The sequence below is a fragment of the Bacillus rossius genome, chromosome 18, assembly GCF_032445375.1.
Source record: "Bacillus rossius redtenbacheri isolate Brsri chromosome 18, Brsri_v3, whole genome shotgun sequence".
In the NCBI taxonomy this organism is placed as follows: Eukaryota; Metazoa; Arthropoda; class Insecta; order Phasmatodea; family Bacillidae; genus Bacillus; species Bacillus rossius.
In genome coordinates, this window is record NC_086345.1 from 19,332,434 (window position 1) to 19,620,791 (window position 288,358).

Genomic DNA, 288,358 nt, shown 5'->3' on the forward strand with positions numbered 1-288,358 from the left:
CATGGGAAAGCCTGGCAACCACCGACGCTAGCGCTTTCTTGCGTGAGGTGTTGTATGCTAGTGGCGGGAATTCAAAAATGAATGTATTTCTAATGACATACACGAGTTTGTTACAAACGTTACAGTCATTTTTTCAGTGGTTTGGTTAAAATAACTGTCAGATTGAAATGCGTGATATTGGTTGTGCATAATAAACAAATTTGACGCGATGACATTGTGGCAAATATTGAACATACTGTCCTAAATGTTTGTTGTCATTGGAAAAGCAGAAATAATCTTTGTTGTGACATGATCTGAACAGGCGAAAATATTGGAATTTATTATGTACTCTCTTGCTAGTGCTGGAGGACAGAAATGGAAACGAACATGACCTCGGAACGAATTAAAAGAGAACCAAGTGATGAAGACATATTTGTGTACCAATTAGGTTAGGGTGAACATGATGTTATAAAAACAGACTAAACATGCATTAAAATATTTTTTTTATACATTTTCGTAAAGGTATTTTGTAAGCTACTTAACATTAAATATGCTTGCAGTAAGTTTATTCTGTTTCCAAATTTTTGTTTACTTATGTGTATGTAGGCCTATATAGACTGTTCTTTGGCCTGGCCGTGTCGCAGCTTTCAAGAGTGTGTAAAAACTCGTTAAAAACCAGGATTGCACTCTCTCTTAGTTGGGACTGGAGAAAGGACTTTCTGCGACATCAAGAGTGGGCAAGAGAGTGCTTTATGAGCGAGTAGAAACACAGTGTTTGTCTCAAACAGTATTGTAATTATGCACTCCAAGAGCAGAACTCGTCATAGTGGGGAGGGCTGATGAGATCATTAAAATTTTGGGGTAAAAACAGTTAAATCAGTAGTATAAAAGTGTAAAAATACTTTACTGAAGGTGATTCAACCTACCTTAACCTAACTATAATTTTTAGCTCAAAGAATGCTGTAATAACAGCTGGTAGTAAAGGTCATGTGTCAACAAAGAAGTAGAAGCAACAAAAAGTAAAATAAGCATGCTCTGTAAAAAATTACTATAATGTCACTGTTGTTGACACTAGTAAATTTGGTAAGGAGCTTTACAGTGCTCATGGGCATCATCTGAATAAGTCAGGAAAAATCTTTATGTTTATATTTATGTTTATATTTATGTTTATATTTTCAAATCCTTCATCAAGTTTACCAATAGTACTATTTACAACATTCCATATACCTTTACTTTTATTTTAAGCATTACTAATAATTTTGTTATTCCTCAGTAATTTGGCTTTGTTGATGATCTTTAAATAAACCAGCTTATAATTTTTATAATATTTTTTTTACTTAGCCTAACTGATGTGTCTCTTTTGCTTTAAAGATATTTTAAATGCAGTGCAGGATAGAGGAGAAGACTGGAATAAATTGAAGGATGAGGAATTGTGGAAAGACAGAGGATGATGGAGGCATTGTACTTAGCTGACCCGTAGACAGGCTGGAAACAGTATAGGATGACTGATGATGATTTTAGTTTAAAATGGCCTATTTCCTATGTTACAGAGACCTAACATAACACAATAAAACATAACTAATATACTGTGGTATTCCTTACAGGAAAGTGTGTGACCTGAATATTACTTGTGCATTATTTTCTTGGCTTTCATGTTTTGCTTCTTCTTTGCTTTAATTATGTGACTTTCATTTACTACTTTATAAATTATTTACGCGTTATAAATTATTTACCACAAAATAATCACCGTCAAAACACGTAAACAAATGGGCTAACAACGTTACACACAACACTGCCCGATAGGAGCGCTGATCGCAGTTGTTTCCAATATGGCTACCGAGTGTCCGGTATTCCTATTTACTGTATTTGTTATAGCAATAACCGATATCTGATCCAACCTTTTACTGATACAGTAATGTACCTAGTAACAAGTCTCTGATTTTTGTATCAAAGCAGTTGCGGTAGTTGCGGTAGAGGTGGGTTGTGCCCAAGGTTAGTAGAGAGAGGTTGTCTCGATCCCATAAGAACAATGTAGACAGCCCGACACTCCGCTCTGACGTCATCTGCAGCCCCGCCGTTCCCAGCCGTAATACTGCACCCGCTGACTGACGGCTTTCTCTTATCAGCTCGGCTCGTTTCACATGTCTGATACGCAATACTTATAGTATTTCATTTATGCTTTGTTGATTACTGTTAATTATAATCGTTTTGATATGCTTTTCAAATGGCAAAATGCTGTGACTGAAAACAAGGATGAATTATTATTTCAACATATTTTTAAGTGACAGTAAAACTTTTCAAAATATCAATGATGAATCCATGAATTTTTAAAAATTAATATAATTAACATGTAACTAGTAAACAAAATGGTTTATTTGTATTTATTTCTCAGCAAGATTATAATGTTTAAAATAATTGCATATAAATTTCTTAGTGTTTAATAAAAGTAGCCATAGCTCATTAAAACGTTTTGGGAATGTTTACAATATAAATAAACTGAAGTTATATTTAAAAATAAATTTCTAACATGAATAGAGCAGTTTTTCGTGTAATCGTTTCATCCTGTTTTGCATCATACTGGAGCGTTTTCTTCACTTTTACTTCGTCAAATGAAAGAACAACAATGCGTTCGAAGTCTAGCAACGAAGAACGTGCTACATTCAAAAATTCAAACATGTTTACTAGGATACCTTTTCTCATGTCAAATGAAGATGCCCATCGTTGAAGAGTTGAAAGTCCAGGTAATGGGAAGTTAGGTTTCTGTTTTAAAAATAAATAACATCGCTTACTGAAATAACGCAAAGTGAAAGCGAGAGCTATTTCCTCATTGGTCCAGTTTACTCTTTTTTTCAACGAAAGTAATGTCACTTTGATTTTTTGAAAAAAAAAAAAAAAAAACTAGAAAGTTTATTCCGCATACGGAACTCTAACGAAGAACGTTTTTTTTGTTTGTTTTTAAGATTTACGTTTTCTTTTTTGAGTTTTTTCATGACTTCCAAATTTAAAACTGACTTTCTTTCGGCAAGAAACAAATTTTCTTTAAGAATTTGGATTTACTTCCTAAGCATTTCAACCGAGTCATTGTTAGAACAAGACTTTGAATGCTTTAACTGACTACAAGAACAGGTTTATTCCTCACTTACATTTTCATTTGAATCTACGATTAATTTACAAAACATTTTTTTTTTTTTTTTTTCCTGCATTTAACTCGGTCTTCTCGGCGCACACGACATTCCAATGTTTCTACAGGTGTTGTAATTCCAAGTTTTAATGAAGGTAGAACATTTTGTTTAAGACGTCTTTTAGCGCATGCATTTAACAACTCAGCTTTCAAGTCGCGCTCGTAATCATCATCTGTAAAGTGATCTGAACATATGTAAGTTGTTTTTGTATTCCACTCACCATCACGTCGGCATTTCTGAACCCACACTTTCAACAGATGATCATCACATGGGAATCGATGATATTTTATATGATTTGTTTCAGGTAACGATTTTGTTTTTACAAACTATTTGTACACACAGCCACTGTACACCGCGTACCTGGCATTTTATGTTTAAATACAACTTGTTAACAGTGTTTAGCCTAATAAAACAAATTCACTTTAAATTCGTGTTCTTAACGTTTTGCCTGCTAGTTATAATTAACGAAGCACCCGTGCACTTATGATATAAGCTACACCAACATTTTATAACACACGCACTCTCAATTAAACTCCTCACAACAATAACTCCCCCTGCATTACGCTGTAGTTTGACACGTTATTACGAGCAGATGTGCTTGTAAACTAAGTAACTGATAGGAGCGGACGGGCTAGCAAGCCGAGCCGGGGCTGCAAGTGACGCGATGCGCAGAACGATGCGCAAGCGATCGAGGCAACCTCTCTCTAATAACCTTAGGTTGTGCCAGCAATTTTCGGTATCTGTTTCAACCTGATAGTGATACAGCATTGTACCATGTTTCAAGTCTCTGATACTTCTGTATCAGACGGTCCCAGGAGGCAACAAAGCTCCGCGTACGCAGACCGTGCGACCGGAAGGAGAATCTGATACATTATTTATCACGCCTGGTAATTCTCTACCTCTGATACTCTCATGCCCGCCTGATACAACCAGTATCAATCAGTTCAACATTCACTGCAGTTCGTCCTGGCCGTGTATCACCATTTTGCGGGCTGTCATGCTTTGTAGTTAGTATCTTTATAGTGAAATAAGGAATGGATAAGTGCACGAAAAAGACTTCATTTGTGTGGAATGTTTTCACGGAAAATAATGAGTTTGCTAATTGTAATTTGTGTAAACAAAAACTGAGTTATAAATCATCGACTAATCTGAAGAAACATTTGAAACGTAAACATTGATATAGTATGCTCACTAATGTACCTATCTGTTTTTTTATTTTTTATTTTTGATAAAATCGTGAATTTTTAATGTATAAAAACACTAGTTACTAATTGTTTTCGAAAAAAGAAAGTCCATATGTTGATTACATCTGTTATTAGTGTCAACTGAGAATTTATTTGCATTTTCATAGTTGTTAGGTGCACAAATATAAATATTATATCTTGTATTAATGTACTTTTTAATATTAAAATTTCATTAGTTTTATTATTGAACGAGACGGTGCACGCACTGCGCACTGAGCGTACTTTGAAGTAGGACAATAAACAAAACGACTTGTAACCAGGGCTGCCACTCTGATATTCATGAAAAACCTAGATAACCTACAAAAAAACCCAGACACATGGGTAAAAAACCCAGATGCGTCTAAAATGCTATCGTTGAAAATGTTTGCGTACTAATTCAAAAATATAAACATAACTGGTTTTAATATAAAACAATTAATTACCTTACAAGACTGAAAACGGTTAAATACAACCAATACAAGAAAATTAGACTGCAGCAAAATGGCTGTATAAGTAATTCTTGGACCAGCACATATCATAAAAAAACCTACAAATATATACATGACAAAACAAACACCATCACTGCATTCTTTAAACCGGTAATTGTTTTTATAAAACTGCATCATGTATGTTAGTCTTTATTCAGAGTCTGATTCTACAAGATTGGTTTGAAGGTTAATTGTTGCATTGGTTTTGTGTTCTGCAAGCCTCTTTGAAGAATGTGTCTAATTTAATATTCGACTTAGCTTCTTGAAAACTAGTTTTGTGTTTATATGTATTTTTGTGTGTGAAACACATAGACTTGTTTGCATTTATCAAACAGATATTGCAACAGATACAGTAGCTACTACCTTTATTATTGTTTTAGGTATAAAAATAATTAAAATTATAAAAAACCTAGAATTGTTGGAATTCATTATTTAAAATCCAGAATCCCAAACATCATTGGAAAAAGCCAGATCTGGGTGGAAAAACCCATGAGTGGCAGCCCTGCTTGTAACAATATCGCTTTGCGCCTCTCCTTCAAGGCTTCAACGCCTTCCCCTGCGCTTCCTCCTCTACATTCTTTCCCTTCTTTATCCCTTATTCGTCGTTCCTGCTCCCTCCACCTTTCACAAGCTCCGCCCAAGTGACCGTCATCTGCGATTGGGTACTGCGCTCATTGGCCGTGGTGTTGTTCCAGGTGAATTCTGAACTGATACTAAAGTCTCTGATACTTTTCAAGTGTACTCGTTTGCCGTTCCTGATACAGGCGCGTATCAGTGACAAAGTATCTGGTTGCTACTTTTCGACCCACCTCTAAGTAGCTGTCCCAGGAAGCGACAAGGTACACATCCTGCGTGCCGTCATTACCAGCGTAAAAAGGTATCGGTATTTCTGATACATTATTCATCACACCCGGTAATTCTCTACCTCTGTTACTCTCATGCCCGCCTGATACAGCCAGTATCAATCAGTTCAACATTCACTGCAGTTCGTCCTGGCCGTGTATTAATTACCACCATGTACATTGTTGCGGGCTGTCATGCTTTGTAGTTAGTATCTTTATAGTGAAATAGGTAATGGATAAGTGCAGGAAAAAGACTTCATTTGTGTGGAAATTTTTTTACGGAAAATAATGAGTTTGCTTATTGTAATTTGTGTAAACAAAAACTGAGTTATAAATCATCATTGACTAATCTGAAGAAACATTTGAAACTTACAAACATTGATATAGTATGCTCACCAATATACGTATCTGTTTTTTTTATTTTTTATTTTTGATAAAATCGTAATCTTTTAATGTATGAAAACACTAGTTACTAATTTTTTTCGAAAAAAAAAGTCCATATATTGATTACATCTGTTATTAGTGTCAACTGAGAATTTATTTGCATTTTCATAGCTATTAGGTGCACAAATATAAATATTATATCTTGTATTAATGTACTTTTTAATATTAAAATTTCATTAGTTTTATTATTGAACTAGACTGTGCACGCACTGCGCACTGAGCGTACTTTGATGTGGGACAATAACCAAACGACTCGTAACAATTTCGCTTTGCACCTCTCCTTCAACGCCTTCCCCTGCGCTTTCTCCCCTAAATTATTTACCTTCTTTATCCCTTATTCGTCATTCCTGCTCCCTCCCCTTTCACAAGCTCCGCCCAAGTGACCGTCATCTGCGATCGGGTTCTGCGCACATTGGCCGTGGTGTTGTTCCAGGCGAATTCTGAACTGATACTAAAGTCCTTGATACTTTTCAAGTGTACTCGTTTGCCGTTCCTGATACAGGCGCGTATTAGTGACAAAGTATCAGGTTAATACTTTTCGACCCACCTCTATATGTGACTTCATAATATGGTTAGTGGGTGGGGGAGGGGGGACTTCATAGGCCATAACTAGGGACCCGGGAAATTCGCGACTCGCGAATTCGCGAAAATTGTTAAAACCATTTAAAATGTTGTTAAAAATATTAAATACATTATAAAAATGATTTTGTATGTTTTTTGAATCAAGAAATACTCGCGAATTTGTTAAAATTCGGTAGTACCCACGAATTTCTGTATGTCTTCAAGATTATCCGCGAATTTTTCGGATCCATGAAAGAAAAAAGTTTGTGCGAGCGCGAGACGGTTGTTTACTACTTATCCGTCAACAATAGCAGGTTGCAATAGCCGGGTTGGCGGAAGTTGAGAAGGTTGGAAGGGTGGAAGGGGGGAAGGCAGCGGCGGAAGATGATCAGTGAGTGTGTGACAGTGTAAAAGGGGAGCAGGCGTAGTGCTAGCTCGGTCCAGTCAGGTTTGAATAGTCGTAGGGTGGACACATATTCGAAACGTTCGTTTATATATGCGGATATGCCGCCCAAAATAAACATTGACGAAAGAGTGAAACAGTTTTCCCAAGATGGAATGGTTAAATCTCAAAATATTATGATATGCCGTTATTGCAATAAAACAGTGGCGTGGGAAACTTCCGACGGTGTGAAGAAACACATACGAAGTAATGGTCACGCTGAAGCCGTCAAGAAAGGAAAACGGCAGAAAACGATGTTTGAAGCTGTCGAAGGCGCCAAGGAAGCGAAGGAACGGTAGTGTTACACGATATAATGCTGGCATGCATTCATTATCTTTCACCAATATTGGAAATATATATTACAGAACCATTAAAAAATCCTTTTTATTTTTTATTGTTTTATAAAAAAGAAGAACGTCACTTCAGGAACACAAGTAGCTACAGTAAACTCTCGGTTATCCGGGCCCCGGAATATCCGGTTTTTGGGTTATCCGTGCATGAATTTAGATGAATTAATAGTTATTCTGAAGCTGTAAAAAAAATGACATCGCTCCGACGCGACGTACATATTTATTTTCTTGGCCGTTTAATATTTTTAACCACTCTGTCTCTGTGTCAGAAAGCTGTTTGGTCTAATAAATAAATAAATAAATAAATAATAAATAAATAACCTTTGTGTCGTCCTCCCTTTCAGATGTCACATTTGTCACTCTTTAAACCCGAGGGGGATACCCTTACTTCTACTCCCCCACCCCCTTCCACTGCCTCTTCTGTTGGTTTGTTTCACGTGTTACTTTCCGCTCGGCCCAGCAACACGGCAGGCACCTGGCGAGTGACGTGTCTGGCTGGCATTCGGCTGGAAGAATGGCCACGGGTTTGGAAAGAGGGTGGGGGGGAACCTTGCCTAAATTTATATGTGCATTGTCAGCACAATCTTATCTTGCGTAGTGTTAACTTTCTCTCTTCCAAAAACTGTTGTAAATGACCGTGAACGAGCAACCTACGTGAAGGAAATCTTCACGAGTATATCACGACAGGTTTTCATGATGCAAACAATATCGTTTTTCTCTAGCGACAAGGAACTGTAAAGATTAACTTGCCGCCGAGTTGTAGGAAAAATAAATACAAGAAACAGTGGGAGTGGGTGACTGCCGCGTCGCCAGCAGACGGAGAAAGACCACATGGCGAGGCAGTGCCCTATTTTTTTAAGCCGAGACACTAATTCGAGGGCGGCTCTTACCGTGAAACGAATTATCCTGTTTTTTTATTTTTAATTTTTTACAGGATTTCAATTATCTGGGCATCGATGGGTCACAATTAAAATGGATAATTGGGAGTTTATGATAAAGCTGCCAGCTACATAATTTTTCTACTCAGTGCTAAAGCACAGTTTAAATAAACCTGCATGTCCTTTTGTTAAAGCTTAGAGTTGTATATTTCTGTTAAAAAAATATATATAAAAATACTAAGTCCATGTTTTACTTTTAGGTTGCTAAAATGGACTTCATCACATCGACAGTGGAAATGATGGTATCTGCAAACATACCACTTGAGAAAGCAGATCATCCAGCATTCAGGCAGTGGGTGAAAAAACAAATAGTTGGTGGTGGAGACCTGCCTAGCAGTGATACCTTACGCCGAGATTACCTGCCACATTTAGCAAAATGTAGAAAGGACGAAGTGGTTACAGCACTGAAAGAAAAGAGTGTTGCCATAATGTCAGATGAAACTACAGACAAGTTAGGGAGAGCAATTTATGTTGTTTTGCTCTCTACAGTTGAGCCTTGTGACTCTCAACAACAGTATGTTGCAGCTGTGACTTCATTAGAAGCTGTAAATGGCAGGACATGTGCTAGAGCTATTTCTGATGCCTTGCAAGATATGGAGGTTGGCTACGATCAGGTGGTGGCATTTGTAAGTGATGCAGCTTCTTACATGAAATCTTGTTTTGATGGTCTTTCCATATTGTTGCCTGATTCAGTTGTGCAAGTGCAGTGCTGGGCCCATAAAGTGAATCTTCTTGGAGTCCTCATGAAAAACAGTTTTTTTTAGAATTGAACCAAGTTGTAATATCTGTGAAGCAGATATTTTTAAATGCCAGGAAGAAACGTTATGCTTTCCAGCAGTTTTTGCAACAGGAAGGCTCTAGTGCTGGATTTTTCCCTATTCCTATTGTAACCAGATGGAACTCCTGGTTGACAGCAGTTGAATGGCTTTCTGATAACTGGGAGATCTTGTTTGCTTTTCTGCGGTCAGAGACAGCAAGGGAGAACAATTTAAATGGTGGTTCATCTCATCTACAGACCCTTGGCGAAGAGGAACTCGGCATGCTGCATGTACAATCACTCTTTGTAAAATCAGTCAGTTCCCTCATTTAACCATTCTTGATAAGCTTGGAAACTAATTCTAAGCCTATGGCTTCAGAAGTCTATCCAAAACTCCAGTTTGTGAGGAGGAGACTGCAAATTTTTGGTGAAGGTGTCTTCAGTGATGAAGTGAAGGAAAGTGCCAACAAGCTCAAGAGTCTCCACAAAGGAAAAACCAGCGAATTGTTAAAAAAAACTGCACAAGACATGTCGCTGAAGCTGGACAAGTTAATGGCAGAGGATCCTGCTCGCAAGTACTTGCAACCAGTTGTAGAGTTGTTTCACAAGCAAAATATACTCACTCAGGATGTTACTAGCAACAAACTTGAAGTTCTTTTTTCAAAAGTTCCATCACTTAAAGACATAGAACTTGATCAGGGTGTACATGCATATGCTGAACTCGCAGAGCTATTGAAAACACACACCAATCTTAGTGTATATGAAGCACTAAATTCAATGCAAGATGACCACAGATCCTTTGTGGTAGGTGCTTTAAGAGCTATATGGATGCCTGTGTCAAATGTGGATTGTGAGCGCTTCTTCTCACAATTTTCTGGTGTTCTCACAAATAGGAGAACAAATCTAAGTCTAACCAACCTTGAACTTCTGTCTTCCTATGCATATGAAGCCTTTGCATGAGGTTCTGGAAGTTGTCATTTAAGTTTACGTATTTACAAGAAATTAATCTTAAAAACACTAGTAGCTACTAGACATTTTACTTCGAAAACACATTATTTACTGATTACACGTGTGTATTCATTTTAAGTGTCTGCCTAAGCTGCATTATTTTATTGAATTGCTTGTTAAAAATCTGAATTACCTTAATGTGCATGAACACTGGTTTAAAAATTGGTTTTAATTTTTTTTTTAATTAATTTAAAATTGGATATATGCAAGCTTTTATGCAGCAAATTTAAACAGCCCTTTTCGATTTATTTTGATCTTGTATACATTTGCTACTCAAGAAATTTGCATTTTATTCAAGAATATTGGTAACTTTACTCAAGAATTTTTGCTTTCCTCACTCAAGAAATTTGGCAGGTGCTATTCAAGAAATTCCCGGGTCCCTAGCCATAACAAATGCCTTTTCTAGTTGCTATCCGGTTTATTCAACATCTGAGCACAAAAATACATTTTAAATATCACGTTGATAAAATAATTCAAACATTTGTTTTAACATTTTATCAAATTTATGGTATAAATTGGTATTGTTGAAATGAAAATAATATATTTACTTAGAAGAAAATAAACAAGTTTTCGTTGGCATGTTGAATCACTTGTTTATCTAACAACACCATAATTAATGGCGTCGGCGTTGAATTAAACAATATTAGGTTTAATAAAAAATTTCTAAGGAAATTTTGTTCCAATCATGTTGAAATAGTAATCTCGTTAAATAATATCAATGATTTCATGAACTACTTTATAAATCACTGTTATGAAACATGCCTGATTCGGCTACGTGTTGTGTTAACTACTGGTACAAGAGAAGAGATGATAATAATTAACTTTACTTTAAGTTTCCGCTTCACGAAACTAGGTATGTGTAAATTATTAAAACGAAACAAAATAAAAGTTTTGTGTAATTAAAATAGTGATGAGCATTTTGTTTTCATGCCCTACAGAATTTCCTCTTTTTAGGTAGTGTGTAGTCGCACATTGAGGACAAGCACACAATACATTAATACTTAGGTACTGTTCTAAATGTCAATGAGTCTCAAATTCTGCTTAAACTTGCTACTTATGTACTTTAATTAGTCTAAATGTTTTGTATGAATTTTATTTTTAGGTCGAGAGGGGGGTGTGGGTAAAAATTTTGTATTGCGTATCCAAGTCTATCCCTTGATACTAATGGCATGATCCTGTGGTAATGATGCTTGCTGTTTTAACATTGATTAAAACAGCAAGCATCATGTGCCACCGGATAAATCACACGTGATCATGCCAACAGGATCAAGGGATAAACTTGTATACGTGTTACGGAACAATTACCGAGGTGAGGGTTGCGATAAAATGAAGTGTCGGTAAATATTTACAATCGCGGTAGATGCCAAAAAAAAAATGCTAAAAATCCGAAAATACTTTTATTCTATGCTCTTTCACTTCCTCTTTTCAAATCAATCGGCGGAGATAAGAAATTCCAAATACTTTAGGAGATATGGAATTTTTAAATTTTGAACATGTAGAGTAGCGGTATTTGCGAAAAATAATTCTAAAAATCTGAAATTACTTTTATTATATGCTCTTTCACTTCCTCTTTACATTAAAACCGGCGGAGATAAGAAATTCCAAATACTTTAGGAGATATAGAATTTTTAGATTTTCATCACAATACCTGTGAATTCAGGCGGCCACCATTGTTTCTTGTTTACGAGACGAGTATGATTTTTTTCCGCGTAGGTGAACCGACCATTGTTGGTTGTTTACGTTTATGATTTTTTATTTTCGCGACGTAGGTAGAACGACCACATCATTTTCTACTAATGGCAAAGGAATGTACCCGTCTCTAACGTATCTGAGTTTTTAACGTTTCAAATTTTAATGTTTTATTTGTTGCGCAAGTAATAAGTAAAAATATTACGTGAGTTCCTACCGTTCATCCTTTGTCCCGGTTTGTTAGGTCAGGTCAGCTACATTATAAATACTTTAAAACTAAACAACCATTAAAATTAATTTATATTATTTTTAATGTCTGCTTAGTTTGAAAGTATTAATAATGTAACTGACCTGACCTAATCGACCATTTTAATTAATTAGGCATTCACGAACGGTAAATCAAGACGCACATAAAGTTCTGCCATTCCCGATTACACCCGAACCATTTACCTTCGGCCAACCTCGGTTTTATTTATTAATATTTATATTTCTCTGTTTATTTTAATGTAGCTATACTAACCTAACTAACCGTCCATAGTGTTTTAAAGTGTTTTAATGTAGCTAACCTAACATAACATAACTATAACAAAAGTATTTTCAGATTTTAATAGATACTCCTAAACAAGCAACAATGTAGTCGTTCACCTACGTCGCGGAAAAAAAATCATACTCGTCTCGTAAACAAGAAACAATGGTGGCCGCCTGAATTCACAGGTATTGTGATGAAAATTTAAAAATTCGATATCTCCTAAAGTATTTGGAATTTCTTACCTCCGCCGGTTGATTTGAAAAGAGGAAGTGAAAGAGCACAGAATAAAAGTATTTTCAGATTTTTAGCATTTTTTTTGGCATCTACCGCGACTCTACATATGATGAAATTAAAAAATTTGATATCTCCTAAAGTATTTGGAATTTCTTACCTCCGCCGGTTGTTTTGAAAAGAGGAAGTGAAAGGGCACAGAATAAAAGTATTTTCAGATTTTTAGCATTTTTTTTGGCATCTACCGCGATTGTAAATATTTACCAAAATATTGCTCTCCTAAATCATTATATGTTACGTTTACCAATATTTAGTTAAATTATTTGCTTATAAGGGGGGAAAAAATAAAATCAATATTTTTTAAAATATTAATGCATGCACGAAAAAGTCACAAGCTCGCCAACATTCAGTTGAAGCTGCAAATTTCCCTATTATTCAAATTAGTGTTTTAAGCATATTAACTGCAAATTGTACTTTCTACGGTCAATGTTGTATTTAAATTAAAATTTACTTATAATTTTAAACGTAAGTCTTACTCCAGAAGGTACTTTATCTCGGTTTTAAGCCATTGCAACTTCGTTTTAATGTTTGTCAAGTTTGCGTTTTTGTATAGCAACTAAGACATTTTTTTTTATATATATTATGTGGCCTACAGCTTTTCGCCAACGGCCAAAGGGTCATTATAGTCAGTGTGAATCTCCATTTCAAGTCGTTATCAAATATCAGAATATATAAGGTACACCCATGCCTTACCCGGGACTCGAACCCAGGACCCCTCGCACCGTAAGCCGGTGTGCATCCGACTACGCTACGGAGGTCGGCACTAGGACATTTCTGAATAAAAAAAACGTAGAACTGCAATAGCATTGAGTGTCCACTCTGTACTAGTACTTTATTTACTCTATGATCACGAACATCGATGTTAAAATGTAAAAGCATCGATGTCAAAAACCATCGTTCTGACATCCGATACCGATAACACGAACATTGATGTCAAAAAACATTGTTCTGGCATCCGATACCGATATCACGAACATCGTTGTGACAACCGATACATCGAAGTTTTAACCGATGTTTTTAAAAATATCAGGAAAAACATGCCAAAATGATTTGAATTATAGAATGTTGCCAAAAACCATACCTACTACAGGTTATTGCTGACCACAATATCCACAAGATAGCTGTGAAAGTTGAGCGGTGACCGTAACATTATATAGCGCAGAAATGATAAAGGTGTACTGCACTGCCCTTAAGTGGTTTCAAGATTCTGTATAAGTTGTTTTATGCCTAAAAATTACTCCGAAAACATGCCTTTTAGCCATTTTCACTCTACTAAAAACACAGTTTAAAAACTTAATCCTAATTCAAAAGTACCTTTCGGCATTCAGCAAACACTTAAATGCTTTCCGTAAACAGACCCCACTCGGATATCTTGAGTAGTTTTCAAATCACGTTTTTCCTGAAGCTTTGCGCACCGTATGTGTGCCCGGGCAGACTGCAGCATTAAGACACAGGCTTACTTAAAATAAAATTATGTACCCTTATTTTTTTTGTTTTTAGTTCATCTATCTATCCAAAAACCATTGCGATACAACATTTAGTATTCAAGAATCATTTTTTCTATTTTAGATACTTATAAAACTTACATTTTTAAGTAAAAATATGAAGTGTGTGTGCAGGTTTAAAATGTAACATTAATTTTCTCGATAGAGCTAGCGAGACCGTATCGGTACCAATCAATAGCTTGTATAAACAACAAGCTATGAAATTGTCCATAAAGTCTCACTGCTCTTTCCTTATTTTTTTCAAAATTTAAAAGAAAATTCTTATGTAAACAAATTTTTTTAACGGTATTTATTTTTTCCAAATTATTTTACACATCTTAAGGGGAGCGAGTACCTTTTTTTATTTAAAAAATCAAAATTTCCAATTTATTTTATAAAAAAACTTAATTTCCTGCTGTTTTAAATGATGTATAACACTTAACATTTTGATATATATTTTTAGACCATAAATGTATTTGAAACATTGTGATGTTTCCATTTTTTGAGATACTGAAGGCCTGGAACCTTACAATGTTTGTTTTATGGTTTTATTTATTCACGGACAATTTTTATCACTATATTTATACCTGCATTATTTCTAATTCCTATTACAAAGTTGGCAGCACATTCCTCAATATTATCCTAAGTTGGCAACACTTCAAAATTTGTTTTCTTTTGTTTGGGTAAACAACTAACCCATTCATTGTTGTGTTTATTTGTGTTGGTGTAACAGTCATGAGTTTGTGTATTATTGTATCTGGTTACAATCATGGCAAGGATAAGGAAATTCAATCCAAAACGGACTTTCAGAGGTAATCAACATACAATGGAACATAATTCTAAAAGTAGGTGTTCAGCATCAACATATACAGATTCTGTGCAAATAAGTCCAAAGAAGTCTTCTAGTTCGCAAAAACTGAAACATTCCAAACTTCAAAAAGATTTTGATGAAGAGACTGGTGTGAATGTCATTGTTGATTTAGAACTTATTTCTAGGTTAGTACAGTCTTCAGCAAAGTGTAAATATTGTGGTAGTGAAAATAGCCTTGTGGTGACTGTCGATGAACAGTTTAAATGTGGTTTGGCTCATAGAATTGTAATAAAATGTAGTATTTGCGACGAAAATGGACAAGGAATGAGTTCAAAGCGCATTAGAAATATGTATGAAATAAATCTGAGATATGCATATGCACTTCGTTCCATTGGCAGAGGTAAAGCATCTGGGAAGATTTTTCAGCTGTAATGAATTTGTCAGCACCAAACACAAAATTTGAAAAATACAACACAAAGCTTCTTGCAGCTGTTACTGAAGTTTGTGACGCATCTATGAGAAATGCAGCAAAAGAGGTTGTTATGGAAAATGAAGGAAAATCAGATGTGGCTGCTGCTTTTGATGGTACATGGCAAAAGCGGGGGCACACATCTATGAATGGAGTGGTGACTGTAACCTCTTTTGACACAGGCAAAGTGTTAGATTTTGAATGCTTCTCTAAATTTTGTACTGGCTGTGTTCACAAAACAAATGTACAAAATCCAGAGAAAATGGAGGAGCACAAAAAGGCATGTGCAGCAAATTACGAGGGCTCAAGTGGAGGTATGGAGGTTGCTGGAGCCACTACTCTATGTGCTCGATCTGAAAATAAACTTGGCCTGCGTTATGTTCAGTACTTAGGAGATGGAAATTCTAAAGGATTTGCTGCTGTTCTAGGAAACAAGCCTTATGGAAATCATATTGAGATTACCAAGCTTGAATGTGTTGGGCATGTACAGAAACGTGTTGGCACCCGACTAAGACGGCTGAAACGTGATATGAAAGGACAAAAACTTAGTGATGGTAAAGGGGATGGGGGAAAAGGAAGACTCACTGATGCTGAAATAGACCAGTTGCAGCATTATTATGGCCAGGCCATAAGGAAAAATCTAACTGATACAGAAGATATGAGGAAAGCTATTTGGGCAACTTATTTTCATAAGAAATCAAGAGATGCAAACCCTCAGCATTTCCTTTGTCCATCTGGTGCAAATTCTTGGTGCAAATTCAATAGTGCTAAAGCAAAAAATCAAGAAAATGAATACAGACACCAGAACTCACTGCCAGAAGCAGTTATGGATGCTATAAAACCAGTTTTCAAAGACTTATCCAAAATAGACCTCTTGAAGCGGTGTCTCCACGGGAAAACTCAAAATCCCAACGAGAGTTTCAACAGCACAATATGGCAAAGGCTTCCAAAAACAGTCTACATTGGGCTCCAGACCATGAAACTTGGGGTCGCTGATGCAGTGATTTGTTTCAATGAGGGTTCTGTTGCCAAAGCCAATGTTCTGGAGAGATTGAACATCAAAGCTGGGAAATTTATGATGAATGGTCTCAAGGAAATAGATGCAGAAAGAAGAAAAAAGGCTGACAAAGAAGTTGTAGAAGAAAATAAAAAGAAAAGAGTGAAAAGAAGGCTGGGAAAAAGGAAGAGGGAAGACAGCGAATGTTATTGTCCAGGAGGGTTTTGAAATGAAAAGGTGCACCTTCATCTTAAAACTTGATTTTCCGAAAGTGTTGTTTTTTCATGTTAAGGTACATGTTTCTCAAAAACTATTTGAGCTACAGACTTCAAACTTGGCACAAATATTTATTTTTGCTATATAAGGCTATGTTACCAATCTGATAAAAATTAGTGTTATTTTACTATTTAAAAAAATTGATTTCTCATTTTAAAAAATAATAATAATTACTCTAAAATTTAAGATTTTTTTTTCTTGTGAACTAAAGGTGCTAATTTTACTATTCTGGTAGGGAAGTTGTAATGATGTTTGCTAAATAATTAGTAAAAATCGCAAGTTGGTAGGACCAGTGTAATTCAAAATAACTGTACCTAATTAAGGGTGGTTTTCCCATTTAAAATACATGTGAACCAAAAAAGGTACTCGCTCCCCTTAAAGCACTGGAAAAAAATTGATACTGAAATTAACCAAATAGTTCAGTATTTACAACATTTTTGATACCTACTTAAAAATGTAGGTTTTTATAGTAAGTATAGACAGTTAAAAAAATCATATCCTAAAAACTAAATGTTGTATTGTAATGTTTTTTTATATCTATAATATAAAAATGAATCGCAAAATGTGTTGGTAAGCGCATAACTCAACAATGCCTGGACCAATTTGGCCAATATTTTTTTATTCTTTTTTTTTTTTTTTTTTTAATGTTCGTTGAAGTTCAAAGATGGTTTTTACGGCGAGAAAAATTCGAATAATTGCCGGAAAAACCCTGAAACCAGCCCTTTTCTTTTTCCCATACAAACGTTTTCTAAATAAAACGAGCACTCGTTTAAACAATGTAGGTATGTTCCTAACGTCAAAGAGTCAATTTGCACTTTATTACCTTTGTACAAAGTTCAATCATATCTATCAAAACAGTGTGCGTTGGAGCACAGATAAACAAAAACAAAATAAACCAAAATCGAATAGTTCAATTTGATCGGCTTTGCGATATTATTTCATTTGTTTTACTTTAAAATGCATCAGTTTTCAAGTCATTACATCAGTCAAACAAAACCAGCGTTACCAAAAGTATTTCATAAGTTTAAGTTTTTATTATTTCATTTCCCTATTTTAAATACGGCTTGAAGGATTTGACTCCAAGTCATATCAAATTTAAAAAAATTGAAACAACAACAAACTGTCAATGTCAGTGTTTTTTTTCTTGGATTTTGGGTTAACTACCCTAATCAGTTTGCTTTTGTCAACTTATACACGAAACAAATTCTTACCTATATAGTGTTTTGTGCAGTGTTTATTTACCTATGATCGCTAATTATTGCATGTGACAAAATAATCTATAATATAGATATGCCTCCTATTAGACGAATCAATTTAGGTAGAAGAACCCGAAATGCTACAAACCAAGCTAATTGCCGATCTAATCATGCACTGCAATGAAAATAAAAATTATTATGTTTCACATGATTAACAGTAAAGAGATTTACTTTTTTTATTTATATTTTTATTTATATGTTTTATTTAATTATATTTCTTATTCACAACACCCTATCACCAGGGTGACGGTTCTGTTCAGGAGAATTTTTTGCCCCGACTATAAAATATGTAGGAACAAAAAAATGTCACATTACAAATCATTTTGACAGGACTTTATTGCAATTTAATTTTGCAGTACGAAGTCTGCCGGGTCAGCTAGTATTCAATAAATATTCATGAAATGATAGCCAAAATATTATAGAAAACTAGGGTAATTTTAATGATGAACGATGTTGATGTTTTTGGACTTTTTTGTCGATGCATCAGCGATGTATCACTCTTCAAAACATTGATGCTAACATCAATGTTTCATGAACGATACATTGATGTTTTGAAAACATTGATGTATCGTTTGCATCCCAACTCCAAATGTAATATGATTTACGTTCTTCCATCATAATACAAAATTATTTATAATTAAGGATTATTTACAAACTTCTGACAATTTAAAAGTGAGTGGTTGTAAATCTTGACTCTAGCAAGCAGGACATTGCATCTAAATCTATGTTGTGTTTGTTTTATTACCTTATTCTTCTCTGTCTCTGCTACACTACTGTCATTTCTGCTGTCACTAGGAATTAGGAATACTTAATCAATTTATGTGTGCTTTAAGGCAGTTGACTATCGGTATGATTTTGCTGATAAACTACCGGTTCCTATCACCGGACAGTTCTTTGGTAATGTATTCTATTGGCTTCAAAATGTTTAGTATGTAATAGTTTAATATTCTGTATTTCTAAAGCCAAGGGAGTAAGTAGGTAGGTGGTGCTTTTGTGTTTAGCATCAACATCTGATGTACGCAGGGCCGGATTTAGAGGTGTGGAGGCCTCGGGGCAACAGAGAAGCGGAGGTCCCCTGGCCCCAAATTATTTTCCAAATAAAATGAACAATTTTTTTCCAGTCGAGTTTTCCAATAAATAATTTATTGTGAAATCAAGTAGATTCTCTTAGCATTAAAAAAAACATACATAAATATAATCGGAGACATGAATTATATGAAATTAAATTTTAGTGTTAATGAATATTTCTGTTAGTATTTAACAATAATAAAATCATGTATGTACAAAGTACTGTAGGTAAAGGTAAAACATAGAAAAAAGTACATCAAAAGAAAAGATGTTTACTAGTGTTTACTTGTTAGAATTTGAAAGATTTTTGTTTTCCGAAGTCTCTATTGTGGAAGCCCTCCGTTTGTGGGGACCCCGAGGCTTTCGCCCCGGTTGCCCTCCCCTAAATCCGGCCTTGGATGTACAATAGGAGACAGTTCAATGTACCTCTCAAGCATGTAATAAAAACAATTCCAATGGGCCTTTACATCTGATCTTGGATCAACTTAAGAGGGATCTCCGTTTGTTAGTTTTTTCCTCAATAAATCACTATGAGTGACACGTGACATTGTTGATCAATAATTTGAAATCACTGACAATCATTGTCAAATCAGCAATGTTTATTGTGTTTGTGAAACAAGGCAAATGCTTATTTTTACCTAGTAATTTTGTTAAACCTGCTACCGTATTGGCACCAACATCATATCAATATTTTGTATTTCATCAATATCAATATCGATACTTATTAAAATTGATACAACATAAGTTTCAGAAAAGTGTTTATTCATTATCAAAATTTAAGAAATATAAAAATAAAACTATTTGTTAAACAATAAATTTGTTCTATTGGTGTATTAGTTTAAAACCTATATTATCTAGTAAAGTAACGGTTTGATGTGTGGCTGTGACAGGTTGAATATTGAATTCAATATTTTATTGCGAGATTAGTGTTCAATACCTGCCAATACTTGCCAAAATGTACTAATATAAATATAAGTATAAGTATTGAGTACAAAAGTATCAGTATAGAAAAAAATTACTTTATACCAAAAAAAGTATCGATACTTTTTTTGATGTCGCAAATACTATTTGCTGCTACTGAATGATGGTCAGAACAATTATGTTTACCGAATCGAATTGGATAGTACATGGCTGGCATGTTTTCAGCTATTTCCAAAAAAATTCCTTTTTCTTTTTGGTCTGTTTTAAAATCCTAATATTTTATCCCAATTTTTTTTCTTTGTAAAGCTCCTGGGAACAACACAATAAAACAAATACACTTTTATCATTGAATAGAGGGCTTGAAGTAAAAGAAAGTACAAAATTCTTAAAAAGAAACTGCAATATTTATTCTCTATTACAATGCACTTCCGAAGACAGCGAAACATTCTAAAAATTACATAAGATATGCACATGAACTCAACACTGTAGTAAAACCTGACATTTAAAAAAACAAGCATTTAATACTAAAAAAAAAAAAGAAAAATTTACACTGTTGAGCTCTGAACATACTTAGATAAAAAAACTCAAAAGAAAACAAGCTATGAGAATAGTAAAAAAAAAAAAATCACAAAAAAATTTCAGTGAGTGCCACAGCCTAAAAACTATAGATATAAACATATTCTTATCTTCTGGCAATTAATGCAACATTGACGTATGATTTTCCAATTCAATTCCTAACATCACCCAATATTAATAATGATGACATGTTCATTTGTTTACAAATAGTACTCCAACACAAATGAGGTTTGTTTAAGTTATTAAGACTCTGTTCCACACAGTATGTTGATTATTTCATTTCCTTGTCATTAATACTACTTAAAAACTTTTCCTGTCAATTTATTTCTTTTGGATTTTATTTTGTCTCAAATGTTCTCAATGGGTATTTCCTTAATGCTATCTAATTCCTAGGGTCAGGGCCGCAACTAGAGTCTCTGGCACCCGGGGCATGAATGGATTCATGCGCCCCCCCCCCCCCCCTCTTTTTTTTGCACATATCAAACCAATAAAGCGGGGGGTCCGGGGGCCCTCCCACGGAAAAATGGCGCTATTTAAGCATTTTCCATACCTACATGTAACAGTTTCTGTGCTACTGTAACTTCCATGCATTAACCCACTATGTCCATAAAGTAGTCCGTATAATCACTAGACTTGTTCATTAAATACGTTGAGACGTATTGTAAATCAGATTAGACATTCCTGGCATGCAAGTTAAAAAAACTTTTTGCCAGTTACCAGTTGTAGTAGGAATTACAATGCAAGCGATTTCGGCGCCCCCACAGCTTTGCGCCTCGGGCATATGCCCCACATGCGCCCCCCCCCCCCCCCCCTAGTTGCGGCCCTGCCTAGGGTGAACTGGATAAAAACTTGAATAACACCGAAACGCATGCCAGTACAACATATAACACTGACATACAAGATAATAAACCATCCAAAAGCACAAAAAATTCAATTTAAATAATGAAATTAATAAGCATATTTTAAATCAATACTTAACTCAAGTCACAAAAACTTATCTTTTAATATATGTAATACAATGAATAATTAATTCAGCATTAAGTTTGTACTAAAGTGTCTGTAGTAAACAGATTGGGAAATAAATTTTACTTTTGATCTTGCAACTGTTATCAGTAGGGACGTAGGTATACATGGTGATTATGATTAGCGATAAAACCAAACAGCAAAAGCACTTCAATAAAACATACAACATGAAACGCAAGTTTAACACACCATTTAGCACAGAAATGTAATGAAAAATTTAACACAAATTACAAAAATTTAATCTTTTATCATGATAAGTTCATTAAATGTAATTTAATTACCATGAATTTTGTAGCGGAATATGACCTAAATTGATTGGGGAAAAAAATTAATACATTGTTTGATCTCACATTTCTTACATTAGTAACACATTTTTACATTATGGCACATGTTTCAAACACACAAAATATTGCATTTTTATTTTAATTTTCTGAGTAGTTCTGTTCTAGCCATTCTCATTATTAATGAATTTACTGTATAAAAGTATAAATGCATCACATGTCAATAAAATTAAGACCATTTTTTTAAAATAAGTATTAAGAAATATTTTTGTTTCATATTTGTTGAACTGTTTTTTTTTTTAATGATTAAAGACAATATATAAAAAGAAAGATATCTGTAACACAGAAATATCCTGTTTTAGAAATAAAATTGTTTCAAAAATTAAACCATAAAATTTCATTCCTAGTTATTAGTAACTAAATTTTACATTACGTACGATGTTGGTAAAGTTTTCAAACGCAGAAATATTAATACAATAACTTCTATTGTTTCAATTTGTTCTCTGTCTTGGGTATGATTCTTGTAGATTCTGTATCAGTTAAAATGACACCTTTTGGGTGAAATACATATCATGAAACATTTTACTCTCATATTCGTTAAAGATATGAATAAAATTATTTCATAAGGAATTAAAAACATTAACACTGAAATCTGTTCAGAAACAAAATTAGCCATAAAATCTTGTCTCTACTAACATCTCCCAAGAACCAAGAAAGGGATAATCTCTATGTTGTCTTTTGGCCTTTCACATCCCACAAATAACTTTTAGTAGCTATTGAGTGCACACACTAGCAATTGTAATGCTTTTAAGGTAAATCTTTTAGTTAATATAAATGACAAGAAAATGAAATACACCCACCCATCAAAGTGATGCCGTTCGATTTAAGCAGTTTTGAAGTAATCACGCCCATAAATTACGGCATGAATATAAGTAGCGCAGACACAGATTCAGAGTAGGTTTTTTTTTTTTTCATTTAAGAGAATATTTATTTCCGTTCCTGCACGATGGCAACAGCACTTGTGGAGAATTGTATACAATGCAACAAATTAATAATGTAACATATCAATAAAAAATATTTTGCTCTTTCCTCAATAGTTTTTAGCTTCCTTCATTGCTTATTTATCTTCGACAAAGGCAGGAGTGTTCAGCCAACGTTTACCTTACACCATCCCGTATATCAGCCGCTTCTCTGGAGAGTAGAGCTAGTTTACCTCACGCCTACTAGGATGCGCTGGTGGAAAAGCATTGCGCATGCACACACACACACACACACACATTTAGTACACAACTGAGTCGGGAATTACGTTAACAGGTTGCACTTCAAATGTATTTAAGACATATATTAGTATGTACTGTAAATTGATTTTAATGGGAGTAGTCTATTATTAAAATGTTTGTCCTCAAGCACACTTACATTGATTGGAAAACAAATAATTCTGATTTAACATACACACTTATAGGGAAAAAAAATATTTGATTAGTAATGTTTTGATTAATGCTCTTGATTTCCTGGGAACAAATTAGGCCGTTACTTCGAGGGGCGGGTGTAACCATCTCGGCATGTGAGACCGAGGACTTAAAACAAAAATGGCTTTGAGATACAGCACACATTTTAATTTTAATGGAATGTCAAACATCTGTAGCATTGAGCCTGAGAAATACAGATGGAGTGGAGTGGGTGCTAGCAAGTGAAGCCGATCAGATCTAATCACTGCCAGGCAACGATCGGATGATTTTCTCTTCCCCACATGGCCGTCGTAACATACACTTGATTCTTTCTTTTCTTTCTTATGGGGGGGGGGGGGGGGGACAAAAAAACAAATGGTTTTGCTACGACCACTGGCGGATACAGAGAAGGTGGGTGAAAGGGTGGGAGGGCGTAGTGTCATGGGCCCCCTTAACCCTGAATAATTTTCAGATTTTCTTCTATTTCCTTGTCATAGTTTACCAAACTTACTAAAGTGTTATTTTTACTGCAGTTTTATAGATAAGACTTTTTGAACCACAAAAAAAAAGTACTAAATATTTCAATTCTAAATGTACTAAAATTGTATTAGAATATTTATTTTGGCCCTGCCCTGGCCTTCATTCTGCTATGTCACAGTTATATCTCGGCTTTACCCCATCCACTCTCTATAATCTGGCTTTATATAAACTGATACTGATAAGAGATGTTGTAATGTCAACAACGCCAACTGTCTCTGCACAAAAAGCATTTTAATTCCTTTAGACCATTCTGTGGCAGTGTGTCCACAAAAATCTGTAAAAAAAAATTTACCTGACTTTCTGTGAGAAAAGAATTACTAATTTCCCTAACAAATCCTCAAAAATTATTTACCTACTCTGCAATTTTCTGAAATATAATTAAAAACAATCCAAAACTCCACCATCCCTACAGCTGTAACACGTAGTCAAAACAGAATCTCGCATTCAGCAATTTCACAGTGCGCGAGACCACGCACTAAAAACACCATCTGGAAAAAAAAAAAAAAATTGCGTTCACAGAGTCCGGGCGACAGGCACAACCGGAGCGTGACGTTTCTCCCTCAGATTGCTATCATCACCGAGGGAATTTCCAGTGACTTTTTTCCAGGGTTTTAAAAAGTGAAATTCCCTGGTGTTATCTGACCAACTGCAACAACTTCCCTGACACTTTCCAGGGCTTCAACGGACGAGGTAAAAAAGGAAAGTTTGGGGGGGTGGGGGAGGTGGGGACACCCGAGAAGGGGGGGCACCGAGGAATTTTCATGACACTTTTTCCAGGTTTTAAAAGTGAAATACCCTGATGTTATCTGACTAACTGCAACAACTTCCCTGACTTTCCAGGGCTTCAACGGACGAGGTATAAAAGGTTAGGATGGGGGGGGGGGGGGGGGCTGCTACTTGGCCGCCCGGAGCTCGCGCACACGATCCATGATCTGCTGGCGCCACTGCTCCTCCGGCACGGCGGCCGCCCAGCCTGGCACGGAGGACGGGGGCAGCGCGACGCGCGACATCGCCTCCCGCACGGCCTGGATCTTGTCCGCGCCCAGCTCGAAGTCCGCCCGCGTTGCCGCGCCGGACCACAGCTCCCGGAGCTCCGCGCCGGTCCCCGCGTCGAAGCTCGTCTGCCGGGAACACATCCGCACCCCTTAAACATCAACTACCAGGGACACGCGAGTGTTCGCTTCAACACCCCGCCTGCCCGGGCACACACACGGTACGAAGAGCTTTACAAGAAACAACATCATTTGAAAATGGCTCAAATTATACGAGCGGCGTATGTTTACAAAAGGCAATTAAGAATACGGTTGAACCTCACTTTTACATATTTCAAGGGACCAGGAAAAAAAATATGTAAAAACCGGGGAAAACGCAAAATGAGGGAAATGTTCAAATTATTTTTATCATCTCACTATATGGGAAACAATAAGAAAATATATACCACACTAAATAATATGTCGGAGACGGTTACGTTTTTATATATTAACTAGAACTTCACTATCTCACATAATTAAAATTATAAATATATCCAATATTGCCGTTCTTCATTATTGCCGAAAGTTAAACATGAAATTTGTTCTTGTGTAAGAGATGAGAATGTTGAATCATCTTGATATAGCCACTTGGTGCTGAAATTTTGTAACACAATTGATTTTTGAACTTTGTATTTGATTACATGTTAAAGTTTTATTAATTTCAGACTTTTTGAAAAATAATACTATAAAACGATAGCTACCACCATCAATATAATTGTTTACGTTGAGGAATAGATGTTAAATTGCCATTGCATTGTTTGGATAATCATTGCAGCCATTTGACTTTTCAGAATGTTTCTAATGTGTTAAAATGAACATCGCCGAATATGCACGAAGACGCCATACTTATAGGAAACTCGTACGTTGCTCAAAACGTATTTTAATAATGGAACAGTAATCCGCTCTTTTGCGTATTTAAAATGCGAGTTTTCACCTTTATTTTCATGCATAATACATTTAAGATTAAAAGGGAACGCTAAGAAAAGTACTTATTAATTTTCATGTTTATGTCACCATACGTTTGGTTCATGGCCATATGGTGTACAATAGCACTTGGCACAAAAAAAAAGTAAGTTGTTTACAATGGTGAACGAAGCTGTGGTGACCATACACTCATGTAGTAACGCTTAATAATTAAACTTCACACTATTCATTTTGAGAATTTATTGTTTTCTCTAAATTTTCCGATGGTTTGCCACAAAATACAGCACTAATTCTACGTAAACAGTGGGAAATGCTTTTGCACAAGGCAGGAAAATAATGCATTATTAGTATAGGGAAATTGACGGTGCATGTAAAAAAATATGTTGCGGCAATTCGTATATCGCGGGTACGTAAAAATGAGGTTCTACTGTACGCAGAAAGTGGAGACAAGTAGTTCGGTTAACATAATTTTGTTTTTAAACTGTATTTTTAGGGAGCCTAAAAAAAAAGGCTAAAACGTGTTACTAATCAAAGTAATTTTCGGACATGAAACGCCCGGTACAGATTCTTGATGCCACTCGAGTCACTCGTATCACACCTCGATCATTATTTCTCCACTGTAAAATGTTGCGGTTGCGCTAAAATTTTTAATAGTTGCCCTGTGCACTACGAGAAGACTGCGGGCCGAACAGCCTTGCGCTTAAGAGGCGACACAGCGCTAGAAGCACCAGCGAGCGTCACACTTATCAACACCGCCTCACTGACACAATTGCAACCCTGGCTAGGCGGGACCCTTAAAGACTACAACTGTGCATAACCTAACACAAAGTGACATTGCGAATAGTTACACAAAGTTTTAGCTTAAGTATTTGATTTCAAATAATTCTCTTTGCCTCTTTAACTACTCATTTTAACACACACCGGTTTCATGATGAATGTTACTTGTCTTCGAAAACCCTGAAATGAGGTAGCAGCTAAATATTTTTGTCATGCAAAACGGTACTTATTTCCCCATTTAGGTTTTAACGGGATCCATTCTATGACACAGGCGGTTTGATATATAGTGAATAGAAGTGCCCGATGTAAGAATTTTTTTGTAAGAAACCTTATCTTAACTTAAAATCTTATTCATTAGTAATATATGTTCCAGAACTTTTCCCTAGCAAGTTAGTTAGTACATTTTTTTTACAGCACGCATAGTCAAAGTTAACAAATAAAATTAAAAAAACTTTTCCGCATAAGTAGGGGGGAAGGTGTTTTTCACAAAAGTATAGCATTTAAATTTTATTTAAAGTTGTTATTAATAAAAGGGTTATTCATATAACAGAATTCTATTAAAAATTTGTAATCACACTTCTATTTAATAATTCAGTTCAGGGTAGGGTTTTAAAAACTTCTGAAGGAAAAAAATGCATGTAACTCGAAAATGACACATTTTTATTCAGAACCATCATTAGCTGGCTTATCAACTGTTTTCACCTTGGTGTTAAGTTCTATGATAAGGTCCATATTATTAAAAAAAAAATTAATTTAAGAAAATCTTTGTTTTGGCATCAAAAAAAAATGCAGGTGCAAAGACAAAACTAGGCACTACACATACTATACACAGCATCGTGTAACACTTGCAAAGTGCACATCCAAAACAAAAGCATATCATAAAAATTCATGCAATGTGTTTTTATGCAACTTGAATAAAACATTTATTAAGAAGTTTTGCAAGGTCCTATGGTAAAATTTTAGGACATTAAAGAGATCCTTCAACAATAAAAATAAAATTCAGGACTTTTTAAGATACAATACCGGGTTTTTAAACTAGGCAGGGAACACACTAACACTACAATGTAACACGCAAATCACTGTTGTGGCCTTCTTTGGATATAAATGTTTAACTTTAAATGTTTTCGGAACACGTCAATTCTAACGTGGAAGGCGGAAACACCAGCATAAACGCAAGAAGTTGAAAGTTTGCAGGTGCTTGCATTTCCATTTTTAGCATCTTGCATAGATTATTGACTGGTGTTTAAAAGTCGTTACTGAAATTTTTTTGTATTTTGTTGTTTTTTTTTTCACGATCTCGCATATTTTACATCAGGGTTGGCACGTTTAAAACAAAATGTTTAAAACAATATGTTCAAAATTGTTTAAAACAATGCACTCTGAATAAAACAAGTTTAAAACACAATGTTTAAAACATTCTGTTCTAAACATGTTTTTTATATGTATTTTAAAAAAAGTTTTATTTCTTACGAAAACGAAAACTGCTTATTGACATTTTCATCGCAAGCATCGCTGTCTCATTGTGTCACCAATTGTGATAAATATCCAGACTAGGATGGGATGTTTTGAAGTGAAACACATTCCTCACGTAAACATAAAATACCAGCACTGCTTGGGGTCAAACCAGTCATACCGTTTAGGGTGCCAGTTCCACTAAGTTCATCTAACCTAATTAAAATTTGTTTTTGTTAGTTAAGTGCACGGAAAACAGTTACAATTTTGGCAGCCTTCTCTGTTCCTAGCCGGTTCCTTACAGTACTATGCACAAACCCGAACGTGGAGAAAAGACGTTCAATACCAGCTGACGAAGCCACTGCACTGTGTAACTGATGTGCCAGGTGCAGTGTTGCATGATGAGTACTTTTCTCCAAAGCCATCCACCATACTAGAGGTTTAATCTCTTTTAGTGTTACAGGACTGAATAAGTATTATCTTTGAAAGATTTGTGCAATGGGAGTGCATGACTTGATGTAAGCTTTTGGACATACGCCATTGCTAAGCACAAGTATGTCTGTAGAAGAAAACTACAAAAAAACACAAATGACAAAAACACAAATAAAGCAAAAAATTGCTGTTGTCAGGATATAAACACCACATAATTTTCTACAACAGGAATTTGGTCACACCTGTGTTTTCGTACCATGTGCGTCTCTGCCTGAGGACGGAAGCAGATTGCAGTTCCCAAAACGTCGCTTGTTTCTGTTTTAGAAAACTGTCATGTTTGTTTCGTCTTTTCGTTTTGTCGTGTTTTTGTCTCATTTTGACTGTTGTGCTGAATTTTTTTGGGTTCAATATTTTTGTGCTGTCATAATTTGTGGTTTTTTTTTTTTTTTTTTTTAGTTCTTTTTGAAAAACTATTGTATTTGTTTCGTCTTTTCGTTTTGCTGTGTTTTTGTCTCGTTTCAACTGTTGTGCTGAATGTTTTGATTTCAGTATTTTTGTGCCGTCATCATTTGTGGGGGTTTTTTCGTTCTGTTAGTCCATTTTTCTTTGTTTCGCTGACCATATTCCTGTTGTGGAGTATTGTGTGGTGTTTATATCCTGACAACAGCAATTTTTTGCTTTATTTGCTTTTTGTCATTTGTGTTTTTTGTAGTTTTTTTCTACAGACATACTTGTGCTTAGCAATGGCGTATGTCCAAAAGCTTACATAAAGTCAGGACTGAATACGTACTCCTTGAAAGGTGAACTTTTTGCCTTGTACTTAATAATATCCGGAATGGCTACAGTCAGGGAAAACCGGGAAATGCCAGGGAATTCCATAATCAAAAATGTGTAGCAATATACCTTACACCTGATGGGACTTCTGCTGAAACCATATGTGCAAAACATATTGTGGTGGTTTTGATTAAAATTAATATTAAAAACAAAAAAAAAGTTTAAACTTAAAAAAACTCTTTAAAACATGACAAACTGTTTAAAACAAAAAAAAAACAGTTTAAAACAATAAAAAACATGTTTTTTGATTTTTTTAAAAAAAACTGTTTTTTCCCAACCCTGTTTTACATACACTGCCTAAAGGAGACGTGCGAACCACAAAGCTTAGCTGCCAATCCGCACCAAACATACCTTGGAGTGATTTGATGCAGATTCTGCACTGCTTGCAACAACACTGCTGCTCATATTGTCCTGCGTTACACTGCGAGATATCTGGAAAAGACAAACACACACAAGCCAGAATGAAAGCACATCACACCACAGCTATAAGCTTGGAGAAGTGTTGAAATACTATCCCAGATAAAAGTCAGATACCAAGTCCTTAAAGCCTATCAGACTACGTAGTCACCGCACTATCACTCGAGCAAAACTGTAAGGTCTTAAATTCAGCACGTTCGTGACCAAAGCCTTACTGGATTAGCGATTTTGCCAGGTCATCAATTTCTTACCTCCCTAACTAAAAGACTTGGTTCGCACCTTTTTATGTACGAGGACGCGTCAATAAGTAACGCACATGTCCAAAACAAAATCATACCATAAAAATTCACGCAACGCGTTTTCATGCAACTTGAATAAAAACATGTATTAAGAAGTTTTAAAACGGCCCTATGGTAAAATTTTAGGACATTAAAGAGATCTTTTAGCAATAAAAATAAAATTAAGGACTTTTTAAGACACAATGCCGGGTTTTTAAAACTATGCACAGAAATCACTAAAACTAGACTGTTTATACAGCATTAAAGAAAGACATCACCAACACTACCCTACAAAATAGGAAAATATTGAGTAAAAATGAAATCATTAACTAAAAAGGAATGTTAGAGGGCATCATCGACTGGGCAAAATGCTAACCAACACATTAGACTGCTGCGCGACAACGCTCGTTTGCATGTGTCTCGTCCAGTTCGTGAAAACTTGCGGGGTTGCGGTCGGAAAGTTTTGGAGCATACAGCCGGGACCTAGCAACCTCCGATTCTCATCTGCGTGGACCCGTGAAGAAGTATCCTCGGATGACGATAAGTTTGGCTGACGACGAGCTCAAACGGACCGTGTGAATGTGGCTTTTCTCGCAGCTGACGGAGTGCTGTGAGAACGGGATATTCAAACTGATACATCATTGGGAGAAATGCTTCAACATGAATAGAAGTTATGTGTGGGAATGTAATAAATGGATAATTCTTTTATTTCTGTTTCATAATGTCATTAATTGCTTTTTTTTCCGTTCTTTTTTTTTTACATTATGAGCGTTATTGATATTCCCTAATAAAAATAAAAATAAAGGATTTTTAAAGATACCCTTTATTTTAATGATTTCTGATATGCATAAATATCAATGAATTTATATTCAAGTTGACGTCAAACAAACACGATATGACCCATCAACAGCATATGCAAGTGTGTTACGTATTTATTATGCAAAGCCAGTTCCACGTTCCCTTAGATATGATCATAAATTAATATTGAGGCTGTTTAATTTGCTGCGTCAAGTGTATGTATGTCTTTCCTTTTTCGGTATTTAGAAAATTACGGACGGAGCAACGCCACGCATGTGGGATTTCAGAATGTACCCCTGTTGAGAAATATCTTTCATAAAATTTTTAAATACAAATAATTAAATAACTAAAAAAAAAGTATTATTGTAAAAAGGCCTAATGATTTATTTTAAGGTTTTTATTGGAAGGTTTATTTTATTTTTCCCTCGGCACGTTTTTGTGATCGACCCAACGGTCATGCAATTCAATGGTTGCATGCCTTCCAGCGATAGTTGTGCGCTGCAAGCCGCACCAATCTCGTGATATCTGCACCAGAGGCAGGACGCTCGTCGCACCTCGAGGACTTAAACTCTCTCATTACAGATCCATTCGTGTCCACTATTTATATAAGTATTTCATGAATAATTTTTCTCTCTCCTCTGGAGTACCTTGTTTGGTGAACTGCTTTACTTAAATATTTTTCTCGTCCAGTTTATGGACTTATGATTTCATCGACAATCGCCCCTTAGTCCAGATCACGCGGTGTCCTGGATCAATCACAAATGCATTTCGATGCAGTTCCATTGCACCTTTTTTTTTTCTCAAAATGGTCCCAAACACGTTGTGAGTTACATTATTAATGTACGAGAGATGCACGCGATGAAACCAAATATCTCGCCTGTCTACACGGTGCACCTTTTAGAACGACCGCGTGTTCGATGGCGCGCAGACGCTGAGGTGTGTGGGACGCTTAAAGAGAGCCCACAAATCTCGATCTTTCGTGAACCGAAAGCAGCATGCCCGACGCTGTGAGCAGGTCAGATCTTGTGGTCGGACGTGCCGGGGGCATTAGAGTCTTGCTCCCGCGCGGGCCTTGTCGCAGCCCTGTTAACTAGAGTCTCCGCCAGGTCCACACGCCCTTCCACATGGTGGCGCCCCCGAGGATAAGACTGGCGGCATTACCAGTGATATCCCCGACAAACCACTAAGACATCACATGACCCATGACCGCCTAAACATGGTTCTTTGTAATAATATACACCTCCCCCCTTCCCCTTATAACTGCAAACTCATAGTTAAAAATCTGTAAAATTATATTATTGTTGTTGTTATAAAAGTAAATTTATGGAAATCCTCTGCTTCATCACTGACAAGAAAAGTGCATGCAAAAAGAGGATTTCAGGAACTAACCAGCATTGTGAAACACTCACAAAGTGTGTTCGCAAAAACATTTCTTGCTGCCAGTGTCCAGAGTAAATTAATAAAAATAATCCAAAAAAATGTAAAAATAATAAAAATAATCCACAAAATGTAAAAAAAAATTTTTCCATGTAACTGCAATATCTATAAGTCTTCTCCAATAAAATCATAAAACAGTTACTACGTAGAAATAGAATCAATAACACTTGAATAATGTTTTAAAAAAAAAAAATTATTTTCACAAAAAAATAAATATCATTCTGCCTTTTTTTTGCTTTAAACTGCTACTTTCAAGATGTTCTTAAACGTAATTCCACATACATGTTATTAAATCTTCCTTAGAGAATAGTATAAAAATGGGTAGGGGAAACTTTAAAGTATTAACTGTTAAATAAATTTTTTTAAGATGAGCTGTACTTTATTAATGTTCCTCGTTGAAAATCATGTTAAAGGCAGGGGTTTATAATTATTTTTAAGTTTTTTTTTACTTTTACTTTTATTGGAGCATTACATAGTTCAATATTTTTAGTGGCAGGTGCAGAAACTACGTGTAATTGGCACCCAGAAATGTAGTTGAACTAATTTACGTATATTTACCTCGCTGGGCATTATTTTAAAACATTCTAAGTTAAATTTCGTGTTCAAGTTTTTTTGGTTCCTACCTCATGTTCCGGTTCAACCTCGGGAAAGAACTCGCATTCCGCATCCAGATATTCTTCACTGCCACTGCCGTCACTGCTGCTGTCTCCGCCGTCATCGATGATCTGCACAAACAGTGACACAGTTAGTGCTGCCCTCTACAATGTGGTGTACTTGCCAATTACTAGCGTCGCTTTCTCTAGCGACCTCATTCGCAAAACACATACCCCCCCAAAATAAATTTTTAGAAAATAGCACCGGTAAAGATGATTAATCAGGACTTGAAGTTCAGTCAACATCAGGGTATTAGAAACAAACGGTATCCGTAGCCAGTACCTATTTAACTTCACAGTAAGGGGGGGGGGGGGAGAAGAGAATTTTTTTTTATATCGTCTTCTGAAGATTTATAACAGTGCTTAAGCCGAGGCCACACAAAAAGCTGAGCTATGCCCACTGCGCCAGGCGGCCAGACTGATTGGTCAGTTCGCGATGTCGTAGGGACGGGTCCTGGGAGTTCGAGTGACGATTCCGACGATGATGATATTCTGGCTGGCTCTCACGGTTATGTGACCGTAAAAAAAAGGAAACGAGTTCATGAAGTTAACCTAGGAACAAAAAGAAACTTCAACATTTGACTAGGCAATTAGTGCTTGCGAGGATGAAATAAATAAAATTTATGGATCATTTCAGAATAGGCCTAAATACACCACAGTTTGTATACGATAGCATTCCCTCGAGATCAAATCCCAGGCATCGTTCCGCATATCCCGCCTTGCATATATTCTTCGATTCGTTCCATTAAAGTTTCTTGACTTTCAAGCCCACGGACCAACTATCTGGTTAGACCAACTTCGCCATATTTAATGTACAAAATTTGCAAAAAAAAAAAAATCTAATTACCACAAAATTCACGGACCACGACTGTAATTACGATCTGCGCATATCCGATAACTTTTTAGGGTCTCCAATGAATGATGTTGACAATAAACTTGTAATTTTCGTTTTTTTTTTTTTTGGTCCTGTTATAATGGACATAGGCTAATTTAGGCATTACCAAAAAAAAAAAATCTTGAAACTTAACCCGCTGAGATTTACCCCCCCCCCCCCCCCCCCCTTCTTGTCGATGGCCCTGCCCTCGCCATGCTAACCTTCCTGGTTCCGTTGCCACCGAGGGAGAAGGGAGGGGCACTCACGCTCGAGTGGAGATCCACGGCGCTCTGGGTGAGCAGGATGTAGCCGCCGTTCTCCTCCAGGGCCTCCTCTTCCTCCTCCTCGCTGTCCGAGTCCACCAGCACCGGGCCCTCGTCCGGCGGGGGAAGCTGGACGTCGTCTCCGCCGCCCGACGGCGCCTCCGGGGATCCCATCCCCAAGCCCCGGTCCCCCGAGCCCCTGGCGACACGAGGGGGGCCGGTTTCCCGGACACACCGCTCCTTGCCCCGCGTGTTTTCGTGTACAAGGAATAAAATTATAAAAATAAATTTATTTGCACAACGGACAGAAAATTATTTACAAGGCGAGGTCATAGCTGTTGTTGTAACACCCACAACTCTGTGCTTCTTTCATATTTAATTTCGGTGTCCGGATTTGTTCAGGTCTTTTTTCCTGGTGATTTTTGTGTTAATTGTACCTAGAGATAAATTATTACTGCTCCAAGACTAGATGAAATACCTACCTGCTTTTTGATGGAAACGGGTATATCTTATTTTCATAGGTAAATTAAAAATCCTTGAATGATATTTCTAGCCTCTCTCTCTCTCTCTCTCTGACTACACGACTGGCCCCTTGTCCTGACGAAGACTACTGTTGTTCATCCGAGGTGTCGTTTTCGGTGTCCGTAAGGTCTGATTTTGTCATATGTTTTGATTTGCCTGCGCACCTCTTTGTTTAAGAATCACAACGCCCTGTTAGCAGACAATTAAAAAAAAAATGGTCAGGAAGTTAAAAAAAAATTATATTTATATATGGAAAAGAGGCTTTTCTTCAGAATTTAAGTACTAACATTTTACGAATTGCAGTTGGTAACAAACAGCTACAAATAATTAACAATGTGGTGAATGTTTATAAAAATAAAACTGAGGTATATGGGTCAAGTTCACTGCACGATACAGCGCATTAGGCACAAATGAATTCTATTGGTCATGAAGAATGTGGCAACGGTGAAAGACTATTAAATAGCTTTGCGAAAAACGAATATTAATGGGGCTCGGTTCGAGGTCAAGGCTGGGATTCCGTCCCGCTGGAGAGCGCTCGAAGTCGCGTGTGGTCGAACATTCGTTATCACAAACATATCATGCAGGACGCCGCTTTTGTCTGATGTGGGGAAGGATGAACACAATAAGATACGCGGCGTTGCCATGCGTTATCTTGACATATGACGCTCGCACCTCGGGCTGTTGTTCTACGAGGTGTAAGTAAATAAGTAAGTACATTATTTATTATCTTCACTGGTCGCATGGTTACAATGAACATACAACAGCACAGAAAATGGCACATCCCAACTATCGCTGTTTTTTACTTGCTTAAACTTTTTACATAATACAGTACAAAACAGATTTATAAAAAGAAAACATCTTCACTAAAAATTTCCAGGAAAAATTTGAAAAAAAAAAAGTTCATAAATAAGTCAATTAACAGAAAGTACAATCCGTCAGTTGCATCAACTGCAAAAGAAACTAGAGACCCTAAAGACAAGAATAAAAAGGGGGTTGTCTGTAAAGTCGGTTTACGGACGATAATTTTACGTGATAACGTCATAAGAAAACATTGATGAAAAATTGCATACTTTTTAGTTTTCAAATATTATTTACAGTTTTTGCAAATTTAATTTAAATAATTTGTTTAAATATAAACACAAACAATTAGTTAAAAAGCCCCGCCTTAACCTGTTTGATATTATAGAAGATTTTCTCGCACGGTGGTTGGCCGGTTCTTTGCTCGCTCGGCTCAGGCAGAACATGACAATTTTTTGTGCGTGCAGCCGGTGTTCCATTGATTTATAAGACGTTATCACGTCAAAAATAATTGACATTGGTCGCCGTCTTGCTTTCAGAATTCATAAGTGCACAAAAATGAGATAGGCCAAAGTTCGGCTGACTATAAAATAAAGGAAAACAGAAAAGTAAGTATATTATTAATTATTTAAACATAATGAATGGGCTCTCGTGGGCGAAAGCCGGGTTCGTGCCTGACGCCTGTGTGTGGCTGAAGGCAGTTCTGTGGCTGCTTGCCGGGTGGTGAGCCCAGCAATGTGGGAAAGGGCAGTCTGGTACGATTACTAAAAAAAAATTTTAATATCAGTAAGTACCAAATTACACTCAAATAAAGAGAGTAGAACCCGAGGATAAATATCCACATATATAGTGATTCAAGAATTGAAAAAGAATCTATTGTGAAATCTCTAGTGAGAGTATAGTCAAATTAAAGTTATTTTCATAAAGGATAACACTTTTTTTTCTTCCGATGGTTTTGGTTTTGGCATACAATTTTCCGATGACCTCAAGCTTAAACCTTTTTTTTTTGTATTCAATAAATATTTTGATACATTAAGCGTCATCGATACTGTTGTAGTATCGGTACCTAGAAAACTCCCTGGTGTACTTACCTAAAACCAACCTGAGTGAATACTGTGATTGACAAGAGTACGTGAATAACCATTAAACTTACACTTTCAGGTATATGACCAAACATGTTTAGTTAAAAAATAATAATAATAATCTAACCATTCGAGGAAACAGATAAAAAATATGAGACCACACAATATATTTTTTTTTTTACCGACGTTACCTAGATGAAAAACAATTTGCCAGCGACGAAAAACAACTTGCTATCAGCTACCTCCTTGATGTCGGTTTGTTTTGATTTCACTACTTCATAACCAACGAGCATACAAGCATTCTGAGTATGAACCAACGAGCATACAATGAACCAAGTTCCTTGGCACAAAGTAAAATGGCTGCATAATAGGGTCAGCTGATATTGGTTAACAAAAACCTCTAATTTTTAGGCAAAAAATAATTATTAAAAATGTTTGAATAGCGATTCAAATAAATAAAGTGCTTAATGAATGTACACTTTTGTTTGTGTTTCCATTAAACAAATGTCGCTTATATTATTTTTATGATTCTAATTTTTATTTAATATCACATTATTACCAATAAGCCCCGACTCTTTGTACGTAATAAATATTTTAAAAGAGGTGACTTAGAACATTTTAAAAAAATGTGTGATTGAATAAATACAGCACTGTGTGACAAGAACTTACCTAGAGGAGATGCTGGTAATGTCCTTTGTTAACCTCGAAACCTGTGTGCAGGCTATACCACATGTCTGTTCTGTATTTATTTAATTACTCTTTCTGTTTATACGTGTTCCATGGATCCTCTTAAAAATAGTTAACTAGTATTTATACATTTTCGATATATTAGTCATAAGTTATTTTCTGTGGGCATAATTATGTATTTGAAATTTTATTCTATCAGTTGACTGATATCAAATTTATTGAAAACATTGAAATGCTTACCTCTAGTCGACTTTTAAGGCTTTTATTTTGGAATTTCAATTTTTTATTATTAAAAATCCTTCACTTGTTGGTAGTTGTTACATCAAGAGTGAAGAGTTCAATTTCAACACTGCTAGAACCAATAAGCCATGATACCTCAGAAATGGCTACAAAAACCTGTGATCCTAAAATTTATAATTTTACCAACATTGTCTATATTCATTATAATGTTCTTATATACTGAGTTATGTAACAGTCATTACGTAATCGTCAGTAATCACAACTAGCTTTTGGGTTTGTTTAAAATTTTCTTTCTGAAACAAACATGGCAACTTATTTCAAAGAAAACGTTTTAGGCTTTCTACATAAGAAATAGTTTCGTCTAGAAAACGTAGTGCATTATAATAATATAGGTATCAGGTAACGTTATTTATATACAAAACTAATTATTTACAAAAATTATACAATAGGGTTTTAATAAAATACATTTAACTTAACAGTGTTTTAGATAGCTTTAGTATAATATAATCTTTAAATCTTGTAGGGTGATGTGTATTTTCAAAACTTTTTTGCAAAATTGTTTACCGTTGGTTTCAAGAACTTTTATGTTGATCATATTTTTGCATTCATTGCTTAATGTATTCAATATAATATAACAGATAATTTTATAAATCTACGTGATTACATGTAGATTTGACGTCGTACCGACGCTACCCTTAAGCCGGTTTCACCCGATCAGTGGCAGGTTGCCCTTTCGGAGCGCATCCTCTCCAAACCCCGGACGAGTCAAGTGAGAGCTCCGCCACGGGACCTAATTCGATGCATAACTTATAAACATAATATAAGTACAATGATCAGTCCCGTTAATTTCAATCACCACCAACACTTTAATTACTTAGTTAATCAATGCGCATCAGTGTAATTACGTGTAAACAACAGTCGTCCACTGACTTATATTTTCAAACAGTTACTTGCTAGTTTGTCATATATCAAGCCCTCAGCAATTAGTTTCCAGATACTAATTTGTAATTAAGTACCTGGAACGATTTTTTTACTTAAACTTATAGTTGTAAGGTGATATAAGTGTCTTGGCGCGCGGCGCGGGGTGGTGGGGGTAGCCCGGAAGCTACCCCGCGCGGCGGCCATCTTCCGGCAGTCTTCTCCAAGCTCAGGCCCGGGGCGCAACTAACGTTCCGTGAGCGGCCATCATCTTTGAATTCAACGATCACTCATTCTGCCATGTGAGTAATTACCCCAAAACTTCCTTTTATTAGCTGCCCACGTGTCCCCGAGCCCTTTTTCCGCGGATCCGGGACTATCCCGACCGGCTTAAAGAGCATCGAGTGCAACTGCGCCACTGGCTCCACTTGCGGTACTGGCCGTCTCCAGTGAACTTTTTAATTAACATGTCGTGCAAATGCCTGCCGGTATCACGAGCGAATAATTTGTAACGCCAAGCTTCGTAACGCCATCACGCGACCCCCCATGGTAACATACGGCACTGGCCGCCTCCAGTGAACTTTTAACCCGCAAGACTGCCGCGGAGTTAGATCGTAGCGTAATAATTAATTAGTGTTTTCATTGGGTAACCCGGAACTTGTACCGTGTACCAACGTAACTTGTCATTCGTGAGTAACGACTAATAAAGTTACTCAGAAACGTCCCCGTGTGTAATTTCAGTGTTCTTGTAATCCCATCAGCCAGGCATGCAACCCCCTATATTGCTTAGGGCGTATCCAGCACCAACACAGTAAGTTCGTCGTCATCGTAAGCCGACTTATCTAGCGGACCACGCTGGGGCAGAAAGAACCCACGATTCATCTCATGGTCTAGTTCAGGCTAGCCTGGCGCCCACCGGACATTCAATCCACATACACGTCACTGCAACCCGCTAGATATTCCCCCTCAGCTCCCACAGAGAGACGGGCGGCGGCAAATGGCGCCCCTGCGTGGTGCGTGACAAGAAAAACGAAATCAGAAAAATTCGAAAAATTCGCAGGAAAAGTAGGAAATTACGACGGAGAACGACCATTTTTAGAAAGCGAAGGGCGAATAGTCGCGGGCGTGACGTGGAAGGCAGACAAAGGTTTTTCCACCCCCCACCCCCTCAAGATTCAACATTCCAGCAGGACGTGCGACGCGGGCGGGCGACGTCACACTACCCCCACTCCGCGGCGACCGTTTCGCTCTCTGCTTTGTGCGGTGTTCCGGGCATTCCTCCTGCCCACCGTTCGTTCTCGCTCTTCGCTTCACACAGCCGGCGCGGCAGCCCCTTCCACCGACGATTTGGATCGGCGCGCGCAGCTCCAGCTGCCACCATTATCGGCCTCTGTTATATGCGACAGTCCGGGCACCTAGCTCGCGACCCGGCGTAGCGCGCACGCGGACACGCAACAAAACAGGCACGTACAGTGCGTGTCATCACACGGCCACGCATACGAGACGAAAGTTACGTGTTAACACTAGACATCATGTCATACCAGGGCGGCGGATTACCGGCTAATATGGATTTATTAACCGGACCGGAACCCGCCTGGGTACAATTCCTAAGTGGAAAGGGGAAAACGGAACCCACGACACAAGTTAACAACGGACTCACCGCGCCCGGAGCGACGGCTGTTTGCCCAGCGGCAAATCACGCCGAACACGTGCCCCAGTTACAAGACACCACGCGGTACATACCTGACTGGGCCACGGTGACCACACTCGCACGACCGAGCACTGGCCAGGCGATGTCGCTACCCGAATTCGGAGGGGCCCCACACGAGGACCCAAGCATGTTTCTCGAACAATGCACATCGCGGCTAACGCATAATGGCACACACCCTGCCGAATGGGCGGAGAGGGCCAGCGGGCAGCTACGCGGCGCGGCGCGGACTTGGTGGACCAGGTGGGGGCGCTTCGGAATGCCGTGGTCCGAATTCGCCGACAGCTTTACGCACCGGTTCGATACCGGATGCCCACTCATAGACTGCTCGGCGCAGTTTTATGGGGTTAGACAGCGAGAGGGTGAAGATGCGGAGGCATTCGTAGCCAATAAGATCAGGCTGTTTCGGCGAATTTCGCCTAACCAGGATCCCGCCCAAGCACTGCCAGTCGTGACCAAACTGCTTAGGGACGACCTACAGCCATTCATGCGGCTATACCAAACCACGTCCGTCGTGGACTATGCTCGACAAGCACAGGCCACGGAAAACAACCTCGGCGCCGGGAACCAGCGTCATCAGGCGTCCACGACCCCGCGACGACCTTCGATACTACCCCCACCGCCTCAGGCGACGCAAGATGTTCGCGGGCACGAGGAGCAGTCACGCGGGACAGCCGGACGAGCGCCAGACGTTAGGGTAACCGAAGCCCGGGCCCCCCAGTGCAGGTTAGGTTGCCCGCGCGGCACGTTCCATTGGCACAACGACTGCCCCCGGAGGAACGACTCACCCGGCCCACCGCCACCCACAGCACGACCGGACCCGCCCCCGCAGCGACAGACACCCCCGTTCGCCCCCACCATGTCGGGAAACGGGCCCCGGGGGGACCATTACTGAGTCCCCCGGCCGTGGCACCAGCTGTCCCGCCGAGCGCCCATCAACCCCTACCGACCCTGGGGCAACTGCACAGCCTGCCCGCCGGTCTTATGCGTGTGCTCGTGGAGGTCAACGGACACCCAGCCACCGCACTGATCGACACCGGAGCAAGTGCGGTCTTCGTGCGCCCCAACCTGGTGCCGCCTGGCACAATGCACCCGGAGCAGGGCGAACTACGCCTGGCCACCACCGCCCACACCGGACGGATGATCGGCCGCGCGGATATCAAGGTAAGCCTACGGGAGCTCGACACCAGGGTAAAGGCCATTGTAGTGCAGGATCTGAACGAGGAGGTCGTGCTGGGCATGCCGTGGTTAATTGACCAGGACGCCGTGCTTGAGCTACGTCATGCCCGACTCAACCTGGGCCGGACGGAACGCTACGTGGCTTACGCTATGGGACAGACGCCCGTGCCGGAAGGCACCATCACGACGTTAGCCGACATCCGTCATAATGTCCCTCCACAACACCAGGCCGACATAAACCGAGTGCTGTCGGGACGACCGGGCGTCTTCATGACAACAGGCCCGTTGAGACGCACCACGGTGGCAGAACACCGTATCCCGACCACCTCTGATCAACCAGTGTACGACCCACCACGAGGTTATGGTTTCCACGAACAGCGAGCCATCCGAGAACAAGTCACTGAGATGCTACTGAGCGGCGTTATCGAGCCATCACACAGTGCCTACAACTCCTGTGTCGTTCTGGCCTCCAAGAAGGACGGTACGAACCGGTTCTGCGTCGACTTCCGCCCCCTGAACGCCGTCACTGTTAGTGCCCCGCCCCCTCAAATCAGCGTCGAGGCCGCCGTGGCCGGACTGGGGAAAGCGTGTGTATTCAGCACGCTAGACTTAAAGTCCGGTTACTGGCAGGTGCCGATACGGCGCGAGGACCGGGAAAAAACGGCGTTCACGGTACCCGACGGACGCCGATTCCAGTTCCGAGCCATGCCCTTCGGACTGAAGTGCGCCCCAGCCACCTTCCAGACCATGATGACCAGGGTCCTGGAGGGCTACATCGGGGAGTTCGCCCTGGCATACTTAGATGACGTCATCGTGTTCTCGGAGTCGTGGGAGGACCACTGTCGACATCTGGCGCTGGTGATGGAGAGACTGGCCACCAATCACTTGACCGCTAATCCCGCAAAGTGCCACATTGGGGCGACCGAAGTCGATTTTCTGGGACACATAGTTAGCGAGGACGGCAACAGGCCACAACCGGGTCATCTCCGGCAGATAGCTGAAGCGGAAGTGCCACGCACGCGCAAACGGCTACAGCAATTCGTCGGTCTTATCAACTGGCTGCGAAACTATATACCTAATTTTTCGCAACGGATCGCGCCGCTTACAGACTTGTTGTCGCCCCAGACTCGTTATCGATGGACCCCGCCCGCCCAACTGGCCTTCGACGAGATAAAACAGGAGTTCACCCGATGCCACACACTAGCGCGCATAGACCCTGACCGGCCCTTGGTCCTACAGACCGACGCCAGCGCCCTCGGAACCGGCGCTGTACTGTTCCAGGTCGACGACCAAGGGGAGCGGCAAATAGTGGACTATGCTAGCGCTAAGTTTGGGGCAGCCGAAACACGCTACCACAGCAACGAACAGGAATGTCTCGCCGTCGTGTGGGCGATTAAGAAGTACCGCCCACACCTGGAGGGCCGTCCGTTTACGCTCCGCACGGACAACCGCTGCCTCACCTGGCTGCATACCATGCAGGGGCGGAAGGGGAAACTGATCCGCTGGGCACTGCTCCTACAGTCCTTCGACTTCGTCGTTGAGCACGTGCCCGGCGTCGAGAACCAGCTCCCCGACCTGCTCTCCCGTGAACCCGACACCAGCGAAGGGGTGGTGGATGACCACGACTGGGAAGACGTCCTGCCCCCAGACTACGCCACGGCACGAGGCGCCCAACAACCCGCCTACGCTCAGAACATCGTAGGCGAGGCCACGGACGACGCGCCTCCGAACACGGCCGCCGACGTAGACCGCCGCGTCTTAGAGGCCCAACAGCGATCTCCTGATGCCCACCGCCGTCGGCAATCGGCCGAGAGAGTGGGGCAGACGACCTGGCTCCTCCAAGGGGACAGGATAATGAATAGGTCTCCCGACCCGACGGGAACATGGAGGACCTACGTGCCACCGGAGGCCCGCGAGGCCGTGTTGCTGTTTCACCATGACCACGACCTCGCGGGACATCCGGGGGCAGATCAGACCCACCGGGCCATCGGGCAGTACTACCACTGGCCCGGGGTAGCTCGGGACGTCCGTGAATACATCAAGGGGTGCGAGGTCTGCCAGCAGCGCAAGGCTCGGCGTGGGGACGGGGTGCAACAACAACAACCCCGCCTACCGTCGACGCCATTCCAGACCATCGCCCTCGACGTGATGGGGCCCTACCCGCGCTCACCACGTGGCAAACGGTTCCTGATCGTCATCACGGACATGTTCACCAGGTGGACCGAGGCCTACCCCTGCGGCAACTCCCGGGCGGCAACCATCATCGGCCTACTGACCCGCGAGTTCCTTCCTCGTTGGGGCTACCCCCAATCCGCACTGACGGACAACGGCAGCCAGTTCCTGGGTGCACGTTGGAGGGACTGGTGTCGTGAGGCCCACATCGACCACCACACGACGCCCTCCTACCATCCAAGGGCGAACCCCACTGAGCGCCGGAACCAAGAGCTCAAGATCCAGCTACGACTCCGCCTCGGGGACGATCATGCTCAGTGGGACAGCCACGTCGCCGACGCGCTCTTCTGCGTCCGGAGGCGCGTGAACGCCGCCACCGGCATGACACCTGCGGAGATGGTACAGGGCCACAACCTCCCTCTGCCCGGCGAGTGGGCCACCCACGGCGTCCCCCACCCCGAGGAGCGAGGGGGAGAACGCGACCAACGGCGCACAGCTGAACATGATGCCGCCCGGCAACAGCAGGAACAGTATACCCAACATATCACCCCCCAGACCACCAGGGCACCACCCCCTCTACGGACGGGAGACCTGGTGTTCGTGCGGGTCCACCCGCTGTCCACCGCCCCGCGGAATTACTGCGCCGGACTCGCACCCCGTTGGCGGGGGCCCTACGTTGTCCAACGCCGCGTGGGAGCGACCTCGTACCGGATCAACCTAGGTGGTCGCCATGTCCGGAAAATTCATCGAGACGACCTCCGGCTAGCGGCCGTACCGGGTGCCCCGCCGCCCGATGGAGCGGATGACGACGGCCCAGTGGAACCCCGAGACGACGATGAAACAACTCCGGCCACCATGAGCCCGACGCCGCATGGGATGGGCCCCGCGGACGAGCCCCACCCCAACCCAAATGGAACCCCGGACCAGGCCGTTACCCCTCAAGGGGCTCAACGGGGCACCACGCGCCCCAAGAGGCTCTGCTTCGCCCCCACGACGGCAGGCGAAGAAGGCCACGGAGCTGGGCCCGCGTCTCAGAGGGGCGAGGGGTCGCCTGGCGAGAGAGTAGACCGCCCCCGCCGAAGACGACGCCGCCCTGCTCGGCGTCGGGGCTGTGTCCCCGACCGCGCCCCCGACGGGAATATGACGAGTCCCACAGGCGAAGTCCGCGTGACACGCCCAAGCGACGGCCCGGGAACCAGCACGGACAATCGGCTCGGCACGTCCGGCCCCGGGACGCCAACGCCCGGGACCCCCCCATCCGACCCGGCCACGGTCTTCATGGGCCCCGACGGGGATTCCAGCCGGAGCACGAATAGGCCACGACGGGAGCGCCACCCTCCGACGTGGCTCCAGGACTATGTGCTCGACGACGGCGAGCCAGGCGCCGCAACGCCGCCGCCCGACCCGGCAGCCACTGTCGCGTCGCCCCGCAGCGAACCCGCCGGACGTGAACACTCCCCAAACCGGGAGAGCTCCATCGCCCACGACGTGGCCCTACAAGGGGGAACGGACCGGGATTGGTCAGGCCAGTGTCGAATTACGGAGGCGACGCCGTCGGAGCTCAGGGACCTTGACGGGAACATGTCCGACGCGAACCCCGTCATCACGGAACCAGACGAGCCACTAAGCATTGCTACGGGAAGGCCACGACGGGAGCGCCACCCGCCGACGTGGCTCCAGGACTATGTGCTAGACGACAGCGAGCCGTGCGTCGCGACGCCGCCTCCCGGCCCAGCTGACATCGCAGGGATTGGGGCGGCGTCCCCATGCGCCGCGATGCTGCCTCCCGGCCCCGCTGCCTTCGCAGGGACTGAGGCAGCGTCCCCGTGCGCCACCGCTTCGTTCATCGCGACGCCGCCTCCCGGCCCAGCTGACATCGCAGGGATTGGGGCGGCGTCCCCATGCGCCGCGATGCTGCCTCCCGGCCCCGCTGCCTTCGCAGGGACTGAGGCAGCGTCCCCGTGCGCCACCGCTTCGTTCATCGCGACGCCGCCTCCCGGCCCAGCTGACATCGCAGGGATTGGGGCGGCGTCCCCATGCGCCGCGATGCTGCCTCCCGGCCCCGCTGCCTTCGCAGGGACTGAGGCAGCGTCCCCGTGCGCCAACGCTTCGTTCATCGCGACGCCGCCTCCCGGCCCAGCTGACATCGCAGGGATTGGGGCGGCGTCCCCATGCGCCGCGATGCTGCCTCCCGGCCCCGCTGCCTTCGCAGGGACTGAGGCAGCGTCCCCGTGCGCCACCGCTTCGTTCATCGCGACGCCGCCTCCCGGCCCAGCTGACATCGCAGGGATTGGGGCGGCGTCCCCATGCGCCGCGATGCTGCCTCCCGGCCCCGCTGCCTTCGCAGGGACTGAGGCAGCGTCCCCGTGCGCCAACGCTTCGTTCATCGCGACGCCGCCTCCCGGCCCAGCTGACATCGCAGGGATTGGGGCGGCGTCCCCATGCGCCGCGATGCTGCCTCCCGGCCCCGCTGCCTTCGCAGGGACTGAGGCAGCGTCCCCGTGCGCCACCGCTTCGTTCATCGCGACGCCGCCTCCCGGCCCAGCTGACATCGCAGGGATTGGGGCGGCGTCCCCATGCGCCGCGATGTTGCCTCCCGGCCCCGCTGCCTTCGCAGGGACTGAGGCAGCGTCCCCGTGCGCCAACGCTTCGTTCATCGCGACGCCGCCTCCCGGCCCAGCTGACATCGCAGGGATTGGGGCGGCGTCCCCATGCGCCGCCATATCTATGCAGCACACGTTCAAGTGCTGTATTTGGCTGAAGATACCAAGTGACGTCGGAGACTAATCGGCAAAACCGGGCTTCTCTAGGGGGGGGCGTTTGACGTCGTACCGACGCTACCCTTAAGCCGGTTTCACCCGATCAGTGGCAGGTTGCCCTTTCGGAGCGCATCCTCTCCAAACCCCGGACGAGTCAAGTGAGAGCTCCGCCACGGGACCTAATTCGATGCATAACTTATAAACATAATATAAGTACAATGATCAGTCCCGTTAATTTCAATCACCACCAACACTTTAATTACTTAGTTAATCAATGCGCATCAGTGTAATTACGTGTAAACAACAGTCGTCCACTGACTTATATTTTCAAACAGTTACTTGCTAGTTTGTCATATATCAAGCCCTCAGCAATTAGTTTCCAGATACTAATTTGTAATTAAGTACCTGGAACGATTTTTTTACTTAAACTTATAGTTGTAAGGTGATATAAGTGTCTTGGCGCGCGGCGCGGGGTGGTGGGGGTAGCCCGGAAGCTACCCCGCGCGGCGGCCATCTTCCGGCAGTCTTCTCCAAGCTCAGGCCCGGGGCGCAACTAACGTTCCGTGAGCGGCCATCATCTTTGAATTCAACGATCACTCATTCTGCCATGTGAGTAATTACCCCAAAACTTCCTTTTATTAGCTGCCCACGTGTCCCCGAGCCCTTTTTCCGCGGATCCGGGACTATCCCGACCGGCTTAAAGAGCATCGAGTGCAACTGCGCCACTGGCTCCACTTGCGGTACTGGCCGTCTCCAGTGAACTTTTTAATTAACATGTCGTGCAAATGCCTGCCGGTATCACGAGCGAATAATTTGTAACGCCAAGCTTCGTAACGCCATCACGCGACCCCCCATGGTAACATACGGCACTGGCCGCCTCCAGTGAACTTTTAACCCGCAAGACTGCCGCGGAGTTAGATCGTAGCGTAATAATTAATTAGTGTTTTCATTGGGTAACCCGGAACTTGTACCGTGTACCAACGTAACTTGTCATTCGTGAGTAACGACTAATAAAGTTACTCAGAAACGTCCCCGTGTGTAATTTCAGTGTTCTTGTAATCCCATCAGCCAGGCATGCAACCCCCTATATTGCTTAGGGCGTATCCAGCACCAACACAGTAAGTTCGTCGTCATCGTAAGCCGACTTATCTAGCGGACCACGCTGGGGCAGAAAGAACCCACGATTCATCTCATGGTCTAGTTCAGGCTAGCCTGGCGCCCACCGGACATTCAATCCACATACACGTCACTGCAACCCGCTAGATATTCCCCCTCAGCTCCCACAGAGAGACGGGCGGCGGCAGATTGTTATGTACTGTGGGTGTTAAGCTTTACGTATAAATTGAGATGTTTCGTGAACGAATTCTTTATACAAGAGTCTAGCGGCTGCACCGCTACATCCTGATTTTTTTTTTTTTTTTTTTCCTAACCTAACTAAAACTAAGTGTATTTTGGAGGGGTCCGGGTTAGGGAGGACCTAGGTGCGTCTCAGGTAGAGGTGGGTTGGAACAGCAATTTTCGGTATCAGTCCCAACCTGATACTGATACAGTAATGTACCTAGATACAAGTCTCTGATACTTCTGTATCATACGGTCCCAGGAGGCAACAAAGCTCCGCGTACGCAGACCGTGCGACCGGAAGGAGAATCTGATACATTATTTATCACGCCCGGTAATTCTCTACCTCTGATACTCTCATGACCGCCTGATACAACCAGTATCAATCAGTTCAACATTCATTGCAGTTCGTCCTGGCCGTGTATCACCATGTTGCGGGCTGTCATGCTTTGTAGTTAGTATCATTATAGTGAAATAAGGAATTGATAAGTGCACGAAAAAGACTTCATTTGTGTGGAATTTTTTCACGGAAAATAATGAGTTTGCTAAGTAATTTGTGTAAACAAAAACTGAGTTTTAAATCATCGACTAATCTGAAGAAACATTTGAAAAGTAAACATTGATATAGTATGCTCACTAATGTACCTATCTGTTTTTTATTTTTTATTTTTGATAAAATCGTGCATTTTTAATGTATAAAAACACTAGTTACTAATTGTTTTCGAAAAAAGAAAGTCCATATGTTGATTACATCTGTTATTAGTGTCAACTGAGAATTTATTTGCATTTTCATAGCTGTTAGGTGCACAAATATAAATATTATATCTTGTATTAATGTACTTTTTAATATTAAATTTTCATTAGTTTTATTATTGAACGAGACGGTGCACGCACTGCGCACTGAGCGTACTTTGAAGTAGGAGAATAAACAAAACGACTTGTAACCAGGGCTGCCACTCTGATATTAATGAAAAACCTAGATAACCTACAAAAAAACCCAGACACATGGGTAAAAAACCCAGATGCATCTAAAATGCTATCGTTGAAAATGTTTGCGTACTAATTCAAAAATATAAACATAACTGGTTTTAATATAAAACAATTAATTACCTTACAAGACTGAAAACGGTTAAATACAACCAATACAAGAAAATTACACTGCAGCAAAATGGCTGTATAAGTAATTCTTGGACCAGTACATATCATAAAAAAACCTACAAATATATACATGACAAAACAAACACCATCACTGCATCCTTTAAACCGGTAATTGTTTTTATAAAACTGCATCATGTACGTTAGTCTTTATTCAGAGTCTGATTCTACAAGATTGGTTTGAAGGTTAATTGTTGCATTGGTTTTGTGTTCTGCAAGCCTCTTTGAAGAATGTGTCTAATTTAATATTCGACTTAGCTTCTTGAAAACTAGTTTTGTATTTATATGTATTTTTGTGTGTGAAACACATAGACTTGTTTGCATTTATCAAACAGATATTGCAACAGATACAGTAGCTACTACCTTTATTATTGTTTTAGGTATAAAAATAATTAAAATTATAAAAAACCTAGAATTGTTGGAATTCATTATTTAAAAACCCAGAAACCCAAACACCATTGGAAAAACCCAGATCTTGGTGGAAAAACCCATGAGTGGCAGCCCTGCTTGTAACAATATCGCTTTGCGCCTCTCCTTCAAGGCTTCAACGCCTTCCCCTGCGCTTCCTCCCCTACATTCTTTCCCTTCTTTATCCCTTATTCGTCGTTCCTGCTCCCTCCCCTTTCACAAGCTCCGCCCAAGTGACCGTCATCTGCGATCGGGTACTGTATTCATTGGCCGTGGTGTTGTTCCAGCTGAATTCTGAACTGATACTAAAGTCTCTGATACTTTTCAAGTGTACTCGTTTGCCGTTCCTGATACAGGCGCGTATCAGTGCCAAAGTATCTGGTTGATACTTTTCGACCCACCTCTAGTCTCAGGCCGAAGCCTATACGCCTAGTCATGCTGGGATTAGCCATGCAAGGAGAGGGTCGCATGCATCATGTGCTAGGAGGGGATTGGCCAGCCATGGCAGCGATTGGCGCCATGACTAACTCCCCTCACTCTTAAATCTAGACTATAACTAGAGATAGGTTGGGCCCAGGTAAAACCTGCATAGACACAGGGAAAACCCTGGGCACATTCATGCGGGATGCAAATTGGCATGCATTACGTGTAGGAGTTTACAGGAGACAGAGGATGGTCTGGATGAAGTGTTGGACAGAGTAGAAAAGAGTCTACCATGCGGGGGTTGGGCACTTGGACTAGTAGTCCGCTTTGCTTTTTATCCAGGACTGGATTTAGTGACCAGGGACGCAAGCGCCCCTGGTGGTGAGTGGTTGCACTGACCACTCACTCCGCCGCCAGTCAGCACCTAAAAAAACTAAGAAACTAAAACAGAAAAAAGATAAATGACTTACAAACTAGGCATTTCGTTAAGAAATATGCAAACACCCAAATCAGGGATGGACGTGCAGTGCTTAAGATAAAACTAAAATAAGAACTAAAAATATATATATATATTTTTTTTTTATTTTTTTTTTTATTTTTTTTTATAGATTTTTTATTATTATTTTAGAAATATATATATTTTTGATGGCTATTACTTAGTATCTAGGACTTATTACTAATTTACAAATCTCTAATATCTACTACTATAATACTAGTTAAATATAGAGGAACTGTCGGTGTATAAAGTTACAGGTGAATTAAGTCAAGACCTATTCGCATTCTGGCATTTGTTGCAAGCTTGTAATTCAAAATCCCATGTCTTTCAGAAACACAACCGGCACTGGAGGTGAAGCCTGCCAGGCGGGCCATGCCCATCGGACATAGGGAGTCAGCCCTAACACAACAGGCAGTGAACTCCCGGGAGCCGAACCTACACCTGCGTGCTTCGGACCATTTTGAATAAGCAAATTATTCGTTAATGTCTATAATTTAAGTTTCAACTCGCGGGAGACTGATTGGCCGATCGCTCAGCCAGCCACAGCACACTACGGAGGTCTGTGAGCCAAGATTGAATTTGGCATTTTATATTTTCCATGCAACTCTGGATCTTGTTCGCCCAGTGATGAAATATATGGGTTTCTGCTTATGACACATTTATCATAGAATTTTTGCGCAGTTCGGAAATAATAATGTTTTAAAAGTTCGAGTTTGAGCTCTCTGTGCATAGCCCTTACGGGGCAATACACAGGCGCATCTGTCGCAATACGAATACTCTTATTCTGAATTCTCTGTAGCTTGATTAAGTGAGATTCCGCTGCTGTTGCCCACACCGGCGCTGCATACGTGATTATTGGTTTTATTAGTGCGTTATAAATTATTATTCCGTTTTTAACAGAGCTACCTAAACGTCTGCTCATGACGGGGTAGAGGGTCATGAGCCTAGTGAAAGCTGTTTTTCTTTTCGCCTCTATGTGATCGCGCCATAGTAGTTTCCTATCCATGTGTACGCCTAAATATTTAACCACATTTTTGTGAGGAATTTGCTCATTGAAAAGTGTTAGTCGTGGTCTATCTTCAAGTGGCGAGAGATGTTTACGCGTAAAAACTATAGCTTCTGATTTAGTAGGGTTTACCTTAATTCGCCATTTTGTGCACCACTGTTCTATTGAATTTAACGCGGTTTGTAATCTGTCTGCTGCGAGTTCTAGAATACTAGATCTGATAAACAATACCGTATCGTCCGCGTAGCAGCCAAACTGAACTGATCGGTGTGCGGGCTTAGGCATATCGTGGATATAAATATTGAATAAAACCGGCCCCAAGATGCTGCCTTGTGGGACTCCTGCTTTAATTATTTTTAAATCGGACTGTGCTCCTTCTGTCGTGACTCTAAACGATCTATTTTCTAAATACGAGGCCAGTAATTTAATATAACAATCGGGGAAGCCAGTTTTATATAATTTATAAATTAAGCCTTCATGAAGTACTCTATCAAAGGCTTTTTCTATGTCCAAAAACGCTGCGAGATTATAGCTATTCTGAGTGAACGCAGTTATTATTTGTTCTGTCATACGGACCAGTTGATGCGTTGTTGAATGCGCGCTGCGAAAACCAAATTGTTCGTCCGGCAGTACGTCATTTTCTTTAATGTGAGCATTTAGTCGCTGTAGAATTATGCATTCAGCTACTTTTGACAATGTACTCAGCAGACTAATGGGCCTATAATTTTGGGGCAGTGTCTTATCTTTTCCGGATTTATGAAAAACTATCACATTCGCTTCTTTCCACTGCGATGGAAAATACTGTAGTTTAAGTATTCCATTTATTAATTGAGCTAGGTATTCCAAAATTTCATCGGGCAGTTTCTTAAGTACTACTGCCTGAATGCCATCGTTTCCCGGTGCCTTACGTGGTTTCATACGCCTGATAGCCTGTTTAACTTCCTGAGATTGAGTTAAGTAAGGTTTTGAGGTTAAAGGCTGATTAAGTTTAATTGTAAGGTCTCTGTATATTCTGGCATTAAATTGCGGGTCACAGGGTTCGATATTAGGTTGAAAGGCTAATTCAAGGGTATTCGCGAAGGCTTGTGCCTTGTCTGTCGGTGTAAAAGCGAACCCAGTGCGTGTTTGTAGCGGAGGTATTTTATCTATCTTATGAAGGAATCGCTTTGTCATACTCCAGGTGCTACCATCTTGCACTTGTAGCTGAGAGACTTTCGTCTCCCATTGGCTGCTCCTCCATAGAGTTATTTCATCGGAAATTATTTTCTGTAATTCATTAATTCTCGCTTTAATGTCGCGCTGCCTACGTCGAGTATATTCGCGCCTTAATCTATTTTTCTGAGAAATTAAATCCCTAATATACACCGGCAGTTCATCTTGCTTAAATCTAACCACCTTTTCTGGGATGCACGAGTTAATTGCAGTTTGAATTTTAACTGTAAGTTCAGTGACTGCTGATTCGATGTTATCTTTTGTTTCGAAGTTGGCAGCATCGGCTGCAGGCAAATTATCGACTAAATACGTCTGAAAGCCTCTCCAGTCGGCTTTCTTGTAGTCTTTAATTTTTCTCGGAGGACTGATGTCAGTGTCCACGTCATCGAATAGTAGATGTACTGGAAAGTGGTCAGACGACATTTCGTGAAAGACTCTGAGTTCGAATCCCGTTTGAACTCTCTTATTTAATGCAATATCTAAAATATCGGGGTTGTGCCTTAGTACTCCGCTATCGTGAGTGGGCTCTGAGGGAGCATGTACTTGATAATTTTTGTTAGACTCGTGTCTTTGCAGCAGTAGGCCATTGGCTGTATTGCTCCGACAGTTCCAATCTTTATGTTTGGCATTAATATCGCCGACTGCTAGGAATGTGGGAGCTGAGCCATATAAGATGTCCAGCTCGTTTTCAGTTAGTGACCTGCCCGGTGGTGCATACATCGAAATAAGCACAATTTGTTGTTTATTGACTTTAAAAGTAATTGCCACAGCTTCTAATTTATTAAATTCAGGTAAATGAAATTCACTATGTTGTATACTTCTGTGGATTAGTAGGGCAACCCCTCCACTTCTGGTATCGCGGTCGCGCCTATAAATAGTGTAATTTAAGATAGTTAGACGATCTGTTGGAATTAAGTGTGTTTCGTTTATCGCCGCGATTCTAATATTATGTTTAATTAAATGATCGGTAAATTCGATTATTTTATTTCTAATTCCTCGTGCATTCCAGTAAAGGATGGTACTTAATCTACTGTCTACGGGGGTAGTATTAATGGCAGAACCTAAATTAAGGGTGTGCGGCATTAAAGCTGGCCGCTAATGCTGTCACGAAGCCCGTGGTGGCTTTTATTTTGTCCTCTATTGACTTGGACGGATTACACCAAATAGCCATTAAAATGCACATTGGTTCCAGGACGTGTGCCAGGTTAGGGTCCTGTGTAATGGCATCCGATTGGCCTACGAGCTTCAGAAAGCTGCAACTGGCTGAAAATGCCGAGCCTTTACGAAGTTGGCCGAACGGGAACGTCTACCCCTTGGATGTTTTATTTTTTATTTTTACGCGCGCGTTTTTTCTCTCCAGTATAAAAAACCCACATAGACTGTTTAGTGGATGGTTGGTTATGTTAGGTAAGTATAGCTACATTAAAAATACTGTAAAATCATTTTATGGTTGCTTAGCAAATAACTTTTTAATATGTAGCTATCCAGCACTAGGAAACCGTTTACATGATTTCACAGTATCTTTAATGTAGCTATCCTAACCAAATCAACCGTCCACAATATTTTATTAAAGTATTTATAATGTAGCTAACCTAACCTAATTGACCATTAGTTATCATGCCCTTACCTGAAAATTACAAGATGCGTAAAATTGCAAGGAAATATGGGGCGTCCCGAGAATATTTGTAGAAGACAAAGACTTCCTAGATTTTATACGGTATGAAAAATATACAAATCCACGAAGTAAGTTTCTTCAATTAGGTATTTTCCTCTAAAAAAAAATTACAAATAAATACCGTTGCCTTGTTTATGGTCTTTCCTTTTATCAACACCTCCATATTTATTTACAATGAACAAAAAAAATGCACGATCGGACGTTTTGCTCTCTCGTCAGTGAAAAGGCTTCCCGTTGCGGGATCGCGCCGCCGGCCCCGGAACGAGCGTGAGCGGTTCGGCATTTGCAGCCAGTTGCAGGAAGTAGCGGTGCTGCCGCTAGACTATTGTATTCTTTATGCCTACGCCCACTAAATGTAATTTCTGAGAATTTAACATTAGAATGGCTAAATACAGTCATTTAACATCTTAAAATAATCGTCGTAACCACATAACTTAGAACTGTCAGAAGTTAGCACGACATTAGTTTAGAACCACACAAGTTAGAAAATGGCCGTATAATAGAGTAGCTGATGTTTGACAATAACCTCTCATTTTGAAGCAAAAAAAAAAAAATTGTTTGTGATAGGTATACCTACTAACAATTCAAATGTATATTTTTAACTAATAAATAAAGTACTAAATGATTGTGAACATCTGCTTGTGTTTCCATCAAAGAAATGTCACACAGGTATGTTATTTTTATGATTCTAATTATAATTTAAATACTTTGTTTTCATTTGAGATATAAGTTATGTATGTAATAACCATTTACACTTGTTGATAAGGTTAGGTACCTGTCTTTATGTTTGAAACATACCAAAACCCTCATAGATCAACGATTTAGCTAAACTTCCTACAATCATTTAAAAAATGTTTAGTTATCTCTTGCTACATGTTAATATAATTATTGATAAGTAAACTAATTATAAGGCTTTTCAATTATTTATCAGTATGTATTACAATGACACTTTCTATTTATTCCACAAAGATAAATTCAAAATGCTTGGATTTTTTTTTTCTCGAGATGTGTATCTCATCCCTAACTTATACTGACAACGCTACACTGCCTCGTATAGATTGTGAGTCCGTAATGAAAATAAGTGGTTCTCAGGGTTCGGTTCGGCCATGTTGCCAGAGGCAGAGGCATGCCGACTGGATTCCCTGGTTTGTTACGGCTACCCAGGACGCCGTAGTAAACGAAAAGAAGACACTAACTGTAAGTACATATTAATTTGAAATAACCAAAATCATCTGAAACGATGTACAATTGGTACTGAAATACTTCCACATATACCGAAATGAATCCGAAACCTAATACAACAAACAAAAAAAAACTTGATACAATACAAATGAAATGATTTGTACCCAAATGTAACTGGATAAAGAAAATGAAGTAAAATTACATGAAAAAGCACCAAAAGAACCGATTTGTAATGAAATAAGAGTAATTTAATTGAATCGAATTTCAATGATTAAATGCTTGAATAGTATATATATTTCTACGTAAATAACAAGAAATGTTTTTACTGCTTTGCAAGGCGGCATTTTTGATTATGTTTTTTACTTACTTCGGTTTCTTCGTCAATAGTCCCTCGCTTCGGGTATTTTGAAGTTTATACCTAACTCGCACCCAACATCATTTATTAGGCACTGGCACGAGGTACACGGTGTTATCGTACTCCCGGCCGTTTCTGTTGTCGGACAGACGTCTTTGCACCAATGCAGCCCAATCCAGTGGCGGCACTTGATTACGTTTCTTGTGGAGGTCTCTTCCCGACGAGTGACGCGGCGGACGTTTCCGCGTGGAACTGAGTCCCCCCGCAGCTAATACTAAAAGCAAATACACCAGAGACTAATACCAGACAGCTCCAAGAAATTTGTGTGAAAACCTTGCGTTGTCTCGTCACGTCAGTCCGATAGATGGCAAACGGTATGCCCAGTATGAACAATGTATCTGTTTAATACATATGGTACCAACATTATGGCAACAAAAATAACTTTCTTTTCTCTTGGAAAAACCTTTTTTTTTAATCATAGTACAGATTTATAAGAGATATAAACCTCCAGTTCTTAATTTTTTTTAAATTAAATTAATAATGTTTGACACCAGATAATATCATATATAATTTGACACTATATATAAAATATGTTTGTAGTTACACCTCTTGCCGCTAGGTTATTTTTCTCTCTCTCGCCTGTGTTGTTAGTATAGAGCTGTCCGGTATTAGTCTCTAGTGTATTTGCTAAAAGCACACACATGAAACCCTTGAAAAGCTAGCTTAAAGACGTAGATGTCTCCACTGCATACTCGTTTACGCGCCAACCATGGGCGTCGCAACCGGGGGGGACAAGGGGGACACGTCCCCCCCAATAATAAAAGTCTTCAATTTCGTCCCCTCCAATAATATATTTAGTTTCGTAGTTTCATAGTTTCTCCTGATGTTTAAAATCTAGATTTTGTGTGGATATAGCACTAGCAGATATGTTAACTGTGTTTTTACAAATTATTTCTCTGAAAATATTTTTTATAAAAAATAAATTATATATTGCAACCAACTATAATCAGAATATTTAGGAAAGAATGCCTAAAAACCACCTTTTTGCACTTTCAGACCCCAAATTTTCCCGGGGGAGGACCCATGGACCCCCCGCTTTTTTTTTTTTTTTTTTTCCAGGGGATGGATATTCCTCAAAAAACTAATTCAATTGAAGTTCTCCCCCAAAAAATATATCCTTGCGACGCCCATGCTGTTTCCGCGCAGGAGTTTAGACCTAGTTTTTTTGAAGCAGTTTTGGGCCTGTCCGCTAGATGGTGGGCTTTCATAATATATTGTTAACATAGCTACATTGATTGTGAGAAGTAATGCATGAGCTATTACCAGGCAAACAAACCAGTGAAAATTAATTCACTCAAGTTTTGGTAGCTACATAATTTCGTGGCGTGGAAAACCAGAAATGCTTTTCATCTCCTACTCATTTGTACGTAACATTACCCTTTTTTTATTACACAACAGCTTTAACCCTTTCCTGCCTGGCGGTACTTGTGAGTCCCACAATGTTTGAAGCCCCATAGAAATAGTGTGTGCATGTTTGATACCACATGGTGCCTGTCGGGACCTCCGGGTCCCCTGTATAGCTCCGCTCTGACCAGTTGTCGGAGAAGTTCGACTGACAGCCGAGAGGTTGCAGCAGTAATACGGCAGCGCTGCACCAGTCTGGAGCGCTCTTTTTTTTGTTCGTTGAGCTGAACATATGATAAATGCCTGTCAGGACTTAAAAGTCCCATCATTAAAAAATATTTAAATATAAATAAAAAAAATTGGAAAAAATTATGGCCTCATTTTATGCCTACTTAAATATAAAAATGAAATAAAAATTACAAAATTCAATTTTTTTTTACATTTCTAGGCAGGAAAGTGGTCTTCGCACAGTTGTAACCACTAGGTAATTAGTCATCAAGTAGATAAATTAACATTACTATAACATAAAACTTTGTACTAAAACCACTATCCCGATTTTTTTTTTTTTTTTTTTTTTGCTAGTAGTTATGGGCCCGTTCAACAGATAGCTTCACATGTCGCGCGAAACATGGTTTCAGTGTCCAGTGTAAGAGCCGCATTTTTATATCTCCCTTCTATTTGACTGCCTGTCTTCCCAGCGATGTCAGACGGGAAGCCTTCATTTCACAGGCGAGAGAGCCACACCCGAAGTTCCCCGAAGTTCCTGCTCGCTTCTTTTATTTTCCGTACCACAACAGGTGTATTTATTTGGGGCACACCGTTCACACGATTTCACGGTATCTTTAATGTAGCTATCCTAACCAAATCAACCGTCCACGATGTTTTAAAGTATTTATAGTGTAGCTAACCTAACCTAATTGAGCATTAGTTATCATAAGTTGTATATTTATTTACAATGAAACAAAAAAAAAAAACGAAGATGCACGATCGTGCGTTTGGTTCTCTCTTCTGTAGAAAGATGGCTTGCCAACGTGAGTATTCGGGTATGTACGCAAGGACGAGTGAATCGTAGGCTTCCCGAGTTTGACGGGAGACCTAAGATGCAGATAAAGTTTGGACCCTGCCCGAACACGCCCGAATAATTCACCTTCGGCCAACTTCGGGATTTGTTTCATTTTTGCGCGGGGGAAAAAAAAAATGAATTCCAATATTAAGAGTGGTCGGTTAGGTTAGCTACATTAAAACACTTTAAAACACCATGGACGATTAGTTAGGTTAGTAAAGCTACATTGAAATGAAAATAATCCCGAGGTCGGTCGAAGGTGAATTGTTCGGGTAAGTTCGGCCAGGGTCCAAACTTTATGTGCATCTTAGGTCTCCCGAGTTTTTGATAGAGCAGAAACAAAGAGTCTACCGTGTGGATTTGTGTGTGGAGGTGGATGAAGGTGGGGGAGAGGGGGGAATGGGGTTGTTTGTGAGGGACGTAAAGATGGGTTTACGATTGAAAATTAAGAATTAAGACTTAAGACTTAGTCGTGTACTTACCATATGACTCTATGTAAACTAGTGGAATGGTTTATGATTGTCGTGTGTGAATTTTGACGGGTCGTGTGCGAACCATATGATGACTTAAGACTTAACAGAAATGGTTATATTTTATATTTTTCGTTAACACTAAAGGGAAGCGACCAATCACAACAAACCGGAACCTTTCAACCGGAAGTTTATGTCTTATTATTGGACCGAGCAAAGCAGTATTTTGGGTTAGAATTCGTATAGGCCTATTTGTCATTTGTAATCATCATCCATTTCGAAAAATATATATACCATTTGTCAATAACCTATTTCAAACCTGCTTCTCCGTTTCGAACAATGGCCGACCATGTGTTTTGTGCTGTGATTGGTTAGAATTAACGACTTCTATGTCAATCATAAACTGGAAAATGTAGTTTTGACTTAATCGTGTGCTCGATGTTAAGTTATAATTCTTAAGGAAATCAATCGTAAACCCAGCTTAATGGTTCGCCGGAAACCTCCTCTTCTGGCGAGCGTCTTGTTCGTCTTTGGACGACGACGACCTCCTTTTTTTCTCCAGTCCGACCGGGGGGGACTCGGGGACGTGCGACGGCCTCGGAGGAGACCTCGACTTGGTCCGGAGATCACGTCTCTGGAGAACTCGCGACCCTCCTTCCCCCCTTCCCCTGCGCCGAGGAAAAGACGCGGCCTGCTTGTCCCCCTACTCGCAGACACGCGACGTTTCTCAGTTGACGGCCGCGCGGCATTCGCTGGCGGGCGGGGGTCGTCGCAGAACGAGAAACCTAAGGCTGGGTTCACAATTGAAAAAAATAACAGTAACAGTAACAGTATGTCGTGTGCATAGGATATGAACGCCATGTTTCCTAACCTAACGATTCACAATAGCAGAAAGTTGGTCGTGTGCACGGGAGCGAGGTCGTGCGCATAGGAGTGAAATGAATATATTTTATTTCGGTCGCGTACGCATGGCACAACAGCCAATGGGAGAAGATCAGGGTGTTTTTTTGGCGGGACTAGAAATATGTTTATATTTATTAACCATATTGTGGTAAGAAAATTTCGAGATAATAATAGTATTATCGTTATTTTGAAAGTTAATATGTTTATTTACTAACACTGCTAACAGATGTCGCATAGTTTGCGAAATTTCATTGGCTGAAATTAACAGTAAGAATTCAATTGTGAACCGATTTCGCAGTTCGCACAGGTCGTGTGCATGGCTTGCTATACACTCGCTTAATTTTTTAAATTGTGAACCCAGCCTAAGATGCACACGTTCTGTCCCTTCCCGAACACGCCCGAACAATTCACCTTCGGCCAACTTCGGGATTTGTTTCATTTTTGCGCAGGGAAAAAAAAATTCAAATATTAAAAGTATTCGGTTAGGTTAGCTACATTAAAACACTTTAAAAACACTATGGACGGTTGGTTAGGTTAGTATAGCTACATTAAAATAAACAGAGAAATATAATAATATACATATATATAAATAAACCCGAGGTTTGCCGAAGGTGAATTGTTCGGGTGTAATCGGGCAGGGACAGAACTTGATGAACATCTTAGTCTTCCCCTTTATTTCCCTCCTTGTTCCGTGAGGGAAGCCTAAGATGTACATCAAGTTCTGTCCCTGCCCGAACACTCCCGAACAATTCACCTTCGGCCAACCTCGGGTTTATTTATATACATATATTATTATTATTATTTGGTCAGTGGAGAAAAAAAAATGCGGAAGTCGGGGGAAAAAAAAAGTTATGTATTTCCGTTTGTGCGTTGGGTTGGAACCCTGGTTGTGCTTGACAGCGTATTGTTTTTTTTTTTTTGAAACGAGGTACTCTAGCCGGTGGATTGGTTGGAGCGACCTTGTTACAGCCTGCGAGTCGTCGAGACTGACTTTCGTAACGCTCTGGTAACGTTGTCTCGAAGATGCGACTCACTTTTGGGTAAATGCCGGAACATGTTTCAAACCTCTGCACCACGTCTTTTTTTTATTTTTTATTTTTTGACTTGACAACGTCTAATAAATCTATGAACGCCGGCTGCACGCACGAAAAAAGGATGACTCATTGTCCCGTTGCGAACATTGTCCCGTTACGCTCATTGTACGCTTGCGCCGCATCTATCTCTCTCTTCCACTCGATTGGAACAACCATCGATTAATTTTTTTCGAGGCACATTAAACTTGAAACACTCCCATTCGTTTCCTACTTTTCCTATCATCGCTCCTATCCTTAACAGAATAACACAGATTGGAAGAAGTTAAATAGCAAACATGTATAAAAGTTATAATTAAAATAATCTGTTCGTTAAAGTAATAAACATATTTGAATTAATGAGTGCAAATAAAAGTAAATTTATCAATTAAATTGTAGATTTCATTTCACTCCTTTGTATCGATACAAAAAGGTGATAATTCAATAAAAATGATTCAATTTTATTCATAATAGTATGCAATCATTTAATCAATGTTTTGTTATGACGTCACGTTAAACTGTAGTCCGTAAACCGACCTTTCGGACAAACTTTTTTTTTTTTTTTTTTTTTTTTTTTTTTTTTTTAGTTTTAGAATAGGATTAATGTCACAGTGTTCAAATAATACATGGTCTATATTTAGAGAACACCAATGTGAAATTCAGATCTTACTTGTTTTGATCAGCGTTTTGTATTTTTTTTTAAATTAAGGTTCGATCTGAAACGCGATGGATTTTTTTTCCTTTTATTTTCTCCCCGTCATTAAATTTATTTAAAGGTATATTTTTTAAATAGATACAATCCACGCGTTCAATCCTAAATGCGTTATTTGACAGACGTGGCATTTTGTGTATGAAACATTCATAATATTCACCAGTCTCTGAACAGTAGTCCGTGGCTTAACAAGTGTATTTGGCTTTGGCTGTGAAGAGATGAGCGTAACAGTCATAACCGTGAAGTAGTTTATATGATTAAAAATAAATTAACTTTCAAATAAAAATATAACTATATTTGCCTGGATACTTAAACTGATGATAAAACTTTCTGTAATATTCAAGTAGGTTTCTTTTTTCAGTTGCATATATACGTCTTTTACTTTTAATTATAATTTTAAATTTTTGTACTTTTAAAGTAAATCGTACCGCCAATTTGTTACACTACTTAATATGCATTATAATTAAATTGGATCGTTAACATTTAATTCACTTCATACCACTAAATAAATAATCAACATAGTATCAAAACATGGATAGTTATAGCGATAAGCACTTACACAACACATAATTAACACAACGACCTATTAAAACAACAATAAACTTACATAATTTTTTTTATTTTGATTGCTATAGCCATCGAATAATTTATGCTGCTGTAGTTGTTATTGCGTACAAGCTATTGATATGTGCCTATTCGGTTTCGCATAGCTCTATCGACAAAATGTTTTTTTTTTTCTTTGCGTAACATTAATGCTCTCGGTATACGGCATTTGGTGGGAGTAATTTCGGGAATGGAGGAATATCGAATGGAAAGAAATTTGTATCCACAGTACTGCCATCTGTGGCGGATGGCGTAAACCAAAGTTCACAAAGCCAACGGGAAACTTTATAGTATTAACTAATGCATGAAATTTAACAAGGTGGGCAGTGTTTTAATAAAATTCCTTGTCGAAAATGAGGTCCAAAGCGAGGGTTTAAAATTTTTTTTTTTAGTATCTTTCGCTTTTATTCGTGCCGTTTCACTATATAGCAAAACATTCCGGTCTGCAAATGGAAAGATTCGATGGTCAACGTAGCTGCTCCGGCAGCGTATTCTAGCGGCGGGTGCAGAAACTACGTGTGATTCGCGTCCAGAAAGGCTTGCATAATTTTAAATAATTTCGCGTTAAATTTCGTGTCCAAGTTTGGTTATTATTAGAGACCGGAAAAATTCGCGGGTTCATTACGTGCTATGCTAAAATTCAAATAATTATACCTTAGTACTGCTTCTGCCATTGGTCCACGGTTAATCTGGAGGACTGAGGGCCAATTAGGGACCCTCACTCATAGAAGTGTCGAATCACAAGCCACCCAGTCGAGACGACTCACAAGTCAGCAGCCAATGAACAGTTGGCATTTGCCCGAGTGTGTGAAGGATATTGGAGTCTATCCTAAAAGTCATTGAACCCGCGAATTTTTGTCGGTCTCTAGTTATCATAAATAAGAGTGTATTTGAAACACGAGCACACACGAACTTGATCGTTACCGATGTTTGATGTCACCCATCTCTGCCGAGTGCTGAAAGAAGACTTTAACTCACGCGTTTTTTTTTCTTCTAACGGCTCGGGGGGAACCCACGCGAAAAAAAAAAAAAAATGGAGTTCAAGGTAAGGGGGCGCAACCCGAAAAGGAATTGGATCGCGTTCCCAGCACTGACACACTGACAGACACTGCGAGGAGGGGGGAAGAAGTACTGTTAGTTGCGAGGCGTGTTCGTTGTAACACACATACACACACTCGCACCCGCACGTCCGCGCCAGTTGACGCTGGTGGGTTGGCAGGCCTGCTCACCTCCCCTCTTTTCCCTACGCCCGCCTCCGTTCCCCTCTTTTTTTTCTTCCCTCAACGACTAAAGCTGGGTTTACGATTGATTTCCTTAAGAATTATAACTTAACATCGAGCACACGGTTAAGTCAAAGCTACATTTTCCAGTTTATGATTGACATAGAAGTCGTTAATTCTAACCAACCACAGCACAAAACACATGGTCGGCCATTGTTCGAAACGGAGAAGCAGGTTTGAAATAGGTTATTGACAAATGGGATGTCTATTTTTCGAAATGGATGATGATTACAAATGACAAATATACGAATTCTAACCCAAAATACTGCCTCGCTCGGTCCAATAATAAGACATAAACTTCCGGTTGAAAGGTTCCGGTTTGTTGTGATTGGTCGCTTCCCTTAAGTCTTAACGAAAAATATAAAATATAACCATTTCTGTTAAGTCTTAAATCATCATATGGTTCGCACACGACCCGTCAAAATTCACACACGACAATCATAAACCATTCCACTAGTTTACATAGTCATATGGTAAGTACACGACTAAGTCTTAAGTCTTAATTGTTAATTTTCAATCGTAAACCCACCTTAAAGGTGGGTTCACAATATTGAAGGGCGCGTGTGTAAACTACGGTAAGTAACATTTTACACTTTTTTGAAATTAAATATGTGTTTTTTGACGTGATAACGTCTTATAAATCTATGAACGCCGGCTGCACGCACGAAAAAAGCATGACTCATTGTCACGTTCCACCTGTGCCGAACGTGCAAGAACCGGCCAACCACCGTGCGAGAAAAATCTTCTATAATATCAAACAGGTTAAGGCGGGCTTTTTGAACTAATTGTATGTGATTATATTTTAAACAAATTATTTAAATTAAAATTTGCAAAAAACGGTAAATAATATTTGGAAATTAAAAAAGTATGTAATTTCTCATCAATGTTATCTTATGACGTTATCACGTAAAATTATCGTCCGTAAACCGACTTTACAGACAACCCCCCCCCCCCCCTTTTTTTTTTTTTGAGAATATCTTGCAAGATCTTGTAAGGTCGGCCGCATGAACTCCAAAATTGAGGGGGAGGGGTGAGAAGGCTGGCTAAGGGTGACACTGCCTAGCTCATCATACGCCTCTTAGTCCTTAAAGCCCGTTCTACAATGGCACGGAAACGAATACGTATCTTCCCGGAACATGGTATTGTCACACATTGCACTATGCACGGACACGTAAGAAACGGCAACCGATGAGATTGCATTTCGACCATCAAAACACGAAGTGGCGTAACTGCAAAAATGCCGATGTTGAGATATACTGGCTACAGACATATCTTTACGTGGTCTATCATGTCACGAAGTGGCGTAACTTAATTCCCAATGGTTTTGAAGATATAATGCTTTTTTCATTTCGTCGTAAGTGTTTTGGAGACTATTCAGCAAAACACGTACTGACTTAAGTTAACTTACGCCTGTTCGTGTTTTCCGAAAAAAAAAATTGTTGACTATTTCTCGTTTTACACGAAGTGGCGTAACTACATGTGGGGCGGTCGGAAAATGCAACCTAATTGTTTTGTTGCACAAAGATGGGAATAGAGGGAAAACACCGGAAGGAAGACTGATACCGCAATACCGCACTATCTATATACTGATCTGCACCACTATCTGCTCGTCTGTCCATCACAACACATGCTTTAGATGTAGAGCCCAGGTAAGCATTTTGTTAAAATATTACTTATTAGGCCTACAACCATAACTAACCCTTAACCACAGACGTGAAACTTTTGTGCGTATATACAGGCGTGAGGTCCCACGCTGCAAATAATGCTGACACTAACACAGACGTGAAGTCAGGTGTCAGATAACCACTTATCGCTCCGGCGGCAGAGAGAAGACTGAATGGTAGGAAGGTACTGAAGATCATGTGTCCACGAGGTTACTGGTTACTGATGGCAGAGGGCGTCAGAACGCTGTGTGGTCCCGGGGACCTCATGTCTGTGGTTAAGGGTTAATAAATTAGTCTGCATATAATTTGTACATCAAGAACACTTATGTTCACCTTTAAATGCATTGTTTGATAAACTGTTTATTAGTGAATTATTACTGCAGGTAAAATTAACTCTAGGCTATTTTGAAGTGGACGTTACAACATACATTGCAAGTTTAATTTTGTATATTTATAATACATTACTTATTGTATCTTACAGATCGACGCTGGAGTTTGCATGCAAGTAAGAAGTGGACTAAAAGAAGATGGACGCTTTAGTGAAGTGGACTGACGGCACCCGGAACGTGGTGAGATTAACTGATTTAATTCCAGTTGATAAGGGCAATGCTTTTAAAAAAGGCTCCAAAGTTAAAATGCTTTACAATAAAACATTTTATTTTGGAACAATAATATTGTTAGAAAACAGTGATTCAGATAGCATGTCTGATGAAGACGAACAGGCATTGGCCGAATTTGTGCCTCTTTCCCGCCTTAAGAGCAATAACAGAGATACCGAAGCTGATCACAACCCCAACACTTCATTTGGAAATACAGATATAGCCTCTAATGTAGACTTAAATTGTTTTGGTAGTGAACCCGATGACAGCGACGCGGATCCAGATTTTACAGAACTGTGCGAATTAAAAAAATGTAAACTAGTAGGTGTTCAAACATGTTGTTGTGGATTGCTTGTTTGCAAATCCCACTGGTCAAAAAATGAATGTGACCATATTGTTTTAACTGATAGCAGCGATGAAAGATTCATTGCTAAATCTCCAAAGAAGAAAAAGAAGAAACCCCAACCTAAGTTTGCAGAAAAGAATAATATTGATGATACAGATCCCATGCATTCTACATGTACTTCCAACGGTTGTAACTTAGAGATTTTTGCAGCTTGTGTGAGATGTCTTGAGTTACTATGCTTTAGACATTTTGAGGAAAGTGATGAGTGCAAAAACCATACAGATAATTTAGAAAAATTGGAAACGCTCATCGAAGAGCCAAGAGAGCCAGAAGATTTTGTTACAGAAGGGTCTGCACGAGAATTTCCCTTAGAAAAACGGTACAAAATAAATAGACAGAAAGAAAGAAAACAAAGGAGAAACACTGGTCACGGCTATACACAAGAAAAGTCTTACAATTTAGTTGCTCCAAGAGAAATTAAAGACCGCTGCATTGGTAGATTCTGTGAGAAAACCAAGAAGTCTTGTAGTAAATTTACAGATGAAGACAGACAAAATATTTTCAAGTCGTACTATGCTATGGGTAGTCTTCAATTACAACGAGAGTTCATTGCAAGACACATAGTGTCAGGGGCAACAAAACGCAAAACTACAGTTGGCGACAGTCGTAGAGCACAGTCAAAACAGTATTTTTTAACATTAAAAAATGAAAAAGAAGCAGTGTGCAAAAAGTTTTTTCTTAATACTCTTAGTATTAGTGAACGAACAGCAAGAACAGCTGTTGGAAAAGTAGCAGAGACAGGTGTTTTAGAACCAGAAAAGCGTGGAGGAAGACAGGAAACCCTAGCAGCTAGAGATGCAGATATTCGTAAGCGAATGACCGATCACATCAACAGATTTCCAAGAGTAGAAGCGCATTACTGCAGGGCTAATACAACCAGAGAATTTCTACATGATGATTTGAATATTAAAAAAATGTTTAACCTTTACCAAAGTGAAGATCCCAACGCCAACAAGGGCAGCATCGGGTTATACAGACTTATTTTTAGAAGTTTAAATTTAAGTTTTCATCATCGTAAAAAAGATATGTGTACTCTCTGTATGACTTACAAGACAGGCGATGGAGACACAAAGGACAGAATTAAACAGAGGTATGACCAACACATTGCGGAAAAAACAAAAGTTAGAGCAATAAAGGAAAGGTGTAAAGCAGCAGCAATTGAAAACAAAACTAATGTTTGTTTAGTATTTGACCTTCAGCAAGTAATCTTCTTGCCGAAAACCAACGAGAGCGCCGTATTTTATAAAAGACGCTTATCAGTGTACAACTTTACAATATACGACTTGGGAACCAAGGACTGTCATTGTTTTACTTGGAATGAGTCAATAAGTAAAAGAGGTTCATCTGAAATTGCTTCTTGCATATTCCTCATGCTTAAGGAGCATGATAAAAACAACGTAGGCAAAAAAGTGACTTTGTTTGCTGATGGCTGTTCTGGCCAGAACAAAAATAGTATTCTGCCTGCAATGTTCCTTTACTTTTTGTTCAATAGCTCTAACATTTCTGAAATTAGTTTGAGATTTTTTGAACCTTACCATGGTCAAAATGAAGGTGATGCTGCTCACAGTGCGATTGGCCATGCCATAAATCAAGCAGGCGATCTGTTTGTTCCTTCCCAGCTGGTACCAATAATTAAACTCGCCAGAAGGGCGCATCCTTACATAGTCCATCAAATGGAAACAAGGGACTTTTTGGACTTTAAAAGACTCTCCAAAGAACTGCGCATTCTCACCATTCGAGAGGATAACGAAAAAGGACAACCCATAAATTGGCCTAACATGGTAGAGTATGCTTTTAAGAAAGACCATCCTACAACAGTTTTTTTCAAGAACAGCCATCTTGATGAAACGTACAGGTCATTTACTTTAAAACGTGATGCTGACAAGAACCTGAAGATGCCCCTAGATCGTCTCAACGTTCTACCGCAGGCTATAACAAAAGAAAAGTTCAAGGATCTGATATCACTTTGCGAAGGACCTACTCCCGTTGTAAGGGCTGCAGAGTTTCAGAACTATTACAGGTCCTTACCTAATTAACTTTTCAAAGATTGTTGTCTAGAAGAGATGAAACTTGAATATCGTTATTAGTGTTTCTTCTTTGTTATTGATATTTTATCAATCAATATTATTTAGTTAAGATAAGTTTTTTTATCATTTTGTATGGTTTTTAAAGCTAAACAGTACTGTTTTTATTGAAATTGACATCAGGTTATTTTATTTTACTTTTTTTTAAAACAAATTTTTTATTTTATGAAACCAACAAAGTTGAGTATCACTAAGTGGATATTGTAGTTCTGATAATAATTATTTTGCCTAGTTTTTGTTGTTTAGAAATTTTTGTTTAAGAGTGTAGATTTTTCAATGTATACATGTTAGTTTCACTATAGTAAAAATTTTTATGTAAGCAGTTTTCAAACCTCTACTTTTTTAAAACCATAACATATTATGTGAAGCTACTCGATTAAAAATTTTTTTTAATAATACACTGTGTGAAGAAGGCCCAATAATTAATGCTGAGTGATTGAGTTATTTACTGCTAATATGATATACTTTCCTAATAACCTTTAGTGTTTGTACTAACAAACGATTTGTATTGTTATAAGTAATAAAACTTGAACATTTTTCATTATTTAAATGTTTTATTTCGCGGCGTAACTCTGCAATGAATGAAAACAACAAAACACGAAGTGGCGTAACTACAACATTTTTTATATTTTATTATAAATCTTAAAATATAAATTTGTAATAAATAAAGTAATTATAGGTAACCCAAGTCAGACATCTTAAATATATATAAAAAATTAAATGAAGGGTTTTCTAGTTTGGGATTGTGCGGTATAGCACTTCAAACATAGGTGCTTTTCTTATTTTTGCTCTCCTGAAAAGTTGGCATTTTACAGATACGCCACTTCGTGTTTTGATGGTCGATTTAAATGTTACGTAATAATTGAAAAAAACTAATTATGCTTTGAAACCACAGCTCGGGCAGAATTTACAGTAACAATAGTACAATAGATATTCTTGTGCTGGAGCCAATTTTTTTGACGTGACAACGTCTAATAAATCGATGAACCCCGGCTGCACGCACGAGAAAGTGTCCCGTTACGCACATTGTCCCGTTACGCTGTGTCCCGTTACGCTCATTGTACGCTTGCGCCGCATCTATCTCTCTTCCACTCGATTGGAATAACCATCTATTTGACTTTTTTCGAGGCACATTAAACTTGAAACACTCCCATTCGTTTCCTACTTTTCCTATCATCGTCCTATCCTTAACAGAATAACACACATTGGAAGAAGTTAATTGGCAAACATGTATAAAAGTTATAGTTAAAATAATTTCTTCGTTAAAGTAATAAACATATTTGAATTAATGAGTGCAAATAAAAGTAAATTTATCAATATATATTTATCAATATTTTATATTTCATTTCACTCCTTCTTTGTATCCATACAAAATAGTGATAATAAACAAAAAAATCTAGCTTCCTTTAAGTACAGGCTGAAAAAACATCTTTGTAACAGCTGCTTACCATGACCATTTCGCCGCTACCCAACTGCTTGATTCTGTGTGTGAATTTGCGAGTGACTGATTTTAATGTAGTAGCACTTTTTTTTTTCTTTCCGGTTTTGATACTATTTGCTGTATGTTTAATTACTTTCCTTTTTATGTATGTCTATGCTTAGTTTTTAATTACTTAAAATTAGTTATAGTTGAATCTTTTGTAATACTTAATATTTGAACATTAAGTTAAAAATTTTATTTGTTCTTTTAATATTTAGTCAACATCTGCTTATATCATGCTTAATTTTTAATATTCAACTCTTTGATGTAATTGCAGAAGAGTGGTTAAGTGTAAGAAAAGGCGTACCGCCTTAACTTCGCCACCAATAAAGACGATAAATAAATAAAATAAATAAATATTTCAATAAAAATGATTCAATTTTATTCATAAAAGTATGCAATCATTTCATCAATTTTTTGTTATGACGTTGTAACGTTAAACTATCGTCTGTAAACCGACTTTACAGACAACCAATTTTTTTTTTTTTTAAACCGTGAACCCAGCTTAAGAGAAACAACTCGTCACCTGACGTTGTTCGTTGAAGATGGGGAGAGACATCCGGTTTTGGTCAAAGAGTGTCGGTGGAGTGGGGGAAGGGTGAAAGGAGGGGGGGAGGGGGGAGGGGAAGACATCGTACTTCCGCTATAGCGAGTACGCGACTTCCTGTCTGCACACACCAGCTGCTAGGTCGTGCGTCATGTTGACTCGTCTACAAGTTTGACAGTTCTTAAAAAAAAAACTGATGGTCCAAGATGCCCTCGCCACTGTTCAAATTTTATTTTACCGACTTATTGTACATACATTAAACTTAACCACGGAAATATTTACATTGAAGGCTCATGCAAGACTATAGCCATGAAAAACGAAGATTACTGACAGTAACAATAAAATACACACATAATAACAAATAATTAGCAAATATAAAACTAAATTAAATATGCACATAAGATAAACATCGTTTATCTGACGTGTAAGATATTAAAAATGGAGTTTTAAAAATTATATCTAAAAAAATCTATCGAATGCTATAATTTTAACGGTATTAAAATATATTGCGACACAACATTTTCATTAAAAAACTCTAGAGAAGACAAACAATTTTAAAATATAAAAATGTTTTTTTTCTCATAAAGATTCACACACATACTCGCACATTCACGCATATTAAGTCACGCATTACTAGCAACCTGAAAAAAAAATCGCGTTTACGATGAACTGTATGATAGACTTCATAATCCTTTGTAAACTCGGGGCAAATGTTACCTGTTTATTAGCTGGCAACTGGTGAGACTTCTCTGCTTGGGAGTCTGTGAATCAATGATTGTTTAGTTGAGGGTCTTTCATTGGCCATCCATTATTTGCGATCGCTAGTGAGCATCCCACATCCCACTTAAAAGAGCTAAGTAATATTTACCTGCAAGCAACACGTGGCTTCATCTGTTGACATGAATCGGGAATACTTACAAGAAGTTCTTTTGCATGAGATAACTTAACTCTCGCTGATGAAATATTAAAAAAAAAATTCTATTTAAGTAATGGATCTAATTTAAAACTCTGAGTTTGTATCTGTATTACTCTCAGTAACTAATATGAATTCTGATTCGGTGTCTGTCGCTGTATCGAAAGGACACAGGTGTAAGTTTTGCAGCAAAGAATTTATCTTGAGAAAGAATGGAAGACAACACGAGAAGAATGACTGTGTTAAAAATCCACTACGTAATATGATAACTGTGTTCGATGTATCAAGTCGTTTACGCGAAGAGAGAGACATGATAGAACTTGTAACGCCAAGCCTGCGTACAAGCTAGAAGTTAACAATGGATCTACTAGTCTAAAGCAGAGTGATCTGCATTACGTCAATAATTTTCCTTGTCTTGGAAGAGATTATGTTGTTAGCTCTTCCGATCTCGACAAAGAACTTAAATTGAAGAACGTTGATGATTTATGGAAGAATGAAGACAATGGAAGACAAGATGGCGGCCTCCAGCGGACAGAAAAAAATCAATATTGCGGCCGTGACGAAAATTGCATCATGAGTGAGTGGGGCGCTCGATTTGAAGATGGTGGATCCAAGATGGCCGCCGGGGTCAACGTCAAAGCTCAAGGTCATCCAAGATGGCCGCCCTGACGTCACAAATCCAAGGCAGAAGCCGCCGCCACCACCACCACACCTTAAACCCTGGCGCCGGACATACCAAAACATACTACTTACGCTTTGTCTTTTTTTTCCAGCTAGTATGCACTTTATAACATATAATTTTGATTAAATGTCGCGTAAGTGTTCATAAATTATGATCACTTGCCTGAATTTTAGAGCTCAAAAATAAAGTTCACTAAAATACCTGGTGGAAATTGTTATGACCCAACGATAAATTCCTATTTTTTTTTATCTAACCTAAATTAAAACTAATTGTGATTCGGAAATGTGTTTAGGTAGGGATGATTCTTTAGTGCATCTCAAACCGAAGCCTATATGCCTATTCGTGCAGGGTTTCAGCCATGCAGGAAGGGTATAGCATGCATCACATGCTAGGACGGGGATTGTCCAACCATGGAAGATATTGGCGCCATGACTAACTCCCCTCAATCTTGACTCTAGACTGCGACTAGATATGTTGGGCCCAGGTAAAAAACCTGCATGGACACAGGAAAAAAAAAAACCTGGGCTCTTCCATGCGGGGTGCCAAATCCGTGCGTTATGCAATCAGGTTGGTCGCGAGAAACAAAAGGATGATGGATCAGAAAGAAGAGTTGATTCGGGGCAGAAAGAAGCTACTATGCAAGGGGCTAGTACTTGGAAATTGCTGTCCGCATTGCTTTTGGGCGATGCTGGTTCATTCTGAAGGGCAGGGTTGGGGGGGGGGGGGGGGGGCACTTTCGTCGTTTACCACCAGGCACGTCAGCCAGCCTGACAAACACAACAGAACATTTCACGGGGGTAATTCCTCGGCCGAAAGAAATGACAAGAAAATGGAATCACGATTTCGGCAAGCGAGGCCATGAGAGGGCTGTAGGAATCTTTTAACGAGCCTGGCTTTCGGACATCCTTTGTCCGCGCCGATCAACAATAACGGACGGCATGCTCTCATTCTGTATGGGTTGACGGTACCCCCGCACTTTCACTGCGGGCCGTCTTTTGGCAGTCCTTTCTGCTGCCGCCAGCCCGCGCTCTCTTTTTTTTTCTTTTTCTCACGTTACATATCGCTGCTGTGGAGAACACTTGAACTCTCGCTCGCCTCTTCTCGCAGCCGATCCCCGTACCAAACACTTGCTGGCCTCTTCCTTTCTTACAAACTCCTTCTTTTCTTACAAACTCCTTCTTTTCTTACAAACTCCTTCATTTCTTACAAACTCCTTCATTTCTTACAAACTCCATTTCTTACAGACTCCTTCCTTTCTTACAAACTCATTCCTTTCTTAATAAACTCTTTCCTTTCTTACAAACTACAAACTCCTTCCTTTCTTACACTCCTTCCTTTCTTACAAACGTCAAACTACTTCTTTTCTTACAAACTACAAACTCCTTATTTTATTACAAAGTACATACTCCTTCCTTTTTTACAAACTCCTTCCTTTCTTACAAACTCATTCCTTTCTTAAAAACTACATAACTTCTTACAAACTCATTCGTTCCTTACAAACTCCATATTATTATTCTTTTTAGACCCTTGAGACCTAGATTTGGATTCTAGGTGTGTATTAGAATTAGATACCGTTTAGGATTCAAATTAGAGATTCGGATTCGAGAAAATTGGGTTTTGACCCATCACTAATACTAACAAAAAAATATCTAATAACGGTATAACATAAAATGCCACTCAAGTGTTCGTAATCACGATCAACTTCCCTATTAACATTTCACAGATATAATAAAACGTTTTGTATAAACCTTGTGGGGATAAATAGTAGGTGGCCACGTTCGCATGATAACATGGTAAATTTGTGAAAGGTTTTTTCCCCCTTCAGTTAATTGATACGACATATTGGTTAGACGCCCAAAAAAAAATAGGATGAAGTGTAATGTTTTCAGTGTGGAAACAGTTTAAATTATTTTTGACGTGACAACGTCTAATAAATCGATAAACTCCGGCTGCACGCACGAAAAAGGATGATTCGTTGTACCGTTACGCACATTGTCCCGTTACGCTCATTGTACGCTTGCGCCGCATCTATCTCTCTTCCACTCGATTGGAACAACCATCGAGTTGACTTTTTCGAGGCACATTAAACTTGAAACACTCCCATTCGTTTCCTACTTTTCCTATTATCGTCCTATCCTTAACAGAATAACACAGATTGGAAGAAGTTAAATAGCTAACTTGTATAAACGTTATAGTTAAAATAATCTGTTCGTTAAAGTAATAAACATATTTGAATTAATGATTGCAAATAAAAGTAAATTTATCAATTAAATTGTAGATTTCATTTCACTCCTTCTTTGCATCCATACAAAATAGTGATAATTCAATAAAAATGATTCAATTTTATTCATAAAAGTATGCAATCATTTCATCAATGTTTTATTATGACGACGTACGTTAAACTATCGTCCGTAAACCGACTTTACAGACAACCAATTTTTTTATTATCTTTATAAAACAACTATATTTATTTGTTTATAAAATATGTTTTATAGTGAAAAGTCATTATTTAATAGTTTTTATGGACAGAAAGTCAAATTTTTATGTAAATCATAGCGTGTACCAAAAGCACGAAATCGTGTGGCATATAATTTTGGATTAACTGTTCGTTTGTAGCCTTCATCTTCAAACTCTTTAATTTAAAAAGAAATCATTGTTACAACAATAAAAATTAGGTTTTCCCAAAACTCTGAAAACCTTAATGTTTCTATGTGATCGGAAAAACTAGTTTTTATTAATTTAAGAGTCCTGTACTAAATATAAAGAGAGTTAAGACGAAGACAACATACAAAACTGTTAAAACAAATATGTTCACAAAATTTCGTTTTTTTCTAGTACATGCTACGATGACATAAAAATTTACCTTTAAGTTCATAAAAACCATTAAATAAGTACTTATTTAGTAGATGAAACTTTTTATAAAATTTTAATATATTTATATTTTAAATTTATTTAAAATCATGTGCATAAACATTAAATATTAACCGGACACTTATACTTTGTATAATTCCTGTATGTATTTGCAGATTTAAATAATTCTTTTGGAACTGCAAATTGATTAATAACTAAACTGAATGTTTACTTCTGATGTTTTAGAAGTAATTATGTCTGATTGTGCTTTAGGCATCTATTTGGACTTTTTACCCTACTTCCCGTAATTTTTTTTGTAGGTATCCATCTAATACATCAACTTTCTAAAAAAGAAAGGGACTTTAATTGAAATTTCTCGTTGACTATTTACTATAGCAAAGACGCTTCGAGTATTTCAATTCAAATCGTTGTTCGGTGCAAGGAAAGCGTGCGCACTTTCGTAGAGCAAAACGAGTCTAAGTCCAAATCTGGATATTGTTGCTCATTTGCAGATCAGGCTATGTCTTAAAAGCTCGTGTTCTATCGAAACGTACAATTGTGACTCATTTGAATAATTTTCAAAAGTACTCAAGAGAGTAACATAAAACCTTAGCCCAAAGCTTTAGTTGAGCCAGAATACCGTAATTCCAGTGACAAAAATCCTTACCTGTGGCTGCTGGAGTAAGTACTCCATTTGAAAGAAATAAACAATGAGTTGCATCTTGCCGTCCAGACGTAAGTTGGATATCACGGTATAATTTAAATAGTGTTTTTTTTTCTTCTCTTATTCAAATTTCCCCAGCAGTTGTGCCTTACGGCGGGTTCATAAACTACGCAAAGATACGAAAAAAGTTAAATAACAACGTTTTCGAAGACTAGTCTATAAACTACGCAACACGTAGTAAATGTAACGAAAGTTTCAACTTCCTGCGTTTCGGCTTGCATGTCCGCCTTCCAATATATTTGATGTGAAGTGTTACGTAAAATTTTGAAGACGTAGACATTATGTGCATAGAAGGCCATATACATGACGTATGTACTTGTTACATTTTCGTGCAGTGAATAAAGTACAAAGAAAAATAAAATCCTGTACTTTTAGAAAAGTTGCCGAGATATAATTTGTAATACTACAAGAAAGATATTGTAACTTTACACAACACATGGCTATGGCTACTTTTGCATGCATTAAATACGTTTTTTGAGATAATACTAAGTACTTCGTATGCAATTGGTGCAAAATTATTATTTTTAATGATGTTTCAATCAAGCATATTTTTATAAACCATGGGAAATATAATCGAGTTTTCGATAATTTTACATCATATTGTTTTATTATGCTTATTATGTGCACAGTTAATGCTGGAAAGCTATTCAGGGAATGGTTTACAAATAACTTAAACTATTGGAGGTACCGGGTAAGAATCCGAATTTATATGAATTTATATGAATATTTCTGTTCCATTAAAACAATATATATAGTGTAAGAATTTAAATTATATTACTGACAATTTAATATGTATTCATAGGAAGCATGCACAGAGAAAAAGGCTTGTTTGAATCAAATATTTGCTTATAGATGGCGAAACAAATATTTACTTGGTGGAACAAAATATGTTGTTAGTTTAACCAAACGCGGTAAGTAACAAAAATAATTTGTTACACCTAGCCAAATATGCATTTGAGTTGACAAAATCATTTGTTGGGTGAAACAGAATCTTTCCTACTACAAAATATTTGTTTGAATTAACAAAATAGGTATATTTATTTCGCCATATATATAAACAAATATTTTGTTGAGGCAAACAAACCTTTCTCTCAGTGTGTATTACCAAAAGAAATGGGGGAAGAAGTTGGTTTTCCACTGTTTTACAATAAATTGTAAAGTTGTAGGGTTCGGTGACATCTTGCAACTTGAACGTGCTTTATGAAATGACTGCGACGTTTCTTGCATTGGTGTTGCGTGTTACGTTTTTGCGTCGTTGCGTTCCTTGTTGCGTGTGTTATAAACCCGGCCTTAGGTTCGTTTGGTTCTGAGGTACAGATTATGAGCTTAGACGAAAGTAGTTATTCACGTAGGAGATAATCAGGTTTTTTTTTTTATTTTAAGAAAAGCCCATTTTCTTCAAACACACCGCAGAACGTGTGCGAAAGGGGGAAAATAAAGGAGGTGGGGGTGGGTTGGTAGAGAGGTCTTATACGTGCCCTGAGAAAGTCACTCTACGCAAAGGAAAAAAAAAGCACAGCTTTTTTTTTTTTTTTTTTTTTTGCGCGCGTCATTCTGCAAACCCAAGGAAGAACGAGCTTCCTTTCTACACGTTCATGTGAATCACCAGGCATTTTCGTGGCCGCCTCCTTGGAAACCGCAGGAGAAAGTTCACGGATACGTTCTCGTCCGCTGGGGCGTACACTTAACTGCACCGGAATGATTCTTTTTGTTTCCTTCTCTAAAACTTTTGCGGACTTTCCGCCCAAAGCCTCAATGGAGTAGTATCTTGAAATTATGTATTTTGCTTCCATAATTTCGTGTTTTCGCTCATTATTTTCAAGTAAACATACAATGCAGCAGTCATATTTTTTTTTAATTTTAGTTAATGTTGTATAAATTAAATACGTAATTATGTTAATGGTTTCAAGAAACCTAAAGGCCAATATTCATGTCAACCCCAGTATGAACTAAGATCATGAATGAAGTCGTGGTGTATACAGTTTTAAATTAACAGTTTGTGAGTAGCCTTTGACATATTTTACTTTTTTTTGTATATCATTCATAAATCGATAAAAATTGGTATTTTCCAAAAAAACTAAAAAAAAAAATGTTTGTAGGTTTTTGGCTAAAATAATTTTTTATTAATTTATGAATGATTAAAAAAATTATTTATAAATGTATACATAAATTTAAATATATATGCTATTAATTCATGCTGATGTTTAAATAAAAATTAACTTTTATATAGGTATTGTTAAATTTATTAAATAAATAATTACTCAATTTATAAAACATTTTATGAAAACTAACGATAGCTACATTATGAATTTATTTTAAATAATGAGCAACAAAAAAAGAGGAACTAATGGAAACAAAATAATTTAGATTACTACCCCCTTAAACACTCTTTGACGGTTCCTAACACATACTTAAGGTGGAGTCTTACGCACCAATTTGATTTTTTTTTCATTGTCTCATCATTGCTGTTAGTTTAGGGCTATTTCTGTAAATTTAACACTATGTATGCATATCCAAACTTTCACACGGATCCTTTTCAGCTGCCCGAATCCATCATGACTATACACGCTTGCGCGGCGAAGGATTTGAAGAGGCAATTGATATGGATCAAAGAGCATAATTTTTTTTTTGCCGGAAACATGCAGAATGCGCGTTATTATTTTGAGAAAGGCTAATATTCGTACTTGATGTAAGCTTTTGGACATACGCCATTGCTAAGCACATGCATGTCTGTAAAAGAAAACTACAAAAAACCAAAAGACAAAAAACACAAATTAAGCAAAACTTGCTGTTGTCAACAGGATATATACACCACATAATATTCCATAACAGGAATATGGTCAACAAACAAAGAAAAACAAAGAAAAATGGACTAAGAGAACGAAAAAACCAGCACAAATGATGAATTGAACCCCAAAAAAATTCAGCACAACAGTTGAAACGAGACAAAAACACAACAAAACGAAAAGACGAAACAAACATAATAGTTTTCCAAAACAGAAACAAGCGACGTTTCGGGAACTGCTACTTATCTGCTCCAGTCCTCAGGCAGAGACGCACATGGTACGAAAACACAGGTGCGACAGGTGCGCTTACATCAAGTCATGCACTCCCATTGCACAAATCTTTCAAAGATAATATTCATACTGTCATGCTCTTGAGCGCACGGTTTGACATCCCTGAATGTGCACAGAACTGTGGAGTCAATCCTGGAGGTCATTCAACCAACCCATTTTATCCGATCTCTAAATGTATACAAAAACATGCATTGGAAAATCAGTTTTGTTTACGCCACAAATATTTGGACAATATTCGTGGGTAAAATCAGACGTGTGTTATACTGAAATTTAAATAAAGTCTCGCCCTAACCAACCAAATCATCTCCGCTTCCTTTTTTTTTTTCTTTTTTTTTTCAGAAATTTTATTTCGAAGAGAAAATATTTTTCGAAATCATCATTTTATTGTTTAACGTTAACTAATTAAGTATTGACTCTTATAGGTCATTAACAAAGAAAAACATTCAGTTAAGTAAATATGTAAATACATTTTATTTATTCTGTATTTTGAAGACCAGTTTAGTATTTCCCCATGCTGTTAGTTCTCAGGAAATTTTCTGACTAATAGAACATGACGTGTAATCATAACCTAGGTATCAAATAAGTGTTCCAGGTAAGGAATTTTTGAAATATATATATATATATATATATATCAGTTTACGGTATTAAAAACTTTACCTTTTATTATTGTTTCCGTCTCAAGAAGTTACTGAAAACTCCGAGGGGAAAAACGACGTAAACAACGATCATTCAAGGAAGATTTTTGCACCAATATAATCGCGTATTTGACCAGAAAGTATTCAGAAATAAATTTCGAAAATATAATTATTGTGTCGTCTTTTTTTATTTTTATAATCTACGTTAACTGGTAGTGAAAAAGAAAAAAAGAAATTCACAGACTGTAATATGGCTACGAGTATAACTATATGAATATTTATTAGTGGAAAATTAATGTGACACTCTCTGGGTGGAAGATAATGTGTTAAGGGCAAATCTGACATGCAAATGTCAACATCCATGCAACGGAAAAAAACAATTGAATATATTTGGCACAATCTGATAACGTGAGAGTAGAAGGTTTAACTATTGGTTAATACTGTGTTATTTCTAAACCGTGATATGTCCATCAAACTTATCGTCCTACTTCATCAACACTTGAGAACTTTATTTATTGAGTAAGGAAATGTTTGTGTTGACTGGATTGTGATGAATAATATTTTATTTGTTTATAATGTTCACATGATGGAGTTAAGCAATAAAAATCACGGTCTAATTTCCGAAGGAGAAAAAAAAAAGATCTCCGCATTTAATCGGGCACTTCCTTAGATATTATGGATTTTAATTTGTTAATACTAATTTTTGATATGTCAACAACTTAACTCTCGGTATACGGCATGTGGTAGGAGTAATTTCGTGAATGGAACGGAAGTCGAAAAAGTCAAATGGAACGGAAATATGTAAACACGATGCTGCCATCTGTGGAAGGCTTAGAAATTTCGAAAAGATGGCGAACCCGCGTGATTCATCCGTATAGATTGCTTTCGTGAACATCGCAGATTTACACCGCGCATAGGTATTTAAAAATAAAACTTAACAATAATAGTACAACCATAATTCTTTATGCTATAATTTGTGTGTTTTTAAGTGACCACATTTATAAGTTGTGTTAGTTCTAATTTAATTTTTTTTTAAATTTACGATATTTAGAAGTTATGCGGTTCGGCGTTGTGTGTTTCTAAGTTATGAGGGTTCTAAGTCGCGTGTTTCTAAGTACTGATCGTTCTAACTTGTGACAGTTCTAAGTTATGTGGATTTTTCGGGTTATGACTGTTCTAAGTTGTGTGTCTCTTAGATATGTGTAGATCCCCTCAGTTAGACAGGGCAGGGGAGGGGGGGTGGAAATTCCACCTGAAAAATCCATTGGGGTGAGGTGTTACTATCAGTTTTTTTTATAAATAGTTTTTTTGACGTGATAACGTCTTATAAATCGATGAACGCCGGCTGCACGCACGAAAAATTGTCGCGTTCGGCCTGAGCCGAGCGTGCAAGGACCGGCCAACCACCGTGCGAGAAAATCTTCTATAATATCAAACAGGTTAAGGCAGGCTTTTTAACTAATTATTTCGTGATTATAGTTAAACAAATTATTTAAATTAAATTTGCAAAAACTGTAAATAATATTTGAAAATTAAAAAAAGGTTGCAATTTTTCATCGATGTTTTCTTATGACGTTATCACGTAAAATTATCGTCCGTAAACCTACTTTACAGACAACCCCCTTTTTAATATGTAATTAGAAAATTAAATTTTCCCTAAACTTAAAACTTTAACTGCAGGTGCCACCAAAGATTTCCAGACCATCAGAAGGTTCATGATAATGGTTAAGGATGAAGGGGAGGAGAAGCTGCAAGTCGCGGTTGCTACGTCAGCAGGAGAAAAAGGGAGGGGGGAGGTGTCCCTAGACCGATACGTCAAGTGGGACTCACTGCTCTGTTTATGGCGCGTGCTAGTGTTTTATAAAAAGAAGGAGGGGGGAGGGCAAATGTGGGAAGATCGGGGCATGCGGGCAATCCCCCCCTTACCACTCTTGTGCGATCGCAATCGCGTGGCATCGCGTCGCGTCGCGTCGCAATGCGCGTACAGTTAGGTGAAACAGATACGCGTGGAACGGAGAGCACATAACCCTGGCGCATGCGCACTCCGAACGCTGTTTGTTTCCTTTCGTCCGGGAGCCTGCGATTCACAAGGCCCCGATCATTCCGCCACTCCCTCGTGCGTAACACGCTTAACATTACGGACACGAGAAATTCGACGTACAATTCTTTAAAATAACGCCGACCGTTATACATATATATATATATATACACACACACACACACACGCACACACACAAATACACACACACACACAAAATGTGATTTTAACTACATTTATTGTCTCGAATAACAAGAAGTATCCGCACCCGCCACTAGAGATCGCAGCCGCAGAAGCTACGTCAATTATCGAATCATTCGACTCCAAAAATAGACTTGAAAATTAAAAAAAAATCGCGGCTTTGGACCTAATTTTTCGGCAAGGGATTTTATTTAAAAAAAAAAAAAAAAAATATCCATTTTGTTGAAATTCATTTAACAGTTAATTCTTTAAAGTTTACCTTCGGCTTTGTGAACTTTGGTTCGTGCCGTCCGTCACAGATGGCAGCACCGTATGTTACACATTTCCGTTCCATGCTATTTACCTTTCTTTCGCGAAATTTACTCCTACCAAATTCCGTATATCGTCACACATAAAATAACACCATTACTATTTTTTTTTTTTCGTGATTGAAAGAGTTTTCTTAATGTCGCTGAGCTGACATAACAAACTTTTAATTCTAGTTACCATCATCTAGATTAGCGTTTCCTGAAAGGAGTTCCGCGGAAACCTGGGGTTCTGTGAGTCAGGACTTCAGTTGGGCAAAGCAGGCGGCCGACGGACATTAAACATAATTTTAGATCTGTTATAACCCAAATTATGAAGAAAAAATAATAATAATGGTTGTTTGTAAAGTCGGTTTACGGACGATAGTTAAACGTGACAACGTCATAACAAAACATTAATGAAATGATTGCATACTTTTATGAATAAAATTGAATCATTTTTATTGAATTATCACTATTTTGTATGGATACAAATAAGGAGTGAAATGAAATCTACAATTTAATTGATAAATTTACTTTTATTTGCACTCATTAATTCAAATATGTTTATTACTTTAACGAACAGATTATTTTAACTATAACTATTATACATGTTTGCTATTTAACTTCTTCCAATCTGGGTTATTTTGATAAGGATAGGACGATGATAGGAAAAGTAGGAAACGAATGGGAGTGTTTCAAGTTTAATGTGCCTCGAAAAAATCAAATCGATGGTTGTTCCAATCGAGTGGAAGAGAGATAGATGCGGCGCAAGCGTACAATGAGCGTAACGGGACAATGAACGTAACGGGACAATGAGCGTAACGGAACAATGAGCGTAACGGGATAACTAGCGTAACGGGACAATGAGCGTAACGGGATAACGAGCGTAACGGGACAATGAGTGTAACGGGACAACGAGCGTACCGGGACAATGAGTCATCCTTTTTCGTACGTGCAGCCGGCGTTCATCGATTTATTAGACGTCACGTCAAGAAAAATAACAGTAACGCGTGCACAAGATATGACGAACACATACTGATTCACAACACACATAACGGTCGTGTTTATGGGAGGGAAACGAACATAAGTGTTTTATTTATGTTACGTACACATGGCATAACAGTCAATAAGATAAAAGTAGGGTGCCAATATTTCGGAACTTGGGAAATGTTTATATTAGTGTATTATGTGGTGGTAGGTTATTATAAAGATATAAATTTCTTGAAAACTTATTATAATTATTAAGGTAAGTGACTCGTTATAGCTATATGTCAAAAATAACTTTTTTTTAGTTATACTAATTCAGGCGCTTTATGGAAAAATGATGCGCGCGTACCATGCAAAGAAATTTTCACAGGACGAAAAAAAAGCTACATATAAATAAAAATTCCATATGTGATTTTAAATAATATACTATAGTGATTAATATTGCATACTGGTCTATAGAGTAAAAAAACATTTATTTATTGTGAATATTAGAGATAGAATTTATGTTTATAAACTTTTTAAGTTATGTTCCCGTATGCATAATTTATTTGCATTATAATTTATCATATTATTATTTAATAAATAATTAAAAATGATAAATCATAATAAACATTTAGCATTTTTAATTATAAAATAAAATTTATACTGATTATTTTCCTAATTTAAATAATTATTTTAAAAAAGTGTTTATATTAATATCGAATACTGAGTATTTATTTAAATCTTTTATTTTGATTGGATTTATACTTTACCAATTATATTTATAAGACCATTTTTGTCCTTTTAATTTATTTCATGCAAAATTAAAGTTAGTTTTTTTTAATTACGCCAAGTAAGTATAACTTTTAACTCAGTTTTAGTAAACGTTTTTTATTAGTTGTTTACTAAATTTTTCCACCCTATTATCGTAACGTAATATATTGATGGTTTGAAATTAAGTTCTTGCGATAAAATTATACATTGAAATAATTATTTATGAACACCATGGGCCCCACATTCGATTACTGACCCTGGACCCAGGATTAGAGGACCCCCGGACCCCCCCTCCCTCCTTTTTTCCAAAATTCTACAGTCACATGCTGCATTATAATTGCATGGTTATATCTCACCTAAACTATTTTTAGAATGCTATTTAACCTGAACATACAGGATATAATTTATTATGGTTACTATTTTATAAGTCCAAACTAAGGTTTATTTAAAAAATTATTTTACTTTAAAATAACCACACCGAGCATGTACATATATTTTTTTCACACACTGAGATATAAATGAAAATAGTCACAGAAAAATTAAATTAGCTGTAGGTGTAGAATCTTCAAAAATTTCAATGAATAAAAAAAATATCCAAAATGTTTTATCTAGTTTGTAAAAAAATTATAATAGTTAAACATTTAAATATTATCTTTGAAAGAATTGTGCAATGGGAGTGCCACTGCTAAGCACATGTATGTATGTCTGTAGAAGAAAACTACAAAAAAACAAAACTGTGTTTTCGTACCATGTGCGTCTCTGCCTGAGGACGGGAGCAGATAGCAGTTCCCGAAATTTCGCTTGTTTCTGTTTTGGAATACTATTGTGTTTGTTTCGTCTTTTCGTTTTGTTGTTTCAACTGTTGTGCTGAATTTTTTTTAGGGGTTCAATTCATCATTTGTGGTGGTTTTTTCGTTCTCTTAGTCCATTTTTCTTTGTTTTTCTTTGTTTGTTGACCATACTCCTGTTATGGAATATTATGTGGTGTATATATCATGTTGACAACAGCAATTATTGCATAATTTGTGTTTTTTGTCTTTTGGTTTTTTGTAGTTTTTTTTTTACAGACATATATGTGCTTAGCAATGGCGTATGTCCAAAAGCTTACATCAAGTTAAACATTTAAAAATAAACAGCGCTGTGCCCGGGGCATGGACTCAGGTCCACCCAGTCCCACCCTTGCGGGGGGGGGGGGGGGTGGCGGCATTTCGAAGACAGAGGTTAATTTAATCGTGTGATCTGATTGGCTAAGGAATAACTCACGGGAAATCGTTAAGATGCTGGAACGCGGATTGTATCCGCGCGTCTGACTCGGGGTGTGTGAACATTAGTAGGTCTTCCCCCTCTCCCTGCTATCATGTCCTCCTCGGCATGCGGAGCGCGCGTCCCGAGTGAAGAACGAGGATGAACAGTGGGGGAAGGGGATGAGAGAAGTAAGCGAGACGCCTGCCATTGGCCGCCGCGGGTGATGACGTCACGACACTGCCCCCGTTCGCTTCTTTCGCCGCGCGGGGCAGGAAGAAGGAACCTGGCGACAGTCGCGAGCAGGTGGCCGGGATTGTCGCACGGCTTCGACGCGCGGGAAGGAAAAAAAGTCGTGTTGAGTCGGTGACGAGAGAGAAATTTGTTTTTTCTGACTTGGCAATACACACGCAACGTTCTTTTTATTCGTTTTTCTTTTTCTCATCGCGCTCGCGAGCTGGCTATGGCGTCGTCGGCGACGCTTTGGATGTGGCCGGTTATTCTCCTGTTCGCCGGCAGCACCTACTCACAGGACATCACAGGTAAATAAACACCGGAATTATATATAATATGTATGTATATTTATTTTCAGGGGCCTGGCCGAGTGCACGAACTGTTAGCCCCGTTCAACAATGACACACACCCCCTGTACGGATGCCGAGTTTCTTCCGTTTACGTCGCTCCGTGGTGCGACCAATTACGTTTCTGAAGCGTTATAAATATTGTTTTCAACTTCAATAATGTCTAGTGTTCTGTTATAACGTATATATATATATATATAAAATATGTATATATATATATATATATACGTAAACAAACGGCATCCAAGGAGATTACATTTCAAGGTTACGCAGCATTAATTTAAATTAGAAATAAAAATATATATGATTCGAGATCGTTAGCACGGGAAGAATTTGTGCATATACAGTAAAAAAAAGATAAAACTAATATATATATATCTTCCCGTGCTAACGATCTCGAATCATATATATTTTTATTTCTAATTTAAATTAATGCTGCGTAACCTTGAAATGTAATCTCCTTGGATGCCGTTTGTTTACGTTACCGCGAATCGTGGAAGTAGCAAACACGCTATAGTGAAATGTTCCGGAAGAGCCGTCTTCGTTTCTGTCAAGGAACGCAACAATGTAACAATCGTTTATAAAGCAGTATTTCGCAGGACGTCACAAACCCCATAACTTTAAAATTGTAAAACATTTGTAAAAAAAAATCTTAATAACTCGTGAAAACGTATGAAATTATTAATAATTTGACTGCCACCGCAGCTACAGATTTGGCGGTTTTTAATTGCCGCCAATCTACACCTAAAATTTTTGCGACAAATCATACAATAAAACACTTTATTTAAAATCAAAACACTTTCAAAATCCAAAACACTTTATTTAAAAACAAATTGGTCAATCGGATATCAACGTTAAAAATACTGTGAAATCATGTGAACGGTTGGTTAGGTCAGGTTAACCACATCTAAAATTGGTAATTAAGCAGCCATAAGAAATGTTTTTTAGTTATTTTAATGTAGGTCAGCCATTCCAAAGTAACGGATGTGACAGTTAGACATATTTACTATCACTAAAAATATAGAATAATCATGTTATTGGATTTTAAATTTGAGGACCACGTACATTTCAGTACTCTATGCCTCTCTTGTAACTTTTAAAACAAAAAAGGGGGTTGTCAGTAAAGTCGGTTTAGAGACTTTAATTTTACGTGATAACGTCATAAGAAAACATTGAAAAAAAAAATTGCATACTTTTTAATTTACAAATATTTACAATTTTTGCAAATTTAAATATTTTGTTTAAATATAATCACGAACAATTAGTTAAAAAGCCCGCCTTAATCCGTTTGATATTATAGAAGATTTTCTCGCACGGTGGTTGGCCGGTTCTTCCACGCTCGGCTCAGACGGAACGTGACAATTTTTCGTGCGTGCAACAGGCGTTCATCGATTTATAAGAGTTATCTCGTCAAAAAGGAAATACTGATATAAGAAATGTCGGTACTTACGTCTTAAAAACTGCCAAATCTGTAGCTGCGATGGCGTTAATACGTAAGTACCGAGAAAAAAACACGAAAGGTTGACAGCACTGATTTGGGAAAATATCCTGACGGACGGATGAAGTCATCATGTTGGCCGGATGTTCAGGCAACGTCCATGAAAAAAAAATTGATCTGCCCTACTTTTCAGCATGAGGATGGCCGCGAGATGGCGTGCCGAAATGTCCGGCACTTTTATTTCATGGACTTGGGCCTCAAAACCCAGAAGCTAGAACAGATGTTTAAAGAACTACATATTTTGAATACCCTGTCTTTAGATTACTCAAGATGTAAACACGCTACGCCAGCGTGGCTGAAAAAAATGTCTTGGGTTTTTAGGCTTGCGTTTCTGCCTTCTGTCTTATTTGAAAGCGCTGTGCTCCGAAAGCTGTGGAAAAAAATAGACTTCGTGTGTTTAGAATGCCAGGTTTTTTTTTTTTTAACTGCACTCATATGGTTTTCACTTTCACCCAGTGAATGTACTTTTAAATAACAGTTATTGAGAATTTCCCACGGTTTTGTAAAATACATGAAGTTAGAGGGAGGAATGTTTCTCTATACGTAGTTTTAAAATTCCAAGTTTCTAGTTTTGGTCTTGAGACTTTCGTGCGTTTATAACTTTTTTTTTTTGTTTTTGTTTTTGGGTTCTTGCGTCTATAGGCGCCGGAGTTCTATAAGGGCGACAATGGCTCGTGCATCTCAAGCCTCTTGGCCTCTACGCGCCAGGCTCCGAACAGGCATTTTGTCTGTAACACGTCTTCTAGAACTTTCAGGCCCCGCCTGGTCAGGGGTTTATTTGCGCCAGTGAGGGCGGGATGATAAGTGCGACGGTCGCTGGTGCTTCTAGCGCGGCATCGCCTCTAAGCGCAAGGCTTAGAACTGGCGAGCCGTCGTCTTCTCGTCGTGCATATGGCAGTTATTGTATTTGAGCGGTGACTATAACATTTAACATGGTGGAGTAATGATTTTGAATTTGTTATGCAAGTCCCAATTGTGTGTAGTGTTCGCAGGCTTTCACGGCCATTGTCTGAAGTAGCTTGGCTTCTGGGTTGTAGCCGTGTCCTTGGCGAATCATTCACCGACGTTTCGGTCGATATTGCAGTCGCCATCATCAGGGATCTGTTACCTACTGACTCCCTGATGGACTAATAATACCCCCTTATGAACCAAAGTGACTAAAACTCAGGACACACACATCCATTCCATAGACTAACACCTCAATGGAGCTCACTTACTCCCACCTAAATAATAGAAATAACAGGAGATTAAAAAAAAAAATTCCCAGTGACGAGATACGAATCAAGTCCCTTGAGGTAAACAAGAGCGCGCTCCACCGCTGAGCTACTAAGCCTGTTGGGAATTAAGAAAGAGAATAAGTGTAATGCCAGTTTTATTACGTATTTTAAAACTTGAGATTTATTTTTTACCGTGAATATTTAAGTCTGCCAAATAAATTACCGGGATAGTTTCACTACCGTAAAGTTTCATTTGGCACACCAATGCTATTTGGCATGTACCACAAATGTTCGCGAACGTGACTATGTACGGGTTTATGTTGCTACACGTGGGTCCGGCCATCTTTGTCACATTTACGTTCGTCGACATCGTTTCGTTATCACGACATTACTCCTACCGCGAGCTAAGATGTTAACACGTAAAAAAAAAAAAAAAAACTTTTTAAAGACTCGTCAGAAATGCGGGAAACAAGTGGGCATTTCTTTTAAAACCATCTGATTACCCATCTAACTGGGAGTTATTATTTCATAACCCTCCGTTTCATCCTCCCCCCCCCCCCCTTTTACAAAATTCTAAGGTTGGTCCGGCCCTTGACTTTTAACCTCCATGTTCTGTGTCGTACCGTTTACTCTGTGGGCGACACGTCCTCCTGGAACGGGAAGCCTTCTTTTCACAGTCGAGAGAGCCAAACTCCCGATCGTGCATCTTCGGGGTTTTTTTTTTTTTTGTTAATTGTAAATAAATATGGCGGTGTTGATAATAGGATAGATACTAATGGTCAATTAGGTTAGGTTAGCTACATTATGAATACTTTAAAACATTGTGGACGGTTGATTTGGTTAGGATAGCTACATTAAAGATACGGAAAAAAAAGCATGAACTTCGGGGAACTTCGGGTTTTGGCTCTCTCGTCTGTGAAAAGAAGGCTTCCCTCTTGGAACGCTATCAGCGGCCTGTGAGTGTGCGCGCGCGTGAAAGCTGTTGTTATCTTTGGAACGCGTTGACCGAGGTATCCGGTTTGCCGATACGTCTCCCCCCCCCCCCCCCCCCCCCCCCCCCCGCCATGTCTGCGTCATGCAGGGGAAAGTTTTTCTTTTTATTTAGTTGGGTGGGCCAAGGGTCGCGCCGTTATTCTCTTCCCCCGCGACACGGCCTAGCGGTGCTGTGGGGAGACAATTTCTACGTCCGCTGTCGCCGTCGGAGTCACGCGTCCGTGGCGGATGTACGGCGGATTGATTTCGATTTTTTTTTTAAATCCTAACCTAACTTAAAGCTATGAGTGTTCGGGAGGGTTTTCCTGGTTAGGGAGGGAGGGTCGTTACCACAACGCCGAAATACCATCACGCCGAATGTCAAAATTGACCACAACGCCGACAGCTAGAAAACTGCTGTGTACCACGACGCCGAAATAACAACTGAATGAATTTGTGTGTGTTTCTTAAATGTACCTTAACGCCGAAATACCACAATCAAAACTAACCTTACCTAACCTAACCTAACCTAGCATAATATAACCTTTAACCTAATCTAGTCTAACCTAACCTAGCCTAGCCTAACCTAGTCTAACCTAACCTAGTCTATCCTAACCTAGTCTAGCCTAACCTAACCTAACCTTTGTGGCAGTCCTGCAATGACATTTTTCGGCGTTAGTGTATTTCGGCGTTGTGGTAATTCGGCATTGTGGTACACAGCAGTTTTCTAGCTGTCGGCGTTGCGGTCAATTTGGCATTTCGGCGTTATGGTATTTCGGCCTTGTGGCGCGTTCCCAGTGAGGGAGACTTAAGTGCGTCTCAGGCCGAAGCCCATACGCTCTAATCATGCAGGTTGTTAGCCATGCAGGAGGGGTAGCATGCATCATGTGCTAGGAGGGGGATTGGCCAGCCATGGAAACGTTTTAGCCATGACTTTTAACTCCCCTCGCTGACTATTCTAGACTGAAACTAGATAAGTTGGGGCCCAGGTAAAACCTGCATGGACACAGGGAAAAATCCCTGGGCACTTACGTGCGGGATGCAAAAATTTCGTGCGTTAATAACAAGCAGGTTGGTTACGGGAAACAGAAGGATGGTTCCGGAAGAAGAGTTGGACAGAGTAGAAAGACTACTAAAAGCAAAAGGGCGGGAGCTTGAACATTTTTGTCCGCATTGTGTTTTGGTGGCACTGGTTGTTTCGAGACCGGGGGAGGGGGGGTGACTTTGGTCGTTTCCCGCCAAGCTGCCAGCCAGCCTAAACTAAATTAAGAAGGGGTGAATTTACTTCTTGAACATTGCAAGGAAACGGAAACCCCTCCCCCTTCAACGAAACGAAACCGCAAACCGGCGTAGCTCCCTCAGAAAAATTTTAAAATGGAAACTCCTGGTTGGAAAAAAAAGGGGGGGGGGGGGGAGATGTTGGTAACATCATAGCTCTCGGCATTTGGCAGGAGTAATTTCTAGAATGGAACGGAGTTTTAGTATTTTTTTTATTTTCCAGATCTTTTTTTTTATATTTTATTGGGAGCCTAAAAATTCCGGTCGGCAAACGGAATGATTCGATGGTCGACGTAGCTGCTCCGGCAGCGAATTCTAGCGGCGGATGCGGAAACTACTTGTGATTCGCGTCCAGAAATGTTTATCATGCTCGGGCATTATTTCAAAAGAATTCTTCCGTTATTTTTCGTGTCTCGAGTTTCGTGTTGATACGTGTGTTTGAAAGATGATAACACATGAATTAATGATGTCGGATGTTACACATTATCTGGCGAGTACTGAAAGACTCAATCTCACATATTTTTTTTCCAGCCACGTGAATACCCTTTACTTCTTTCTAAATCTTATGCAAAGAAAACGATTAGTTTAAGGATGTCAAATTACACAACGGTAAAACATTTTGCTATATCCCCGATACTGATTGATATATTTTCGCAAGATATTAGATCCAGATTAAGTTACTACTAACTATGCATCCGTCTTTCATAAGTTTTTAATCTAAAATATATCCCTTAATATTTAACGGACAGTATCGCTCCAAGTTGTTTATTTAGCTTCCTTGTTATTACTGTCATGCAAGAATTATTCCTATAAATATTTATCACGATAGCTCTCTAATGTTTCGTCACAAAGTTTGTAATTAAATATATATTAAGTGTCGTTGGGTGAAAGTCACGTACTTGCGTGACATTTTACAGCTCGCAAATAACTTCTGAGTAAAGAATCTGGTGGCAAAATTTAGCTAACAAACGGGAAAAATGCGAAAGAGCTACCGTGATTTATGTACAGGAAAATAGCCGCTCCCTTTTAAATACAAGTTAAAGGCGAGAAAACTAAATAACCACCATGGAGTTTAAATCGAACCTTAAAATAAGGTATCCACTTACATTCAAGAGTGTTCTACAAGGTAACGGGTGTTCCACAGTACGATCCTTGCGAATTACTTTTTTTTTTTGCACCAAATTTATTTTGCGTATTATCCGCTATTTATAAAATGTCAACATTTTTGCCACAAATGTGTTACGTTTTTGAAATTCTTTTCCTCATCTTCCCCTCATCCATATTCCCTACAACTGGGCATTTCGTATAAATAGGTCCAAACAAAAATTAGACCATTACAAATTTTAATAGAATTGTTTTTGGCTCAAAAGTTCTGGTAGGAATCGCTTCTTAACCGCAATTAATCTATCGAATACTATTTATTGGCTTTTGACGCCTAGTTAGCAAATTTTAGATAGAAACAAGTAAAATAAAGACAAGGTCTTTTTTCTCTTGAGTTCTATTAGTTTACGGTACTTTTTTTACTAGTTAAGATTTTTTAAGCGAATAACCATATTCTTACGACATGTATTTATTTTACTAGATGCTGGCTTGTCCAGGCATACAAATTTTATACTAACTACACTATTTCGAAAATCTTAACTTCTACTGTAGTAATAAAATCCTATAACTCTAAATTTGTTTAACAAATATTTACTAAAATCAGGAATTACTAATTAGTTACTAAAACCTGTATAAAATATAATAATTTATTAATTTCAAGATTTATTAAAATTTATATTTCCACCATGAGTTTATAACTAAAAATATATCTCGAATTTTCTTATGGTCGTTAACTTTCAATGGGATATGTTTCTTTAATTTAACGATTTTGAAATTACATTAAATTCCAATAATTATGGTGAAGACGAGCCCCATTAAGGCCAGATTTAAGGGATCTAATAAATGTTTGTCAAACTTCTTACATCTTGAAATGTGGGTATGTTGTGTGAATTTATTTCTGTGTGAAAACGAATTCTGAATAATTTTAACGTTTTCTTAGTAAAAACGGCTGTTTAAAAAAAAATTAAGCGCAATTTTTCGCTCAAGTAGGACTTGCGAAATTGAGAACGCGCAACTAAGAGGCCCATTTACCTCACATGTAACTGCGCTATAGGATGTTTGAAAAATGTCGCATTTTTTACGGTTTACTACTGAACGTACTCATGATTCATTTTCGCAAGAACTGCAACCCTTAACACAAAAAGGGGTAAGGGGGGGGGGGGCGAACATATTCGTTTAGTGCTTAACTGATGGGAGTTAATGGTGTATGTCATTTCCATGAGTATCTGTGTCGGCGAGGCGGGATGATAAGCGCGACGCTCGCTGGTGCTTCTAGCGCGGTGTCTCCTCTGGACTGGCGCGCAGTCTTCTCGTCGTGCGTATGAGCGGTGACCGTAACATTACATGGCGGTGAAAATGAAGATACAGGTGTAATGCAAGTCCCTTAAGTGCTTTCAAGAATCTGTACCGGTTGTTTCAAGTCTGAAAAATATTTCGAAAACATGCGTTTTAGCCATTTTAACTCTTATAAAAACACAGTTTAAAAACTTTGTTCGAAATCAAAAGTACTTTTCGGCCCTCAGCGAACTCTTAAATACTTTTCGTGAGCAGACCCCAACTCGGATGTCACGAGTAGTTTAGAAATCGCGTTGTTTTTCCTGAAGCTCTGCGCACCGTGTGTGTGGCCGGGCAGACAAGGGCATTAAACCGAGATCAGACAGGATAGTCCAGTTCGCGATGTCGGAGAGACGCAAGCCGTGGGATTCCAGTGATGAATCCGACGATGTTTTGCTGGCTCCCACTGTATGTCAACATAGAAAAAAGGAATTGGTTCACGAATTTAATGTAAAAAAAATTGGTGGTCTGTAAAGTCGGTTTACGGACGATAGTTTAACGTGACAACGTCATAGCAAAGCATTGATGAAATGATTACATACTTTTATGAATAAAATTGAATCATTTTTATTGAATTCACTATTTTGTGTGGCTACAAAGGAGGAGTGAAATTGAATCTACAATTTAATTGATAAATTTAGTTTTATTTGCACTCATTAATTCAAATATGTTTATTACTTGAACGAAGAGATTATTTTAACTATAACTTTTATACATGTTTGCTATTTAACTTCTACCAATCTGAGTTATTCTGTTAAGGAGAGGACGATGATAGGAAAAGTAGGAAACGAATGGGAGTGTTTCAAGTTTAATGTGCCTCGAAAAAGTCAAATCTATGGTTGTTTCAATCGAGTGGAAGAGCGATAGATGCGGCGCAAGCGTACAATGAGTGTAACGGGACAATGTTCGTAATGGGACAATGAGTCATCCTTTTTCGTGCGTGCAGCCGGCGTTCATAGATTTATTAGACGTTGTCACGTCAAAAAATTAGGTTTCAGTTTCGGCCGTTGGGTAGTTTCTCCCCCCGTGTTCTGAAGCTCTGCGCACCATATGTGTGTGTATGTGTATCACTGTGTGGGGAGGGATTTGCGAGTCGCCCGGTGGCTGGGGTCTAGCTGGCTCAGCTCTGCCGGATGTGGAAAAGGGGGGAGGAGAGTTTGATGGGACAGGGGAAGGGGGAGGTTTCGTGCAACGTCTTCAAGAAAGGGCGTCTCTTGGCAGGGAACAACAACTGCGAAACCACGGCTGCCAACCACCCATGGCGTGCTAGGCCGAACACGCACGGAACGAGACACGCCTAAGAGCATGGGCGTAGCCAGATTTCAGTTTTGGGGGGGGTTTACAAAATAAAATGACAAAACAATGCAACATTAATATACACGTGAATAGAAAGTGCATACTGCATACACAATTACACTTATAGAATTATTCTTCTGTTTTTCATTTTGAATATGTCCACTACTTCATCCGCATCTATTTCTGCCCCATAGTGTATATTCATAAGAGCCAAACCGTTCAGTCTGTTTTCACTGGTTGTGTTGCGTAAGTAGTTTTTCAGTCTCCTTAGGCTTGAAAACGTCCTTTCTGGGGTAGCAGTGGAAACAGGTATGGTAGCCAAAATTTGTAGCAATGTGTAAACATTTGGATATAGTTTTTGATCGCACTTATCTAGGCATTCCAAAGCAGATTTTGGAGTAGGGGAGGTGTTTGTCATCACTGCTTTCCACACATCTAGTTCTGCTTTGACTACAGATGTACTTCTTTCGGGAAGCACTGAAGAGTACATACAAACTGCCTCTTCAATTTCAGAACTGGCTGCGAAATTTGATGGCAAGATACCAGAAAGTGCAGTCACTACTTTACGGTGCTTCGTAAACCTTTCGTTCAATTGTTGAATGGTATGGTCAAGGAATGGGATGAAGAAATTTATTTTGTAATGCGAGCATGTATCAGACGCAGGAATGTTTGAGCGGTTCAACTGCCTTCCGACTATGCGTGGCATCTGCAGTATACCGCCATTTTCTTCGAGCAAAACCTTTGCTTCTTCAAAAATATGAGGATACTCGTCATCAACTTTATTCCTCAGAAGTTGCAAGGTATTAATAACATCATCCACATGGCTGAATGCTGTAATCAGGTCGGTGTTAGCTGTTTGCAGCTGTTTGGATAACGACAATGTATAGCTCATGACTTTCTCAAGAATCACTAAGGACATCACAAAATTCGAAGATCGAAGTGTGTTAAGCATTTGGACGGCTTGTTGTGATGTTTCCTTATTATGGCTAGATTGGAGTTCTTCGAGAGCATTGACAATCGCTGGATAAATTTCTTTGAATCTCATGACAGCTTCATGCTTGTTGACCCACCGTGTTTCGCACATTACAAGCAGGCTTTTTTGGTGATCGGCGGGTAACAACTCTCGAATTTTGTCTTTCAAAACAGCAGTGCGTTGAGCGGAATGTCTGAAATACGAACCGACAGACTGTACAATCCCAACACAATTTCGGATATCTGCTTGTGAACATGAGTCAGCAATTGCAAGGTTGAGAGAGTGTGCACTACAGTGTACATAAAGAGCAAGAGCACATTCTCGACGAACATAAGCTTGGGCCCCGTGCAAATACCCACTCATAGCTGCAGCCCCATCGTAACCTTGACCAACCACATGAGAACACTCAAGCCCATGCTTTTTCAGAGCTGTAATAATTAGATTTGCTAGGCCGGATCCTGTGACATCAACAGTAGGAATGTACTCGAGAAACATCTCCTTAACTTTATGATGTTCAACATCCTTCAAATCAACATATCGCAAACACAGCGAGACTTGCTCCACACGCGAGATGTCAGTAGTTTCGTCAGCGAGAATAGCAAATAATCGGGCTTTCTTTACTTCTTCGATTATCTTATGTTGAATTATTTCACCACAAATGTCTATTATTTCATTTTGGATCTGAGGGCTTGTGTAAAGAGCATTCTTCTGAGAAGTGGCCAAATGCTCAGAAAGATCTTTATCCCCAGACTCAGCTCCGTACCGCAACAGTGCCCGAAAATTACCATCATTCTGCAGTGGTTGATCAGGCTCTGGTACAATCCGCCCAGAATCTATTTTACCTCTTAATGGGATGCCTTGTTTACCGCAAAAAATTATTCCTTTTACGATAGGGATTAATTTCTTTCGGTTTTCTTCTTGCTGCCTCTTTCTCTCAGAAGACAACTGCTCACTGACTGAAAAAGCCTGCAAAGATGTTACTTTAAGAAAGTTTTCTGCAAGTTCCAAATTTCTCTTGTGATATCCTGTTTTTGCATGAGTTTCAAATATTTCTAATGCATTTTTCCACTTGCAGAATGGCTCGGTTACAAGCTGGCCAATTCGCTGATGGCTGCCTTTACCTTCAAGTGAACGTCCCATTACAACACAAATTCTGCAGAATGCTCCACTTTTATATTCAGAATATGACAACCAGGGGAATCTCTCTATCCATTTAAGTTGAAAGCGCAAATTTCGTTTTGTGGAAATGGGAAACTTATAATCTTTGGGTGGGGTCCAAGGGACTTTTAAAATTTGGACTTTTATATATTCATTCATCATTTCATCTTGATTCGAATAAAAACCAACGTCCAGTTTAGCTACAGGATGAGATGATGATGAAACAGGCAAGCTGGTCGGTTCCTGAATAAACGTAGGCTGGTTGGTCGTACCCATTAAACAGGCTGCAGGCACCACTGACTCGAATTCGTCGTTAGATACTGTAACTGAGGTCACAGGTGCCACTGACTCGACTTTGTCGTTCGATTCTGTAACTGAGGTCGAAGGCTCACTTGCCACCACAGTCTCATTACCAGCAGCGCGCAAGCTTGTTGTAGTTTCAGTAGCCAAATGTGTTTCCTTACTGGAAACCGCTTGACCACACCACTTTTTCCAGTAGTCCATACCCTTAAACTTATCGCCTTTTCTTTTTTTTCCCTCCATTTCTCGACAACATGAAACTCGTACCTAGAAAGAAAAATAAAAATTACAACTAAATAATAAGAGTTAATATTAAAATTAATGTAACTGAAATTATTCATTAAGTACATTACAGCAACAGTGCTATGTGCTAACCGCGCGAGTCGTCTTTAGGGAGGAAAATAAAATAAAGTGATGTCTCTCATCCATTCATGTGTAATCATAATAGTAAAAAAATATATAAATTATTACCCAATTAAATGGTTGTCTGTAATGTCAGTTTATGGACGGTAATTTTACGTGATAATGTCATAAGAAAACATTGATGAAAAATTGCATACTTTTATGAACTGAATTGAATTATTATATCACTGAATTATCATTATTTTGTATAATACAAAGAAGGAGTAAGTTGTAAATTACATTTTTTTCGATAAATGTAACATTTATTCGCACTCGTTAATTTTAAGGTTTTTTTATTTTTGTAATAAACAATGTAAACCACGACAATGGAAACACTCGGCTCAAACGGAATGGGACACTTTTTCGTTCGTGCAGCCAGCGTTCATCGAGGTATAAGACATTATCACGTCAGAAATAACATTAAAGAACATTGCATTTGCTATGTATACTATTAATTAACATTCAATATGGAAAAAAAAAGAAACTTTTTTTACGACATCATTACAAATCTTTCTAGAATTTTCTCTACTATAATATGCATGTATAATACGGCCAAATATAGCTTACAAATATTTACGTCACCGAATCATGAAATTTCTTGCATTAATTTGTGCAGCCAAATTTCACTTAACCCGCACTGTTTTACTGTATTTTGGCATAACAAACCACTTTTCACATATTATTTGTTCAAAATTAAGCTTCCCCTAATGCGGGAGACGCTAAAAGTTTCAAAGGAACAAATCAAAACTTTTTGATGTTTTAAAGTCTCAGCATGCCATGGGCCGCGGCACTATTAAGCTGGAATCACAATGCCACGACGGGTCCGACACGACAGGCCCGACAAACCGTCGTACAGCATTGCAGCACGACAGATTTAATAGCCTAGGGTCACAATGCCACGACAATATTCAACCCGACGATTTCTGATTTGGCTGTCGGCAAATCGTTCCAAACAAATTATTTTCATAAAATAAAGTATATCTGACGTTTAAAAAAATAATTGAAAGAGAAACAGATGATGCTATTACAGCCCATGCTTTTTTCTCGCTATTTGTTAGGATAATTATGGCAGTTTTTCAACCTAATGCCTTACAAAATAGATTCAGCCTTAACTTTATTAATATTTAGTTATTCGCTAAACTCATTCATTATTAAATTCAAACTTCACCAATCTACAATAACAACTTTAACCATAAACACGATTAAATTTGTACAAACAGATGAAGGCAAGATATAAAACTCACTCGCATGTTAAACAAAATTACGAAGTAGGTAAATATTTTTGAAATTTAGTTCCGTACTGTTTCCTTTCCGTTGCCGTTTTGTTTTCTGTCGGGCCGTACGACACGACGGAATTAGAAATAAAATCTATTCGTTGCGGGCCGTCGGGGTGCGTTTTCTGACGGAGTGACGTCACGGTGACATTGCATTTCATTGGCTATTGAGCTTGTCGGACCTGTCGTGTCGGAGCCGTCGTGGTATTGTGATTCCAGCTTTATTCAAACATTTGAAATGCCGCCCGCCGCGACGAGGACCAGTCACATGCAGCGAGCCCGAAACTCCAAACAAAGCCGTTACTGATTCATAGTTTTACAAAACACAAGGTTATAAAAAACGTAATTTTACTCTTATATAATTAATATTAAAATAGAATTAGCAAAGTTTTCTAAGCGAAATCAGCAAACAAAAAAAAAATAAAAATTTGATGTAAACAAAACAACTTTCTAATCCACGATGGCTTCTCGGCGACTGGAACTGTTCACCGAATGAAGTTTCGAATTTCTCTAAAGGTGTATATGTATATTACGATATTACGATAATATACCCTTACAGCCTTAACATAAGTTGAGTAGTTTAGAAGATCTAGGCGTACAGAGTTGCAAACTAACAGCTATAGAGACAACCAGACAAAAGCGGGAAGCGAATTAATTTTATAGTAAGTAAAGAAGATTACAATTTACTTACTCCTGTAATATGGCCAGTGGCCACTTAAGTTACTCGACGTGAAATCACAGCCAGAGCAATGATCACACAAATAACTATGTCCAATTGTCCACACTTCACAGTACACGGTACACAGATTCAGTGATCGGTGGCAAGGGATCGGTGGAGACTGGCGATAGCCGAGCTGATTGCACGCAACGGATGCATGCGCGGCGCGGGTTACAACACGAAATCAAGTCTAAGGTTACCAAACGAATACGATGATGCGGGCAGTGTCATTGGATAATCGGCGGCGTGCGGCGGCAGCGCGGCATGTTCAAAACATTGTTGTAATAGTGAGCAATTACCGTGGAACAAGTGTTAATATTTCAGTATATATTAATGAGATATTTTGAATATTTCGGGGGGGGTTTGAACCCCTAAAACCCTCCCCCTGGCTACGCCCCTGCCTAAGAGGATTCGAACCCAGCCCATTTACAGTCCCGAAATTTCCCGAATATAAATTTCCTAAACCCTGGATTTTAGGGATGGACGAAAAAAAAAATGGCGTGAAACTCACATCATGAACCGAAAAAAAAGGGGGTGTTGTCTGTAAAGTCGGTTTACGGACGGTAATTTTACGTGATAACGTCATAAGAAAACATTGATGAAAAATTGCATACAAACCACATTGAGTTTTCACTTCACTTTATAAACAGTTGACAAAACAGTTCGCGTGTAGGTTGTGCGCTGCCGCTGTCTCTCTTCTACTCGGACGCATCGGCCGATGGAGTGGAAGAGAGATAGATGCGTCACAAGCCGATTCGTGCCTCTCTATCGCTTGTTCCGCGCTCTCGCTTGCACGCTCGGCTCAGGCGGAACGTGACAATGAAGCATGCTTTTTCGTGCGTGCAGCCGGCGTTCGTCGATTTATAAGACGTTATCACGTCAAAAAATTCCGGAAGTAAAAAAAAAGCACTCATATCGTCTGTAAACGGCAACTTTGACTTTCTTGTCCGTCATCTTTTTAACCAGCTGATTTTAGTCGCGTTTGCGCCGGTAAACAGGAGAAGTTGTGACTTCTTGAGTGAAAAAAGGTGTCTAAAAGGCTGCGCTTTGCATCTCGTAAGAAGCATCATCTAAACCTTTTTTGACGTGATAACGTCTTATAAATCGACGAACGCCGGCTGCACGCACGGAAAAGCATGACTCATTGTCACGTTCCGCCTGAGCCGAGCGTGCAAGAACCGGCCAACCACCGTTAAAAAAAAAAATGCAATTTTTTCATCAATGTTTTCTTATGACGTTATCACGTAAAATTATCGTCCGTGAACAGACTTTACAGACAAACACCCCCCCCCCCCTTTTTTTTTAAAGAATGGTTATGTATGAAATTTGTAAGTGTGTTTGCAACATGGAGAACACACATCTGTAACGCGACCGCGAAGTTAAACGAGCGAGCGGCGAACCTTTCGGGTGTGTTCGTGAACCTGATCGGGGGTCGGTGAATCGGTGGGTTTCCTTTCCCCTCCATTGTTCGGGCGCAGGCGGGCTCGTGTTTACGCCCCGTGTAACACACGCCTCTGGGTCGTATCTCTCGCATCTCTCGCATCTCTCGCATCTCCGGCACGCTCCAAGGCAGATCCCACTGGAAGAAAAACTTCAGGCGGAAAAAAAAAATAACACGCCTTTTCGTTTCGGCCTACAGGCGAGGGCCATCGACAGAAACCAAGAGCCACGCCGGAATTTTTTTTTGACGTGATAACGTCTTATAAATCGATGAAAGCCGGCTGCACGCACGAATAAGCATGACTCATTGTCACGTTCCGCCTGAGCCGAGCGTGCAAGAACCGGCCAACCACCGTGCGAGAAAATCTTCTATAATATCAAACAGGTTAAGGCGGGCTTTTTAAAAGCTGCAATTTTAAAAAAATAAATTATTTGTCCAATTTCGTAATTTCAAATTAACAATTTATTGACATTGATTTTATTTCAGTTTATTTTTTAACTAATTGTGCGTGAATATATTTAAACAAATTATTTAAATTTAATTTGCAAAAACTTTAAATAATATTTGAAAATTAAAAAAAGTATGCAATTTTTCATCAATGTTTTCTTATGACGTTATCACTTAAAATTATCGTCCGTAAACCGACTTTACAGATAACCCCCCCCCCCCCCCTTTTTTTTTACAAAAGAATTCTTTGGAAACCGATTGCCAAGAAAGAGATTGTACTGCTACAAAAAATGTTTACATATATATGTTCAACACATGGCTATGGTTATTTTTGTATATAATTATGAAATACGTTTGTCGAGATAATACTGGGTATTTCTTACGAAAATTGGCGAATTTTTATCTTTTAATTGCTGAATCATAGAAAAGATATTTGTAGCAATATTTGGTTTCATTATATTTATTGTGTGTGCAGTTATTACTGGAAAGCTATTCAGTTTTACAAGTAACTTTATTGGAGGTACAGGGTCACACACTGAATAAACGCCCGGGTAAGAATCCGAACCCAGTATTACTGCGAGCGCTATTTTGTAGCGATACGTTATTTTTTATGTAGATGTACAAATATTTATTGGAAATTTACATTAATTATAAAAAAATTGCTGTGCAGGAGAAAAAAAAAAACATTTTTTTTTGCCAGTGCCTTTCCCTATTATTTAATGTACAACTTTTTAAACTCAAAAATAAATTTAAAAAATTTAACCGAGTATACGTTACCGGGTCATAAATGTAGGTATATACGTGATCTGCGGGTATACAAATACTTGCAATGTTTCCTGTATTCTTATTAACCTCGACACAACCGGCCCTATTGAAGTTAGTGGACCTTGCTGGATTTTGCCTCCTCCCTCTGTAGGCCTAACAGGCGCAGTTAAGTCTTCAAACGTTTAAGTCTAAAACGTTTCTTTACACTCTGGCGTGCGTATATCTGGCAACAGTGTTACACAGAAACGAGTGCAGCGCTAATGGTAGAAATCGTGTGCGTTGGAAAGAGAGAGTGAGTGAATGCCCATTAAAAAGCTTACTGAAAACATAGGTCGAGAACACGGTTGTGAAACACACTCCTTCGTGGGTTTATTCAGCGGTGGTTGGCTGCTACAAGCAAGGGCAGTGACTCCAAACACAGGTTCAACGTGCCAACGTAATTAAATTCTAGACGGCGCGCCGTCTAGAATATCTCGCGTGGCTTAATAGGGCATGGCTGTCCTCCACACAGGAAGGGCCTTTCTCGACACCGTTTTGCAAACCATGGCCTTATAAGTACAGGCTACAGGTTCGCCACGGGGGAAAAAAAAAAAGGTTGTCTGTAAAGTCGGTTTACGGACCATAATTTTACGTGATAACGTCATAAGAAAACATTGATGAAAAATTGCATCCTTTTTTAATTTTCAAATATTATTTAAAGTTTTTTTGCAAAATTTAATTTAAATAATTTGTTTAAATATTATAATAACGAACAATTAGTTAAAAAGCACGCCTTAACCTGTTTTATATTATAGAAGATTTTTCTCGCACGGTGGTTGGCCGGTTCTTGCACGCTCGGCTCAGGTGGAACGTGACAATTTTGCGTGCGTGCAGCCGGCGTTCATCGATTTATAAGACGTTATCACGTCAAAAAAAAAAAATGAGCGAGTCCATCAGTACTGGACAGAGATGTGTAACAACCTACCTCGGCAACGTGCAAATAAATACGTGTGTTCTCATGTTCCAAATACGCTAACAATACGAAACTCGGACACTAAATTCAAAGTAGAATTCTTTAAAATCACACTTGGAATTCGCTGTCGGAGCATCTACGTCGATTGGTTAATTTTTTTATTGGCAGACCGAAAATGTTAAACTATATAATATAACTGCTCCGAAAAAAGCAGGGAAAAAAACTTGAAAAAAGAAACGAATCCCCAGTTTTGGACCTGATTTTTTTTAAAGGAATTTTATTAAATATTACTGCTTATATTTTTTAAAGTTCATTTAAACTAATATTGTAACGTTTCCTTTTTGGCTTTGTGAAATTCGGTCCGTGTCAACTGCCACAGATGGCAGCACCGTGGTTACACATTTCCGTTCCGTGTAACTTCCGTCCCATTCACGAAATCACTCCTATCAAATGCCGTATACCGGGAGCTGATATCTTAAACATAATAAAAGAAGTAGCTTGGCTTCTGGGTTGTAGCCGTGTCCTTGGCGAATAATTCACCGACGTTTCGGTCGACATTGCAGTCGCCATCATCAGGTAGCAGTTACATACTGATGTTCTTACAAGTTATCCTGCCTTTTATATACTCTCGCTTGAGGCTAGTGATATAATAACAAAATCATTTTATTGAGTGCATTCGACGTAGAAATGATTTCATGTTACACATTTAAAAATCAAAATTTTAAGTTTTCACTTTTGTCGACAGTCCCCATGACTGACTTTTTTTTTGTTTACGTAATTCTCGAATGAATTATGGTTTCCGGAGGAGCCCACGTGGTGAAAGCTCCAGAAGCTATCGTCTTCGTGACTTGGGATGAAACTGTTCTTAATTTCGCAACGTTCAATTATAACCGCCGTAACGGTTATGGCACGTGGCGCTGACGCCGCAAGACTTGGTTTAAAAAAAAATATTGGTTGTCTGTAAAGTCGGTTTACGGACGATAGTTTAACGTGACGTCATAACAAAACATTGATGAAATGATTGCATACTTTTTCATGAATAGAATTGAATAATTTTTAATTGAATTATCAATATTTTGTGTGGATACAAAGGAGGAGTGAAATGAAATCTACAATTTAATTGATAAATTTACTTTTATTTGCACTCATTAATTCAAATATGTTTATTACTTTAACGAAGAGATTATTTTAACTATAACTTTTATACATGTTTGTTTTTCAACTTCTTCCAATCTGTGTTTTCTGTTAAGGATAGGACGATGATAGGAAAAGTAGGAAATGAATGGGAGTTTCAAGTTTAATGTGCCTCGAAAAAGTCAAATCGATGGTTGTTCCAATCGAGTGGAAGAAAAATGCGCGCAAGCGAACAGTGAGCGTAACAGGCAAAGCGTAACGGGACAATGAGTGTAACGGGACAATGAGTCATCCTTTTTCGTGCGTGCAGCCGGCGTTCATCGATTTATTAGACGTTGTCACGTCAAAAAAATTCTTCTGAATTCACGTTAAAGGTGAACCCGGAAAGCAGTAAATTCTCGCTGATCGGTAATTTGTAAGCAGCGTTCTTCGTAAATTGAAGGTAACATTTTTTGACTAAGACTGATGGACTTGAAGTAGCTTGGCTTCTGGATTGTAGCCGCGTCCTGGGCGAATAATTCACCCAACGTTTCGGTCGACATTGCAGTCGCTATCATCAGGGAGCAGTTACCCACTGAGGTTCTTATTTTTTTTTTCCTAACCTAACTAAAAACTAAGTGTGTTTGGGAGGGGTCCGGGTTAGGGAGGGACCTAAGTGCGTCTCAGGCGAATCCTATCAATTTTTTTTTCCTAACCTAACTAAAACTAAGTGTATTTTGTTTGGGAGGGTCTGGGTTAGGGAAGACTCTAGGTGCGTCCCAGGCCGAAGCCTTTACGCCTATTCATGCTGGGTTTAAGCCATGCAGACAAGGGAGTATGCATCGTGTGCTTGTTCGGGGATTGGCCAGCCATGGCTGCAATTGGCGCCATGACTAACTCCCCTTCTTAATACTAGACTATAACTAGATAAGTTGGGCCCAAGTAAAACCTCATAGACAGAGGGAAAACCCTGGGCACTTTCATGCGGGATGCAAAATTTCATGCATTAATTACAAGCAGGTTGGTTACAGGAACAGAAGGATGGTTCAGGAAGAAGAGTTGGTCAGAGTAGAAAGAGTCTACCATGCGGGGGTTGGGCGCTTGGACGGTTGTGTCCGCTTGTGATGTTTGGGGGCACTGGTTTTTTGGGGGCGACTTAGTCGTTTCCCCCCAGCTGCCAGCCAGCTGGAAGCCTATCTACAAGTTATCCTGCCTTTATATACTCTCGCCTGAGGGGAAGGTGCTTCCTGATTGGCTGAAGCTGTGGGCCAATCAGAGCCTTCCTTTCTTCTGTTTGGCTGGGCTGTTTTGCCAATCAGGGGCGATAATATGTCTATTGATGTTTGCTGGGCAAACATTAAAAGAGAAGATGTCTTACACATTAAGGGGCCCGCCTACCTGGGCACACATACGGTGTGCAGAGCTTCAGGAAAAACAACGCGATTTCAAAACTACTCAAGATATCCGAGTGGGGTCTATTTACGAATAGCATTTAAGAGTTCGCTGAGGCCCGAAAAGTACTTATAATTTCGGATTAAGTTTTTAAACTGTATTTTTAGAAGCGTTAAAATGCCTAAAACGCGTGTTTTCAGAGTAATTTTTAGGCATACAACAATCAGTACAGACTCTTGAAAGCACTTAAGGGGCTTGCATAACACCTTTATCTTCATTTCTCCGCCATATAATGTTACGGTCACCGCTCATATGCACGACGAGAAGACTGCGCGCCAGTCCAGAGGAGACACCGCGCTAGAAGCACCAGCGAACGTCGCGCTTATCATCCCGCCTCACTAACACACATACACCCCTGACGAGGCGGGCCCCTTAAGCAAAATATGGAACCCACTCTTGAGATATCCTCAAACCATAGCTCCACATTCAACATCAGACAGGGGCGGATAAGAGTAAAATGAAGTAAAATTACACGAAAAACCATAATAAGAACCAAATTATAACGAAACAAGTGTACTTTAATAGAAACGAATTTCAATGATTAGATGCATGAATTGCAACGAGATAAATCCAAGGAAAGGCCTGAAATGTGTGGAAATGTTGTCTATTTGAACATATTAATGTGATACAACCGAAAGAATCTTAAACGATACAAATGCAATCGGTGAAGTACTTCTGGAGATTAAAGATTTTGGACGAACGAACGTTTCCATTTGTACTCATATGGATGGTTTAACCCGTAGGTCAAGACCGGGAGGTTGGAAAAAAAGGGAAAAGGCTTGAAGATGCTTGCTTCTCTGCGGATCCGCCACTTGAGTTCCCGACGAGCGCAGCAGTTGGGACACACCCTGTACCCGCGGCTGGTGGGCGCTATCAGCGCGGAAAGGTCACACACGTCTCCCCCTCCCCTTTTCCTCCTCCAAGAGCGCGCAGGAAGACGCTCGTTCTCCGAGCCGAAGTGCGCATGCGCGAGGCTGCGTTTGCTGATCATGTAGGTCGTCTCCTCGCATCCCCCCCTCCCCTTCCTCTCAACCAGCCGGGAAGCCTACAACTCACGTAGTTTCGGTTCCCTGCAAGAATTTCCGAAGAATTCCCTAAGTTTTGCGTTTTGGTATTAACGCCACTTCAGCCGCTAAATCAGAAGTTTCCAATGAAAACCAAGCATGTTGTGACTGACCTAACCTAACCCTTCGATTTTTTTTTTTAAATTTTAATTTTCGAGAGAAATCCGAAGTTGCAAACGAACGTGGTAGGGAACCGAAACTACGTGAGTTGTAGGCTACCGCCAAACAGCCGCGCCTTCTCAAGTGTTGCCAATCTTCCCCCCAGAATGTCCCGTTCCAGGTCGCCATTTCACGTTTCCACGTTAAGGGTGTGCCTCCCATTTCAGGTCGTGAATTTCTATTTGTATTAATCACTGATCAACTTTCAGACTTTTTGACGTGACAACGTCTAATAAATCGACGAACGCCGGCTGCACGCACGAAAAAGGATGACTCATTGTTCCCGTTAACGCTCATTGTGCGCTTGCGCCGCATCCGTTTCTCTTCCACTCGATTGGAACAACCATCGATTTGACCTTTTTTCGAGGCACATTAAACTTGAAACACTCCCATTCGTTTCCTCCGTTTCCTGTCATCGTCCTATCCTTAACAAAATAACACAGATTGGAAGAAGTTAAATAGCAAACACGTATAAAAGTTATAGTTAAAATAATCTCTTCGTTAAAGTAATAAACATATTTGAATTAATGAGTGCAAATAAAAGTAAATTTATCAATTAAATTGTAGATTTTTTTTCACTCCTTCTTTGTATCCATACTAAATAGTGATAATTCAATAAAAATGATTCAATTTTATTCATAAAAGTATGCAATCATTTCATCAATGTTTTATTATGACTTTTTCAATTGTTTAACTTTCACGAAATGAAAAAAAAATATATACAGCGCATACTTTTTTTTGCATAATTAGCTGCCAAAGTTAAAGTTTTTAACGTTTTTTGGGTTGTACAAATGAGGAGAATTTTATTTATTGCCGAACTGAAACTTTTTAGTTTTAACTGCAATGCCACTGGCTACTTCAACACATGGTTGGCATTTCTGTCACAAAAACTCATTTCACGTTTCTTGGCTGTCAAAATCACAACAAATTTGAGAATTTTGAAATGCCAGGAAAAAAATTTTTTTTTGAAAGAAGTTCAAACCATTTCTTGAAGTAGCCAGTAGCATTAAAGTTAAAGCTAAAAAGTTTCAGTTATAATACAATAAATTAAATTCTCCTTATTTGCACAACCTAAAAACGTTAACAATGTAACTTTGGCAGCTAATAATGCAAAAAGTATGCGCTGTATATATTTTTAATGTCGTGAAAGTTAAACAATTTAAAAAGTGTAAAAGTTGATCAGTGATTAATATCAATATAAAATCATGACCTGAAATGGGAGGAACCCGCTTAAACACGGCTGTAGAAATTTTTGAGTGGCCGATCTCAAAACAAAATGAAAAAATAAAAATAAAAGCAGTCATGAGGACTGCCGACAGAAGTGAAAACTTAAACAGTTGTTATTTTTTTGGATATCCAAATTAATTTTTGATAAACTTCTGATACTTTTTCGCAATTTTTACAAAAAATACATTATCACGCAACAAATTTGTTTTATCACGTTAGTAAAATAACTCCTAAATTACTATAAAATACGCATTACATAGTAATTGTAGGTATTCAGAAAATAAATAATGATCTTAATATTTATGTTACATTGCTACAAAGACTCCGTTTTCTTCGTTATTCAAACTATATATCTATATGAGAATATTAATATATTTTATACTCACTTTTTTACTGCATACACACATTAGATTCACATATGCACAGCACTGATGTACAGGGACTGAAGACGCGTATTAATAAGATATGTATTGGTATATGTCCTGTGCATTACTTGTCGACCTGTGTGATGTGTACTGGCTGCGCGCACACCACTGAGTGTGTGTGTATATATATATATATATATATATATATATATATATACACATACACATTCACACACATACACATTCACAACTGACGTCACGTGACAATGTCGATGACGACTTACATGAATTTACTCCCTATCCAAACCTTCCCATAGAAGTTTTCACTTCAAAAAAGAAATAAATTGTGCGTATTATTGCATAATTATCTGGCAAAGTTGAATTCTTTAAAAGTTTTTTTTTTTTTTACAATATGAATAAGGAGAACCAAATGGAATAAAGAACTGAAGACTGTTAGGTTTAAATGCAATACCGTTGGCTAATACGTGGCATTATTTTATTTCTTTCAAAAAAAAAATTGCCATTTTAAAATCACGACAATTATCAGGATTTTAAAAGTGTTTTTTTTCTTCTGAAATATATTCAACTAATTCACAAAATAGTCAGTAAAAATTTAATTTAGGTAAAACTATCCAGTCTCTCGTTTCATTCCATTATCCTTATCCACACTGCACGAAAACGAAAAAAAAAAAAAAATCTTAATGATTTATTTCCAGAGTTGAGACACATAATTCAAGAGACTATTTTTACAATTACTCCGGACGTGTTGACCAAAGTGTGCACATGTTGAACATTTGTAAAAAAAAAAAAATTAGTTTACCTTCAATTTTGATGTTTGATTTTTGTTGTAAATAGTCTAAACTTAAACTGTTATACCATTGAAACAGACATTACACTGAGTCTCTCACGCATGACATGATTATCAGAAGTATAAAAAAAAAATGTTTGTAAAGTTAAGACTTTTTTTTTTTTTTAACAGGAATGAGTGGTTTTTGTAGAAACGTCGAAAGTGACACATCAATTTCAGCAGTTGAATTGCCATCTCACTGCATGCATTTCTAGTTCACCGTGCCACCTTTCGCGGTTCGCATTACTTTACCCGCGATGAATGTTTAATGGATATCCGCGCGTCGCAGGTTGCTCAAACTGTTGCACCAAAGTTGGAAGTGGCATTTTGCAACGTTGCTTGCACTTACTTTGCGGCAAAGCTGTGGCTAGTAACATCACGAAACACGAATTTTGGCATACGGTAATTTTTTTTTTTTGTAAATGGAACATAAATTTTTGTGTAAAATTACACATTTTCACATTTACACGGAAGAAAAAAAAACTATCACCACAAAAATAGTATTCGCAGTAGTACTGGGTTCGGATTCTATTACCCGGGCATTTATGCTTTGTGTTGTTACAGTAGCTAAGAGCTAACAAAAATGAAAACTTGACGTCCTGAGTTCAGCAGCTAGGATAGCTCAGTACGACGACGAGAGACCGTTTACGAAACGCCGATGGATTATCAGGATATAGTCAACAACTTGTCCAAATACGTTGAGCCCCATTTCAAAATTCATTTTATATTTGCTACCGTTAATACCTCGGAGGTTACACGCATCTTCCGCGTTCTACCAAACGAAGCGAACTTTAAACTTGATGTTAGCTTTTGTACATACACCATTGCTAAGCATATGTATGTCTGTAGACGAAAACTACAAAAAAAAACAAAAACACAAATTATGCAAAAAAATAGTTTTTGTCAACAGGATATAAACACCACATAATATTCCCTAACAGGAATATGGCCAACACACAAAGAAAACAAAGAAAAATGGACTAACAGAACGAAAAAAAAAACCCACAAATGATGACAGCACAAAAATATTGAACCAAAAAAAAAATTCAGCACAACAGTTGAAACGAGACAAAAACACAGCAAAACGAAAATATGAAATGAACACAATAGTTTTCCAAAAACCGAAAAGAACGAAAAAAAAAAAAAAAACACAAATGATGACAGCAGAAAACTTTGAACAAAAAAAAATCCAGCACAACAGTTAGTGTGTGCTTAGCAATGGCGTATGTCCAAAAGCTTACATCAAGTCATGCACTCCCATTGTACAAATCTTTCAAAGATAAGAACTTTAAACTATTTGCTATAACCGAGGTGTCATATTTGAACGCAATGTTCGGTGTGCGGTGTTGAATCCAGGGGCGTAGCCAGGGGTTTTTTTTAGGGGTTCAAACCCCCCCCCCCCCCCCTTAGCACCAAATCTTTAATTAATTTCTTATTCATCACTCAAACAAATTTCATATTAAAATTAATTAAATTTTTACCATTAAAATATTTAAATATAAGTACCGAAAACTGCTAAAATAGCACTATTTTACACCTTAAAATCCTAATTTTCCCGGGGGAAGACCCCCGGACCCCCCGCTTTAATACGGGGGGGGGGGGGGGGGGAGCGTGCTTCTTAACACCCCGCATACACAAATCCTGGCTACGCCATTGGTTGAATCTGCGGTGAATAGAGACGACGGGGGAACAAATGGAGGACCGACCGTGCACGGAAGCCATGGGCGGCCGAGGCCGCGAAGTGAAAGTAGACCGCGAGAAGAGTCCATCCAGTTCCGGCTATCGGGCGCGCGGGGGGGAATATTGTCGCGGCATCGCTCGCCGCTTGTGGGGATGGCTCGGATCCCATGCTTGGACGGGCTGCTTCGGGCTACTTCGGTGTTGTCTCGGGCCACTTCGCGTTCAGCTCCCAGGGAACTTCATCTCAGGCGCGCGTCAATCCGGGAACATCTTTCCCGAACGTCACGCCGTCTGGAACCGCTTTCTTTTCGCCCGCCCGAGCAGACGAATCAAACAAAACCAGCCACCTGGCCGGAAATATTCGCGGATTCATTTCATGATATGTTAAAAATTCAAATAATTATAGCGTTGTGCTGCTTCTGCTATTGGTTCACTGTTAATATGAAAGGACTCTCGGCCAATCAGAGACCATCAATCAAAGAAGTATCCAATCACAAGTTACCGATTTGAGACGTCTCAAAATTCAGCATCCAATCAATGAACAGGCACCGTTTGCCCAAGTAGGCAGAGGTCATTGAACTCGCGAATTTTTCCAGTCTCTATCTATAATAAATACATACATACGTACAAGAGGATACCATTGCAATCCTGTGTGCTATGGTATCCCTTGTATGTTTATTCGTGTCCTGTTCTGCAAGAAGAGACGACGAAAAAGCGTCTGGCATTGCAGCTGTGTGTATATTTATCTATCTATATAAAAATTTAGCTTCCGTATGTATTTGGCCGCAAAACTCGGAAAGTATACGATGGTTTGGATTGAAATTTTTACAGAACATTGCATCTTAACAGAAGAGTGTTTATATGAAATAAAAGTTTCGGAAAATCCACCGGAAAAGTCGGAAAAAAAAGTTTCTATAACTAAATATCATGGTCACCCAACTTAGTTGTGACCACGCTCGACGATGCTGTACCATATTGTCGAAGTTCAAGCACATCAGGCTACTCGACCATTGTGCCTTGACGACTATAATTTACACAAATATATATATATATATATATATTTCAAGAAAGAATAAAAAACTTTATTTAATTTGAAAGTATATTCTTTCGACTCTATTGATAAAAATACGTTTAAATTAAAAAATACATTTCGTACAATACATTTGAAAATTAAATAATTCTTATCTTATAGCTTATATCTTATATATTGCTATTATAATTTGTTATAATCACGTACGTTGTTATGATAATTGTTGATATATCAAACCGGTTGTCATATCAACCCTGTTGTCATAGCAAAATGTGTTTGTTGATTTTTCCAACAATAACCTTTTAACACTTTTGTTTTGTTTTCTAATAAGCCAAATATTGATTAAGCACAAAATGTGTCACTGTGACCAGTTTATGTGTATGGTATCATTTATAAATGTTTAATTAAAGAATGGAATTGGTTGGATTTCATCTGTAAAGTGAGTAAACTTATGTTTTATAAAAAAATTGTGATTTAATGAAACACTATTTTCAGAATTTTGTATTCATATAGTTTTTTTATCTTGGAAATAATTTAACTTTATTTTTTCACTGGAAATATGAATTATGTAGGCTACTATCATTAAACCTTATGGTGCCAAAGTATGAAAAATCGTGTTTTCTGTGTTGTGCGAAAATTGTCAAGGCCGAAAAATCCTCTTAAAGTATATATATTAACTAAGACACGTTTTTCGACACTTAAACACATTCTATCGTTGTGAGTTGAGCTACCCTATTATTAGCTGCTTTTTCTCATAAAATATTGCAGAAGTTTTATGTTTCTGGGCATCGCACAGCATGTGACACTGGAAATGTGTTTTTCATATTTATTTGTTTACAATAAAAACTTCACATTTTAATTAATTTAATTACATGTTTTAAAAGTATACATTTGTTTATTTTGAGTTTATTTTGGTTAATTATAAATTTTTATTCGCTTTTAAAACTTATATTTTTTTATATATTTCTTAGTAATTTTATCAATGAAACAGTCAGTATAACTTTCATAGAAGTAATTTATTATCATTATTATTAATATTATTGGTGTGTTTTTAGTTCGTCTTTAATGTGATAGAATGTCAAAAGGAGTTTGTGGTTTCGATTTGAGACTTTCTGATATATGTATGATATATATATCGTTATATATATAGATAAAGAGAGAAATAGAGAGGGACAGAGATAGTGGGAGAGAGATAGATAACGAGATATATAGATATAGAGATAAATAAAAAGAGAGAGAAATAGAGAGGGACAGAGATGGAGAGAGATAGGAAGATAAAGAGAGATTAATATACACACATGAAAAGGAAGAGAGCTAAAGTGATATAGAGAAATATAGATTGAGAGGGACAAAATTATATGGAAAGAGACACAAAGAAGTAGGGAGATAAAGAGATATAGAGAAATTTAGAGGGATGGAGAGACATATAGTGAGATAGAAAAATTGAGAGATAAAGAGATAGATGTAGAGATGCAGAGATAAATGGATAGAGAGAAAGAGATAGTGATATGGATATATATAGATAGATAAAGAGAGATATAGATATTGTTATACAAAGGAAGAGATATATAGGAAGAGTTAGAGATACGTAGGGAGATATATGGGAAGGTATAGAGAGATATAGAGATGCTTTGTATATGTCTATCTATTTAAAATTAATTACAAAAAAAAATTGAAAGAGGCATTGCAACGCATGCCGGGCATGAGCTAGTTTACTAATAATGTTGTTGTATTTCTTGGCTTCTACCGTGTGTAATCTCTCTCAGCTAAAAAAAAAAAAAATTATAAACCCAAAATCCAAAAAAACAGAGGCTATTGTAATACTTAGTGGGCTACAAAAATTGTATTTCCTCACCATTATAACCAGACATGCCTCATGCACAGAAACAACAGGATTTGTGTTCCCAAGAGCCGGTTTTATGAACTTTGGTCTAACCTAGGGCTACAATTTTTACTTCCAGATAGCTCTTATTTTTGGGTTTACGACCCTCGGTTAACGGGCCCGCCTCGTCAGGGGTGTATGTGTGTCGGCGAGGCGGGATGATAAGAGCGACGCTCGCTGGTGCTTCTAGCGCGGTGTCTCCTCTGGACTGGCGCGCAGTCTTCTCGTCGTGCACATGAGCGGTGACCGTAACATTATATGACGGAGAAATGAAGATAAAGGTGTAATGCAAGTCTTTTAAGTGCTTTCAAGAATCTGTACTAGTTGTCTTACGCCTAAAAATTACTCTGGAAACATGCGTTTTAGCCAATTTAACTCTTCTAAAAATACAGTTTAAAAACTTAATCCGAAATCAAAAGTACTTTTCGGCCCTCAGCGAACTCTTAAATGCTTTTCTTAAACAGACCCCACTCGGATGTCTTGAGTAGTTTTGAAATCGCGTTGTTTCTCCTGAAGCTCTGCGCACCGTGTGTGTGCCCGGGTAGACAGGGGCCTTAACTCTTGACTCTTGACACATTCTTCAGGTTAAAGTTTACCTTGGATGAAGTTAGGGTGTAGCTGTTTGACCCGAGGCTAATTAGCATCAGAAAAAGAAAATGGCGAGATGTCGGACGAGTTTAGTTGTTGACGGTGATAGTGAGGATGGCTACATGGGAATTTCCAACGGAGTTTAATGCAGGTTTTTGACGAAGCAATTTAATACTGCCCACAACATTCTTCTTTCAGTTCATCGAAGTTTGGTTATAAAGTATGTGCTGTGATGATGTAGGTAGGCCCTATCGCTGAGTCGTTGATTATATTCGTCTTTAATTATTCCCTAAGGATATATATGTATATTATATTCTTCTTTAATTAATCCCTAAGTATACCTATATATGTATAATGTATGTGTGATGACTTTAAAACATGTGTTAGTTTACTGCATTTAAACATTGCAAAATTCGTGTGTTCATGAGAAATAGTTTGTAGTTAACTACCAGAAAATGTAGTTTATATACACGTAATAAATTAATCCTTACCGGGATACGAAGTTCAAAAACTACTCCACAGACATGGGTCATTTTCGCCCGACTGCAATTAAATGTGAAAATAAAGGATAGTTTTCCCCCCTCCCTATCTTGCAAACCTATACTACCTTACTGCCATGCAAGTAACATATGAGGATGATGATATTGAAATGAAAACGGCAAACCAATGAAAATCGCCATGTTTTTTTTTTTTTCACGAGGCAGGGTTTACATGGATTATTAAATAAACAAAATAACAAAAACAAAATAGTTCTAACATTAATACTTTTCTTTATCTAATTTTTGTATGTAGAGACTTATTTCCGCTTGCTTTGACTTAAATTAATCTATCATAACCTCAGGAATCTTGCTTTGAAATACGAATATCGTTGAAAACAAGAACATTGACAAGGTTATGCAGAATGCAAATAAATTTAGATGTCAATGTAGTAATATTTTTTTTCACTTTATGTAATTCTGTTGCCAGATAAAGTTTACGACATATTTTTTTTTTGCAGCCGTCATAATTATGATTTAGAATTTACAATATCACGCAAAAAAAAACCATATTCAAGCAGCTGACTTTCACTCCAGAGGAGAGAGAAGTCTTGCAACTTTAAAAAAAAGTGTAACAAAATTTTAGTTTATTTTATTACCAACACATCCAATATCACACTACACTCTTCGTCATGCCAACCTCATGCTAAATACGGGTCGTAAAACACCATTCATTTTGCAACCGGAGATTACATCAGCTGTCAGTTGGCTATCCTTCATATTTGACGGGAGGTCGTAAGTGAGGAGTTCGACAAAGTTTCGGTCGGCTTTTCAGTCACCATCTTCAGGGTAATCAGGCTGTCCATTGAAAAGAACTGCACACGAATCGCAAGATAAAGTCACCAAATAAACAGCAATGGTGCCGGAAGTCATTGAATATTAATTTACAGCAACCTCTGCTAGCCTTCATTGTATTTTTGACGCCTCACTTTAGTTTAAGTATATTTGCACTTTAAATCACGTGGAAATTATTTCTGAAAAGGTTTCGCCCTTCTTACTTACAAATCGGTATGTTCCTATATATACTACTGTAACCCCGGCCTTCAGCAATCTCATTGACCTTGATCGCTACCGGAGTCTACAAAAAACCTTCCACACACACCGCCTCAGGGAAGCAAAGAAAGAAAAAAAGGAGACAAAACCTTGGAAAAAATATCTCATCATTTTTTTGGGCCCATGATGAAAACATATATTTATTAATTATATATTATAAATATAAATTAATTATATAATTATATAATTAAATATAAATTAATTAAATATAAAACAATTAGATATTGTGACCAGCAAGTAATAAACACACGGTTGAGGCAGTTACCAACATTGTAACACTACAAGAATTCTTATTATATTTGTTTTAATTTGGGTTCACATTTAAAAATCATCCTTTGATAAAAAAATTCTAATTTTTTTTTTCATTGGAAATTTCTTATAAAAGTCCTGCAATTGACTTATCAGATTTTTTAGGCACCCCGGTAATGGCCTCTTACCGAGAGGTGAGTGTTTTCCTGATTGGCTACAGCTCTTGGGCCAATCGGAAGCTTCTTTCGTTATGATTGGCTGGACGGTTTGGCAAATTTGAGACGACGTACCAACCGGGAAGAAAGAAACCTCTGATTGGCTCGCAGCTGCAGCCGATCAGGAAACATCTCTCGGGCGAAGGTATTTAAATGTAAGAAGACTGCCACGAATCCCAACAGGAGACTACTTGTTACCCTGGCGATGGCAACTGAAATGCCGGTCGTAACCTTGGCGAAATTTTGACGCGGCCAAAAACCACAAGCCAAGAAGCTGCGGACAATGGCCGTGAAAGCCTGCTATAGTTTAAAAAAAAAAAAATTGTCTTGTATATAAGCAAAGATAAATGTTACTGCGTACGAAATTATCGTTTAAAAATAATTTTAAAAATTTTCCTTTGAAAATCATTTTTACAAATTTTTGTTTGAAAATCATTTTTACAAATTTTTGTTTGAAAATAATTTTTTTTTTAATTTTCGTTTGAAAATAATTTTTTAAAAATTTTGCTTGAAAATAATTTTTAGAATTTTAGTTTGAAAATAATTTTTAGAATTTTCGTTTGAAAATAATTTTTACAATTTTCGTTTGAAATTATTTTTTACAATTTTCGTTTGAAAATTATTTTTTACAATTTTCGTTTGAAAATAATTTTTACAATTTTAGTTTGAAAATAATTTTTACAATCTTCGTTTTAAATATTTTTTTAAAATTTTCTTTTGAAAATCATTTTTACAAATTTTTGTATGAAAATAATTTTTTTTTAAATTTTCGTTTGAAAATAATTAAAAAGAAATTTTTTTATAAATAATGTTTAGAATTTTAGTTTGAAAATAATTTCTACAATTATTTTCGTTTTAAATATTTTTTACAATTTTCTTTTAAAAATAATCTTTACAATTTTCTTTTGAAAATAATTTTTACAATAACAGCAAGTTAGCGGTGTCTTGGCCAGGGAGTGGGTATGCTCTTTCATACCATGTAAATATTTCAAGTCAAAATGAGAACGACTACCATACTCTCCATCCATTCGGATAGCAAAAACAAGTTTTTTTTTGCTTATAATGAAGTTTAATATTAATTCCTTGCTGATGTATTAACTGCTTTTTTTTTTTTTTTTTTTTTAACAATGCCTATACTTTATGATGGCATATTTATAGGGCCATGTAATTTTCGCGAAAACATTCTTCGACCAGCTGTGTGTTAAAACTCTGTAGCATTTTCTGTGTCTCGTGGTTGGCTGGGTTTATTCCAGGTGCACGTCTACTGCCAGCACACCAATCACAGCCATCCAAGTACAGGAAGCAAACTCGTCCTGAATGGCCCGGCCAGACAGGGCGATAGCTTCTCTTGCAGTCGGCCGCCTAAAGCAAGGGAACAATGACGTACCTTGTTGCAGTCTAACGAGCGAGTAGATTATTTCGCGAAAAATGCATGCCCCTACATATTTACGATACATTCCAGTGAGTAGGCTGACAAGGTATTAAACAAACTTTTAAGTGTTGGCCTTCATACAGCTACATATTGTTTTACTTAACAATTGCTATGCAGAGCGACTTCAACTTATGAACAACAGTCATCTACTCCAGTGACTAATACCTCCATGGTTCATACGGGGAGAGCATTTGGGAAGCCTTCTTTTCACAGACGAGAGAGCCAAACGTCCGACCGTGTATCATAGGTTTTTTTTTTGTTCATTGTAACTCATGATAACAAATGGTCAATTAGGTTAGGTTAGCTACATTATAAATACTTTAAAACATTTTGGACGGTTGATTTGGTTAGGATAGCTACATTAAAGATACTGTGAAATCATGTAAACTGTTTTTCTAGCCCTGGATAGCCACATACTAAAAAAAAGTTATTTGCTAAGCAACCATATAAATGCATTTTACAGTATTTTTAATGTAGCTCTATACTTACCCAATACAACCAACCATCCACGATGTTTTAAAGTATTTATAATGTAGCTAACCTCGGGTGTGGCTCTCTCGTATGTGAAATGAAGGCTTCCCGTTTGTGTGTGTGTGATTTCCCCCGCCCCCCCCTTCGTCATCCTCGTGTTGCCACGGCGCGGTGGTTGGTGCGGTGAAGGCTCGTCTACGACGTCACTGCTCTATGGTATGACGGCGCTGTGTTGTTCGTGTCGCAGGCTGCCGGTTCCCCGGCGCGCCGGCGCACTCCTCGGTGTTCTTCTCGGACGAGCGGCTGGTGGCCGGAGCCGTGGCCACGTACGCCTGCGAGCGGGGCTTCGAGCTGCTGGGGCCGTCGCGGCGCGTGTGCGGCGAGGACGGCCGCTGGAGTCCCGAGGGCATCCCCTTCTGCGGTGAGTGCCGTGTCTCCCCTGTGCCACCCTCCACTCCCCTGTGCCACGCTCCACTCCCCTGTGCCACGCTCCACTCCCCTGTGCCACACACCCCCTGTGCCACGCTCCCCCTGTCCCATCTCTCCCCCTGTGCCACACTCCCCCGAGCCACACTCCCCTGTGCCACACTGCCCCTGTGCCACGCTCCACTCCCCTGTGCCACGCTCCACTCCCCTGTGCCACGCTCCACTCCCCTGTGCCACGCTCCACTCCCCTGTGCCACGCTCCACTCCCCTGTGCCACGCTCCACTCCCCTGTGCCACGCTCCACTCCCCTGTGCCACGCTCCACTCCCCTGTGCCACGCTCCACTCCCCTGTGCCACGCTCCACTCCCCTGTGCCACGCTCCACTCCCCTGTGCCACGCTCCACTCCCCTGTGCCACGCTCCACTCCCCTGTGCCACGCTCCACTCCCCTGTGCCACGCTCCACTCCCCTGTGCCACGCTCCACTCCCCTGTGCCACGCTCCACTCCCCTGTGCCACGCTCCACTCCCCTGTGCCACGCTCCACTCCCCTGTGCCACGCTCCACTCCCCTGTGCCACGCTCCACTCCCCTGTGCCACGCTCCACTCCCCTGTGCCACGCTCCACTCCCCTGTGCCACGCTCCACTCCCCTGTGCCACGCTCCACTCCCCTGTGCCACGCTCCACTCCCCTGTGCCACGCTCCACTCCCCTGTGCCACGCACCCCCTGTGCCACGCTCCCCCTGTCCCATCTCTCCCCCTGTGCCACACTCCCCCGAGCCACACTCCCCTGTGCCACACTGCCCCCGAGCCACACTCCCCTGTGCCACGCTCCACTCCCCTGTGCCACGCTCCACTCCCCTGTGCCACGCTCCACTCCCCTGTGCCACGCTCCACTCCCCTGTGCCACGCTCCACTCCCCTGTGCCACGGACCACTCCCCTGTGCCACGGACCACTCCCCTGTGCCACGGACCACTCCCCTGTGCCACGCTCCACTCCCCTGTGCCACGCTCCACTCCCCTGTGCCACGCTCCACTCCCCTGTGCCACGCTCCACTCCCCTGTGCCACGCTCCAATCCCCTGTGCCACGCTCCAATCCCCTGTGCCACGCTCCACTCCCCTGTGCCACGCTCCACTCCCCTGTGCCACGCTCCACTCCCCTGTGCCACGCTCCACTCCCCTGTGCCACGCTCCACTCCCCTGTGCCACGCTCCACTCCCCTGTGCCACGCTCCACTCCCCTGTGCCACGCTCCACTCCCCTGTGCCACGCTCCACTCCCCTGTGCCACGCTCCACTCCCCTGTGCCACGGACCACTCCCCTGTGCCACGCTCCACTCCCCTGTGCCACGCTCCACTCCCCTGTGCCACGCTCCACTCCCCTGTGCCACGCTCCACTACCCTGTGCCACGCTCCACTCCCCTGTGCCACGCTCCACTCCCCTGTGCCACGCTCCACTCCCCTGTGCCACGCTCCACTCCCCTGTGCCACGCTCCACTCCCCTGTGCCACGCTCCACTCCCCTGTGCCACGCTCCACTCCCCTGTGCCACGCTCCACTCCCCTGTGCCACGCTCCACTCCCCTGTGCCACGCTCCACTCCCCTGTGCCACGCTCCACTCCCCTGTGCCACGCTCCACTCCCCTGTGCCACGCTCCACTCCCCTGTGCCACGCTCCACTCCCCTGTGCCACGCTCCACTCCCCTGTGCCACGCTCCACTCCCCTGTGCCACGGACCACTCCCCTGTGCCACGGACCACTCCCCTGTGCCACGCTCCACTCCCCTGTGCCACGCTCCACTCCCCTGTGCCACGCTCCACTCCCCTGTGCCACGCTCCACTCCCCTGTGCCACGCTCCACTCCCCTGTGCCACGCTCCACTCCCCTGTGCCACGCTCCACTCCCCTGTGCCACGCTCCACTCCCCTGTGCCACGTTCCCCCTGTGCCACGCTCCCCCTGTCCCACGCTCCCCTGTGCCACACTGCCCCTGTGCCACGCTCCACTCCCCTGTGCCACGCTCCACTCCCCTGTGCCACGCTCCACTCCCCTGTGCCACGCTCCACTCCCCTGTGCCACGCTCCACTCCCCTGTGCCACGGACCACTCCCCTGTGCCACGCTCCACTCCCCTGTGCCACGCTCCACTCCCCTGTGCCACGCTCCACTCCCCTGTGCCACGCTCCACTCCCCTGTGCCACGCTCCCCCTGTCCCATCTCTCCCCCTGTGCCACACTCCCCCGAGCCACACTCCCCTGTGTCACGCTCCCCTCCCCCGTGTAACACTCCCCTCCCCCATTTAACACTCCCATCCCCTGTGCCACGCTCCCTCTGTGCCACGCTTCCCGGTGCCACACTCTTCTTCCCCGTGTAACACTCCCCTCGCCTGTGCCACGCTCCCCCCTCCCCTCCCCCGTGCCACACTCCCCTCCCCGTGCCACACTCCCCTCCCCGTGCCACACTTCCCTCCCCGTGCCACACTCCCCTCCCCCGTGCCACACTCCCCTCCCCATGCCACGCTCCCCTGTGCCACGCTCCCCCTGTGCCACGCTCCCCCTGTGCCACGCTCCCCCTGTGCCACGCTCCTCTGTGCCACACTCCCCTCCCCCGTGTAACACTCCCCTCCTCCATGTAACACTCCCCTCCCCTGTGCCACGCTCCCCCTGTGCCACACTCCCCCTGTGCCACACTCCCCCTGTGCCACACTCCCCCTGTGCCACATCGCCCCTGTGCCACACTGCCCCTGTGCCACATCGCCCCTGTGCCACACTCCCCCTGTGCCACACTCCCCCTGTGCAACATTCTCCTATGCTATGGACCATTGCACTTGTCTGTAGCTACAAGTTTCGTATCTTGGACAGTTTTAAAAAAAAAATTGCTTTGATACGGATGTTTTTCACTTTCGTTTTTTTCCCCGGTAGCAAAAAAAAAAATTACGAATCCAGAACTGTGTAAAAGTCTAGGAAATGTGCAAGGAGCCTTTTACCTGTGATGTCTCAGCAATAAATTATACGTTCATCGCCGCAAATTAGTGGTTTTTCTCGGCACCATCTCATACCCCGATGACACCCTCGCATGGCGCGCAGCAGGCAAACTTCCAGAGGAATATGATTTCTACATAACCTTAAAAAATACATTATATATATAATATTATATATATATATATATGGTGTCCGTGAAAGACAGCACTTTTTTTTTGGACCAGATAGAGAATAAAGTTCTGAGACAGGAAGTCTTTGCCGATTTTTGATCTGACCCATAGGTAATTGGTAATTAATTAAAATAGTTAACAAATTATGAGCGCGCTCTAAGTGAAAGAAGAAGAGTGGGGGGACTGTGCTTACCGGTAGAGAGAGAGAAAGAGAGAGAGAGAAAGAGAGAGAGAGAAAGAGAGAGAGAGAGAGAGAGAGAGAGAAACGCGAGGTACTACTGCTTACTGTCTCTCACGGCGCGGGGGGCAAGCAGCAGTAAGCGAGCATGTGCGCGTTCATCATTGCTTAACTATTTTCAATTAATTACTAATTACCTATGGGTCTGATCAAAAATCGGCAAAGACTTCCTGTCTCAGAAATGTATTCTCTATCTGATCAAAAAAAAAATTGGTTGTCTGTAAAGTCGGTTTATGGACCATAGTTTAACGTGACAACGTCATAACCAAACACTGATGAAATGATTGCATACTTTATGAATAAAATTGAATCATTTTTATTGTGATAATAAAATAATAAATACTTGAAATCATACTAGTAATCAGATTTTTAAAATGCAGAATAATTAACCTTTATTGCCGAAATTGTTGTTGTAATAAGCAATGAAAACCGCATTAACTTTTCACTTCACTTTATAAACAGTCGAGTGGAAGAGAGATAGGTGCGGCGCAAGCGTACAATGAGCGTAACGGGACACAGCGTAACGGAACAATGTCCGTAACGGGACACTTTTTCGTGCGTGCAGCCGGCGTTCATCGATTTATTAGACGTCACGTCAAAAAAAAAGTGTGGTCTTCACGCACTCCCTGTATATACATACATACGTACATACATACATGTATGCGCGGCAATCTGTAGGAATCGCTTCTCTCAGATCGCGCTCTCTGACGGATCGGGGACGGCGGTGGCAGTTTTCTATTCCGACCCCGGCAGCGTCTCGGACGATCGCCGGAACGGAGAAGAAAGCGTCACGACGCCTCTCTGACACTGTTCCACGTCACGTCTGGCCTGGCGGGGCGGGAAGGAAGCGATCATCGCGACGCGACGCGACGCGACGCTATTGGCATTCAAGAGTACGCGCGTGTGCGTGCGACGTGGCGCTCGGTTGGGTCGGCGACCTCCTTACCCGCTCCTGGTATCCGGATACCACCACCTCGGATGGCAGCCTGGCATTTTTCCTGTCCGCATTCCTTTCTTCCTTCCTTCCTATCTATCTGGTTCCCGTGTCAAATCCACAAATACCAACGAATCCTTCTTAGTATTCGAATGATTCGCTATTCGAGGAAAAAATGATTCGAAGAGATACGGGACCAGCGCCTGGATCTCCCTCTCTCATTCACGACGCCGCTGTGAGGCGGGTGGAATAATCGCACGGCGCATATCCTTCTTATTATTCGAATGATTCGATATTCGAGGGAAAAAAGATTCGAAGAGATACAGGGCCAGCACCTGGATCTTCCTCTCTCGTTCATGACGCCGCTGTGAGGCGGGTAGACTAGTAGCGCGGCGCACTGATCATAATGCGCCGTGTGATTAGTTCACCCGCCTCACAGCGGCGTCGTGAATGCGAGGTAGATCCAGGCGCTGGCCCTGTACATCTCTGTATTCACTGGCGGATAACATTCTTCGAAGAAGTCACAGTGAAGCTTGTGTCACGGTACGACAAATGGCTTGATAATTTTGGCGATTATGTAGAATAAAAATAAGACCGTGCTGAACTTTTTTGGTGATAATTTTTTTTTAATGATGTGGAAATTTTGTTTTTGAAACCCCGTCGAAGGTTGGAGAGAGAATAAAACAGCCCTCGTATTAAATTTTACCTTTCAAAATGTATACGTGCTCGATAACACAGCGGTGAAGCGCGCACTTATTAACCTCAATTCTCGTCACCGGAATGTTTTTACTTTTTTAATAACATTTAAATAAAATTTTATATAATTATAATGTTGAATCAGCTTAGTAAGGTTGTTTGTTTGCAGTAATTATTTACAGTAAAAAGAAATACACAAACGCATACTTAGTGTCATTATGTTGTTATTGTTTTTTTTTTTAATATTTCGGGTAAATATTATAGTCGTGCCTTAGAAGTATAACTTCATACGTGCGAAAAAATTAACTTTTAATTAATTTTTAAACAAGATGGACATTATTTTAATAAAATTCCTTGCCGTAAAGTTTCTTTGCAGCGCGAACAACACGAGACCACGTAAATATTTACTCGTTGCTCGTTAGGCAATAAGGCGGGTGACTCTTTCTGTGGAACTGCAAGACTTTCCGTTAGCAAGAATTTTATAATACGCTTAAAAATATCCTAACAATTTTATTTCTCCGTACCACTGTATGGTGATAATACGGCGTAAATACGTTATTTTCACGCAGGGTCTCCACAGTTAGTAGGGTAGGTGACCCAAATATGAGACCCGGCCTTAATATGAGACCCTTGGTTATCTTGACAATTAAGGGCTGCTACCTATCAGCCGCTCTTGGAACTACCAGCAGCCTCCATTTCCCGACCACGGATAGAGTGAGACTTTTATCTGACGCGCGCGAGATCCATAATAACAGTTTATACGATATTCTTCATTTTGAGTTTTCGTGAGTGGCATCTTGCAGCTTTATTATCAACATAGAGGTACGTTTATATTAATTATCCATTCATACTCTCTTATGAGCAATGAAATAAGCTTCCATGAGTATAAATAAGGAACTATGGCAGTTTAAAATTTCAGCCTTGTTGTTGAGTTTTGTAGCGGCCATTATAAGGTGCCTAATATGAGACCACGTACATGTCCTAATTTGAGATAGGGTCTCATATTAGGAGTAAGGGTCTCATATTAGGTGTTTTAGATTTTAAAAAATACTGTCGCTGTAAGAACAGTAACTAATAAGTTTAATTTTATATAAAATATCTTAAAATTTTGTAATAGAACATAGTTAGATATGTAGGCCCTACTGAGAAGGCCAGGGAAAGCCACGTTTAGATCATCTGCTTACCTCCACCCTCATCACATAAGATGCAGCCATTGGACGTAGGTTTTATGTTCCCTCTCAAGACATATTATGCTCAAGAAGTAGAAGACTGGCTGCGCCAAAACCCACCATCCATTTAACCGAAACATATTTCGTATTTATGAATTTGGTGCTTTCTCTGAATCATTAAATAGCCAAGAAACTAAAGAAGAAAATTGAGCTCAAGAGAATTCAGATACAGCCATTTGTAGACAAGACGAGAGCCACCCAAGAGAAACTTCGATGCAGACAGATCAGCCATGTTGCAGCAGTGCAGTTAGGCCCTTTATCAGAACTGTAAATATTTCACCACTACCAAATTTTCCTTCAAAAAAAATCCAGTAGATGTGGCAGTGCTAATGTTATCACATCATCGCCATACAAAACAAGATTGGATGAAAATGTTGCAAGAAAGAAAAAGGCTGAAGCTCGTAAGAAATTGGTTCTTGGAAAACAGAAAGGAAACGAAGCTAGACCTATACAAACTAGATCTCGCAACACGGACAAATTATGGATAACTACCAAATCATTCATCGCTGTAGATTCTGAGGACTCCAGTGACGAAAATACTTCGCTGCATGACAGTTTAAATGAAAGTGATGGATCTGAAAGTGATGATGATGCAGAGTGTTTGTTATGCTGCTGCCTTTTCTCAGAGGACAAACATGGCGAGAAATGGCGGCAGTGCCTCAAGTGCTATGGGTGGGCTCATGAAGATTGCGGAGCTGATCCATGTTTTGTGTGTCCTATGTGTAACAAATAAAAGTGCAAAAAGTGACTAAATGATATCAAATATGGAATTTGGAACATAATGTAGGGGATGTCTCATATTAGGAACACGTTTTTGTTTTCATAAAATTTCGCATTTTTTTAATTTCTTAGTTTAATTACTTTCTGTTTTAATACAAGTGCTCAATCCTGTTTTTAAGTAAAAGTGCATTACATAATGTATCATCATAGATAAATAAATCTAGCAATAGTGGTTTTAATAAAAAAATATAAATATTTTTTAAAAAGGGGTCTCATACTCGGTACACTTGCCCTACTTTCGTACTAGATCTAGTACTTTTATAACTTTATTAGGGGTTTAGTACAGATCTAGTACATTTTTCTTTAATATAATAATATTATTGTAACTCCAATATGTTTTATTATTAAGCGTAATTATTTTTAAAAAATTATGGAATGTATGTGTGTGTGGTGTGATATTTAAGTTTGAGCATTGCAATGTCATAATAACTTCCTAAATTGTTAAAAACCATAACAAATTATAATTTAGTACTTTTTTTTCTAATCTAGTACTTTTTTCTCGCCTAAGTTGGTACGAAATATTTTTTCCTTGTGGAGACCCTGTTTTCACGTCGATATTGATAAATGCGGAGCTGAGTGCATCAGAACGCTTTGCGACGAGGCTGAAAACCCAACTCATGTCATCGACGCGACGTGTACCACAGTTAGGATGAAATACCGTTTCAGCTTTGCTGTTATCACAACCACACAAATACAATTATCTCTTTTTTCTGCTTGCACAGCATAACAGCTTAAATAGCTAACTGACTGTCGTCTCACTTTATATTGACGTGACAACGTTTAATAAATCGATGAACGCCGGCTGCACGCACGAAAAAGGATGACTCCCATTCGTTTCCTACTTTTCCTATCATCGTCCTATCCTTGACAGAATAACACAGATCGGAAGAAGTTAAATAGCAAACATGTATAAAAGTTATAGTTAAAATAATCTGTTCGTTAAAGTAATAAACATATTTGAATTAATGAGTGCAAATAAAAGTAAATGTATCAATTAAATTGTAGATTTCATTTCACTCCTTCTTTGTATCCATACAAAATAGTGATAATTCAATAAAAATGATTCAATTTTATTCATAAAAACATGCAATCATGTTATGAATGTTTTGTTATGACGTTGTCACGTTAAACTATCGTCCGTAAACCGGCGTTACATACAACCAATTTCTTTTGTGTCTCTCTTTGAAAGGAAAATAAAAAAAAATAGGAAAAAATTCCAACCTTCGGGGTGATACGTATAGAATTAGCTTTATGGTTGTCAGAATCTTCGTGTTGGGTCAGGGAATGGGCTTCTAAGTTGCTTTTCCTCAGATTGTAGTATCACGGCTTTAAAGGACGATTGGAAAGAAAAAAAAATGGTGGGAGACTTAATGGAAGCACACTTTTGACTAATGTTGATATCCTTTAGAGTCATCGACGGCAGTGTAGGTAAACTATACGTACGGGGAAGATATGGATACGTTAAGTGCTCGGAAACCCAACATTCCGTTTGTCCCGTTTACCAGTGATTTATTGCCAACGCAGTTAAACCACACATTTTCTTGGACCTGAAATCCGAACTTCTTACTTTCTTAAGGTCACGTGTGAGACACGTATGTTTACGATTAAAAATTTCTTTTTGACGTGACAACGTCTAATAAATCGATGAACGCCGGCTGCACGCACGAAAAAGTGTCCCGTTACGCACATTTTTCCGTTACGCTGTGTCCCGTTACGCTCATTGTACGCTTGCGCCGCATCTATCTCTCTTCCACTCGATTGGCCTATGCGTCCGAAGAGAAGAAAGACAGCGACAGCACACAACTTACATCAACACGTGAACTGTTTCGTCGACTGTTTATAAAGTGAAGTGAAAAGGTTATGTGGTTTTCATTGCTTATTACAACAACAATTTCGGCAATAAAGGTTAATTATTCTTGCATTTAAAAAATCTGATTACTAGTATAATTTCAAGTATTTATTCTTTTATTATTAAAATAAAAATGATTCAAAGTTATTCATAAAAGTATGCGATCATTTCATCAATGTTTTGTTATGATGTCACGTTAAACTATCGTCCGTAAACCGACGTTACAGACAACCAATTTTTTTTTGCTTTGCATTTTAGAGTACCTTATGGGATACAAAATTGTCCATTGTATGGTTCGCCTGAAATTTAGTTTTAACCTTTTGCTCTTAAATAGAACATTAAGATGATATATTAAAGTGAAATAAAATAATGTTTATGTGTTTATTGTGTGCGAAAAAAGAGTTTACAAAGTAACTAATGTTTCTATAACTTAAAAAAAAATCTCATAACATTTATTTAATTATGTAGTGAAAAGTATTGTGTATTTAATTTAATACATTAAAAAAGTTGAAAATACACAAATAGCGTAACAAGTTAAAGCATTTCATTCAGCATTGCGAGCATTATTTTAATTTAATAATTGAAATTAAATTTGAAAAGTTTGGAATACCGCTGACCAAAAATAAACTTTGATAGTGTGAAATGATCAAAAACATATTTGAGGTATCTGTTCAAATATATTTGATGGCAAGTATTGAAAGCCAATTTCCGTCCAATACTACCCCTCCAACTCTATTGTCAAAAACATAGTGTGCATAAAAGAATATCCCAGTGTCAAAGGTATGTTATGACAGTTTAATTTGGACAATTTACTACAAAACAAACATCAAATTGACGGTAAACAAACCTAGGTTTTTCTTACAAATGTTAAATATATGCATGTCTTTATTTATATGGCGCACACACACACATCCATTCTAAATTTAAATTCTTCCCACATTTTGGTTAACATGTCCGGAGTAATGGAAGCAATAGCCTCTTCAATTCTGTGTCTCAACTTTGGCAATTCATTAGGTAGCGACGGGACATAGACATGATCTTTTATAAAGTCCTGGTTATTCCCGGTGAACGTGGAGGCAAGGGAAAAAAAAAAAGCGCTCTGTGTCTCGACCATTGGGAAGCCTAAGCTGTACATCAAGTTCTGTCCCTGCCCGATCACGCCCGAATATTTACCTTCGGCCAACCTCGGGTTTATTTATATATATTTATATTTCTCTGTTTATTTTAATGTAGCTATACTAACCTAACTAACCGCCCATAATTTTTTAAATTGTTTTAATGTAGCTAACCTGACCGACCACTTTTAATATTTGAATTCATTTTTCCTGCGCAAAAATAAAACAAATCCCGAGGTTGGCCTAAGGTGAATATTCGGGCGTGTTCGGGCAGGGACAGAACTTGATGTACATCTTAGGCTTCTCCTCGACCATTACGAACAGTTCAACGGTCAGGGACTTCGACGGTAAAACCACTCTCGTCCAAAGAGATTCCAATTGAGGAGGGACTCAGATTGTGTTTGCCAAATAAAGTTTACAGGTTCATCTTCTACTCATTGGGGGGATAGAGACATTCTTTCGCGCTGCAAGAGAGAGACCAGGGGCGCAACAAAAGGGGGTTGGGGAAGGGTATTTTGCCCCCCCCCCCTCCCTTCTGAAACCTTGAAGTGGGAGCAAACGGGGGCAAAGAAAGTGCTGTGTAATCAATTTTTAGATATTAAAACTGCTTAAATAGCACCATTTTCCACCTTGAAATACAAATTTTTCCCTGGGGAGGTCCCCCGGACCCGCTTCAATAGGAGGGATCGATGATTCTTTATAAAAAGGTATATTGCCCCCCCCCCCCCCCTTTTGGAAATTTAGTTGTTGCGCCCCTGGGTGGGACTCGTACACCTTCGGGACTGCGGGTCCGCTCTGGAACTCTTCGCCGCCGGTAGCCTTCAGTAGGCGGCCGGGCAGGTTTCTAGCCGGGGCTGAGAGACCAGTCTCTGGAAGATCGCCAGGTAACGGGTCCGAAGACACCTTGCCCGCCCGGCGGCTACCTTCTCTCTTCCCCTCCTCAACATCCCCTCTCGTACACACACCACGAGACGTAACGGTCTCCGGCCGTTTTTTCCTGGCGAGCCACGTAGGCGGGACGAGATACCATTGCCGCCTTCCTCTTCTTCTTCGGGCTCTACCTGCGCGCTCCCCTTGAGCTGGGTCAAGGCCGTATCAGGTGCCTGCCCCCCCTCCCCCCCCCCTTACCCTGACAACAACCTACAGCAGTGCCGCATTCCTGAGAGTATCCAACGAAAAGGATCCATCACGATTAAAACTTACATAAATTTATATGATAATAATAATTAGAGTCCCGGAAATTTCGCGGTTTCCTCTGGCCACAGGATAGAATTCAAAGTTATAGATAGAGACCGGAAAAATTCGCAGATTCATTCGGCGATAGGCTAGGATTCAAATACATATACCTTTATAATGATTTTTGCTATTGGCTTACTATTCATCTGGACGAATCTACAACCAATCATAAACCCTCAACCAAAGAAGGATCGTATCACAGACAAACCAGATGAGACGACTCACAAGTCGGCAGCCAATGAACTTGCGTTATTTGCCCAAGTGTTCAGGGGAATGCGCAGTCGATCCTGAAGGCCATCGAAACCGCGAATTTTTCTGGTCTCTAGTTATAGGTGTGCTCGACCCATGTTTACTTTCCCATTGGTTTGATTTTTTTTTTTTAGCGAGAACGTTTTTATCCTTGTTATTTGGCACCGCCTGATTCGCTTACTTCTCTCCTGGCTGGACATCGTTGGCTCACGGTCGTAGAGGGGCGTGTCCAGATAACTGCGGTCCAATCATGAACACAGTGCGACAGTTGTGTAGGTTTGTTTGCATTCTAGCTTGCGACAAATGAATGCGTGAAAATTCCGTGGCTCTAATAATAATGTTCGCAGGTCTTCACGGTACATTGTCTTGCAGTAATTTTATGTTGCTTCTGGGTTTGTTAGCCGCGTCCACGGCGAATAATTCACAAGACGTTTCTGGTCGACATTGCAGTCGCCATCATCAGGGAGCAGTTAACCTACTGAGTATTGATAAATATAAACAGTTCGCTTCCGATGATGACAGCCTACTCTGCTCTCATTGGCTGTCGTAAGCGTGCGTCTTATACAGAAATTTAACTATGTTCACTTCCTTCCTTTTGTGACGACCTGAATCCCATGTACACGACCGTTCTGTGTTTTGTGAATCATGGGTTAAAAAAAAAATTGGTTGTCTGTTAAGTCGGTTTACGGACGATAGTGTTCTGCACCTCCCTTTGTTACACTAATAATTCTATCTCTCTCTTTCTTTAATTTATTGTTGAAGTAGGGAGAGAAGGCAGTACAGGGTGGAGGAAAAAAGTGTAGGTACTGTGTTGTTGATACCTTCGTAAACTTAATAATATAACATTGCATAAAAACCTTAGAAACAATGCTCTAACAAATAAACAATAGTAGACGGTAACAACTGACGAATCCAATCTGTAGTTTACTATGGAAATATATAGTATTTTAATTATGGAGTAAGAAATTTGTATATTATGTGGATAGGAAATTGATTATTTAAAGAGTGGTGAAAAATCTGAAGTTTAATAGTTTGAACCATAGATAGTAAACATAACACAGCAACACTTTCAATAACAAACATACACTGACATACATAACCTGAACCTGACTCTTGATACATATGAAAATTAACAATATTATTCAACGATATAATTAGGAATCTTTTGTAAGTTTGAAAATATTATAAGAAATGTATATATTCATCCTTTCCAAGTGTGTATAAGAATTTAAGGTTGGTGGAGTTATAACAATTTTAATACTCAACAATAAAATATGAATTTACTTAAAAATACTTAATTTATATTGTGACAAATCTTTCCTGGAGATTATTTGCAGTTCAAATGTCTTAGGATGTATGTTGGCACAGATCACACCCAAAAGTTCAAAAGTGATTTAATTAAGTCCAGTAGTTGTTTCAAAATTTATATCGTTCATAAATCAAATGATTTCAAAGTGAGTTAAAAATTAGAGAGTTTAATATCAAATTAAATTCTATTTTAAATAGAATTACACGGCTTTAGTTCAGCGGGAGTACGATTATCTTAAAAGTAGGACTTCTGGGTGTCTAAGTAGAATTACTTCTCTTTATATTATGTTATATACACAATCTAATTGAAGTTCAGTTTTATCAACTTTTGCAACAATATAGTTTGTTTGGCTAGAAATCTCACGTATTTATAAGCATGTAAGCAAATTTATACTGGCCGCTTAAGCCTTGAACAATGGCGACACTGCTTAATTATGGCGTCCCTAGCTAAGCAATTCTTAAATTGGCTTATACTTGGCATAACTGCTTTAAATCCAAGTAAATATTACTTACAGTTCGTTAAGATATTTAGTTGTAACAATTTCATTAATGTACACAACCGACGATACCCTAAACTCATATTTTTAATAATTTTAATTGTTCAGGCGTCAGGCCTTAGCCTACACGTAGTAACGCCAAAAATCACACTTTTTTAAGTTACTTCCTGTTCCTGTGTGGCTGAGATACGTGTATACCCAATATATATGGTTCATAACATCCTTTCATGGCCTTTGGTTACAACAATACGGTAAGGAACTAGAATAAAATTAATTGAATTTACAAATTAAACAGATGGTCAGAATAAAAAATAAACGGTAAAAAAATTAACGAAAATTACAACAATGCAGATGAAAGAAAAAAAATATTAATATTATTAAAGTTCCACAGATGAAAAGTTTATGGTTGTCATAAGGCGAAATATTTACTAAACATTCATAGCAGATATCTTAATAAACACGAAGATGTCTGTGCTATTACCATGTAATAGTACAATAGTTTAACGTGACAACGTCATAACTAAACATTGATGAAATGATTGCATAGTTTTATGAATAAAATTGAATAATTATTATTGAATTATCACTATTTTGTATGAATATAAGGAGTGAATTGAAATCTACAATTAAATTGATAAATTTACTTTTATTTGCACTCATTAATTCAAATATGTTTATTACTTTAACGAAGAGATTATTTTAACTATAACTTTTATACATGTTTGACATTTAACTTCTTACAATCTGTGTTATTCTGTTAAGAATAGGACGATGATAGGAAAAGTAGGAAACGAATGGGAGTGTTTCAAGGATGATGTGAAGGAAAATGGCTTACCCAACACCAAGATGCAGTCAAAAATAATATATTTGCGCCACGGACTCTGCAGCAATGCTAGGAGGAACGGGTTAACAAAGAGCAATGAAAATGTTACATTGAAATGCATGAAAACAGAATTACGCCACGGACTCGGTCGCAATGCTAGGAGGTTCAGGTTAGCAAAGAGCAATATAAAATGAGCGTAACGGGACACACCGGAACGGGACAATGTGCGTAACGCGACACTTTTTCGTGCGTGCAGCCAGCGTTCATCGATTTATTAGACGTTGTCACGTAAAAAAAATGGCGGTCAAAACTGTGCACTTATCGTACTGTTACTTTTTCTTAGATTTTTTTTTTTAAATAAAGAATCAAGTCTTAAGGCTGTCTCGCACGCAGATTTAATTTTATTTTTCGCAATTACATTTACCTAGGGGATATTAATAAAACTTTGACTCGATACTCCCTTGATTTTGTTGTTCTGCAACAAATAATGTCAACAGGTATTCACGTAGTGCACTGTTAAAAGATTTTCACCATAAAATTTACGAGGAGTGTTGGTGACAAATTATCCAGGGATCTTCGTTAATTAAATTTTTTTCCTTCGTAGATTTACGGGTACTGATAAATCCACAAGAATATTTTTGATATATACAGGCAAAACATTCGAAAACTGATTAAGGCTGCTACAAAAACACGCTAATTTATTTACGTGTTGTGTTCAACCTGTTTATAAAGAAAGGAAAAAAATAGTAATTCTCAAATCGAAATACGGCATTGTTTTTAAGATAACGGAATTACCTGAAATATGAAGAACTTTTCTTTTATCTGATGTTAAGTCTTCCTTGAAAAGGTCGTAAATTGACTGTTATTTTTGAACAGTGTGAAATATCTTGGATTAAAAATGCGCGGAAGTTTCCGTAATTATAATTACTTAATTTTTATACAAATGATATTACACTAAGGGAATAGGCTCGTGTAACTCATAAAATAAACATTAATTTGTGTATCTATATGATTATTTGATGTTACCTGCCATAAAAAAGTACTAATGGGTGAAAGTAAAGAGTAGATTGTAAGTTTCGATATCGAAAGGCACATAGTCGATACCAAAAAGTATCGATAGGCCTTTTTTCCCGGGCCCCTACCCATACCCATTGCAGGTATCTAGCTCTTACGTATAGTCCTAACTCTAAAGGTAGCCACCCCCTTTTACCGTAACACCCCCCCTCCCCGCCTTTTTCTTTCAAAACATCTTTCTCCTGAAAGAGATTTTCAAGAAGTGATTTTATCTCCGACCCGGATTTAGAGAATGGTCTTCGAGGGGTGGCTGTGAAAAAAAAGTGGGTTTGGGGTGACGAAGAAAAAGAGGGTTACACACCCGGATCTATCCTAGCTACGAAGGTCGAAGTTGAAGGGTGTTTAAATAGTTAACGTACTTTCCTTTTTTTTTTTTAACAAAATTCTTGTGTGCCTACGTCACACACCATGTTAGTCATTGCTATATATTATTTGAAATCACCATCTTTAAATTTACCACGAAAACCCTCTATGTTAAGTCTCATGTAATCTTTATTTACTACATTTTTGCTACATTTTATTTTTTTGTATGTACAGGATGCCCATAAAAATGACAGTTACGATGGTGTATCATAGCAGTTTAATTTAGACTATTTACAACAAAACATAAATCAAATTGAAGGTAAAATAACCCAGTTTTTCTTGCAAATGTTCTGTATGTGCACCTTTAGGTATACGGCACACATCCAACCTAGTCCAATTCTCCTCACACTTTGGTCAACACGTCCGGAGTAATGGAAGTTTTGTGTCTCAACTCTGGCAAATCATTAGGTAGCGGCGGAACGTAGACACGATCTTTTATAAAGCCCCAAAGGTAGAGACCTGAAAAATTCGCGAGTTCATTTCGCGATACACTGACATCCAAAAAAGTATAACTTCGTACAGCTTCTGCGATTGGCCCACATTTTATTTGGGGAACTTCGCGCCAATGGAAAAACCTAAACCAAGAAAGTGCCGAATCATGGACAAATTGGTTGAGACGTCTCACGAATCAGCAGCTAATAAACAGGTGTCATTTCCTCGAGTTTGTTAAGTACTGTGAGTCTATCCTGGAGGTCAATGAACCCGCGATTTTTTCCGGTCTCTACCCAAAGGAAAAAAAATTGCATGGCGTTATGCCAGGTAAGATATCTCTCGTCTCGACCATTACGACCAATCCAGTGGTCAGAAACTTCGACTTTCAACTACTCTCGTGCAAAGAAATTCGAATAGGGAGGGCTGAAATTACAGATTCCCTCTTAGCGAATTGCAGAACACAAAAACGCTTTACGCTCATGAGTCGCCATTTTTGCGTAGGTGGCGCTGCAAGTGAGAAAACAACAAAGCAGTACTGGCGCATGCTGTTACCTGAAACTGTTTGAGTTACTATTTGTGACCTTGCACCAACACACTTCAACGCTTACAGTTGATACCTACTATTAAAGGATCCACCACAAAATCGTAGTCACATAAGAATAACATTTTACTCGTATGCCCTATTTTATACAACTTTTAAGACACATTTTTAAAAATAACCAGTTGCATATAATTAGTTTGTAATACTACAAGAAAGATATTATAACTTTTACAATAATTGACTTTAGTTATTTTTGCTAGTAAAAAATAATCTTTTCGAGATAATACTGAGTATTTATTACGAAATTTGGTGCAAAAGTTCATATTTTATTTGGTTTTTCATTAAAGCATAAAGTTGTTAAAATCAAAATTCTCAAATTTGTTATGATTTTAACAGCCAAGAAACATAATTTGACTTTATTTAGTTCGATTATGTTTATTAAGGTGGGTAGTTAATACCAGAAAGCTTTTCAGGGAATGGTTAAAAAAAAAAAAAAAAAACTTAATTATTGGAGGTACTGTGACAACATAAAGCATAAATTCCCGGGTGAGATTAAAATTTTTTATTGCAAATAATAGAGGAACTATTTAAGACCAAATACTAAACGTCTAGATAACGTTAATTCAACTGATTCCACAACCACCGAAAAACATGACGCTGACTTCAAGTTAATTATTTGAAATAATTGGAGGTGACTACACGTTGGAAAAGTGCGTGGAAATTGAAGGTGTCACCTCCAATTATTTCAATTAAATTATTCTACGAAAGCGACAAGTTTTGCCGTGATTGCGTAACTTTGTCTAATTAAAAACTATTCCGACTCAGGGGTGTTAGCTAATTTTTTTTGTTTGTAGTAAAATACTGCCCAGCTTCAACTACAAAATAAGTATGTTTTAGTTTAATTTTTTTTCAAGATGAACGTGTAGCTGAAGTTTGTCGATTGAATCAGACTCATCCTGCATAGATCTGGGTTTGTTTTGTTAATTAAGTCACAATATTCACCTATCGCAGGATGAATTTTCACGGAATCGCACACGAAAAAAAAGGGGCGTGGCTGTGTCATGGACACGGCCGTGTGTTGTACGTGAATACGTGTAATATTTTCTATACAAAATATAAAATACGCTATTTTATGTAAGCCCTTTCCATCCGTATACGATCTCTGTATTTGGATTTGGCTTTTTGACACGTGTAGGTCGACATATTATTTTATTATTTTATTTTAAGACCATATATATTCACTGTAACTATTTAACACTAATGTTTTATACATGCAATCGGTAGACCTGACGATTGAAACTCAAACGAACGTCGTAGCTTCTCCGAGTCAAAAGTTATACCAAATGGAAATCTCGAAACGCAGCAAAATGACCTCAAAAATGGCGGCGCTTCCCCCTCCACCGCGCGCGATGCGTCACAGTCCTCACTTAGCGTAACGAATTCTTGGATCCTTTAGCTATCCAGTGGTGTAATTAAATTTTGGACGATGATAGATATGTAGCTGCAACACCAAACTGTATCCCCGATTTTGTTATCATTCATTTTTTGAATTGCCTCTCACTATGGAAGCAATTTTAAAGACGTATTCACGTCAAAAATTGACACCTATCTTTTTTTTTTTTTTTTAAGTGTATTGTATCGTGGAGGATAGCCAAGAGGTCATAAATTCAGCTACAACCAACAAATTAAGCTAGTTTTTTACAGGTACTGAGGCATCATGATTCAATCACGGAAGCCTTCCTGCAACTTCCTAGTCCACAGGGTGTTTCATGAATTGAGTAAACGTTTTGTAGGTCGTTGGCCTTACCCAACCTTTTTACGCCCCTGGGGTTGCATAAGGCCACGTCGCTTGCTAAACTCTTCGCCCAGATGTTAATTGCTTTTGCGCTGGCAAAACCGGGTTTGTTTCATCCCGAAAGAAGATAAAAAAAAACACTTAGAGATTCGTGGTTGCGAACGCCGCGAATGTGTAATTTCGCGACGCAGAAAAGTAAACGAATTTTTTTTTCTTTCATATTTTGTTATGCAAGTTTTACTCATTCAGCAGTCACGAAAGAAATAAAAAAAAGGTCGTCGTAATCTGTTCCGTTAGCTTACCATCGTAGATGAGCGCACTCTACCTTTGCTTGTTGTGTGGTGTTCGTATGAGCTTTTTTTGACGTGACAAAGTCTAATAAATCAATGAACGCCGGCTGCACGCACGAAAAAGTGTTCCGTTACGCACATTGTCGAGTTACGCTCATTGTACGCTTGCGCCGCATCTATCTCCCTTCCACTCGATTGGAACAACCATCGATTTGACTTTTTCGAGGCACATTAAACTGGAAACACTCCCATTCGTTTCATACTTTTCCTATCATCGTCCTATCCTTAACAGAATAACACAGGTGTGAAGAAGTTAAATAGCAAACATGTATAAAAGTTATAGTTAAAATGATCTGTTCGTTAAAGTAATAAACATATTTGAATTAATGAGTGCAAATAAAAGTAAATTTATCAATTAAATTGTAGATTTCATTTCACTCCTTCTTTTTATCCATACAAAATAGTGATAATTCAATAAAAATGATTAAATTTTATTCATAAAAAATATGCAATAATTTCATCAATGTTTTGTTATGACGTTATCACGTTAAACTATCGCCCGTAAACCGACTTTACAGACAACCATTTTTTTTGGAACCTAATCCACAAAACTAAACTTCTTTGATTTTATTATTTTCAAACAATAGCTGCATACATCGAACCGTTATAAAAATCTTCAGAATATTTTGGAACATTCTCGAATGTTCCATCATCCTGTTTTTGGTGGAACACGATCCATCTCAGAACGGTATATATTGGCACTGGCGAGTCGTAGGTATGCGTTAGTATGCTTTAGTAAAACGTTTTGGAATTAACCTCATACTTTTTATTACCATTGAAAAATATCAGCTGAGATTATATGTATATACATATATACACACACATATATACGTACATGGTCGTTGATCCATCTACCCCCCCCCCCCCCAACCCATAGAATTAAAAGCCCCTTCACAGAGGGGTGTCTCGCTTAAGCTTGCAGAATAGTAACTGTGAAACAGGGTTGGTAAACGTCAACGCCAGAACTATGTTTTTATGGAAAACTTCCTTTTTTATTATAAAGACATTTTGTGCTGTCATCATTTGTGGGTTTTTTTTTCGTTTCTCTTTTGGTTTTTTTGGAAAACTATTGTGCTTGTTTCGTCTTTTCGTTTTGCTGTGTTTTTTGTCTCGTTTCAACTGTTGTGTTGAATTTTTTTGGGTTCGGAATTTTTGTGCTGTCATCATTTGTGGGTTTTTTTTCGTTCTGTTAGTCCATTTTTCTTTGTTTTTTCCTTGTTTGTTGACCATATTCCTGTTGTGGAATATTGTGTGGCGTTAAATCCTGACAACAGCAATTTTTGCTTAATTTGTTTTTTTTTTTTGTCATTTGTGTTTTTTTGTAGTTTTCTTCTGCAGACATACATGTGCTAAGCAATGGCGTATGTCCAAAAGCCTACAAGTCATAAAGACATTTGTTTAGTCGCATGAATGTAAGCCATCATTTGGGCAGTATACAACATACAAGCACCCTGTCCAGAGATGACCATTTTCAATTAAAACACGTGCAAGACTCTCAGACCCCTAACCCCCCCCCCTCCCCCCTTCCACCAACCCCTGCGAATTTCCGCGGGCCACAACTTGCGAATCACATATATTTGCGCCCCTGTGTGTGTGTATATATAATTATATGTACTATATAAATAAGTGAAATACCACTCACTGACTCATCACCAGTTCTCTAGAACTATAAGGCTTACAAACTTGAAATTCGGCAGGTATGAGCTTTGAGTAGACACAAGAATATATTTAATGGTTTAATTTTCAATCAAGTTTCTTTTTCAAAACAGAGGAGTTCGGTGTTGTTGTGATTTTTTTTAATAAGATATATTTTAAATACTTACTTAACCAAAATTTTACTTTAAGAAATATATATATATATTTTTTTTTTTAGTTTACTGCTGTTTTACTTCAATGAGTTTGGCAACAGTTTTGCCTATTTATTTTTCCCGAATGTACTTTGTTCAACTGCTGTTTGCCCTAAATTAGCTTCAAAACAAATTTTGGTAGCGTTGGAATGTCTGCAGCTTTCACAAGCTCTCGACTTTGTACACGCAGCAAAAATCGAGATATAAAAAGTCTTAAGCTGCAAGGAAAAAAATTCTGACGGTATTAAACCTGCACTTAACGGAAGTTATTAACCTGTACAGTATTTGGGAAATTGTCCATAATTTTAAGTTATTTTTCCGACGAATTAAATTTGTGTGCTAAACAAATATTAGGGAAATAACCAGACACACACGAGAGAACCTTTACTGAGTGCATAAGCTATAACTCCCATTACATGATTAGGAATGTTAAACAAATTTTTTTTGCAGTGTATTTAGAAAGAAGTGAAAGGCAAATTGAACTTATAATTATTGATTTCTATTGTTTTTAAAACACCTTCCCCATTTATGCCCCATTAACTTACTAGAACTATAATTATCTCATCTTTCTGTTATTTATATCAGTATGGGAATATTTTGTGATAAATTACGGGAATTATGGTAAATTTTTAAAATACACATCAACATATTAACTAGGTTTTGGGGTCTTAAGAGTCCATGAAAAATTATTTAAAAAATTTCCTGAAGTATAACCATGGTAACGACTGTAAGAGGTATGCTGTCTTTCTTCGAAATCCACCTAAATTGGTGAAAGCCTAAGCATTTCAGTGCCAGAGTGAGGTTTCCTTTTACAGCGAGCGGGGGGCAATTTACGAATACGTAAATGGTAGGAAGACCGGAGGGAAAGCTTATAACTGTTGACCGAATAAAGACGCCTCTTAATAGCCAAATTAGCGACAATAATTTAAAACCCTTCATTAATGAGAGAAAAAAAAATACTTGTGCCACTCAATGTTATTTTCGATAGTTCTTTTTTGAATGTCAGTTATGTTTTTCGTTCTAGACCCGACTGAAAGGTCGTTTTACGCTGGTAAAATATTGGTTGTCTGTAAAGTCTGTTTACGGACGATAGTTTAACGTGACAACGTCATAACAAAACATTGATGAAATGATCGCATACTTTTATGAATAAAATTGAATCATTTTTATTGAATTATCACTATTTTGTATGGATACAAAGGAGGAGTGAAATGAAATCTGCAATTTAATTGATAAATTTACTTTTATTTGCACTCATTAATTCAAATATGTTTATTACTTTAACGAAGAGATTATTTTAACTATAAATTTTATACATGTTTGCTATTTAACGTCTTCCAATCTGTGTTATTCTGTTAATAATAGGACGATGATAGGAAAAGTAGGAAACGAATGGGAGTGTTTCAAGGATGATGTGAAGGAAAATGGCCTACCCAACACCAAGATGCAGTCAAAAATAATATATTTGCGCCACGGACTCTGCAGCAATGCTAGGAGGAACGGGTTAGCAAAGAGCAATGAAAATGTTTCATTGAAATGCATGAAAACAGAATTACGTCACGGACTCGGTCGCAATGCTAGGAGGTTCAGGTTAGCAAAGAGCAATATAAAATGAGCCTAACGGGACACAGCGAAACGGGAAAATGTGCGTAAGGGGACACTTTTTCGTGCGTGCAGCCGGCGTTCATCGATTTATTAGACGTTGTCACGTCAAAAATGTTCACTTTCAATTTACGAAGAACGCTAGTTACAAATTATCCAGACATGTTCTTAAATTTATGGACACTGAGTTAGCTTACTTTGAACATGAATCCAAAAGAATATTCGTGGTACGTTTACTAACAAAACGTACATAAACTGTGAACGTCTATAGGAAGAACACTCTTTTATTTTGTGCACGTGTGCGCTTTGTTTAGAATGAAATATAGAACTCGGGAGTTGAAATACGACCTAGTTTTTATTGTGAAGTTTTCTTTTGACGTGACAACGTCTAATAAATCGATGAACGCCGGCTGCACGCACGAAAAAATGTCCCGTTACGCACATTGTTCCGTTACGCTGTGTCCCGTTACACCCATTGTTCAGTTACACTGTGTCCCGTTACGCTCATTGTGCGCTTGCGCCGCATCTATCTCTCTTCCACTCGACTGTTTATAAAGTGACGTGTAAAGTTAATGTGGTTTTCATTGCTTATTACAACAACAATTTCGGCAATAAAGGTTAATTATTCTTGCATTTTAAAAATCTGATTACTAGTATAATTTCAAGTATTTATTCTTTTATTATTAAAATAAAAATGATTCAATTTTATTCATAAAAGTATGCAATCATTTCATCAATGTTTTTTTATGACGTTGTCACGTTAAACTATCGTCCGTAAACCGACTTTACAGACAACCAATTTTTTTTATTGTGAATTTTTCTTTTTGTGTGTTTGTCAGTTTTGTATCCCGTCCAGCACTCATCTGTGGGTCGTTTTCTCGTTTTCCGGCGTGTTTCCACATCCGAGCAACACATATACAAAATTACTTTTTACGGCATCGCCAGCTGAATTATACCCGGCGTTGAACGGGCTAGACCACCCTTGGGGAGATGATTATCTGACAACCTCGCTCTCAGTCGATGGCTATGTAATACAAGGAACATCACTGCACAGTTTTAAGTCTGTGGGACATGTACTTGAAGAACCGGGAATTTTGATCGTTAACTTCCGTGCAACCCGTCTTGGTAGCTGATTAAGATTTTAACGTGAGTAAAAAAAATTAAAATGTAAAACACGTTGCCAGGAGACGCAGAAGGCATCAACAATGCAATAGCCGCTGCCACGGGAGACGAAAAAATAAACCAACAATGCAATAGCATTGGAAAAATGGGGAAAATTTTGTTCTTGAACGCCTCTCGCAACCCTTTCTTCGGGGCTGATTAGGGTAAAATCCTCTCTTGGCGGATGTCTACGTAGCATAAGGAATACAAGGAATACACGTGCCAAATTTCAAGTCTGCTGGACTTATAGTTCTTGAGAATTCGTGATGAGTGAGTCATTGAGTGGTATTTAACTTCATACAAACTTTACCACCCTTTTTCACCCCTTGAGGGATGGAATATATATATATATATATATATATATATATATATATATATATATATAATCCTCAGTGCTCCCCCAGGGTACGGTACTCACGGTATATTTCTTCCAAATTTCAAATCTATAGGTCCACCGGTTTAAGGTGTCTGTCAGTTTAAGTTATTTTTTCTAAGTAGATTTTCGTAATGTTGATTAATAAAAATTTGAATAAAATAGTGGAGCGAAGCTGACTTTTACATCTCAGTTATTTCATTTTATTTTCATTTAAATAATTTGAAGGCTTTTCGGGTAAATTTATCACGATATATATTTTTTTCATTTTACTTTTCATCTCACTTTTCATCTCACTTTTCATCTCGAATTTCCCCGTCAGCTATACTAATAGTGGTACAGAGTTACTCAAATTCTCATAATTATGTTCAAACACGTGACATTTTTACAGTTCAGAAGTAGTAAAAAATATCGATTCTCGCTCACTTAATAAAATAGAAGAAATTTAATATTTTAATAACTATTTTAAATTTATATATTTTATAAAAATATTCCAATTATATCCATCAAATTTAAGTTCTTTTACATCAGTTTCGAATCATTAAATCAAATATCTTAAAATTTGATGAATTCAATCAAATTAGCCGCGCAAGGTGTGCAATTTCTTCTAATTTATTAACTTATTTAGAATCAGTGTTTATAAGCTAGTTTCGAAAAAAAATATTTAATGAAAAGTATGTTGACATTTTTATAATATTCAATAATTGGACGCCAGGGAAAAAAATAGTTTGTCATAAATAAGGAAGTAGGAATACGAAGTCTGCCGATGCCAACGTCGTTTATCTCGGAAAAATCTACATTAGAATCATAAACAAATGCCAAATTTAGTAATTTTGTTTGGCTACTTGCTCTAATAACATTTGACCTCACTCATTGTTGGGTTAAACTCTGTGAACGTCCAACGCTTGATTCTCAAGCACGGTTTGCGGAAGTTCGTACATTCTGTTCATTCATACGCTGAGAACGTTCAGCAATCGATTCCCTAAGCCGGTTTTTGTTCGGTAATGTTACGTTGACTGTCCAACCTATTCATACGCTCATCTACCGTTTCATTTCCACTAAAAAATCTCAGACGCTTTGATGTTGCAGACTGCTGAGAAAAACTGAGATTTTCTTCGAGGCATTTTGAATCGAACAAAACAATCGAAAAGATACAATCAGCTTTCACTTGAACTGTTTTCTTGGCAGATGAATATTAAAGTTTGTCAACACAATCAAACGCTAAGAACGTTCGGCACTCGATAACCCATTCATACGATCGTCTTCCATTTCATTTTTACGCAAAAGTCTCAAACACCCTGATGGATTAAACAAAATATTCGAAATAGAAAAAAAAAAGGCTATTTATTTCACTTGAACTGTTTTATTGGCAAAAGAATATTAAAGTTTGTCAACACAATTTGAAAATAGCAATATCAGCTTTTTTTGTTAAGAAAATTATTTATTTATACTAATCTATGGAACTGCAGTAATTATTCCCAACACCCACCGCATCGAATTTCACCTCCCACCCCCCTTGCATATTACGTCGTTTTCGCTTAGCGTTCTTTCTAACTTTTTCTTTCTTTTTTGTTTGGCTCCTAAGGGTCGTAGTGTGATGTTAAGTAGCCCAGTAACCTTCCCGAAGAATTGGTCTATCGAATGCAAAAAATTATTTTTGAAACCCGACAGCTGGGTCCGGAGATTAACGGGTTCGAACAAACAAACAAACTCTTCCTCTTTATTATTATACCAATAGATAAGAGAGAGAGAGAGAAAGAGAAACAGAGAGAAAGAGAGCGCGCAACGTTAATTCTGCGGTGTATCCGCCCGAGGTGAAAGTCGCCACACATAACGGAACACTTGATGAGTCAACTCGCTGCATGACGTGTAGTGTAGCGTAGTGTCTGCTATCGTCACGTCTGAGATCGGGTTGAAAAACTTCTCCCGAGAAACACAACAGCGGTAGGGCGCATCAAGCAGCGAACGCGATAAAACTTTAAGCCCCCCGCCTACCCGGGCACACACAAGGTGCGCAGGGCTTCAGGAAAAACAAAGCGATTTCAAAACTACTCGAGATATCCGGACGATAATTTTACGTGATAACGTCATAAGAAAACATTGATGAAAAACTGCATACTTTTTTAATTTTCAAATATTATTTACAGTTTTTGCAAAATTTAATTTAAATAATTTGTTTGAATATAATCACGAACAATTAGTAGAGACCTAAAAAATTCGCGGGTTAATCTCGTGTTATGCCAAAATTCAAATAATTATACCTTAGTGCTGCTTCTGCCATTGGTTCACTGTTAATCTGGAGGACTGAGGGCCAATTAGAGACCCTCACTCATAGAAGTGTCGAATCACAGGCCACCCAGTCGAGACGACTCACAAGTCAGCAGCCAATGAACAGTTGGCATTTGCCCGAGTGTGTAGAGGATATTGGAGTCTATCCTGAAGGTCATTGAACCCGCGAATTTTTCCGGTCTCTAACAATTAGTTAAAAAGCCCGCCTCAACCTGTTTGATATTACAGAAGATTTTCTCGCGCGGTATGGTTGGCCGGTTCTTGCACGCTCGGGTTCAGGCGGAACGTGACAATTTTTTCGTGCGTGCAGCCGGCGTTCGTCGATTTATAAGACGTTATCACGTCAAAAGGTGACATTTAATTTAATTTATTCCGTCTCATTGAAAGGCTTACTGAATGACCTGTGAGAAAAAAAAAAAGAATAGTCAGATACTGGATACTGGAATTTTTACCCAGATGGGCTGGACTGTTAACGTGAAACGTCGGTTGGTTTGATCTCGAGTGTTAAAGGATCGGTTGAAAATCACTATATAGGCGCGCGTGAGAGAGCTTGTGATTATTTTTTTTTTCTCTCCCGTCGGCGGCTTGACACACATACCTACATAAACGCGAAGCCACACCTGTCTCGCCAGGCTCTCTTTCTCTCTCTCTCTCTCTCTCTCTCCCCCTCCCTTCATTCCTTGTAGCTCTTCTGTTTGTCTCTCTCTCTCTCTCTCTCTCTCTCTCGCACGCATGATCTGTCACTGACCCTGCGTCAAGGTGACAACCACCAACGGGAAGCCTTCATTTCACAGACGAGAGAGCCACACCCGAAGTTCCCCGAAGTTCACGCTCGCTTTTTTTCCGTACCACAACAGGTGTATTTATTTGGGATGTAGCTTACTCATACGTCATACGCCGTTCTATCTCATTGTATAAACCAGCGTGGCATTAAATTTTGTGATCGATCAGGATAGGTTAGCTACATTATAAATACTTTAAAACATTGTGGGAGGTTGGTTATATTAGGTAAGTATAGCTACATTAAAAATACTGTAAAATCATTTTATGGTTGCTTAGCAAATAACTTTTTAATATGTAGCTATCCAGGGCTAGGAAACCGTTTACATGATTTCACAGTATCTTTTAATGTAGCTATCCTAACCAAATCAACCGTCCACAATGTTTAAAGTATTTATAATGTAGCTAACCTAATCTTTTACAATGAACAAAAAAAAAAAAACCGAAGATGCACGATCGGGCGTTTGGCTCTCTCGTCTGTGAAAAGGCTTCCCAACCACCAACCGGACTACATAACTTTCACTGACCCCGAGTCACACGCACAATTAATCCGCTTTCGTGCTTCTTTGGGTTATTAAAATTTTTTAGAGAGGAATTTCTTTACTTCTGTACTTTTATTTTTCCCTGGAAACCGTAAATTTTTTGCACACAACGAAACATGTTTTTTTTTTCGAGGGAAGGATGATAGAATTTTTAAAAATTTTGACGTTATTTGTTTTTATTAATATAAGAAGTTAATAATGGAAAGCTATTCAGGGAACTGGTTTTTCAAATGAATTAACTTGCGGAGGTACCAGCACAACACAAAGCATATATTCCCGGGTAAGAATCAGAACACAATGTTAATGCGAACACTTATTTTGTTGTGATAGTTGTTTTTTTTCCACGTGAATGTGCAATATTACAAATATGTGTTTATTTTAGATGAATATTTATGTTGCATTTTAAAAAAATTGGTTTACGGACGATAGTTTAACGTGACAACGTCATAACAAAACATTGATGAAATGATTGCAAACTTTTATGAATAAAATTGAATCATTTTTATTGAATTATCACTATTTTTTATGGATTCAAAGGAGGAGTGAAATGAAATCTACAATTTAATTGATAAATTTACTTTTATTTGCACTCATTAATTCAAATATGTTTATTACTTTAACGAATAAATTATTTTAACTATAACTTTTATTCATGTTTGGTATTTAACTTCTTCCAATCTGTGTTATTCTGTTAAGGATAGGACGATGATAGGAAAAGTAGGAAACAAATGGAAGTGTTTCAAGTTTAATGTGCCTCTAAAAAGTCAAATCGATGGTTGTTCCAATCGAGTGGAAGAGAGATAGATGCGGCGCAAGCGTAACGGGACAGCGTAACGGGACAATGTGCGTTACGGGACCATTTTTTCGTGCGTGCAGCCGGCGTTCATCGATTTATTAGACGTTGTCACGTCAATAGTCTACCACGCGGGGGTCGGGCGCTTGGACAGGCAAACATCGAAGAACTTCGGAACAGTTGAGTTTTCTCTTCGTCCTTGATAGAAGACGCTCGATCCTTAAACATCTCATCTCCATGGCGCTGTTTTTTTTTTCTCCTTCAGCGGCTGCGTGAACCGTCGTTTCTCTTTGGCGCCCGCGGATCCACTGCTCTCGTTTCGAACTTTCTCCCTTTCTCGCTCTTTAAATCAAGCACGTGTGAACAGAGGACATTTGAATAAAAAAAAAACACGAAATAATTAATCGAATACAATATTCCTGCAGTCACCGAACACACACATCCACACACACGACGTGCAAAACTTCAGAGAGAGGGGAAAAAAAAGGGGCTTGTCTGTAAAGTCGGTTTACGGACGATAATTTTACGTGATAACGTCATGAGAAAACATTGATGAAAAATTGGATATATTTTAATTTTCAAACATCATATACAGTTTTGGCAAATTTAACCGGCCAACCACCGTGCGAGAATATCTTCTATAATATCAAACAGGTTAAGGCGTTTTTTTTTTTTAAAAAATTAATTGTTCGTGATTATATTTTAACAAATTATTTAATTTAAATTTGCAAAAAACCGTAAATAATATTTGAATAATTAAAAAGTATGTAATTTTTCATCAATGTTTTCTTATGACGTTATCACGTAAAATTATCGTCCGTAAACCAACTTTACAGACAACCTCCCCCCCCCCTTTTTTTTTTACTAGGACGAGTTCACGCGAATGAGTTTATAATGTCGTGTGACCGCGGATGGTGTTGACTCAGTTTCGGGTACCTCCGGTAAGGCATTCGCTTTCATGTTCTGGGTCGGGAGGGGGTTGTGTGTGTGTATGTGTGGGGGGGGGGGGTTAAGGCAATTACGCGAGCTCGCATAATTATACGAAGGGTGATTATACCTGGAACTAATTGGCACGCACGCAGTCTAAAAAAAAATCAGCTCCAAGTAGCTTATAAAACCACACGCTAATGTTTTTTTTGTAAATGAAACAGAAATATTTATGTAAAATTACAGATGATTGTAAAAAATTTACATTTACGTGAAAACGACTGTGTCGCTACAAAATAGTGTTTGCAGTAATACTGAGTTCGGATTCTTACCCGGGAATTTATTGTTTGTGTATTGTTCCAGTACCTCCAATAGTTGGAATTCCGAAATTTTTGCCAGGGAAAAATCAGGGAAAGTCCGGGTATTTGTTTTAAATATTGTGTGGGCAACGTGTAAAACTGACATTTTATATCCATATGCAATAGGTTTTTTTGCTATTGACGGATTATGTTTGAAAGAACGGTATATTGCATCGATATCGGCACACAGAAAATACAATTTCTGTACATCTAGAAACGATTCTTTGGGGTACCCAGTCGTCAATAAATAGTTCGTAATACTACAAGAAATATATTGTAACTTTGTACAACACATGACTATTGTAATTTTTGCATATATGATACGCGTTTATCGAGATAATTCTAAGTATTTCTTACGAAAATTGGCGCATAGTTTTATTTTCTAATTGATGTTTCATGCAAGTACAATTTTTTTAAACCATGGAAAGGATAATCGAATATTACACAGTTTGACTTTACTTTGTTTTATCATGCTTATTATGTGCGCAGTTAACACTAGAAAGTTATTCAGGGAACTGTTTACAAATAACTTTCACTAGTGGATGTACTGGGACAACACAAAGCATAAATACCCAGGTAAGACTCAGATTCATGTATTTTGGAAACACTATTTTGTAGTGACACAGTAGTTTTCATTTAAATGTAAAAAAATAAGAATATATATAATTTTACATGATCATTTTTCTCTTTCCTTTACAAAAAAAACACGTATCGCAACTATGTTAAAAATAAAGAACAACGTACGGCCAATCCTTGAAGGACTCTAATGGCGCGATACCGAATGGGTAAGCAGGTTTTTCGTGAGCGACGTAAAAACTGTTTTTCTTTAAACGAAAATACTTCATTTTTATGTCCAAGTCACGATAGTAAAATAATGAGTGCTGCACCCTACTTAAAAGTTACTTCAAACGCTCTGTGTCATAATTTTCACGACGAAAACAACGTATTATGAGAACTTCTATTTTTTGTTTACTCCCAGAAAACACGTTAACAACTTAAACGAGGGAAACAAAAGTAGTCTTTAAAGACGTACGGATAATGAGGGTTTTTCACGTCGCCTGGTTGTTCCCAAAATGACCCAAGACATGAATGGGATCCGAAACACAAGGTTGTTAATGTCAAGCTTCCTTCAGAATTAAATTTTAATTGCAACGAAACTTGAAGCTCGGCAAAAATAAATTGTAATGGTAACCCTGATTCAAGCTTGCTGACTTTTTGAGATCGGATTTTCTGCAAGCTTTTTGTACTATAGTCAGTTTAAGGACTAGTCCTTGTGGGGCCCTGGGCCATTTACCTTTTAGGACCCTAGTACTAGTACTCTATGTATTCCGTGTCAATGATATAGTATGGAAACAGAAATACTGATCCGCCCTCAGCGTATTCTTAAATTTTTGAAGTTATACGTCTAATGCGACTTCCAAGGTTGCGTTAAACGTTTAACGCTCCTGGGGAGGGGGAATTGAAAGAGAGCGAGAGTGAATGCTATTGTAAGGAACTAAGTAGAGAGTAAGAAAAAAATAAAGATCCTGACAGTTTGTAGTGTTGCCATATTTGTTTCAATTTTCAATACCCTTTTTGTATATTACAATTTAAATTGCAAAAAAAAAAAAAAATATCATGTTTCATAGACACATAAATAGTGAGTGTGTCATTTCTCTATGTCCACGAGGTCTCGCCGCGTCAATTTTCTCCTTGGGGCGAACCCGTCCGCTTAGTTAAATAAACAGCTTTTATCGTTGAATGATTTCATGATTTATTTCATGAAAATCTGCTCTCATAAAAAAGTTAGTTTTATAGACATTCAATAGGTCTCTCTCTCTCTCTCTCTCTCTCTCTCTCTCTCTCTGAAAAACAATCTATGAATCGTTGCAAATTTATTTCCTTTATTTTTTTTAGTTTGATTTGATACAATATGATTTCACTAAAAATCTATTTCTACCCCTTCCTATTTTCATTTCCAAATTACGAAGTTTCACTTGTTCCGCGCGGAGGGACTCCACGCACTATTTTTGCATGCAATTAAAAACTATTTTTTAATGATGCCAAAGAAGTATAACTTCTCACGCGCGTACATAAGTTCACGCAACCAATTTTTTTTGTAAGCTGAGATCACTTTATATCTTGAACAGTCTTAAAGTCGCGTGGTGTTTTTCCCCCCTGAAGCTCAGCACACCGTGTGTGCATATGTGTGCCCGGTTAGGCGGAGTCCTCGAGAACTTTGAACCAACTTCTTCGTCGAACCACGCACCTCAGAGTAGGGTCGGCCGAAGAGGGAGAATTGAGTGTGTGTGATCGTCGGGAGCTGCGCGGGGCAGAAAGAGCGCGCGCCTCGAACGGGCCGCAGCAGAGCCTAGAACAAAGGCGCGGGTAGACCTGTCCCACTTCCCATCGCGGGGGGGGGGGGGGGGGGGTTTGTCGCCTTCTCTCCCTGGCGACCAACCTTTTTGGGGGGGGGAGGGGTTGTCTCTCTCCTGGGGCAAGCCTCTCCCACAGAGACCTACCTGCTGCGAACATCTTGAAAAAAAAAAGGGGGGGGGGAAGAGTCTCTTCCTTGCAGTCCGCCGATATCGTCGCACAGAGGAAGCTAGAGTGTCGCAACTCGATGCCATAATACCAACACTTTTTATTTTCATTTGGAAATCAGCGAACTGTGACGGTATCTTCTATGTGCAACCTAACCTAAAAGACAACTTTTCGAAAGAAAATGCTGGGTACTTTGTTTATTTTTTCTTTTTTTCTTTTTGTGGTCTTTCGTTGCTGGGAATGTCCACCGTAAATGATTCAGTTCTATTTTCCTATATAAGGAACAACCGTATCATCTCTTTTTCAAAACTTAAAAAAAGATATTGCATAGCCGCAAAGTACGAATGTTTAGAATCACAACTTCAAGTTTCAGTTGGGGAAAAAAATACACATTTACACATGGCAGCCAATTTTTTTATTGCTAAAAAGATAAATCAACGCAGTCAAAAAAATTTCAAAAGTATAATAATTTTCAATTATCCTCAAAATGCCACTCCGTTAATACACCATTCCGTAAATTCTGAACTGAGAATGTCCGTAATATGATTTTCTTTATTTATTTTTCTTTATATTTAAAACTTAACTATCGATGTTGACATTTCCCAACCGCACAGTTTTTTTTAGCGACCATATTCCGTATATTTGGTTCTCCCCCCTCCCCCCTCCTCAACCGGCGGCTAGACAGTGCAGTTTTCCTTCCATCGTTTCTTGTTCTTGCACTTATAAACCAATAAAAAATACGTTTTCCCAAATTCCTGAAGAACTCACGTTATTGCTTTTTTTAAAATTTAATTGTTATTGATTTAATAAACGATATACCAAAAATTGACTTGATGTAAGTTTTTGGACATACGCCATTGCTAAAATCTTTTTCTGTTGAAGAAAAACAGCAACAATTTTTTGCTTAATTTTGATTTTTTTGTCTCTTTTTTTTTGGGTTTTATTTTTTTATATATTTCTTTATTTTTATTTTTTATTTTTTCTTCAACAGAAAAAGTTTTTAGCAATGGCGTATGTCCAAAAACTTACATCAAGTCATGCACTCCCATTGCACAAATCTTTCAAAGATAATACCAAAAATTAATAATTTCAAGAAGACTACATCATACGAATCGTTAATTCAAAACCATACAACAAATGATTTTATAATTTCAGTTCATTCTAGAGCTGACATAAAAATTTGCAATTAATTTCAGAAAACTGTTAAATAAGGACTAGTTTGGAAGGAGAAGCCTTTTAATGCTTTTATCAACGCGCGATGTTAACACTAGAAAGCTATTCAGGGAACGGTTTATTAATTACTTTTAACTACTGGAGCTACTGGGACAACACAAAGCATAAATGCCCGGGTAAGAATCCGAACCCATTATTAATTACGAACATTTATAATGATGCAGTTGTTTTCGTGTTAAGGGCTCCGCCTACCTGGACACACACACGGTGTGCAGAGCTTCAGGAAAAACAACGCGATTTCAAAACTGCTCAAGACATCCGAGTGGGGTCTGCTTACGAAAAGTATTAATAGTTCGCTGAGGGCCGAAAAGTACTTTTGATTTCGGATTAAGTTTTTTAACTGTATTTTTAGAAGAGTTAAAAATGGCTAAAAACGCGTGATTTCAGAGTAACTTTTACGCGTAAAACAACCGGTACAGATTCTTGAAAGCACTAAAAGGACTTGCATTACACCTTTATCTTCATTTCTCCGTCATATAATGTTACGGTCACCGCTCATGTGCACGACGAGAAGACTGCGCGCCAGTCCAGAGGAGACACCGCGCTAGAAGCACCAGCGAGCGTCGCGCTTATCATCCAGCCTCGCTAGCAGAGATAACACCCCTGATGAGGTGGACGGTATATTTCTGTTATCGGCCAAGGATGATATTTCCTGGAGAAGCGAAGCACGGGGCGAGGAAAAAACGTAATTCGGGGAATTAAAAAATAAAAAAGGATAATCGTCGGGGCCCGGACAGTAGGTCGCTGCCCTCCTCCAGCCCCGGGAGTGTTCCTGGAATGTCGTGTGTGTGTGGGGGGGATGGGAAGGTGAGGCGGTGAAACTGCCTGCCTTCCCCCACCCCCCTCCCGGGTGTCGGCGTCTGACCTTGAAACGGACCAGGGCCAAGGAGCCGGGGCTTGTTTTCACCGGACCCCAGCTAAGACCAGAGGTCGCCAAGTGGACCGCTGCGACCCCGTGGGGACACCAGCCCCTCTTTTCTCCTCACGCACACGTAGCGCTTAGCATCACCCTTGGCATTTTCAAAATTATAATATGAAAAAAAGGAGGGGTAGTCAGTAAAGTCGGTTTACGGACGATGATTTTACGTGATAACGTCATAAGAAAACATTGAGGAAAAATTGCTTACTTTTTTTTTAATTTTCAAATATTATTTACAGTTTTTGCAAAATTTAATTTAATATGTCTAAATATAATCACGAACAATAAGTTAAAAAAAAAAAGCCCGCCTTAACCTGTTTGATATTACAGAAGATTTTGTCGCACGGTGGTTGGCCGGTTCTTGCACGCTCGGCTCAGACGGAACGTTGACAATTTTTCGTGCGTGCAGCAGGCGTTCATCGATTTACAAGACGTTATCGCGTCAAAAATTGTAAGGTAGTCGACTTATATTTATCATATGAAAAGTAGTAGTGCCATCGCCTTTTAAAGCCTAAAAGTTAACAGTTTGAAAATCATTTAAAATCTTTTTTTTCGTTACATGTAAAGAAATACAGGTCCGTAAGAAATAGCCGAACTAACTATAAGAGTTTTATTTGTTAACTACTGTGTACAGTATTTCATAAATTACAACAGTCTAAATGACTTCGGAAATTAATCACTTTTTCATTAAGTCCACTGTTCGCTCTCTCCTCTGGAGATCGGCTCGACAGTGGCTCTCTCTCCCTTCTCTACGTCTCTTGCCACGGTCCTAGACCCTAGCACACTGCCACGCACCATATCACTCGTCCGCCGCGCACACAACTCCGTCTCGTGTGATCCGGTCCTCGCGCACGATAGTGATGGGTCGTTCGCGAACGAGTCGTTTATACTGAACGACTCGTTTATGTGAGCGACTCGCGAGTCGCTCTTCAAAAAAGAGCATATCATTCGCGAACGATATTAAAGGTAAGAATCGGCAGGCTATATTCACGAATGATACACAGAAAGGAATGGTTGAATGACTTTGGCTCGCTCGACGAAATGTGAGAATGAAGCAGATATCTCGTAGGTGTGATAACCTTGGCTTGTTTGGATGAAAAATGAGACAAGAGAAGTTGGCGGGTAGCAGATAAGACCGCTAGTTTGTAGGCTTATAGAATTTCATTATCGCGTGTTTTCTACAAAGACACATCTTTGGTAACAGATTCATAACGTTGGAGCGTGGTATCTGCTTTAAATCACACAGCACAGCATTCTATTTTTTAAATCCTAGAGAGAAACAATACGAAAAGAGTGCAGGTTTCTTTTATCGTGGAAAAATATTGTAAAGAAAAAACCTTACAACATGCCACATCACATATTGTGTAATATTGGGTTTATTGACTTAAAAATTAGCTAAAAATTGTGAAAATTGTTTTAAAAATTGATTCGACTACTCGGTAAAAAAGCAATGTAACGTCTTGAAATAATTTTGTGATATCTTGGATTAAAAAAACATATAAAATTTTACATATATCCTATAGCTGCACAGAAATTTTGAACATAATTAATTTAAAAATAAAATTAGGTGAGATGGTAAATTACGCATTTAAATTAAATTAATAGCTACATGAATTTAAGCGAAAATGATTACCTTATGTTGACTGCAGCAAGTGTATATTTCGACTTTCAAAACGGAACACTTAGGCCTATGTACTAGTTGAGATGCTAATTAACACTGACTCCTGCTGCACTTTCAAAAGCCGACACACGTTGAATAAGATTCAGATTCTTCTTACACATAGGAGTAATCCTTTTTGTTGAGATCGATGCATAACAGTTCGAAGTTAAAATTACTGAAATAATAATGTACTCGGGAATTGTTTCTTGGTCCATAATGAATGTTTGCGATAACTGCAATTATTTGGTAAACACCGATTAAATATCCATATTTCAACAAGTCATTATAATAAGGCGCATTTTAAATATTGTCCACAAAGTACTTTACAAATTTTCATTCAGAAATAATATTTGTGAAACAGATTTTCCTGAAAGCCTACTTCTTCTATCTGTGATAATTTGGCCAGCTTTAGAAAAAACTCGTTCGCATGGAACTGAGGTCGCAACTACACAAAGACGTTTTTTGGCTAGTTGGAATAGTGTTGGATAAACTTCACGCCTTTCAAACCACCAAGTGAGCGGGTTTCCATTTCTTGGCAACAATGGTTCCTGTAGGAATTTATCGACTTCAACTATCCCTGCAACTTTTCGATTGGGATTGCTCAGCAATTTTTTTACACTTTCATCGAACTCTTCCCAAATCGAAGACCCCTGGTATTGAGTAGCATTTTGCACCTCATGTGTTATGGTTGGATTAGATTTAGATCCGAATTTCACGCAGTGCGAAATTAGAGTCTGTTTAATTTTTTCCGAAGAATTCACATCGGAAAAACCACGGGCCTTGAATCGCGGATCCAACATCGTAGCTTCTGCAAACACACTGTTTTCTTCAACAGCTTTGAAGCGTTTGTTGATGCCTTCTAGCAATCTCTCTGCAATTTCCTTGGCGGGAACATTTTCGTCGAGTTCGGAATTACGTCTAGCACACCATGTCTTCAGTGCTTTAACAAACAAAATTATTTTTGAAGCAGTGACTTGTTTTTCAGAGCTAATTTCTTCTGTGCAGTCCTTAAACACTTTCAATAATTTACATACATTTTGAATATTGCTCACATCTTCGTTCGTAATAACTGGAAGGTCTGGGTAGTTAATGGCTGTAGTTGAAGCTAGGGCATCTTTGACATCAACAATTCTTTGAAGCATGTCGTAAGTAGAATTCCATCTAGTGACGACCTCTTGCTTTAGCTTCAGACATGGCTCACCTAATTGCTCTTGCATGGATTTCAATTTTGCACAAGCTTGAGGGCTTCGTTTGAAAAATGCCACGATACTCTTGACTTTGGTAAGTAGTATCTTGGTTTTAGTCCCATCAAGTCCATGCTGAACAATCAAGTTCAGGTTGTGGGCAAAACAAGATATGTGTGTCCAGCCGGTAAGGTTAACAGCTGCCACCATGTTAGCTGCATTGTCACTAACAACTGCAACAACTTTTCTGTCGATGCCCCACTCATGTGTCACTCGCCTTAATTCCTCTGCTACATTTACAGCAGTGTGCTTGTCGTCATAATTAAAACATTCAAGAAGACAGGAATGTAGTTCCATATCTTTGTTAATATAGTGTGCTGTTACTGATATGTAACTTTCATTTTTTACTGATGTCCAACCATCTGTCGTAATTGTAACTGCATCAGCAGCCTCTAGAGCAAGCCTAACTTTTACTTTCGTTTGTTCGTACATTTGAGGCACTAAAACAGTGGAAACAGTCTTTCGAGTAGGAAGTTGGTATCCACTGTTTAAATTTTGCGAATATTTTCTGAAAGCTGGGCTTTCTACTATTCTGTAAGGCAGGTAATCTTTAACAATCAATTCTGCAAGACTGTTATCAATGTCTCTATTTTTCCTATTTGACAATGGCTTATGAAAGTATGAAGAAATTGTACTCACACTTTTCCGACCTGTGTGTAACACTGTTTCTACTGACTGTGCTTCACTAGAAGGGACTGTGTTTCGTTGAGTATTTGAAGTTTCTTCTGCAGGCCTACTGGATACAGAAGGTTCTGGATCATTTGGTTTATCCTCTTCAAATCTTGAGATATCTGCAGGTAGCTGACGTTTCAAGGACAGTGAAATTGTGGGATGTATGGTTCGCACATGGCGTGTGAGATTAAATGTACTTCCACCTTTGTACGAAATCACTTTTGAACAGAAATTACATTTTGCTTTTCCATCACTGTTATTAACTTCTGAAAAATAGTCCCAAATTTGACTAGTTTTTTGATTTCTGGGTGCCATGATTAAATAACGTCAAAATAATTCATGGAAACATTAAACACTTTAAGTATATTAAAGATCAAATAAATAAAGTTAATCTTATTATTATGTATTTATACTCACTCCCGTGTTCAAAATGTTTGGCCACAAAGAAAGACTGTTTGCTGCTCGCGACTTTTTGCGACCCCGACTCGCTCGTGAATGAAATGACAACTCACGACTCGCAACTGAACGAAATGAATATCCCGGACTAGCTCCTGAATGAAGTGACGCGCTCCGACTCGCTCGCGAGCGTAATCTACAACTACCGACAGACGATCCGCTCATGAACGATATGACTCTTTTGAATGACTCAAACGAACGACTCCCTGTCGAGAGTGAGCGCACGTGAACGACTCTCTAAAACGAACTGTTTCGACCCATCACTAGCGCACGAAGCCCGTCTCTCGTCGCCCGCTATCGCTCGCCAAGGGCGTTCTTTCGCCCTCTTCACTTCGCTGTCGTGTCTCTCCGAGGATTCGTCGGTGTCCGATAGCGTGTTCACTCCGAAGTGTCGCGTCATCAAGGTCCCTGCCGACTCGACACTCGGAAGTTGTGAGAACAGTGGCGTCCTAGTTACGTCACCTCACGCGACGATGCTCTCGGAACCGGCGGAACATTCCAGAAACTTCGCGGGACAGAAAGAGGGCCACTAATTGGAGGTCCATGTATTTGTAGTGGAAGAGGACGGGCCTTAAGCTGGGTTCCCAATTAAAAATTAATAATCTAGTGAATAACAGGCCATGCGCAAGACTGTGCACACGACTTGTGCGAAATCGGTTCACAAATGAAATATTACTGTTAGATTTCAGCCAATGAAATTTCGCGGTGTATCCGACATATGTTGTTAGTATGAGCAAGTAATTGTATTAACTACCAAATGATTATCCTGTAATATCAGACCAGAAATTTGTGAGCCCAAATAACGGTTATATAAAATTTTTAGTTAATCATTCTAACCATGACACATTTTTTATTTACAAATTATTGATTGTGACTTATAAGGAGTAGCATTAATTAATTTTTAAAAGCAGGAATTAGACCTGCACATTGTATTATTCTCGACAATTTCTTGCCACAATATGACTTACAAAAATGTAAACCAGTTTTCTAGTCTCGCCAAAATGACTTCCTACTCTTCTCTCATTGGTTGTTGCGCCATGAGTCCGTAACAGGAATATAAATGCGCAAAGACCTGTCTCCCGTGCACAAGACCATCCTATGCCGCTATCGTGGATCAGCAGGTTCGAATAAAACGTGTCCGGTCAAATCTTGCGCGCACGACCTACCGTTACCGTTGCTGTTATCTTAATATACATAAATCCAGTGTCCTGATGTTTGTTTCCAGTCAACTCTTCACCAAGTCAACCGATTTCGATAAAAATTGGCATTTATGTGTAATTTTTTCCAACTTGAGTGATAGGACAGTTTTTATTTCGATTAATGGTCTTAATAAATTATAATTAATAATAAACTGATTATCAATGTTGATTGGTGTTTAAGCCCGGGAAACAGTGGGTACTTTGTCGCCATGACAACGTTGCGTGTATTGTTGTATTAAGTTTTTGTCAAAATTAATTAATTTTAATTTTATTTCATTTATTATAACTGTAAATAAGATATTTGGTCTCATTTTCCCCCCCATGAATACAACCTTGCGAAGCCGGGTCGGGCAGCTAGTATATATATATTTATATATATATATTTAAATTGCGCACGCAGCTTAAAACCTCTTGTTGCGGCGGGATAACTCCAGAGATGAGCGCGGCCGGCCTGCCGCTCCAGCAATCTCTGGCCGCCTCGTAACAATATTTTTCGCCACGAAAAAAAAAAAAAGTCAAAAAAGTTGAAATATTGCAGCTGGCAAAGCAAAATAAATAGGAATATATATATATTCGGTACTCATTATTTCATTTTGTGAAAACGTCTGCAGTTTTTTAAGCAGGTTTTTTTTTACCACGAGTGTAAAGAAAACCACCTGAAAAGATTCCGAAGGAAGGAAAGTCCTGGAACGCACGCACGAAGCCAATCAGCGGGGCCCAGAAAACCCCGGCACGTCGCGTCGTGACCAGTGAAATTTTCCGCGGTACTGTGAGAGAGAGAGAGAGAGAGAGAGAGAGAGAGAGAGAGAGAGAGAGAGAGAGAGAGGGGAGAGAGAGAGAGTGAGTGGTAGGAGATCGGGTGTATCCGTGATGGCGCGGCGTTCTGCAATGCGATTTCGGATGGATTCTGCGGCTTCGCGCGAAGAGAGAAAGAGAGAGAGAGAGAGAGAGAGAGAGATACGTGTATATTCTCCGAAACCGCAGCGATGTTTCACTGCTTTATCCATTCTTCCCTTAACCCCGATTTCTTTTTTTTTATTCTCTTTTTTTCCCTTTCGTGAAGACACCAATCCGGTGTCTGTGACGTCAGGTCATTGCCCCACTAAACGAACCTGCTGCTCTTCGTCGGGATCTTATGGGTCAAATAATAATTTTTTTTCGGCCCCCCCTCCCCGTTTTTTTTTTAATTTGGGTGCCTCCCATTTCACGTCATGATTTTATATTAACGTTAACCGCAGATAAACGTTTTAACTTTTTAAACGGTTTAACTTTCACGAAATGAATATATATATATATATATATATATATATATATATATATTATACAGCTCATGCGTTTTGCTTAATTAGCTGCCAAAAAGTTACATTATTTTTAAAATGGTTTTTTGGGGCTGTACGAATAAGAATAATTAAATGGATTTCAGGACTAAAACTTTTTAGGTGTAAAGGTTATGAAAGGGTAGGTAGGTACCTATGCCTAATACAAAAACTTATTTTATCCTCACAAATTTTAGCAATTTGAAAGGCCAGGTGAAATGAAATAAAATGTTCTGAAATAAATTAGAACAGTTTCTTGAAGTAGCCAGTAGCATTGCTGTTAAACCTATAAAAAAAAAGTTTTAGTCCTGTTTTCCAGTTGATTCTCTTTTTGTAGTCCCCAAAAACGTTAAAAAATTTACTTGGCAACTGTTTCTGCAAAATGTATGCGTTTTAAATATTTTTTTCTTTCATTTCATGGATGTTAAACCATTGAAAATGTCTTACATGTCTACCATCATTTCAATTAAATACAAAATAATGGCATGAAATATGACTCACCCCCTTAATGCATAACTTCTTAAAACCCATACTAAAAAAAACACCTAAATACTAAACGTTACTAGTTACCATGGGCAATAACTCTAAATGTTATCGGTAGGTATAGCTTAAGTCATAAGTTTTTCCAAAGGATTTTATTAGTAACAGATTTGTAATTTTTGCTCTAACATTAGGGTAAAAATACGCATTCGTCCAGAGCCCCGTAAATTCCCTTCACAACCCCCCCCCCCCCCCCCCCTTTTCCCAACCTTAATTACGCAACCGTCCATCACTATGGCCCAAGTTACAGATGTTTGGTCAGGGAAAAATTAATGAAAGACCCGGACAAGTCAGGAAAAAAAGAAACCGATGATGAAAGAATAGGACATGAACTTTAGAAAGGAATTTGTCTGGATGTGAAAATTGAAATAAGGATGGATTGAACGGGATTCGAACCTGAAATGCCAGTAGTTCTGTCTTGTTAATCATCATCATCATCTTAAAAGTGGCCGGTCTGACCTGCCTAGTCAGGGGTGTACATGTGTCAGTGAGGCGGGATGATAAGCGCGACGCTCGCTGGTGCTTCTAGCACGGTGTCTCCTCTGGACTGGCGCGCAGTCTTCTCGTCGTGCGTATGAGCGGTGACCGTAACATTACACGGCCGAGAATTGAAGATAAAGTTGTAATGCAGTGAGTGCTCAAGAATCTATACAGGTTGTTTCAAGCCTAAATATTCCGAGAACACCCATTTTAGCCATTTTCACCGTCGTAATATTACAGTTTAAAAATGAAATACGGAAACAGAACTACTCATTCGCTGTCAGCTTTTTTTAAAATGATTTTTCTTAAAAAGACATCACACATGTATCTTGAGCAGTTATAAAATCGCTTTTTTTAATTTATTTCTAAAGCTATGACCACCGTAAGGGGGAAGGATAATGTAAACGTTGAATACTACTATTCCACCCACATGTGAAAAAAAAATGTATTTACAGGTTAAAGGTTGATGTACAATTACGTATTGTAAATATTAATTGTAATATAATATAAGTATGGCGACTTTAATTAGTGTTGTGCTTTCATAGCGTAGCCGAGACTGTTTTCAGTGGGAGATACCCTTGATCCTGTTGTAGTCGACCTACTGTTTATTTGGTACTAGCTGCAACTTGATACTTAGTTATCCATAGATCCTTAGGAATATAGCGTAGCCGAGTCTGTTTCCAAAAAAAAAAAAAAAAAGGCAGGGATGTCTAATGTCGGTATTTTTTCCATTCGAAGTAAATATAGTTCAGTATTTTTTTTCCTTTCCTTTTTTTCCCCTAAATTCTGGTGAATTTGCGTACCGTCTCAGGTACCGGGTACGGACACAGAAATTTGGATTCGTGCACTCGAATTCTGGTACGTCTGGCAACGTTGCTGTGATGGTACCGCGAACGCTGTGGGTTTTTTTTTATTGTCGCCGGCTCATCAGAGAGTCGGGTATCGGACGAGTACCGGGTAGACGACAGGAGTCGGGTACTGCCAACCTTCGCAGCGACGTGTTGTGTGGCGACGCGAGGGGACTGGCTGACGTCGACAAAAGACACCCGAGGTCTCTTCGGCGAGACGGCCCCGGGGTTTCCATAGAGCGCGCTTACCGCAGAGAGTAGTTCCCAACCATAGACTCACGATCACGTAGACTGATTCTTACCTTTTGCAGTAATGACTTCAAAAAATCGCTGGCATAAATGTTCTTCCACGAAACTTCCATAAACTTACGCAACTGAGTTTTTATTTTGTCGTCATTTAGGAAGTTAGATTCCGAAGGACAATTTTTTTTTGTGTTTAGACAAGTGACTTGATTGAAAAATAAATAAGGGAAAATGTAAATTTGAAGTGGACGTCCAACTATTTGTTTGTAACGTACAATTTTTTTTCCCGACGTGATAACGTCTTATAAATCGATGAACGCCGGCTGCACGCACGAAAAAATTGTCACGTTCCGCCTGAGCCGAGCGTGCAAGAACCGGCCGACTACCGTGCGAGAAAAATATTCTATAACATTTTAAACTAATTGTTCGTGATGATGTTTAAACAAATTATTTAAATTAAATTTGCAAAAAACTGTAAATAATATTTGAAAATTAAAAAAAGTATGCAATTTTTCATCAATGTTTTCTTTGACGTTATCACGTAAAATTATCGTCCCTAAACCGACTTTACAGACAACCCCACCTCCCTTTTTTTTGTGTTATTTAGGAAGTTATATTTCGAAGGACAAAAGTTATATTTTTCGTGTTTAGATAAGTGACTTGTTTGAAAAATAAATAAGGTAAAATTTAAATTTGTAGTGGATGTCCAACTATTTGTTTGTAACTTACTATTTTTTTTATATTTTTCGTTTGTGTATCATTCAAATTATTAAAAAAAAGTGGGGTTGTCTGTAAAGTCGGTTTACGGACAATAATTTTACGTGATAACGTCGTAAGAAAACATTGATGAAAAATTGCATTTTTTTTATTTTCAAATATTATTTACAGTTTTTTGCAAATTTAATTTGAATAAATTTGTTAAAATATAATCACGAACAATTAGTTCAAAAAGCCCGCCTTAACCTGTTTGATATTACAGAAGATTTTTCTCGCACGGTGGTTGGCCGGTTCTTGCACGCTCGGCTCGGGCGGAACGTGTCAATTTTTTTCGTGCGTGCAGCCCGGCGTTCATCGATTTATAAACACGTTATCACGTCAAAAAATTCTGATCCAGTTCTTATTAGACGCGTGCTCTTTGTCTTGTCGTTTCGCCGAGAAAGATGGTCTCGGTCGGTGAGGAAACGGGGCCAGGCTTTGGGAAGGAGGATGGGAAAAAAAGGGGTGGTGAGGCAGGGGGGGGGGGTTTACGCGCCCCGCAGTGGTTTCCCGTTACCCGTGACAGTACAGCGCGCCCACGGAGCTTGGCGCAGGTCTGTCTGCCGCATTCCTAACCCTGACCTTATCCCCCCATTTACCCCCCTTTTTTTTCCTCGCGTGAAATGACGTCACCATCTTGTCACCGCTTCCGATACGGCGACAGCCAGATTTCGCATTGTTAATAGGAAAAAAAAAATGGTTGTCTGTAAAGTCGGTTTACGGAAGATAGTTTAACGTTGACAACGTAATAACAAAATATTGATGAAATAATTGCATACTTCTATGAATAAAATTGAATCATTTTTATTGAATTATCACTATTTTGTATGAATAAAAATAAAGAGTGAAATGAAATCTACAATTTAATTGATGAATTTACTTTTATTTGCACTCATTAATTCAAATATGTTTATTACTTTAACGAAGAGATTATTTTAACTATAACATTTATACATGTTTGCTATTTAACTTCTTCCAATCTGTGTTATTCTGTTAAGGATAGGACGATGACAGGAAAATTAGGAAACGAATGGAAGTGTTTCAATTTTAATGTGCCTCGAAAAAGTCAAATCGATGGTTGTTCCAATCGAGTGGAAGAGAGATAGATGCGGCGCAAGCGTACAATGACCGTAACGGGACACAGCATAACGGGAAAATGTGTGTTACGGGACACTTTTTCGTGCGTGCAGCCGGCGTTCATCGATTTATTAGATGTTGTCACGTCAGAAAAAAAACAACCAAAAGGCAGTCATGGGACTGTCGACAGAAGTGAAAACTCAAAACTATATTTTAAAATGTTCAAATATGACATCATTTCTACGTCAAATGTACGTAAGAAAATGATTTTGGTATTAATTATATCATTAGCATGTCGATGACGGGAACCCATAAGTTTTGCCCCCTACCAAAAATCGCTCAACGCGGCTAAAGAAGTTTTCACTTCAAAAATCTGTACTTTTGCAAGAGATTCCTTTTGGAAACCAGTTGCCAAGAAATGGTTTTGCAACACCACGAGAAAGATACTGTAACTTTGTACAACGCCTTGCTATTGTTATTTTTGCATATAGGCCTATATGAAATACGTTTTCCGAGATAATACTGAGTACATATTTCTTACGAAAATTGGCGCAAGATTTTATATTCAAATTGATGTTTTATTCTAGAATATATGTTTTTTTAAATCGTATAAAAGATAATAAAATATTTTATAATGGGACTATATTTGGTTTTGTTATGTTTGTTAATGTGCGCAGTTAACACTGGAAAGTTGTTCATGGAACGGTTTAATATTGGAGGTGCTGGGAAAACATGAATCATAGTTGCCCGGTTAAGAATTCGAACCCAATATTACTGCGAATACTATTTTGTAGTGATGCAGTTGTTTTCATGTAAGTGTACAAATTTACGAATATCTGTAAGCTTAGATGAATATTTTTGTTCAATTTACAAAAAAAAAAAATACTGTGTAGATCGTTTGCTAAGGGGGTGATTTGGCACACTATTTTAAATAAATTCGTAACATAAACAATATTTAACTGTATTTAATGTGGTTTTATGAACGTCATGACAAATGTTAATGTCAGTTATATATAGCATGTAATGAATGCGGTATACAGTTTTGAATTTACAGTTCGCATGAAAAACTCATGTTTATATGTTTTCTTTGTAAAACCCAGTTTTTTTTATCACTTTGTGAATCTATTTAAATACAAATGCAAATGTTCGGTAGGTTCAAAATCTTAAATCTCTGAAAGTTCTTTACTTTGAAATTTTGATACAAGTTTGCATTTGGATACGGGCGTTTTTTTTTTTTTTTTTTTAGATGTATCTATGTCACACCTGTGACAGGTAAAAAAGTTAGATAAAAGTATAAATAGGGTAAAAACATAGATTTGTGATATTTTCATTCTTATAGTGTGTCATATATAGTTATAGAGAGAGATGTATTTAGAGAGATAGAGGTGTGTGTGTGTGTGTGTGTGTGTGTACAGGGGCGCAACAACAGGGGGGAAGGTTATTTTACCTCCCCCCTGAGAAACCTTGAAGTGGGGGCAAACGGGGGCAAAGTAAGTGCTGTGTAATAAATTTTTAGATAATAAAACCGCTTAAATAGCACCATTTTCCACCTTGAAATACAAATTTTCCTGGGGGAGGACCCCCCGACCCCCCGCTTCAATAGGGGGGATTGATGATTCTTTATAAAAAGGTATATTGCCCCCCCCCCCCCTTTTGGAAATTTAATAGTTGCGCCCCTGTGTATATATATAGTAGATAGAGAGATGGAGGATTATATATAGATAGAGATGTGTACCTACTTCAAACAAATTATAAAAAAATATATATTGATTGAGGCGTTGCAACGCATGCCGGATATCATGAAGATGATGTTTTCAAGACGGAGACTACACACGGGAGACCCAGCATGGCGGACTCGGTCTAGCTGTCACATTGTGTCGCGGCTTGGTTGTCCCGCGAGGCGTGCCCGAGTTCTGTGGAGTAAGTCACCGGTGTCTGGGGGTGTTTTTCCGGTTCCTCGCACCCGTCAACACCTTGTACCGCGGAGATCTTCTTATCTTCTTTCGCGGCCCGAACAGAAGAAAGGGGAGAGGGAGAAACAGAACGATAAAACAGTGTAGGAGGGAGGGAGAGAGGAAGTTTTAAACTTCACGGTAAGGAACCTGACACAAAGATAGGCCATGTGTTCCGAGACTACGGAAGTTAAAGAATTCACCCGAAAGTTGGTGAATTCTAGCCGCGCCCAGCACTAAATTTTGTCTAGGCGGCCATATTAATTTTAACTGTCTTTTTTTTTTTTTTGACACAAGCTAAGAGAAAGTATCGTCCGCATCCAACCAACAAACAAGAAGAAAAACACTGTGACATGTCCAAGCTCCAAGCACAAACAAATGCGAAATATATAAACAAATGGTCCTTTTTTTAAAGTCACTGAACACCATGGGTTGGTAGTAAGTTTTCTGGTAAGTTTTTATTCATTAACAAATTATAAAGTACAGTATGTCCACAAATGAATGTCCCAGTTATAAAATTTAATATTATCAACTGTAAGCGTTTAAATAGTGTTCTTTCGAGGTCCACAGTTTATCAAGAAGTAACTCTAAAACGGTTTTAGATCAAGCGCATGCTGCGCGTATACTGCTTTGTGGTTTTTTTCTCTCGCTTGCAGCGCGAAGAATGTGTCTTTAACCCAGTTAGTTGATTTATAAAAAATACAAATTTAGAGATATCGGAAATTATTTTTACCAAAGTTTAAAACTAGAAATTATTTTTTGAAAAGGATTTAGAATTAATGGAGTTTGTATAAAGGTTTTTTTCTTATTCGGGGAAAAAAATTGTACGTAGTAAAAAAAAAACCTGTCGCAAGAATTCTGTTTTTTAATAGTATTTTTTTTTATATTTGTATCCCAACCTTTATCCACCAGTGGTCTTATATTTTCTTAGTTTCGGGATTACAGCACGTCTTTGAGAAAGGGAGAGAGAAAAAGGCAGGGGGGTGGTTAACTCAAAGAGGCAGGAATTCCGAAGATCAAGCGAGGCGGTCAACGTACGGCCTTCAATTTACTGCCCGTCTTTTTGAACGTCCCGTTAGAATGTTTGGGTCGCCGCCCCAACGAACCTGTTCTAGCGCTGGGGAACTTCCTTCTCTATAGATACATAGATAACTGGCCACGGAGTCTACGCGTAGAGGAATGGGATCCACACGCGGCTCGGAAGATCACATCCAAGAACAGTTACGACATCTTAACCTCGGTAACTAGTAGAGCTGTAGCAAACCGTGTGTATTCGGTACTGAGTAACGGGTGCGCCATCTAGTACCGATTAACGTATGCATTTCGTTACTCGCATTTTTCGTAGTATGGAACAGTTCATTTGTAGTTCTACACTTTACCTATTAAATCATAATTAAATTTAGAATGACTGAAACACAAGTCTGGTTAAAAATACGGAAAAGTGAGAAAAAAAAATGCACCTTACGAAGTTTGGTATGTAATGTATAAGTATGTTTTCTACAAATTACGAATGTTGCGACGCCGCAACGTCATACTGTAAGCGTACGCAATGCGACTCGATTCGTTGCTCTAACATAACATTGCATGCTATGTAGTATCACGAGTAACCTAACGATAGTAACTACTAATTGTTATAGTAACGAATACATACGGGTACGCTTTTTTTCCCGTTACTTTTACACCTCTAGTAACGAGCGAATTCTCGTGTTGCAAACACGCTTACGATACCAAAAACACGGACACGAAATTTAACGCAGAATGCTTTTAAAAATAACGCAAGCGTGATAACTATACGAAAAAAAAAATGTGTTTTCAACTACATTTCTGGACGCGAGCCACGCGTAGTTTCCGCACCCGCCGCTAGAATTCTCTGCCTGATCAGTTCTATCATTCGATTTGCAGAGCGAAAGTTTCAACTATATAATGAAACGGCTCCAATACAAGTGGAAAATACTTGAAAAAATTCTAAACCCCGAATCTGGAGTGGATTTTAGATAAGGAGTTTCGATAAAATACTGCCAATATTTTTAAAATTCACCAAACAGTTAAAGTTTACCTTGGCTTTGTGAACTTTGGTTCGCAACTGATGGTGGCACTGTGGTTTCACATATCCGTTCCATGCGACATCCGTTTCATTCTCGAAATTTTTCGTACCAAATTCCCTATAATGAGAGCTAAGATATTACACATCAAAAAATCACTCTATCGTTTGTGTAATAGTTCTCAATGGTATCCGTACTATTCTATCGCTGTTCTGTCAATAGTGTCTGTAAACACATCATGCTGTTGTCAGATTTCGTTCTATGCAGATTTTTTTTTGAAATGGACACTGTAAAATTTAAGAAAAGTATGTGACACAGTAGGCTATGCTTATTGCTCAATCGAGGATAGTAATCGCTTTTGTTATTTTCCTGTAACATTAGAGTAAAATTACACACTTTAAGTGGTTTTAAAAATTACTGGTGAAAAATGTAAAGTGGCTCTATACTCGTGTGCGTTGTTTCACAAATTTTTTTTTACAGTGTAACGGACACATTTCTCAAGCTTTCGCCGTGATCTCTTGCTTTGTTGATCTGGCTTGAATTGGTTCACTGACCTTCTAGTTCATATCTTCACGTCTTTCAACGATTGCAAACTATTTCAAGGTTTTCCTTTTCTTTTGTCGAGCAGGATTTCTCTGTATCCTTTTTATTCTCTCTCTTCCTCTCTCCAGATCGGAACAAAAAAAAACTGTGATTTTTATTTTACTGCTATCTGGCAGCCAGATGGAAAAAAAAACAAGGTTTTAATTGACAGCTGAGTTGTACGGGATTCTCGCATACATGAAAAAAAGCTTAACAAGGAGGGGGGGGGGGGGGGGGAGGAACTCTTGGAATAGGTAACTTTGAAACCTAGAAAACTCACGGATATTAACATCTAAGTTACGAAACAATGTCAGTAATTGTTCATACTATTCGGTATCCCACACAGAAAACATATTTTCTGTACTTTTAACAGAGATTCCTTTTAGAAACCAGTTGCCAAGAAATAGTTTGTAAAACTACAAGAAATATATTTTTAATTTGTACAGCACATGACTATGGTTACTGTTACATATATGAAATACTGAGTATTTCTTAGTAAATTAGCGCATACTTTTATATTTTAATTGATGTTCCATTCGAGCATAATTTTTTTGAACCACCGAAAAGGTAATGGAATATACAGTAATTGGACTTTATTTTGTTTTATTGTGCTTTATGATTATATTATGCTAATTCAGGAAGGCTATGCAAAAATTAGTATCTACTGTAACTAATAATTATTTTATACTGTATCTAATAATTTGATGCATGGCGGGCGTTAAAATAATTTGGAAAAAAAGTGAGTCAGTATTCGCCGGTGATGTATATGTGCAACACCTAACATCGGTAACGAGCAAATTCACTGTGTTCTCATGTTGCAAATACACTTATAATACAAAACTCGGACACCTAATTTAACGTATAATTATTTCTTAAAATGCTGAGCCTTCTCTCGATAGGACTATACCACCAGAATGAAAATTACTTAAAATTCGGTACTATGTAGAAGTCGTTCATCGATAAAATATTTTTATATAGCGGTTTTTTATGACTCCTTTCAAGTCGCCATTCGTCTTCCAAAATAAACATTCCATACCACCAGGTCTATCCCCCCCTCATCTTTTTTTTTACAAATTAACATATGGACGCCCTTGCCTGTTTGTAATAAGCTTAGAAAAATGTATTGGAATGATTATGGTTACTGTTTCAGGACAAATAAAAAAGACATTTTAATATATTTAATATCACTAACTTTAGTAGTAGAAAAAATTCTTTTAAAACCAAACAATTATATTCAAATTCAAATTTTCGTTTGATAGCTCTTAAAATTAGATTATAGCATAACAGTTTACTTTGTCAAAACATTATGCTAAACATGATCTATTCCTTAAGAAAATTAACTCAAAAGCAAGAAAAATTAAAACAAAAAACACACGACACACTTAACTAACATTTTAAATAATTTAAACCAACATTTTCATTACCCCGTTACGCATTGTTTAAAATATTTTGGTTCTCTAATATGTTAGTTTCAGTTGATCAACAGTTTTTCTTCCCCTTATTTATTTCGCTTCATATGTTGCCCCCTTTACAGTCGAGTATTTTGTGGCCCGGGGCATTCTGCCCATTCTCCCCCCCCCCCCCCCCCTTTTTCCCCCTTGTGGGCAGCCCTACCTGGCTTGACGTATAGTGTTCTGGGAAATTCTGTATACTTTTATACTGGGTATAGTATAGTGGTCCGGTCACAGTCTATGATCTCAACGGGTATGCTTCACTTGAAGACGTTCGGCAAAAAAAAAAAGTACGAAACTGTTCCACATCCGGACGTTTTTTTTAGGTCAGGCAGCAAATCGCACAGCCGATGCAGAGTTTCAACTTTCTTCAAGCAAGGTCGTCTCTCTTTCTCTCCATCTTCCTGTTTCTTCTTTTTTTTTCCAAGGCTGTTCGGCGACAGTAAACGGAACACTTTTCAACAGCAAAAAACCGTCGCTTGGTTCTCAACTTACTGCCCGAAGCCCCGAAGAGTAAACGATGATCTCGGCCTGACACATGCTGATTTATCTTTTTTAATTCATTTTCTCATAATTACTATTATTAAAGGGCTACTTATTAAATTAAAAAAAAACGACTCTGCCCGTTCTTTTGTGGTTCTGTCACCGATATTTACATCAGGTATCCGCGAGGCGTGTGTGTGTGTGTTTTTTTTGACGTGATAACGTCTTATAAATCGATGAACGCCGGCTGCACACACGAAAAAAGCATGACTCATTGTCAACGTTCCGCCTGAGCCGAGCGTGCAAGAACCGGCCAACCACCGTGCGAGAAAATCTTCTATAATATCAAACAAGTTAAGGCGTTTTTTTTAAAACTAATTGTTCGTGATTATATCTAAACAAATTATTTAAATTAAATTTGCAAAAACTGTAAATAATAGATATTTGAAAATTAAAAATGTATTCAATTTTTCATCAATGTTTTCTTATGACGTTACCACGTAAAATTATCGTCCGTAAACCGACTTTAAAAAAAAATAGTTTTGTTTTGAAATCGAAAAAAAGAGTAGAATTTTCTTAATTTAATTTTTTACATGAAAGTCTATTCCATTAATCTAATTTTCATTCTACATAATTTGAACCAATATTGAGTCACTTAACCTATTGTACAACCAACTTTCGACTACCATCCTCTTAGAAGTCTTCCGCCTGATCTAACGACCGCAGCCAATCAGGTAACGATGAAATCGTAAAACATCTGTTTTCTTTCACTTTTTCCGTCTACTTTGTGCGCCAAATCTTCAGTGATGACAGGTCGACTGCTTTGTTCTTTATCGTGAACATTTGTGCGGCAATCGTTAAACTTTTTTTTTTTTTTTTTAAAAAAAAGAAGCCCTAACCCGTTTTCGTACCATCGCATCGGTCATAATGTTTTCTCCTTAACACTTCACTCATCTGACGATGAATTTCAGCCGCCATATCGCCTCAAGCACGAATAAAGAGAATTACAGCGCGTACCGATCTCTCCATGAAGGAGTTTTATTCTTAATGAGACATGTCAGTTTTTTCAAGGTTACATTTAATTAGTGTATTTCTGCTACTAAATCAACACTTGCAATATTTTTATCAGGTAGAATAAAAAAAAATATCATTACCCAGTCAAATAATAATAATAATAATCTCTGAGAAATCTGAGAAACACTAACAGGAATGACGAAATTCCTTCTCCTTGGAGTCTAGCGAAGCCATCCTTCTTTTGCGATCGTTAGTGAGCATCCCGCATCCCGCATAAAAGAAATAAATATTATTTACCTGAAAGCAACACGTGGCGTCATCTGTTGTTGAAAAGCACAACTACTTACAACAAGTAGGTACCTTCAGAGTCGGCGAAATTCATTTGTAAATACTTGCAAGCAAACATGAACACGGTGTAATGTTTCCGCAATGACGTCTGTGGCATACATATATTGCAGTTTAATTTTGAACCGATTTTTTTCGCGAAAAAAAAAAGCACCTTAGCGATAGATCATTAAGAGCATGTATTTTTTTTTTTTTTCGAAATAAATCTGATCATCCAATAGACTAGAGTAAGTTTTGCCTGGGATAGCGGTTGTTCCCTTGTGATTGGCTGCCGTCTGCAAGAGAAGCTATTGCCCCGTTTGGTTGGGCCAATCAGGACGCGTTTAGCTTCCGCGCTGGATGGCTGTGATTGGTGCGCCGATATGCACCTGAGATAAACCTCAGCCAGCCACGAAACACATGCGATGCTGCAAAATTTTAACACACACACTTTTTCGCAAAAAAACATTGTCCTAGCGATAGATAGAGACTGGAAAAATTCGCGTGTTCATTTCGTGATACGCTAAAATTCAAATAATCATACAGTTGCGCTGCTTCTGCTATTGGTTCGCTGTTAATATGTAGGACTCTTGGTCAATTAGAGACCATCAATTAAAGAAGTATCCATTCACAAGTTACCCACTTGAGACGTCTCAAAATTCAACACCCAATGAACAGGCGCCGTTTGCCCAAGTAGGCAGAGGATCGTGGAATCTATCCTGGAGGTCATTGAACTCGCGAATTTTTCCAGTCTCTAGCGGTAGATCATCATTTCTAGTGATGGTATGCATTTTGTTACCTATCTTGTGACGTATTGTGATGACTGAAAGTAGTAGAAGGTCAGCGACCCGATGTTGACGTCTGTTGACGCCATTGTGTGACCTTCGAGTTGTGCTCGCGTACGTCGTTTGTTTGTTTGTATTTTTTATTTTCCCCTCCCGGCTTACCGGCCACAAAGCGTGCAGGGAAATTTTTTTTCCAGCGATCCTTCTCGGGTGTCAACTGTGTCAGGGACATTTGTCTCCACGAATGTGGGCCACACCAAGAAGATGCAGACGGTTGTTGAGTTTCGTCGAAACATTTTTGGAACTCGAAACGTTTCTCGTAGCCAAGGGCAAATAATGTTCGCGAAAGAGAGAAATCTGACCGCTCAGTAGACTGGAGTAAGTTTATGCCTGTGTTGGTGGATTGTTTTCCTTGTGATTGGCGGCCGTCCGCAAGAAGTGGCCATTTGCCTTTATTTGGCCGGGACTTTCCAGGACGCGTTCGATTTCGCGCCGAATGGCTGTGATTGGTTTGTGCCGACCAGTCACGAAGCAACAGACAATGCTACAGTGATTAAACACGCAGATAGTTCCTTGCTCACGGTTGATTTTATTTTTCCCACAAAATACTAACGGGGGAAAAAAAATCTATAAGATTACGAAAAGGAAAATTTCTTGGTAATAACTTCAGAAACCTCAGTAAAAATTTGAAAACAAAAAAAAATATCCGTGTTTATTTTCAGTACTTCCATTTATATATTTTAAAATATAATTCCATTATTATAGGATTTAAAAAATTGTAGTTTTTTTTTTTCAAATAATTTGTATTTTCGTTATCAGTCAAGTCAATAAACAAAAAAAGGCAAAACAAAAAAGTATTGTAAATGTCGCTGACCAAACTTAATACGAGTTTTTTTTAAAACATTCCATAACTTAGACATGTACAATTTATACGCTTCCGGGGAAAAAAGTTATAAAATAAACTTTTTGTTCTGAATTAATATTTGTAACAGACTTAACCTGATCTTACTTTAAACACTCCTGTGTAACAAGTTTTTCATGCCTGAAAACGCGCGTGAAAAATTCCTATTTCATCCTCTATTTTTTTTTTCACTGGCAAAAATTTACATTTTAAAAAATGAACTGAAACTTTTATAGGCAAGTAGAGTGGTTCTTAAATGGTACTCGTAATCAGACCTCTTAAAAAAAACTTTACGTTTTATATATGGCTAGGTTGCCAGACGGTGTGTTGAGTCCCAGGTGTTGTTAAGTGCCTGATTACGAAGAGCATTTTAAAGCCATTGCATGTCTCTATGCAAGTTTTGTTCCATGGTTTCGTCCATAACGTGTACTTTTTTTTTAACAATGAACATGTCTTAACAGGGGTTTTTCACGGACATTTTAAGGCACGGGAAATTCTACAAATGGTATAGGGAAGTGTAGGAAGACTTTTATCTTTAATATTCCATCATTAGAGACCGGAAAATTTCGCGGATTCATTTCGTGATAGGCTGAAATTCAAACATGTGTACAATTCTGCTGGTTCTGCTATTGGCTCGCAGTTTAACTGGAGCTCTCTGGGCCAATGAGAGACTTATCGACCAAAGAAGCGTCGAATCACAAGCTAGGTACCCAGTGGAGACGCCTCACAATTTACTACCCAATGAACACGCGTGTTTACTTGAGAAGTGCAGAGGATAATGGAGGCTATCCTAGAGGTCATTGAATCCGCGAATTTTTCCGGTCCATATCCATCATGGAATGACAGTGATAATCGGGGGACATACCAAGCGTGTTGGTGTGCCAATTGAAACTCTTATGATAGCGGAACTATCCTGTAATACATTTTGTACACTTTAATGGCCACTACAAGAAATAATCGCAACTTTAAAAAAAAGAAGTACTCGAGAAAATTAGAACTAACACCACTTAATTCGTGCGACGGGTGCTGCTGTCACTATTATTATTATTATTATTTTTTTTGCCGGTAGCAATCGTGTCGATGGCTTGCGAAACGTTTCCGCTGGAATGCGTTGGAAACCAGTTTATAGCCTCTCGCAGGGCACCGTTTATTGAAACTGTTGCCGATTTGATTCCCTACTGGGGATTCGGTTTGGACGCGTTTTTGGAATACGGCCCCGCGATCGTGCTTTTTTGTAGTGTATAATTTATGTAATAAATTTTTTTGTTTGTAATTTTGGAGTTTTACTTCTCGAATCCATCACTTTAGTAGTATTTTTAATTATATTATATTTATTATTTTGGATCGGGCAAGGATCGAACCAATCAGTTAATTAATACGTGATTTTTATCGTGATTTTTTTTCCAAAATGGTAGCTAAATAATTAAAAATTTCCAAGATGGTTCTAGACTGCTAGAGCAATATTATTGCGGTTCTTTATAAAGCATGCAATTTAAAAGGCTTCACCAACTATAGAACTTGAAATAATGTTCGCAGGCTTTCACGGCCATTGTCTGACGTAGCTTGGCTTCTGGGTTGTAGCCGTGTCCTTGGCAAATAATTCACCAACGTTTCGGCCGACATTGCAGTCGCCATCATCAGGGAGCAGTTACCTACTGCAATGTCGACCGAAACGTTTGGTGAATTATTTGCCAAGGACACGACTACGACCCAGAAGCCAAGCTACTTTATAAACAACTTGAAATTTTAAAACGGTAGAAAATTATTTCTTCCCCGGTGCATCTTTTGATGGTTCGTATTTTTTACGAGAATACGTGAAATGTTCAATGATTAGAGACCGGAAAAATTCGCGCTTTCGATGACCTCTAGGATAGACTCCACAACCTCCTACATACTCAGGCAAATGCCACCTGCTCATTGGCTATTGACTAGTGACACCTGTCGACTGGGACGCTTGCGATTCGATACTTTTTTTTTGGTTGAAGGTTTTCCATTGGCTCAAAGTCCTTCAGATAAACTGTAAGCCAATTACAAAGCAATATAAAGGTACAGTTGTTTGGATTCTAGCATATCGTGAAATGAATCCCTGAATTTTTCCGGTCTCTATCAATGATTATGGTTAGAGCCACGGAAATATCGCGGATTCATTTAGTCGCGAACTAGAATGCAAACCTCCACACTGTCGCACTGTGTTCATGATTGGACCGCAGTTATCTGGACACGCCCCTCTACGACCGTGAGCCAACGATGTCCAGCTAGGAGAGAAGTAAGCGAATCAGGTAGTGCCAAATAACAGGGATAAAAATGTTCTCGCTAAGAAATCAACCAATGGGAAAGTAAACATGGGTCGAGCACACCTATATTCTATCCTGAGGCCAGAGGAATCCGCGAAATTTCCGGGACTCTAATTATGGTTTCAGAGTGTTGTATCATTTGACTGAGAGGAAGTTTACACCTTACGTTACCCCGTAACGTGTTGGAACACCGTTCGTAGGCCCTCGCAGACGGAAGAGTCCTGTTGCGTTCTTGCGCAAGGAGAAAGGTACACGCGCAGGGAGCTCTTAAGTGACCAGTTACGCCATTAAACAAACATCTGGGGGGGAAAGTAGATCGTTGTGTTTCTAAGGGTCGGGCTTGTCTCGTACACGGTGTACTACAAACCACACACACACACCCTGCTGTGCCCCAAGAAGCGAAAGTCCGTTACGTAGAGTGTTTGACTTTTCCCTTTTTTTCGGTTTCGCCCGAGTCCAAAGACAAGAGAGAGGGTGGGTTCACAATACCCGTCTCGACACTTTCCGTTTCGATTACTCCGCGCGATATGCCACAGGCGCGGAGTTTGGAAGTCTCCCACGAAGTAGCATTCAACTGTTCTGTTCTCTTGATGCATCGCCACCCTTGTTTTATTGTTATGATCCGTGCGAAATAAAAACTGGCTTTGTTCGGCAAACTTTTCGGCTTTCCTTGTCGGTTGCCCGACTCTTCTTCGACCCACGAGAACAGGAAGTCTACAATTTCCAACAGCTTTTGTCATTACTAGAGACCGGAAAAAATTCGCGGATTTCATTTCGCGACAGGCTAAAATACAAATAGTTATACACCTCAGTGCTGCCTTGGCTATTGGCTCGCAACTCACCTGGATGACTCTGGGCCGACGAGAAACACCCGACCAAAGCTTTATCGAATCACAGGCTGCTACGTTGGGACGTCTCACAAGACGGCAGCCAATGAGTGGGTGGCATTTGACCGAGTGTGTACGTATAACTATGGAGTTCATCCTACAGGTCATTGAACCCGCTAATTTTTCCGGTGCCTAGTCATTACGTATTTGTCGCGGAACTATTTTTGCCATTTTTTCGCCACGAGTTTCGCATCAAGGGGTGTTTTGAGACTTAACGATATTATTATTTTTTGTTTGATACGAGACTTATATTCCTACTCGAAAGAAATTTTAAATGACCCATGATTTTATGAAATAAATATTTTAAAAAATCTGTTACCATCTGAGTTATGAAAACAATTGTAAAAAAAAAGTAGTAGATACACATTGCAGCTACGTCGACCATCGGATCATTCCGATTTGCAGAGCGAAATTTTTTTTTTTTACTTACTTGATTTTCGGCAAGGAATATTATCAAAATACTGGCCATCTTGTTTAAATTAATTAAAACCAGTTTTCCTTTGGCTTTGTGAACTCTGGTTCGCGCCATCCACCACAGATGGCAGCACCGTGAAACTGTTAGTTACTACCGACGAGTGCCGTATACCCAGAGAGCTGAGACGTTGCAGAATGAAAGTGATTGTTCCTAATTCATTAAACAGTTCCCCCTTTGTCTTTGTGAACCCTGGTTCGCGCGATCCGCCACGGATTGCAGGACCGTGAAACTGTTTCTTGTTCACGAGTGCCTGCCGTACACAGAGAGATCTGAGATGTTGCACGTCAAAGTGATTGTTCCTAAAAAAAAAATTGGTTGTCTGTAAAGTCGGTTTATGGACGATAGTTTAACGTGACAACGTCATAACAAAACATTGAAGAAATGATTGCATACTTTCATGAATAAAATTGAATCATCTTTATTGAATCATTACTATTTTGTATGGATACAAAGAAGGAGTGAAATGAAATCTACAATTTAATTGATAAATTTACTTTTTTATTTGCACTCATTAATTCAAATATGTTTATTACTTTAACGAACAGATTATTTTAACTATAACTTTTAAACGTGTTTGCTATTTAACTTCTTCCAATCTGTGTATATTCTGTTAAGGATAGGACGATGATGGGGTAAAAGTAGGGAAACGAATGGGAGTGTTTCAAGTTTAATGTGCCTCGATGAAAAAGTCAAATCGATGGTTGTTCCAATCGAGTGGAAGAGAGATAGATGCGGCGCAAGCGTACAATGAGCGTAACGGGACACAGAGTAACGGGACATTGAGAGTAACGGGACATTGAGTGTAACGGGACATTGAATGTAACGGAACATTGAACGTAACGGAACATTGAACGTAACGGGACATTGAACGTAACGGGACATTGAACGTAACGGGAAATTGAACGTAACGGGACATTGAACGTAACGGGGCATTGAACGTAACGGGGCATTGAACGTAACGGGACATTGAACGTAACGGGACATTGAACGTAACTGGACATTGAGTGTAACGGGACATTGAGTATAACGGGACATTGAGTGTAACGGGACAGTGAGTGTAACGGGACAATGCGCGTAACGGGACAACGAGTCATCCTTTTTCGTGCGTGCAGCCGGCGTTCATCGGTTTATTGGACGTTGTGACGTCAAAACAAAGAGCGCGTGTGTCTGGTGTCGCAGTGCTGAACGTGGCGGCGGGCAAGGCGCCCATGCAGATCAGCACGGACCAGGGCGGGGTGCCGCAGAAGGCCATCGACGGCAGCACGTCGTCCTTCTTCAGCGCCGACACGTGCACGCTGACCAAGCCGGAGCGCGTGCCCTGGTGGTACGTCAACCTGCTGGAGCCCTACATGGTGCAGCTGGTGCGCCTCGACTTCGGTGAGTGGGACCCCGCTGCCGGTCGTCGGCCGACACGCGGTATGCCTTGCATCGGCCGACAAGCGGTATGCCTTGCATCGGCCAACAATCGGTATGCCTTGCATCGGCTAACTATCGGTATGCCTTGCATCGGCTAATAATCGGTATGCCTTGCATCGGCCAACTATCGGTATGCCTTGCATCGGCTAATAATCGGTATGCCTTGCATCGGCCAACTATCGGTATGCCTTGCATCGGCTAATAATCGGAATGCTTGAATCGGCTAACAATAGGTATATGCGTGAATCGGCTAGAAATCGGTATACGTGCATCGGTTAATAATCGGAATGCCTTTCATCGACTAGTAATCGGTATGCCTTGCATCGGCTAATAATCGGTATGCCTTGCATCGGCTGATAATCGGAATGCTTGAATCGGCTAATAATCGGTATGCGTGCATCAGCTGATAATCGGTATGCATGAATCGGCTGATAATCGGTACCTATGCATGAATCGGCTGATAATCGGTACCTATGCATGAATCGGCTGATAATCGGTACCTATGCATGAATCGGCTGATAATCGGTACCTATGCGTGAATCGGCTGATAATCGGTACCTATGGCGTGCATCGGCTGATAATCGGTATGGCGTGCATCGGCTGATAATCGGTATGGCGTGCATCGGCTGATAATCGGTATGGCGTGCATCGGCTAATAATCGGTATGGCGTGCAGCGGCTAATAATCGGTATGCCTTGCATCGGCTAATAATCGGTATGCCGTGCATCGGCTAACAATCGATCGGTGTGCATGCATCGGTTAATTTATGTGCACGCATCGGATAATAATCGGTATGCATGCATCGGCTGATAATCGATATCGGCCAGTTGTGGGTCACTGCACCAGCCCTACATGTTTAAATCTATTGCGCCTTGATTACGATGTGTTCCACGGACAACCTGTAGAAGTGGTCAGATCACAAAATACATTCGTTTTAGTCGACAATTATATTTGAACCGAATTCAAGATGACTCGAATGCAAGACAAGGTCTACATTTTCTTCTTTGATCAGGATAAAATTATGTTTGCATTAAATTGAAATTTGGTAAAATATTTCCTATTGTTAAAAGTAAAGTTTAATTATGCAACACAATTTTTTTAAAATAAGTTTTACAATTAAGTTTGTTGAATAACTGTTTACATCCCTAACCTCATTTTCACACTGAAGCATATTTTATCAAAATGCTTCCTTATCACAAATAATGTTCTTCTTCGGTTTATTTTCTCAATGTACTTGAAAACACATTAATTCTTACATGCTACTATCTTCTCGTTATTAAAAGTTTTATTTAATTTCTTTACTTTTTCAATATACTGAGAGGAAACATTAAAAAAAATATATTTGGTGCACGGTAGATAAGGTACCTAAAATATTTGAAATAACTCATAAATAAAAAAAAAATATGACTTGGAATTTTACATTCTAATACACAAAATTAGGTTATTTCATGTGAATTTAAGTTGTGTTCTCAGATTTACCTTGGCTTTCAGTGTTATGCGCGTTATTTCAGATTTATCACTAATCCCCATGTGGTCTGCAATACGTGATTAGGCTTATGTGGCCTACTAAAATTTTACACAGTAGCGAAAGAGGCAATTTTTATGAGCTCCATTTTTTTTTAAACTTTGAATAAAGAATGTATACAGTTATAGCAGGAGAAAAGCCCTCTAAAAATGTCTCGATGACAGGGGAAAATTAGTTAATACAGTATACAACTTCAAATTACTGATATTTTTCACTCGTAACTGGAAGTTGGACTGAAAGAGTGTTTTGCCAGACTGTCTCGCCTTTACCTCATGTTTAATAGACACCTGTATTTCGCGAATACGTTTCGTGTCAAGGTATTTCACAAAATACTGTAGCTTTTCTCCTGTGGTTATTGGCTGAGGTCGGTGAGAGGTGTCGTCCCGCTCTTGACGGGGCCAATGAGAATGTGGTCACCTGTACTGCTGCACCCTCACAATTTGCCATGACTCTTAGAAAAAGATACAGTGTTTTGTAAAATACCGTGACATGAAATGAAATCGCGAAATACAGGTGTCCCTACTCATGTTTTGTTGATGATTTGTTCACCTCCATAACACACAAACACCACCCCCCCCCCCCCCCATACCAAATTGGACGTCACGATAAATATTCCAACCAAGATATACGGTTATTCCGTGGCCTCAGCACTTAGGGCTTGTAAGTTGTAAGTTATAAGCGTTATAACTAATCCCTCGGATAAAAACGGGACCAAGAATACATTCACACGAAATCAATTTGTGTAACGGCACCTGGTTACATATAGCACCAGTTTTTTTTTTTTTTACGTGCCAGCTTTCAAACAGGATGTTGGAATAGATTACGGACACAGTTTCCGACCTAGGTGTCTATGTACCACCTGTTTTCCCTCCTCCACGTTTTAGGACATCCACCACGTAATTGACCCTATCAACGTCATGTCAAAGAAAAGATTAATTGTTCGGAGGAACCTACACAAATCAAAGTCATCTCCAACTCATTATGTGCTCGTATTTTAAACGCAGGTAATAACTTGTTATCAAACCAGTTTTCTTTTAACAGTACTTCTAAATAAATATACGCCTGTTGGTAAAACTCTTATTTGGGTACTATATAAACAACCTTGAACTGAATATTTCATTATGAATAGTGGACGTTAAATTTAAAAAAAAAAAAAAAATTGTCCCAGCATCTCATATTCATACAAACACTCGTCTCTAACCCCTCAGAAAATATTATTGTCTCCAGAAAATGATTGTAAATTAAACTAAATAAGTAAGTGTAAAGTATATTTATTTTTGTAGTAACAAGTAACTGAACGTAAGGTATTTTTCTCGTGGTTTATTTTCGGCCCAGGCTATAATACTCGTCAGTTCTACATACAGTCAAGTAAGTCACTTTACTGTCATCGTATGGGCAGACACCAACATCAGTCTTTTTACCCTTTGAACTAGGTTGCAAATAATTTGGTCCAAATTCATTACCTCTCTGTGTCAACAATGAAAAAAAAAAAAAAATCTGATATTGACCCCACCAAAATATTTTGTTTTCAATTTTTTTTTTGGAGTGAAACTTTTTTGCTGAGGGGGCTACAATTTTCGAGCGTTACAAAAATTCCGATCGCATGAGGAGAATAGTTAGGTACATACGTGGTGGGGGAACCGGTAGAGGAGGAGACGGCAGGGGAGGGGTAAAAAAAAGCAGCATACTTGCACATTTGCATACTTGCATAGGTACTTGCACACTCACTTGCACACTGGGATACTTACTCGCTTACTCGCATGCTTGCATACTCGCATACTTGCATACTCGAATACTTGCTTACTCGCATACTCGCACACTTGCATACTTGCATACCTGCATACTCTCATACCTGCATACTCTCATACATGCATACTCTCATACCTGCATATTCGCATACTTTCATGCATACTTGCATACTCGCATACTTGCATACTCGCATACTTGCATACTCGCATACTTGTATACTTGCGCACTCGCATACGTACACACACTATTCCATCTATTCCATTCGCTAAATCACCCCCACCAAATGCTGTATGCCGAGAGAGTTGTTACACGTAAAAAAACCGCTGTTATTTCCAGTGTTTCGAGACGGGAAAATGTTGGTTTTGACGTTCGTGTTGTGTTGTGTTGTGGTGTGTTGTGTTTGACGTGTGTGTCGTGTTGTGTTCGACGTTGCGCGGAACCAGGCAACAACCAGGAGGCGACGATCGTGGTGCGCGTGGGCAACAACCGGCCCGACCTGGGCACCAACCCCATCTGCAACCGCTTCAGCGGCTCCCTGGAGGAGGGCAAGCCCCTGTTCCTGCCCTGCAACCCGCCCATGCCGGGCGCCTTCGTCAGCGTGCACCTGGAGGACGCCGGCGGCTCGAGTCGGCTGTCCGTGTGCGAGGCCTTCGTCTACACGGACCAGGTGCGCCCCGGGGTGCTGTCGTGACTTGGGAACACACACCTTGGAAACACACGACTTAGAAAACACACGACGTAGAAAACACACGACGTAGAAACACGCGACGTAGAAACACGCGACTCAGAAACACGCGACTCAGAAACACGCGACTCAGAAACACCTGACGTATAAACACCTGACGTATAAACACCTGACGTATAAACACCTGACGTATAAACACCTGACGTATAAACACCTGACGTATAAACACCTGACGTATAAACACCTGACGTATAAACACGCGACGTATAAACACGCGACGTATAAACACGCGACGTATAAACACGCGACGTATAAACACGCGACGTAGAAACACGCGACGTAGAAACACGCGACTCAGAAACACGCGACTCAGAAACACGCGACTTAGAAACACCTGACGTATAAACACCTGACGTATAAACACCTGACGTATAAACACCTGACGTATAAACACCTGACGTATAAACACGCGACGTATAAACACGCGACGTATAAACACGCGACGTAGAAACACGCGACGTAGAAACACGCGACGTAGAAACACGCGACTCAGAAACACGCGACTCAGAAACACCTGACGTATAAACACCTGACGTATAAACACCTGACGTATAAACACCTGACGTATAAACACCTGACGTATAAACACCTGACGTATAAACACGCGACGTATAAACACGCGACGTATAAACACGCGACGTATAAACACGCGACTCAGAAACACGCGACTCAGAAACACGCGACTCAGACACACGCGACTCAGAAACACCTGACGTATAAACACCTGACGTATAAACACCTGACGTATAAACACCTGACGTATAAACACCTGACGTATAAACACCTGACGTATAAACACCTGACGTATAAACACCTGACGTATAAACACCTGACGTATAAACACCTGACGTATAAACACCTGACGTATAAACACCTGACGTATAAACACGCGACGTATAAACACGCGACGTATAAACACGCGACGTATAAACACGCGACGTAGAAACACACAAATTAGATTTTCTAAGTTATGACTTTCTACGTTTTGACGTTTCTAAGTTGTGTGGTTCTGCGTTGCGTGTTTCTAAGTTATGTGTTTATAAATTATGACAGTTATAAGTTGAGTGTTTATAAGTTATGATCTTCCTAAGTTACGTGGATTTTTCCAAGTTTTCTAAGTTATGACAGTTCTAAGTTGTGACTTTCTAAGTTATGTGGTGTTGCCCCCGCCGCCTACGGGAAGCCTTCATTTCACAGGCGAGTTCCCCGAAGTTCATGCTCGCTTTTTTTCTCTTCCGTTCTATCTCATTGTATAAACCGGTGTGGCATTAAATTTTGCGGTAGATCAGGATATGTTAGCTACATTATAAATGCTTCAAAACATTGTGGATGGTTGGTTATATTAGGTAAGTATAGCTACATTAAAAATATTTACAATGAACAAAAAAAAAAACAACCGAAGATGCACGATCGGGCGTTTGGCTCTCTCGTCTGTGAAAATAAGGCTTCCCCCCCCCCTCCACCACTTGGGCACACACACGGTGCGCAAAGCTTCAGGAAGAACAACGCGATATCAAAACTACTCGAGACATCCGAGAGGGGTCTGCTTACGAAAAACATTTAAGAGTTCGGTGAGGGCCGAAAAGTACTTTTGATTGTGGATTAAGTTTTTAAACCGTATTTTTAGAAGAGTTAAAAATGGCCAAAACGCATGTTTTCAGAGTAATTTTTAGGGATAAAACAACCGGTAGAGATTCTTGAAAGCACTTAAGGGACTTGCATTACACCTTTATCTTCATTTCTCGGCCATGTAATGTTACGGTCGCCGCTCATGTGCACGACGAGAAGACTGCGCGCCAGTCCAGAGGAGACACCGCGCTAGAAGCACCAGCGAGCGTCGCGCTTATCATCCCGCCTCACTAACACACATACACCCCTGACGAGGCGGGCCCCGTAACAGCGGCGCGGAAGACTGCCATACTGCAAAACTACCATAAAGATAGAATTCCGCCTGGCCTCTTCGAAAAAAGGCGTGAAAATACCATAACGGTGAAACTGCACGGAACGGAAACTTGAGACGCATTTCACGTCTGCCGCGAAATGCACGGAATATCACGAATTGCAAACCGACGAAATTTCATTTCAAGGTTATGAAATATTAATTTAATTAAAAATATTGTATGCTTTCAGTTCATAGAACGAGCATAATTTACAATGTATAGTAAAAAAAGAGAGAAAAGTAATAATAGAACATTAAATAATATTTTCTTGAAATTTTTTTTTTAATATGTATTTACACCATAAACAAATATGGCTACCCCTACTCGGATTCAATTGGTTTGCACGGAGCAACGTAGATCGAATAGCTTAGCATTGCCGAGCTAACCCGTCTGCGTGCTGTTGTAGAAGCATTGTTCCCGTGTGATCCGTCTCCGTTTTACGTGAAACCGTATTTTTCGTGACATTACTTCTTCTTCCCACGTTCTGTGTTTTCTTTTTGCTCTACGTACAGAATGATTCAACATTTTTGTAATACAGTGATTTCCTTGAGTTTCATTTTTTCGAGAAAAAAAACAACCCAATCCATAAATTCTAGATTTGAAACCTAAATGAAAAAGGTTAAAGGTTTCTTTGCTATCCAGTAAAACACCTTTAAATTCCTTCCGTAATAATATTCTAAATAATTCTAATGTCGTTGACCAAACTTTACCAACTTTACACTTGATCTTATTTTAATTATTTAAAGCCACTTAAAATCCCTGTTTTTTTTCCCCTGCAAAAGTCTCTACTCTAGAAACTTATCAATGGTGCATACGTTAGGGGGTGGTACAACGCAAAATAAAAGCAGATAAATGTACACTACATATTATGCAGAACTCAACTGGTGAATTAACACCGGCAATTCTCACACCACCTTCTGATCGGGTGGTGAAGGTTTAGCACGCATGTGTACATACATGTTGCGGTAACTCCCGCCAACAAGTAAACACTACTTCCGGCCAACAAGAACACCTAGTTACAGAAGGGTGTATGTAGCCTGGATTACATTAGCTCCCCTTCCACATCCACTCCTGATAGACATATATTTTACTGTATCTAAGGTTTTATTTCATGACCAGCCATACCAGCCACGCGTTGCTGGTGGCTTAGTCGGGTAAAAGGGACAAGAAAGAAAAGAGAAAGCACATAATTTTTGGTAATTTTTTGATGTAGGTACACACATACAAAGCATCTTTCTACATGTCTTTATAAATATCACTTCACTTATATATATATATATATATATATATATATATATATAAAATCTCTATATTCCCGCTCTATCTTTATATTTATTTAACTATTTGACGGCTAATGGCTTTAAGCTGTGTGAGAAACCTTAATGTAGTTTTGTAATAAAAATGAATTTTCTATATACTTAAATTTTTAGAAGAAGCAAAATGTCTGGTATGCCACACCACAAAATATGTGGGTACCAAAATAAAGAGAATTCGCTTGCCTGATAATAGCTTGTGCATTACTTCTATGTTGGTATGTAATATCTTTGAATATATATACTGTATAGAAGTCGCCAGCCCAGGTTAAAATTTCTAATACGGTTTGAGGTAGTTGGTTAATTCACCGCCGCAATCGCCACCATCTCTAGGGCATCGACTTGTGGTGGTCCCTAGCGGACAAGTGTCGAACTCTTCAAACACCCCTCCCCCCTCCCCCCTCCATTTGAACGACATTGAGCTGCAGTGAATGATTAGTGGGGGGTGCGGGGAATGACAGCGGGCGACAGTGCTGCGCTCTAACGTGTAAATAACAACCTAAGACGATACAGGGCGTTACGGCAGCGCCCTGCAGCGGTGAAGTTCTCAAGCTGCTCGTCATACGCTCTAGAAAAAAGTAGAGTAAATCCTATCCACTCGCGGTTTCTATACAGTATATATATATATTCAAAGGTGATATATAATGAAAGCTGCTATCTAGCGGGTGGAGCCACAACTAACGAGAGTTTCTCTCCCGCGAGCAGGCGCTGCCCATCGAGCGGTGCCCCCAGTTCAGGGACCAGCCGCCGGGCAGCACTGCCACCTACAACGGCAAGTGCTACATCTTCTACAACCGCCAGCCCTTGACCTTCAAGGACTCGCTGTCCTTCTGCAAGAGCCGCGGCGGCACCTTGGTGGACGAGAGCAACCCGGCGCTGCAAGGCTTCATCAGCTGGGAGCTGTGGAGGCGCCACAGGTGCGTGTACGAGCGCGACTTGTGCTGCCATCTGTTGGGAGGGCCCGTAACTACTAGCGCGACTCTCGTAGCGGTGGAAACTGGAACTTTGTGTTTCGCGCGACGTGTTCTGCCATCTGTTGGGTGAGCCCGTAACTACTAAGAAAGAAAAAAAGGGGATTGTTCTGTAAAGTCGGTTTACGGATGATAATTTTACGTGATAACGTCATAAGAAAACATTGATTAAAAATTGCGTACTTTTTACTTTTCAAATATTATTTACAGTTTTTTTTGCAAATTTAATTTAAATAATTTTGTTTAAATATAATCGCGAACAATTAGTTATAGAAATAAACTGAAATCAAATCAGTGTCAATAAATTGTTAATTTGAAATGACGAAATTGGACAAATAATTCAATTTTTTTTTTTAAATTGCTGCCTTTAAAAAGGCCGCCTTAACCTGTTTGATATCATAGAAGATTTTCTCGCACGGTGGTTGGCCGGTTCTTGCACGCTTGGCTCAGGCGGAACGTGACAATTTTTTGTGCATGCAGTCGGCGTTCATCGATTTATAAGACGTTATCACGTCAAAAAATTGCACTGTAATGGAGACGTGGGTGTATGGTATGGGTATGTGCTGTAACGGTAGAAACTGGAACGGCGTTTCGCGCGACATGTGATGCCATCTGTTGGGTGGGCCCGAAACTACTCGAATCAAAAAACAAAATGGCCGGGAGGTTAAAATCCAGAATTTTAGCTTTTAAGGCCCGTTCTACAATGGCATGGAAACAGACGTGGGTGGGTGTGTGGGTGTGTGCTCGCATAGGCGGGGCAGTAACTGGTATGGAACTTTTCAGCGACTCCAGTGAGACAGTTTTATTCCAGTCTATGGCCGGCAACTTTCCCCTCCCATGTGTGCGCCCTTGTAGGGTAGAATGGGAACCAGGGATCACTCCCCCTTTTTGATCAGGAAGGTGTTAAGCTTCAGCTATGACCAGAGGCCAGGGAGACCCATCCGAGCATAGTCACTACCTCGGCCCCCTACCTCACTCTCCTAACCAGACAGCTGGCTGTGTACTTAGCCCTTATACCTTATCAGACTGCTTGCGCCTACTACCCCGATCTCCCACACCACACTGGGACCCCTCGAAACACTCGGTGAACCCGTGGTCCGGTGGGAGGTTCTATCCAACCTCTGCCAGCTGTGTCGTCTCTCACCACGTAGACTCCGCATCGGGCTGGAGAACCCTTGGAGCCTGCTCCGAGCGACCGGGGCACCACTACCGAGTACGAGTCCTGCCCAATCGGAATCCTGGGCCTTGGAGGAAACCTCACTCCAGTCAGTCAGACAGACTGCCTGGCGATTTCTCCCCTTTTGGTTTGTTAACCCAGCCCTCTTAGCATAAACCCTACCGGCCTGGGGCCCCCACCAGGGGCGAAGCCAGGGGGGGGGGGGGTGTTTAATGGTTCAAACCTTCCCCCCCCCCCCCCCCCCCCTTTAGTGCACCAAATCTTTAATTAATTTCTTATTCATCACTCAAACAAATTTCATATTAAAATTAATAAAAATTTTACCATTACAGTATTTAAATTTAAGTACCGAAAACTTCTAAAATAGCACTACGTATTTTACACCTTAAAATCCAAATTTTCCCGGGGGAGGACCCCAGGACCCCCCCTTTAATACGGGTGGGGGGGGGGGGGCATGCTTCTTAACACCCCCCATACACAAATCCTGGCTACGCCACTGGCCCCCACGTCGTATACGTGAAACAGGAGAGGTGTTGGAGATCCGGCTATGACCAGGGGCTGAGGCACAACTCCAGCGAGACGAGGGGAAACACTACTCCAGGTGGAACTCGGGGGGGTGGGAAGCTGACTCGAGGTGACCGTTGCAGGAGCGACACCACCAGCCAGTACTGGATGGGTGCCGTGCGGGATCCCCAGGACCGCAACAACTGGAAGTGGATCAGCGGCGAGGACGTCAGCGTGTCCTTCTGGAACCTCCCGGGCGGCAACGAGAACTGCGCGCGCTTCGACGGCTCCAAGGGCTGGCTCTGGTCGGACACCAACTGCAACACGAACCTCAACTTCATCTGCCAGCACCGTACGTTTGCCGCCATCACTGTTGCGGATATTTGTAGAGTCTCAACAAGATTGGGTAGTATTTTTAAAAAATTCCTTGTCGAAAATCAGGTCCAATGCAGGGTTGCAGTATTTTTTTTTTCTTCCCCCAAGTCTTTTTTTCGGTTTTATCAGAGCCATTTCATTAATATAGTTTAAAATTTCGGTTTGCTAATGGAATGATTCGATAGTCAACGTAGCAGCTCCGGCAGAAAATTCTAGCGACGGGCGTGACAATTCAGCGGAAAACTATATTATTTTAAAGAATTCTTCGTTAAATTTTGTGTCAGAGTTTCGTAGTATAAGCGTGTCTGCAACACAAGAACACGTGAATTTGCTCGTTACCGAGGTTAGATGTTGCACATATCTGGTGAGTTATGAAAGACTCTTTCGCTTTTTTTTTTTTTTTTTTTCACACAACAAGTTTGTTATTTCATTTTTATTGTCATTCAGGGGATAAACGTGAATGCATTTATTGTTCTTCCATGAATATTCCCAACAGATTTTCACTTAGTATAATATCATGGACGTGTAAAAAGGAGCGCAAGTCTTCGTAATTAACATAACTTGCGCATCTTTTGACACCCATTATGTTACAGAGTTAATATCTGTTGAAAACATGTGGGGCACAAAATAAACGCAAGTGAGAAATCTGAGTAAAAATTTTAGAAAACCCCCTAAAAATAAAGTAATGACTAGAGACAAGATCTTATGGTTTAATTTTCAGGCCAATTTCATTTTTAAAATGGAGATTTGGTTTTTTTATTTATATTTTGTGGAATCTGTTTATTAAAAACTATAGCATATTATTAAAAAATATTTGATAGGTACTTAAATGCTCCACGATAAAAAAAAGTCTCTGAAACTGTGTCATTTTTACTGATACATATTGCACTTTTCCAATATATAATCATTTGAAATAAGCATGTATATCTTTTTGAAACAAATACTATAAATATGTTGAGTTTTTTCTGTGTCTGCAAAATGTCCGAAGGTCGTAATGTAAAAATGAGTAACCAATAACACTTGCATTTTCCCAATTTTTCTTCATTGAATAAATTACTTTCATTGAATTTAATATTTAGAAAGTTTAGGTATATGCGTCAGTAGAGTTAAGTTTTGATCGAAAATGCTGTTTGGTTTCACGATTTTAATTGTATTTCAGTGCTTTGTGAATTGGTGTGTTAACTTGAATTTTCGGTGTTGTATGGTGTTATTTCAGTGTTTTTTCAATGTTATTTCAGTTATATCGTGATTCACAGTATAATATTTTTCCTAGTAATGATGAAAAAAAAATTGTGTTGAAACTGAGCAGTAAGGGGGTGCCTCCTATTTCAGGTCAAGATTTTATATTTACAGTAATTACAGATAAACGTTTAGATTTTTTCAGTTGTTTAATTTTCACGAAATGAAAAATATATACAGCGCATACTTTTTGCATAATTAGCTGCCAAAGTTACATTTTAACGTTTTTGGGTTGTACAGAATAAGGAGAATTTAATTTATTGCAGAACTGAAACTTTTTATGTTTAACTGCAATGCCATTGGCTACTTCAAGAAATGGTTTGAATAAATTTCAGAAAATATTAATAAATTTTACCTGGCATTTCAAAATTCTCAAATTTATTACGATTTTGACAGCCAGGAAACATGAAATGAGTTTTTGTGATAGAAATGCAGACCATATCATGAAGCAGCCAGTAGCATTGCAGTTAAACCTAAAAAAGTTTCAGTTCTGCAATAAATTTAAATTCTCCTTATTCTGTACAACCCAAAAACGTTAAAAATGTAACTTTGACAGCTAATCACGCAAAAACTATGCTCTGTATATATTTTTCATTTCGTGAAAGTTACACAATTGAAAGTGTCTAAAAGTTGATTAGTGATTAATGTAAATATAAAATCTTGACCTGAAATGGGAGGCACCCCCTTAAGGTGTTAATTTTAGTTTCCAAAGCGTGCGGAAGAAGTTAATCTGGGTGTGTCTCTCCCTGCAGAGCCGAAGGCCTGCGGACGACCGGAGCAGCCTCCCAACTCCACGATGATAGCCAAGAACTTCAACGTCGGCTCGGCCATCGAGTACAACTGCGACGAGGGCCACCTTCTGGTGGGGCCCGCCTTGCGTACCTGCCTGCCCACCGGCTTCTACAACGAGTTCCCGCCCGTCTGCAAGCGTGAGTGCGCCCTCGGTCGCATCGCTCACTGGCTCAGCTGCCCGTGCTTCGAGCTCACACTGCTCATTGTTAGGACAAACCTCAATATAGCAATCTAGAAAAAAAAAAAATTGAGGTAGCCTTATTCCAAATATGTTATGATAGACGTTAGTTAACTAAGAATATAAATTTGCTTTACAACCACAGCTTGTACACAAGTCGTAAAAAAAAAAAAATGGGTTCTACTTACAGGCCGTATTGAATGTAGTAGGTTTATGGCAAATGCAACAGTAATAAACACATGGCTGAGTCTGCTTCCATGAAAACTTTTTTTTTTAAGTTATCACTTTTATATAGGGACAGGCCAGTCACATCTCGGATAATACCACCAAATCCTTCGTATTCGAAGGATTCAATATTTGATGTATGATATTTGATATATTCCATATATGCTCTTTACGCTATATAAACTACAATCAGACAAACAAACTCTTTTATAAATATAGACATAAAGTAGGCCTGTGCGGATGCTAGATTTTTTGATGCCAAGTGAACATCAAATTGAATGGTAAAATATTCACAAAGTCGAATCAAATTGCCGTTGTTGTTTTCGGCAGAGCTGTATTACAATTACCTTACAAAATACAGGATTTAAGTGGAAAAAATATTATCACTGCGCACAGAAACTGTCCAATCAATATATAATAACAAGGCGATATTTGAAGAAATCTCGCAATCCGGAGATCGGAAATGGAAACAACCCTTTTCCTATCCAACTAGGAATATCAGTATTGCACTGTACAAGATTTTAGGGTTTAAATTCAATTGAGTTCTCAACAAGACCTTCCATTTTTCCCAAAAAATTAGACAATAAAAATTCCCAAATTTTTTTTTCCTAATACCGTTTTTTCCGTACAACTATTGCTTATCTTATTTTACTGAGTTTTTTTTTCCTAACTTTATTTTGATTGCTAAGAGACAGATACACACTCAACTTAATCGAATTGTATGCAATGTTTTAACTAATCCAAATTTAAAAATTATAATATAGAAAAGGGAAAAAAAAATGTTAAGAGGCCACTCCAGTGTTTCAGGGGCACTACGCAACCCGCATTAACCTCATAAGTTTCAATGCTATTTTCATTTTGCTTATAACTAATTAACTAATATAGATTTCGAAATGATGCTTGCTTTATATGTAAGACAACAATGCTCTTATCAAAGCCCCTTTCTTCAAAAATGTGCATAAATTATGGTTCAAACCTAGACAATACACTTATGCATATTAGTAAAGATTAGTATAAAACCATAATTTATGCACGTTTTTTGAAGAAAGGGGCTTTGATAAAGAGCATCGTTTTCTTGCATATCAAGCAAGCATCATTTCGAAATCTATATTAGTTAATAATTTATAAGCAAAATGAAAATAGCATTGAATCTTATGAGGTTAACGCGGGTTGCGTAGTGCCCCTGAAACACTGGAGTGGCCTCTTAAGGGGTGAAAATATTTGAAGCAAAGATGGTGTCTTATCCGTTCCTTAGTCTCCAATCTTGAACCTCTGTGTATGACCACATGACGTGAACAACTTGTAGAGCGGACGAATGTTGTTGCAGGCATAGAGTGTGGCTTCCCGGCGGAGATCCCCAACGGCTTCTACCAGCTGGTCAACGGCACGGTGGGCTACCTGAGCCAGGTGGTGTACTCGTGCGAGGAGGGCTACGAGATGACGGGACGCGCCCAGCTCATGTGCGACATTGACGAGCGGTGGAACGGCCCGCCGCCTCGCTGCCAGCGTACGTACCGAGCCGCGCCGCGCGTTCCCTGAACGTGGCACTGCCTCGTCGAGACACTCCTGCGACGTTCCTCGCGACGTTAGGCTGGGCTCGCAACGGTCCGTCTCATCCGTCTTGTCGGTCACCTGACCTGCAGCCAATCGGATGTCATTTTTGAAATTTTTGTCTGCCTTCGGGTCAAAATATTATCAACCTTCGGCTTTCGACTGACAGACGAAACAACTTCGAAAACGTCAGCGAGAGGTATTGCCGGCAACATTTACCTTCTTGTTTAGCTGCTTCAATTTAATTTTTTTTAAACTTAATTTTGAAAAAAATTTTTTTAACAATGTAAAAGGTTTTAGTAAATATCAATAGCGAAAATATTGAGTTTAGTGATACGTTTAAGTGCTTGACTTTCATGGTCGTCAATCCAGTGTTCCTATACAAGATAAATTTTCACCACTATTTATAAGCCTTATGGTCAGGTGACAGCTCAAAAACGGAAAAGTACTTGACGGACTTGCGGATCATTGTGAATCGCTCGGCTTGTTGGCGGACGGACGGGCGAGACGAATGGATGGGACGGATCATTGAGAGTCCACCTTTGTAGCAATGTTTAGAGTTCACTTAAAACCAGTGGTTCCCCAAAAGCAAAGTTGATAAATAAATTAGTTCACAGGGACAACCTATATAGTGTCAGCAGTCTGATTCTTGGGAGATTAACAATACAGTCAAATCTCATTAAAAATTACCTGAAAATAGCAACAGTTTTGGAACTTATTAATGAAAGTTCTTCATACTAAAAAAATTGTACTAACTTATAGGAATATGGAAATATATACACATTGGTAATTGGTACTTTAAATTGAAGTTGGAATTTGTAATGACACTGTATTACTGTATCTTACTGTCACTATCGGAGAGCTAATACAAGATTTAATTTAGGATTGCAAACAAACACTTTTTAGGTAATACTGTATGGGCTTCTACGAGTGTGATGGTGAGTTTCTAGGTTTACGAGTAGCAAAAGCATTATGTTTAATTTCATTTGCGGTCAAAGCGCTGGAAGGAAAACTAATTTGTGCCCTGTTACAATCAAGTTGCCTTACTTTTTCGGCATCTGTAACAGCTCGTTTTGCTCCTGTGGTTTTAGCAATTTAGATCTAGATCAAATGACTTTATTGATACTCTGCTTCTTTGTCGAGAACACATCTATGCCTGATGTTTTCATCGTGCCTTGTTGCAATTTGCAACCATCTTCTAGGCAAGTGTTTTAAGGTCCCTTTGAATAAAGTTAAAAAAAAAGGGTGTGCCGAAAAATCAGGCTCATAATTATATTTTTCTCCAAAGATGTTATATGAACCCGGAAGCCAAACAGTATACAAACAATTTATTTTTAATACTGTCTGAAAGTTATCATTTAAATTACAAAATTTAAGTAACTAAACTGATAGATTTAAAAAATTCTTCTGGGCATACGCCATTGTTGTTTTCACTGCACGTCATAGAGAAACCATAAGAATGGACAAAAAAAGATGAATACACCAACACACAGAAAAATAAGCCAAAATGTTAAATTGAATATACAGCACAGAGAATGCTGGGGTAGGAATTAAGCTGAGAAATTATCTCGGCGCAGAGGAGCTCAGTGTGCTGACAATTGTGACAAGAACGGAAATTATAGACAGACAACCACCTTGGACAGTGTTTCGACAAACAGACGAACCCAACGATGATACGAAAGCAGATGATCTGGACAACACAGCGTAGCACAGGCGAACCCAGCAATGAAACTGAACAGAAGTACCAGACAACACGATGACAACGGTACAGACGAATGCAAGGAGGCTTCCTAAGACGCACTTTCTTGTCCATTCTTCTGGTGTGGTGTCTTCCTAGTGTGTTCTTGTCCATTCTTCTGGTTTCCCTGTTAACATACTTAAAAGTTTAAAAGTGCTTCAAATCGAGGGAATCCTTCTTTTCACAGACGAGAGAGCCAAACATCCGATCGTGCATCTTCGGTTTTTTTTTTGTTCATCGTAAATAAATATGTGCGGTGTTGATAAAAGGATACTAATGGTAAATTAGGTTAGGTTAGCTACATTATAAATACTTTAACAACATTTGTGGACGGTTGATTTGGTTTAGGATAGCTGCATTGAAGATACGGGAAAAAAAACATGAACATCTGGGAACTTCGGGTTTCGGCTCTCTCGCCTGCGAGAAGAAGGCTTCTCTCGAATCGATCTTCCACCCGAACGAAATGTACGTTTGCCGTCTCGGGGGAGTGACTAGCGTGTGTGGCGTTGTCTCGGGACACAGCCGTCGAGTGCGGTGAGCCGCCGGCCATCGCCCACGGCAGGTTCGCGGTGAGGGACAACGCGACGACGACGGCGGGCGCGGTCGTGGAGTACTCCTGCGTCTCCCCCGCGACGCACAGGCTGGTCGGGCCCAGGACCATCACCTGCCTGCCGAGCGGACTCTACGACAAGGAGCCCCCCGCGTGCAAGGGTGAGAGCAGCGCCGTGTTACTTCACCGCACAATCTCGCCCTGGCTGTAGTTGAGTGAGAGAGAGAGAGGGGGGAGTTGGACGTGTGCTTACACGACGTGGTGCGTGTGTTGCCGGTGTGCAGAGGAGGCGAAGGCCGCGGGCGTCGCGCCGGGGCCGAGCCCCGGGAAGCAGCCGGCGGCGGCGGGGCGGACCCCCCAGAAGCCCGGCGTCGCCAGCAGCCCCGCTCCGCCGGCCCGGCCCGGCAGGAGGCCGGACAGCGCTGCGGAGGGCTCCGCGAGGTTGCCCGGCCTGGCGGCTGTCCCTCCTCCCCCTCTTCCCCCTCCGTCGTCACCCCCGCCGCCGCCGCAGGAAGAGAACGAGATCCCGGACGGCGCGAACCGGCGCGCGGACCCGGGGGAGGAGCGGCGCGAGGCAGTCGGCGCCCGCCTCAACCTGGGTGAGTCCCCGTCCGGCCGTGTTGGGTCTCCCCCCGGTCGGAGGAACCAGCCTCCTTCATTCCAAGCCAAGCCTTAGGCATGCGTAGCCTAGAGTTGGGTTGCAGAGTATCATTCTGATACTTTGTAACTGATACACGCATGTTTCAGGTCCTGCATATGAGTACACTATTCAAGTATCAAGTATTTTAGTATCAGTTTAGAATTCACCTGGAACAACACCACGGCCAATGTGCGCAGAACCTGATCGCAGATGATGGTCACCTGGGCGGAGCTTGTGAAAGGGGAGGGAGCGGCACGACCAATAAGGGATAAAGAAGGGAAAGAATGTACGGGAGGGGGAAGCCTAAGATGTCCATCAAGTTCTGTCCCTGCCCGAACACGCCCGAATATTCACCTTCGGCCAACCCCAGGTTTATTTATATCCTTACTAATATTATAAATGCGAAAGTAACTCTGTCTGTCTGTCTGTCTGTCTGTCTGTCTGTCTGTCTGTCTGTCTGTTTGTTACCTTTTCCCGGCTGAACGGCTGAACGGATCGTAATGAAATTTGGCAAGGAGATAGATTATATCCTGGGGATGGACATAGGCTATCTTTTGTCTAAAAAAAATAAATTTTAAACGGGTTACAAAAATATATCATAATTTTATGTAACATGTGTCATAGATATACAAACTGTTAGTGTCATTCCTCTATGTCTGCCGAGCAAAAGCTTTCAAGCCATTACGTTACGTTTTGCTATTGTAAGGAACTAAGTAGAGAGTAAGAAAAAAATAAATATCTTGATAGTTTGTAGTGTCGCCATATTTGTTTCAGTTTTCAATACCGTTTTTGTATATTACAATTTAAATTATTTTTTTACAGTACCTACTTATAACTTATTTGCAAGGAGTTTGGTTTAGTGTTTATAATTTATCTGCTGAGCGTCGAGAGTCTTAGGGCTGCTGAGACCGAAGACCAGAAATATTTATCAATTATGTAATATATTGTTGAAAAATCTGAATTTTACTATTTCAGGTGGGTCGATTTTTTTTATTAATTATAATAGTTTCGTGTAATTGCCATCTTCCTTTATTTCATATTAAACATTATGTTTGGTTGAGTGTGAGATAATTTTATTTATGTATGTTTTAATTTCATTTATTTTCTTATATATATATATTCTTACCTACCTACTTCTATTAAATTTCAGGTGGATGTTAACATTGTCATTCCAGACGAATAAAATTTTTTTGACAAATTAGTTGTTATTTATACTTTTTGTTTCATTTTGGACTATGTTTTTTTTTTTTTTTACTTAATTCAAAGATTTGTGGTGTGTACAGGGAGTGATATCTCTATTAATTTCTATACTCCTTTGGATAAGCGGAATATGGCCACCACAGTTTTACATATTAACAAATCCTACAAATGTTTTAACCATTATGACAAATAAAAAATAGTTTCACAAACATCCTTAGTTTTTTTTTGTGTGTATAGTTTGAAGTTTAATATTATGCATGTACGTAAATTCTTAAACATAGAGTTATTTATTAATTTATTTAGAAAATTATTCATAGGTAGGCAATAAGTTTTCCTTTATATCTCTTTCGATTTGGAGTGTTTCCAAGCCATTTGGGGTCCTAAACATCACCCCCCTCCCCCCCCCCCAGGTGGTTAAAGCCCCAAAATTTTGAAAGTTTAAAATTTTTAAAAAATCTTTCTCTTTCGATTTTAAGCGTTTTCGAGCCATTCAGGGTCCTAGAACCCCCCGCCCCCCTCTGGGAAAAAGCCCCAAAATTTCGATAATTTTAGGAATTTCAAATATCTATTCTTTCAAGATGGAGTGTTCCGAAACATTCGAGGTCCTGAACCTCCACCCCCCCCCCCCCCTCACTTTTCTCAAAAGTGAAAGCCACAAAATTTCGAAAAATTGGAGGAAATTGTATTAAAATTAAGTCATTACTAACTAAAGTGTCCGGGTGATGGCGGAACGTTTACACAAAGACGTGTTCTCCAACAAATTTGTGGTAAGGGGATTGGGGGAATGCAAAACCCCAAAATTTCGAAAAAATTCTTAAATTTAAGAATACTTTTTTTACTATTTGGAGTGTTTCCGAGCCATTCGGGGTCCTCAAACTACCCTCCCCCCACAAGGAGTCAAAAACCCAATGATTAAAAAAATTTCCAAAATTTCCAAAAACCTATTCTTTTTCGATTTGGAGTGTTTACGAGCCATTCGGGGTCCTCAACATCACCCCCCCCCCCCCCTCAGGGGTCAAAACCCCAAAATTTAAAAAATTTCAAATATCATTCTTTCGATTTTTATTGTTTCCCAGCCATTCAGGGTCCTCAAAATCACCCTTCCCCCTCTGGGGACAAAGCCCCAAAATTTCGATAATTTCAGGAATTTCAAATATCATTTCTTTCTAGATGGAGTGTTCCAAACCATTCGAGGTCCTGAACATCCACTTTTCGCAAAAGTGAAAGCCCCAAAATTTCGAAATATAAGAATATATATAATTGGATTTTGGTATGTATGACGTCGATAAAGTCTTACACCGTTTGACCGATCGCCATGAAAGTTGGCACATCGAAGTGTTTTTATCATCCATTTTTTTTGTAACTCGCCGCTAGATGGCGCTTTAGCGCATCAACTTCTAAACCTTTCAACCGATCGCCCTGGGTAAACAGAAAATCATAGGTCACAGATACACAAACAGTAATTATGTGTCATTTCTTAATGTCCAACACACTGGACATATCGCTATCCATTTTGCTGTAACTCGCGGACAATATTTCACCCGGTGTTCAGCCCGGGCAAAGCCGGGTACTGCAGCTAGTATATTTATATTTCTCTGTTTATTTTAATGTAGCTATACTAACCTAACTAACCGTCCATAGTGTTCTGAAGTGTTTTAATGTAGCTAACCTAACCGACCACTTTTAATATTTGATTTCATTTTTCCTGCGCAAAAATAAAACATCCTGAGGTTGGCCGAAGGTGAATATTCGGGCGTGTTCGGGCAGGGACAGAGCTTGATGTACATCTTAGGCTTCTAATCAAAGTACGCTCAGTGCGCAGTGCGTGCTCCTTGCAAAGATTGAAGACTCCGATTACGAAAGGCGTGGAAAGAGAGAACACCGATACCTTTTTACGACTACAAAGAATGTAGAATGAGAAAACTGATACTTTTTTACGAAGAACGTGGAAAGAGAAAACTGATACCTTTTTACGCTGGTGATGACGGCACGGAGGATGTGTAACCTGTAACGAGAATGCTGATACCTTGTTGCTTCCTTGTACCGCTACTGCTTAGCTGATACAGAAGTATCAGTTACTTGTAACCAGTACATTACTGTATCAGTAACTGGTTGGAACAGATACCGAAAATTGCTGTAACAACCCACCTCTAGTAGCCACTGTTTTACTTGGGTTCTAAGCTCTAAGGTATGATGTTGCAGAACACAAGTACATGTTGGAAAGCACTTAATAACATTTATTTTCCATACATCATGCTACACCAGTAACCATAACCGGGACTGACTTTCACCTGTTGTCATCAGTCGTGCCAACCATCACCAGCAAGGTAGATGTACAACAGCCACAATCTTTTATTACGTGCGTTCTGGTGATAAAGGGTTGTGCAAGTAAGATTAATGAGATTAGGAAACTCAATTTCTTTATGTGGTCTTCATCACATAGTTTTACTTAACTTGTTTCGTTGCTAATTGATCGTAAGGATTGGTTTTATGAATGAGCGGCGATCAAAGTCCGGTGAAATCACGTCTCGTGCGCCAGTAAAATCATTGAAGGTTTTTCAGTGTACAAAATTGTGAAACCACAGTTAAAAATCATAAAACAAAAGTTACTGTACCCAGCTGTTAAAATTACGTGATCATAACGGTTTGATTCTTCTGCTTTCCATTTATGTATGTAGTTTTCACAAAGACTCAGCGTACAATACAGACCGAATGCAAGGCCATCTTTGGCTTACTGCAGTAAAAACTAGTCAATGAAAACCCCTCCAGGAATTCTTCTCGCACGAAGAAAGGGCACATGCAGTTGCGAAACATGTCATTAAATAAGCCAGAGATCAGCCAGGGAATTTTTACTGGTTTGTGGTCTCAAATTCTGTACCTTAAACACTTTAATGCAATTTTTGTTGACAGAAAAGTTTAACACGCGAATTTAAGTATTTAACTAAACATAAATACGTATAAAGCCTTTAGAACCAGGCTTGGTTAGTACAAAACTCTCGTTAATCTTGAGTGTTTTCACAGTCTGTAGAAATTGTACCTGACTTATAAAATTAAAATGATAAGATCTTTGATTGGTACAAATGTGGTTAGTATGTATTGGAAAGTAGTTTTTTTGCCACTGGGAAACTATTACACATACTGGATGTTTATTACGAACATCACAGAATGATGAAATGACACATGAAGTTTCAACTAATATAATACTGATGCTATCTTCTTGATTCAGTGTGTGAACAAGGAAAACTGGTACCAAAATACAAATTAATATAAATTTAAAAAATGATATATTTTTGTGATCAAACTTAGTTTGGTTGGTACAAACCTTGTTAAATGGTTGCCAACTATTTTTTTTTTCAGATTCATTTTATGTAAAACAATGCCACGTGGGTTTTGTTTACTAACAGTACAACAGCGCACACATGTTTTCGTTGAGATTGTAAAATTTTATGTAGTATATTGACACAAAACGTATTTAAATTCACTAATGATGAAATATCAAACAAATTCTGCATTGAACATTGAACAAAGTGACTCAAGTTTTTTATAACCTCATCTACAGCACCAACCAATGTCTTGTAAACACAGGTTTTTCTTAAAGTTGTGTTGGCAAATAAACCATTCAACGATGTACTCAAAAAATTGTCTGCTCAGCATGTGCATTAGGTCTATGGGGAGAAAGCAGTAGATATGTTTTCGTTTCATTTTCTTGTAAAGTATTTTTACCTGGCCGGGTATTGTCGGTGTTTGAAAAAATTCCGTATTCAAGCATGTGTACTAAAGGTGCAGCCAGAAAAGAAGAATATGTAATAGTTACTGCTGCAGTTTTTTTACTTCTCTGAGGTTTGTAAAACTATGATAAAACAGGCATATATTTTGAGGGCTGATCGCGCATTGCCGGTGGTTTCGAGATGTTAACTATGGGCGCCACCACGTGGAAGGGCACGTGGACCCGGCGGAGTCTCTCACTCAGGGCGTGACGTAGCCCAAGTGGGGACGAGTTACCAGCCCTTTCTATCCTAGCTACCCAGACCTGGCCCGCTCTAGGCGTCGGGCACGCCACACTCCTAGACTCACTCACCACGTGATTAAATAAGTACTCACTTTATATTTATTATCCAGATTTAATTTCACTAACACGTCTCTCTACACGCCCGTTACACGTTACACATTACACGGTCAAAAAGCCTGAGGCACGAATCGGTTTAGGTGAGGGCATGGTCCACACACGTGGCCATGCTGCAAAGTATACTTATTACACGGTGATGAAAAAACTCGACTGAGACAATTAATTAATTAAACAGCCTGCTGGCCGAGAGCTGCCCCGAGGATGACGAGCGAAAGAGATTCAGAAATACTTAACGAGACAGAATTACTTGGTCGGTGCAGAACAAAGGTTGAAGTCCCCGGGGTGCTGGCGCGTCTGCTCTCGGTCAGTGATGAAGATGGACTGGGCTGAGCTCATCGTTCGCAGGTGGCAACATGGCGCCCTTCGCGCCAACACAATTACCGTTACTATATTCTACGATTCCGTGCCCCGGCGAAAGTTGGGTAAATTACAGATAAACATTAAAAAATATATAAAAATTACTGACAATGGAAAGTTCGTTACTATTTACTTATTTAATGACAATTTATGTAAAAGCATTCCTACCCTCGTCCAAGTCCGTGCCTGTTCGGGTCCGCCCGGGCAACGTCTATAGTTATTTAAGGTAACCTATTTAAATTAAAGAAAACACAAGTAAATTGCACAACACTGGGGCAAAGACGAATGAAAACAAAAAGGGTTTACAAATAATATTAAAACGTAGCAAATTAGGGGTGCGGCGCACTGCAGCTAAGCGCCCTCTTGCCGGGCTTGACACACACGCACACACGCACGCACGGGCGGGAGGTTTGAATAGAGATGGTGGTTGGGCGGTGTCATATCGGGCTCAAAGGGGCCGCAGGCCCGGACGACGTCAATTTATACGTAGTATCTCCTGGTTCACAAACATTTTTGGGTCCTTTCGTTTGTGATGCACACACCTTGCATTTTATTGAACAGTACATAATTTATGTAGGTTTTGTTGATAACAAATATTATTTCACTATGCCTATCCCAGGAATAAACAAATATGTCTGTTTTTTTTTTTCCAGGTGCGATAATTGCATTGGGAGTGTTCGGAGGATTTGTGTTCCTGGCCGCTATCATAACAACAGTCGTGATTCTGATAAGAAGGTAATCAATAATGAATGACTTACTGCAGTAAAAATAATTTATCTTTCTGTAAATGTGTAGAGTCGCTGCTTCAGGGAAATCAGGCAAATGATTTCTAAGGGTGGTTTGGATTAGGTCAGCTTCATTTAATAATTACAGTTTTGAAAAATATTTTACTATTAATGTGGTAGCTGACCTAACATAACAAACCTTTCATGTAGTTATCGTTCTACCTATATCCCAGAAGCCACAACTCTACACGATTTACCTATTATTAGTATTATTATTATTGTTGTTGTTGTTGTTGTTGTTGTTGTTTCAGAAATTTACCACACCTAGAGGTGTTTTGAAAGCTATGGTACAGAGAACTCATAGGCTGTTGATTTGTCTTCTTGTATAGGAACGCAATGCCACTTGCCCTTATTCTAAAAAAAATAAAAGTTTTTTTTTTTTTTAATGCAGGAACACTTGAGAACATCTTTATGTATAGTATTTTGCATCATTTCATGTACTGATTGCTGTATTGATTTTGCCAGGGGAGAAACTGCTTTTTTTTTTCCCTGCGGCTTTCTCCCATCGGCTGATACTCTTTTTTCTTTATCACAATAAATATCTACCAGCTGTAATTGAATTTCAATGGTAGTAACACGATACAAACAAGATGTTACAAACTTCAATTCTTTGCTCGTGGCTACCAAAATATTTCACTCTTTAAATGATGGCGGAAGATGTATGTATGTCAATAGGACCAAGGTTTGAGAGAGAAAATCATTTTGCGTGTTTTACATAGATTTAAATTAACTCCATGAAATATCAGATCATCGCAGAAAAATTTCATACTGATGTGTTTGACATTGTTTACTCGGAATTTACATAAAACATATACACAACTGTACCAGTTGGTAAGTGTTGGTACACATCACGAACTTCGAAACTGCTAGTGCCGATTAAAAGCGCACCAACTGTTAAGCCGTGCACGCTTGTGTTCCACATGATCGAGGGAACCGTGTCTAGCACTGCACAACTGTTCCGTGACTCGCGCGAGCGAGAACATACCTGCGTAGCTTCGAGGCAGCAGTCGCAACGCAGCAGTATCTTTCTCTGTCGCAACCTTTAGACGGTAATGTCTAATAACAAACGCACATGAGTGGTTCTCGACATTCAACCGAAATTAAAAAATTTATCGACCAGCTAAAGGTAAAATATGGCGATGTGCAGTATGGCCGTAATTTAGTGGTATGCACTGCAACTTTTTCTATATATTAACGTCTCGACACTTTATCACCTATTAGGTACAACTTAAGACAGTGTTTGCCTAGATAGTCGGGATAAAAATATTTTAACCAAACAGCTTTCTTTAGATATTGCTTTAACCACATTTTTTGGTTATGCATAGACCCCTTACTAGTTATTACCCTGGATAATCGGAAGCCTACTTTATTTGTAAGTAAAAAAAAGGAGAAAAACTGCAAAATGGACGGATTTATTGGTATAAGCTAACTAAACAGTTGCATATATAACATAATAGCAATATCCTTGTCGTGCTATTACTGACCGTATGAGCGAACCAGTGAGGTGCATACCTTTATTTTCTACGTATTTTTTGTGGTGTGTTACTACCCCCAATTATTTCAATTAAATTATTTTGCTACATCAATGGAATTCACAGTGGCTTCAGAACATCGTTCATTTAAACATAATCCAGACGCTCAGCGGTCTATCTTAAATACTTTCTCTGTTATTTACAATAAAAAATGTTGTTCGGTTGCAACTTCAAAGACGCACACCAGCTTTGGGGAAGCTCTTTAGACCTCAAGTCGTATAATGTTTTCAACTTATTTTGTCGTGAGGAACCGGCAGCCGAAGATGGTCTGTCAAATTCGGACTCGCTCTGGATAGGTGCAAGTGAACGTAATTTCTGGATCTTGATTCAGTCTGTCTGCAACTAACTTTGACCCTCCTAATTAACACAGTTGGTTAAATAAGTTTTAAATTAAAGGCCAGATATTAATAAATTATTTGGAACGGGACATTAATTTAGTAACCTTTTATTTATAGGCTGGCTTTTTAAAAGCAGCAATTTTAAAAATTTTATTTATTTGTCCAATTTTGTCATTTCAAATTATCAATTTATTGACATTGATTTGATTTCAGTCTATTTGTATAACTAATTGTTCGTGATTATATTTAAACAAATTATTTAAATTAAATTTGCAAAAACTGTAAATAATATTTGAAAGTTAAAAAGTATGCAATTTTTCATCAATGTTTTCTTATGACGTTATCACGTAAAATTATCATCTGTATACCGACTTTACAAACAAACCCCCCCCCCCCCCCCCCTTTTTTTTTTTTTTTAAAAAAACTGGTTTCTTACTGCACAGTCATTTATACTATAAAATGGTGTATGTAAGGTTCTGTTTGAAATAAAGAAAATGGTGAGAAAACTCGAGCAGCTATGGGGATGGGGAAGGCTGGATTTTATTTATTTATTTTGGAAAAATTGCTAAATAGATAAATTATTTCAAAAATTAGTTAGAAAAAATTTGTAGTTTTGGTTATGGGGTGTCAGGGAAAGGTCAGGGGAATTTTAATTTTAGTACAGAATTTCGTGTGGACATTCTGTAAAGTCTTTTATTAGAATTCAGAACATGACCTCAAAAATGAAATAATTACCCTTTTTCAAATAGAACATCTGATTTTGATGCCATTTTTCATAATTTGGGATTACAATTATCGAAATTTACAACTGTTTTGATTTAACTGATACAAAAACTGAATTATAAAGCATGCTAAGTAATTGAACTAATGATGTATAAAGGTTTTTTTTTATAGATGTGCTATCAACATATGAAAGTTGGCTAAGGTGATATGGATGTAATTTTCTTCTCTTTCACTGTCATATGTAATGTCAGGTGTATTTCTCTTCTGTTCTCTTTTTAACTATTAATTTTTCAGTCTTGTAATTTATTTCCTTTCTTTCATAGTAAAATAATTATAAAAAATTTTATGGCAATAAATTGTGCTTAAGAGTTGCTAACATGTGATGGTTGTGTACACATGCTGACATTAATTACATGCATACTTATCTAACGAAGTAATTGCAAGGTGTTTACTGGGGTGTGTAAACTATAATCTGTAAATTAGTGATCTTTAATAGATTACAAGCAAACTGATGCAAACGTCGCAGTTATCTGCTGTTCATTTTGTAATTGTCCCCATAACAAAACATTTTTTTAAAATTTTTTCAAAGCTTATTTTAAAATTTGTAGCATAATAAAACTGAACTCGTATTTAAAAAAAATATATTACATCTGCCTTTAAATCATTTTGCTTTTTTAAAGGTAATCATGACGGTTTTCTTAGAGAGAGTCCTATTTTACTATTCATGTAAATGGAAAATAATTTGGAATTCCTACAGTTTTTTTTTTACATTTTCTACAATTTATTTACTTTTTGATGACTTATATGACCGGGTAAAAATCAAATGGATTGAACTCATTTTTTTTAAAAATATATACATATAAACCATTGCTGGTAAGGTGGCTACACTGTATGTCATAGATAAACCTCCATGATGGACAAAAAAGATGAACATGCGAACACACAAAAGCACACCAATATCAGTCGACGTCAAAATTAATATGAATGCATATACAGTTCACAGAATTCCGTAGAAGGAATTAGCCGGAAAAGATGTCGCAGCATAGACTACCACAATGGGCTAACGACGACGGGACGGTCTAAACGAAGACAAAAAGCGACCTTGGACGACCCGGCGACAAACGGAGGAACACCGACGATCATACTAAACAGATAAATCTGGACACGAAGATTACAACACAGATGAACACATTACGCAACCTAAGACGACAAATTTTTTAGTGTTTCGGGAAATTGCACATATGTTCCCGTCATGCCCGTCTGCTGTGGAGGTTTATCTATGAACTGTGACGTACAATGTCACCAGCAATGATGCATGTAAAAAAAAAAAAAATTGTTCAGATTGATCTTCCCCGTGTGGCAATAATTGTTCAAAGGACGTATGGTTCAAGATCATCGTCTCGTCCGCGCTGAGATCATCGCGGACAAACAAAGGTGATGAGATACTACAGGGAAAATAGACGGGAGAGGATGGGTCGGGGCCGAAACGGGAGTGTGCTGAGAAAATCCACCGGTTTGCGAGCTTCACACGCCACGTTTCCTTCCTCGCGAAAAAAAAAAAAAATCAGTTTCGGGACCCGGATCGCTTAGGCCTCTTGATTTTTAACCCCGGTAGACACCCTGGCAATTGGGCAGACGTGTTGATTTGCTTGTTACTTTTTTTTTTTTCCTTGAGCAACTCTCTGGTGCGGAAGGCGACGGTCGGTGCTAACCAGGGGTTGGTGGTGGTGGTTGTTGTCGTTCTAATTCTAGCGGGGAGAAGTGTAAAGACCTCCCCCCTCCGCACTCGGTGCCGCCTCGCTGGTACACCCTCCTCGCCCTGCCGTTCCCCGACCAACAGGTCGGCCGGCGGGAGTTCTCCCGCAGCTATCGAAACCGCGCCGGCTATTTCTCGAACTCGCACTAGTCTAGTGCGCGCGCAGTTTGCCTCTTTGCCCGCAAGGTACTGTACCAGACGCATGCCTCCTGTCTCTCTCTGTCTCTCTCTCTCTCTGGGCGCACCGAGTTTCTGGTTACTTCCCCCCCTGCACACGTCTCTCTGGGTTGTTCCCGCTCCTCCAGAGTGGCTGGCAACAGGAGGGAAAGATCAGAGAGTTTCAATGACGACGTTACTGGAAAAAATTACTAAAGTTAATAGCAGTTTGGTTGTTTTGATTTCGTACCGGTTCCACCCTGTGTGCGAGTATCACAAAAAAGTTTACCTGCCGTGCCCATTTTGACGTGATAACGTCTTATAAATCGATGAATGCCAGGTGCACGCACGAAAAAGCATGACTCATTGTCACGTTCCGCCTGAGCCGAGCGTGCAAGAACCGGCCAACCACCATGCGAGAAAAATCTTCTGTAATATCAAACAGGTCAAGGTGGGCTTTTTAACTAATTGTTCGTGATTATATTTAAACAGATTATTTAAATTAAATTTGCAAAAAAAACTGTAAATGATATTTGAAAATTAAAGAAAAAGTATGCAATTTTTCATTCAATGTTTTCTTATGACGTTATCATGTAAAATTATCGTCTGTAAAACGACTTTACAGACATCAACTTTTTTTTTTTTGCTCGTAACTATATCTGCACTTGGGACCATGCTCATTGAATTCTATTCTGTTCTATGGACAGTAGTGCGATTAAACAATTCGATAGTTGTCTGTTGCAATAGTGGAGAGTAGTATGTCGACATGTTTAACGATTTCGAATTCAAAATTTTTGAAAGTTATTGGTGGCCAACTGTATCAGTGGTCAGGGAAATTTTTTTTCCCCTTACAAACCTGGAAAAGTCGGGAATTTTTTTTTTTGGGTAGTTTTGCTAGCCACTTTGTTGTTACACCCCTTCCCCCCCCCCCCCTTGCCAAGCTGTGCGTGTGTCGGACTCTAGTTAGGTTGTAGTCACGGGAGAACCCGCCTTCTGTAGTCTGCTTGTTATGACTGTTGCACTGTTCGCTAAGAATGCACCTTTAGAAATGCATTGCATGGCTGTAAAAATACTTAAGTTCTGGGAGTACTCAAAAGATATTCAATATAATCGTGAATAATTTTACATTCGATTCGACATTTAAAATTGAATTTTTTTTTTCTCCACGTTATTTGTTGCCGATAGATAGGCCTAAACCATATTGGACACATTCACAAAAAAAAAAAAATGTAACATACAACTGAAACGTCAAATTTACTTCATAAGTTGGTGAAAGTTTTTGCTCGCAGATAATCTTGCTCATAATTAGTAGTCTTCCATAAAAGTTTGAAAATTTCACCAATCATACGTCATAGTATAACTCTTCTTTCGTAGTTGTTAGTGATATTGTCATTTTCTTACAAAGGTAGGATTTGTAATTGTTTCGTCAACACATAGATATCTAATTATTCTTCCACAGCAGTTCTTAGAATCTTTCTATTCATTTAGCACACTTAAAAAAAAGTTCTAAAACATGGAACTCGATGAAACGCAACTAACTTTACTGGTGGCTGGATATTGCTGAACTGTTCCAAATTCATACTACTCATCAAAATTATTTACACAAAATTTACATGTCAACTTAAATTCAATAACTTTTACTATAATAATCTTATGTGATGATTATTATAACTTCATATAACATATAAAATTTATAATTTAAAAAAAAAAAATTTTAATAAACTTAGAAAGAATAATTGATAATTATTGTAAACAAAACCTGATCTTCACAGATACACACAATACACTTCACTCAAATAAATTCATAGAAATAACATTCACCATTGCAAGTTGTAATTTGGAATTTATTTTAAATTTAAATGAGTAATTACTGTCATATCATCACATGACTATATAAATTAATAATATTTCTCACAACTTTCACAAACTGAATTCCTAATTTATTTGAAAATTAATTTTCCAATTTTTTTTTTTTTTTTTTTTTTTTTTTTTAAACATTAGGCATACTCACAAAATTTGTACAACTTACAAACAGCAGATAATGTGTTTTACTTACCTGCCCGATAGTGAAATTGGTGTGCATGGTAGTACCTCAAAGGTGGCCAAAAAAATTAATGAGCGTTTTGTCGACAATGCAGTCGTTGGGGCAGTTGTTATCAACAAAGTATGCCCCAGGGCTCACTGGTGCATGCTAGAAGATATCCAGGTGTGCCCTGGGGTAGTTCAGAGAAACGCCTCAAAAAAAAATTATTTCGAATGCACCCAGACTTCAAAAAGTTTGAGAATCAATGAGTCAGGGCTTTTATGGCACGTCATCGATGTGTCACTTGGATGTGTTGGTGACAATGGAGCACTGACGGGATAAGTATGAATTGTTACGGTTTCACATTGAATGTTTATGCACAGAGACCCCGGAGCACCAGAATTATAGTAGGATGCAAACCACTTGGATGTTAACTAGTAGTCTGTATGTGCGTTGTCCATTTGTATATATGTGTTTGATGTACATACTTAAAAAAATTTTTTTTAACTATTGGCAGACATGTAACAAATAAATTAATAACTAAAAATAAGATTGAGTTATGGCCGTTCCCACTATCTCCCGTCTTCGAGGGGAGGTCATTTACCCCAGATTTTTCGAAAGTCAGGAGAATTGAAGTACGTTGATTTTCGGGCAACGTTGGACCCCTTAGGGTGAAGGGAGAGAGAGACAATTGCCCCCAACATTTTCGGGTCCTTGAAATTTAATTGTGGGTTGCATTTTAGGGAATTTATAAAAAAAATTAATTTAATATAAACTAAAAGGTAAAAAATTAATATTATAAAAAAATTATTGTGTGTATTAAAAAGTAAAAAGTAATGTTTGAATTTAAGTAATTTGTTCAACCGCAATAAAGTGAACCATAACTCTGTATTGTGTATTTTTTTTATTAATACGTAATATTAAATTAAGAATCAAGTAATAAACAATTAATTTTATTTAAAAAAAACATGGGGCGCTTGATACTTGTCTTAATTTTCTACCATTAATGACAATTTTTTGGACAGAGTATTAAAATTAAAGACAAGAGCACCCCACACACTTTTTTTTCATTAAAATTAATTGTTTGGTTTATTACTTAATTTTTATTTTAAACTTTTTAAAAAAAAAATTACTTAATACAGAGTTGCAGTTCATTCTAGTTCTGTTGAAAAACTATTTAAATTTAAATATTTTTTTACATTTTAGTTTATACAACAAAAAAGTATGTTACTTTTTTTAAAATATCACTTTATTTAACTGTATTTTGGATCAAATGTCTCAGACTCCTGTGAAATGTGGAAAAGAAAATTTCACTGTAGGTTAAAATTAGATTCTAAAAATATTCATTGTTTCGTGAAAATTGTGTTGTTCAATTCAAAAGAAAAAGAAAAGAAAACTGTCTTTGCAGAATCCTAATTTTGACCCCAGTGGGATTCGAACCCAGTCAACGTCAGTACGTGGCTAGTGACATGATCACTAGAACACCACAGCCACAACAAAATACTTAGTTAAGCCTCATTAAACAAAACTCTGTTAATACAAAACTCTCATTAATACACGTTTTTTCACAGTCTCTACAAAATTTCTTATGTTTTACAGTGCTAAGTAAATACTTTGTTTAATACAGAAGCATGTTTATTATATAATACAATTTTTTTTGTTCCAAGGGTAAACAAATACCTGTAGTTAAGGATGGTTAATTCAAATGTAACCCAGATTAATGTGAAGTTTCAACTAAAAAAATACTAATTGCTTTGGTTCACTGCAGGTTGGGGGAAAATATGAGAAATTTTTATTCTTCCAAAATGACGGTTGTATGTCTTTTTGTAGGTAAATAATAAACCTTTTATTTATTATTCTGTTTTAAAAACTTTAACGTGTGATAGATGGAGTGGAAAATAATTGTATGCAAGTTTTAATTTTATTTGAATTTTATTTGTAAATTATATAAATGTTGTGATTTAATTTTTAAATAGCTTGTTAATACAAACAGTTATTGCAAAGGGACAAAATCAAGGACCGTGTAGGTTTGTATTATTAAGGTTTGACTGTAAAAGGTACAGGTGAGTATGTGAGGATGTGTAAAAGTATCAGAGTGCTGTAGTACTATGCGAGTCTTGAGAGTATGGAAGTACGTAAGTACCGTATTTACCCAAAAAAAAATAATAATGCGACCCCTAACTTTTTGATCGAGTTTACGAACACGACTTTATGGATCAGAAATCACAATTCAAGTAAGTAGTACTTGAAATAATAAAATCATTAAATTTATTCCGTATTTACCAGACCCTTTCTGGCACCACTTTCATCAGTAGAGTGATTTACATGGTCTCTCTTGAAACACCAAGCTGCAGTTTTTAAAAAAAATGTTTCTTTAGACTGTGGTTCAAAAGCGGTGGCTGATCAGAAAGCGAAGACTGTGGTGATACAGGGTGGTGTGGTGTTCTGGGAGGTTGAAAGAGCCAGTGAAGAGAAGCAGTGACAAACTCTTATCTGCATCCTCCCCTTCATCCTGCATCTCTCATCTCACGCCTGTGCAGAGTTCCAGGAAGCTCCGGGTCTGAAGTGACATGAGTGACACATTTAAGAGACAGAGCCTGTAGTTCTTCAACCAAGCCGTTCCCAGCGGCCAGATACAAGTGAATGATTACAAAACAACCCCCCAACTTTTAGTTTCCGCAGTTTCGGTAAAAAATCGTAGCATTATTTTTCAGGTAAATACGGTATGTGCGTGAGCAAATTTTCCAAGTGCACAATCACGCGAGTGGGACGGTATGCAAGTGCGCCGAATTGAAAATGCGACATCACGCACTGCTGCCCTCCGTTTTTTTTTTCCTGCAAGTAATTTGTGGGTTAAAATATAATTACGGATGGGGCCGATCAAACGCTCAAATTAATCCTTGGTATTCGAAGCATTTTATATTTGAAGGAAAAAAATATCCAAAGAATAATGTTAGAGGAAATTTAAAAAACGGGTGCATGTACTTATGTACGCGCGTGAGAAGTTATACTTCTTTGGTATCATTAAAAAATAGTTTTTAATTGCATGCAAATAATTAATTACAATAAAATAATAAAAGGGCTGGAAAAAGATAGTCAACACAGTCAATAAAGTTCATTTTAAATTTGAAAAATTAAATAAATAAAATTTAGAAAATAATAAATATACATGACATAACTTGTACTAATTATTATAAGATTCTTACTATTAAATATTTATTATTGATTATTTAATATTTTAAAAGAAAATAAATAAATTTAATAATAAATTCAAAAAATTAATTTAAGTTTATTATTTTTTTAAATATTTATTATTTTCTTAATTTAATATTCATTTTTAATTTTTATCAAAAATTTGTTCATTAATTTTTATAAATATTTATTATTTATTCAATTTAATCATAAATATTAAAATTTTAATTTGATGTTCAATTTTAATTTTTATCACAATTTTTTTTATTAAATTTATTTCTTTATTTTGTAAATATTAAATAAAATAACCAATGATAAATATTCAACATTAATAAATTAATAATATTTAGTATTAGTTGTATCAAATGATATTTTAATTTATATCAATAAATAATACATACGGATAGTTAACCTCAATTATATTGGAACTTCAAAAAAAAAATTCGGAAATTCAACTTTGAAATCTCCGAAGTCTACCAAGATACCTTACTTTTGACACGTAAATCATCCAAATGAAACTTCAAAAAAATGTATCGATTCTGGAAACTTAAGTTTGCGGGACAACCGTTTGAAGGGGCAGAATTATTTTTTCGACACTACAGTAAAAACATTTTTTTCGTTCAAGTGCACGTTATCACCCGACTATGGCGAGGCCAGAAGGAAGGGTTATTTATTTTATTTATGACACTTCATGGTCCATCACCAGATACGATGCACAAGTTTGCGTCGCGCTGTTAAGCGAGCCGTGACGACGAGAGACGAGGGAGTGGAGCGTGCGTCTCTCTCCCCCAGGAGCCGGAGCGCCAAGCACTACCGCCACCGCGCCTCCCCCGACTGCAACACGGTGGCGTCGTTCGACTCGTCGGGCTCGGAGAGCCGCAGCGGGCTGAACCGCTACTACCGCCAGGCGTGGGAGAACCTGCACCAGTCGGCGGGCGGCGCCAAGGGGACGCCGGCGGCGCCAATGCGCAAGGAGGCGGCGCCACCCGGGGACCAGGCGCCGCCGGCGCGGCGCTACCACAACCTTCCCCCGCCGGCGCGGGAGGGGCTTCGCGACGGGGGGGAGCTGGTCGTGGCAGACGTCGTCCCGCCCAAGCCCTCGGCCGTCGCCGCCGCAGAGAAGAGGCGCCACCACCACCACCACCACCATCACCACCACCAGCAGCAGCAGCAGGGCGGCGCCACCGAGTGGCGCCAGCCGCACGGGCGCCCCCAGCACAAGGCCAGGTACTGAGCGGGCACGCTTCCCGCCTCCCGCCTCCGACCGTGCAACTGACGAGGGAGACAGACCGGTCCCGGGCCGCCCGAATTCACTGACGGTCAGTCAGCTGGTGCAAGCGACGGGTATGTGAAGATTCAAGTCTAAAGAATTAATTTTCAAACTGCCCAAATCAGCAGACATGTGCGAATATGATTTGAATACAAACATCTAAATATTCTCCGACATCAATTCCAAATAGCAGAAAAGTTAAATTTTGTTTTACTTGTGTTATGTTTTCATGCAGCTGCAATAGCTATTTCACATTAATGGTTAATACCTTTTAATACACAACTTTGAACGAAAATACGCTATCATATTTTTTTTATTTGTTGGATTTGCTGGTTTTTCAACTTTATCAAAAAAAAAATTTCCAGATTGCAAACTGTCCGGAACTTCAGCCTTTCTGTTGTTTACTGCGCAGGTGCTGACGTAAAGCGTGGTTAGTTATAACGAGTCTACTAGCATATTTAAACTGTGTAAGTTTATATTGAACCAAAATTTACTCTCAAACTTAATGTCTGTCCATCGTTATATCAGCAACAGTGGAATAAAATAAAAATCTAATATTTGTTATTTTGAGTACAAAGTATTTGAAATTGAATGAAATAATAAAATAATATTCATTTTGGTATTCGCACCGGCATGTCTTTCCTTATCAGAAAATTAAAGTTATTACTCATCATGACCTTTAAATTAAAAGTGGAATAAAATCGATTTTAAATCATCCAGATATTGGGAACAAACTGAATCTCTTATAAAACCATTTTGAAGGGTTATTCGGTGCTATTAATTTTAAGCGCTCAAGTATTGATTTTTAAAATTTTTTTTTTTTATTGGTGCTTAGATTTGCAAGAACATGTTGGATGGTTGGTGTTTCAATATGGATGCACTGCATCCCTAGTAAACAATACTACGTGCATTAGTTTACTAATAGTGCTCCCAGCAGAGATGCTTATTATTAAATGTTAAGTAGTAAATTAATGCGGAAACTATTTGATTGCACCTGTAATGGAAGTGCTGACACTTAGCGGATTGAAACTCGGATGTACAAAGGGCTACAGGTCACCAATGTTGGGGGTCAAAAAGTTTTTCTCGTTGCGCGTCCGCGGACCCGGTCTGTCTTCGTCTTCAGTCCACGGAAACGAGCGTGCTTCTATTTATTATCGCCGTCAGGCCCTGGATATTTCCGCAAGGAACCGTTCAAGGGGGGAAAAAATGATTAAATCAAGTGTTCACAACAGACTGGTAAATTAATATTTTATTATACATGACCATCTCATGTCTTGTTTTAAGCATGAAGTTGACAAAAAAAAAAAGTGTACTGCTCCCAAACCAATATTTCAAAATGTTATTTTAGTATTTATTTTACTCTGATTTGACTGTACAAACTTGCGTAAAATAATTTGATAAGATGTTTTTAACTATGTTTGTAAATACTTGTACATAAGTGTAGTTCAGTATTCTTTTTTTTTTATTAATATACATTTTGTACTGCACACTTATCTCAAGAGCACTAGTACAGTAACTAATATAATTATGCTACTGAAACACAGACTGATCAAATTTAATAGAAATAGACGACACCACAAAACCGCACACTGGAGCATATGATAATTAATAATAATTTACTTTTGTTAGGCCAGATGTATAAACTACACAAGCATTGTACGCAATGATTCAATACAACATGCAACCAACGCATCAAAATCTCTAGTTTATATAAAGCACAAAAGTCATTAGACGTCACAAACCTTACAACTTTAAATTGTAAAATGGTAGAAAATAAATTTTTTTCCAGTCTTCTTATGATTTATAATGTTCGTAGTAAAACCATATGAAATTGCCAATGATTTGATTTAAATGTGTTACTTTCATTCACTGTGCGAAAGTTTGTGTAAAAATGTGATGTTTATAATTTAAAAAAAAAGTAATTATTTAATTATATTCACACAACATCTGCATCTTTAAGAGTTTTTCGGGACACTTCAATTCCGGTGTGGGCAGCGGAAATGCAATCCGCAACGCAAGACGTTGAAAGTTGGCCAATGCTTGCGTAGTTTATTAACCCGGCCTTAACGTAAAACTTTGTGAATGTAAAACTTATGAATAGCAGACAAATAATCTGCAAGAGTTGAATGCCTCGGACTTGCTTTGACGGGTCTACGGACGCTTTTCCGAACTTGAAGATGTAGTTTTAGATGCAGCCATGATATACCACAACTTACGTAATATGAATCAAGGCAAGGCTGATGCAATTCATGTAGATTATAAAACCATGATAAAATATGCATTTAAAAAAGTTTTAATTTTTTTGTATTTGAAACATGAAATCCACACCCTATTACGGAAAATATTTTCCATAAAAATATATTATCTTTAAACAAAAAGCGGTATAAAAATAGTTTTAAAATTATGTAACAGAATACAAATATTATTTAGTTTTTAATACATGTCAAAACTTTTAAAACTTCAACTTGCAGACACTTAGATATTTTATTACCATAAACATAAGCTTGAGCTAACTGCAAGGTGGCTACACATGATAATAAATTAAGCTGTATTTTATTCGAGTTATAAATTGTATTGAATATAAAATTTAAACTGTTTTGAAAAATATCTGTTTAAAAATTGTGCAATTATTTAAGAATATCAAAATTTTGTTTGGTTGCAAAAATTAATAAATTAATAGAACAATCTTTTCTCTACAGACTTAAGCGTGGAAATATTTGTGGTGTTAGGTCTCATTTATCACATCTCTGTCATATTAAACCCAGTTTTAAGTTTTATTTAATTTGGTAAGTGCTTTGAGTGAAGTCATGCAAAATGTTCTGTGTAAACTGAAATTTAAGCATTTGAATTGTATATATGAATGTAATGACATTATTTTTGAATAAAATTAATTTTTGTAATCTATGTGGTATGTTTTGGTTTATTTATTTATTTTGTGTGGTTCTGTTGGTAGCGAACTTATAATTTTTTTTAGTGTTTACAGGCAAATCACATAGGTAAAAACTGCAAAGGTACACGTTTGAAAATGTGTGTTGTAAAATGGCTAACCTGTTTTCAGAAGGCAAAATAAGATTATTTTTTTTTAGAGATAATTTGGAGAGTCAACAAATATCTAGTGAACCAATTTCAGGAATTTTTAATACAATTTTTTTTATTATTAATTTCTGCATCACAGGCCCATTTTTATCCAAAATGATGCCGGGAAGATCAGAGTAATAGGAATGGAGTTTATGAGGAGCGTGTTGGCAGTTACGAGACGAGACGGGATCAGGAATGAGACGATGCTAGAAAGAGCAGGAGTACAGGATTCGAACGAGATGGTAAGGCACTGTCCAGAAAATGATAAAAAAGAGAGGGATGTCTAGAAAAAATGATAAACAATAAGAACCATAATTTTTATTGTAAAAGGTATTAAAATTAATTGAGAAGGAAATAATAAAATTCTTTTTAATTGCAGTAATTTTTCTAATTTTTGATATTGAAATCGCACTACTATTACCTATAATACCCACAATAATCTGCTTCATTAAAATCAAGCTTCTACAATAAATGGTACAAGGGCTAAAGAATATCATTTAAAGTTCAGAGAGTTGGAAGTCCACAGGAAGAAGATCAAGAAGGAGGTGGAAAGATGAGATAGTTAAAGAGCAGGAGAGAGAAGAAGACTGGGAAAGAGTGAAGGATGAGGAATGACGGAGGGGTAGAAGAGGCTGACCCAGCCACAGGCTGGAAGCAGTTGGATGACGACAACGTCGATGAAACAGACTTGCTATTCACCGGAACGTACAGATTTTCCATGCAAGAACACACTACATTTTCATAGATGATTTCAACATGTTTTTTTAAGCAGTCTCAAACTGTTTGTTTTAGTCTGTGATGGCAAACTGAAGCGAAAAGAAAAAAAAACATATGCAAGTTAGCAAATGCTGCTGGGAATTCATTCGTGACTTGTTATCAGCTGATTTAATTTTTTGTGACTTTCGTGACCCATAAGCCGGTATTCCGACACAAAAATAAAGAGTTCAGGCATTGAATATGCTGCACCTGTATCCTCGTATACAGGACAGGACACAGCCAATCCCTTATTTTTTAGGGAACAAGATTTTCGTGTCCTGTCCGTTGCCGATTTGTTGCCCAAATTCCACGCTCGCACAGAGCTCACTTTTTCGTTGATTTTGTCCAGGTGGCCGACACGTATCTGGTGCCAATAACTCTCTTATATGTTCAATTTTGTGATCATCAGGGGACGTACCAAGCATGTCTGTGTGCCAAATGAAACTTCATGATAGCAAAACTGTTCTGGAATACATTTTTGTACACTTTAATGGTCATTAGCAAGAAATAATTGCATTGCACCTTCAAAAGTACTTGAGGATATTGGAAAGGCCATTCAAATTTTTCTGTTATGGTGCCGCTGTCGCCAGTATTTTTTGCCGTAGCAATTGCATCAGTGGTTGCGAAACATCCGCTAGAATGCGTCGGAACTAGTTTCTAGCCTCACGCAGGGGTCACCGTTTATTGACACGGCTGCCTATATTGATCCTTAATGGGATTCTGTTTGGACACGTTCTGGAATACGGCCTGCGAGTTAGGTCACGGGTGTATCTCATCAAGGCAGTGTTTGTTCGCTACCTTACCCGAGCGTCTCTGAATACCGTTGCAGCGGTCAGGTCCGCTGCCTTCGAACTTCGCGCTTCGCCGCGGGCGTCGGCGCATCTTTCCCTCCCTCCTTCCCCCCTCCTAGTGTTGTGTATTGTTTCCCCTGGCCAATCCCTCTCGGAGTTGGCGCATGCGCGCAGTGCCGCGCCGATTCCATATAAGCAGCCGTCAGGTTATTATGCGGGCGATCTAGTTAGTCATGAGCACGTAGTCTTCATGTAGAGTTTTCTTCATCAACGATGTGAGGGTGACCTTGGGGGGGGGGAAAGCCATGTAAGTGTCATATCTGTTGAGTGAGGCGGTGGCCCTTGCCATAATGTAATCGGCGAACTTTTAACTTTTGTTTCTGCTATCTAGCATAAATTCTCTTTTCGGCTGCCACCTCCTCGTTATGTTTCGATTTAATTTCCTGTCGTTTGCTTTTTCACACATTTACTAATTTCTACCAATTGGTTACTCAGAACTGTTCTCCCCGAGAAGTCGATAATGACATTGATAACGATAGGCTTTCACTGTCCATAGACATCCTGTAACCTTTGACCGTTGTGTTGTGCATTATGTTGGCAGCTGCTTAGTCAATTTCGATGAAAGTTCACGTAAAAGAGTTTTCCTGCTTAATAAAGAAAACGATAGGCTAAAAGATAAACAAATTTTTTTTATTCATGCATCAACAATTTTACAAAAAAAATCGTTAGACAACCCCAAAAAAATAAATAAAAATAAATTCACTGGCAGCTAAGACAAGAAAGCAGCTGAGATCAAAAACCTATAACATACATAATTATGCGTGGGAGTGGGCATGGGGCTAGGTACTTAATGTTAAAGTGAAATCAAAGCATATTTTGAAATTGTGTCAAATTCTGGGTCTTAGAACTCCAAAGAGTTGAAGGGAAAAAATAACAATTGCCATATGCTAATGTAGGATTAAAAATTATTGACATTTTTGGCATACGTAGCAAAGAGAGCTAACTAAAAAAAAAATCTGTACTTTTCATTTGAAATAATGTTTTGTTTCCGAATGCACATAAACATCAAAGAAAGTTGAGCAACCTAACTTACTTATTCTTTACAAACGTTGGAATCAAAAATGAATTTTGAAGATAGCGTAACTTATAAATAATAGTCCATTTGACTTTGTATTTTCAAAGCTTTGCCCACCCCTACAAAAGATAGTTACCCCCACATAAAATAAAACAAATATGAGTATTTAGTTACATGTTTTGCAAGATTGAATAACAAATAGTTGGCAAGAACAATATAACCATTCATCACTTGTAACCAGAGTTATATATCACTTGTCCGAGCACGTGGCATGTGCCCACACTTGACTGCCGCTAGCGACTATCAGACGGGAGTAATCACTGGATCGAACAGATCGTCGTCCAGCCACTGTCTGATGAGCCGGCCGATCTCGCTACGAGCGGCCGTCAGCTGAGGCGGATCGGTCGGCAAACTGGGGTACATGTTGGCGCAATGAGCGGTTCCTGGAACAATCAAAATTCTCGATCTCGCTGAGAATGACCAAAAAAATGTTATTTTCAATTATATGAAGAACAATTTCAAGCACTTATTTACAAAATACCAGACTCAAGGCTTCATCATGATGTAACATGCTGTAATAATTCACTACATTTTATGAGGAAAAGATGTTTTCTAAAATGTAATTATTTTTTTAAAACGTGTATACAGTATTTGGTAGGAGGAATCTTCAGAATGGAACGGAAATGTGTAACTGTGGTTGTGCCATCTTGCACTGTTTTAGTGAATTTTAACAATATGGGCAGTAATTAAATAAAATTCCCTTGTTGGAAAATCGGGCCCAAATTCGGCATTTAGTAATTTTTTTCAAGTCATTTTTCTCTTTTATCAGAGCCATTTCATTGACGTTGACCAGGGCTACTCCCTCCCTAAGCCCGATGTGCCTCACGCCACTGCCGACACCCTCTGTTTCAAACCTCCCGCCAACAAGTGCGTGTGAGCGTGTGTCCAGTCTCACTGAGCGAACCCTTTTGCGCCCACCCTAACTGGAGCAGTGGAGACTGCATGTTTTTTAAATAACGTAACTCTAATATATCTGTAATATGTAATCCTTAAATCTTCATTAACTTGCAATTTTTTAAAAGGTTTTAATAGTTATGTTTAACTGTCTTTAATATTAACGTACTAACGGTAAGTTCAGCACTTCCTGCAGCCATGACACCCGGGGCCCGGGGCAGTCTCTTCCGTTCGCCGTGCGGGGTAGGACGCACCTCAGCACCTCGTCGACTTCAACTTTTGCTCGGAACCGATCCGTTAACATCCGCCGTCGTAACTATTTTTTTAAACCTTTTTCAATCAACCTTCGAGGCCTACCCCGGCGGCAGACTGTTTAACTTGATTAATTAACGCTCCCCCGGAGCATTTTTAGATTAATCGGCGGACTTGTACTTTCGGAGCCGGGCCACGCGGTGTCCTGGTCAGCAAGAAACCTGGACTATGTGCTGTTTCCTGTGTGCGTCTTGAGTGTACGTGTCGGCGCCAATAGAGCTCAATATTCACTAGACTCGTTGCACTTTAATTCTCGACCACGAGTTTCCCAGCGCAGAGACGGAGGTGTTTGGGGCGCCTCGAGACCCCACGAGCAGTGACACAGCGTGCCCGCCGCTGAGTGCTAGCGGGGGGGAAGTCGAGCCTAGCTCCACACGGGTCACGAGGGTGAGCAGGTATGCGGGTACTGACGTCTGTCGGGAGCTGGTTCCAAGTAGTATTCATACATAGTTAAAAACTTCATCCTTTTTAAAGTATTTATGCTACTACACAACTAGAGGTGTACGAGTGTTCTAAGAATGTTCAATATTCGTGAATAATTTAATGTTTGATATTCGATTGAACATTTCAAATTATTTGTTACCGATAAACAGGCCTACCCCATGTCTGACACATTCACCAAAAATAATTTATGGAAAAAAAAATGTAACCAAATCAACAAAAATACTTTCAAATTTAAAAATATTCTTGTTTAAGAAAATGCATGTCCAGTTTTTTTTTAAATTAATTTTATATAACACCTCTATGAAATGGTTCCATGTAATAACTCTCTGTTTTATTTTACTGTATTTTTGGATCGATTATTCTTCAAATCCTGTGAAGCGAGGAGGGGGGGGGGGGGGGGAGAAATCATTGTATGTTAAATGTAGAAATTAGAAAAAATGTTCAATATTCATGAATATTTTGTATGATTGGATTCGAATGATGCCTCATCACAACCTTCCCTCACCTTCGATGAAGATGGCAGGCGCGGACGACGTGTTCCTGGTGATCCCCAGGGCGTGCCACGGGTCGATGGAGCCGTGCACGAACACGACGTTGGAGACGTCCACGGACAGGGCCCCGTACATGAGGTTGGTGCGCTCGATCCCGGCGCTCAGCAGCTCCGCGTCGAACCTGGAGCGAGACGAGCCGCGTGGTTACGGAACTCACCCGAGGGGGGGCCCGTCTAGGCGGGATGATGAGCGCGACGCTCGCCGGTGCTTATAGCGCGGTGTCTCCCCTGGACTGGCGCGCAGTCTTCTCGTCGTGCATATGAGCGGCGACCGTAACATTATGTGGCACAGATAGGAAGGTGAAGGTGTAACTCAGCGTCCCTCAAGTGCTTTCGAGAATATGGTCTGGTTGTATTACGCCTAAAATTTACCCTTAAACACATTTTAGCCGTTTTAACTCTTCTGAAAATACATTTCAGAAACTTAATCCGAAATCAAAAGTACTTTTCGGCCTTCAGAAAATTCTTAAATGCTTTTCGAAAGCAGACCCCACTCGGATGTCATGAGTAGTTTTGAAATTGGGTTGTTTTTCCTGAAGCTCTGTGTGTGTGCCCGGGTAGGTGGGGCCCTTTAATATTAAGAGACGTCTCTTGTGTATACGCGAGAACAGAGTGCACGGTAAGTTAGATTGTTCACTCCATTTTTCATAATTTATTCAATTGTAAGAGGTACCTTTGTTGACATTCAAATTATAATTTTATCAAAATGAAGGACTCAAAAGAAGTGTGCTTCTCTGAACTGATGGTTTATCAGATAAGATTAATAAACGTAAAATCTGCTGTAAATAAGATCAAGCATAAAAGAATGGAGTCTTCAATCCAATTGTAGCTTATTATAATGCACAAAACGTGACATTAGAATTTAAGTATTAACAATTTTTTTTTTTGTTGGTTCACACACTTGTACAAATATTATTATAATCATGAAGTATCAGCATGGAAATTAAAAATCATTTCCTAGAAAGTTGGTTTTTATGAAAATATGGTTGCAAAAAAATTTGGTTTTCACAAAACATTATGTTGTGAATACCATATAGACTGTGCTATAAAAAAATGTTATCATAAAAAATTTTCCATGGCTCATTTATTAAATCTAGTTGCATAAACAATTTTTACAAAATGGTTTTTTTTTTAATTAGCATTTTGGCTCTTAAAAATTATTGCGTTTAAGTACGTGTCTTTTTCGGAAGTTTTAACCGAGTGTGGTGTTTTTGATAGTTATTTTTGCCTCTTCCCATCATAACTCAGAACATTTCTATCTTGTATAGAATAGATAGTCAATTCTTCCTTATCAGTTATAGGAATGATGTTCATCTTTTATTAGCATTGAAAGTTATTCTGTCATTTTGGTTGCATTTACCTTAAGTTTGCTTTACGATGGAGAACGAAAAATGGCAAACACGTGACAGTCCACATAAACACATGTCCATGAAATGCAAAAAAAATTTACTTTGTATTGCTAACAATGCCAATAAATTGTATCGTAATTCAAGTGTAGTCATGACAAAACCAAGATTACTGGAGAAACTATTAATTAATATTTATTGCTCTTCGAAAACTAACCAAAAAATTATGTGAATTTTATTAGTGTCCAAATTTAGCATATTAGTATATAGCATTAAACAGAAACTTCAGTATCTATTTGGCATTTATAGCAATTGCCATAACCAGGTACCTCTAAATACTGAATGATTGGTAATCTTGTATCAAAATATACTTTTGCTACTGCATTAGCACTTGTACCATATGCCAATACAAAAAAATTATTTTATTTTTGTCATCATCAATTAGTCAGTCGTCGGCCAGCAGTAAGTAAGTCATCCCTCGTCAATCATCAATCATAATCATCATCACAGGTATTTTTTCACCTTCTGCCGAAAATGTCAGAGCACTGCTGAATATAAAATTCCACTGGGAATTTGTCGCCAAAAACCTGCTCCTTCTGACTGGACGTTTGGAAGAAGCCAAATTCGGTGCAAGTTTGGTACGTCCACTGGCGAGCTGCAAAAAACAAAAATGCAGTCAAAATTTAAAAGTTTATTATTATTTTTTTAGATTTGAATTTCATTTTGGTTAAATACTACTTAAATCCATAATATAACTTGCATTTCGGTGTCTACTGTGTTTTGACAAGCTTTCAGGTGTTACAGTACACTCCCGATTATCCGCAAAATTAAGTGGCAGGGCCACCGCGCATGGTGAAAATCGCGGATAATCCGCAAAAGAGCCGAAAATGGGAAACAAAAAAGGAAACATTAATTTCAACTTAAAAAAATATATACCTTTATGTACAGTAAAAGTTACAATCAAGAGCAAAAAATTTTGTAAATGATGCAAAAAATTTTTTAGTATTGTACTGAATAATTCACATACAATACATTTCAGTAATGTAAACATAAAAGTGCTCAACCATAAGACTGGAAACAAAGCGCGACAGAGATAAAAAAAAAAAAATAGCAACGCACGCCAGCCCATACTGCGCGAGTTCCGAGAAGGCCTGTGGCAGTTTTACTGCACGCTGCGCACGACACACTCGTCAGTGGAGTTCAAATTTGCTCACTTGTAGTGAAATACAGATTTACATATGTGCTGTATTTTTTTTTCGTAGCATGCGCGGATGACGGATAGTAGGGAGTTCACTGTTATTTCGGTTTCATGGCGATTCATGGCATGATCTCGTCCGAGCCTACAGAGAGGGGACTGTAGGACAGGGCCCGTGCTACCTCCTCCGCTGCCCCAAGAGGTGTTGCGCATCGATGCCAGCATGCGGGCGTAGGAGAAGTCGAAGCACTTCTCCCCGTACGCGTCGAGCAGCATGTTGCTGACCCGGGCGTAGCGGCGCACCGCCGGGCCGACCGAGGCGTCGGTCATCACGCCGCAGACGACGTCGATCGTCACGTTGGCGGCCTTGGCGCCCTCGAACGCCCGGTTGTCCTTGTTGTACTGCACCACGCCGGCGAAGTTGTCCGCCAGCGTCACGTACAGGTTGGCTATGTCGTTGGCGTTGTCGGGGTCCACGTCGTTGCACAACCTGCAAAATCGTCCCTCTCTCTCGTCCGCCCGTCAGAACATCACCAAGCTTCACTCTCGACGGACGGATCGATAAAATTCTTTATTTATGAATTGTAGCATGCTCAGGGGCGCAACAACTAAATTTCCAAAAGGGGCGGGGGGGGGGGGGGCAATATACCTTTTTATAAAGAATCATCGATCCCCCATATTGAAGCGGGGGGGTGGGGGGGTCCTCCCCCGGGAAAATTTGTATTTCAAGGTGGAAAATGGTGCTATTTATGCAGTTATATTATCTAAAAATTGATTACACAGCACTTTCTTTGCCCCCGTTTGCCCCCACTTCAAGGTTTTATAGGGGGGGGGGGGGGCAAAATACCCTTGCCGCCCCCCGCCCCCCTGTTGTTGCGCCCCTGTAGCATGCCTACCTACGGCTAGTAGCCTTAGATGGTAGGTACAATACAAAAACACTAATTAAAAAAAAAACAACAGACAAAACAAAACATAAAACAGTACACAAGAGGAAAAAAAAATTAAAAACATGACACATTTACAAAAAAAAAATTACAAAAAAGTGCAAAATTGACATTAAACAAATAGACAACATAAAATAATTATTTGACCCTCTAATTTTAACTAAATTAAGGTAAGGTAATTTTTGTTACAGTTATTTTATTAAATAACGGAAAACATTTTCATAGTTTTTGTGATGATTGTGTAAAATATCATTAGTTTTGGTTAGTGTACATAATAAAGGTTGCCGATGACTGTTGAATTAAGGTACTCTAATTCCAGTATTATAAAGAAGCTAATACCTGTTTAATGTATTCCGTAGCAGTTATGTACAAATATTGCATCTAATATTTCTCTTCTTGATAACAAAGATCCAAGAAGGGTGTAATCTACATATTTATTAAAAATTCAAATTCAAAAATGTCTTAAATGCATTGCCTGTAATTTAAAGGTTTTTTTTAGTTTGTTTATTTGTTTAGCTGCTTCCATACTAATTTTTTTAACTAACTTGTATTTTGACACATTTTAAAGTTTCATATTTGAAACAAAAATTGACAGATAGACAAAAGTATAATTAATAACGTCGTACAGTAATGCCAAAATATTTTTTAATAAATATCAGAATGAAAAAAAAAATTAGTTAAATGCTTGGCATACACGATCATCAAACTAATAAACCTTCACAAGCAAAGTTCATTGGCAGATTACAAATAAAACAAAAAATTATGACAGGTGTGATCACTGTGAATCACTTGGCTTGTTGAGAGACGGAAGGATGGGGAACAGATGGATGGTGGACAGACAAATCCGTAAATCATCTTTGCAATAATGACACAGAATTGACAAAATAAATTGTGAATTTTAAAGACCCTTAAAAACTGTTGAATCCAAGATGGCATCTTTGGCTCGCATTTCTCTGGGTTATCTTAGTTGTAGCGACTTTTAATTTGTTTCGCAAGTTGATTTTCAAATTTCAATTTTGTTCTGTTGGCAGCACAGCAATAACGTACCCACGAAGTGGGATCACGTTCTTCCTGTAGACTGCAGTCGCAAAGTGTGGGTGCATCCGTTAGTAACCAACCCTATATGGCTTTGGAGGAGGGGGTGGGGGGAATTCATATTCTATTTTTTTTTTTTTTTTTTACTGGCTGTGTATTGAAAGTGTAATAAATTTACTTTGAATGCATGCAACTACTTAAAACGTGCACGCAGCCATAACCACAAAATGTTGGTCAAGGTTTTGAAAATGGAACAACTTAAAATATACTTTACTGTATTCACCCACTTACAAATAGCACATTTTATGCTGGTTTTTTTTTTTTTGTAACATGTACTGCGATCCTTGTGCAAATGTTTTTTTTCATCTTGGGTAGATAAATTTAACATTGCACTGTGTGGTCAAATATGTGCATAAATAACTAGCCTGTTTTGGTTTCTAATAAATATGTCAGAAGTAAGTGTAAATTGTTTGATTAAAATATCTCCGCAGTGCGAGTAAAACAACATGAACTGTGCTGTTAAGATGTGTTTGCCGTCTGTCGCGGCTACCCGACCGTCACCGGTAAGTGATATGGCGGGGGGAGGGGGGAGGGGGAGAGAGAGAGAGAATAAGAGAATAAGAGAGAGAATAAGAGAGAAAGCAAGAGAGAGAGAAAGCAAGAGAGAGATAGATGTAGAGATATAGAGGTAGAGAGAAAGAGAGAGAGAGAGGTTCATTCATATAAAGACTTAACTTGTATTCTACTGGAGACAGATATATAGTGCGAAAAACATTCGAAAGCAACCCTTACCGTTAAATGTTAACTATCTTTTTTTCACCAAAATTATAGATGTGACTCATATGCAGGGTAAATACGGTATTGTTATTTTTATTTTGACATCTAATACATATATACATAAATGTGACTAAATTTAATACCTAAATTTAAATAATTAAGCATAGTTAAGAAATTTCCCTACCTGAAAAGAGATTTCATGGTATTAAGACCTACCATGTCTCTTAATAGAAGGTCTATTTGTCGAGTTGCATTCTGGATGGCTTCTACACAGCCCTCACCTGTAGTCGACAGACTTGCTTTCACAACTCCAAAATAATCTAAATAAAAAAAAAAAAAAAAAAAAAAAAAAAAAAAAAAAAAAAAAAAATCATTATTTTGATAGTGCTATATATAATCCTAAAAAAGTCTTAAACTAAAATTAAAAACAAAAAATTAATTGGTTGTCTGTAAAGTTGGTTTACGGACGATAGTTTAACGTGACAACGTCATAACAAAACATTGATGAAATGATTGCATACTTTTATGAATAAAATTGAATCATTTTTATTGAATTATCACTATTTTGTATGGATACAAAGAAGGAGTAAAATGAAATATACAATTTAATTGATAAATTTACTTTTATTTGCACTCATTAATTCAAATGTGTTTATTACTTTAACGAAGAGATTATTTTAACTATAACTTTTATACACGTTTGCTAATTAACTTTGTCGTCGCCCAGGTTTTTCCCCAGGAAAAGTGCAGCTGCCCGGCTGCTCGTGGTAGAGGGGGTATAGGCCTCGTGGCCTCCGGGGAACGTCAACCTGGTGCCCGAAATGACTAATACCAAATTTAACGATCGACTCATGATTTATTAGCCCACTAACACGGAATACTTGGGGCTGGCCCCGTTCCTGCCTGCGTCCGTCTGGGGTGAAGCCCGGCTCCGTGGGCTGTGCCACGCCGTTCCGTACCGCACCGAAAGTCCGTGCGACGCTGGCACTGACACGATAACTATTAACTTCCCAATGTTCAGGATAGGTTTTAAGTCTCTGTAGGTTGCAAGCCTTCTCCCGCGTCTCAATCGTGACCGCTTGTTAGGCAACCGCGCCACGAGAATCTCCCGCGATTCACGCGACTCTCCGCGACTACTCCTCGGGGCCGCCTACCCAGCGACTACTCCGCAACTACTCCTCGGGGCCGCCTGCCCAGCGACTACTCCGCAACTACTCCTCGGGGCCGCCTGCCCAGCGACTACTCCGCGACTACTCCTCGGGGCCGCCTGCCCAGCGACTACTCCGCAACTACTCCTCGGGGCCGCCTGCCCAGCGACTACTCCGCAACTACTCCTCGGGGCCGCCTGCCCAGCGACTACTCCGCAACTACTCCTCGGGGCCGCCTGCCCAGCGACTACTCCGCGACTACTCCTCGGGGCCGCCTGCCCAGCGACTACTCCGCGACTACTCCTCGGGGCCGCCTGCCCAGCGACTACTCCGCAACTACTCCTCGGGGCCGCCTGCCCAGCGACTACTCCGCGACTACTCCTCGGGGCCGTCTGCCCAGCGACTACTCCGCGACTACTCCTCGGGGCCGCCTGCCCAGCGACTACTCCGCGACTACTCCTCGGGGCCGCCTGCCCAGCGACTACTCCGCAACTACTCCTCGGGGCCGCCTGCCCAGCGACTACTCCGCGACTACTCCTCGGGGCCGTCTGCCCAGCGACTACTCCGCAACTACTCCTCGGGGCCGCCTGCCCAGCGACTACTCCGCGACTACTCCTCGGGGCCGCCTGCCCAGCGACTACTCCGCGACTACTCCTCGGGGCCGCCTGCCCAGCGACTACTCCGCGACTACTCCTCGGGGCCGTCTGCCCAGCGACTACTCCGCAACTACTCCTCGGGGCCGCCTGCCCAGCGACTACTCCGCGACTACTCCTCGGGGCCGTCTGCCCAGCGACTACTCCGCAACTACTCCTCGGGGCCGCCTGCCCAGCGACTACTCCGCGACTACTCCTCGGGGCCGCCTGCCCAGCGACTACTCCGCAACTACTCCTCGGGGCCGCCTGCCCAGCGACTACTCCGCGACTACTCCTCGGGGCCGTCTGCCCAGCGACTACTCCGCAACTACTCCTCGGGGCCGCCTGCCCAGCGACTACTCCGCGACTACTCCTCGGGGCCGCCTGCCCAGCGACTACTCCGCGACTACTCCTCGGGGCCGTCTGCCCAGCGACTACTCCGCAACTACTCCTCGGGGCCGCCTGCCCAGCGACTACTCCGCGACTACTCCTCGGGGCCGCCTGCCCAGCGACACCTCCGCGACTACTCCTCGGGGCCGCCTGCCCAGCGACTACTCCGCGACTACTCCTCGGGGCCGTCTGCCCAGCGACTACTCCGCGACTACTCCTCGGGGCCGCCTGCCCAGCGACTACTCCGCGACTACTCCTCGGGGCCGCCTGCCCAGCGACTACTCCGCGACTACTCCTCGGGGCCGCCTGCCCAGCGACTACTCCGCGACTACTCCTCGGGGCCGTCTGCCCAGCGACTACTCCGCAACTACTCCTCGGGGCCGCCTGCCCAGCGACTACTCCGCGACTACTCCTCGGGGCCGTCTGCCCAGCGACTACTCCGCAACTACTCCTCGGGGCCGCCTGCCCAGCGACTACTCCGCGACTACTCCTCGGGGCCGCCTGCCCAGCGACTACTCCGCAACTACTCCTCGGGGCCGCCTGCCCAGCGACTACTCCGCGACTACTCCTCGGGGCCGTCTGCCCAGCGACTACTCCGCAACTACTCCTCGGGGCCGCCTGCCCAGCGACTACTCCGCGACTACTCCTCGGGGCCGCCTGCCCAGCGACTACTCCGCGACTACTCCTCGGGGCCGCCTGCCCAGCGACTACTCCGCGACTACTCCTCGGGGCCGTCTGCCCAGCGACTACTCCGCGACTACTCCTCGGGGCCGCCTGCCCAGCGACTACTCCGCGACTACTCCTCGGGGCCGTCTGCCCAGCGACTACTCCGCGACTACTCCTCGGGGCCGCCTGCCCAGCGACTACTCCGCGACTACTCCTCGGGGCCGCCTGCCCAGCGACTACTCCGCGACTACTCCTCGGGGCCGCCTGCCCAGCGACTACTCCGCAACTACTCCTCGGGGCCGCCTGCCCAGCGACTACTCCACGACTACTCCTCGGGGCCGCCTGCCCAGCGACTACTCCGCGACTACTCCTCGGGGCCGTCTGCCCAGCGACTACTCCGCGACTACTCCTCGGGGCCGTCTGCCCAGCGACTACTCCGCGACTACTCCTCGGGGCCGTCTGCCCAGCGACTACTCCGCGACTACTCCTCGGGGCCGCCTGCCCAGCGACTACTCCGCAACTACTCCTCGGGGCCGTCTGCCCAGCGACTACTCCGCGACTACTCCTCGGGGCCGCCTGCCCAGCGACTACTCCGCAACTACTCCTCGGGGCCGCCTGCCCAGCGACTACTCCGCGACTACTCCTCGGGGCCGCCTGCCCAGCGACTACTCCGCAACTACTCCTCGGGGCCGCCTGCCCAGCGACTACTCCGCAACTACTCCTCGGGGCCGCCTGCCCAGCGACTACTCCGCGACTACTCCTCGGGGCCGCCTGCCCAGCGACTACTCCGCAACTACTCCTCGGGGCCGCCTGCCCAGCGACTACTCCGCAACTACTCCTCGGGGCCGCCTGCCCAGCGACTACTCCGCAACTACTCCTCGGGGCCGCCTGCCCAGCGACTACTCCGCGACTACTCCTCGGGGCCGCCTGCCCAGCGACTACTCCGCAACTACTCCTCGGGGCCGCCTGCCCAGCGACTACTCCGCAACTACTCCTCGGGGCCGCCTGCCCAGCGACTACTCCGCGACTACTCCTCGGGGCCGCCTGCCCAGCGACTACTCCGCAACTACTCCTCGGGGCCGCCTGCCCAGCGACTACTCCGCAACTACTCCTCGGGGCCGCCTGCCCAGCGACTACTCCGCAACTACTCCTCGGGGCCGCCTGCCCAGCGACTACTCCGCGACTACTCCTCGGGGCCGCCTGCCCAGCGACTACTCCGCAACTACTCCTCGGGGCCGCCTACCCAGCGACTACTCCGCAACTACTCCTCGGGGCCGCCTGCCCAGCGACTACTCCGCAACTACTCCTCGGGGCCGCCTGCCCAGCGACTACTCCGCGACTACTCCTCGGGGCCGCCTGCCCAGCGACTACTCCGCAACTACTCCTCGGGGCCGCCTGCCCAGCGACTACTCCGCAACTACTCCTCGGGGCCGCCTGCCCAGCGACTACTCCGCGACTACTCCTCGGGGCCGCCTGCCCAGCGACTACTCCGCAACTACTCCTCGGGGCCGCCTGCCCAGCGACTACTCCGCAACTACTCCTCGGGGCCGCCTGCCCAGCGACTACTCCGCGACTACTCCTCGGGGCCGCCTGCCCAGCGACTACTCCGCGACTACTCCTCGGGGCCGCCTGCCCAGCGACTACTCCGCAACTACTCCTCGGGGCCGCCTGCCCAGCGACTACTCCGCAACTACTCCTCGGGGCCGCCTGCCCAGCGACTACTCCGCAACTACTCCTCGGGGCCGCCTGCCCAGCGACTACTCCGCAACTACTCCTCGGGGCCGCCTGCCCAGCGACTACTCCGCGACTACTCCTCGGGGCCGCCTGCCCAGCGACTACTCCGCGACTACTCCTCGGGGCCGCCTGCCCAGCGACTACTCCGCAACTACTCCTCGGGGCCGCCTGCCCAGCGACTACTCCGCAACTACTCCTCGGGGCCGCCTGCCCAGCGACTACTCCGCGACTACTCCTCGGGGCCGTCTGCCCAGCGACTACTCCGCGACTACTCCTCGGGGCCGCCTGCCCAGCGACTACTCCGCAACTACTCCTCGGGGCCGCCTGCCCAGCGACTACTCCGCGACTACTCCTCGGGGCCGCCTGCCCAGCGACTACTCCGCGACTACTCCTCGGGGCCGCCTGCCCAGCGACTACTCCGCAACTACTCCTCGGGGCCGCCTGCCCAGCGACTACTCCGCAACTACTCCTCGGGGCCGCCTGCCCAGCGACTACTCCGCGACTACTCCTCGGGGCCGCCTGCCCAGCGACTACTCCGCAACTACTCCTCGGGGCCGCCTGCCCAGCGACTACTCCGCGACTACTCCTCGGGGCCGCCTGCCCAGCGACTACTCCGCAACTACTCCTCGGGGCCGTCTGCCCAGCGACTACTCCGCAACTACTCCTCGGGGCCGCCTGCCCAGCGACTACTCCGCAACTACTCCTCGGGGCCGCCTGCCCAGCGACTACTCCGCGACTACTCCTCGGGGCCGCCTGCCCAGCGACTACTCCGCAACTACTCCTCGGGGCCGCCTGCCCAGCGACTACTCCGCGACTACTCCTCGGGGCCGCCTGCCCAGCGACTACTCCGCAACTACTCCTCGGGGCCGCCTGCCCAGCGACTACTCCGCGACTACTCCTCGGGGCCGCCTGCCCAGCGACTACTCCGCAACTACTCCTCGGGGCCGCCTGCCCAGCGACTACTCCGCGACTACTCCTCGGGGCCGTCTGCCCAGCGACTACTCCGCGACTACTCCTCGGGGCCGCCTGCCCAGCGACTACTCCGCAACTACTCCTCGGGACCGTCTGCCCAGCGACTACTCCGCAACTACTCCTCGGGGCCGCCTGCCCAGCGACTACTCCGCAACTACTCCTCGGGGCCGCCTGCCCAGCGACTACTCCGCGACTACTCCTCGGGGCCGCCTGCCCAGCGACTACTCCGCGACTACTCCTCGGGGCCGCCTGCCCAGCGACTACTCCGCAACTACTCCTCGGGGCCGCCTGCCCAGCGACTACTCCGCGACTACTCCTCGGGGCCGCCTGCCCAGCGATTACTCCGCGACTACTCCTCGGGGCCGTCTGCCCAGCGACTACTCCGCGACTACTCCTCGGGGCCGCCTGCCCAGCGACTACTCCGCGACTACTCCTCGGGGCCGCCTGCCCAGCGACTACTCCGCAACTACTCCTCGGGGCCGCCTGCCCAGCGACTACTCCGCGACTACTCCTCGGGGCCGCCTGCCCAGCGACTACTCCGCGACTACTCCTCGGGGCCGTCTGCCCAGCGACTACTCCGCGACTACTCCTCGGGGCCGCCTGCCCAGCGACTACTCCGCGACTACTCCTCGGGGCCGCCTGCCCAGCGACTACTCCGCAACTACTCCTCGGGGCCGCCTGCCCAGCGACTACTCCGCGACTACTCCTCGGGGCCGTCTGCCCAGCGACTACTCCGCAACTACTCCTCGGGGCCGCCTGCCCAGCGACTACTCCGCGACTACTCCTCGGGGCCGCCTGCCCAGCGACTACTCCGCGACTACTCCTCGGGGCCGCCTGCCCAGCGACTACTCCGCGACTACTCCTCGGGGCCGTCTGCCCAGCGACTACTCCGCAACTACTCCTCGGGGCCGCCTGCCCAGCGACTACTCCGCGACTACTCCTCGGGGCCGTCTGCCCAGCGACTACTCCGCAACTACTCCTCGGGGCCGCCTGCCCAGCGACTACTCCGCGACTACTCCTCGGGGCCGCCTGCCCAGCGACTACTCCGCAACTACTCCTCGGGGCCGCCTGCCCAGCGACTACTCCGCGACTACTCCTCGGGGCCGTCTGCCCAGCGACTACTCCGCAACTACTCCTCGGGGCCGCCTGCCCAGCGACTACTCCGCGACTACTCCTCGGGGCCGCCTGCCCAGCGACTACTCCGCGACTACTCCTCGGGGCCGTCTGCCCAGCGACTACTCCGCAACTACTCCTCGGGGCCGCCTGCCCAGCGACTACTCCGCGACTACTCCTCGGGGCCGCCTGCCCAGCGACACCTCCGCGACTACTCCTCGGGGCCGCCTGCCCAGCGACTACTCCGCGACTACTCCTCGGGGCCGTCTGCCCAGCGACTACTCCGCAACTACTCCTCGGGGCCGCCTGCCCAGCGACTACTCCGCGACTACTCCTCGGGGCCGCCTGCCCAGCGACTACTCCGCGACTACTCCTCGGGGCCGCCTGCCCAGCGACTACTCCGCGACTACTCCTCGGGGCCGTCTGCCCAGCGACTACTCCGCAACTACTCCTCGGGGCCGCCTGCCCAGCGACTACTCCGCGACTACTCCTCGGGGCCGTCTGCCCAGCGACTACTACGCAACTACTCCTCGGGGCCGCCTGCCCAGCGACTACTCCGCGACTACTCCTCGGGGCCGCCTGCCCAGCGACTACTCCGCAACTACTCCTCGGGGCCGCCTGCCCAGCGACTACTCCGCGACTACTCCTCGGGGCCGTCTGCCCAGCGACTACTCCGCAACTACTCCTCGGGGCCGCCTGCCCAGCGACTACTCCGCGACTACTCCTCGGGGCCGCCTGCCCAGCGACTACTCCGCGACTACTCCTCGGGGCCGCCTGCCCAGCGACTACTCCGCGACTACTCCTCGGGGCCGCCTGCCCAGCGACTACTCCGCGACTACTCCTCGGGGCCGTCTGCCCAGCGACTACTCCGCGACTACTCCTCGGGGCCGCCTGCCCAGCGACTACTCCGCGACTACTCCTCGGGGCCGCCTGCCCAGCGACTACTCCGCGACTACTCCTCGGGGCCGCCTGCCCAGCGACTACTCCGCGACTACTCCTCGGGGCCGCCTGCCCAGCGACTACTCCGCAACTACTCCTCGGGGCCGCCTGCCCAGCGACTACTCCGCGACTACTCCTCGGGGCCGCCTGCCCAGCGACTACTCCGCGACTACTCCTCGGGGCCGCCTGCCCAGCGACTACTCCGCAACTACTCCTCGGGGCCGCCTGCCCAGCGACTACTCCGCAACTACTCCTCGGGGCCGCCTGCCCAGCGACTACTCCGCGACTACTCCTCGGGGCCGCCTGCCCAGCGACTACTCCGCGACTACTCCTCGGGGCCGCCTGCCCAGCGACTACTCCGCAACTACTCCTCGGGGCCGCCTGCCCAGCGACTACTCCGCAACTACTCCTCGGGGCCGCCTGCCCAGCGACTACTCCGCAACTACTCCTCGGGGCCGCCTGCCCAGCGACTACTCCGCGACTACTCCTCGGGGCCGCCTGCCCAGCGACTACTCCGCGACTACTCCTCGGGGCCGCCTGCCCAGCGACTACTCCGCGACTACTCCTCGGGGCCGCCTGCCCAGCGACTACTCCGCAACTACTCCTCGGGGCCGCCTGCCCAGCGACTACTCCGCAACTACTCCTCGGGGCCGCCTGCCCAGCGACTACTCCGCGACTACTCCTCGGGGCCGTCTGCCCAGCGACTACTCCGCGACTACTCCTCGGGGCCGCCTGCCCAGCGACTACTCCGCGACTACTCCTCGGGGCCGCCTGCCCAGCGACTACTCCGCGACTACTCCTCGGGGCCGCCTGCCCAGCGACTACTCCGCGACTACTCCTCGGGGCCGCCTGCCCAGCGACTACTCCGCGACTACTCCTCGGGACCGTCTGCCCAGCGACTACTCCGCGACTACTCCTCGGGGCCGCCTGCCCAGCGACTACTCCGCGACTACTCCTCGGGGCCGCCTGCCCAGCGACTACTCCGCGACTACTCCTCGGGGCCGCCTGCCCAGCGACTACTCCGCAACTACTCCTCGGGACCGTCTGCCCAGCGACTACTCCGCAACTACTCCTCGGGGCCGCCTGCCCAGCGACTACTCCGCGACTACTCCTCGGGGCCGCCTGCCCAGCGACTACTCCGCGACTACTCCTCGGGGCCGCCTGCCCAGCGACTACTCCGCGACTACTCCTCGGGGCCGCCTGCCCAGCGACTACTCCGCGACTACTCCTCGGGGCCGCCTGCCCAGCGACTACTCCGCGACTACTCCTCGGGGCCGCCTGCCCAGCGACTACTCCGCGACTACTCCTCGGGGCCGCCTGCCCAGCGACTACTCCGCGACTACTCCTCGGGGCCGCCTGCCCAGCGACTACTCCGCGACTACTCCTCGGGGCCGCCTGCCCAGCGACTACTCCGCGACTACTCCTCGGGGCCGCCTGCCCAGCGACTACTCCGCAACTACTCCTCGGGGCCGCCTGCCCAGCGACTACTCCGCGACTACTCCTCGGGGCCGCCTGCCCAGCGACTACTCCGCAACTACTCCTCGGGGCCGCCTGCCCAGCGACTGTGCGACTACTCGCGACCGTGTCTCCCTCGCGACTGACTCGACTGAGCGCTCCGCGCGCGGCGCTTCCCCTCCCGGCGCGTCTCTCCCTCCCCTCGACGTCTCCCACGGAGCACATGACGTTTCGCAGGCAGGGCGGGACCTCAGTCGCCCGGTGTACAAACACAACAATACCCTTCAAAAATATAAAAGATTACAGTCCGCTGAAAAAAAAAAACAACACACACTGGTATATCATTATGCCTAACTGGCAGGAGAGGCGTTGCCTCGTCATAACGGCCTGTAGGGAGCTAGGTAGGCACTTGGGTCGACGTCAACTTCTTCCAATCTGTGTTATTCTGTTAAAGATAGGACGATGATAGGAAAAGTAGGAAACGAATGGGAGTGTTTCAAGTTTAATGTGCCTCGAAAAAGTCAAATCGATGGTTCCAATCGAGTGGAAGCGTACAATGAGCAAAAAGGGACAATGTGTGTAACGGGACACTTTTTCGTGCGTGCAGCCAGCGTTCATCAATTTAGACGTTGTCACGTCAAAAAAGTTTGTTTTAATAACTCTCTAGCTGAAAATTTTTTTATTTTTACACATGGAAGTTTCTGACCTCTTGCAGCAAAGCCTGGGAAGGTTAAAGATAGTGGAAGACAAGTAACACTATAAGTTTTTATACATACTTCATTAATATTCTATTGTATATATATTTTTTAACCAGAGTATCCACACAAACTCCGCGATAAAATCTCCCTGATGTTCCTCCGAGTTTTACCTGACAAAAAATTAAAAAAAAAAATTTCCTCGACTTTAAAACCGATTTACACATTTTGCAATTTGTCGGAAAGAAATAAAGAAAATCCAGCCCTCACCATCCACACACTTTCCTTATTTCTTTTTATATTCACACACAACTTTGAATACATCATTTTCTAGTGTGTTAGAGTTTGCACCAATGCACATTAAAAAAAAAAAAATTCGGTTCACAGACTGGGTTATGACAGACCGGGGCATGACAAGGCTATGTTATAGTGATATTTACTTCAAATTTATCTGTAAATTACACCTAACACAGTACATGTTACGTACAACCTAGATAGTAGGAAAATAAATAATTTTACTAAACAGTTTTTTTTTTGACATCGCTTCAACCGTGTTTTTTTCTGTTATCCACCGGAAACCCTTTCTGGTTGTCGGGAGTCTAATGAATTTACGTATACAGGCGTATTTATGAGCTAAGTTTGTCGTAAGCAACTATACTAAGGTTCGGTATTTGAAAACCTCCCGAGGCCGGTCTCCGAATAATTTAATTAGGCGTTTTGCGACTGCACCCTCCCGAAAGGTCTTAAGGGGCCCGCCTACCTGGTCACACACACGGTGTGCAGAGCTTCAGGAAAAACAACGCGATTTCAAAACTACTCGTGATATCCGAGTGGGGTCTGCTTACGAAAAGCATTTAAGAGTTCGCTGAGGCCCGAAAAGTACTTTTATTTTTGGATCATGTTTTTAAACTGTATTTCTAGAAGAGTTAAAATGGCTGAAACGCATGTTTTCAGAGTACTTTTTAGGTGTAAAACAAGTGGTACAGATTCTTGAAAGCACTTAAGGGACTTGCATTACACCTTTATCTTCATTTCCCTGTAATATAAAAATACGGTCACCGCTCAAATTACTCAGTTATCAATTGACGGCGAGAAGGCTGCGCGCCAGTCCAGAGGAGACACCGCGCTAGAAGCACCAGCGAGCGTCGCGCTTATCATCCCGCCTCACTAACACACACACCCCTGACGAGGCGGGACCCTTAAAGGATCCATCCCTGTTCGGGAAGCCATTCTCTAACAAATTCATTCTGGTTTCTCGACCCGACGTTTCCTTGATTTTTTTTTTCCCCGAGGGTGTTGAAGAATTTCCGTTTGAAATTCCAGGTATTCCCCCCCCCCCCGTGATCCGGGAGTTGGGCCGCACCTCCGAAGTCGGCGAGGGCCAGCAGCGGCCCGCTGGTGGACACGGCCGCGTGCACCAGGTGCGGGTACTTGAGCCTCAGCCAGGCGGCCAGCGAGCCCGGGTACGAGCCCCCGAAGGCGACCCACTTGGTGCCCCGGGGCAGCTTGTGCTTCTCCGTCATGCCCGCGATGAAGTTGGCCGCGTCTGCCAGCGCCTGCTCGCTGCTCAGGTAGGCCAGGTTCTTGACGCTCGTGTCCCTGCGACAGAGCGTCACCATCATCCAGTGGCGTAGCCAGAATTTGTGTATGGGGGGTGTTAAGAAGCCCCCCCCCTCCAAGTATTAAAGCGGGGGTTCCGGGGGTCCTCCCCCGGGAAAATTTGGATTTTAAGGTGTAAAATAGTGCTATTTTAGCAGTTTTCGGTAACTAAAATTTAAATATTGTAATGGTAAAAGTTTTATTAATTTTTAATATGAACTTTGTTTGAGTGATTAATAAGAAATTAATTAATGATTTGGTGCTAAGGAGGGGGGGGGGGGGTTGAACCACTAACCCCCCCCCCCCCCCCCCCCCTGGCTACGCCCCTGCCATCATCACTCATTACTACCAGGTGAGTTGCGATAAAAACCAAAACAACACCAAAAAAAGCATGTCCATGCACCGAACAACACTAAAAATCCAAGCACCGCAACACAATACAACCGTTTTATTTAAAACTTAATTCTAAACGACAAATACATAATCTTTTAAAAATATTTAATTCAATGAAAGTTATTTATTTAGCATCGAGTTTGTACCACAATTTATGTAAAAAAAAATTGGATTTATTTTGTTAAATCTTGCAACCGTTATCAGTTACTCATTTTTACGCTACAATGTTGGTACATTTTTTTTTTTAAACAACCAAAGACTTAACGTATTTAATTTATTTGTTCTGAATAGCAAGACGTGCTTTTTAAAAATCGGTGCATCATGTCTCTGTCAAATTGACACTGTTTTTGGAGAGTTAATAACACCGACATTTAAGATATACCTTCAGTAATATGCTACCCTTTTTTTATAAAGAGATCTCCTGTTTTAAGAACGAAATCAGCCTGAAAATAAAACCATAACATGTTGTCTCTAACAATTTCTTATTTATCGTGTAACAGGGTGTCTCCAGAAATCTGTAATAAAATTTCCACCACACTTTTTACGGCCAAAATTACAATTTCCCCTAACTTTTCACACAAAAAAAATTATAATTTTCCTTTATTTACCATGAAAAAAATTACAAATATCCTTGACTTTTCATCACCAAAATTACAAATTTCTCTAATTTTTTTTTTAAATAATTTATACTTATAGTGTGATTGTCTTAAAGATATAAAGAAAATTCAGCCTTCGCCATCTTCTTGAAAGTCCTAATTTATCAGAACTCAGAACTTAAAATTTTTTAAATATGTAAAAACATGCATTAAAGAATTATCTGGAAAAGGAAGGGGGGGGGGGGGGGAAATGCTTTTGAGTCTAGGTGAATGCAGACTGGAGCATAGCATTTTCCCCAAAAATGTTTAACATCAAGGCGGAATTTCCATGACTTTTCCAGAATTTAAAGTTGATTCTTTAAACAATTTCCAATTCCTTGGGTTTTCTCTTACTTTCCAGAATATGGGCACCACCCTACTTAATAGAGGATTCACAACAGGGTGTCTACAAGTACCTACCTGATAAAACGATTCCAGGACTCTTTCAGAAGCCATTCTCACAATTTTTGTACAGCAGGGGTAATTTTTAATATATAACAACCAAAATCAACCCGCCACATGAAATAGATCTACTAACTACAGGAACCATATTTCTTAGTTAAGATGATTAGTTAAAAACAATTTAAAAAAATGATTAAATGAAGACAAGTGTCTAAGGAAAAAGTTAGCGAAAAGGTTTGCCGGAAATCGACATTTCACGACTTTCCGCACGGCCGGCGTTTATTTTCGGGAATTTTTATCGCTACTTTCGAGACACCGGTAGCCTCCGCTTGCCGGCACTCACTTTGTCGGGTGACTGTCGCCGTAGAAGCGATGCTCCAACTGGAAGCACAGGGCGTTGTGCTCCGCGGCATAGTCCAACCAGGAGCCTTGGACCATCCACGTCGCGTTGGCAGCACCTTCCCCGCCGATCAGGAGGAAAACGGGTCCTCCGACCTTGTAGAAGGTCGAATTCGTGTAATATTTCTGGGGGAGAAAATATAAATTCCCTGTATCGATACACAATGGCGTGTGAGGTAAATTTCTAGGAGGGGGGAGAAAGGGTGGAGAGGAAAAAATTTTAGGTGTGATGGGTAGTTGTCATCGAAAACGCACACACACACAGACACGAATCAAGAGAAATTGGCCGGCACCCCGCGGTCTGGGACTCTTTGCGAGCCCGCTGGATCGAAGGCACAGACAGGCACAGACAGGCACAGACAGGCGCGCAGACAGGCGTACGGACAGGCGCGCAGACAGGCGTACGGACAGGCAGGCTCGCTACCGGCAGCGACGGCAGTGTCAGTTCCGCGACACACTACTCGTTACTGTGCTGTCCGCACTAGCAACTGATCCGAGCGTGGGTAACTGTGAACGGTCATTTGGAATTCTTGAATTTTCTGGAGATGAATTTTGGAGATGTAACAAATGCATTCTTGTATATATTTTCTCTTAAACTTGATCGCAAAAATAGAAATGTTACCAATTTTTTTTTGCATCCAAAAAAATACCATTAATTTTTATGTCGGCATAAAGTTTATTATTTCATAAACCCATTTTTTTTTTCCGCAAAACAAGAATAAAAATTCAATATATCATAACTAAAAAGCAAACTGGAGAACAAAAACAAGCAAGTAGTATGTTTTCAATAATTAAGAGAGTTTTAGCATATCGGCTAGAATTGAATTAAAAAAAAAAAAAAAAATCCCAATTCTCCCCACTTATCCTGTGTATTTTGACATTAAGAGACAATGATAGCTCACCTAATTATTAACTGATAATTACAATATGCAGTTGTGCTTGGAATTAACTTCCTGATATTGCACTCAGTTAAATTACAGAAATTTAACATGTGAAAAAGGTCTGAATGATGTCAACTGTCTTAAGTAGGTACCTAAAAATATACCTTGCCATAAAAAATTTACCTAATTTTAGTAAAAAAAAAAAAAGCATTTGATGAAAAGAGTAATATTGCCATAAACAAAACATGACAAAAATGTTTGTTTTTAACATAAACTTGAGAATTTATATTTTACTAGATAATGCCTCAATCAATTTTTTAATTTATTAATAATGTAATTTTTTAAACGTATACTAAGCATCTCTCTTTATCTCTCTAATTCTCTATATCTCTCTCTATCTTTCTATTTATATCTCTATCCCTCTATATATCTTTCTACATTATATCTCTATATATCTTTCTAGCGGACCCGACAGACATTGTCCTGCCCAAATGTAATTTTTGTGAGATGTGGATATGGCGGTAAGTATTTCTACGCTGGACATTTTGTATCTTCTCATTATACATACCCCTCCTCTTGGGCACGCCACTGCCGTTACCAAAAACCTTTCCCATGGTTACGCAGAAGGCAACAACAATGCAAAAGCCCATTGCCATGGAGGCTAATTATCAACAATTATTAGTTTTTTTGCTTTTAAAGCGTATTTTTTTTAGTTTTTTCTTAACTCAGAATCGAGATAAAATATCCAATTGTGAATCTAAACCATCCTCGAATCCCCGTGAACTCACACAAAAAATTTCATCAAAATCGGTCCAGCCGTCTAGGAGGAGTTCAGTGACATACACACGCACACAAGAAATATATATATATATATATATATATATATATATATATATATATATATATATATATATATATATATATATATATATATATATATATATAAGAGATATATACATGAAGATATATATATATAAAGATATATATATATAAAGATATATATACTTATATATATATTTTTAATAAATTTTGAGTGTTTGGCCAAGTAAAAAAAAAGTACGCCTATACGGCAAGGAGTTTACTTAGCAGTTTTATTTGAAATTTAATTGTGGAGTTTAAACAAAAAAAAAAAGTCTTTGATGTTAGCTTATCTGCTCTCTCTATCCAACCATTATTGGTGTGTTATTTTGACAGGTGCTCAGAATAACATTTTAATCATTTCGAAAAAAATTCAGTCTCTCAGTTTTACCACAAACAAATTGATTTGCACCAATAGTGCTGATATATGTGCACCCTCCTGTGTTTTAACAGGAATTAAAATAATTAACAGATAGATATAGAGGCCTAGCCACTACAACTTCAGAGAAAATCTAAATTGGCCTTTTTTGACATGACAACGTCTAATAAATCGATGAACACTGGCTGCACGCACAAAATTGTCCCACTACGGATGTCCCACTACGGATGTGTTTACGCATGCGTGGCATCGCTCTGGTATGTTGCGGACAGTACAGAGAACTCGGCCGGCACGTGGTGGCGTACTGCTCAGGTTTCACCCCGCCATGCTGCAGGGATAGGCGGGTCGCGCCGGTTGGATCACGCCTGCGCATGTCGCCACACACGGCTTAGGGCAGACGACAACATAGCGGGGTTCGAGGTTATTGTTGTGCACCGCGCCACGGGAGTATATTCGCAAGGAAATGGCGTTCTTACAAGTACGTATTATTTTAATTACTAGTGTAAATCAGTATATATAAAAAGTGTTGTATGAGTATTGTTTTAGCTGTGTAACTAAATATTTATTGCTGGTATGATACTTTTCACGCTTTAGTTTGAAATTGGTAATGATTTGTCATGAGTTATTATTTGATCAACTAAATCACACACCGTATTATAAGTAGTTATGAGCCCACGAGCTTGTAAATATTTCGAGTCCAACAGAGAATATGCTGGTTAAAAGAAATTCAAACAAATATTGTGCGTGGAATATTATTATTTTAAACCATCTAAAACTATTATTCTCAAAATGGACTCGTGGTCGTGTGGTTAGCGTGCAAAGGTTATCGGTTCGAATCTCGGCAGCTGCGAACTTTTTTTGTACTTGTAAAAATAAATACGTCGCACGCAACATTTCAAAAGTAATAAATATATTTGAATTAATTAATGCAAATAAAAGAAAATTTATTAATTTAATTGTACATTTCATTTCACTCCTTATTTGTATCCATACAAAATAGTGATAATTCAATAAAAATGATTCAATTTTAATCATAAAAGTATGCAGAGGTAGATTTTATCATACAAAAGATAGAAAAATTTAAAAAAAATTTATTTCTCAAAGAATATAATATTTTTAATTCCTAAATGGTTTGGTCGCAAAAACCTATTACGGCTCAGTCTCAGGCCGAATATGATATTTCCTTTTCTTCTGTATCAATAATTTCATCAATGTTTTGTTATGATGTCCGTTAAACTATCATCCGTAAACCGACTTTACAGACTGCCAATTTTTTTTTTTTTAGCAGAATTTATACTCTGCATTCCATGGTTAGAGTGGAATGTTTTTTCCTTCTTATTTTAAATAATTAACTTATTTAGATACACAGTTGGTGTTAGTTCTTTTAAAATCAGAGTTGCACAGATTTTCATTATGCTCGTTCTACAAAGGCATGGAAACGGAGTTTGGTTCTCCCGGAAAATTTCACTATCGCGTCTGCTGTTTTTACAATGTACTGAAACGTAACAAATTTGCAACCAATAAGAATGCTTTTCAAGGTTAAGAAATATTTATTTTAAAGAGAATATATATAATGATTTGTTATTAAAACATGGGAAACATTTACATATATAATAAGAATAAATGTCAGTGAAATAACAGAACACAAAATGTTGAACTAGTAAAAACTTTTAAATTATTTAGGGCATAAACAAACATGGCTATCACCGCAGCCCAGTACTCGGCTTCTATTGTTCGCACGGAGCGACGTAGACGGAAGAGCTCAGAGCATTGCCCAGCTAATCCATAAGGGTCTGTCTCTGTCTGTGTGCTATTGTAAAATCACTGCTACGTGAGCCCCATCCCCATCTGTTAAGAGATCTGTTTCCATTTACGTGATCCGTCTCAAGTTTCGGTGTTATTGTAGGACAGGCCTTATGAAAACTGAAGGATTAAATAGTTAAAAATGTACATAGACTACCAATGTTATAGAATAGAAACCTAAATTAAAATAACTGCATATAAAATTCGAAAAAAGACTACCTGCTCATATGCCAGAAGCATTGCTGTTATTACATAACCAACAAAATATTAACATTTAGAGTATTAGTACCTGTTTCCAAGTAGTAGTTTTTGTAGGATTGAAATGGTCAAGTTTCTGTTCAAACCATTCACTTGGTGGGAGCTCCACTCCAGAAATATTCACAGCAGGAGAGCCCAACATGCCAAGTTTTGATCTTCCTTTTTGGAATATTTTCCAGCTCTTGGCTTGGTTCGTGAGTAAAACTAGCAAATGAACAACCGCCATTAACTGTGAGAAATGCATTGCGATGTGTAAATTGTGTTCTAAAGATTTAATTCAATAGTAATTTCCGCTAGTTAAGTAATGGTAGTTGCGCTAAGCACAATTGGAAACTCACTCTATCTATACGTCTATACTCTTAAAAGTACTACCATGAAAGTGGAGGGTAGGTATTATCTTTGGACTTTGGTACACATACTTGAAACTTGTTTACTGTACTTCGATATCATACATCGTATCGCGGAATCGCAGCATACTATTTAAATAATAATTTGAAAATCTTCCAGCAAGAGTTAAACAAACGTTATGAATGTGAATATTTCCCACACAAATAGTCTACCACAGTGAGTGTCTATTAATAAAAAAAAGTTTGATATGTATTAAATTCATTACTTATAAATTAATTTTTTTTTTTTTTTTTTCCTAACCTAACTAAAACTAAGTGTATTTTGTTTGGGAGGGTCTGGGTTAGGGAAGACTCTAGGTGCGTCCCAGGCCGAAGCCTTTACGCCTATTCATGCTGGGTTTAAGCCATGCAGCCAAGGGAGCGTGCATCGTGTGCTTGTTCGGGGATTGGCCAGCCATGGCTGCAATTGGCGCCATGACTAACTCCCCTTCTTAAATACTAGACTATAACTAGATAAGTTGGGCTCAGGTAAAACCTCCATAGACAGAGGGAAAACCCTGAGCACTTTCATGCGGGATGCAAAATTTCATGCATTAATTACAAGCAGGTTGGTTACAGGAACAGAAGGATGGTTCAGGAAGAAGAGTGGCAACCTCCCATCGTCCCGTTGTGGTGTTCCGTCGGGCCGCTCCTGCCTAGGTGGTTCGTAGGTTTGTGTTGCGCCCTCGATGGCTCGCCATCGTGTCGTTGGTTGGGTACCATTTGCCTCCGGTGTGTTTTTTGGGGTCGATCCCTAGCTTGGTATCAGGCTGGTATGCCCCTGAATCGTGTTCGGCAAGCTACGGTACCAGAGGTCCTGCAGATTCTGTTCGGTCACGATGGCCTGTTGTACATAATCCTCAACCGAATCGGCGCGACAGCAACGCATGAACGGCTGGAGTTCGTTGCGTAACAAGGCTGTCACTGTTGGTAACGTGGTCGTGGGCGGTTTGTGTGGTGATATGCGCTTAAATAGTTGTATCTTTTACGCAATGAAATGTTGGACTGCTTCGTCCTCGTGTTGTCTCTCGCCATAGAATTTCGACGTGCAGTGAACCAACGCCTGGTCTGTGTCGAAACGGCAGGTGAGGGCGGCGGAGAACTCTCCCCACGGCATGCTAAACTGGCCCCACAGGCCCCACCATTCGCGGGCTGTGCCCGTAGTTGTTTGCTGGCTCGTCCTGACCACTCGTCTGCCGGCATCCCTGACCGGGCTAGCTGTGCCTCGCAGCTCTCTACGAAGCTCTGCGTAAGCATAAATAATTCAAAAACGAATATTTATGTTTCGGAATGCTTGTTTATGTGAATGATACACATTAACAGTACACATTAACACATTTTTACAGTGTATAGTAAAACTATAAATGAGAGGTACTGAAACAATCATTGGAATATTCTGCATTACACTTATAGTTTGAGCTAATATTGTAAAAGAGGGGAGGGGGAATTGAATTCTGTTATGTATTTTATTTTGTGCGGGCTTAAAAGTTAAAAGAACTACATACCTACAGAATAATCAATTATCTTTTAAAATAAAAATGGAAGTTTACATAAAAGTAGTGCTTCTTTCAAAAATACAGATGAATTCTTACTCGTGAATGTAGACGTGCACTGTTGAACAGTTGGTATAATTTCCTCTGCAATTCGGAACACAGCACTTGTACACCATTCTAAAATATTATATCATTGCAACGTGCACTTGATACCACCAACACTATACGCAAACTGCCGACTGCCACAGAAATCACCACACAACAACGCATCCAGGCAAGTACAAGATGACTACCTCGCACGTTCAGGTAGTTGGGCTAAGGGTCCGGCCAGGGGTGTTGGGTCGACCTACTGTGGGTGACATCACACTTTCAACTTTCACCAGCGCTCGGGCCTTGTCATCTAGTCGGTGCTGACTAATCACTATTGGAAAGTCACTCTTTACTCTTAAAGTATTACGATGAGAGTGGTGGTTAGGTATTATCTTTGGTACACATCCTTGATACATGTTTGCTGTACGATTCACTATCGTACATAGATACCATATGTCTTATCTAACCTTTTAAAGTTAAAAATTAAAGTTGTGTTTGTTTCGTCTTTTCGTTTGGTCGTGTTTTTGTCTCGTTTTGACTGTTTTGCTGATTTTTTTTGGGTTAAATATATTTGTGCTGTAATCATTTGTGGTTTTTGTTTCTCTTTTTTTTGGAAAACTACCTATTGTGTTTGTTTCGTCTTTTCGTTTTGCTGTGTTTTGTCTCGTTTCAACTGTTGTGCTGAATTTTTTGGGTTCGGTATTTTTGTACTGTCATCATTTGTGGTTTTTTTTCGTTCTGTTAGTCCATTTTTCTTTGTTTTTCTTTGTTTGTTGACCATATTCCTGTTGTGGAGTATTGTGTGGTGTTAAATCCTGACAACCGCAATTTTTCTCTTAATTGGTGTTTTTGGTCATTTGTGGTTTTTTTTTGTAGTTTTCTTCTGCATTGGGCCGTATTTATGCTTTGTTTGGTGACCGCAGGAGGTCCAACATGCTTTTATTCGGTATATACGCTTTTCATAGGACCACTGCTATTAAAATACATTAATATTTAATACATGTGCTAAGCAATGGCGTATGTCCAAAAGGTTACATCAAGAAATACTTGTAATAAGTAATTACTGTTGACGCAGTCCCCTCTACCTCCCTTGATTGTGACGTGATTTTTATATGGTTCGAGATCTCAGGGAGGGTTCGGCCTTGTGGTTAGAGGTAGGGGTTAACGCAGTAGGGCCCCCCGAACTGTTATGGCCACTCGGGATGCCTGAAGAAGAACACAAAGTTACTGGTTGATGCCTGATGAATTTATTACGGCACAGCCCTATACATAGTGCTGCCCGTTCTGGCTGTAACGGTTGTCCCGAATCGAATAGTCACACGCGCAGCCCACTTCCTCAGTGGCGGCTCACGATTTTACTACGCGTGAAGGACGTATTCTTGCACACGATGTGGCGGTTACAAAATAAACTCTAACATGACAAATTATACCTTGACGAATAAAACACTTCACTATTGCACATTACGTATTACACTGGGCTAATGACACGTAGGCCCGTATCTTTGATGACTCTACCTGACTCTTAGACTTGTCCCAGATATTGACTCGTTAATAAGTTTGGTGGCACGTGTCGCCTACTGGCTGCCCCGTGCGGGCTGAAACTATTTAGCCGGTAAGCTGGGTTGTTGCGTGAAGCGCCGATGTAACGTCTCGTAGACTTCCCACAGTACTTACGTAATATGCTGAACACTCATCTTGGAGCACTGATTTATTTAAGTGAAATACCTCATGGTGTCATGGTAAATTGAGGCCGACCACGGAACTGTACGTAAAAGATTAAGAAAAGTGCCGTCAGCCGCGGTCTCGTGTTCGAGATCGGGCGCAGGTCCTAGCGGGGTGGCTGGCTTTCTTAGCGTTTTCTGCTCCGGGAGGGCGCCAGGCTAGCTCGGTGTCTAACCGTGTGATGGTCGTGGGTTCGTTGCCCCAGCGTGGTCCGCTAGAACCATCGGCGGTGGTGAAATTTGTTTCCTGATTGGGTTGTTTAAGTTAATTGACATACACTGTTTGGTTTTTCTACGGGTCGCACGTCGCGCACGGGGGGTGCGGGGTGGACTTTTTATTGTTCACGATTGACACTGGTTCATTACATTGGGCGCGAGGTTTACTCGGCGGTACATGACTGCCAATGGGGCGTCGGAACACGTAGAAGTTTTGATTACACTATGATTACAATTACACTTGATAAACTGGCACTCTGTGGTGCTTTTAAGTACACGATTACACAGCACACGTTATTTGAGAGGGACACCTGCGTGCCTCTATGTGCGTTTACTTAAGTCCTCACGTCAGTTGCAGTCGAGGGAGAGCATTCAATTAGCATCGGCTAATTTCGTAATCTGTAATTGGCGACGCGCGGGCCCACCTGTGCGGGCCGCGGCTCGCTACTAAATTTAAACACGTTTAATCTTGAAGTTAGCCTGTGCCTGTGCACTAGACGATTAAATAAAGTTCTGGGGTGGCGGGAGACGGCCCGTACCGAATACTGCACGGCCCCACGTAATGCTTTGTGTGGGGCGTGTTAAATTGATACGGCTGGGTTAGGCCCTACACCGGAAAAAGGACCGGGCGCGCACGGGGAGTATTAAAAAGAGGTTTTGGTGGTGACTATAATTACCAGATGGACGTTCGGTGAAACAAAGAGATGCTGGCTCCCCGTGGGACGTGCGTCCGTCCCGGTCCGCGAGTCGCGCTGTACTGACTTGCAGCCCTGGCGCGAGGGGAGGGGTAAGCTCCCTGTCGCGCCAGAGGTTCTAAAGTTCCGTTATTCGTAAAAATCTATATAATTAACTAATTTTAAGTGGCTCTAAATTCACATAATAAAACATAATGATTAATCTAATATCTATATATGTTATAGAAATGACATTTAATAAGTTTGTCTAAAATAAGTTTAAATATTAGAGTCAAGCTGGAGACTGTCTGTTTCTTGAAAACTACTCCAGTGGCGAACGATAATGCTAATTTGGGGTGGTTTGAATTACGTCACACGTTTCCCTACTGAAATTAGGCTGAAGGCCGCAAGGGTTGCACTCACAGCTGTTTTAGCGGAAAACTACACGTGAGTGAGCCGGGCACTCCTACGTCGCACTTTATTAATTAGGGACTTTTGATTGTTTTTGATTACGTTATTATTGCGTGGGGAATTTTGTAGGCTTGGTGAGTGCATTGCATGCGTAATTAGAAATGGTTCGCTATTCTCTACCTTGGGGCTGCGGTCCGCTCACTTGACTCGGGTGGGCCAATGCTAGGGGTGCTTTCCGTTAGCGGAGCCGAGTACTGGCGGGTGCAGGTCGGGCTTTGGGGTGGCCTTCGGCCGTACGATGTCAAAAGATTATAACTATTGAAACTACATGTCGGTGAAAGCAAGAGTTGATGGTTCCGCGTTGCGCGAAGGCTGCCGGCCTCTCCGAGCTCCAGACGGATACTGCCCCTCTCGCCATGAGCGACCCCCCTCCCCCCACCCGCCCTCCCAAGGAAACGTGTGATTTTCGCGGGAAACTGAACCGGCCAGGTTCGGGACAAGGCGCACAGTGAAACATGATTTTGAAAGGACTGAAATATTAAATGATGAAAATAATGTCTAATAAAAACCTGTGGAAAAATATACATAATTGCATTTGTTGTAGTTCGGCGGAGGGATATGCCACACCCGGCCGGATCCTTCCACCGACGTAGCACTCGTTGCCTGGCGTTCGCCTCGTTGCACGATCTACACTTTGTTGCGCGCACGAGCACGTTCGCTGCACACACCTTCGTGAGACGTTGATGAGGCATAGCGGTCTATGCGACATAGAGGAGCATTGGCGGTCGGCGTCACTGTATCAGTAACTGATTAGAAAAGATACCGAAAATTGCTTCAACAACCCACCTCTAATTGAGAGTATCTCTCATCCAAATAGTCACCCACAGTTTTACAGAGTTGAGACCCTACCCGAACACACCCGAAAGGTTCACCTTCGGCCAACTTCGGTTTTTTTTGTAGACTCGTAACTCGGCCATGTTCGTGGATAAATAGTGAGATAAAATGTTTATTTTGGTAATTTTTTGTCATAAATTTTATGTTAGTGCATTTATTGAAAGTGTATAGTTTGTACTAATTAACGAACTAACTGTAATAACTGTATATATGTATATATTAACATTAGTTTAATTAAAAAAAGATAATTGAGACTCAAATTAGTTTTATATATTAAACTAAACTACAGTGGCGTTAAAAAGACTAAAATTGTGAAACTTTATACTTTACTTATCTTGACCGCTTTAAAAATAAGGCGCGATCTATTTTGTATTTCTAAACTATTCCGACTCTATAGATCTTGTAGGAAGATAACGTAAGAAAGTTGTCTAATAAATGGGAGTTATGCAGCGCATTCTAGCAACAGAACTTTGTAATAAGGGTATTTTGGCCATTTAGAGTCTAGGTATTTTCAAGTTTTATTTACATTTTTGTTTATTTTTTATTGCTGGCAAAGTTCTTGCAATATTTGTTTGCAAAAATTACAATGTTGCTGAAATAATTACAGTGTTGCTAACTACTAGAAATTGTTTTTTAAGTTAAATTCCTGTAGGCGCGATTGGTGCAGAAGTCGTCCGCTTGTGGCGACATTAAACTAATTATATTTGATTATATTACATTATTATATTGATGTCGGCCGACCGAAGGCCACCCCAAAGCCCGACCTGCAACCACCAGTATACGTTCCCGCTAACGAAACGCACCCCTAGCCGTGGCCCACCCGAGTCAGGCGAGCCACCAGCAGACAAGGTAGAACCTGGCCCCACAATAAACAGACCGACATTACAGTCGACCACTTTGATAAAACACACACAGAATATAAACAACATTACGTATAAGTTAAACGTTCGCTTAATGAAAGTGCGATGTAGGAGTGCCTAGGCACTCACATGTGAAAATGTGTCGATACGTGTGTGAGTGTTCCTCTGGCGGCCTTCTGCCTAGATTAGTTAAGTATTTCATGTGACATAATTATTAACCCCTTGTGTTTCGTTATTACCCCCCCACCGGAGCAGTCCGGCAAGAGACGAACAGTCTCTGGTGTGACGTATAGTTTAAAAAACATAATTCGTAAACATACTAACTCTAAATTGTAGAAGGGATGAGTAATGTTAATTTAGCCTTAATAATTAATGTAGGAATTTAGCGCCCTTAAAATCTCTTGTTAACGTGTTAAATTGGAAAATAACGTAATGAGGTCAACCCTGGCGCGAGGGCCACCGAGCCTCGGCCGGGTGCCATGACATCACGCCAGTACAGCGTGACTCGTTGACCGGGGCGGACGCATGTCCCACGGAGAGACATCATCCATTGTCTGCATTGAACTCACTTCTGGTAATTATAGTCACTTCCTCGAAACCTCTTTTTATTAATCTCTCCGTGCGTACCCGGTCCAAATTTTTGGTCCAGGACTTAATCCAGCCGCGTAAATTTTAAAACCCCCTGCACCACACTTGGTCTGCAGGATAGTTTTCAGTATACGGCACGGGCCGCCTCCCGAACCACAGAACTTGAATTAAAGTCAGTCGCCCCGGCGCTGACAACACCCCGTAAGGGAACTTGGACGAATTTAGCTGCGGTCTGCGCTCCACTACAGTGGACGCGAACACTGCCTCGAGATATAGATATATGGGATTGGCCGCCTCCAATCATCCTCACCTCCCTTTTGTGTAACCATGCTCAGAACCGCCTAGTGCCACGCTAATACGTAACATTTTAGTAATTTTGTGCGACGCCTTGAACCTGGAACATTTTTGAGTAAACTTGTGCAACGCGCCACCGCGTAAAATTTTAGTAAACTTGTGCCACCCCTTCATTTCGTAACTTTTCAGAATAACTTTGTGTAATTGTGTAACTTATGTATTGTATGACGTCACCCTCTGTACGACGTGGTGTGTGATCCACGGTATTACACCAAGCCCACAGTCGCATGAATAAACGACGCACATCATTTGCCGCATTAATTCAGCACCTAATCAATTAACCATACAACTCCCAATCACCACCAAATAGGGAATCCTTCATATCCCATGCAACACCGCCGACGGTCCTAGTGGGCCACGCAGGGGCAACCGACCCCACGACCCACCTATCGGCTAGAAACCGAGCTAGTCTGGCGCCCACCCGGAAACACTACATCGACAACAGCCATTCCCGCTAGGAGCCGCACCGGGACTCGAGCCCGAGACCCCGGACGACGGCAATATTACACTTATTATTATATTACAAAACCGGGAGACATCAGACGAAACAGGTGCCAAATAAATCTCTGGGATATCAAAAAAAATTTGTAATACATTTTATACGATTTAATAGCCACACAAAGAAATATTTGCAACATAAAAAAAATGTTATACCTTTAGATTACAACATTTATAACACAATATTTTTAACATATTTAGTTGGTGTATTTTTGTATTGCGGTAAAATTATATGACTCATTACATTTTATCACCATAGTAAGTTGAAGAAAATAATATTATAATTGCATGCTATTTGTTTAAGTCAGTGTTATAATTACTTTAAAATACACAGCTCATTATTTTGCATTGTGTATGCATGTCAAATTTATTTCTACCTGGTTCAGTATGCCGATGACACCTGCCTGCTAGCCTCCACCGTCACCAAGCAGACGCTGAACTGCCTGAGCCGCGGGCTCACCTCTCACTCAACACCCAATTCCTCGCGCACGGCATCGCGCTGAACCACCCAAAGACACAATCCACCCTGTTTTCCCGCCTACATCCACCCCACGACCACCTTCCTCGCATCAACTAATGTAGATATCCCCTGGTCACCTGATGTCTGCTATCTGGGGCATGGCCTCCACATTCGATTACGGGCCCTGGACCCAGGATCATAAATCCCCCCACCCCCCCCACACAATTTTACAATCACATGCTACATTATAATTGCATGGTTATTTCTTACCTACAATCTTTTTAAAATGATATTTAACCTGAAAATACAGGGTATAATTATGGTTACTATTTTACAAGTCCAAACTAAGTTTTATTTAGAAAATTATATTACTTAAAAATAACCACTGCAAGCATGTATATTTATTTCACACACTGAGATAAAAATAAAATTAGGCTGGGCCCTGGCCCTGGACCCAGGTGTCCATCCAGCCCCGCCCTTGTGGGGGCCATGATCTGGGGGTCACTCTGGATAGTACCTTAACCTAATCCACCTGGCTTCCATCCTGTAAAGTGAGTTGAAGAGACGGACTCATGTTTCAAAGGCTTTAGCAGCAGTAACGGCGCAAGGCAGTTGTGTGCGCAATTTCGAATGCCGCCAGCCTAGTGTAAGTCAGATGGCTAGTGTAGCCGTGCCGGTGGTTGCCAGCGAGCAGCAGAAGAGTGGTGGCGAGGTAGCACCCGGTGGTGCATACTCTAATGTACCAGCACGAGCTGTTTGTGCAGTACAGGTGTGCTAACTGCTGCCAATTCAGACATTCTGTCACAAACGGTCAAAAATCTGTCACCAGCCTGGATCGTCGTAAATACTTTCGTTGTAAACAGATTGTACGCTGTCGTTTCCAATGTCCGGGAAACATTGCGACCACGCAACAATTATCCACGTCTTTCCTTTTTCTGAATTTTTTTTTGCAGCTGCATTTATTTGAAATGGCGTATCCCATCCTAGTGGACACGGGAGCCATGTGCTCCTTGGTTAGCGAGAATTTTTTAGATAAACTCAGTAATCGTAATCCTCACATTGTAAACCACATTTTGGTGGATAACACATCAACATCTGCATTGTTAATTAATAAATCATATTCACATGAAAACCAGTGATACTACGTGTTAAGATACACAGATGTTCCTGGAAATTTAATTTTCTTGTTGTGCCTCATCTTTCACATAATATTATTCTGGGTTGAGACTTTCTTGGCAATAATCGTGCGATGCTAGATTTGTCCACCCACGAACTCAGCTTTGGCTTCGCCCCTTCTGTTAAAATTAGGATGAACTTTGAGTGGGATTACCCCTTGGTCGCGAGTGCGTAGGGTATTAAGTTGACGCCAACCGCCGGTGCTCCCTCTGGTCCGCAAAGGTCGTTATGCCACAACAACACTTACTCTTAAGTGCGCCGAACACGCCCGAGCGTGATGCCCACCGAGTGTGTGAAAGTGCGCCGCGACGAACACAAAAGCGACATCAGCGCCCGGCCGGGTGTGGCAATGCGCCTAATTAATTATATAATTATTATGTCTAATTAAAACAACTAAATTAATAACAATTTAATAGAAGATTAATGTAAGGGAAATTATGTCCAATTGTCTTATAAGCATATATTGTGTAATATGTTTTTAAGTCCAAAACTGGCCGGGTCGGTTTTCCCGCGTTCCACGTGGTTAGGCGCGAGGCCGCAGGGCGGTCTCGCGCTCAGTTACTGTCGGGAGCTCGCAGGGGTCGGTCGCTCCGCGAACGTCGGGCCATCAACTTTCGCGCTACATCCACATATCAGCAATAGTGTAAGTTTTTAAAAATCCTTTAACCAGCTCGGCGCCGACCCCACCCAGTCGCACGATATTTCGTGCGATTCGTAACTAATTAAATTCATCCCAACAGGGAACTTTATTTTTATACGTAATAACGTGTCCAGAGATTAAGGACAGCGTATTTGTGTTACGCAGTTTCGGCTTCATAGCCAATTAATTGTTATCATCGAAGACTCTTTGTAACGAGTGCTGTGTTCTTACTGACTAACTTTCGCCTCTTAATTTTCACCATCTTAAACGTGTAACTTGTAATGTGTAATCCAACCGAATAACTTTCAATTACAATAGTGACTATAACGTGTACGTCTCCAGCTTACCGGGTCTACCAATTTTTCGAGTCATTCATATTTCGCCGCAGGTTAGATTGCAAACAATCTTGAACATAGGTGCTACTCTTCGTGTTAACGTGTCTGCATAAGTTGTTGCAATACAGAAGCTCCGCGACTATCCGCCAAATCCTTCACATGGTTAAGTAACCACTGTATCAGTTCCTAGATACTACTTTGCAACCTATCCTGGTCGCGCGCACCGTTTACATATAGAGATACGCGTGTCGCAGCGGTCAGACAACGGACGCGGCCAGTACTGGGACCAATAAGTGTATCGATTCTGAATAAAGTGCAGTGTCCTGTTAATTTGTTTACCAGTTATTTACAAGGCGTCCTGGGTGGCCTGAACAGCCCAGGTAGGTTCCGAATCACGACGTGCTCCTGCCTGCAGCCACGAGGCCGAACCCCCGTTAAAACCCCTGAGATCTTTTCCAATGCTAATATTTAATTAAAAACTTAAACAGGCAGCGGGAGTGGCGTCAAAGTATGTTAGTGAAGACAGGACCATTAAGGATTTGAAACAGTCATACCCCGAAATCCTTACGAAGTGCATCGGTAGGTGTGAATTACTTCCATACAAGTTTTATTTGGGAGATCAGACCCCTGTATACTTCAAGTATCACAAGGTTTTGCCTACTAAATTAAAGGCCACGAAACAGATCATTGATAACCTCCTGAAAGTAGAAGTCATTTCTCCATCAGTATCTGATTACAATACTCCCATGTTTTTTCAGATATTCTGTTTGGTTCACAATTACGTTCCGCTTAACCGTAAGGTCCTCAAGGACAGATTTTGTTTACCTACTGTAGAGAGTGCTGTACAACATCTGGGAAAGGGAAACATTATTTCCGTAATTGACTTAAACGCGAGCTTCCTCTGGTGTCTGCTAGACAAAATGCTTTGGGGACAGTTCGAGTACATTAGGGTCCCCATGGGAGTGGGTTTCGGCAGCCAGGCATTGTTCCGGGTTCTGGATTTCGTTCTAAGTGACATAAAATTGAACTTTATATTCAATTATTTCGACGACATCATCGTGTATAGTTCCAACATGGAGGAACATGTTCAACATTTGCACGAGGTGTTTTCCCGCCGTCGATAGGCTGGTCTGACTGTAAATCCGGAGAAGGCAACACTGGGCACGAAGTTGGTAAAGTTTCTTGGGCACATCATCTCTGAGGGTAAACTCCTAATGGATCCGTACAAGATTCCACCGATTGTAAATTTTCCACATCCTGGGAATATTAAGGGTATGCAGCGTTTCCTAGGATTACTAGAATATTATGCCCGATTTATTCCTAACCTTGCTCTTGTAGCAGGGCAGCTGAATCGGCTACGTAAAAAGGACACAGATTTTGTTTGGAATGATGATCATGAAAAAATCTTTCAATAGATTTAAGGAGCTGCTGTCCACACCTCCTCCAGTTTCGGTAATACCTTAGTTCGACAAAAGGTTTGCCCTCCATGTTGATGTGTCGTCTATTGCTCTGGGAGCTATCATGGGTCAGGATTATAATGGCACTTTTAAGCCCGTCAACCTTGGCCATAAGTACGCTTTCCGAAACAGAAAGAAAGCTTGGGATGTATGAGTAGGAGGCTTTGTCTGTCTGTTTGGGGTTGAGAAGTTCCAGTCATATTTGGCTTGTCAGGAATTCGATTTTTTTTTTTTTTTTTACTGATAATCAGGCCCTTAGTTGGCTATTCAGCCATTCCAACCAGTTAGGTAAATTAGACTGCTGGGTGCTTAGACTGTCTAGGTCTCGCTTACTGATTCATTACATTAAGGGTGTTGAGAACATCGTCGCAGATTCGCTCTCGCAAATGTATGATCCGGAAGAGTTTTTGGTGGATTAATCGCAGTCTGAAACAGTTCGTGTGACTATTAGTAGAATATTCCAGGAGTCGTAGGTAAATGTGCGTGATTGTCAGCACAACGATACTTTGTGTAAAGAAGTTCGGCGCGAACTTCGCGCGCAGAAAGCTGTGCCCTATGTCGAACACGATGGTTTGTTGCATTTCACTGGCAAACATGGCCATGCCTGTAAGGGTGCTTTTGCGCCCGTTCGTTCTGAAATATTTTCATGCTTCGAATTTAGGTGGCCGTCTAGGCATAGAAAAGACATTCAGGAGGATAGCTGCCTACTTAGCTTGGCATGAATTACATCAGCATGTCCGATAATACGTTCCGATCATGTCAGGATTGTAAGGTGTCGAAGCCTCCTTTGTGCGCAAATGTTGGATTGTATGTCACCGACCCTCCTGTCGCCCCTTGGGATGTATTGAATATCGACATTTTCGGCCCCTTAACCTGCTCTTATGGAGGAAATTATTGTTTGCTTGTTCTAGTTGACATTATTCAGTACATTAACGCGGAGAATCTTTTAATAGTGGAAAACGTATGGCTATGTCAAAAGTCTGCTTTGCATCGATTTACAGAACACACACGAGAAATACCATTATTACTAGTAAGATTTTGAAAAACGAGATAAACATTTTGGACAGTATAATATTCAAGCCTACATTCATTACAAAAATTAATCAGGTTCAGCAATTGGGTCATTAAGTTTATATAGCTCCTTTAAATTATTTCTAGTATATACATACCATGTATTAAATTTAATGCTTTGCTTGTAATACAGAGTATATATAGTCATAAAAAACTAAAAACATTCATTAATTGTGATAACCAAGTACTTGCATAGTATATTTTTTAAATTGTCTGAATACAGGTCCGGAAAGGATAGTCCAAATTAATTAAATATAATTTATTTACTACCTTGTATTTTCATTAAGTTAAAAAAAATTAGAACCGACTGCAAACTAACACCAGTTCAAAAGGCCCACTCTAATTATACCCACTGGAACTCGGCTCGACAGTGGCTCTCTCTACTTTACGTCTCTTACTCGTCTGCTGCGCCACATCAATGTCCCCTGATGCTCGGATCTTAACACGCAAAGCCCTTCGCTCGTCACTCGCTATCGCTCGCCAAGGCATCACCCACACTCTTCACTTCACACTATGAAGATTAGCCGGTGTCGCCACCAGCCTCCCCTCACCCCCCTTCCACCAGCCCAGGTAGTCGTCGCCTTTTGTACCTACTGGCATTATCCGTGGAAAGGTCTCGTGGACCCACTGAAGTATCGAGTCATCAAGGTTCCCCCGACTCAACACTCGAAGCTGCGAGAACAGCGGCGTCTTAGATATGCCACTTCACGCGACCACATTTATTTTCCAGCATAATTTTTGTGGCGTGTTACCGCCCTCCAATTATTTCAATGAAATAATTATGTGAAAGTGCCAAAATTTCGTGGTTGTTTTTTGAAATTCATTCAATCAAACATAAGCCAGTTTCTCAGTGTTCCGTTTGAAGTACTTCCTCTATTGTCAACAATAAAAAATTGGTTTGGACCCAACTTCAAAGACGTATAGCAGCCTTGGTAAGCACTTCATTCCATAATTCGCATAGATGTTTTCAACTTATTTCGTCATGATGAACATGCAGCCGAAGTATATACAGTTTCCCGAATGTACTGGCGGATTTGGGGCTTTATTTACAGCTTTGCCAGAGATCACCCGGTGAGTTCTCCCTTTTGGAAACGTTTTATGCGTGGAAAGGGAGGGAGGAAGAGGGCTTCAGTTTCGATTTGAACACCCTTTCCCCATCTCTTCTTTTCCAGTTTGTCCCCTCTTCACTCCCTCCTTATACAGACACGATACCCATCACCAAATCCATTTCAATATGTGCGGAAGGCTACCGGTGGATGCAATCAGCAAGGGTGGGGTGTCATGGGTAAGGGGAGGGGGTGTGTTAACGCCTGAGCCACTGGGTTTGTGATTTAAAAATAACCTCTTTCCCTCCTCCCCAACTCATCCAAAACATAACCTTCCCCTCCCGCGATACTACACTCAGCCGATGACTGGTTGTGCGGGGTTAGCACTACGATTCACTTACCCCCGATCTGTTCCCGAGCATGTCCGAAGTTTTCGCCGCTCGCTCGGGTAACTTCGCAATCGGAATTTTTTATATATATATATATATATATATATATATATATATATAATTGTATATGTTTTCACGATTCTATAGTAATTAAAACAGTGCTTGCCTAACCTAACCAACCAGCTATTTTTGTAACGACAAAAAAGATGAGCGAAAACCAACAGATGAATATTGAAGAAAGAAAAAAAAAACGAATTTGTGAAATTTTTTATATTTTAACTATAATTTTACATATTATTTATGTTAATGACCTAATATAACAAACTTTCATTTATATGTATAGGTTATGATTACAAAGACAAGAAAAAAAATCTACCCCCCCAGAAAATTTTTTTAGATATTTTGCTATAACTTTTACATAGGTAACACACCTAAGATAACCTGACACGCCTTTTACAAATGTTATATTATTCTTGTTATTAATAATATACAACACAAACAATAACAACACGAAGACGCGCGAACGTGGATTATTCAATCGCTTGAACCGGGTGTCAGTGAATAGTTGGCTTCCCCCCCGTCGCGCGCGTGGTTAAGCTTGACGGTTTTGCAGAGGGGACGGAGGGGGAATGGTCTCGTGCGCACGCGCGCTGAGAGGAGGGGAAGATGGTCACCAGGAGTGGAGGGGGAAGCAGGTAGGGGGAGGAGAAAGGCGAACTACACTTCCCCCTGCTTCAGTCGGTGCAAGACAGCTTCGCCCGGCGGGTCGAGAGGGCTCTTAATTTAAAGAGACGGTGTGTGGAGGGGGTGTGTGTGTGTGTCTCCCCCTCGCGCGCGCTTCTTGCTACCAGCCGCCCTCCCCTGCTTTCCCCTCATCACCCCCAGGCAGGACGAGAGGAATGGCCGACGCTGACGCCGAAGGCAGCAAATTCCCGCCCGCGCGGACACAACCGCCGCCCCTGTAGGAGGCAGGGTCGGCAAGGATAAACCCTCTGCAGGTGAGGCAACCCCCCGGATGCCTGACGGCATGGGCGTCGCATCCGTTTGGCCGGGGGGGGGGGGGGGGGAACACGTCCCTCCCAATAATAAAAGTCTTCAATTTCGTCCCCTCCAACAATATATTTAGTTTCGTAGTTATATTATTAATATGATTTCCGTGATATAACCAGTGGCGTAGCCAGGATTTGTGTATGGGGGGTGTTAAGAAGCATGACCCCCCCCCCCCCTCCGTATTAAAGCGGTGGTCCGGGGGTCCTCCCCCGGGAAAATTTCGATTTTAAGGTGTAAAATAGTGCTATTTTAGCAGTATTCGGTTCTTAAATTTGAATATTGTAATGGTAAAATTTTTATTAATTATAATATGAAATTTGTTTGAGTGATGAATAAGAAATTAATTAAATATTTGGTGCTAAGGGAGGGGGGGGGGTTGAACCCCTAACCCCCCCCCCCCTAGCTACGCCCCTGGATATAACCCATATGTTGCGCATGGTGCATTTAGTCTCCAATCGTGGTAACGTGAGCACTGTGTTTTTTTACAAATTTGTTCTATGAAAATATTTTTTTATAAAAAAAATAAATTACATATTGCAACCAACTATAATTAGAATATTTAGGAAAGATAAATGCCTAAAAACCACCCTTTTGCACCTTCAAACCCCAAATTTTCCCAGGGGAGGAACCCCCGAACCCCCCGCTTTTTTCCCCAGGGGATGGATATTCCTCAACAACTAAATCAATTGCAGTCCCCCCCCCCCCCCCCCAAAAAAAAATATATCCTTGCGATGTCCATGCCTGACGTAACGTCTTTTTTGCACCGTTTGTCACGGGGAAAAAAAAAATACATGTACGCATGTTAGAAGTCATACTTACTTGAAATAATTATAATAAAAAAAACTAATTATAACTTTTTGTTCGAATAACTGATAATAAATAAAAATTGCGTGAGGTTGAGTATAAATTCAATCAAATTAAAAAAAAATTATAAACAATTGCCCAAAATGATAAATTATTTATTCTAATTAAGTAATTAATTAATTTGTTAAATAACAATGTAAAAATTTTTAAAATGCAAATAAATTATACCTACGGGAACCACAGCTTCACAAACTAAACCTTCCACAGACACTCCCTGACAGTGACAATGAAAGTTTACAAGCAAACTGACATCGTTATATATATATGGGGACACATAAACTCATACACTTGAAAAAGTTTATAAACCCAATTCCAGTCACAAATATTCACAACAAATAAATACAGTTAATTATATGGACCAGTATTCAATATAAATTACTAAAGTATAAGATGATGTAAGAGCACGTATATAATTTGTAGTTTGTGAGTAGCCTTTTTTTTTCAACCTGTCAGTTTTTTATTGCTTGATTCGCGCGCATCGTAAAAAATTAAATATATATTTTTTCATAACGCTCCTAAAGAAGTATAACTTAGAAAAATTTCGAGAATACAAAATAAATAAAAATGAAAACATAAACGCGCAGAGAACAAGCCTATATCAGCTTATGTCAAACAGATGGACCCAACAGTTTGTGTCTAATGATGATAACAGATGCCAGGTCCTGAAACGTCGCAACTTTTTTTTTTGCAAAGAAAACATAATTTGTTCGTCGGTGCTGTCATCGATGTGTCGTTCATAATGCGCGTTTAATTTCATCGTTGTGTTCACATGCTTGCTGAGTTGTCCAGGTTTTGTTGTCTGTCTGCAATTCCAGTTTTTGTTGAAACTGTTTCGTCTCTGCTAGCCTTCTGTTTTCGTCTGTGTTGCTATTTTTTCATGACTAAATTTTCTTCCACAGAATTCTTGTGCTGTCTGATATCTTAAGTTTGATTGTGTTAGTCTGCGCCGTGATCATTGTGTTGTCCATAATGCCTGTTTTATTTTCATCGTTGGGTCCATATTTTCGACATCAGCTGATTTAGGCTTACGCTCTATGGGTTTATGTTTTCAATTTTATTTCTTATTTTGCATTCTTGAATTTTTTTTCCGTGACAAAACAGTGCAAAACTGTAATGGCTTCATGTCTATTTTCTCCAAATAACACTGTTTTACCCATTAAGAAGTGATGTAAGTAATTCTGCACTAGAGCGTCTTCTGGGAGATAGGACATATAACAACTGAAGTGAAAGATTTGGTTAACGAAATATGATTTGTAATTTGTTTGCTGGGTGATGCAAATACGCTGTGCAATGTAAGAGTGGCCTGTAGGACTAGGGTCGTGATTGGCTCAGCTGTGGAAAGACACGGGTGGTTAATGCATTTGGAGCAGAATTACATGTGAACACTCTGATAACAAAACAAAATAGACGCGAAGTTAAACGAATATTTAATGTTTTCACCTAAACAAAAAATAGGCAGTTTTTTTTCTGTGAGTTAAGTTTCAGAAAATATTAAGTTCTCTTTAGCCACTCGGTATTTTAGGCAGGGTCATATGAGGCTTATTATGCGTCATTCATAACATATTCTATAATAATTCATTCTCCTTTAGCTGACTCATGTGTATGACTGTAACTACTAATGCGAAATTTTACCACGTTTATAATGCAAGTCATATTTAACGTTTAATTTTGAATGAATTTTTTATTTTCGGAATTCGGAATTTTTTCGAAGACAAACAGTGCGAAACTGCAATGGCGTATGTCAAAAAAAAACTGCATTTAATCAATAATTAACATATCCGTTGTGAACACTCTACGACATGCCTCTTGTGGTATACTGTTTCGTGGAGTCGTATCGCATCTGTTTCTGTGTGCGTTGCTTTCGTGCGAATACATTCGAGGCAAACTACTTTCTGACAGTATTTTCATGTCGAGTCGCACATCACTCTGTGTGCGTCCGGCCTGACATCGTATTCGAACGAGTCGAATTGAACGGCGCGTCAGTCGAACAGGTCGAATCTGCTCGACGGAAATCGCTAAATGCGTAACCGTCTAAGGCCGGGTTCACCAAATTCCCAAAGAATTACCAGCCGCAATTTTTCCCCCCAATAACGACGTTTTTAAAATAGGCTTGGTTTATAAACTACGCAAGTCGCGGAAAAAAAAAAAAACCCTCAACGGAAACATTTACCAACATTCAACTTCCTGCGTTTGACGCGAAGTGTTCGGAAACTTTTTGAAGACACTCGGAAGTTATGTACTTAGAAGGCAACAATTTTTTTTATTGTACATCACTTTTTTTTTCACTTTTTTTTCAAACCTTCACACAGTGAAAGAAAATTGACAATTTTGAAATCAAATTATTGCAAATCCTTGTGTTCTCATGCTAAGCGTGAATTATCGAAAGAAGCGTCGGGAATAAATTTGTTTGCTATTCGCAGCGGTTCCCAAACGGTGGGTCGCAACTCGATCCTAAAACTATCAGAAACCATCGAATAAACCATCAGAAAATACATATAAGAAAAATCGAAACAAATCGAATTGTGTGCAAACACATATCTATTGTTAAAGAAATGACTGTTTTGCTACAAAGTGCTTATATTTTGTCAACCATTTTCAAATCTGAACATAAATTGTTTATCAATAATCAATCGGTATCTTAAATAAAGCATATTAATATATATTTGATGGTAAATTATGTATAGACAAGGATGAGATACGATACAAATAAGGTTTTTTACTCCACCATGGACCAATAGACCATGGAGGTATTCCTATAAGGAAAAGGTGGGTCACCAGCTGGAAAAGGGTTAGGGAACCAGTTTGCTATTGTATTACACTTTCAAGTTGTACGGTAGGTGACGACTTGCGTGCTTTATAAACCAGCGTGATTCTCCTTTTGCGTTTGGTAGCGTTTTCACGTTATTGCGTGTTTGCGTTCCTTGCAAAGTTTTGTGAACCCAGCTTAAGAGGCCACTCCAGTGTTTCAGGGGCACTACGCAACCCGCGTTAACCTCATAAGATTCAATGTTATTTTCATTTTGCTTATAACTTATTAACTAATATAGATTTCGAAATGATGCTTGCTTGATATGTAAGACAACGATGCTCTTATCAAAGCCCCTTTCTTCAAAAACGTGCATAAATTATGGTTCAAACCTAGACAATACACTTATGCATATTAGTAAAGATTAGTATGAAACCATAATTTATGCACGTTTTTGAAGAAAGGGGCTTTGCTAAGAGCATCGTTGTCTTACATATCAAGCAAGCATCATTTCGAAATCTATATTAGTTAATTAGTTATAAGCAAAATGAAAATAGCATTGAATCTTATGAGGTTAACGCGGGTTGCGTAGTGCCCCTGAAACACTGGAGTGGCCTCTTAAGGTCGGTGTATTACGTCATCCGTCCGTCGGTCAGGTGACCTGCAGCCAATCGGTCAGCCCGAAAAAAAAATAATTCCATCTGTTCCTTCCGTAAAAGTCTTGGCACACTCCAACGGACATGTAAAGGGAAGCCTTCATTTCACAGACGAGAGAGCCACACCCGAAGTTCATGTTCGCTTTTTTTTTCCCCGTTCTATCTCATTGTATAAACCGGTGTGGCATTAAATTTTGCGGGTCGATTAGGATAGGTTAGCTACATTATAAATACTTTAAAAACATTGTCGATGGTTGGTTATATTAGGTAAGTATAGCTACATTAAAAATACTGTAAAACCATTTTATGGTTGCTTAGCAAATAACTTTTTAATATGTAGCTATCCAGGTATAGGAAACCGTTTACATGATTTCACAGTATCTTTAATGTAGATATCCTAACCAAATCAACCGTCCACAATGTTTTAAAGTAGGTATTTATAATGTAGCTAACCTAACCTTTTACAATGAACAAAATAAAAAAAAAAAAAAAAACGAAGATGCACGATCGGGCATTTGGCTCTCTCGTCTGTGAAATAAAGGCTTCCCACATGTATATGTGTACGGATATGTATATGGTTTGGTTACCAGTCTACAGGCTTGTGAAGTTTGCATAGGTCGTTCAGATGTTTTTTTTTTTAAAAATAACATTGCAGTTATTAAAACTCGTGTCCGAACAATTTAATCACGACTCATGAATTTTTTTCGCCCCCGAGGAAATGCTAATACAGTACGTACGCAAACACGAGATAAATGGTTGTGGGATTTAATGGACCATGATTGAAAACAAAACTGTATAATTTTTTTTTTCCGGTAGTCGCCACCTTGTTAACGGCTACAGTGGATGGTATTTCTTCGAAATATACCTAATAATAATAATAATAATTTCATTTCATTTAATTTTGTCCAGTAATTACAGTATACATGTTTTGCACATCACCGTATTGGACATGTCTATACAATTATTTTACAATTAATTTACAACAATTAATTTTCACATTATAAAAACAAATTACAAATTGACAGTATAAATAACATATTTATAACAAATTTGTAAAATAACACAAAAGTACTAATATTTGAAACACATTTTGCTAAAACTTATAAAATAATTATATTATAATCTTTGTAAATTTATTGGCATAAAATTCTTCTAAATAATAAAAAGAATGAGGTAAGAATAATAATAATAGAAGTGTAATGTCCGTGCACAAACCCCGCAAATTGTTTTGTTTGAGGAGGCCGCGCCGGCAGAAGCGGGTAAACTACGAATGACGTCATCATCAGCTCACGCATACGCGATCAAAGCTGCCACCACTCTAACAGCTTGTTTGTTTGTTTGTTTGTTTGTTTGTTTGTTTGTTTGTACTTCCCCCCTCCCCTCCTTGTCCCGCGAGTAAACCTTGTTGAATAACCAGCGGAACTTCCAAACACGGAATTATAAATTTAAAAAAAAAAAAAAATACCGTCGCGAATGTTTGTTTATTCTTCAGTTAGGAGCAGGTCTATGAGATTTGGCGGGAAAAAAATAAAGGGGGAAGGGGAAGGGGAAGGAGAGAAATGAGACATTTATCAAAAATATAAAGTTTTTTTTAAAATTTATAAATGTTTTTTTTTCAAACACAAGTAATTCAAAACCTTATCTGTCCGCGAAATTATAACAACTAATCAACTAAATGCAGACGTCTGCACGTGTTAATGTGTGCTCCTGTTCGTAGTACGATGTTCGACCAGTACAACACGTAGGTCGTTATACGATGATGGTTTGGAGTGGTGTTTGGACGGAGACGTGAAAAGCAAATGCATTTTTTGACGTTAATACGTCTTTAAAATCGCTTCCATAGTGGGAGGCAATTAAAAAATACGAATGATAACAAAATCGGGGGATACAGTTTGGTGTTGCAGCTACATATCTATCATCTCCATCCGAAATTTAATTACACCGCCGGATAGCTAAAGAATCAAAGAATTCGTTACGCTAAGTGATGGACTGTGACGCATCGCGCGCGGTGGAGGGGGAAGCGCCGCCATTTTGAGGTCATTTTGCTGCGTTTCGAGATTTCCATTTGGAATAACTTTTTACTCGGAGAAGCTGAGACGTTCGTTTGAGTTTCAATCGTCAGGTCTCAAAATTTATCGATTGCATATATAAAACATTAGTGTAAAATCGTTACAGCGAATGTATATAATATACAATATAGATCTGTTACGTACACGTATTCACGTACAACACACGGCCGTGCCCATGACACAGCGATACCCCCCCCCCCCTTTTTTTTTTTTAATGTGTAACATCTTAGCTCTGGGTATGCGGCATTTGGTATGAGTAATTTCTTGAATGGAACGGAAGTGGCGTAGAACGGAAATGTGTAACCACGGTGCTGCCATCTGTGGCGGATGTTTGATGAATTCAAACAAGCTGGGCAGTACTTTCATGACATTCCTCATGACATTAATTTTTTTGCTTTTATCGGAACCGTATCATTATATAGTTTAAAATATAAATGAGCAAATGGAATGAGTCGATGATCGACGTAGCTGCTCCGGCAGCGAATTCTAGCGGCGTGTGTGGGAACTACGTGTGATTCGCGTCCAGAAATTTAGTTGAAAAACACGATTTGTGTATATATTAATCTCGCTCGGCCAGTGGCGGATACAGAAAAATCTCAAGGTGGGGGTGGGGGGGGGGGGGGGGGCGCAGTTCTACCTCTTCCACACACTCCCTTGTTACGTCACCTTGGTTGCTTGGATGCAGCCAGAGATCTTTTTCCAAGCTCTATCCGTTTCATTTACGTCTCGCCCGAATATTTGCTGTTGTTGGTGCATAATTGTGTGCTATATGTAGTTACGAAAATGGCCAATTGTGCAGTATACAAATGTCAAAAATCACTACAGAAAAACTAAAGGATTCTGGTCGCGTGCAAAGCTTAATAAAACTTTATTCAAACTGTTTCCAAGCCATGAAGTCGTTAAAGGTAAGTGTATGAATGTGTATTGTATAACATCGGCGGCCGGGTGCGCGCCCTCCCCTCGCCAAGAACCATGCTTGGTGCTGGGCTGCCCTGGTCAAGGGGGTTGGGGGGGGGGGGGGGGCGCCCCCTGCGCCCCCCCACCCCCCTATGAATCCGCCACTGCGCTCGGCATCATTTTAAATTATCGTACTTTAAATTTATTTACCTTGTTTCGAATTGCAAGTGTGTTTGCAACACGAGAACACAATGAATTCGCTCGTTACTGAGGTTAGATGTTACACATCTGTGACAAGTACAGTAATACTCGCTCATAATAAATTATTGAAGTGAAAACTTCTTTAGCCGCGTTGAGCGATTTTTGGTAGGGGCAAAACTTACGGTTCGCGTCACGGACACGCTAGTGACGTGTTGCGCCAGACTGGCGAATAGCAGTGGCCTGTGTACATGTATACGCATATATACACTAATACATTGTATATACTGGACTGTATCATGTGCGTGTTGGACTCTTTTTTTGGATGGGTAAAATCTTGTGAGTTCGCGTCACCGACATGCTGTAGTAGCAGTAAGTGAAGTTAATTTGACCACGTGAATACATGACCTAGATCTGACATCACTGGTAAGTCACAGCTAGGTAATGAATTTTTACGTAATTTTGACATACCACTGACATCTGTTGTGACTAACAAATGATATAAGGATAAATGATATCATGCTGACATCGTACTGATATAATACCAAAATAATTTTCTTACTTACATTTGACGTGGAAATGATGTCATATTACACATTTAAATAATTCGATTTTAAAAAAAATTGGTTGTCTGTAAAGTCGGTTTACGGACGATAGTTTAACATTACGTCATAACAAAACATTGATGAAATGATTGCATAATTTATGAATAAAATTGAATCATTTTTATTGAATTATCACTATCTTGAATGGATACAAAGAAGGAGTCAAATGAAATCTACAATTTAATTGATAAATTTACTTTTATTGCACTCATTAATTCAAATATGTTTATTACTTTAACGAAGAGATTATTTTAACTATAACTTTTATACATGTTTGCTATTTAACTTCTTCCAATCTGTGTTATTCTGTTAAGGATAGGACGATGATAGGAAAAGTAGAAAACGAATGGGAGTGTTTCAAGTTTAATGTGCCTCGAAAAAGTCAAATCGATGGTTGTTCCAATCGAGTGGAAGAGAGATAGATGCGGCGCAAGCGTACAAATAAGCGTAACGGGACACAACGTAACGGGACACTTATTCGTGAGTGCAGCCGAAGTTCAACGATTTGTTAGACGTTGTCACGTCAAAAACAAAGTATTGAGTTGTCACTTCTGTTGACAGTCCCCATGACTGGCTTTTTTTTTTGTGGGGTGAATGGGAACACCACAGATAAAATAAAAAAAAACTAACACTTGGAATCATGGCAACGTCCGTCACGTATCCCACTTGCGAAAAAAAAATGGCTGGGCGTGGTGGGAGGCTATTGACGTCACTGCTTGACCACGGTGGATCTTGGTCGCGTGGTGCGACGCTGTTTTCAGCGGGTGGGTTTTCTCGGGGTATTCCCGTTTCATACCCGCCTTATGCGTCTCGCTGTTTTCATTCTCTTCGCCCGTCTCTCAGTGACACGGATGTCGATGATATGTTTCCGGCGTAGTTTCCAAAAAAAATATATATGATTTTGCTTATATTATTTCGCGTTTGAGCACATGTTTACAAATTAATTCCTCTTATATCCATACATACTTTTACAAAAGATTCCTTTGGACAGTTGCCAAAAAAATATATATATATATAATGTAACTTTGTACAACACATGGCTGTGGTTTTTTTTTGCATACATGAAACAGTTATTTCAAATATAATACTAGTATTTTTGACGTGACAACGTCTAATAAATCGATGAACGCCGGCTGCACGCACGAAAAAGGATTACTCGTTGTCCCGTTACGCTCATTGTACGCTTGCGCCGCATCTATCTCTCTTCCACTCGATTGGAACAACCATCGATTTGACTTTTTCGAGGCACATTCAACTTGAAACACTCCCATTCGTTTCCTACTTTTCCTATATCATCGTCCTATCCTAAACATAATAACACAGATTGGAAGAAGTTAAATAGAAAACATGTATAAAAGTTATAGTTAAAATAATCTTTTCGTTAAAGTAATAAACATATTTGAATTAATGAGTGCAATAAAAGTAACTTTATCAATTAAATTGAAGATTTCATTTGACTCCTTCTTTGTATCCATACAAAATAGTGATAATTCAATAAAATGATTCAATTTTATTAAATTATGCAATCATTTCATCAATGTTTTGTTATGACGTCATGTTAAACTATCGTCCGTAAACCGACTTTACAGACAACCAATTTTTTTTAAATCGATTTATTTAAATGTGTAATATGACATCATTTCCACGTCAAATGTACATAAGAAAATGATTTTGGTATTATATCAGTACGATGCCAGCATGATATCATTTATCCTTATATCATTTTTTAGTCTCAACAGATGTCAGTGGTATGTAAATATTATGTAAAAATTCATTATTTATAAAATTATGCAATCATTTCATGAATGTTTTGTTATGACGTTGTCACGTTAAACTATCGTCCGTAAACCGACTTTACAGACAACCAATATTTTTTTTACAAAAATTGTTGCACTATTTTATATTTTAAATGATGCTTCATTCAAGCATTTTTTTTAACGATGGAAAAGATAATAGAATTTACAACAATTTGATCTTATTTTGATTTTAATGCTTAGTATGTGCGCAGTAATACTGGAAAGCTATTCAGGGAACGGTTTGCAAATAACTTTTAACCATTGGAGGCACTGGGACAACACACAGCATGAATGCCCGGATAAGAATCCGAACTTAGTATTATGTGAATACTATTTTGTAGTGATACAGGCAATTTTTAATGTTAATGTACAAATTCTAAATTTCGGTAATTTTACATGAATATTTAAGTTCCATTTACCGAAATAATTTACTGTGTTGACCATAAGATGCTATCTTGGAGTGTAGTCTTATATCCTTTCATTAAAGGGGAAGACACTGGAGCTGATGCCATTTTGGTTTAAAAACCATTTTACACCATAATTTCTTTCGAATGATTTTCGAAAAATGTCTTTGTTTAAGCGTTATTTTTAATCTAATTAAAGAACCGAATTTTATAGTGACAGTAATACAGATATAATAATAATGTCTACATACACTGTTTGATTGATTTTTTAAACTTATTCTTGTGCTATTCATACTTTAACGAAGACACGTTTTCTAAATCGAACGATAAAAAAAATATTCTGTGGCATAAAAAATGGTTGATACCAGAATGACGTAATTCTGTTTTATATATTTGCCCGTTAAAAAATGTATGGTTTCATTACTTCCTACAACGCGGTATCCCTCCCAAAAAATTATTTTTCTTCCAAGTTTTATCCTAAAGACGCAGAATTCTTCTTGACGTTTCTTACGAGGACGATATTGAATTACCTACTAACCTAAAAAATGCTGAAAATAATTTTCCGAGGCAGTTCAGAGCTACCCGCTCTTTAAAATTACGAGAGTAATGTAATGAAACATAAAAGCCAAGGAGATTTATAAATGCGAATAATTTAATACATTTTGGGACACTGCGTTAAACCTTTTATTTTTCATTTCAGCTTTGGGGTATAAACTTTATTACAATATTTTTTAATAACTTTAGAAGTGTTTCACGTATACTTATGTACGTTATTTTTCGCATGCTTCTACTGATGCTTGAGTTAAAAAATAATTTGGCTCTTTCTGCTGGGCTTGTGAGAAGTAGTTAGGTAGTTCATTTAATAGTCTTCATCCGCAAAAAAAAAAGTTTAACTTTGTCAAACACTTCTTGCAATAATTATCACTTTGCTATGAATGCAAATAGTGAAAAACACCACCTTGAAAGTGTCATTGACCTAAAGATTAAAACTTTCATGACTCGGAAGCAATATTTTTTTAAACGAAAATAATTAAAAATACATTTATTTTTACTTCAAGCATAGAAAGTTTCAGTTACAGTGAACAGTTAGTTATACTTACCCTCACAGATATTTTTTTTTGTACTGAACGTTCGACAGTTATTTTATTCAATATACATCTTGTCTTTTGGTACAATTAGGCAGGGTTTATAAAGTACGAAAGGGGAGTAACTACGCAAATGGCAACCAACACAAGAAAATAACGGTAGTTATAAAGCATACAAGTCGCAAGATGTCATCAACCACACAACTTAAAATTGTAAACCGGAGTAAACAAAATTACGCATAATAAATATTTTAATATTATCTTTGACAGATTTGTGCAATGGGAGTGCTTGACTTGATGTAAGTTTTTGGACATACGCCATTGCTAAGCACTTTTTCTGTAGAAGAAAACTAAAAAAATAAATAAAAAATAAAAAAATAAAAATACCCAAAAGACAAAAAAACACAAATTAAGCAAAAGATTACTGTTGTCAACAGGATATAAACACCACAAAATATTCCGTAACAGGAATATGGTCAACAAACAAAGAAAAATAAAGAAAAATGTACTAAAAGAACGAAAAAGAAAAAACCCCACAAATGATGACGACACAAAAATATTGAACCCAAAAAAATTCAGCAAAACGGTTGAAACGATACAAAAACACGACAAAACGAAAAGACGAAACAAACACAATAGTTTTTCCAAAACAGAAACAAGCGACGTTTCGGGAACTGCTATCTGCTCCCGTCCTCAGGCAGAGACGTACATGGTACGAAAACACAGGTGCGACTCTTCTACAGAAAAAGTGCTTAGCAATAGCGTATGTCCAAAAACTTACATCAATTCAAATATTTAAATATTGAAGTGAAAACTTCTTTAGCCGCGTTGAGCGATTTTTGGTAGGGGCAAAACTTATGGGTTCGCGTCACAGACATGCTGTAATAGCAGTAAGTGAAGTTAATTTGACTACGTGAATACATGACCTAGTTCTGACATCACTGGTAAGTCATAGCTAGGTAATGAATTTTTACGTAATTTTGACATACCACTGACATCTGTTGTGACTAAAAAATGATGTAAGAATAAATGATATCATGCTGACATCGTACTGATACAAAACCAAAATCATTTTCTTACTTACATTTGACTTAGAAATGATGTCATATTACACATTTAAAAACAAAGTTTTAAGTTTTCACTTCTGTTGACAGTCCCCATGACTGGCTTTTTTAAATTTTATTTCAAAATAACATTTTCTTTCTCTGCGTGAAAGTTCAAGTGTAAACTTGAGGTACCTATAGAAGAACATCGTTGGCTTGTAAGCACGTAATGCCTAAATCATTAAAAGTTTTCAGAACACTGCTCTTAAAATATGACCGCTGGAAACTCAAGCTAAAACGCAAGAAAGTTGGAAGTTGAGCAATACTTGCGTTGCGCCTTGCGTAGTTTATAAAACTCTTGCGTATTGTGTATAAACCGGTACACTGTAATGTAGTCGCTTTAACATTCTGAGTCCTGCGTTCTTGGTTTTGGTTTATAAACCCGGCCTTGGATTTCGCTAACGGGAATACATTGCCGAATGCTTAAGTATTGTAATTTCCGTTCTCTCGTTCTCTCTTTCTCTTCCTGTCTCGTCATTATTTTCACTTCTGTTTCCCCGTCATCCAAAGTCACGCGTTCGCCCCTTCTGCTTAGTTCCCGTTGCGCGTTGTTGGAATCGAATATAAATGCAAATGTCAAAAAGACAACCTCCGTCATCCTATGTTTATTTTATTTCCGCAGTCATCTCCAATGTATCTTATTTAATTTTACTTGCATGCATGTCGCGAACTAAAAAATAAAAAAAATCTCACCCCTACTACCTGCAACCATTAAGGCGAAATGTTTCCGAATACAACATGAAAAATTCGGAATAAAAAGGAAAATGTCGGAACATAAAGACGCCATATTGGTTTCAAAACTTTTACACTATAGTCATTTTTTTATCGTTAATTTTGAAGAGATGTGAAACGAAAGAAGCCACATTGGTTCCAAAACAATTACGCTACAACAATTTTTTTTTTTTGTTCATTGGGAAGAGATAGGAAACGAAAGAAGCCATATTAGTAGTATGCAAATGGCGGTCCGAGGACAGGCTTCAGCCTGAGGAGCGGACCGCCATCTTGGATTGTGACGTCAGGGATAACCTTTTTCCATAACATCCGAATCTAAGAAAGTGGCCGTGACATCAGAATACAAGATGGAGTACATGACGTCATAATTCGGATTGGCGGAACTAAAAAAAAATGGTTGGAAGGTTCTAGAAATCAAAATGGCGGAATCCAAGATGGCGAGGGATTCAAAATGGTTGCCGTGATGTCGCGATCCAATATGGTGGACCCCCCCCCCCCCCCCCGACAATCTGACACCACGCACCGGTAACGGTGGCAGGAGGAACCAATGTATACTACTCACTCGTATTTTATTGCGCCACGGAGGTCTACTCCTTTATTTTTAGAGGTAGACAAGAACAATCAAATTAACCGATATGCGATCAGGCGAGGGACATTCGTGCTGTCTGCCGGACTGCCGTGCTGGACTGCGCTGCTCGTGAATATTCCACGTTTATCGACGGCGGTCCGCAGAGACGCGGCCTCGACGGGAATTGTCGATCCAGCGATGGACGCAAAACATTTCCGTCATACGCCGACCAAAGAAAACACACTAGAGACTAACAACGGGCAGCTTTTTAGTCTATTCTAACAGCAGGAAACACTAGAGACTAACAACGGACAGCTCTATAGTCAATAATAACCACAGGAAACACACTAGAGACTAACAACGGACAGCTCTATAGTCAATAATAACCACAGGAAACACACTAGAGACTAACAACGGATAGCTCTTTAGTATATACTAACAGGAAACACACTAGAGACTAACAACGGGCAACTCTTTAGTCTATATTAACAGCAGGAAACACTAAAGACTAACAACGGACAGCTTTATAGTCAATAATAACCACAGGAAACACACTAGAGACTAACAACGGATAGCTCTTTTGTCTATACTAACAGGAAACACACTAGAGACTAATAATGGACAGCTCTATAGTCTATACTGATAGCAGTAAACACACTAAAGACTAATAACGGACAGCTCTATAGTCTATAATAACAACAGGAAACACACTACAGACTAACACCATACAGCTCTATAGTCCATACTAACAACGGACAGCTCTATAGTCTATACTGACAGCAGTAAACACACTAGAGACTAATACCTGACAGCTCTATAGTCTATACTAACATCAGGAAACCTACGTTTCGCAAATTCTTTCGTGAACGCCCGAATGATTTCATTTTGCGTGACTTAGGTTTTTTTTATCTTATCTACTTTAAAGTGTAATTAATAGTTTTTGATATTGCCTGAGCAGTGACGCAGGCGCCGCCATGAGTAATTTACTTAATGTGTTTGCCTCAATGATGACTGGGGCAGGTATCAAGTGGCGTGACAAAGATACTTGCTGCGATTTCCAAAACAATATCTATTCTTCTCGTTTTTAAAAGTTTGTTTATCTTTGGAACGTCAACCGGGCTATTTTTTTTAATTTAAATATAATTCTGAAATTACAACGAAGGCAAGTGTGTAGAAAAGGATTTTTGAATCGCAATTTTCCAAATAAGAACACTGGTGAGGGTGTGAAAAACAATTTGGTGGCGAGAGGTGTTACCACAAAAAATTTTATTAGATAAATTAGATAAATTACACAAGATTAAAAAATTTCATCGTGATCCAACCAGTGGTTTAGGAACGCAAATAGGAAAAACATAGAAACATTCAAAAGTAATTAGAAGTCGCAATTCCCATACACAATTACCAAATTCGATTTTTTTCAGCTGTTCCTTAGGGTTTTTCCTAATGTTCCCCCCCCCCCCCCCACTCCCCTAAACCATCCCTGTAATAAGGCGAACAAACAAAAAAAATCATTAAAATCGGTCGAGCCGTTTTATAGTTTTAGTGAGACTAACTAATAGGTTAATGCGATTGATTTTTATATATAGAGATTATTTGGTGTCAAACGTGATTACTTTTTCTTTAAGAATTTTGAATTACCGGAGGTTTATTTGTTCACATACATCGTTATGTTTTAAAAATAAGTTTTTTTAGTTGTCATTATGTTGGTACGATACGTATTAAACGGATACATTTCTCATATGGACATTCTGCCTGCAATCTATCGGCCTGACGTTGCAACAACAACGCTAGATTTTCGCACAAAAAAATCTTGGGTATTTGTCTCTAGTGTATTTTACTATAGTGTGGACCAAAAGTCTCGTGAGCTGTAAGAATATCTCTTCTTCGGGTGCAACACCCCGTTCAAACTATTTTGACCACGTAAAAAGCAAATATTTTATTAATAGGTACATTTTTATGCTCGACAAAATTTTAAAGGATTCTACTTTAAATTTCACGTCCGAGTTTCGTTATTATAAGTTTATTTTCAACATGAACAACTTGAGAAAACACGTGTATACACGTCATAGAAGTTAGATGTTTACTCATCACTATTTTTTAAAAATTAATCTTCTCCATTGCAATGATCATTCAAAGCACGAATACACCCTTACCTTACTGAATGCATAGCCGTGTGACGATTTGTAATTTTTTTTTGTAAAGGGGAAGTTAAAAACCATCGTCTCGTGTCTTAGTGCAATTTTAAAAAAAAATTGGCTGTCTGTAAAGTCGGTTTACGGACGATAGTTTAACGTGACAACGTCATAACAAAACATTGATGAAATGATTGCATACTTTTATGAATAAAATTTAATCATATTTATTGAATTATCACTATTTTGTATAGATACAAAGAACGAGTGAAATGAAATCTACAATTTAATATTCAAAAATTTACTTTTATTTGCACTCATTAATTCAAATAAATGTTTATTACTTTAACGAAGAGATTATTTTAACTATAACTTTTATACATGTTTGCTATTTAACTTCTTCCAATCTGTGTTATTCTGTTAAGGATAGGACGATGATAGGAAAAGTAGGAAACGAATGGGAGTGTATCAAGTTAAATGTGCCTCGAAAAAGTCAAATCGATGGTTGTTCCAATCGAGTGGATGAGAGATAGATGCGGCGCAAGCGTACAATGAGCGTAACGGGACACTTTTTCGTGCGTGCAGCCGGCGTTCATCGATTTATTAGACGTTGTCACGTCAATAAATGCGAATTTTTGCGCAGGGGGCATTACTTAAAACTTTTTTTAAGAAAGGTGTTTTTTTCAAGGACTCTTTCTGCGTGTCTCGTGAAATTGGTGTCGTGTAAATTGTAGTCTTGGGACTGTTGCTTCGTGCTGGCAGCTGAAGATGTGTTTGCATGTAATTACGGGTAATGTGTTTGCCCTTCGTGAGAACGTGTGTCCCTACATCCACTCTGACTTCCGAACAGCAACTCAACGTTTCACGAGTGTTTCAAGTGGTCCCCCCCCCCCCCCTCCCCGTTTGCTAGCGAGTCTTTACCACCAGCGGTCAGCGGTAAATAACAGCGCGGTTTTTCGTCACAGCGGTCAATGGCCGAGTTTGCATTTTGTTTGCGTATTTAATTACTCTTTTTTTTTCCTCCCCCGTGAAACCATTTTATTGGAATTGTTCCGCGTGGACTACACAATGTGTTTGTTTTTTTTTTCCCCTAAAGCGTGTGAAATGAAGTTATCTACTTTATTGCTTATTATTCGAATTTAATAGTTGTTACAGTTTAGTGTTTACACTTGTCAAGCATTTTTAAAGTGAAACGCTGTGTAATAATCTATCTACTGACCAAACAAAACTTGAATAAGTGATTTATTTTTCTTTGGCCGCTTTGGCTTAATCAAGAGTTTGAATTTTAAGTTGAATATCTATTGTGATGACGTGCTGTTTTGGACTTTGAATTAATAAAATTGTGAGTTTTTTTATGTGTTACACCATAGCTCTTAGTATACGGCGTTTGGCAGGAGTAATTTCGTGAATGGAACGGAAGTCGCATGAAACGGGAATGTGTAACCATGGTGCTGCCATCTGTGGTTAATGGCTTGAACAATAGTTTACAATGCCAAAGGGAAACTTATAGTATTAATTGTTTTATGAATTTTGTTTTAACAAGATGGGCAGTCTTTCAATATAATTACTTGAAAATCAGGTCCAGAGCTGGTTTTTAGTTTTTGACGTGACGTCTAATAAATCGATGAACGCCGGCTGCACGCACGAACAAGTGTCCCGTTACGCACATTGTTCCGTTACGATGTGTCCCGTTACGCTCATTGTCCCGTTACGCTGTGTCCCGTTACGCTCATTGTCCCGTTACGCTGTGTCCCGTTACGCTCATTGTTCCGTTACGTTCATTGTTCCGTTACGCTGTGTTCCGTTACGCTGTCGGCGAGTGCAGTAATAATAGGTTATGTTACAATTGACTAAACAATTATGGTAATTTATATAATTGATGATGGATATTTTAATACAGTTTATTTATATGAAATCTTGTTCATAATTATATTTAAACTTTATAGCTAAACGCCAGCTTTTAAAATTAATTACAAGTCATATACACGTGAACTGTTTCGTCGACTGTTTATAAAGTGAAGTGAAAAGTTAATGTGGTTTCCATTGCTTATTACAACAACAATTTCGGCAATAAAAGGTTAATTATTCTTGCATTTTAAAAATCTGATTACTAGTAGGTATAATTTCAAGTATTTATTCTTTTATTATTAAAATAAAAATGATTCAATTTTATTCATAAAAGTATGCAATAATTTCATTAATGTTTTGTTATGACGTTGTCACGTTAAACTATCGTCCGTAAACCGACTTTACAGACATGCAATTTTTTTTTAATTTTTTCGTCTGTATCGGATCCGTTTAGTTATACAGTTTAAAATGGCGGTATGTTAATCAAATGTTTTAATGGTCGACCTAGCTGCTGTGGTAAAGATTTTAGTGTTGGGTGTGCGTTATCATGTAAAATTACATATATTTGTAAATTTTTACTGCACAATTATCTTCGGAGCAAAACGGGATTCGGATTCTTACCCGGACATTAAAGTTTTGTGTTGTCCCAGTACCTCCAATAGTTAAAGTTGTTTGTAAATAGTTTACTGAATAGCTTTCCAGTATTAACTGCGCACATAAGTATGATACAGAAAAATAAGGTCAAAATTTCAATTATTCGATTATCTTTTTATGATTTAAAAAAAATATTGAATGAAACAGGACTTAAAAAATAAAATTATGCGCCAATTTCGGTAAGAAATACTCAGTATTAAGTCGAAAACCGTATTTCGTATATGCAAAAATAACCATAGCCATGTACTGTACAATGTTACTATATCTTTATTGTAGTATTACTTGGCAAATAGTTTCTAAAGGATTATTTTGTAAAAGTAAAGATTTTTTTTTCCCCTGTGCTTAACGATAAACGTAAACAACCAATACTAAGGCAATATTCAAAAAAATTTTTCTTCAAAATATTTGAATCCTATAGTAGTGAAGAGTGGCGTTCGTTTATAATTCCCTCCTCGCCCTTTAAACTCTCCCCAATCGAACACGCCCGAATATTCACCTTCGGCCAACCTCGGGTTTATTTATATATATATATTTATATTTCTCTGTTTATTTTAATGTAGCTATACTAACCTAACTAACCGTCCATAGTGTTTTAAAGTGTTTTAATGAAGCTAACCTAACCGACCACTTTTAATATTTGAATTCATTTTTTTTTTCCTGCGCGAAAATAAAACAAATCCCGAGGTTGGCCGAAGGTGAATATTCGGGGCGTGTTAAGGCAGGGACAGAACTTGATGTACATCTTAGGCTTCTCAATAAGCCGGGAGCCGGGAAGCCATTTTCCGTGGGATGGTGGGGATAAGAGGAATGGGGGAAGGAGGGTTAATCGACGTATTATTAACCATGAGCTCTCGATGCATTGATGGCATGGAGGAGGGGAAAGAAGGGGTGGGGGTGGGGGGGGGGGTGTGTTCGCGCATGCAGGACGCCATGGAGTTGACGCAAGTAATTGAGCTGCATATTGCATCTCGAGGTCACAAGGTCATGACGGCGGTTGGAGGCCCCCCCCCACCCCCCCCCCCCCCCGTTTGAGGAGGGGGGGGGGGTGGTGGGTTGTGGTGTTTGTTGTTTTGGATAAGGAATTTTTATTTTTTTTGGGATTGGGTTATAAGGATATAAATTCCCGCGTCCGGTTATGTTTAGAGAATTTTTGATGCCTAACACCTTAGCTTTCGGTGTACTAGTAGCTCGCTGTAGGAAAGGTTTTGAAGGAGATCAAAAAAACTGACGAAAACTAGCTTCTACTGCGCAGCTTAGGTCCCCCCCCCCCCTTTTCCTTCTTTGCGCCAGAGAGGGGAGTGACGGAAATTCTCTGTAGCAAAGAAGGGAAAAGGGGGGGGGGGGGGGGGGGACCTAAGCTGCGCAGTAGAAGCTAGTTTTTTTTCGTCAGTTTTTTTTCGTCAGTTTTTTTTATCTCCATCAAAACCTTTCCTACAGCGAGCCAGTAGTACAGCATTTGTTATTTCGTGAACGGAACGGAAATGTGTAACGATCCACGGTGCTGCCCATCTGTGACGGATTGGCGCGAACACAAAGTTCACAAAGACAAAGTGGAAACTTCTAAACGCGTCAGGCAGTATATTTTAATTAAAAGTTCTTGATGGACACTCAGGTCCAAAGAATGGGATTTAGTATTTCTTTTTCCCTCCCCTTTCAAATCTTTAACCGGTTTTATCCGAGCGGTTTCATTACATAATTTTATCACATCGGTCTGCTAATTGAATGAATCAATAGTCGACGTAACCGCTCCGGCAGACTATTCTAGTGGCATTGCAGTTTTGCGCTGTTTGTCATGGAAAGAAAAAATTCAAGAACGCTATTTAAGAAGTAAATTAAAACATTAACCCACAGAGAAAAAAAAGCCTAAGTCAGTCAAACAGATAAACCCAATGATAAACGTAAACAGGTGTTATGGGCAACACAACGAAGACAACACCGACGAAGTAGGATTCCAATTAAGGCCCCCGCCTACCCGGGCACACACACGCGGTGCGCAGAGCTTCAGGAAAAAACAACGCGATTTCAAAACTACTCAAGATATCCGAGTGGGGTCTGCTTACGAAAAGCATTTAAGAGTTCGCCGAGGACCGAAAAGTACTTTATATTTCGGATTAAGTTTTTAAATGGTATTTTTAGAAAAGTTCAAATGGCTAAAACGCATGTTTTCAGCGTAATTTTTTAGGTGTAAAAGAACCTATACAGATTCTTGAAAACTCTTAATGGGACTTGCATTACACCTTTATCTTCATTTCCCCGCCATATATTGTTACTGTCACCGCTCATACGCACGACGAGAAGACTGCGCGCCAGTCCAGAGGAGACACCGCGCTAGAAGCACCAGCGAGCGTCGCGCTTATCATCCCGCCTCGCCTGACACAGATACACCCCTGACGAGGCGGGCCCCTTAAGAGGTGTACATACATGCCTTAATTGCGCCCAATTGATGTCGAAATAAATAAACAAGTAATGATAATAATCAACATGCCATGTGAGACCTCGTCTTAAGGTGCCCGCCTGTAGTAAGGAGAGTGAGTTTTGTGTTAGCGAGGAAGAGTAATAAGTGCTATTCTCGTTGGTGCTTCCAGCGCGGTATCGCCTCTAAGCGCCAAGCGCCCAGTGTTCTGGTGGTGCACACGACAACCAAGAGATTTGAGCGTCGACATTAGCACGTCATGACGGAGAAATGAAGACTGATGTGCAATGCAAGTCCCTTGAGTGCATTCAAGAATATGCACGGGCGTTTCAAGTCTAATAAATTACTCAGAAAACACACGTTTTTAGCAATTTTTTTACTCTTATAATCACGTAGTTAAAAAAAACACAGAAACAAAAAAACTACTCATTCCACCCCAAGGCGTATTCTTTTAGGTTCTTTTTTTTCGTAAACAGGCACCACTCATATATATCTTGAGCAGTTTTAATTTTTTTTCTTCTGAAGCTCCCTTAAGGGAGATTAGGCCCTGCCATCTCGGTTTTTGTTTTCCCTCCGTATTTTTTTGCATCATTTCTAATTTTTTAACTATCCCTATTTTTTTTGGCATATCAAGGCATAAATCATATCTTCGAAACCTTCTTTACCTTGTTGCAAATACGTGTTTACTAAAAGCCTCTAGTCTTTAAGCGCCGCAAGGAAATAACTTATTATTTCACACGGGCGACTACAGCTACAATGATAACCACACCAGTTCACGAGTGTTTTGAATTCAACAAGAAGCCAACTCTAAGTCCTATGCCGTGTCGATGAAAAAAATATTAAAAGCACAGAATATTTGAAGTAGCTTGGCTTCTGGGTTATAGCCGTGACCATGGACGAATAATTTCGGTCGACGTAGCATTCGCCATCATCAGGGAACAGTTACCTACCGAGGTTCTTACCAGTCATCCTGCCTTTGTATAACTCTCGCCTGCAATTGTCGAACCGAAAACGTCTTGTGAATTATCCTCCCAAGGACGCGGGGCTACAACCCAGAAGCCAAGCTACTTCAGACAGTGGCCAGTGAAAGGCATGCGCACGTTATTCGCGGAAGATTCATTGGAAGCAGTATCAAAATGGCGAGGCCTGATCCCATCCACCCTTTTAAAGCTAATTTAAAAATTCCCTAGTAGCAAAATTTGGGAAGGGTTTCTTTTTTTTTTCCTGATGTTGGCGCCGAAGTTTAGAAATGGCCGCGATCTTCCCCCCCCCCCCGGGGGAATTCCCCCGTTCCACGCATCCGGCAGGTGGCGGCTGCAACAGCTGTGCCACTGAAACCCAGATAACGTATCGATCTGCTACCCCGAAGCTCCCGTTTCACCAACCCCTCCTTCCCCCCACTCCTTCCAACCGACCAACATCCCCACCCCCACCTCATATCTCGCCCACTTTACCCCTCTTCCCTCTTCAACCCCCGACCGATACCCCCTTTCCCCTCTTTTTACCGCCCCCGCCAATCATCACTCACTACCCCCACCTTTTCCCCAATTCCAACCCAAACCGGTTTCCTCTCGCATTTTTTTATTTTATTTTTGAGAGTAACAACATTGCCGGTGATTACTCAGCCCTTTGTTCGGTGAAGGGTGACTAGTCAGTCGGGCGGAAGGCGGAAGTTGTCATCGCGTGGGGTTGGAGGAGTGGAGGGGGGAGTGGTGATGTGAGGTGACAAATCACGTGGAAGTTGGCTCTACCCAGGTGACGCTGGGAGGGCATCCTTTCTCGTCCACGAACTCATCTGCGAAGTCCGGGAAACGGATGATTGAAAATAGAGGGGGGGGGGGGGGGGAGGCACAAACCTGTGAAAAATCTATCTTGTTGAAAAAATCTTTGTCTCGTTTCAGCTGTTGTGCTGAATTTTTTTTTGGGTTCAATATTTTTGTGCTGTCATCATTTGTGGGGCTTTCTTCATTCTGTTAGTCCATTTTTCTTTGTTTTTTTCTTTGTTTTTTCTTTGTTTGTTGACCACATTCGTGTTATGGAATATTATGCGGTGTTCATATCCTGTTTTGACGACAGCAATTTTTTTTGCTTAATTTGTGTTTTTTGTCTTTTGGGTGTTTTTTTTTGTAGTTTTCTTCTACAGACATACGTGTGCTTTAGCAATGGCGCATGTCCAAAAGCTTACATCAAGTCATGCAATCCCATTGCACAAATCTTTCAAAGATAATATAAATTATCGCACATGCTTTAAACAACTACGGATTGCTTTGTTGGACAGCAATAAGGTATGCCTGCGCTATAGATTGTTCCCTTGTGTTTGGCGGCCGACTGCAAGAGAAGCTATCGCCCTGTCTGGCCGGGCCATTCAGTACGCGTTTGCTTCTGCAGTGGTTGGCTGTGATTGGTGCGCTGACATTAGACATGCGCCTTAAATAACTAATCCAACCACGGAACACAGAAAAATGCTGCGAAGTTCCAACACACAACTGGACTGGAAATCGTTTCGCAAAAAAAAAAAAAAATGCATGGGGATATTGTTAATAACATACCGAAAGATTTTGGGCCGTAGACCTATCTAGTGCACTATGCCGAAAACATGCACTTAAGCCCTAGATTACAGCGTCTTACTGTGCTTCTTTCAAATTATTTCCCTAAACGTAATAATCATTAAAGGTTATTCTACACAACCGTCTTGAAAAACAATTGGTTGTCTGTAAAGTCGGTTTACGGACGATAGTTTAACGTGACGTCATAACAAAACATTGATAAAATGATTGCATACTTTTATGAATAAAATTGAATCATTTTTATTTTAATAATAAAAGAATAAATACTTGAAATTACACTAGTAATCCGATTTTTAAAATTCAAGAATAATTAACCTTCATTGCCGAAATTATTGTTGTAATAAGCAATGAAATCCACATTAACTTTTCGTTTAAATATAATTATGAACCAGTTTTCATATAAATAAATTGTCATCATATATCTAACATAACCTATTATTACTGCACTCGCCGACAGATGCTACTTTTTTTAATAATAGCCTAAATGAAATAATACAGCGTAACGGGACAATGTGCGTAACGGGACACAGCGTAACGTAACAATGTGCTTAACGGAACACTTTTTCGTGCGTGCAGCCGGCGTTCATCGATTTATCAGACGTTGTCACCTCAAAGAATCCCAAATTATAACACCTACTGTAAAAAAAAATTACATAAATTGATTGACTTTTTTTCTTCTCTGTCCACGGAAATAGTACTACTACTTACATACGATTAAAGATCCCAAAGTGAAAATCACCTGTATAGGCGTTTTTTTTCCAGATTCCTTTAGTTTTATGTGGGTTTCGGGCCTTGAGATATTATTGAAATTTCAAATATTTGTACATCGCTGGCAATAAAGCTTTCGTGATATTTTTTTGACGTGACAACGTCTAATAAATCGATAAACGCCGGCTGCACGCACGGAAAAGGATGACTCATTGTCCCGTTAAGCACATTGTCCCGTTACGCTTTGTCCCGTTACGCTCATTGTACGCTTGCGCCGCATCTATCTCTCTTCCACTCGATTGGAACAACCATCGATTTGACTTTTTCGAGGCGCATTAAACTTGAAACACTCCCATTGGTTTCCTACTTTTCCTATCATCGTCCTATCCTTAACAGAATAACACAGATTGGAAGAAGTTAAATAGTAAACATGTATAAAAGTTATAGTTAAAATAATCTCTTCGTTAAAGTAATAAACATATTTGAATTAATGAGTGCAAATAAAAGTAAATTTATCAATTAAATTGTAGATTTAATTTCACTCCTTCTTTGTATCCATACAAAATAGTGATAATTCAATTAAAATGATTCAATTTTATTCATAAAAGTATGCAATCATTTCATCAATGTTTTGTTATGACCTTGTCACGTTAAACTATCGTCCGTAAACCGACTTTACAGACAACCACTTTTTTTTAAGCTTGACTTTGCATAGGACCTAATTTTGGCTACTGGTTGAAGTCAACACTTGTGAACTGGTGTGATTATCATGACAGTTGTTGTCGCCCTTGTGTGAAAGTGTAATAATAAGTTATTTCCTTGCGGCGCCAATAGACTAGAGCCTGCTAGTAAATATGTGGCTGTAACAAGGTATAGAAGGTCTGGGTGCTATTATTTATGCATTGAAACGCCAAAAATTGGTATAAATAGTTCAGCATTAGAACTACAGCAAACAGTAGGAATAGCTAATCAAAGATGTCGGGTTCTAATCCCCTCAAGGCATTTTTAATTACCAAGAGTCAGCTACGACTTAATTGCACGTTTTCGGCATGACGCACCAGGCATACGGCGGTAACCTTTATAGTATTTTATTAATCATGGTCAACTTTACCTACGTGTGAAAATTCAGCTTGGAGAAATTCAATTTGGACAAATTTTTCTGAGGTTATTTACATTCTTTCCTGAGCTATTAAGGCAGTGTATTCATTGACACTCTTTTAAATAAAAAAAATCGTCATGTCACCCGATCGACAATTTCTGAATTTATTATTTAACTATCGATTTTTCAACTTCCAAGCTTACAAAATACAAATTATAATAATTAAAACACCAGTAGTCTTTGTTTATCCCAACACACACAATAATTAGAATAAATAAACTTTTACTGTTTTCATAAAAGCTATTTCATTCTGTATTTGAATATATATATTTTTGAAGAATAATAAACTGTCTACTAAAATTATTAGTATTCTTTCTTTTAGTATCTCAAAAAATGTAATTGATCAGTGCTAGAATTTAGAATAAACAGTACATCCTGGTTTGTTTAGTAAAAGATTGTTTATAATAGTGATTAGAAACCCACTATGATCAAACTTCTGAAATGTTTACCTAGGCACTGAAAATGTCTTTTATAATCCACAGTAATGAGTAAGAGTGCTACAAACCATCCATACCCCCCCCCCCCCCCCCAAAAAAAAATAAAAAAATTATTTGTCCATTCAAATTTATTTCGACATTTTAACATAACATATAAATACCTTTAATTTTTAACATTGTGTATTTACATATCATGATATATTTTGTCATTATTGTGATAGAAAAGGCTCATACTCTATACTTTCATTTTCCCCATAAAGTTATTAATTACGTGTTTAAAAATTTAAAATTCAAATTTTCTTTCTATAATGTACGATAAATCATTTCTATCCCAAATTAAGTTGTTCACTGTGACTTATAATCCATGTGCAGTATATATTTTGTTTACATGATTTTTTCCCCATTAAAATTCAATAAACAGTTTCTAGTAACTAAAAAAAACTGTAGATAAGAAGTGAGTATTGCTTTGATAGTTCCAAGAATCCATTTATATATCATAACACGGGGCTTTTATTTTAAAACGCAATTTTGTTACATCCGGCAAATAGTTCCGTACAAATTGCTAGCATACGTCACGAGCATTTAATGAAAAAAGTTTTAGGGAGTAGAAGAATGAAAAAGGTTCGGGGTTGGGTGGAACCACAGAAAACTCCCGCTCAATACATCACATTCACAGAGATATTAAAAACGGATTTGTGCTGGCGACTGAGAAGTGGTGTGCCAATAAAATGTCGTATTTAAGGGGAAAGACCCAATAGTCCCAATAAAAAATTATAATAATAAATATAAATCCACTGTACTTTGACTATTTTTTACCTGCTAATTTTTTTACAGTTTTGCATCAATTATTAAATGAATGAAAATGTAATAAACTGAATATATAAGTTTTACGGAAACCTTCAGGGAAAAAATCTTAATGCAATTTAATTTGAGCAGTTAATTTGGCTAATAGAATTTTTAATACAAACTATCTTAAATTTGAAACTATGGTAGTATGTGCCGACATTTCTCTCTGCATTGCAGCAAGAAAACATCTTCAGGATTGAGAATAAACTGTGAGATGTGAGGTGGCAGTCTTTCTACAGGATATCCCAGAACGTCAGGCCTAGAATAGTTGGTACATGGACCAATTGATTACGACACTTAATCTAAAAACCAAAAGCTAAAAGTGTCATATTTTCTAGTTGTAGATATATATTTTCAGAAGTTTGAAAAACCCACATCCTGCAATCATGATTAACCCTAAAATTGATAAAAACATCAAAATTAAATAAAAACATTGTATACTTTTGGGTGGTAAATTGATTACTTAATATGTTAATTGAAAAAAGATGGCTCATTTAAGCAGCAAACAACTTGTTAAATTAGCAAACCAATTTTTTTATAGTGTAAATAGTCACCTGACCAACAATTTTTGCCGCGTAATTCGTACAAATACTCCAACCCCCCAAAGTATAGCATGTTTGATTTTATTTTGAATTATCAAAATAATGGTTATTCATGATTCCGTAACAAAAAAATTGTTTTCACAGTATCTAATAAATTGGGGATTTTAAATTTTTTGAAAAAATGCATACAACCAAAATGCAAAACTATTGTAATCATGTTTTTTTTTTATTCCTAGCTGAAATTAATTGGCCTATTAACTACTGTTCTCGACATGACGCCGAGTTCTGGGACAAGCTGTATGTATCTGCTGGAGACAAATCACAGAATGCCTCATCACGTTGTCTCCAGTGTCAGCCGGTCAGAGAAGCGATCTCATATTTTTTGGCTACGGGTTTGGCCAATCATGCATGGCCTCGTCTCATAGGTGGTTGTTTCTGGCCAATCGGTGTTTGACCTTTAGAGTATTCTCTTATTTACAAAATTTTAATATATTAATAAACATTTAGTAATGAAAAGCTGCAATGGGCATTTGAATGGGACCTGAATGTGCCACTGGTGTTATTAAATCTCTCAGTACTTTGAAACGTGATACGTGGTAATTTTTTTTCAGTTCCCTCGGTACCAACACGCAAAACAGTTTTGAGATTTTGGAGTAATTTTTGAAGAACAACTAAATCGAAGATAGTGAGTGGCTGTTCATTGAGCCGCATCCTTCCATTCAACCAACCCCTATCTCCTAACCACCATCAATCAACCCCCCCCCCCCCCAAGAGCCATAAATCAATCCCTATCTTATCTCCCAACACTCATTACTCAATCCCAATTCCCATTACCCATCCCATATCACTCAAACCCCATCCCACATCACACAAACCCAATTCCCATTCCCCATCCCATATCACTCAAACCCCATTCCGCATTACTCAACCCCAATTCTCATTCCCCATTCCATATCACTCAAACCCCATCCCACATCACTCAAACCCAATTCTCATTCCCCATTCCATATCACTCAAACCCCATCCCACATCACTCAAACCCAATTCCCATTCCCCATTCCACATAACTCAATCCAAAATTCCCATTCCCCATTCCATATCACTCAAACCCCATTCCACATCACTCAACCCCAATTCCCATTCCCCATTCCACATCACTCAATCCAAAATTCCCATTACCCATCAATCAATCCCTATCTTATCTCCCAACACTCATCACTCAATCCCAATTCCCATTACCCATCCCATATCACTCAAACCCCATCCCACATCACACAAACCCAATTCCCATTCCCCATCCCATATCACTCAAACCCCATTCCGCATTACTCAACCCCAATTCTCATTCCCCATTCCATATCACTCAAACCCCATCCCACATCACTCAAACCCAATTCTCATTCCCCATTCCATATCACTCAAACCCCATTCCACATCACTCAACCCCAATTCCCATTCCCCATTCCACATCACTCAATCCAAAATTCCCATTACCCATCAATCAATCCCTATCTTATCTCCCAACACTCATCACTCAATCCCAATTCCCATTACCCATCCCATATCACTCAAACCCCATCCCACATCACACAAACCCAATTCCCATTCCCCATCCCATATCACTCAAACCCCATTCCGCATTACTCAACCCCAATTCTCATTCCCCATTCCATATCACTCAAACCCCATCCCACATCACTCAAACCCAATTCTCATTCCCCATTACATATCACTCAAACCCCATCCCACATCACTCAAACCCAATTCCCATTCACCATTCCACATCACTCAATCCCAATTCCCATTCCCCATCCCACATCACTCAATCCAAAATTCCCATTAGCCATCCCATATCACTCAAACCCCATCCCACATCACTCAAACCCAATTCCCATTCACCATTCCACATCACTCAATCCCAATTCCCATTACCCATCCCATATCACTCAAACCCCATCCCACATCACTCAAACCCAATTCCCATTCACCATTCCACATCACTCAATCCCAATTCCCATTACCCATCCCATATCACTCAAATCCCATTCCCACATCACTCAGTCCCAATTCCCATTAACCATTCCATATCACTCAAACCCCACCCCATCCCCCCATACCCTAACCTCAAAGCCTGAAGCCTGGCTCTTCCTTCTCTTAACCTCACTTATCGCCTCTACTACCCCACAACCGTACGCACTTATGTCACGCGTGGACTATTCCCCCCCCCCCCCCTTTTGGGTTGAAATGGCTCCGGTGATGGTCTCTGAAGGAGGAGGGAACATCGAGCAGCTCTGTAATGGACGGGTGGTTGGTTTGTCACGAGGCCTGGCCAAGTTTACTGGCCCTCTGCCAAGCCGTGTAGAGTCGCGTCGCTCCAGACGTCTGGAGACTCTGTGTATGTGTGTGTTTGTGTGTGTTTGTGTGTGTTTGTGTGTGTTTGTGTGTGTGCGGTCTGAACGAGCCACTCCCGGCGGATGGGATTTTTTTTTCCTAACCTAATTAAAACTAAGTGTATTTTGGAGGGGTCCGGGTTAGGGAGGGACCTAGGTGCGTCTCAGGCCGAAGCCTATACGCCTAGTCATGCTGGGATTAGCCATGCAGGGAGAGGGTCGCATGCATCATGTGCTAGGAGGGGGATTGGCCAGCCATGGCAGCGATTGGCGCCATGACTAACTCCCCTCACTCTTAAATCTAGACTATAACTAGAGATAGTTTGGGCCCAGGTAAAACCTGCATAGACACAGGGAAAACCCTGGGCACATTCATGCGGGATGCAAATTGGCATGCATTACATGTAGAAATTTACAGGAGACAGAGGATGGTCTGGATGAAGAGTTGGACAGAGTAGAAAAGAGTCTACCATGCGGGGGTTGGGTACTTGGACTCGTGGTCCGCTTTGCTATTTGTCCAGTACTGGATTTAGTGACCAGGGACGCAAGCGCTCCTGGTGGTGAGTGGTTGCCCTGACCACTCACTCCGCCGCCAGTCAGCACCTAAAAAACTAAGAAACTAAGACAGAAAACAGATAAATGACTTACAAACTAGGCATTTCGTTACGAAATATGCAAGCTCCCAACTCAGGGATGGACGTGCAGTGCTTAAGATAAAACTAAAATAATAACTATAAATATTATTTTTATTATTTTTATTTTATTATTTTTTAAAGTTTTTTTAAAATTATTATTTTAGAAATATATATTTTTTATGACTATTACTTAGTATCTAGGAATTATTACTAATTTACAAATCTCTAATATCTACTACTATAGTACTAGTTAAATATAGAGGAACTGTCGGTGTATAAAGTTACAGGTGAATTAAGTCAAGACCTATTCGCATTCTGGCATTTGTTGCAAGCTTGTAATTCAAAATCCCATGTCTTTCAGAAACACAACCGGCACTGGAGGTGAAGCCTGCCAGGCGGGCCATGCCCATCGTACATAGGGAGTCAGCCCTAACAGCACAGGCAGTGAACTCCCGGGAGTCAAACCTACACCTGCGTGCTTCGGACCATTTTGAATTAACTAATTATTTCATTAATGTCTATAATTTAAGTTTCAACTCGCGGGAGACTGATTGGCCGATCGCTCAGCCAGCCACAGCACACTACGGAGGTCTG

General features: G+C 40.0%; 4 protein-coding genes across 7 annotated transcripts in view; 2 read left to right on the plus strand and 2 right to left on the minus strand.

Moving 5' to 3' along the window:
* Positions 1 to 20,387: 20,387 nt before the first annotated feature.
* Positions 20,388 to 37,477, minus strand: LOC134541465 (uncharacterized). 3 transcript variants are annotated; one of them, XM_063384943.1, is made up of 5 exons: positions 37,373 to 37,477; positions 34,047 to 34,242; positions 32,877 to 32,978; positions 29,675 to 29,755; positions 20,388 to 24,994 (listed from the first exon to the last, which is right to left on the minus strand). In XM_063384943.1, the coding sequence occupies exons 2-5, from the start codon at positions 34,215 to 34,217 to the stop codon at positions 24,767 to 24,769; spliced, it is 582 nt and encodes a 193-aa protein (XP_063241013.1). In that variant the 5' UTR covers positions 34,218 to 34,242; positions 37,373 to 37,477; the 3' UTR covers positions 20,388 to 24,766. The 3 variants fall into 3 exon arrangements, with proteins under 3 accessions (XP_063241013.1, XP_063241012.1, XP_063241011.1); XM_063384942.1 differs by lacking the exon at positions 37,373 to 37,477 and adding an exon at positions 36,637 to 36,808; XM_063384941.1 differs by lacking the exon at positions 37,373 to 37,477 and adding an exon at positions 36,455 to 36,655.
* Positions 37,478 to 84,328: 46,851 nt separating this feature from the next.
* Positions 84,329 to 214,197, plus strand: LOC134541336 (sushi, von Willebrand factor type A, EGF and pentraxin domain-containing protein 1). 2 transcript variants are annotated; one of them, XM_063384755.1, is made up of 13 exons: positions 84,329 to 84,574; positions 117,351 to 117,524; positions 176,387 to 176,584; positions 180,341 to 180,564; positions 184,601 to 184,812; positions 186,691 to 186,899; positions 188,914 to 189,090; positions 190,684 to 190,863; positions 193,168 to 193,356; positions 193,480 to 193,794; positions 200,172 to 200,253; positions 204,649 to 204,838; positions 210,816 to 210,903. In XM_063384755.1, the coding sequence occupies exons 1-12, from the start codon at positions 84,496 to 84,498 to the stop codon at positions 204,800 to 204,802; spliced, it is 2,193 nt and encodes a 730-aa protein (XP_063240825.1). In that variant the 5' UTR covers positions 84,329 to 84,495; the 3' UTR covers positions 204,803 to 204,838; positions 210,816 to 210,903. The 2 variants fall into 2 exon arrangements, with proteins under 2 accessions (XP_063240825.1, XP_063240824.1); XM_063384754.1 differs by lacking the exon at positions 204,649 to 204,838 and having other exon boundaries at positions 210,816 to 214,197.
* A 2,390-nt stretch (positions 214,198 to 216,587) lies between these two features.
* On the minus strand, positions 216,588 to 242,284 carry LOC134541337 (putative serine protease K12H4.7). The gene is made up of 8 exons (XM_063384756.1): positions 241,933 to 242,284; positions 237,667 to 237,848; positions 235,658 to 235,893; positions 224,735 to 224,870; positions 221,977 to 222,284; positions 221,122 to 221,254; positions 219,209 to 219,375; positions 216,588 to 217,436 (listed from the first exon to the last, which is right to left on the minus strand). The coding sequence occupies exons 1-8, from the start codon at positions 242,143 to 242,145 to the stop codon at positions 217,297 to 217,299; spliced, it is 1,515 nt and encodes a 504-aa protein (XP_063240826.1). The 5' UTR covers positions 242,146 to 242,284; the 3' UTR covers positions 216,588 to 217,296.
* Positions 242,285 to 257,413: 15,129 nt separating this feature from the next.
* The window catches only part of LOC134541380 (melatonin receptor type 1B-A-like), a 119,744-nt gene continuing 88,799 nt past the window's right edge, over positions 257,414 to 288,358 (plus strand). The window contains exon 1 of the mRNA XM_063384804.1: positions 257,414 to 257,658. The gene's annotated coding sequence lies outside the window, so the exon portion shown is untranslated. The remainder of the gene's footprint in view (positions 257,659 to 288,358) is intronic.

Coding starts and splice junctions, on each gene's coding strand:
- LOC134541465 (XM_063384941.1), bottom strand. CDS start 36,540: ATGTTTGGTCATATACCTGAAAGTGTAAGTTTAATGGTTATTCACGTA. Junction 34,243..36,454: donor TTCACTCAGGTTGGTTTTAG/GTAAGTACACCA, acceptor TCGTGTCGCCAG/GGGCTCGGGGGACCGGGGCT. Junction 24,995..29,674: donor CTGCATCAAATCACTCCAAG/GTATGTTTGGTG, acceptor TGTTCCCGGCAG/ACGAGCTTCGACGCGGGGAC.
- LOC134541336 (XM_063384754.1), top strand. CDS start 84,496: ATGGCGTCGTCGGCGACGCTTTGGATGTGGCCGGTTATTCTCCTGTTC. Junction 176,585..180,340: donor GCTGGTGCGCCTCGACTTCG/GTGAGTGGGACC, acceptor GCGCGGAACCAG/GCAACAACCAGGAGGCGACG. Junction 200,254..210,815: donor GTCGTGATTCTGATAAGAAG/GTAATCAATAAT, acceptor TCTCTCCCCCAG/GAGCCGGAGCGCCAAGCACT.
- LOC134541337 (XM_063384756.1), bottom strand. CDS start 242,145: ATGCATTTCTCACAGTTAATGGCGGTTGTTCATTTGCTAGTTTTACTC. Junction 221,255..221,976: donor CTCTTGGGGCAGCGGAGGAG/GTAGCACGGGCC, acceptor TGTTTTTTGCAG/CTCGCCAGTGGACGTACCAA. Junction 219,376..221,121: donor TCTGACATTTTCGGCAGAAG/GTGAAAAAATAC, acceptor GTCTCGCTCCAG/GTTCGACGCGGAGCTGCTGA.